The sequence below is a fragment of the Ambystoma mexicanum genome, chromosome 4q (genome assembly GCF_040938575.1).
Source record: "Ambystoma mexicanum isolate Mex_15411 chromosome 4q, UKY_AmexF1_1, whole genome shotgun sequence".
Lineage (NCBI taxonomy): Eukaryota > Metazoa > Chordata > Amphibia > Caudata > Ambystomatidae > Ambystoma > Ambystoma mexicanum.
The window spans coordinates 54,916,571-55,204,928 of NC_090928.1; the positions used below are offsets into that span (position 1 = coordinate 54,916,571).

General features: G+C 45.5%; 2 long non-coding RNA genes across 2 annotated transcripts; both read right to left on the bottom strand.

The window, feature by feature from the left end:
- Positions 1 to 5,865: 5,865 nt before the first annotated feature.
- Positions 5,866 to 129,275, bottom strand: LOC138468474 (uncharacterized). Its single transcript, XR_011268269.1, has 3 exons — positions 129,247 to 129,275; positions 129,058 to 129,084; positions 5,866 to 5,917 (listed from the first exon to the last, which is right to left on the bottom strand). It is a non-coding gene; the product is annotated as an uncharacterized lncRNA (long non-coding RNA).
- A 15,178-nt stretch (positions 129,276 to 144,453) lies between these two features.
- Positions 144,454 to 191,474, bottom strand: LOC138468475 (uncharacterized). Its single transcript, XR_011268270.1, has 5 exons — positions 191,446 to 191,474; positions 168,332 to 168,358; positions 168,144 to 168,170; positions 144,643 to 144,669; positions 144,454 to 144,480 (listed from the first exon to the last, which is right to left on the bottom strand). It is a non-coding gene; the product is annotated as an uncharacterized lncRNA (long non-coding RNA).
- Between the last annotated feature and the right edge of the window lie 96,884 nt (positions 191,475 to 288,358).

A 288,358-nucleotide genomic window follows, 5' to 3' on the forward strand; every position in this document is an offset into this window, starting at 1 on the left:
AGATGTCAACAACTGTCCAAGAGCAGGGGTACTTTCATGTAGTAAGCAGTGGGTGGGTTATGAGGATTAAGTAGTATTGTCGATTATCATACAATATGAAAAATGCACTAATACAAAGTTGCAGATTTCTAAAGCCTCATCAAATTTTTAAAAAGGATTTGTGCTGTTTTGTGCACATACTTGGCATGTTGCCAAACTATTGTTGCTTCCACTTACTAACAACATTTTGAACCAGGCCCTAAATTACAATTGTAAGTACATTTCACTGCAAGCTATTATAATTGGAAAATTCACAGCTATCATTTCTTTTCCCCGTAAAGAATGACTTCCTTTCGTAATTTTGCAATGTCGGCTGGTGTTCAGTGCATGCGTTTTAAAAGTGAATGTAGCCATTTAATGATAGTTGGATAAATGCACCTACCATAATTTTTCAACCCAAATGTAGGTTTTTGGCGAATGTACTGTTTCTAGGCTTTCACTTGATTATAACCAATCAATTTTTCCTCTCACACTCTGTGCTTTGGAATTAGCTAAATGCGCAGCCACCCCCGCGTGAATCTTCTTTCACATACAACTCGAATGACACTTCAACGCTTGTACAATAAGAATGTAGCTTCCTTTCACAGCAAAAAAACGGAACTGCAGCTACACACATACTGACGATCCTATTACACACCCCATACAGCTTATTTCCCTAGTGTACCTCTCTCCACCCATACACATGTCAGTTAGACATGTGCCAAGCCCTTGTAAGCTTTAAAGGCCATAATGCACACACGCATGCTAGCACCTCCTAACTTTCCCATATTTCGGACAAGGGCGTTCAACCTTCAGCACATTGGAACCATACCCATAGTGAAAGGTGTTATACAAATGATCAAATGAAATGAAAATTAAAAAGCACAGAAAGTAAAACACTCATTAGATGCTCCTTTTTTTTTTTTAACTTGGTGTACTTTAGAAAATGCCCAGGTCACCATAATCTCAAACGTGAGCTGAAGCTTTTAGGGGGGCTTTATATGAGAGGTGATTAAAGGGCCCGTTATTCTGAAATCCACATACAAACATCATTGTATCCCTTTTTGTGTGATAGAGATGCAAGCAGAACAGCAGCGTTCATATGCCAGGTTAGAAGGAGTCGATGGTCGACAGTTGGGAATGCCATAGAAAGATCAAAAAGGGTCAGAGCCTCAGCATCCCCACCAGCCACCCCTGCTGGTCCATTACAGTCTTTATGGCCAGCTCTGTGCTCCGACCAGGACTGAAACCAAACCGGGCTGCTTCCAGCAAGTTATGATCCTCTATAAGTGTTTGAGATGCTCGGTTCACTGTCTGTCCCAGTTGTTTGGCTAGATGTGGTAAGGAGGAAATAGGCCTAAAGTTTCCAAAAGTTGCTATGTTCCAGGGAGACCTTTTTAGGAGAGGCCACACCAAAGAAGATCTACATACTGTACTGGTGGAGGAAAGATGGTCTTGGTTACTTTATGTGATACGCGATCCTATGGGGAACCCCAACATTTAGAGAATTTAATAGGTAGTCTTGTGTGTTCTGTAGTATAGTTTGTAAAATGTGCGATGGTTGTCAAGTGATGCATGCCTTCTGAAAGCATAACAGATATAGAAGGCATGAACTCTATGCCTCAAAAACACAAAAGAAATAAAAACAACCCCAATGTCTAAAAATATGCAAACTAGAGGCAGTACTCCCATGGAAAAAGATACACATAAACCACATTTGGAAAACAATTTACTGGCACTGATAGTAAGTACTACCCACCATTTAAAATCCCACAAAAATTCAATAGGACTCATAGAATTTTCGAACATCACATATTATTTACTTTCTCCTCCCATTAGATACAGAAAAACCCTAGCAATAGGATAACCTTGAGGAACACCCTGCTGAACAAGGTAAAGCATGCAAGATAGATGAGACAACAGCAATGAGGACAGGCAGGTAGACACACATCTAGTGTAGATATGCACATACGTATACACCGACATTTCTAATCCTTATCCTACTGCTCCTGTGTGGGTGACAGGACACACGATCAGTATAGTATAACACACAGTACTTCATAGCTCCATGCCTATGGATCACAATGTTGAAGCAGCCACCGAAGCCCCAGATTGTTCCCATGTCTACATTACTATGACCAAGCAGCCATACTCATTGCCATAGAGCCTCACGAAACTGTAAAAATCATCTTGTCCTACAGTTTAATGTAACATCATTGATGGTGGCAGCTTTGATGAGCCATTTTATTTATTTATTTGAGCATGTGTTAGGCACCTATACAACATAATGGTGTTTCCTGGTACCACAAAACAAGTTGGGAGGGAGCAAGGGGAGTAAATAACAATGGCAAAATGGTGTACATACAGTCATGGTCCTACTAGGCCTTGTGACATTCGGACGTGCAAGTGCAGTGAAGAGAAGTGCGGGAGATAGGGAGGGAGGGATGGGGAGTTAGTAATGGAGAAATGCTAGTGGGAGCCCGGGAGGGAAGTGCAAGGGGGTCCAGGAGGGGCCCACTGGCTAAGTGCTGGGGCGGAGGAATCGCAAGGATGGGATACTCAGCCGCCATGCAGGGCGCCCGTAAGGGTAGTCCTGAGGGGGCAGTGGGGTGCTGGTGGTGACTGGGTAGAGGTCCTGGTAACCAGTCTCCATGGCAGTGGGGTGATAAGCAGGGAAGGGAAAGAAGTAGAGAAAAGCAAGTTTTGAGAAGTTTCCAGAACTTAAGGAGATCCCGCTCAAGTCTGAGAGGGGCAGGGAGGCTGTTCCAAAGAGAGGCACCAGCCGAAGAGAGGAACCTGCCCCCCACTCGCGCCTAGAAACAATTGTGTACAAACGTGTGATAAATGATTCATCATATCATTATCACTCTCTGCTTGAGAAGCGTTTGACAAGCAGAGAGTTGGAGTTGGCGGAGCAGAGGGCTCAAGCACGGAAGCATTTAGGAAAGTTGGAGATAGTGTGGTCCCAGGCCACAGAAAGCCTTGTGGATGATGCACAGGGTCTTACATTTGACCCTCACAACCACCAGGAGCCAGTGGAGAGATTTTAGGGCTGAGGAGATAAGCTCCCTGGGCTTGAGACCAAGGATAAGTCTTGCAGCCCTATTCAAGATTAGCTGAAGGGGGTGAGGGAGGAAAGGGGGAGATTGAGGAAGAGGCTGTTCCAGTCGTCCAGCCTAGAGAGGACCAGAGCTCTGGAGACGTTAAGATTCCGGGGAAAGGTGAGGAGGGGAGAATGTCTCTAAGGAGGTTAGGCTGGAATTAGGTCCAAGATGCGAGGGGTGAAGGAGAGAGCTACGTCGAAGATGGCCCCAAGGTTTTTGGCCTCACAGGATGGTGAGGGTAGAGGGCCCAAAGAGGGCGGCCACAGGGTACGTGCAAAATAGGGCGCAGGTGTCCCAATGAGAAGGATCTCTGTCTTGCTGGCATTAAGACAGAGATCATTAGCTGCACACCATGCCTGGATGGCGGTCAGACAATCTGGGGTGAGAGAAGAGGAAGAGGAGGTAGTACTGGGAAGTTTGAAGGAAAGCTTTGTGCCATCAGCATAACACTGGAAATGGGGAGAGAAGGAGCAGATCAAGTGAGCAAGAGGGGCTAGATAGATATTGAAGAGCCACGGCAATAGGATAGAGCCCCGGGGGACATTGCAGCTAGAGAGTGAGATGGTGTAGGAGAAAGGGCACAGTTGAACGGCGAGGGCAGTTAGTGAGGAAAGAGGTCAGCCAGTCCAGAGCTCGATCCGTGATGTTGAAGGTATCACAGAGCTGTTTTATGAGGGTAGAATGGCTGACTGTGTCAAAGGCAGAGGAGAGATCGAGGAAAATGAGAACAGCAGGAGAGTTAGAGTAAAATCTGCGAGCATGTCTTCACGGGTGTTCGGTAGAGCAGTTTCCATGCCTCTGGATGCCCGGAATCCAGATTATTGGCCATGGATGCAACCAACAAGTTCAGTATAAAGGACCAGTTGGGGGAGGACCAACTTCTCTAAGAGTTTGCCCAGCAAGGGGGGGTGGAGGTAGCCAGGCAAGAGGGGTCAGCAGGCAGCTTTTTTAGGAGAGGGTGCACAAGGGAGTGCTTGAGGAATAGAGGGAAATAGTCAGTGGCAAGGGAGTGGTTACAGAAGCCGGCAAGAGCCGGGGTGCGAGAGGAGACGTTTTCCTTAATGGTTCTAGAAGAGCAGGGGATCACCTGTTTGGATAAAATCATAGAGCAGACAACTTTAGAGACCTCATTGGGTGCTATGGGAAGAAGGGAGGTGAGTGTGGGTGCGGTGGGAGGGGAGCCAAGGGAGGCAGGGGAGCAGGAGCGGGAGTGAAGATAGGGGTGGTGGAGAGTGAGGCCAGGATATCTTAAGTTTTGGAGGTGAATTGGGAGCCAAAGCAGTGCAGAGCACCTTTGAAGGAAGGAGCGAGGTAGAGACTACAGTTGGATTGGCGAGTTAATTGCAGATTGTGAAAAGTTAATCCGTTTTGTTAGTGGCTCCAGAGATGCAGGCTTGGATGTGGGCCCTCTTCTTGGAGCGCATAGAAAAGCGATATTGCCTTATTCAGCCAATACTGCCCAAGAAAGATTGGCATGGTGCATGCAATGAGAAATGACATATCAAAAACCTGCAAGCCCCCTTTGTAGTGTGCTGTCCAGGCAGCCCTGCTAAATCCCAGCCAAAGATCAAAACCCGAGAACATTTAGTGACAGTTCTTCACATGGGAAATAAAAAGCACTCACTCACCCAAAGCAGTCAATATTATTAAGGCGCCTATAAACATGACAGAAGTCCTTTCATGAAAAAGAAAGGTCCACATTTTGATAGGGATCCAATAGGCTTAAGTCGGCAGCAATGTTCAGTGTATTGGACCGCACACAGAAATCAGCCTCCTACGACCATGCACTCAGGTGCCACCCAAGAGTTGCAATGTGTAATTTCATGCCACAGTGATACTCAGAAACACATTATGACAGGATGTCAAACCGAGGATCAACTTCAAGCAAATCATTAGCCCAATTCATAAAATGATGGCCAGTCACACCCCCAACAACCCGCAGAAAGCGAAGATCAGCATCCCAGCAAAAGGTGGATAAATCTCACTTCAAAAGCATGCAATGGGGGCCTAAGGGAGACATTGACCAGAAGCATTCTACATTCGATTTCTGGACTGAAACGCATCTCACTCGATTTGAGGAAGGACTAAAACAGTACTATTCACATGATGGACAAGCTAACCTAACAGCCCATCACACTCTTGACCAACAACATGTGCCAAAAGTGAGTCAACCTTAGCAATTCACACAATAAATTGGTAAACCACTGAAAAACACTCGGTGTGAATCAGGCCCTGAGGTTTTCTTTGAATACCTTATGGTGACACTCTATGCAAAGGACAAATACAAAAAGGAAACGCAAACAAAAACATGTCCTATGAATAATGGGCAATCCAGGGAGGTTTTTATACGACAAGCATTCAATATTGCCTTGTAGCAGCCAGGCATTATACTACGCAATAGGACATTCGGATACTGAGAGGAGTACGAAGCAGATATGACACATGCCCCCACATCATGGGAGGTAATGAAGAGCACACTGGGTACCGTGCCCAGCGTCCTCGCAGACACAGCCGGTTACTGTACGGTGTTTGCAGGATGCTTGCACTGAGTCCCGCTGCTCATCTTTCAGCCTTTGCCCTGCTTGTTGTGCAGGCAGCCTACGCTTAAAGGTGCTCCCCCTCTTCTGACTGCTGACCTCGTCCCTCTATCCTGTGATGAACTGTACAGTTACAGGTACAAACTCGTGTTAATATCTAACGTAATACTACATATATTCATTGATTTAAAACAAAAAAGACTTACTGAGAATAAGGAGCCACGATTGCGTTTCAGCTTTTTCAGCTCCCGAATTTCGCTAGGGGAAAAAAAACGTAGTTATTTAAAATGATTTAAACGGATAGAAACAAAGGAACACAGAGGAGGGGCTTGTTTTTTGTAATGTCATGTTGGAATCAGTGCATATATATATATATATATATATATATATATATATATATATATATATATATGTATATACATATACATATATGTATTTTTTGTATTATTGTGTTTTATTGGTTAAATATAAAGTTTAACACATTTCCACGTAAAAAAACATTACATTTCCATTTCACAATGTTAAAAGAAACAATAAATATTCAATTTCATTAAAAGCATATTACACATTTAAAAAATAATTCTATGTTAATATCAAATTACAATTTGTTTAAAATCTTCATAATTTCCTGCCACATATAAAAAAAGTAAAATTCACGACCAAATTATTAACTGCAAACACCATAGCCCAGAATTAATCAGTATTGATACAATTCATATACTGCACTCGTCTAAAAAAAAAAACTTTTTCATAAATCAGGAACAGTTTACAGCAGTCAGTTAGTAAGTGGCTGGTAGTCTCAGGCTCCAAGACAAATAGCCTACACAATCGCTTTTTAAAAGGAATTTTAAGCTGCTCTCCTCTATTATACAAGGAGGCAGTTGATTGAGTCTTAGAGAATGAATCTTCTCACTGTACAGTTCTGTACATTTTTCATATAAGTACATTAGGTGTTAATCTGAAAGGATTGTCTTGAGAATATTTTATAACTGGATTTCCCTGCTAAATACGTCAAAAGTTTATTGCGGTCCCAGATTGGCAGGTAAACCCAATCTCTTCTAAGAATTTAGCAACGTCATTATGCCATTGCCTCAAGGCTGGAGAGGTGATTAAACAACCATTCTCATCCAGGAAGGGTGTTAAGGGTTATTCCTGATTGCTCCTATTCATCATAAATTTTACATAAAAATGACTAGCGGCGATCCCTCTACTAAGCCCCAATTCAAAGCAAAGGGCCTCCATCGGGACAGATTGGGCTAACCCTATAGCATTCTTCCATAATCTCCCTTCAAGAATGTCAAGCCATGCTGTTTCACTATCGGTAAAAACCTCTAATCCATAAAAATATACACATATATGCTCTGAGTGAGAGACACCATTTTACTTTAAGATAAATATATGCCAGTATAGAGTAAAAAGCATGACTGACTAGGTGAGTATCAGAGAGCATGCGCAAATAATCGAGACAGTAAGTGAGCAATGGAGGCGTGAACTGAGTGAAAGAGTAAAGGATTGTGGGAGTGGGCGAGAGAGGTAAAGCGCCTAAGAGATAAAGAGATTATTATTTTAGAGACTTTGGGACATCATAAAGGAAAGTGAAATGAAAAGTTGGTGAATTCACCAGAGTGTAGAATTCCGGAAAATCGCTACTGTGTTAGAGAATAACTGCAGGGAGATTAGGTGGTTCCCGTTGGGTGGATCAGCCACCATAGCATGCTTATTTGATATAGGTGCTGTTGGGCAGAATAGGCACTCCTAAATACGTGCATACTTAGCTAGCACTAGAGGACTGTGCCAAAGCCCAGTGTACTAGACAGAGGATGCAGCTCATATCTTAGGTCCACACTGATTTATTTCAGTGCCATATACAGCATTGGGCAACTCAATAAAGTGGCCAGAATGGAAAAGGGAAAAACTCTTTGCTTCAGAAAGTTCCTCAAATGTCTCTCTGGGTCTTTCCCCGTTGTCCATCACGGTTATAGGTAAACGTTGTTCGGATGAGTTATCTCAAGGTCATTGGTTGACGTGGTATGGGAGCACTACAGAGGCTGTAGGCATGCACATTGACGATCCAGGTTCTGCTGCAAAAAGAATGTCAATGTCTCCCGGAGGTGAGGTGAGACTGGAAGGTCCCCAGGTGCCTGGGTGGTTGTCAGTTCACCTCCATGCCTCACTGCCACCCAAACCAATCTCATGTTCCCAATCACTGATCAGCTCCAAAGTCTCCTGCTTTCTCTCCTCTCCACTACTCCTTAAATTCCCTTTGCACCTCCCCCTCCTTCAGTTCTTTCAACTCTCTTAGATCCTTCACTACCTCCGGCACATTCACCTCCACCTACAACCCCTCTCTTCACCTCCTTTGAATTATGACTCTTCAACTCTCTCTGCCGCCCCGTGGTATCCTGAAACTCCTTCCGCACTCCCACCTCTTCACTGCTCGTCTCTCTAATACTGCTAATGCCCACACTTAGTTTCCTCCTCCCTTCTTTATGTCGACATGCACTCCCTATCCATGCGCCAGTTTAAAGTTAATGTGTAGCCTCTGGGAAATATAGTGGGATTGGCCTGTGGCCGAGTGGCTAGGGGTTTCAGCTGTGTAAGACTGCATTTTCTGGCCTCACTGGGAGCTGCACACCGAGCCTACTTTGGGCCTTTCCGTCAGCTTGGATTCTGCATATTCATGCATGCGTGCATCTGCATATACACGCATGCGTGCATCTGCATGTGCCTCCAGAGTAGGGAGCAGAGCTGGTAGGGCTACTTGCTCAGTCAACTCCAGTGCTCACAGTGAGCATTTCTGAAACAACCATAAACTATTGAGTTTGTCTGATGTTGGCAATATCACAGGGGTGCCTTGCACAGGTCAGTGGAATCAGTCTTTCTGTCTTGAAAGGTCTCTCTTAAATGGGCAGCTAGCACAATGTGATGATCTCCTGAAGGGAGTCACCTGAAACCGTATGTAGCGGGTGTTGGGGCAGAGCCCCCTGATTCATCCCAAAGTCGGCAGTCGTGGTAAGGCAGGGGGCATTATTGCGGGATGCACACCCTAATGTGTACCCAGCACTGAATGGAGTCGAGTGAACTGAGTGCACATCATTCAGTCTGGAGAGATCAGGTGCAAAAAATACCTATATTTGGAGGTGGAACAGAGGGGTGGCTTACAAGGCCATGCTATAACATTACTCTGTCATGTTCTAGCCAGAACATTACTATCTCATGTACTAGCCATGTTCCAGCAGCCTTTGAATGCAGAATACTGGTATGTCAGCTGGTCTCCTGTGGAATGGCCCGATTACTTACTGGTAGTCCTCATTACTCAAAGCCCACGTTCTCCCCTATCTTTACACATTGAGGGGAATGGTCTTGCAATATAGACATTAATATGCCATACCAAGGTACACCACTCATCTGGATTTTATCTGTTAATCTTTCCTTTCTTTTGATTAAATCATATTGCTAATTAGTATAAAAGGAGGGCCCTCCTTCCCCTTTGGCCTAACAACTTTGAGTTTTGTGTGGAAGACTTGGCCTAATGAAGATTACGTTAAGTAATCGGTCCGTTACTCTGTCCATCTTACTCGTCACTATCCTTACACTCCCAGGATATACCTAATCAATCCAAGTAAGGTACCAGTACTAGACTGTCATTGTACATGCACACCAAGCTTATTCCTATGAAAATATTTTAATAAAAAATTGGAGACAGTCAGCAACAAGCCTGTCCCAAAGGGAAAGGAGTGAGGACCCCACCCCCCAATTCCCAATTCCCAATTCATCATACTGAATGTAAGCAGGTGGGGAACTCTATGTTGCTACTTAAATGTGTAGAAGAGTGACCGCCCCACAGCCTTGAATTCCACCAGTGGGGCAGAGATGTTCCTTGTTGAATGGCCTTGCAGTAAGACTGGCAAGGAAGCATTTGCTAATTCATAGTCCTTGAGAAAAGGGAACCAAATCCATTGGTTAATAGTGACAAAGGAAGGCGTTTTAAATGCATCTAGGAGAGAGGAAGATCCAACACGTGAGCGCCCTCTTCTTAAAAAATGCACACATGACACGAACTACCATTGAAGGGGGGCAAAATAATGTTTTTTTTAAAAAATGTATTACTTGCATATGGCTATTGTGAAGCCTTTGCACTATAACATAACATATTACAATACAAAACAACATAGTAATACAAAAAGGATATATTTTACATTTTCTTTATAAACATATAATTAAAGGAATTAAAATGTGATATCAGCATACCCTTTTCATATCAGCATACCCTTTTTATCAAACAATATAGAATTAAAAGTAATAACAATTAATAATCAAACATAACAGTTTAACTCACTCACATCTGAAATTTGCAGTGCCAGAAGTATCAATAGTACTTCTTCCAAAACCAAGTATGCTGCTCCACTAGAGTAAATAACTAACTAATGAGTCAACAGAGTAAATTGTGGACCAAAACTTGACACAATTAACATTTCCCAGCCTATGACAAAGTTGGTCATATCCACGTTGGTATGCTTTCATAAGACTTGGAACAATCGGTCAGTATATGTCTAGCTGTTTCTACCTCAGATTTACAAAAGACAGCACTTTCTGCTGGTACTTTCTGCCCAGCACCCATAGATTGATATACAGGGAAAATATTAAAGCATAAATACAAAGGGAAGCGAGTTAAGCAGGGGTTACTTCATTTTAACAAATAACTTCGAGGTTCATTTATGAGGGGGTCCTGTTTCGAATATACTAGATATCATTTCTTGACTATACGTTTCTATATAGATTTTATTCGATCCCAAAATAATGCCCTGCTCCAAGTGGAACCCAGTTAGAAGTTTGTGACTACAATTGGTGAACATGGTGAAAAACAACTGCATACATAGCTCAGTGGCAACGTGCTCGTCTTGGACGCAGAGCAACACAGGTTCAAATCCCAGGTCCACGCTTAGAATTCCAATCCTATGTCAAGACGGAGGCGAGTACTAAGCTTTCATCTTCTTTATTTTCCACTCTCCAGCAGTTTCAACAAATATAAACTTTGTAAAACTTTCCTTTAAAATGTAACTTTTTTTTTTTTTTTTTTTTACAAAGAAACTTCAAGTCCCATCATTCCTGTAGTCCCACAGTCTCTGGCCATGTGACCTAGTCCTTTCTGTTCCTCTGACCTTCCTCTTCTTTTCCTGCTCTCCAGAGATAAGTAACGTTTTTCATATGCTCCGTGACATGATGTATCTGTTGAGTGTTTAGCATATTTAATGACACGTGTACAACTTTGATATATCCATAGAGCGCGTGTGGCGCAGCGTTCGGATTTTGATGTGATATTGGACTTTAGATGTGAGGACTCTGCGGCCCCGTGCCGCACTACTCGGCACCTCGGGGGCCTGCAGATTCCCTCACACGAGTAAGCCACAGCGCCGTGTTAGCGCTGGGAGCAGGTGAGCCCCCACCCTTGGGGAGGCGGGGCCACGCGCGAGTGAGGAAACCCTGAGTTTTCCTTTCCGCTTGCGTATAGCAGCAAGCGAGAATCTCCCTCGCTCGCTGCGTAGTCGCATGAGCTCCAGCCCCCACCCTTGTGGGGGCGGAGACAACAGCAAGCGCGGCTCGCGAGCAAGGGGAAACCCTCTAATGAGAGCCAGAGCGTGACGCTTGGCAAGAGGGGCCCCCACCTTTGGGTAGGCGGAGCCTACATCAGAAAGCTCCGTGTGGAGTAGAATTTCGAAGAGGACAGAGCGATCGCTTTGTTGCGGAGCGCTGATAAGCTCCAGTATTGATATAATTGTTTTAATTGAACTGAAAAAATCACAACTAAGTGTATATCTACACTAAGGACAGTATAAGAGTCCCAAGAAATACTGCACAATCAGACTGGGTGCAGATAAGGTGCAGCCTCACAGAGTGGATTCAGTGGACGTGCCACTACACCTTTATAAGGTATTTCAGGCCCCTGATAGCACCAGAAAATGTCTAATTTCGAGTGGAGTGAGGAGGAGGAGGCAGTCTCCAAAGACCTAGCCTATAGTTTTAAGGAGGTGCTAGGGGATTCACTGACAGAGGCAGTGGCTCAGGGAGTTAAACCTCTTCAGGAGAGACTCCAGACCATCGAACAATTCTTTGAGCCAGAAAAACTTAAGCACCGAAGACACCACGTCCACCAGGGCCACTGCAAAGGGCCCAAAGGGGTGTAGCAAGGCCCGGAAGAGCAAAGACTCTTCTGCCCCTCCGGGCCAATTTGAAGGGGCAGGATCAGAGGCCCCGGAGGCTTCTGACACTTTCAGCAAACTAAGGGAAGCGTTCATGAGAAAATCGCAGGTGCCGAGCCTCGAGACCCCCTGCCCAGGGGATGATAATATGGGCAATATGGAAGGAAGTCTCCTCAAAGAGGAAACTCAGGAGTCTCCGAACTCCTCTCAGGAGGAAGCTGATAATGAAGAAGACGAGGAGAGCCAGCCCCCTCTGAAGAAAAGACTTAGAAAAATGAACAATCTAGAAGAGGATGAAACCTCTGATATATTCCAGCCTGAAGAAATAAGAAATCCCAGATCATCAGAATGGGTGCCCCCCCCCCCCGAGGGTAGCGAAATATATGACACAGAGACTGCGTAAAGCATTGGAGAAGGAAGTAAGACAGAGGATGAGAGTGGAGTGTCCGAGACCGGACTTGCCGGGTAAGGTGGCAGAAGCCCCGGAACTCGATCCGAAGATGCGCTCCTTCATCGCAAAATCGAATAGAGACCCCAGGAAAGGGATAGACTGCTCCTGGAAAAGCTGCCAGGAAAAGATCCTGGACATAGCTGGTCCATTAGCGAAAATTATGGATCTGGCAGAATGAGCTAAGGACACCAGAGAAGAGGTGGACCCAGGAGTCATAGCAAACTGGGCGCAAAGAGCCGTATGCCTTCTAGGCAACGCGAACTGCACAATTTCTTCGGAGCGCAGAAGAGGCCTCCTGCTGAAAATAGACAAGAAACTAGGAGATCTGTCGTCTTATGAAGCAGGCGAGGCAGCGCAAGGCCTCTTATTCGGTGACACATTCGGCAAAGAAATGGGGAGGTTCGTGGGAACTTCCGCCTCCCTAGAAAAGGCGCAAGCCTCGATAAAGAAAATCTTTACGGAAAGAGTTTTTAGTGGGACCGGTCGGTTCAGCGGCCGAGCGGCCGTTCGCTTCCAATCGTACAGAAGGCCTCAAGGAAATAGAAACAACTTCTGGGAGAGCCGATAAACAGACTCATTCTTCCCACCACAAGGCCGCTTCCCGAGAGGGAGGAGAGGCAGAGGACAGGGAAGAGGACACAACTTCCCCACAGGTGAGAGTTTCCCCATACCCACCAGTGGGAGGGAGAACAGAGTTGTTCTGGGAAAGCTGGCGCTCGCTTTCCAGCGACGCCTGGGTCCTTCAGACAGTATAAGGCATGCACATAGAGTTCATAGGGACCCCCTTCCAAAGCCAAACACCCCATCCTCTCGTCGCAACGCAGATAGAGAAAAAGCTATTATAAGCAGAATTGCAGAAGCTAGCAAAGAAGCGAGCGATAGAGCGATGCGTCACACGCCCAAAATTCATGAGCAATATGTTCTTAGTCCATCGAAAGGAGAAAGTAAGACCTATAATAAATCTAAAGAGCATGAACAGATGGGTAGTTTACAACCATTTCAAGATGGAAGGGACCCATCAGTTCAGGGATACACTCAGGCAAGACGACTGGCTAGTAAGGATAGACTTAAAAGATGCATACCTGACAGTACCAGTCCACAAGGAGTTTCGTCCCTTCCTGGCATTCGACTGGGATGGGCAATTATGGCAATTCGCCACGATGCCTTTTGGGCTAGCATCAGCGCCATGGGCGTTTACGAAGATCATGAAACCAGTAGCAGCAGCGATCAGGGAGAAGGGGATTCGTATGATCATATATCTGGACGATATCCTACTCACTCCTCTACCAAGCCGACTGGGTGGCGAAACTCCTGAAGTCTCTAGGTTTCCTAGTGAAGAAGGAGAAGTCGGAGATGATACCAACCAAGAGGCTAGAATTCCTAGGGTTCATGTTAGATACCAGAACAGCAACTCTAGAGCTTCCAGGCAGGAAGATAAGAGACATAAAGAGAGAATTGAGAGCATGCCTCAACAAAACAGTTATATCCCTCCGCACAGTGGCACGAGTGGTAGGCTTGTTAGCAGCCTCGATACAAGCAATCTTTCTGGGTCCGCTGCACTATCGAGCTATGCAAAGGTTAAAAATAAGACATTTGCAACAGGGCCTCCAGTATCACCACTTAGTACACATCGACCAAGAGTCCAGGACGGAGTTACAGTGGTGGCTGGCGAACATGGAAGCATGGAACGGAAGAGCCATTTTCGGCGACCGCCCCGATCTGATAGTCGGATGCCAGCCCAGCAGGCTGGAGAGCCCGATGCGGGGATCTCCAGACAGGGGGGAGGTGGAGCGCGGAAGAACTCCAGCTGCACATCAACTGTCTGGAACTATTAGCCGGATCTTTTGCGATCAAGGCTTTTACCAAAGGGAGAGTGACAATATTTCAGCAGTCAAATACATAAATCATTTAGTCGGAACGAGATCCAGATTACTGGCGGAAATAGCCAAAAGTTTTTGGCACACCTGCCTGGAATCAGGGATTTCAGTGGTAGCCGAGTACCTCCGGGGATCGCTGAATGTTATAGCGGACTGGAACTCCAGATACCTATCAGACTCCAGCGATTGGATGCTGCAGAAGAGCATATTCCGACAGCTGGAAGAACTGTGGGGACCGATTCACACAGATCTGTTAGCGTCCAGACTGAACGCACAGAAGGAGAGATTCTTCAGCTGGAGATTAGACCCAGCAGCAGCGGGAGCGGATGCTTTCCTGAAGGACTGGAGAGAACAAGTACTCTACGCTTTCCCACCATTTATAATGATGAGCAGGGTACTGGTGAAAGTACGCAGAGAGGCAGCGAGTTTCATAGTAGTAGCTCCAATCTGGAAATCGCAAGTGTGGTTTCCGACGCTCATAGAGCTGTTAATAGACTGCTCGAGATTACTACCTCAAGAAGCGAGTCTGCTCACGGACCCAGCTGGGTCATATCACCCTCTGAGGGTGAAGGGGACACTGCCGCTGATGGCATGCAGGATAGCAGGAGACGCTGGAATCTCCCAGGAATTTCAGCGCAGGCTGCGACCCTCATCGCCGAGTCTTGGGCACCCTCTACCAGAAGGAGCTACGAACCAGCTTGGAATAGGTGGGCGTCGTGGTGCAGAAGGAGAAATATTCATCCCGTTTCTGCCCCTCTAGTCGAAATAATACATTTCCTAGCAGACCTGCTCCAAGACGGTAAAGCTTACTGGACTATAGGAGTGTATAGGTCTGCAATCTCAGCAGGACATCTGCCTGTAGAAGGGGTTCCAGTGGGAGAAAACATAGCTGTGATAAGGCTCTTGAAAGGGATAAGATTTAGGAAACCCCCGCAACCAAAGTACGACACACTATGGGATGTGTCGATAGTGTTAAGATTTCTGGCAGGCTGGCCGAACAATAGGTATCTGTCCGTGGCGCAGTTGTCCGGTAAGCTTGCTATGCTCCTGTGCATGATATCATGCAGGAGAGTAGCAGACGTTAAAGCATTAAGAGATCAATCGGAAGACTTATGGTCCCGAGGGAGTGACATTCAACATAGCCAGGAGGACAAAGACAGATTCTGCTACTATCACTTACCCGTATATGCAAGAACATCCTAAGTGGTGCATGGCATCATGTATTAAGGAATCAGATGATAGGACGCGGGAATAACCCAACTATTAATAGCGCATAGGAAACCACATAGAGGAGTAGCAACAGCCACTATAGCGAGATGGGTCATAGACATCATGAATCTGGCAGGCATTGACATGTCCAAATTCGGTGCGCATTCAGTCAGAGGAGCTATGGCCTCGAAAGCAGTAGGGCAAGGCGCAGCATTGCAAGACATCATGAAAGCAGCAGACTGGGCTAGCGATTCAACGTTCAGGACGTTTTATTTTAGACCAATAAATGCAATAGCAGAGACAGTGGCACGAAGCTTTGAACAAGCTTAATGCTCACCTCCGTCTTGACATAGAATGAAGATTCCCCCTGCTAATAGCGCAGGGAGCTCTTGATTCTATTAAAGACAAGGAGGCGAGCATTAAATCCCCGTCCCGAATACACACATTAATGAAGTAAATGATGTAATGCATTGTTGATAATTAACATGACTATTTCTTCCAGAATAGGGTGAGTATTCCCCGCCCTAACATACACAATTTTTGTTTCTTCCTGGCATTAGGGGATGAGCAAAAGAACAGCTGAAGATCCTGATTAGAAGCTCGCAAGTTCGAATGTGGGAGTCCAATCCAGCACAAAGCAGGAAGTTCAGAGCAAGTTGGACAGTTAGTTACGCAGTTAAGAAGGATTGCAGTTCAAGCAGTCAAAGAAGAGGAAGGACAGAGGAACAGGAAGGACTAGGTCACATGACCAGAGACTGTGGGACTACAGGAATGATAGGACTTGAAGTTTCTTTGTAAAAAAAAAAAAAAAGTTACATTTTAAAGGAAAGTTTTACAAAGTTTATATTTGTTGAAACTGCTGGAGAGTGGAAAATAAAGAAGATGAAAGCTTAATGCTCGCCTCCTTGTCTTTAATAGAATCAAGAGCTCCCTGCGCTGTTAGCAGGGGGAATCTTCATTATAGGAAGAAACTGGTATGGCTGAAGGCTCTTGCCAAGCCCCTTTCACCCACCCTCTGACTAAGATGAGGGCTATTAGAGAGCAATGATACCGATACTGATTGCTTTGCTAAGTGCAAAACTTAAGGCAGGTCCCATGATAGAAAGAAATCAACACCGACATATGATTCATAATAAAGCACAGTGGCTAAACCTAGGCCACACCTACTCCCCCTCACCCCCCCTATTCCATGACATTTTATTAAGCAGCCCAATTGGCCTGTAACATGGACACCCTTGTCTTGGCGCCATTTAGCACAGTGCATCCAGTGACCCCTAAGTTGCAGGTCTGCAAGGTCCCTGAATACAGAAGCTTAACTCATCAGAACTACCCCTGCACTGTAGCGCTGAACTTACAAGGTACAGGTCATATGATTTAGCTCCTAGAGTGGAATAGAGCTGGACTGAGGTGTAGAGCTGGACTGAGGAATGCACAGGTTGGCAGATTAGCAGCCACCAAGGATCCCCAATTACATCTGATTGCAGAAGGGGAAACCATAGATGGGCAGCAGGTCCAAAAAGAGATAGTCAGAAGGACCTTTACTTTGTCCTGCCTGATGTGGAGGCAATGAGAAGAACATTGGGAGTCAGTGAAATCGGAGGAAAAAGATATAGAAAAACTGGGCTCAGGGGGAAAGAATTGGTATCTACCCGCCATACCTTTAGGGACCAGATTTCTAAGCACAGCACAGGAAGAGGAGCTTTTCAGCCATTTTGGAGAGCCAAATCAGAGACACAATTGTTTAAACAAGCAGAGGTCTAAACAATAATACACAAATGATGGTAATATCCACCTCAAATGGTTAGCAAGCGTATGTGACTTCCCTGAAAGATAAACGGCTGCTAGAGGCTAGAGAAACCACCTATCCAATTGGCCACTCATGCTAGTGAAGGTATTTTGATGGCTCCTTACCACTTTAAGAATGTCTAGGCTACATGGTTGTTGGTCCAAAGTAAGACCGCTGGCACTTTCACTTGATCTACCAGGGCTTAAAGAGCTTGTTGAATTGGTGAGTTCACGCTCATATTTACAAATTGAATTTCTTCAGAGTGGACCATTTTCCTTGGACTGAGAAGCCCCACCAATGCGCCTTCATCCTGTCTGAGTGGCATCTGTTGTCAAGAGTGGAAGTGGTCAGGGAAGGGCAAGAGCAATCCCTGTTTGAAGATAAGGCTCTGCCCATTACCAGACTAGGGTCAGTGTCAGCCTGAGAAAGATCTGGGTAGTTCTCATCAAGGATTACATTTTGTTAAAATTGTAATAATAGTTGCGGTTTTTATCTCACTTTGAGGAGGCTTCTGCCCCTTCTACAGTTCAAAGATGTGTGGGAGGTCAGGCATAGAAGGTGGACAAGAAGACATGATTCAAGAGTTTTCATTAAAGAAATGAAAACCTCAACTATCCCCTTGTCTACGAGGAAGAGTCCCTAATCTTCAAAGACAAAAGCAAACGGGTGCTACTCAGGATGTCTCAAATAAATTCTGTAAAACAATGTAACTGGCCTAAATAAGTTGTTTTCCTTACACTTTGGCTTCAGATTGCTGGTTTCTGAACCCCACCTATTTCTTTCTCTCGGGCCTGTCTCTGTCTCTCAGGCCCTGGCCTGGTGATAATGTTCAAGTTCAAACTTTGGTCCTTTAAGTCTTTTCTTCCTCCTGGAGAATGTTACTGGAAACCTCCAGGCAAACTGTCCCAATAGTTGAAAAGATTGGCTTCTGCGTAACAGTGGCTGCACTCTCTAGTTTGCTTGGTTTGACACTCCCTCTGGTAGGCAATAATGTTAAAGTTCAAAGTTTGGTCCTTTGAGTCTGTTCTTCCTGGAGAATTGTACACGGGACCCTCAGGGAAATTTCAAAAAGTTTGATTCTGCGTAACAATGGCTTCGCTCTCCAGTTTGCGTCACTTGACACTCACAATATCTCTCTGTTTCCTGCTAGTAAAGAAAGATATTGTACTTATCTCTCTAAGCTCAGCTTGAGCTTCCTTCAGGCCACTGGTTTCTCTCTTCTTTCATTCCCTTCTCAATCCTTGCCCCTCATGGGCTTGCTGGCCTCTCTGGCCTCTCAGGCCTTAGGATTTTGGTATTGCCTGCAGCTCCTTCTGGTAGGCTAACATTATCAGCCCTTCATCGACTTTTACAGGCTATTCTCACTGTCAGCCCCTCGCAGGCTTTTTTGGTATGATCCCAGCCTCCTCCTTCATCCGCTCTCCAGCTGCATGTCTGTATTCCGGCATGTCCGGGGAGGTGGCTGTTCAAGCTGCTGTGGAACCGGGACTCAGACGTCCTCGCCGTCCAGTCTTCACGTTCAGATCCTATATCATTGACAGGACTTCAGCATCAGGTTTGGCAGACGCCGGAAAACCGCTCTGCAGGTGCTTGATTCCTCCTTCATTCAGCGACCATATGCTCTCCACCTCCTCCCTGGGCTCAGCAGCGTTCTGTGGACACACCACCAACCACGTCTCCAACATGGCCCTGCCTTCAGGTTGCTGCAAGGGAAAGTGTCTTTCCTCTGCTTTCTGGTGCAGACTGATTGACTTCAGCAACAGATTGGTTCTCTTCTCTTGTGCTTGGGCCCCAAGTCTTTTCAGTTCCTTCCTGGAACGAGAGAGAAGACACCATTGGTCCTGGGCTTCAGGTATGGCGTTACCAGAAGAGGGTCAGAAACCAAGCCAATCCCCTTTAAAGGACCCTGTATGTTATTGATATTGATATTGATATTTTATTTCTATTGCGCTCGTACACAAGTGTTTCAGAGCTCAACAAGGCAAGGAAGTGGAACAGGGGAGAACAAAACAGCGATCTGACTAGGCCCAGTGACATTGAGAACGCGCAAGTGCATGGGAGAGGGAGAGGGGGAGGGGAAAAGTGCATGGAAGGGGGAGAAGTGGAAAGTGAGAAGTAGAGGAGAAACAGATAAATAATAAATAAATAAATAGATAATAAAGGCAACAAATAGTGGTAGTGCAGCCAGCAATTTGCAAGTGCTAGGTTTAAGGCAGCAGACAGGGTAGGTCTGATAAGTGCCGGAAGAAAAAGGGGGGGTGGCTGTATGGTTACAGATATAGACCACAGTGCAAGGGGTGGCCCGGAGGCAGTGCGGGAGGGTGACAGGGTGAGCAGGTACCTGGGCCCGGAGGATAAAGGGTGGCCAGTTGCACGGTGCCAAGAGAGAACAGATCAGCAGGGGAGAGGGGGAGCGAAGGCAGAAGAAAAGAGGAAGGTCTTGAGGTGCTTCCGGAACCGGAGATGGTTCTCCTCAAGTTTTAGAGTGGCAGGGAGGCTGTTCCAGAGGGAGGCCACAGCCAAAGACAGATCTACCCCCAGCTCATTTCTTTGAAAAACGACTGATCCTGAGGGAGTTAGAGGTAGAGGAGCGAAGAGCTCGAGGGTGGAGGCATTTGCAGAGGGATAGCTGAAGGTATTTTGGACCCAGGCCCCAGAAAGCCTTGTGGACAATGCAGAGGGTTTTGAATTTAATACTTGCATCCACTGGGAGACAATGGAGAGATTTCAGAGCTGGAGAGATGCGATCCCAGGGCTTGAGGCCAAGGACAAGTCTTGCAGTCCTGTTCTAGATTAGTCGCAGAGGGCGGAGAGTAGAGGCAGGTAGATTTAGAAAGAAGCTGTTACAATAGTCCATCCTAGAGAGAACCAAAACTTGGGATACCATGAGCTTCTGGGGGAAGGAGAGGAAAGGCAGAGTACCTCTGAGGAGGTGCAGTAGGAAGTTTTACTTTTTAGAGACCTCAGAGATGTGGGCGGCGAAGGAAAGGGTGGAGTCAAAGATGACCCCGAGGTTTTAAGCCTCGCAGGTGGGGGGTAGGAGGCGGGCCAAGGGAAGCTGGCCAGAGAGTGAGAAGAAAGGATGGTGAAGGTGTGCCTATGGGGAGGATCTCCGTCTTGCTGGCATTCAGACAAAGATTGTTGGCGGCACACCAATCTTGAATGGCAGTTAGGCAATCAGAGATGAGAGAGGGAGAGGAGGTGGCCGAGGGCAGCCTGAAAATGAGTTGAGTGTTGTCAGCGTTGCACTGGAAATTTGAGCAGAAAATGGCAATGCAGTGGGCGAGAGTTGCCAGGACACGGTTCAGTTGTCATATATCCTACACACATTTGGGAGTCAGTACAAGAGGGAGGTATGGAAGCATCTCTGCTTGGGGGTGCCTTGTCCCCTAAGGGGGGTCACCCACAGTGAGATCCTACTTGCTCTGTCCCCTAGGGAGTATATTGCGTAGCAGGTTCACATCTCTAGTCCCAAAGGGCCTGGCTCCGCCTTGGGAAGAAGGGACAAATTCCCTGGATTCGCCACAGAAGTATCTGGGCCAGAAACCTAACCAATAATACATCTGACCTGAGCCTACTTGGGGGTGTGGTGATTAGCGGGACACGTGCCAAGGATCACATGCATCTCTATGGTTAGTATCAAGCGATTTTCAGAAAAAGTAAGCCGGGTCCCTTGTTCTGATCGGCAGGGTCAACGAGACAACCTTGAAATCAAGGGGAGTGGTTACAAGGAGCAAAAAGAGAGAAACCACAGCAGATGCTAGAACTCAATAGGAGTGGCGACAGACGTCCAACAGAGAGAAATCAGGGCAGGCCTGACATGGGCTCTGAGTTTGTTTCAAAAGGAGACAGACATCTGCATTCTTTAGGCATTGTAGGCACAGATGAAATGCCGCCAACTTGTAGAAGGAGTATTTATGTAGCCTATCATTTACAGTACAAGTGTTTCTGTAGCTGAAAATGTTTAGGTATGATCAAGGTAAGAAAATATACATTTAAGTGTCCGTAAGTGAAAAAGAGTTCCTAAGCAAAGTTGAAAATCTGCATGACCTTGTAGTTTTTGGGTCTGAATTAATGCTCACATTTTCTACTTTCATGACATGATTAGCGAATGAGCTGTCCAAAAGGAATGAGTCTAGTTTCCATGGAGAAGTCCACCACCAACATTGATTTGTGAGGATTTAAACTTGCTGTTGTGCATCCAATCATTAATGTCTACTAGACAAGCACTCTTTGTAGTCTGTACCGCAGTGAAATGGATGTCATCAGCACAATTGTGAAAATCATATCATATTAATAAGTGGAAGTATACCCAGAAGTGGGAGGATGAATGCCATTGAGCACAGTGCAACACTCCCCCCACCCTTAGCTAGGCATGACGTGGAAACTGGACACTGCCAGTGTTCATGTCATGAATGATGGGAGGTGTCAGAGGACATCAAGGTTGATCCAGGATCTGAGGAGTGGCAGCGATTAGGTGTACTGGCAATGATACCTGAAATGAGGCAAATTCAAGAGGGGCTGATTTTGGGCTCTGTGGGGAACATGTCAGTTTTGCCTTGGAAGTACATGTAAGGAAGCAAGGGCCTGTAGATACCGGGGATGGCCACAAGCTTTGTGAAGAGCTACCAAGGGGTGATGAATAGTGGATTTCCAAGAGTTCATCTTTGCATTCTAGGGTCAGGGGCTAGTGATGGCCAACCTGTTCATCAGTAACACAAGATAGACAGTAGTTATTTAATTAAAACAAGTTATTCCTGGGTCTAAGTCCCTATTGATAGCTCTCTGGCCCTGTGTTCAAATCCCTCATGCACCCGTAGTGTGGTACAGCCACCCCTAGGTGGCGATGGTGTACCGCCTGCAATGGGGGTGTAGAGGTCTTTGCCCTCAACTCTCTCACTACTTTCCTAAATCTAAGTGATTAGGTGCACATTTCTTGGTGGTCGGTTTTCTTCTTAATATTACCGCCCCCAGTCTGTGTGTCTTATAGTTATAACTGCTTCGACCTGGTGGTCGAATACAACTTAAAAATTGTTTTTTATCTATCAGTAAGTCAACTTTTACTGTTGGATATGATTAAAATGATGTTCAATCACTCGAACCCTCTCCTCAAGCGTATGTAGGGTCTCGGAGTTGGGACAATCAGCCCCACAACTCTTCTGTTTGTCAACTGGTTTCAGCGGTACTAATAACTAGCCGCTTTCTTCAGGACGGAGAATCTTGCATTCTGAAATAAAATATGATTTCTTCTAAAGTCTCCACATCTTGGAAGGTTGGAGAGTGTCTACGGGTTTCCCACGGGCAATCTGGCTTGTGTGCCGATCCCTGTTTTTTAATTTGGTTCTCTCTAGTGGTTGTGGTTGCCTTGCTGGTTTCACCTATGTGCTTGGTGACTGCGTGGACAACCTGTAGGGTGTGGGTCCCCTCCTGTCAAGCTGTGTAGGTACTTTATCTAGGTACTGGCTTCTCAGTTGAGTCCAACTTTGTAATCCTCGGTTATTTCTCGTTACGGACGTCCCTTTTATGTGACGGCGATCGTTTATCAGGTAAGGACCAGGAATACCATTGGAGTCTCCCTTGTCCATCTTCCTCGTCTCAAAGCAATAGTCAGAGAAACACTCCCTATCTCCATCTGGGCATATACTATTATTTCTGCGTTCCGATCAAAGTTCAACTGAGCATTCAGAGACCAACATGACAGCAGTCACCCCCAGACAGGAAGTTGTTACTCCTTTCTCACTCCCCATTCATCTTCAGAGGCTAACTCACAGCCACTGGTAGCAAAGCCTCACTCAATTAAACACATGATGAGTGACAAACCAGATCTGGAACAGGGAGTAGTGCTAGTCGCAGTCTGTGCAGCAAACTCAGCACATCCCCCTGATCCTAATATGGCAGCATGCATTCTTAAAGCCTCAACCATGCTTAAAAAATACAACTTAGATTAATCAGGAGAGGAGCACAATTGCATACCAACACCTGGTGAGATTAAAGAAGGAACAAAGAAGACAATTACAGGTAAGGAGGAGGAGTGAGATTCACTACCATATTAGATAATCAGTCTAATCAAGTGTTCTACAAAAGTCGTGAGTCAACTGAGGGGAGAGTGTCAGAGAAGAAAACAGGAGCCAGCAAGATAGGTCCTATTTAGGGAACAACCAGAGGACAAAAATTTGCTGAGGACTTAGATCTCTGCCTTAGATCACAGCTGGGGGAATGAAGAGTGCTTTAGGTCTGCAGAGGGGCTCTATTTCAGACCCTGGCAGGTGGCAGAAACCAAGAAGGAAAATCAAGAGGCTGTTAAAGTCTGAATGCATTGCCCTAAGACAGAAACCCATGGCTGGTGATTGAGAATATCACAGCCTGACAAAATGCCTATGCAAGAGGTAAGAAATACTTGCTGGTAGGGGCATGTCCAAGACAATACCATAAACAATTAGGGCAGAAATACTGACCGCTGAACTCCAGGAAATAAAAAGTCAAGATGCAAGTAAGAAGCTGTACCACTAGGATTGTCAAGAAGTGTGCTGGGCGCTACAACCTTGTGCAGAGAAGTCAAGAAGCGTGCTGTGTGCTACCTTCCTGAGACAGTGAGTTAGGGTAGCAAGCTTAGGCTATATTCCTGAGACTGTGTGTTAGAAAGCTGAGGCTATATTCCTGAAAATGTGTGTTATAATTGTGGAAATCTGCCAAAGAGTATTGTTACTGTGGATAGTTCCATTTCACCCTTGTTTTTATTAGTTGTTGTGGTTTAGATAAACCTTACATATCTATAGAGAAAAAGGAAATGAAAGATAAACAGTATTTTCATAACAAATAATACAATAAAAAACATACAAAATACAACTACAAAAAATTAGACTACAGATAACAACAGCTTAATTGCTCTAACTGTGGCTAGAGTCAGATCTGTGTGAAAAGACTGAATAAAAAAGCCGGAGTACCAAAAGCCCGATTCTTTTGTTCTTTTTTCCCATTTTTCCGCATATATACATGCAGGGGGCAACCCCCTGCAAACCACCCCCCACTTTACCCCTAGAAATGTGTTATTAACTTTACCCTCCACACAAATATACATGCAGACAAATGGGGCCAGGCTTTTGGGCTTCAGTCTTTTTGCCCTCAGTCTTTTTGGGTGTTTCCTCTAGAGTCAATGAAGTGTAGTATCCAGATTGCAAAAGTCATAATCCGAGGTTACAAATTCATGGAACCTAACAAATACCCTTAGGTACAAACTTCATTCTATTAATGAACCTCCACAGTCCGTAAAAAATATGTTTGCAAGATTCAATTTGACCAGGAATTTATCAAAACTGTTCATTTTCAAACCATAGATTCAAAGCACAGCGAATATTTGAGAATTCGCCTGTCAATAAAATCTTGAGACGAAATCTAAGAAAAGTGTCTCTGAAAGGAGGATTAGCAAATTTGATAATGTAACGGTTTATTGAGAAGCCACCCTCAACACAGGTAGTTCCTTCACTCACCACTTGTGTGGTTATGCAACAAAATGTTTAACAGATAATTTTTCTTTAGCCCTGTCTCAGACAAACATCATGCCCCTTGGATCCCTCTCCCTTGAGCTAACAATGAGCCAAGAACCAGGCCGGTGTACAGGAAATATATTGGTATTTATTTAAATTAAAAGTAATAGAAATTATAATGAAAATGTGCAAACACCACTTTATCCATGGCACAATCAACTTCTCTCAGTATACATAAACAACAAAAGTGAGTTAAAAAGAACACAATCACAATTCTTCACTTTCTGTAAATTTCACTTCACAAAATAATTACACTGATCAGTAACGGAGGCACTTTTGTAATGTTGTGCGATTTTGATTTTCCTGCCGGCTTAAAAGGCTAGCAGTAGGATTTCAAGATTGGTAATTATGATTTTGCCCACACTTTTGGTTTAAAATAAATACAGGGTGATTTATCGGTTTATTTTTCAGATGCCCCCTCCCCTTGCTTTGGTCTATGTTGGGAAGTCAGACAGAAAAATTGGAATGCTTTGGGGAATTTTGAACCCCCTCACTGAACGGCCTGTGTTGGGGAAGCTGCCTTGACTCTAAATGTAATAAGGGTTCTGAAATATTCAGGGTTCATTGAAAATGCCCATTGTATATATTAGGATTTGGTGAAGTTATGTTTTATTCTTTAATCAAGTATATACTGTTTAATTGGGGGAAAGCATGTTTTTTTAATGAGATAACTATTTTGTTTATGGATGTATGCATGCAAAGGTTTTTACTGATTTTGCATTTGTGAAAAAACGATTTTCAGCTGTAACACAAGAAAAAATAAATAAAAATAAAATAAAAAGGTTTGGATTGATTTAAGAACAAAGACACCCCTCTTCCTTAAAGAAATGTCGAGGTCAGCAGGACATTTAGGATTACCCAATGAATGTATAGGCTATAGTTTTCAGCACACACTGGAAAGTGAGCTTTGTTAATTTCATTTTTTTTAAAAAAACTTTATAGCACTTGACATTACAACAGAAGAGCAAGCATGAAGTCACACATGGCAATCAGAGCATCGATACAACGTCTGGTGTACAGTAGCAAAACATGTGAATAACAACCATTACATCTGATCACATAGTTGATTTCAAATTTTAACAAAATTCACCCCGTAGTCTTCTGCCAAATGGGGAATTAATTAAATTTATATTTTTGGTTAAATAGGCTAAGGATCTACACAGTTTTGCCCCCCCCCCCCATCACCCACTACAAAGGGAAAGGATTCAAGGCAAGCAGACTCCCCCACCTTTTGGTTTCCCAGAGCCCAGTTCAACTTACATAGCAAGCATCTGTTTAAGGTTCAGGAAAGCCAGCTGCATCTCAGGACCCTCTGGAAAGATAGGTGTCAGGCTGAGAGGATTCCTGTGTCCGCGGAAGCTGCTGAACCCCTGACAATCCCCCTGAAGTGTAATTTTCAGAACTAAAATACAACTCAGCTCTGTTAACTACACCCCTAAGGGAAAGGGGGAAGTGGTTAACATAAAAACACCAGGTTGGTAACTTCAAGACTAGCCGATGCTGAACCTGCAGTGAATACATAAACAGACACAAATCCTCTCATTACTTACTTAACATCGGGGTTTATAAAGACTTTAAATCCATAACTAAAAGTGTAAAGAATCATACCTGGTTCTTCTCCTAAAATTTCTCAGAGAAGATTGCAGAAGTTGTGGAAAGTCTCTTGAAGTCAGCAGCAACTTCTTCATTTTTTAGCAAACCGGGGAAGCCTTGACCTTTGCCTTTTTAAAAATTGAAAATAGTTCCAGAAAAGGTTGGCTTTAATGAATTATGTTCCTCATTCTTTTCTTTTAGTTCCAAACAGGTTCACAATGCATAGGGTACGTGGATTATTGAGGAAACGCGCGCAAAAGGAACTCACGCACTGAAGATCCCACGCACTGAAGAACACCCGCGATGAAGAACACACCCGCTGAAGATTCCATGTGCTGACGATCCCACTTGCTGAAGAACACCCGCGCTGAAGAACACACGTGCTGAAGATTCCACGCACTGAAGAGCACACGCGCTGTAGAACACACGTGCTGGAAAACACACATGCTGAAGATTATACGCGCCGAAGAGTTCACACGCTTGAAGACACGCTCGAAAACACACGTGCTGGAAAACTCACGCATTTAAGCACACACGCGCTTACAAAATACACGCGCTAAATAAAACCCTTGCGCTGAAGATTCCGTAGCAATTCCTGACATGCGCACGCGCTGAAGAAAACTCGTAGCAGTTGAGGAGTTCAACCATACTCCAAAGGCAAACACGTCACACGTGTAACGAACGAGGCGCTCACACGTCAAACCTCATGCTTACTTTCAAAACGAACCCCAAAGTTCACACACCCAAACAGTTCAAAGTTACAAGTTAAAATCTCCAATTTTACGATTTCTCACTTAAAATGACTTCAAGATAAAAGCTGAGCAGTGGTTTAAAATCCAAATGAAAGTCTCTTATCTTCAGAATGGTTTTCAAAGAACTTCAGGATTTCCAGTCTTTAGAACTTTTTCCTGACAATCAAGGATCTTCTCCTGAAACCCCTGAAGAGTAACCGCTCGACTGATAGAGTCTGAAGGATTAAATCCACCAGGCCCAAGACTTCAGCAGGAGCAGCTACTACACACGTCCTCTCAGCTTGGGCTTAGATGATGAAAGGCAAAGAGTGACAGTTTAGAATGTTCATTGTTGTTCGGCTGTGCTCTCTAGCCAATCAGAGCTGTCACTGAGAAACTCCATCTTGCCTTGGGCCAGAACCAGGATTCTGCATTAACAAGTTAAGGCCAAACCAACCACAATAGAAAACTTCCCACCCACACAAGACTAAACTATAAATCTCCAATAAAGGGGTAATAATAAAGGAAACCTGACAGTAGGGCAGGGGCCTGGTCACTCCACTCTCTAAGATGGCCTCCCGCTCTCCACCATAGGAACCAGTCAGCTTTGAGGCCTTCCTAGAAATAGACATCCCAACCCAGGTGCACTCTCAGCAATCTCCTCTGTTGTCTTACAGCTGTCAGATGGTATTTTTCAGCAGCCTTCCTGATGGTCTGTCTCTTCTCTCTGCCCTGTCTTTGTGTTTCCTTTTTCTGTGTGTTTCCATGTCCTAGTGTAGTCCCCCTTATATAGCAGCGATGTCACCACCCATTTTACAATCTTGGTGAAGAACCCTGCAATAATTCCTGCCACTAGGATTGGGCAGTTACCCTTCCCTCTCCTCCCAAACCCAGTCTCCATGTCAGGATTGGTTTAGGGGTCTGGAGCAAAATATGGCACTTCCCATTTGTAATCGCCCTTTTGTTCTCCTTTCAACTTTTTGGCAAAAACTAGTTATATATCACAACTTCATAATTTTACTAGCAACTGCCATAATAAACATATTTTCTGTTTCAGCTACTCTTGGTGAATTAGATAAGCGGACCACCAAATCCGTATCATGTAGCACGGCCATGTGGCACCTTTCTGCCGTTTCCATAAAAAGCACAACATTTATTAATGTGTAAGTTATTAAGCATATCCCTAACTTAATTTTCCACCCGCTCACCAACTCTCACAATTGGAACATGTTCAGAACAGCCAGAAACACATCTTAGATAGCCATTACAATGCCATGAGTTGCACGTGGATGAATTTTATATCCCCAAAATCACCTGGAAATTACATTAAAAAATGGTACATATTCAGTTTAACAAGTAATTTTACCCGATATCAAAACCATTTGGCCTGTAATGGGATGTTTAAAAGAACCACAGGTCTTTGCATATTTGCAGATGCTGCAACGGGTACATTTAAAAACAAAAATTCTTTTGGTGGATAACCAGGTTGTCTTATTGCTGTCTTCCTCTAGGGCCATATAACTTTGGACCAAAGTGCCCTTTATAGATTGATTCCTTCTAAAGGCTATCTGAGAGCTAGTCTGGAGATTTATACGAAGATCTTGGTCCACCATGAGGATTTTCCAATGGTTATTCAAAATACATTTGATTGAAGGTGCCTGTGTGTCAAAAGTTAAAATTATATATATTCTAATGCTTCGGTAAGAACCAGCATTGAAGCAAGTTTGAAAATATATGAGGAAGATATCAAACTGCGTAAACAAAGGAAATTCCTCTGTGATAAAGAAGATTATGAGAAAGGAAGAGTCTAAACTTTTTCTCCTCGGTTGGACCATTTAAGGAAAAAAATGATGGGTCAAAATAACATCAGCAAGGAAATCACCCCAACCTCCAGTGAGGTAGCAACAACATCGGACTCCGATACAACTAATAGTGGAAATGAGAATTCCCCAAAGAAAACCAATTTTTGCAAAATTGACAATGGGTTGGCGGGAAAAGTTTGCAGTGTGGACAGAAGGCAATACCCAGCACACCAACACAGTGGTCCTATGGGTGCAGTTTATCGCTGATCTTTTTATCCTCTGGAATGCCGAAGAAAAAAAGTGGCTCGACTTTGTGAACATTTTGAATGTTAATGACCTTAACTTGAAGTTTACTGAAACACATACGCGTGAGTCAATAGTTTTCTTAGATGTATTAGTTAAAACAGACCAAAAAGAAATTAGTACTGAATTGTATCGAAAACCAACAAGCTCTGACATACCACTCTTTGCTAGCAGTAACCACCCTGCCCTATTAAAGTGGAGCATACCATATGGAGAATTTGTGAGAATTCAACACAATTGTAGCAAAATAGAATGTTTTGATAAAGAATGTAAATTTACAGCTGCAAACTTTGTCAGACAAAGATACCCTAAAGCTATTTTGGAGAGAGCTTATTTAAAAGCTCGCAATTTAAATCGAACCACCTTACTCTGGACTAATAAGACACCAGAAGAAACAGAAAATTCACAGGAAATTAGGTTAATTCTCACAATTGGTACTCATGCGAACACTATTAGAAAAACATGTGTTTAAATGTTTGTCTATCGTAGTATTCTATGGCGGTTCGCTCACTCAGCCTACAATAACTACGGCCCATAGATAGCAGTCAGGGATCTACCACAGCCCATCGCTGATCTGCACAAGTAGTAAAATGACTTGGAAGTTCTCGATTTTGATGGTAAAAAGGAGAAGGACTGACATAGCACTATCCATCAGAAATTCTCCTCAGTAAAGTACTTTGTACAAAAAAGTCAAACCGCCCGCCAGTGTCACGGGATGGCACCCTGTTAAGAGTGGCACAGGACACCCATGAAGGGTTTGGGTGGTTGTGCCGAAGTAAGGTGGACAGATAAGTACACACACAGCGAAAGGAATGAGAACGAAGAGTAGGCAAGTGTAGCAAGGAATAAGGTACAACAGAATGGATTCCCTCTATGGGTGTATGCAGATATAGGAAAAGAGTATTCCACTGACCTTAGGAAAAACTCTAGCCTTCTGCATAGTTTGCTATAACAGAGGCCCTCGCTGTTTGCTCATGGCGTGGAACAACAGCTATGGGTGTCTGTAACGTAGAAACAAGACAAGGAAAGGGGCAGAGGTTGCCTGACGGAAACCAACAGACAAGCTCTGTACAGAAGAGTCTACAAACAGTACAAGAGAAGATACTAACAGACAAATCCAGGAAAAAGGAAGTCGATAGCAAACTAGCAGAAGGAAATGAAGGGAAAGTCGTGTAACAGGATTGGATAGCAGAGGACAGTAAGGAACACGGTTGAGAGCTCAGAGGAGCAGGAAAGCAATGAGCAAGCCCACAGGAGAAGGGCTGTAAGGTAGGGAGCCCAGAGGGAAAGGGCTTAAGGCAGTGGAGTAAAGCAGGATGCACGGCAAGGAGCCCAGAAGGGCCGGGCAGCAAGGAGTGAGACCTGGGGGGCAGCGCTGCTGACCGTAGAAGGCTGCAGAGGACTGTAGAGGGCTGCTAGGCTGAGAACCCAGCAGACAAAGGCTGTAGGTAGCAAGCAGCGGAGCGTGATCGGCTGCAAGGTAGGAAGCTCCGAGTACAAGGGCTGTTGGCTATTGTCCTCCAGTAATCGCCGATGTGAGGGTATTCCCACCATATGTGTCTCCAAGTGCCCATCTGACCACATTGTCTACAGCATAGATTCGATACCCTAGGATAAAAAACATGCAGCCTCTCCGGGGTAAGGTGCCAATGGAACATGAACTTAATTCATATTTCTTGGATGTGTAGGGACCTAGACAGACGTGGGATGTTAGCCCATAGATTCTCCCAGTCACCAATCACAATTTCTTGCCCCTGGCTCCTCCCCCAGTAAGACATATATCTCCTCCCTCCCGGGGCCTCCCCCTGTTTGATAAAGGCATATATTGCTCCTACTATGTGTTTGTCTCCTGCGTCAGTTAAATATTTCTCGAATGGGGTCAGCTCTCTCGTGGTCGCCTCTCTGATCGTGGGATGTATAACCCAGTGTCTTATCTGGAAATAACGGAACCTCTCTGTCTCATCCAACCCGAAGTCCTCCTTAAACTGGGTGAACATTCTGATTTCTTCTCCCTTGTACATGTCCCATATCTTGAGGCATCCCCCTTCCCGCCATGCTCTGAAGGCCTGTACCCCGTATCCTGGGGAAAACCCCGGGTTGTCAAAAATTGGGATAAATGGGGATGGAAATGTGGTAATTTGAGCCCTTTTTACCGCTGCGTCCCAAGCGTCAACTCCCACCGAAAGTATTGCACTGTGATACATATTTCTGGGCCTATCTGCCTTTGGTTTCCACAGTACCTCCCTATGTTCTGCCCAGTCAAGGCCTTGTCCATTGTTCTCAACATTTTCCCCGATCATCCCTCAGCCAGTCCCTCAGTATCCTAACCTGGGCAGCCCAAAAGTAGAAACAGCACATTTTCCATAGGACCTGACTGTATAAAGAAAGAGATCCCAATTCAAAACGTATCATGGGCATAGGCGCACATTTAGGTAGCCTGAACAACGACTTCCAAAAGCGCACCTCAAGGAGTTCCCAACACTTGCGTTCTCTAGGCATCATTGTTTCTGATCCGTAGGTAATAACTGGGACCACCTTCTGCTGGTAAAATGTCATTATATGCGTACAGGTGTATTTATCATATTTATATGTCCACATTTTCGCATGTGATGCCAAATTCCTCAGTTTGACATCCAAACCTAACAGATAGGCATTATTAGTTGGAGAACCACTAAAAGAAATTCCCAGCTATTTATATTGTTCCACTACCATAAGTTTGGAATTCTGTAAGGACCACGGAAATAGACATCTTGTCTCCTACACGTTTCCCACAGATCAGAATTTGTGTTTTTTCCGTATTTATAATTAGCTTGTTTTCATTGGCATATTCATTGAGCTTCCTCAATAGATTTTGTAAGCCTCGTGGGGTCTGAGAGAGGAGGACAAGATCATCTGCATATAGCAACCACATTATTTTCTGATAGCCTAATTTGGGGGCTACGGCGTCCACAAGTTTCTCAACAACATCCAAGATAAATAGATTGAAAAGTGTGGAGCCCAATATGCATCCCTGACTCAAACCCTGTCCTGTACTGAAAGATGCAGATAAAAGACCCTCCAGCGTGAGCCTAACCTGCATAGATGTGCCTGTGTGGAATTTCTTTATAAGAGTCAAAAGTGAGGAGTGGCAGTCATATCTTCTCAGCTCATCATACATTAATTTACGATCGATTGAATTGAAGGCTACACGGAAATCAACGAAAGCCATATACAGTGGTTGATTCCGCCCAAGATATTTAGATTTGAACATTTTCAATGTGATGATATTTAGGGAAGAACCAAGGCCTCTAACAAATCCCGACTGAAAAGGATCCCTTTTGTCTGCACTCTATGACCAAGTAATTCATTCTTTCAGCATTGTTAGGCAGAATCCAATGCAGTTCCCTTAGGAAGCACTACAACAGATTAAGACTACATGTATATGCAATAAATCACAGATTTAGTTGGTAGCTGTGGATGAGCAGTCAGAATTATCTCAAGGGCGATGAGCAGTATTCAGGATTTACACAATAGGACTACAGTACTATGGGACAAGGAAACACTGACCAAAGCTTTGTATCAAAAAGAATATAAAAAGAATATATATATTTATTTTACACACTCTTAAGTCAACACACATATCACCATTATTAAAGCAAGTTAAAACAGTTTAGAAAAGTATACACAACTCCATATTTAAATTGTAGACGAGTTTGAGCAAGAGTGAAAACTGAGCAAAACAGCACAGTGTAAAACCTAGAAGAAATGGCACTCTAACAATTTCTTCAGGGGGAGGGAAAGGACAAGTTATACAGGTTTAGACTCTAAAACACACCAGCACCACTTCCCAAGTAGATTGTGAACATGTTAGGCAAGGCAGTACTTTAAGCAATACTTATGGACATGGGGCGCGCAATGTCCTAATCTCTGCAATGTTACCCCTTCCGCATCTGTTCGAAGGAAGAGCCTAAGACGCGTCTGAAACAATAAGTGAAGCGGCATAAGCACTGCAACATCGATCACCCATTGACTTGCAAGGTAAGCCGAAGGGTATACGCACTAATATCATCCCGCCAACTTCCTTCTCGCCCATTTTCATTTACTACCTACAAATAATGCAGATCACCTACCCTTGCTGAGTCGTGAGCTCTGCGCTATACTGCTCGCCCACAAGACACATTGTTCCCAAATGGTCAGCCTCACGCAGGTGTGCGCCGCCCCAAGGAAGTAGGCACTGAAGTATAGCAGCTAGCTGTGCTGCATATATGCCAACCAGCCAACTCTGCACCCTAGGGATAACCAGTTGACTCATACCAACTCTGCCCTGAGATGCATATGTGCATTAGCCCATTTGGCCTGATGTGCCCACTGTGTACTATGTATATATGTGCATGCCATTTGATAGCTGCATTCTGCCCTATGTGCCCTGCCATTTGATAACTGCATTTTGCCCTATGTGCCCTGCCGTTTGATAGCTGCATTTTGCCCATATGTGCCTGCCATTTGATAGCTGCTTTTTGCCTATATGTGACTGCCATCTGATAGCTGCATTCTGCCCTATGTGCCCTGCCATTTGATAACCGCATTTTGCCCTATGTGCCCTGCGTTTGATAGCTGCATTATGCCCATATGTGCCTGCCATTTGATAGCTTCTTTTTGCCTATATGCGACTGCCATCTGATAGCTGCATTCTGCCCTATGTGCCCTGCCATTTGATAACTGCATTTTGCCCTATGTGCCCTGCCGTTTGATAGCTGAATTTTGCCCATATGTGCCTGCCATTTGATAGCTGCTTTTTGCGTATATGTGACTGCCATCTGATAGCTGCATTCTGCCCTATGTGCCCTGCCATTTGATAACCGCATTTTGCCCTATGTGCCCTGCCGTTTGATAGCTGCATTATGCCCATATGTGCCTGCCATTTGATAGCTGCTTTTTGCCTATATACGACTGCCATCTGATAGCTGCATTCTGCCCTATGTGCCCTGCCATTTGATAACCGCATTTTGCCCTATGTGCCCTGCGTTTGATAGCTGCATTATGCCCATATGTGCCTGCCATTTGATAGCTTCTTTTTGCCTATATGCGACTGCCATCTGTTAGCTGCATTCTGCCCTATGTGCCCTGCCATTTGATAACTGCATTTTGCCCTATGTGCCCTGCCGTTTGATAGCTGAATTTTGCCCATATGTGCCTGCCATTTGATAGCTGCTTTTTGCCTATATGTGACTGCCATCTGATAGCTGCATTCTGCCCTATGTGCCCTGCCATTTGATAACCGCATTTTGCCCTATGTGCCCTGCCGTTTGATAGCTGCATTATGCCCATATGTGCCTGCCATTTGATAGCTGCTTTTTGCCTATATACGACTGCCATCTGATAGCTGCATTCTGCCCTATGTGCCCTGCCATTTGATAACTGCATTTTGCCCTATGTGCCCTGCCGTTTGATAGCTGCTTCTTGCCCATGTGACTGCTATTTGATAACTGCTTCTTGCCCATATGTGCCCTGCCGTTTGATAGCTGCATTTAGCCCTATGTGCCTGCCACTTGATAACTGCTTCCTGCCCATATGTGCCCTGCCATTTGATAACTGCATTTTGCCCATATGTGCCTGCCATCTGATAGATGCACTCCGCCCTATGTGCCCTGCCATTTGATAACTGCATTTTGCCCATATGTGCCTGCCATCTGATAGATGCACTCCGCCCTTTGTGTCCTGCCATTTGATAGTTGCATTTTGGCCATATGTGCCCTCCTGTTTGATAGCTGCATTCAGCTCTTAGGCTGCAGCTGGTTAATCTGTTGCCTTTGTTAAATGACATGTTGTAAGGCGGCCCCTTATTCTACCAACTATGTGTAGCGATTCTGGCTGCTGATCTTTCTATGAGGTGATTAGTTCCAGATCACTGATCTTGCCGACTGTTGTGATCTATAATTAGCATATTGTGCTGCTGAATCAGCCCTCCACACTTTGCGTATGTACTCCTGACCAGCCCGATTCCATCATCGCTCCGGCCTAACTCAGCTGCCACAAACCCAGTAATACCCATGGTATACTCTAGGCTTAGCATGTATACCACACTCCTCTACCATAGTATCTTATGTACACTGATCATTTCCAACACAGTACTGCTCCCTAATCTGCTTGAGCCCCTCAACCAGGACAACCCCCTCAGCGGCAACAACACCACCATGGCCGAGCCCGACAGTCCCACGCACTACACCACTTCCTTCCTCACGCACTCGCCTAATTTCCACTCCAGACTCCTCAGACTCAGATCTCGTACCCCTACCGTGCACATCAACTCCTGCCCAATGCATATATTTTGGAGGAACCTCAGACTAGCATCTCGCACCAATTTCAAACGACACCTTGTCCAGTCAAATGCTCACAACAACACTCGCAGTGCCAGGCCACACCTTAACCCTAACACCAAACATCATCCCAGCAAACATCAAAAATCCACGCCTAAAACCAAAAAACACTCCCAATTTAACAAAAATAACGATACCACACATTATAAATGTGCCCTGCTTAACGTCCGCTCTCTCACTGCTCACGCCACTGAAGTTAACAACCACATGCTAAGCCAGGATCTGGATATCTTAGCCATTAATAAAACTTGGCTTCATGAGGTCTCTGGCCCAACTATAGCATTAACCTTACCTCCTGGGTACAATATCCTCAGACAGGATATACTCACCAGTAGGAGGCGGGGTCGCCTTGATCTTCAAAGAGGCACTTGCCTTCAGGATCACACCCTGCAATTGGGAGGATAATGCTGGCATGCCATCAGTTAAACTATCCCTGTCACCCAAAAGTACCATAAATATGCACGTTATCTACAGACCACCAGGTCCTAAGGCCGATTTCCAAGGACACATCATGCACCTACTCAGTGAAAATATTAAGAAATCCACAAAAACCTTACTCATAGGAGACCTAAACCTAGGATATAGTGACCCTCTTGATAAATCTGCCACCTGCTTGGCCAAAGATTTGATAGACACAGGCTTCTCCCAGAAAATCACCACCCCCACCCACATCAAAGGACGTACCCTTGACTGGGTGGTTGACCACAACTGTGGCTCTAATATTACGTCCAACACAGCCCTTCCCTGGACAGACCACACCTGTATAGAATTCACCATACCCACAGCTCCAAACACCAAAATCAACACTTCTGCACCTGCAACTTTAGTTAGAAGTACTAAAAAGCTCACTGCAGACAACCTCTGCCCCCATCTCGACATCCCTTGCCTTGCTCCTCCCTTCTCGCAAGACCCTAATGTCTTAGCTGATATATTCAAGGACACTATCACCCAAGCAGTCAACTTGGTCGCCCCTCTTGAAGAGAAGAAGGAAAAAAAATCTCTACACTCTAACTTGTGGTTCACGGAAGAGCTTAAACACCTACGTAACGTCAAACGCCAGGCCTTAAAAAACTGGCAGACTAAACCCTGTGTCACAGCCAAAGAAAGTTTCAAAAATAGTGCTAAGAAATACAAAGAAGCCATCTTTATAGCCAAATCAGAAGTCTACAATAGCCGAATTGCCCAAGCCAACTCCCAATCTAAAGAACTCTTCACTATCTTTAAGGAACTCATTGACCCTTCGATCTCTACGGACGAAATTATTAAGGATGAAGTATGGTGCAGCAGTATACAAACTGCTATGCTAAAAAAAAAATCGAAGAACTACAAAACAAAATTCTATCACATTACCAAACCCTTCTCAATCAGAATAAAGGCCAGCCAGTTCGGTCCCCACACAGCAGCAAAAATACCAATCTTCCCAAATTCACTTTTAAAGACATTTGCGGAAACAGAAGTCATTGACATCCTTAAACACCTCAAACCATCGCAATGTAAGGGCGATGTATGCCCTCCCCCAATATTATTAAGGATTGTGCCGAGCCACTGGCCCCTCTCCTTACCGCTTTCATTAATGCCTTATTTAAATCCGACATCGTCCAAAACAGCCTTAAAGAGGCATGGGTGTGCCCCCTCTTAAAAAAACACACTAGACCCATCCCAACCTAACAATTACCGGCCTATAACAACCGTCCCATTCCTACTCAAACTACTAGACAAAGCCACTCACATCCTGATCCAACTCTATCTAGAAACCAACTCCAACCTAGGCAAAAGACAGTCAGGTTTCCGTAAGGGGCACGGCATGGAAACCACACTGTTAGATCTAAAAAATCAAATAACTCAAATCCTAGACAATGGCAAGCCTGCCCTCCTCCTCCTTCTTGACCTTTCAGCAACGTTCGATCTTGTGAACCACAAAACTCTCACATCACATCTCACCCATGAAGCTCACTTCTCCGAACATGCTGCTACCTGGATCACTTCCTTCCTAGAGGGGAGAGCAATGAAAGTCTTTTCCAACACGGCTCATGCTACGCCCACCATCATCCACTGTGGCGTACCGCAGGGATCATGTACTGCCCCCACGCTGTACAATCTCTTCACTAAGCCTCTCTTTGACAGACTGGAAGCACTTGGGATTGCATACACTAACTATGCTGATGACACCCAAGGGCTCCTTCCCCTAACCGGCTCATACACCCAAGATGCCAACACCCTTTAACAAATCTACGCCACCATATAAGCGTGGATGGCCACCAATGGCCTCTGTCTCAATGGGGATAAGACCGAGATCCTCATCCTCAGCCAAAAATCCACCCTAGCCAAGCTAGACTGTCTCTACACTAATTTCAATATTGACAACTGTACTATTCCAGTGCTAACATCTGTTAGGATATTATGGGTGCATCTAGATGCCACGCTGTCCATGAACAAGCAAGTCAGCGCTATAGTTTCTGCCTCAGCCCACAGCACCAAAGTCATCAACGCCATCAAACACTTCCTAACCACTGTCAACTGTCTCTCTATAGCTAGAGCTACGATAGTTGCCAATCTTTACTACTGGAATGCTCTACTCGCTGGCACTTCCACAAAAAACATAGGCTCCAAACCACTCAAAATAACGCACTAGGAGCAGCCCTAAGCATACCAAAAAGAGATCACATCTCACAAGCCAGAAAAGATGCACACTGGCTCCCAGTCAAAGACCGCATCACATTTAAAATACTCACCACTGCACACAAATGCATCAACCTCACCGCACCATCCTATCTCTCAGACACAATATCTAGACCCACCTCAACTAGGCCCACTAGAACCCATTACACAAACAAACTTACCATGCCACGCATCCACAGAGCTAAAGCCTGAGGAATGGGCTTCCCATACCTAGCCCACAAGCTATGGAATGCTCTCCCTTCTGAACTTAGAGCAGAAACATCCCTCCTTGCTTTTCGCAAAAAGCTCAAAACTGCTCTCTTTAATTAAAAATATGAACTGTCTGTTTCCTCCATAAGTACTCATCCCTGCTTTCGACATTGTAACTCAGTTTTGTTTTCTGTTCCTTGTAACTAAGTTGTGACCTCTTTTTACTGCTACCTATGTAACTAGGTTGTTCACCCCCTATGTAACCAGCGCTACGATGCTCTAGAGCTGTTGCGCGCTTTACAAATCAGAATAAATAAATAAATAAATACTTATGTGAAAACCGAGCACAATGGCACTTCAACAATACTTAAGAGGGAAGGAAAGGTGGTTATAAGAGTTTTAGGTGCACCAACAAATTTCTTGTGGAAAAGCAATCTAGACAAGGCAGTTGTAATATATATAGCCAGAGTCAATAGGCCTGTGCCAGTGTCAATGGTGCAGGCAATGTGCCCAGGATCAAACTGTTCTAGTAGCTGCAGTCAAGTCTTTGTTTAATGAATTGAAAAGGTGGTTGCAGAATGTAAAAAGACAATGTTAGATGACAGGGGCGGCCAACCCAGAAGGTAAGTAAAGGATTTAAAACACCTTTTAGCAGTACCCAACGAAACGGGAGGCCTGGCCGAACAATGTACCTTAAAAGTGGAAGAGGAATTGCAGAAGCACAATGGGACCCCTCACACCAATCTGGGACAACCCAGACTTCTCCCCAGGAATCGCACCAAATCATTTCACGAAATGGAGAGACGGGGGCCTGGAGACCATGACAGACTTCTTTGAGAATGAACGCCCACTAAATTTTGAGGAGTGCAAAACCAAGTTTCAAGTCACGGAGACCAAAAGGTTCCGCTACACGCAACTGAGGCACTGGCTCTCGAGTGAGCTAGCCAAGAAGCATGGCAGCAGAGAATTGACAGCACTAGAACACACACTCACTGCCAACCCTCCGAGGGGGAAAATCTCCACATTATACTAACTATTGGACAGGACGGATCCAACCAAAAAAGAACCATACATGTTAAAATGGGAAGAAGACATAGGAAGAAAGATCGAACTGGAGGAATGGATCCGGATCTGGACCCAGGGGCCAAAAAGCTCAAAATGTGTGACAAACAAAGAAAGGGCGTTCGAAGTGTGCTATAGGTGGTACCGCACCCCGGAGATGCTAAACAAATGCAACCCGGCCACTCCTGCACATTGTTGGAGGGGCTGCCCGGACCGAGGAACCCTGTTCCACCTATTCTGGACTTGCCCAAAGGCCACCCAAGTTTGGAGGGACACCCTTGAACAAATCAAAACAATAACTGGGCTTACTATCCCCTGGGATCCAAGTGTTGTGTTGCTGGGGGCAACAGGGGCTGGTCATTTCCCCCTAACCGGTTGCATGGCGGATCTCTGCTCTCACCTCTTAACAGCTGCCAAAATGTCCATCGCCAGGCTTTGGAAAAACCCGGAAGGCCCATCCACACAAATGTGGTGGTCCAAATGCTGGGAAATCCTGGCAGCCAAAAAAGTTACGCCCATCAGACTTGACAACAGAACCAAATTTGAGCGCATCTGGTCCCCCTTCCTGTACTACGCACAACAATTCCCCGGTATGGCAAGACGACCCCCAACGCTGCGCTGGATTGAAACTCAGGACTGAAAGGATTGGGGTATAAAAACACCCAGTGAACCGAAGTCCCCTGTCCACAAGCAAATCGAAAAATACCCCCCCAGTCTAGGCTGCACAAATCCGCAGAAGCTTCCCCGGAAAGAACCCATCCCAAGCCCAAGGATTGAGGCATACCGATAGCTTCATAATACACCACTTGTGAAAAAGGCAATCTTCTCGTTCCTACCTCAGACTTTGCTCCCCCCCCCCTCATTATTATTTGTTTAGCTTTTGGAGACAGTTTATTAGTTGTTATGATTCAGTTATATTAATGGTAGTTTTCTCTTTATTTTTTTCTGGGTATAATGACAAGCCCTAAATGCATGGAACACTTGAATTGCTGCAAAGCTTGTTGTACCAAAAACAATAAAAACAACTTTGGAAAAGAAAAAAGTGGAAGAGGATCCTGCAGTGGCGGTACTGGCAGTTCCTGCAGTTCGGGAGATCCAGCAGAGGAAGATAGGCTCTCGTCGTGGAGGAAGGTTTGAGTTACTGCACTGCCCAGGGCTGAAGCCATCCGCGGTGCTGCCAAAACTAAATAAAAGGTACGCTCCTTTAAATCGCGGTCGTGGTGGACGGATGCCTGGCTATCCGGTCTCCGAGTGCTGGGCAATGGCGATTCGACCAAGGCAGGCCATGGAAGGCGCCACCAGCTCAAGGGAAGAAGACTCTTGCAGGTGAAGATCTTCGAGTCGTTGGAGAAAAGTGGTGAGGATCTGCAGCAGGGCTTCACCGGTGGTTCAGTCATTGCAGATGTCTTCAGCTTCTCTCCTCTTCGGTTTCTTAGTTCCAGTAGCGATGTCTTTTCCTCCAGTCCTCAGAGCCCTGCTTTTATGCAGAAAACCCCCCATTCATACAGCCTAGCTGTCACTCACACAGCGGGGTAGTTATCCTGGCGGGATAACCCCCAGCCTATCAGGGCAGAGTGCGACTTGGGTTGCCTAGGTAACCCTGTCCAGGGTGCCTATTCCCCTCCCACACACCCTGTCTACCCCAGAATCAGTGGTGCCGAGAGGAGGGCTTCTGTGCAGAAGCCCGCCAAAAGGACGAACAAAGGATCCCCGACCTGGGTTAGGATTTCAGAGAAAGACATGAGAAAGAAATATTATTAAAGTTCTGGCAAAAAAAAACACTGGAGTAAAGTTAATAACAAAATAAACCGGCGGTGTGTTAGAGGCTGTCAGTAAAAGTGGTAGCCTCGAACAATGGGAAAATCCCATAGGAAAATATTTGCGGTTGAATATTTACGGCAGTAACCACTGCCACCAGCCAGAAGCTTTGGAGAGAGGGACTGGACGGTACCCTCTTGAAAATGAACACCAGGGAAAAACTATTAACCCTTTCCATTACTTCCACAGTAAGATGGGTTGTACTGGTTTTGTTCATATCTATTGACTAGTAAAGTCAATGGGGGCGTTACATGCCCTGGGAGACAGTAGTCAGTCCCAGGGTATGGAGTCTATGTTTCGGGGTCCCTAGGGCACCCCTGTGTTAATGCACTGAGGGTGCTGTGTAACACACATGTAAAAAGATGATACCTATGACGGTGAAAAAAACCCCATAGACCATAAGCACAAAAATAGCCTAAAACACACATCAGCAATCTGTCTAAGAGTGGGAAAAAGAGTCTCACTCTTAGCAGGAGAAAAAAACAAACCCCTCAAATCCAGCAAAGCTGCTGTGGGACTCTACAGTTAAGGGAAATTAGCCCTAGAAGAGAATTCTCCCCAACTTTCACCCCCCTCCCCGCCAGACTAAGGGACAGGAGGATCTAATCTACTCCTGGATGAGTCTCTTACCTCTAGTCGGTTAAAAACATCCTAGAGAGACCATCAGCATTTTGGTGGTGACATCCTGACCTGTGCTCAATGGTAAAATCAAACCCTTGGAGGCAGATTGACCATCTTAACAGTTTTGGGTTCTCCCCTTTCATTTGCACCAACCATCTCAAGGGTTGGTGGTCAGTCTGAATAATGAAAGTAGATCCATACAAGTATGGTCTAAACTTCTTCAGAGACCACACAATGGCAGAACATTCTCTCTCAATAGTTGCCGACCTTGTCTCAGGTTCCTTCAGTTTCCTACTGATGAAGACAATGGGGTGCTCCCTACCTTTCTCATCCAGTTGAATAAGGACTGCACCTATACCTGTATTGGAAGCATCTCTTTGCACAATGAAGGGTTGGTGGTAGTCAGGAGCTCTTAGCACTGGAGCTTGACAAAGGGCTCTTTTCAGGCTTTCAAAGGCCTGATTGTACTCCTGATTCCATTTGACCTTTTTAGGGAATTTTGGAGAGGAAATTACATTCAGTGGAGAAGCTATCGACCCATAGTTCTCAATTAAATTCCTGTAATACACAGTGAGGCCTAAGAAGGCTCTCACCTGGGTTTCAGTAGAAGGGGTTGTCCAATTTTGCACAGCTTCTATCTTGCTGGGCAAAGGCCTTATTTCACCACCTCCAACCTCATGACCAAGGTAGACCACTTTACTCTGACCAATTTGACATTTGCTTGACTTTATGGTCAGTTGGGCTTGCTAAAGAGCCTGCAAAACATATCCTAGGTGGTCAACATGTTCTTTCCAAGTAGGGCTGAACACTGCAATGTCATCCAAGTATGCCATGCAGAATTCCTCCATCATTCAGAACCTGATTAACCATCCTTTGGAATGTAGCAGGTGCATTCTTTAATCCAAAAGGCATAACCTTGAATTGGTATAAGCCAACTGGGGTGGAGAATGCAGTTTTCTCCTTGGCATGGTCTGTCAGGGTTATTTGTCAATAGCCTGACATGAGATCAAATGTGCTGAGGAACTTGGCTGAACCTAGTCTATCCTCCAGCTCATCTGTCCTTGGCAAAGGATGGACATCAGTCTTTGTGACTGCATTTAGAGCTCTATAGCCACACAGAATCTCAACTCCTTGGATACTACCTTTGGTACTGACACAACTGGGCTAGACCATGGGATAGTAGAGGGTTCTATTACCCCAAGATCAAGCATCTTGTTGACCTCTCCTTTGATGTGGGTTCTTATATCTTCTGACATTCTGTAACCCCTGCTTTTGACAGGTAAACAGTCACCAGTGTTGATGTCATGCTGGCCCTAAGGGGTCAAGCTTGGTGAAAATGAAAACAAGGGGGCACATTGATTCAACAAAACGTTGCACTCCTCCTGTTGTTCAGAAGTCAGATTACAAGAGAGATTAACTCCTTCTATTTTCTCATCTAAAGGTTCGCTTCTGAGAAGGTCAGGCAGAGGTTCACTCTCCTCCTCTTGAGCTGAAGCTAGAAGCAAAGCTCCCAGTTCTGGTCTCAAGACATAAGCTTTTAGACGGTTGGTGTGAAAGACTCTAGGAGCCTCCTTAGGATTGCCTAAATCCACCAGATAGTTCACCTCTCCAAGTTTTCCCACAATCTTGAAGGGTCCTATCCTCTTGTCCTGCAAGGTCCTCTGCCTTATGTGCCCTGCCATACCAAGAACTAGCTGGTCTTGAGCGAACTCAACCATGTTGGCCTTCTGGTCATGCCAATTAACCCGACCCTGACCTGCTTTCAAGTTATCACTTGCCTCAGCCATCATGTGTGACATTTTCCTCCGGAGTCCTATCACATAGTCAGTCACTCTGACTGGCTTGCGGGAAGGAGCACTCTCCAACCCCTCCTTAATCAGGGCCAATGGACCTCTGACTGGATGGCCATAGAGAAGTTCAAAGGGACTGTAGCCCACTCCCTCCTGAGGGACTTCTCTATGTGCAAAGAGAAGGCATTGCAGTAGAAGATCCCACTTTCTTTTAAGGGGGTCTTCTAAAGCTCTTATCATGCTCTTCGTGGTTCTGTTGAACCTTTCTACCAACCCATTTGTCTGAGGTTGGTATGCTGTTGTGAACTTGTAGGTAACTCCACAGTTTTTCCACATGGCCTTCATGTAGTGGGACATAACATTTGACCCCCTGCTGGATATTACCACCTTAGGAAACCCAACCCTGGTAAAAATACCAAGGAGGGCCTTAGCTACAGCCTGAGCTGTAACAGTCCTCATAGGAATTGATTCAGGGTACCTAGTAGCATGGTCTACTACAACAAGTATAAACCTGTTGCCTGAAGAGGTTGGAGGGTCAAGATGACCGGCAATGTCGATTCCCACCCTCTCAAATGGTACTCCCACCATAGGGAGAGGCACTAGAGGTGCCACATTCTTGGAGCAACTCTTCCCAGAAGTTTGGCAGGTGTGGCAAATCTTGTAATACTTATCTACATCAGCCCCCATTTTAGGCTAATAAAAGTAGAGAGAGAGCCTTTCCTTGGTCTTCTTGAAACTCAAGTGACCAGCCAAAGGTATCTCATGGGCTAGTTGCAAGAATTGGAGTCTATTCTCTTTGGGCACTACAAGTCTTTTGTAGTCTCCAGGGATTGACTCAGTCGGTTCACTGTAGAAGAGGCCATCTTCCGAGTGCAACCTATACTTCCCAGGCTCTTGCCCTTCAAGCTGAGAAGCTGCCTGGTGGCGAAGACCTTCCAGAGTTGGACGTTCTCTTTGCCCCTTACTGAAGTCTGCCATGTTGGGGCCACCTTCTGCCAGTAAAGACTGCAGCTCAGGATGGTCCAAAGTGTCCAGATCGCCAATGAGTTCCTGGCCTCCTACTAGATCTGAATCTTCAGGCTCTAGTTCAACCACACAGGGTTGTACCTCACTCTCAGCCTCAGTTGGAGGAGGAATCACAGGTGTGATTATTGACAACCTAGGAGATTTCCTGGTTGGAAGCACTGGAGTGCTTGCTGTTGGTTTCTTCTTAGAAGTCTTTGGTTTCCCCTTTGCTTCTGGTTGTTTAGAAATGGCAGTTAGTAACTCCAGTGGAGTAGGAGTGATTTCTTGTTCTATCATCTCCTCGGGAGAGCCTCTCAAGGTCCTCTCTCTTGCAGGTCTGGTGAGCTCCTGTAATCTTTTACTAGGAGGTCTGGGAGTACTTGACACTACTCCAAGATCTTTAAGATCATTGCCCAACAGCACCCTTCCAGGTATTTCAGATTGCACGCTAACAGGTATCCTGACAGTCATGTCATTGCACTGGATGAGAACTGGTAACTGGGGAAGCATCTGCACAGGCCCTCCAGCTAACTTGGTGAGGCATTTGGGTGCCTCAGCAACATCCTCCACCTTGAAAAAAGATTCATCCACCACAGTTATGCTGGCTCCAGTGTCTCTAATGGCAGGGGTCTCCTGACCATTCACTAGGACAGTGTCTTTATAATACTCTTTAGGATTTAGGATAGAATTATACACATCTAAATTCTGTTGTTCCCACAACCGCAAGGATACTAAAGATACACTAGCTGAGACTCTAATGGGGTCTTCAGCCAGTAGTTGAAAGTTTCCACTGGCCATGTGTACTTCCTCCTTTGGAGCGTAGGCTAAGGAGACAGTGTGAACCCCTGAAGGTTTACCCTTACATCTGGGATCCCCTTTCACATGGTCAGTTGAACCACAAACATAACATTTTCCAAATGTCTTTATGAATGGTGGTTTGCTCTGAACTCCTTCTGGTCTGGGTGCACTAGCCTGATTCAGTTTCCCTTGTGGCTTACCCTTAGAGTTTGGTTTGTGGCCCTCTTTGGAATGGAATTATTTGAATTCTCTTTGTTGTCTTTCTTAGGCTGCTTTCCCTCATCCTTTTTCTGAGTGACTTCAGAATCCTTGTGAGTAGCCCTGTTGGCAACCCACAAGTCAGTAGCCTTAGCTAGTTTCTTGGAATCTATTTCCTTTGAATCAGCCAAGTGCTGTCTGAGCTCAGGAGAGCAGGCATCATAGATAGACTACAACATTACGAGATTTTTCATTCCTTCATAAGTGTTGACTCTGTAACCCTTAATCCATCCCTCTTAGTTTTTCAAAAACTCATTCACCCAGGTAGCCCAAGGGGTACCATCATGCTCTTTGAGGGTCCTAAACCTCTTAAGGTACTGGGAAGGGGTCTTCCCAAATCTAACTATCAAAGCTAGCTTCACACATTCATAATCCATCCTATCCACCTCCCCCAACTCCATTACCACATCCGATGCAACAGTGGGGAGCCTAGAGAATAACCAGGGAAGCATCTGATTCCCTGTGATTTCCTGGAGCCCATGATTGTATTCAAACATAGCTAACTAATCTAACAAATCCAACTTAGGTTTATACATACCCACAATATCTTTAGGCATCCTTGGTCTCTTTGGACTGGAAGATCTGGAAGATCCGGGGAGAGAAGAACTTTCCAAAGACAATTTCTTCGTCTCTAACTCATGATTGAGCTCCATTTCTCTGAGCCTTAGTTCTTGGTGTTTCTGTTCAGATTGGGCCTTAATTCTTTTGAATTCAAGTTCAAGCCTCATTTTTTCTAGTGAGATAAATTCAGGACTTAATGTGGGACCTGACATAGGTCCAGTAGACAAGGCTTGAGGCCTTTGAGCAGGCAGAGGGCCAGAGGGGGTTAGATGGAACAAGTTACTTACCTGTAACTGTTTTTCTCCAGCATGGTTCTGACATGGATTCACATGCTCATGAATATTCCCCGTCGTCAGGCTGGGAATCCTCTGTAAAGAAAAGCCAGAATCAGTTTTGTTTCTGATCTGTCTTTCTTAGTAGCAACCTATCACTGGTCTCTGGGTCATACTGCCCCCAGCCAATGACTGCCCTCTCCCTAAGCCCCGCCCCTGGCAGCCATCCTCAGATTTGGTAGCACATAAAGTGGCAGTATTACCAAGTGAAGAAGAGGGGTAGGAGGGAGGGTTTGCATGTGTATCCATGCCAGATCCATGCTGGAGAACAACAGCTACAGGTAAGTAACTTGTTCTTTCTTCAGCATGGGGTCTGGCATGGATTCACATGCTCATGAATATAAGAATAGATAGCAGTACACACATGCACAACCACGGGAGGTGGCAAAAGGCTCAATATTAAGCATCACATAAACTCAACATTAAGCAACTCTTACATCCTCACCAGGCCCACCTTCAGGCGAACACGTTGCGCAGCACTGCTTGGCCGACTCTGGACTCCTCCCTGGAATCCCAGTTGACGCAGTAGAATCTCGTGAAGGTGTGCGTCGACCTCCACGTAGCAGCCCCGCAGATGTCCAGCAGGGCCACACCAGACAAGAACGCCGTGGTAGCAGCGATCGCTCTGGTTGAATGGGCTCTCGGACGACCGGGCAACGGTCGGTTTGCCAACCGGTGACAGTGCATGATGCAGCCGGAAGCGGGCCCTCCCTTGGTTCACAGGTCCAAAATTCACAAACAGCTGTGACGTCTTCCGAAAACTCTTTGTGCGGTCCACGTACAACTTCAGCGCTCTAGCTACATCCAGCGAGTTCAAAGTCCTCTCGGCCGGCGACGAAGGCAACGGGAAGAAAACTGGTAACATCAAGGGATCATTGAGATGGAAGTCCGACGGCACCTTGGGCATAAAGGAGGGGTGCATCCTCAGCACCACCCTCGTCTCGTGAAAAGTCAAGTATGGAAGCTTGCGGGATAGGGCCTGGATCTCTCCCACTCGTCGTGCAGAGGTGATGGCCACAAGAAATGCTGTCTTCCACGACAGGAACTTCAACGGTGCCGAATGCAGAGGCTCGAATGGTGGCCCCATGAGCCTGGTCAGCACCACGTTGAGCTCCCACGCCGGCCCGGAGCCTTCACCGGTGGGAACGAACGGAACAGTCCTTTCATAAATTCCTTCACCAGGCGATGAGACCACAGCGATGGCCGTCCTGTAGTTCTGGTGTATCGGGAAATTGCTGCCAGGTGTATCTTGATGGAAGCATGCGCTAGTCCCGCCTTGGCCAGCGACAGTAGGTACGGTAGCACCTGAGGGTCCGTAATCCGTAGAGGGTTAATCTTCTGTGCACGGCACCAGACAGAGAACCTCTTCCACTTGTGTCCGTAGCACTTGAGAGTTGAGGACGCCCTGGCCTTTGCAAGAATCTCCTTGCAGTCCGCCGGGATATCGTACCCTCCAAACTCTAATGCTGCAGGAGCCAGGCCTGCAAGTTCAGCGACTCCGGGTCGTGATGAAGGATGGCACCTCCCTCTCTGGAGAGAAGATCTGCGTCCGTCGACAGTTTGACTGGTGGGGACGCTGACAAGTCCAGAAGGTCCGGGAGCCAGATCTGTCTCGGCCACGCCGGTGCGACGAGGATCATCCTGCACCGGGACCTCTTGAGTTGGTTGACGAGTCGGAGCAGCAACGGCAATGGAGGGAATGCATGGCCGTCCAAGGGGAACGAGAAAGCGACGCCCATACTCCTCGGCTGGGGAAACCTGCTAGCGAACCTCTGGCACTTGGGTTTGCCCCATCGCTGGAAGAGTAGATCCACTTGATCCTGGCGTAGTTCCCACTCGTGGCACAGCGCAGCTCCCTGCTGAGTGAGTCGGCAATGGTGTTTTTTCCCCTGCTAGATGAAAGGGCACCAGAAACATCCCCTGGGCAATGGCCCAATGCCACAGACCCTGGGCTTCCTTGGATAGGGCTGGGGATCTGGTTCCTCCCTGCTTCCGTATGTAGAACATCGTGGTGGTGTTGTCGGTGAAGATCCTCACCACCTTGTCCTTGAGGGACGGGAGGAACGACCTGAGGGCCCAGAACACTGCTCGGAGCTTCAGTATGTTGATGTGGAGCGGCCTCTTCTCCGGGAGCCAAAGGCCTCTTGCGTGAAGATCTCCGGTGTGCGCTCTCCACCCCTCCAGGGAGGCATCCGTCATCACCGTCACCTGGTGTGCTGGGGTCTGAAAGTCTGTGCCCGCCGCGATATGTGTCAGGTGCCCCACCACCGGATTGCTTGGCGGAAAACCTCGTTGAGCGAGATCCTGTCCTCGAAGCTGCCCGCCGCTTGCATCCAACGGGCGTCGAGGAACTCCTGTAGGGGTCGCATCTGAAGCCTGCACAGGCGCACCAGATAGATGCACAAGGAAATCTTTCCGAGAACCCTGGCCACGTCCGTGGCCAGCAGACGCTGTACCTTGCCCAGGATGGCCTTCGTCCTTTCCTCCGATGGCGAGGCCAATCGCGCTACTGTGTCGAGCTTGGCTCCCAGAAACAGTGCGACCTGCGACGAGACCAGGTGGGATTTGGGGAAGTTGATGGAGAATCCAAGTTCCGTAAACAGCCAGACGGCCTTCGCTGTGTGTTCGACGGCGAGTTCCCTTGTCCTTGTTCGGATGAGCCAATCGTCCAGGTAGGGGTAGACATGGATCCCCTGCAGGCGCAGCTGCGCCGCTACCGGTGCTAGGCACTTGGTGAATACCCTGGGCGCTGGTAGTGCCGTCCTTGGACTACGAACCTGATAAACTTTTGGTGTCCTTTTAGAATGGGGATGTGAAAGTACGCATCCTCCAAATCCAACTACGATAGGAAGTCGCCTTCCTCCAGCTGGCCCAGCATGTGCTGGAGGGTGACCATCCGGAACTTCTGTGCCTTGATGTGTTTGTTTAGTCGGCACAGGTCCAGGATGGGACGCCATCCTCCTGTCTTCTTTCTGACAAGGAAGTATCTTGAGTATACTCCAGAGCCCCGGAGCCTCCTTGGGACGAGCTTGATGGCTCCTTTCTTGAGCATCGCCCATACCTCTAACAGCAGTTGCGGGAAGTGGTTTTTCTTCGGGAGGAATGCGGGGGCACTTCTTTAGAAATTCGAGAGTGCACTCATGGTCCAGGGCATCCAGCACCCAACGGTCGGTATAGATGGACACTCACGCGCTGACGAACTTCGTCAGCCGGCCTCCCACCGGGGTGCTCTGGTGGCAGCCCAACGCAACAGCCGGTTCAATCTTGCTTGGCAGTGGCCTTGCCGCCTTGGCCTCCCTGGCGACGACGGCGAGATCCAACTGACTTGCCTCGTCCCCTGTAGGCTTCCTGCGATGAGGAGCAGGCCTCCTGACGGTATGTTGAGGAGCCGCCGCCGAATCCTTTGGAGGCACCTTGCTTGCCTCCGGAGTTCCGAAAGGGCGGCCGTCGTTGCTGCAGAACTCCCAAGGCCCGAGCCGTCTCCGTGTCGGTCTTGATGGCCTGCAGTGACTCATCCACTGTCTTCCCAAGCCGATTGTTCCAGTCGAAGGGCATGTCCAAAACCTTGGCTTGCACGTCTTCGTGGAAATCCGTCGCCTTGAGCCACCCCCGCCATCGAAGGCAAATGCCTTTGCCCAACTGGCGGAAACCGGTGTCGGCAATGTCCGTGGCTACCGTTATGGCGTGTTCCGAGGCCACCTCACCCTCCTGTTGGATCACCAGGGCCTCTGCCCTCTTGTCGTCCGGTAGGAAGTCCAACAGGGGGGCGATCTTGTACCACAACTCCCTGTCGTAGCGAGCCACAATAGCTAGGGCGTTGGCCACCTTAATCGTTGCCGCCGCGGACGAGATGACTTGTCGTCCCATGCCGTCCAGTTTCTTTCCCTCGCCGTCCGGTGGGGAAGTAGAAGTTGAGGCCGAAGCCCCCCCTGCTTTCTTCTTGGCTGCCGCCGAGACTACAGAATCCGGGGTCGGTTGTGCCCTAAGGCACAAGGGGGCGGCCTCAGCGACCCGGTACTTCCTCTCGTACTGGTCCCTCTTGGCAGGTGTCGTGGACGGGTTCTTCAGAAGAACAAGTCCCTCATCCCAGATGTCATCCAGCAACGGCACCGTGAGGACCGTCTTCCTTATGGCCTTGCGCCGTTGGCAGAGGAATCCTTCCTTCTTTTGTTCTTCGGGGCAGAGCTGGAAAAGCTTGAATGCCCTGGCAATCATAGCATGGAAGGAGCCAATTTCGTCAGGCGGGGAGGCCCAAGGAGGTGGTGGTGGGAGGTCCGTCCCGTCGTCACCACCGTCGTCATCCATCCCCGCCATGGCCGTATCTGTTCCTGTGTCATCCCCAGGGATAGAGGAACAGCTGAGAAGGCTGTGAGGGCTGGAAGGGTGGGGGTGGATGAACTCTCCTCCTCTTGTTTGGAGGGCTTCCCGACGGGCCGGGTTCCGCTGGGTCGTCCGTTGGGGGTAGGGGCAATCTCGTCCTTATCACCGTGCATAAGGTTTGGATTGCCATCAAATGGCCACCGAGTTGCGCCCCCCCTTGTGGCTTGGGTTTGCGACAGGCACGATGGTTGCTCCTCCTCCACGGGAGCCTCGTCGGGGCCATCGTCACTTTCTTCGTCCCCCTCGTTGGGATTCCTCCTGTGGGAAGAGGCCTCCCCAAACTTCCTGTTGAGACCCTCCACGACTTCCACCAACTCCTCCTCGGAGGCAGTGTCCGTGTCCGTAACGGCCACCGCCCCCCCTCTTTTTCCACCAGGGTCTTCATGGGGGTCTTCTCGATGGGCTGAAAAGAGGATTCCCTCTGCGGTGGCAGGGAGACTCTGGGCCCCGAGGTCGCCTCCACTGGGGTAGCCTCCACAGGCTTCGCCAGGGCCGTCACGACTACCTCGGTAGAGATATTAGCCGGTTGAATCAAGGCCTTCACCACCTTGGGTGCGCTTGAGGCCTCCACCTTGGGGGGAGGGTCACCGCCTCGCTCCCCCTCGGCTGGTTCCTTCGAGATCGACCGGGGCTTCTCCAGAAGCTTAGCCGGGTTCTTGGACTTTCTCTTCCCCGAGCCAGAGTGTTGGCTCGTGGTTGATGGTGCCGGTGAAGGTGCGCCCTGCCTGGCAGCCGAGGAGCCCGACCGTTTGGCGCTCCCGGTGCACGCGCACTTGCGGTGCTTTGCCTGCTGTTGGGCCCCCGTCGCCGGAACGCCCTCACAGGACTTAGAAGACCGCTCGGACTTCTTCTTCTTCTCACCTTCTGGGCTCTTTCCTTCCAGCCAGCTGGCGAGACGGGTCGGACAATCCCTCATAGTCCAATCCGTCATGTTCATGCAAAACGCACAGTCCTTCTCCATGTGCGTTTTGTCTCCGTGAAGGCAGTAGAGGCATCTCGAATGCTCGTCCTCCTTGAACACATTCTGTAATCCGCATCCAGGGCAGTTCCTAAACAGCTTGGATCAGGGTGTCGAGCTTCCTTTCTCCTGGCCCATGTCCACGAGGTAGGACTCAGAAAATTCTGGATTCCTCCGAGAAGCGTAACTCGACGAAAACCTCGCCCCTGAGGGGCGCAGAAAATTCCGAAACGGGTCCCATTGATCAGAAGTAGAAACGGTGGAGCTTGAGGCTCGATTTACTGAAAAAAATGAGATAAATCTCTTGAAAAAAAACGCAAAACGCAGTAAAAGCTTGAGAGCTATAGCACTGGGACTCCCAACACTTGAACGTGCGGTAAAAATCTGAGGATGGCTGCCAGGGGCGGGGCTTAGGGTGAGGGCAGTCATTGGCTGGGGGCAGTATGACCCAGAGACCAGTGATTGGTTTCTACTAAGAAAGACAGATCAGAAACGGAACTGATACTGATTTCTTCTTTACCGAGGATTCCCAGCCTGATGACGGGGAATATTCATGAGCATGTGAATCCATGCCAGACCCCATGCTGGAGAATGTCAGCCTACTCTTCCTCATCTGCGTCAACAATAACATCTTTAACATTATCATCCTCAATGTTTGCTACATTTGCTGGAGAAGTAGGCACTGCAGCCCCATTCTCCAGACTTTGTTTTTCTAACAATCTTTCAATCATTTCTGATTTCTTGCCTTTGACAGGAAGACCTTTCTGTCTACACAGATCCCTTAAATAATCAGAAGTATTTGTAAGGAGGGTCTCCTGGTTAGAGTTTTCCATCTTTGACTTTTTAAAATTAACTTTTAGTGATCGTTAAGCCTTGTGGTTAATTGAACCAAGGTACTAGCAGCACTCTAAAATGTAAATCCAATACATTTATCCTCACCGCTGTACACCAGTGTTAGGCAGAATCCTATGCAGTTCCCTTAGGGAGCACTACAACAGATTAAGACTACAGGTATATGCAATAAATCCCCTTTGGTATCAGTCTGTACCACACAGATTTACTTGGTAGCTGTGGCTGAGCAGTCAGACTTATCTGAAGAGGGAGATGAGCAGTATTTAGGGTTTACACAATAGGACTAAAGTACTATGGGAGAAGGAAACACTGACCAAAGCTTTGTATCAAAAAGAATATATATATTTATTTTACACACTCTTAAGTCAACACACATATCACCATTATTAAAGCAAGTTAAAAGAGTCAAGAAAAGTATACACAACTCCCTATTTAAATTGTAGACAAGTTTGAGCAAGAGTGAAAACTGAGCAAAACGGCACAGTGTAAAACCTAGCAGAAATGGCACTCTAACAATTTCTTCAGGGAGAGGGAAAGGACAGGTTATACAGGTTTAGACTCTAAAACACACCAGCAATACTTCCCAAGTGGATTGTGAACACGTTAGGCAAGGCAGTACTTTAGCATAAGCAATACTTAGGTGAAAACCAAGCAAAATGGCACTTCAACAATACTTAAGAGGGAAAGAAATGTGGTTATAAGAGTTTTAGGTGCACCAACACATTTCTTGTGGAAAAACAATCTAGAGAAGGCCGTTGTAACAGATTTAGCCAGAGTCAATAGGCCTGTGCCAGTGTCAATGGTGCAGGCAATGTGCCCAGGATCAAACTGTTCTAGTAGCTGCAGTCAAGTCTTTGTTTAACGAATTGAAAAGGCGGTTGCAGAATGTAAAAAGACAATGTTAGACGATAGGGGCGGCCAACCCAGAAGGTAAGTAAAGGATTTAAAACACCTTTAAGCAGTACCCAACGAAACGGGAGGCCTGGCGGAACAATGTACCTTGAAAGTGGAAGAGGCTCCTGCGGTGGCAGTAGTTCCTGGCAGTTCCTGCAGTTCGGAAGTTCCAGCAGAGGAAGAGAGACTCTCGTTGTGGAGGAAGGTTTGAGTTACTGCACTGCCCAGGGATGAAGCCAGCCACGGTGCTGCCAAAACGAAATAAAAGATACGCTCCTTTAAATCGCGGTCGTGGTGGACGGGTGCCTGGCTATCCGGTCTCCGAGTTCTGGGCACTGGCGATTCGACCAAGGCAGGTCCTGGAAGGCGATTGGTGAACTGATTGGCCCCACCAGCTCAAGGGAAGAAGACTCTTGCAGGTGAAGATCTTTCTCGAGTCGTTGGAGAAAAGTGGTGAGGATCTGCAGCAGGGCTTCACCAGTGGTTCAGTCGTTGCAGATGCCTTCAGCTTCTCTCCTCTTCGGGTTGCTTTTATGCAGAAAAACCCCCATTCATACAGCCTAGCTGTCACTCACACAGTGGGGTGGTTATCCTGGCGGGATAACCCCCCAGCCTATCAGGGCAGAGTGCGACTTGGGTTGACTGGGTAACCCTGTCCAGGGTGCCTATTCCTCCTCCCACACATCCTGTCTACCTCAGACTCAGTGGCGCAGAGAGGAGGGCTTCTGTGCCTGCCAAAAGGACGAACAAAGGATCCCCCACCTGGGTTAGGATTTCAGAGAAAGACACGAGAAAGAAATATTATTAAAGTTCTGTAAAAAAAAAAAAAACACCGGAGTAAAGTTAATAACAAAATAAACCGGCAGTATGTTAGAGGCTGTCAGTAAAAATGGTAGCCTTGAACAATAGGAAAATCCCATAGGAAAATATTTGCAGTCGAATATTTACAGTAGTAACCACTGCCACCAGCAAGAAACTTTGGAGAGAGGGACTGCACAGTACCCTCTTGAAAATGAACACCAGGGAAAAATTATTAACCCTTTCAAGTACTTCCATAGTAAGATGGGTTGTACTGGTTTTGCTCATAACTAATGACTAGTAAAGTCAATGGGGACGTTACATGCCCTGGGAGACAGTAGTACGTCGTCGCAGGGTATGGAGTCTATGTTTGGGGGTCCCTAGGGCACCCCTGTGTTACTGCACTGAGGGTGCTGTGTAACACACATGTAAAAAGATGATACCTATGAGGGTGAGAAAAACCCCATAGACCATAAGCACAAAAATAGCCTAAAACACATATCAGCAATCTGTCTAAGAGTGGGAAAAAGAGTCTCACTATTAGCAGGAGAAAAAAACAACCCCTTCAAATCCAGCAAAGCTGCTGGGAGACTCTATAGGTAAGGGAAATTAGCCCTAGAAGAGAATTCTCCCTAACAAGCATGATGTGACTAAAGATTTTACTTGGTGCATCCAGTAAGGCTATTGGCCTATAACTCTCGGGATTTTGATGGTCACCCTTTTTATAAATTGGCAGAACAATTGAGTGTTTCCAAGACTGTGGTATTCGTTGAGAGAGGTTTATGTGTGTGAAGATATTAAACAAAATAGTAGCCCACATTTCTGGATGCTGTTTTAAAATCCTATTCAATAGACCATCAGCTCTAGATTGACTCACGTGATTAATAAAGTACAAATATCCTCTCTATCAAATACAAGATGGAAAGGTGTCATCTTATGTGGTACTACTAACTCACATGATGGGACTGGTTTTGCATACAATTGGGTAAAATGTTTTATCCATACATTCTCTGCCACACCATCTGATTGAATCATCGCTTGTGGAGAAAACAAAGCTTGATTAAGGTTTAGCCATATCTGAGCCGTGTTTTTATAATATATTAGATTTAGCATCTTTTCCCCATCTCTCTGGAATAGTCAGGCCTTTTGTGCTTGCATCCAGTTTTTATGGGCTGTATTGATCTTGCTTAATACAGAGAATCTCAAGGATAAGGGAAGTTTCAGTGTCTCACGTTTGTGGGACCGAAACAGCGCTTTCTTTGCTTTCATTTCTGGATCAAAGAAATGTAAGATTTTCGCTCTAATAGAATTGCAGGGCTTATGAGAACAATGCAATTACAATAGATCATAATATGTCACATTACAGTTTGGGAAGCCCAATGCCGATTTATGAAAAGCTGAAACCGGGGAATCAGTAAACCGCATCAGCGATTTCTCAGACCAGGTAACACAATTTAGGCTGCTATTGATGCTCACAGTCCCTGATAAAGAGGGATAACGGGGCAATGTGTGATAATCATCAGCAGTCCATTTCGGTGTTAGCATTTGATGGCCACTGTATTCAGTTGACTGAATTTGAAACTGTACAATTTGCGAGAAAAGGGCTGCATCAACGTAAATATAATCAATGATGGCTTTCGAATGACCTCTTTGCCACATATGGTGAGGCGGTATGTCTTCCAGAAATGGTGTGCTCAGCATAAACAGATTGCGAGATTTCATGAGATGAACCCATTGCAAACGTCTTGCCCTATCGTGCACATAATCATGATCTAACAGTGTAGATTCAAATCGCCTGCAACAATGGTGTGCAAGAGCCCAAGAGTTACAATGATTTTATCCAGTATCTCAGTTAAATCATGGAAAAATTGTTCATCATTAATCCCCACTGGATTCCTATACAGATTTACCAATGCATAGAGAGTATCACCATCTTGTATATCTTGTAATGGACATGGCAATCCCGGGAAGCGGATTGAACCAGCACCCCTGGGGGAAGACAACCGAAACTGCTGGGGGAAACCTCTTTCGTCCTCCCATCCTAAGAAGAGAGAGCACTGAGTCAGTGAACGGCCAACAACGTTTTCATCTAGCGGACTTGCCATAGAAGAAATTAGATCCCAGGACACAGGCACGGCAATTCTGCGAAGCGGATTGAACCAGGAACCCCGTTGGAAGACGCAGCAGCGGCAATCCCTCAGAAGTGGCCAGGAGGGAAGGGAATCATCTGCGCCCCTGTCTGCGAGCCCCCCCCCCCAGTAGGCTGCAAATACTAAATAAAAGGAGCTGACAGGGCTGCGGGAGGGGAGGCTCCATCATCAGAAGGCCCACAGACCTCAGAGAGACAACCGTCCAACGAGCTGCCATCCGCCAACTGCAACGAGGGAAATCTGTAGTCAAGTGGTGAGCGTGGACTGGAGAAAGGGACCCGATGAAATCAGAGCGGTCCCGGCGGGAATACAACATCAATCAAAGCCCCGCCACAGAGGAAATGTGAATTGGCTTTCCCACTGCGACTCTTGGGTAACGCAGGGGCGTCCCCTTAAGTGCTGATCGGGCTATCACAAATAATAACTGGGGAGAAGGAGAAAACACCTGACACAGGGGATGCCCTCCCACAGGTGAGGAAACCCAGGGAAAGAGAGGTCGCACACAAGCTCCTTACACAGTACTACCCATGAGGGGCCCCCACTCCTTAACATCCCACATGAGAGTGGTTTACTGCAGGGGCAGGGCCCACGCGGGATAAGCCAACCAGCAAAGGGAATAGAAATACCCCCATTTGCAGGAAATTGATGGACTCGGTCTGAAGGAAGTCCTCAGCCCCTCTGTGGTTCATTCAGATCAAGCAAGGTCCACACCTCTATACAGCTAAATTAGCTAACCTCTTCGCACTGGGAGACTAGAAGTGCTGCAGTGGGAACAGCCCCTCATCACAGAGGAAAGGAGCAGGGTAAGCAACCCGGAGGGAAAGGGGTACCACCCGGAAAGACTCCATGAAACCAGCAGGCAGGGCAATGAGCAACAAGGTCCAAAAGTAGGCCGGGGTTAATGGGGAAACACCCCCCAGACAGACGGCCCCAAGCCCCTAATTGACAAGCAGAGACAAAAGATTTGCCTTACTCAGGAGTAGGAGGATAGGGGAGCAGGGACACCTGAGAGAGATCATCCCCCTGGGAAAGACTGTCACCAGAGACACATTTACAAGAACAGAGGGAAGGAGCAGCCATTACTCCCGAAGGGCCAGAGGAAGGCCACGGAAAGCAACCTTCAGGGAATGTGGGGAAAGGAGGCATCCTCTCCCCCGGTAACTACGCTGGATCAGGAGCAAAGGGATCAGGGGGTAACTCAGGGGAAAGAAGAAATGGACCATCAAGTAACGCACTTCCTCCTAAAACAATACTTCACAGTGTTCGGGGACAAAATCACGGACACGGTTTAGGAGCAGATGACAATAATGAGAGAAGACCTTGCCTCTGCACTTCAAGAAATCAAACAGGATGTGCGAAAGATGGAGGAAAGGGTCGACACAAATGAAAGGGCCATTCAAGAGCTGTTGGAGGACTCTAGGAAGATCGAGATCTGGGTGGAAAAAATGGCAATTGCAAGCCACAATCTAGAACTCAAGACAGAGGATCTGGAGAACAGATCCAGAAGATCGAATATACAGATTAAAAACATTCCGGAAGAAGTACTAGACAAAGATCTTGAGGTAATGATGAAGGGCATATTCGAAGATTTATTGGACTCAGAGGAGGCACTGGAAGTAAGGATAAACAAGATCCACAGAGTCGACCCACGCAGGTCAGAACCAGGGCCTCGCCCCAGGGATGTTTCGGCAGCCCTTCAGGATTACAAGACCAAGGAACGGATCCTACAACACTCAAGGAAAGCAAAACAAATATCCTATAACGGGTCGGACCTGTTACTCTTCCAAGACTTGTCTCAGACAACCCTGCAGAAGAAATATGGCCCCGATCACCCAGGTTTTCAGACAGAAGGACATACGTTACAGATCGACATTTGTTTTTGGCATGGTATTTGAATGGCAGGACAGCCAACAAAGGATCACCACGATGGAGGAAGGAGCGAAGATTCTGGGAATAGAGGACAAAGACCTGGATCCAAGGACACCGAAAGCAAAGGACCAAGGGGCGCGCAAAAGCTGGGTGTGGTCGACGGTGGTAAAACCAAAAAGGAGTAAGAAGATGGGATATCAACTGCTCTTGAAAGTCCCTGCTAGCGGAGGAAGAGGATATGGAGAGGCCCGCTAACAACGATCAAGGCTCCAAGTGCAAAGGGTAAAAGATCACAGGATATAAATATATTAAGCCTGGGAGGGTGACTAAAGAGAAAGGAGGAGGCCCGGGGGAGGGGGATATTGGTGGGTGGAAAGGTGGAAAGGAATCCAAGATGGGTTGGGGAGACCCGGCTGGGGCTCTGGCTAGGGGACTAAGGGGACTAAGGGGACTCAACTTCTGAAGAGAAAGTTTGGGGAGGGGCTAAAGGTCGGTTGAATTTTGGTAGCCAAAGGGAAGCGATGAGGGGAGCAGGGGGGGTAGAATCGAACTGACCAAGTGGAACATCCCACCAGGGAAAGACAATATTCCATGGAAATTGGGGGCTGCAATAAGTTGACCCTGGTATCTCTGAATATAAGTGGACTGAACTCACCGGTGAGGAGAAACTGCAGAGGTTCCTGCGGAGGGAGGGACCACACATAATCGCTCTACAGGACACACATATACAGACGAGAGATACTGACTGCCTGAGGGTGCAGGGATTCCCCAATATTGTGCAATCAACAGACAAGACGAAGAGGACGGGAGTCCTGATAGGCTTGAGATCCAACTTGGATCTGATAGTAACGGACATAGATAAAGATTCCCTAGGGAGGTACATAGCTATGAATTTGAAGGGGAGAGGGGAGTGGTTTACCTTAGCAACTATCTACTAACTACCCCAAACAAAGAGCAGGATGCCTTCATCCAAAACCTTCTGGTTAGATTGGAGAAGCATGCGAAATGCCCCACAATATGATCAGGGGACTTTAACATGGTGTGGGACCCAGGGAAGGATAGATCGACTTACACTAAAAGAAACCAGGAGAAGCCCTCAAAGGAACTGAAGGACAAGGTCGAGAGACTAGCCTTAGTGGATGAATGGAGGGAGAAAGAGGGGGACAACTAAGGGTTCACATTCTATTTGCATGTTTTTCGCTGGTCATTAAGAATAGACTATGTCTGGACCTCTAGGAAACTCCTGGGCCGGGTACGACACATTGAAGTGGGGGCGATTTCTCGATTTGCACCACGCCCCCATAAGGGTGCAAATACCAGAAGGCCACGAGCCATGCGCCTATGGAAATTGAGCTACCCGGGATACCTCTTCAAAGACGAGAGTCTGAGGAGGGAATTGGAGGAGGAGATAAAGAATTACTTCGCCGACAACAGGGTTAATGAGAAATCAGGACAAACGAGACTGGACGCTTTCAAGGCCACCATCAGGGGAAGAATCATAGCTATCAAATCACAGAGGTAGGATGAGTTAAGACTAGAGGAAAGGAGCCATGTCACAGTCAACATGTACTTGTTTCTTCTAGAGGAGCGAATCACTGGCCCGATGAAATCGACTTGCAAATCTGACCAAGGCAGTGTCATTTCCCTTTTTTGTATGGGAGCTCTGTATGTGAGTGAACTGGGTAAGAATTGAGCACACACAAGACACCCCTTTAGGTAAGTGTCGAGGTCCTGGCCCATGTGTGGCCAGAAGGCAACCTTGCGCGAGATTTCCAGTGTTGTATGAAACCCCCCACAGTGGCTGTATCATGGCGTGATTCAACATCAGGCTCCGGAATGAGATAGGTACCACCCACTGGTCACAGCCAGATCGGGCACTCCTCAGCAATAAACCGCCTTGGATCTGGAACATCTCGAAAAACGTATTCAACACTCGGAGATCCTCTTTACCGGCATAATCCAACTCTGTTAGAGGAAAGCTTAAGGGGTCTTCAATGTGTCGATAACATTTCCCAATGATCAGGTCCTCTTTCTGGGCAGTGATCAAATCTGCATCTGGGGTACCTTTACTCCACTGGGCTGTTGAGAGTTAGATGTTAGCCCAAGTGTGTGACCTGGTGACAGCTGCCATTTGGGTCTTACCCAGCAGGGATTCCATGCACCTGAAATCCCTCTGCAGAGCTCTGATTTTAGCCAGCTGGTCAGCCAGGTAATTCCCAGGCTTATCTTCCCCTCTATCTTGGAATAACCTCTTGTCTTCTTCCAATAGATGGTCATCTCATTGGAGCGAACCAGGTCGTCGAATGACTAGATCAGTTTGGCATGCTTTAGGGGTTTGTTACTGGCACAAAGCATGCCCCGATTCTTCCAGTTAATCAGGTGCTCCACAAACCCATTACTGACATAATCAGAGTCAATGATTATGACCAGTTCATTGAGTTGGTGGTGCACTTCAGTGGGGATGGCTTAGTAAACAGCCATCAACTCTGCAACCTGACTCCTTCGGAGTCCTGTTTTATAAACAGCAGAGGGTTCTGGAGTATCATTCACCCATCTACCAGTTTTTCCCCCAGTTGCTATCAACATGGTAGGAGCACCCACCACATAAACTGTGGGTATGCCCTGAGACGTGTTATCTTTATAGACCTTGTGTGGGGAAGAGAAGTACACCTGCATGATGATGTTGGTTATTAGACTTTTGTCCTCGAGACAGTTTTCTTGAGCACAATCATGCAAGTCCGCCAACCCTTGCGCTAGAGGACTCTTCTTGTTTTGGCCATATCTGACCTCCACAGGAAAGCCTTGCGTGGACAGAATTCATGAAGTAATTCTGGCATTACTGACGTTCCCTGCCCGGATTCTGTCACTTTGTAGATACTGCAAGGGTTGGTGAGGAGTCTCGACAATGATGTCCTCCCCCTGAATGAATGGGCAGTCATTTTTTAGCGCCTTCACTGTTGCCAGGAGGGCCTTCTCGCAGTCATTGAATTTTTCTTCCTCAGAGGACAAAGTCTTGCTCGCGTATGAGATAACTTTGTTGACCTTTTCATGCTTTTGGTACAATACCGCCGTTAGGCAAGTATCTGAGAACCCCGTCTCCAAGAAGAACTCCTTGTTCTTTATAGGGTAAGCCAAACAAGGAGCCTGAGAAAGGCTTCTTTTCAGTTGTTTAACTGCCTCACTTGACTCCAGCCTTTAAGAATTGGACCAAGGGTCGAGTGACCTCTGCGTAGTCTTCAATGAACTTTCGACTAAAATTAGTAAGTACAAGAAGGCTTCTTAATTCAAATTGTAGGGTCTTTACATTTCAATAAGGCTTCCACCTTCTTTGCCTGGGGATTAAGACCCTCAGGTGTGATCTCATGCTGTAAGAAGTTCACTCGGGTCTTACACCACTGTGCCTTCTGAAAGGACAGGTTTGCTCTGGCCTTCTGCAACTGGATAAGAACATAGCGAATTTCTGCTATAAGTTCCTCTAAAGTTGAGCTCTTCATCAAAACATCATCCGCATAGGCCAGGTTTCCCCTTTCGTCCAAATCGGACATGGCCTTATGTATGAAGATGTTGAACTCATTGTTGAACTCATTGCCAGACTTTATGTATCAAAAGGGGGTTTGGGTCCATGTGTACTGCTGCCCCCGGAAGGTAAATGCAACCTTGTACTGATCTTCCCTACTCACGGGTACTGTCCAGTAACCATTGGTCAGGTCAATGGCGGTGTACACCTTTGACCCTTGGATCTGGGCCAGTCCCTGATCGATGTAGGGAAGGGGCCATCTTGACATGTGGACCCGTTTGTTCAACTCCCTCAGGTCTGCATATAGTCTCCATTGGCCATTTGGTTTGAGGATTCCCAGTACCGGGTTGTTGAAGGTACTGTGGATCGGACGAATAATCCCACAGGATTCTAAATTCTTAATAATCTCCATGCGAGTGACCCGTGGGAATGGTGGTTGAATGAATGGATGAGCGTCTACAGTCATATGAGTCCACTGAAAAGATATCTTGGAATTCCAGGAAGACCTGTTTTAGCTTTTGTCTTTGCTCCTCGGTCTCACATGCATTAGCCAGATTGATCCTTTCTTCGACCATCTGCTTGAAACCTGGAAAGACCTCGGGCTTGGCAATTTCTTTTTTTTTTTTAAACTTTTATTTATAGGTGAAAGTTTACAACATACACAGTTGCACAAAGCATGCCCCGATTCTTCCAGTTAATCAGGTGCTCCACAAACCCATTACTGACATAATCAGAGTCAATGATTATGACCAGTTCATTGAGTTGGTGGTGCACTTCAGTGGGGATGGCTTAGTAAACAGCCATCAACTCTGCAACCTGACTCCTTCGGAGTCCTGTTTTATAAACAGCAGAGGGTTCTGGAGTATCATTCACCCATCTACCAGTTTTTCCCCCAGTTGCTATCAACATGGTAGGAGCACCCACCACATAAACTGTGGGTATGCCCTGAGACGTGTTATCTTTATAGACCTTGTGTGGGGAAGAGAAGTACACCTGCATGATGATGTTGGTTATTAGACTTTTGTCCTCGAGACAGTTTTCTTGAGCACAATCATGCAAGTCCGCCAACCCTTGCGCTAGAGGACTCTTCTTGTTTTGGCCATATCTGACCTCCACAGGAAAGCCTTGCGTGGACAGAATTCATGAAGTAATTCTGGCATTACTGACGTTCCCTGCCCGGATTCTGTCACTTTGTGGATACTGCAAGGGTTGGTGAGGAGTCTCGACAATGATGTCCTCCCCCTGAATGAATGGGCAGTCATTTTTTAGCGCCTTCACTGTTGCCAGGAGGGCCTTCTCGCAGTCATTGAATTTTTCTTCCTCAGAGGACAAAGTCTTGCTCGCGTATGAGATAACTTTGTTGACCTTTTCATGCTTTTGGTACAATACCGCCGTTAGGCAAGTATCTGAGAACCCCGTCTCCAAGAAGAACTCCTTGTTCTTTATAGGGTAAGCCAAACAAGGAGCCTGAGAAAGGCTTCTTTTCAGTTGTTTAACTGCCTCACTTGACTCCAGCCTTTAAGAATTGGACCAAGGGTCGAGTGACCTCTGCGTAGTCTTCAATGAACTTTCGACTAAAATTAGTAAGTACAAGAAGGCTTCTTAATTCAAATTGTAGGGTCTTTACATTTCAATAAGGCTTCCACCTTCTTTGCCTGGGGATTAAGACCCTCAGGTGTGATCTCATGCTGTAAGAAGTTCACTCGGGTCTTACACCACTGTGCCTTCTGAAAGGACAGGTTTGCTCTGGCCTTCTGCAACTGGATAAGAACATAGCGAATTTCTGCTATAAGTTCCTCTAAAGTTGAGCTCTTGATCAAAACATCATCCGCATAGGCCAGGTTTCCCCTTTCGTCCAAATCGGACATGGCCTTATGTATGAAGATGTTGAACTCATTGTTGAACTCATTGCCAGACTTTATGTATCAAAAGGGGGTTTGGGTCCATGTGTACTGCTGCCCCCGGAAGGTAAATGCAACCTTGTACTGATCTTCCCTACTCACGGGTACTGTCCAGTAACCATTGGTCAGGTCAATGGCGGTGTACACCTTTGACCCTTGGATCTGGGCCAGTCCCTGATCGATGTAGGGAAGGGGCCATCTTGACATGTGGACCCGTTTGTTCAACTCCCTCAGGTCTGCATATAGTCTCCATTGGCCATTTGGTTTGAGGATTCCCAGTACCGGGTTGTTGAAGGTACTGTGGATCGGACGAATAATCCCACAGGATTCTAAATTCTTAATAATCTCCATGCGAGTGACCCGTGGGAATGGTGGTTGAATGAATGGATGAGCGTCTACAGTCATATGAGTCCACTGAAAAGATATCTTGGAATTCCAGGAAGACCTGTTTTAGCTTTTGTCTTTGCTCCTCGGTCTCACATGCATTAGCCAGATTGATCCTTTCTTCGACCATCTGCTTGAAACCTGGAAAGACCTCGGGCTTGGCAATTTCTTTTTTTTTTTTAAACTTTTATTTATAGGTGAAAGTTTACAACATACACAGTCAATGATACTTTCCCATACGATTAGGTGGACACAGCCCACAGTACACAGTGGCAATTATCACATACAATCATTCCTGAATACCATGGTAGTAGCCCAGTGTTACTCCAGGTGAGGATGGTACTGAATTACCATCGGACAGCCCGATGAGGTAGGCACAGAATGCAGACCAAACACTATTGGGGCGAGAGCGTGTAGGGAGAGAGTTGATGTATTCCTCTTCACAAGTCTGAGTCCAGGTGAGTGCCTTCAGCCACATATCAAAGGTGGGAGGGGGAAGGGCACTTCCAACATTGTAACACACATTTTTTAGCTACTATACAACTGATATTTAGAAATTTCGACATTTTCTTTGCACTATCGCTCCTCCACACCCCAAACAACACACCAAACGTGTCTGGTTCAACCGTGACACCCGCAATATCAGAGAGAGCCCGTGGGACCTCTTCCCAGAATCCGCTAAGTTCGGCACAGGACCAAAACATGTGCATATGGTCAGTAACTTCACTGTGGCACCTTGCACAGGCTTACGCATGGTTTCAATTGAACTTGGCAGTTTTATGTGGGGTGTAGTACAACCTGTTCAATAACTTGTATTGCATACAGCGGAACCTAAAATTGAGGGAGACTCAACGTGTGTGGGAGCACAGTTTTTTCCATTTCTCATCTGATATCTCGGTCCCCAGTTTATCAGCCCATTCATTAGGTGCAGTAGGGGGTTGGTCAGGAAATTTTGCTACCAGCATTTTGTACAGGGCAGAGACCACTCTGGGGGTGCCATCCGAGTTGGCTATGTAGCCTATTTCGGGTGTGTCGGGGGGGTTTATTCGGGTAGGATGATCACATGGCCCGAACCACGGCATGGAGTCTGTAGTATTGCAGCATCTCTAATGCCGATCCAAAATGGCCGGGCCGCCACGTTTGTGGAGTGATAAACTGCCCTTCAGGGAACAGGACGGTCAAAGCTTGGTAACCCAGTGTTAGCCAGAGCTGGCCCAGGAGTTTATTGTGTGTGGGCTCAAGCCCAGGGAATCCCCAGATGGGGAGCCACTTGTAATGGGGACACAGGTCCGAGGTTATGCGCAGTAGCCAATTCCATGCCAGCAAGGTAGCTGCAACGGGGTCAGAAGGAGTGTCCACCTCATAGTTTCATTGAAGGATCAGTGACATGACATTTACTTCGCCCGCTGCAAGTTTTTCTAATTTAACACGTGGTGGAACAAATTATCTAGGTTACTAGTATGTGGCGTATTGAGCTTGTGCCGCTATCCAATACAATACAAGATTGGGGGCTGTAAAGCCGCCCCTCTCATAGGGCAAAGTCATGTGTATCCACTTTTTACAGACCACACCGGCATGCCACAGGAATTGTGCGCACAATTAGTCAAGTGTCTCAACTAGAATGTGCGCAGTACGAAAAATCTAAGAAGCACGTGCGTACGTTAAAAGGGGATTAGTACCTACACTGTATTTGTTCATAGTGATAAAACACAATCTAGCTATTAAAATTCTCCCAGATTACAAATGTTGACCTGCGCATGTTAAAACTAAAGATTGTAGTGTCTCAGGTGCGAAAATACAAAGCAGTACAATATTATCAGGAGTAAGCAATGCTTATCTCTATACTTTTGGTGGCAGTGTTTAAGGTAGGAATCAGCAACAGGAGCAACTCATTATTGAAGCAAAAAACATTCCTTTGAAGGAGAAAACTTTAAATGTTTTTGAGTCTGAAGCATTTTAACCAAGGGAGAAACCATTAGGCATCTTCAAATCCACTTATCCAAGGGAGCCTTTTTAGCTTGCAAGTGACTGTATTAATGAACATTACTTTCCTAAGGATAAGGTGCAAACTTACAAAGTTCTGATAAGGTTTCCTCTATTAGTAAGAGTTAAATAAAGGAATTAAACTTCGAGGAGTACATTTCTACATGCCTTCCAGCTATCCAGGGAGGCAAAACAGGTACTTATGATTCTGTGGGGTCTAGGCGGGGTAGGTTTCCAATAGGGAGGTAATAACGTCTCATGCTGTCATCCTCTGCAGGTGCCCATCTAGATGGAGAGTGTGACCTGTGTTCTTTTTTGTTTTATCTACTTTCCCTTTTCTCAGTGGGGTGTTAAGACTCCTGCATTCTACCTTCAGTAGTTAACTGGACACTATGGGGGGATCTATGGAGCTCAGCAGCTCCTGCGGAGAAAGATTCACGAACAGAGAAAAACAAACTTATATCCAAGTGGCACGGACCTTGTGAGATAGTAGAACGAACGGGAACCCCACCTGTACTTATAAAGTAGCCCAACCGGACAGAAAACAGAAGGTCCATTTGTATCACGTAAATCTCTTGAAAGAATGGAAAGAGAACCCGTCTGCCACCCATGCCATAGTACTAGCCTCTCTGGTTCCCGAAGAGATTGATAACTTTGACTTAATTCCTCCCGAGCTATCTATCCAACAACAAGAAGATCTAAAAGATGTAGTGGTCTCATTTCCTGATGTATTCTCAGAAAAACCAGGAAGATTAAAAGGCACATAGCACTATATTAGAACACCTAAATGTAAAGTGGTTCATTTAAAACCATATAGACTCACAGAGGCTCGTAAACAGATAGTGATCGAGGAAGTCAAAAAAATGCTGAAAGACAATATTATTGAGCCCTCTTCAAGCCCATGGTCCTCTCCTATCGTGTTGGTCACTAAACCTGACCATTCCTAGAGATTCTGCCTAGACTTGCGTCAAATTAATGCCTTTTCAGACTTCGATGCCTATCCCATGCTACGCATCATGACCTAATTGATCAACTTGGAGCAGCCACCTTTCTATCTACCCTAGATTTGACCAAAGGGTACTGGCAAGTTCCCGTATATGGGCCAGATAAGGAAAAGACAGCATTTGCAACACCTTTAGGGCTATTCCAATTTAAAGCCCTTCCCTTTGACTTACAAAGCATGCCAGCCACTTTCCAACGCCTCATGGATCAAATCCTACAACCCTATTCTGTCGAGCTAATATTGACAATATCATCATTTATAGTAAAACTTGGGAGGACCATCTCTTCCATCTTTATACCATCATGAAAATACTCAGAAATGCTGGCCTAACTGCTAATCCAATTAAGTGCAGATTGGCTCAGTCAGCTGTAAAATACCTTGGCTTCTTTGTTGGGAATGGAAATGTACAGCCCCCACATGAGAAGGTAAAAGCCGTCTTAGGTACCTCAACCGCCAAGACCAAAAGAGATCTTAGAGCTTTTCTCGAGTTAATAGGATATTACCGTAGGTTTATACCCAACGTTTCTGACAAAACAGCCCGGCTGATAAACTTAAGAATGCCAAACCCTAGAAGCTTCATTGGAATGATGAGGAGGAGATTTGTTATAACACCTTGAAACAGACTCAATGCCAGAGCCCAATCCTGAAGGTAGTCGATTTCTCTAAAGAGGTTGTATTACAGACGGATGCCTACCTTACAGGGTTAGAAGGCGTCCTGTCCCAGGTTTGCAATGGATTGGAACACCCCATATTATTCACAAGCCGCAAGCTGTTCCCACATGAACAAAAAATTACTGCGTGTTGGAACTAGAGACCCTGGCCATCAAGTGGGCCATTAGCCATCTTAGATACTACCTTTTAGGATGTAAATTCACACTTGTTACAGATCATTCACCCGTAGTTTGGATAACCCAACGCAAAGATTCCAGCCCTCTGGTCAAGCAATGGTTTCTAGACCTACAACCCTATTGTTTCACTGTGGATTACTGAAAAGGAAAAAACCAGGGAAATGTAGAGTTTCTTTCCCGGTTCCCCTGTGAAACAAGTTTGGCTACATTGCATGGAGGAAGGGTATGTGAGAAACATGAAGGTGTCTCCCTGACTAGTCACTGGGGATCTGTCATCCAGGTGGCAAGGACACAGCTATCGCTATTGGGTCGGAATGGACCAGTGAGGGAGGATCACCTGGATGGGGGGTCCTCGGGGAGTGAAAGTGGCATACCAACGGGTGAGACACGGTTACCCCTTCTTCCAGCACCTTTTCCCCATCCTACCACATAGGATACTCAGAAACTCTACCCACCCCTTTTCCCACACAAACACTTTTTCACAACACGAAAGACAATGGACTAACACCAAAGCCGTTTACCTGACATGTCCCAACACAGGGGTCATGCAAAGTCAGGCAATTGACCAGAATCACACACACCTAACAGCCCTTTCCCTTCCCCAGAGGGATAAAAGGTGGAGCACGAAAGCACACTACAAGTAAGGCAGACTGCATCCCAGTGCGGCAATTCAAGAGGAGGAGAAAGACGTTGAGACAGAAGGGGGCGACAAGGCGAGACGCGACCTTGACCTTTCCGACCCAGACCCGCGAAGCCTCTGCAAAAGGAATTGTAAGACCGCAACCAATAGTCAGCGTGTGTTGCAGCAGATGTCAACGGTACATAAAGCCTCCTACACTGATAATCAGGACAGGGAGAGACACCTGCTACCATGGTACCATCCTTGACTCCAGAGACAATAAAAGCCAAGCGGTTCATCACAGCCGGTGAGGCGAGGCGAGAATCAATAAGAAACTGAACTGTGTTGAACAAAAGTTGCAAATGGCAAATTGAGGGAAAATCAAAGAACTGCTAACTCCTAAGGGGAAACCCAGCTGCAGAGGGGTCCAGCACCACATGGGTGCCCATTCAAGAGACTCAGGTTAATTTCCCCATTGTTGAAACTACCGATAACAAAAGGCCTCGGAAAGCCGCAAGAAAAGGTCAAAGTGGTCATACAGGGGTCTAGCAAAATCCCCTGTAGAGTCAAAAGTCTTTGACCGACAAACTAGTCAAAAACCAAGGGAAGTGAATCCTGCAGCATAGTAAGAAAGTAGAAGGAACTCAGAGGCTGGCAACCGTGAACTCGACGGAGGGATGTCTACAGAACGGGGCAAAGCATGATGCCCCGATGATCATTGTGTTGCCAAGAGTGAACCCGGCAGAGGGAGGTCCACAGTGGATTGTCTAAACGGACACTAAGACTTGTGAATGCAAAAGGTGAAAGTGTTTTGAGGAAAGCCGCAGTGAATCCGACTGAGGGAGGCTAACATTTGAGAAGGGTCTAAACCCGGAAGAGGGGGATCCAGGGGTGAATAGTCATCACCCAATGTACAAGAGGAAAGGAATTTTTGTTTGTTATTTTAGAACACATCAGGTCCTCGAAGACCAGAGAATTTTTGTAGAAAATAGACTTAACCACCGAAGGTCCTGATAGCTGAGAACGGAACAGTTGTCTCATGCTGGGAAAGCCCGAGATTGTGCTGTGCTTAGGAGTCCCGTCTTGTCCCGTGCTCAAAACCTGGGGAAGGGAGACCGCCGGCTACCACATCCTGACTTATAATTTGTGAACACTTCTTTCTTTCTTGTGAATCCTATCCCACACTCTTTCTGTATGTAGTTGTAAGGATTGGCAATAGTTATTTTTAGTATAAGCCCTTTTATTTGACAAGACGCCACTAGGACTGCCTTCTTATTATTTGATGGTCGTAGCTTGCTCCCATCTTAAATTTAGGTGAATATTAGGCATTTTCCAACCTGCTTATACAGTTTAATAAACACTGTTGAACTGTGATCACTTGTGTCTGTCTTTACTGTTATCACCATGAGTTCCTTACATAATCAATGGGACATTTTTCCTGACCAATATTGCGAACCCTGCTGTTTTTTCTCCCCTGCTCTAAAAGCATAGAACTGCCTCGGGAAAGCCTGAGCCTGCAACCTCTTTTCGTGTTTCGGAAGCAAATGTGTCTTCTGCAAGAAGACATTTCCCCCAGTTTTCTGAGAACCGACTTCCTCTTCATTGGTAGACCCTGAACATTCCACATCCCCAATTGAATACGTTCTTCGCCCATTATGTCCAGGTCACCCAAAGGCATGAATCCAAAATAGCGCTGCTTGGTAATCTAGGAAGACTACGCAACCCCCAAATGTACACATAGTCTGTCCAACAGTAACATTTTGAATATGAACCCAGTCAACCCACCCATGGCCCACAATAGAAAACAAACAATGAATATACACCAACCAACCAAATAAGCCTAGATATAAGACTTAGGTTATGGGAAATCCAACTTGGAGGGAACCTTGTGACTCCTTGTCTAGATCCCCCACAATCCCTAAAGAGATCCCAAAAATTCTCATTACTCTCCTGTTCAGCAGGTCCTTTAGGCCTTCAGATTCTCTGCTTGGTCTAAGTTAGAATACAGCAAAAAAGTGCTAATGCTACTCAGCTCCTTCAATATTTTCTAGTCAGGACCATAACCTTTCTACCTCCCCCCATCTTCAACCAGATTTTCAGCCCTGCAGTGTTCGATGCCTGAATTTGATTATGTTTCATCCCTCCCTCTTTACTCTCCCCCCCTAGGTAGACTCTCCCCTTCCTTCAAGGATTTAATAGCCCACCTCTTTCCCTGATATGAGAAGTGGAGCGCAGTGGGAAACCCCCATCTCTAGTTCACTTCTTTGTTTCTCAGCTATTCTGTCAATGGGTGTAGTTCTCTCCATTTCACCAGAGTAGAAATGGCCAAATCCTGGCACCGTGAGAGCGACATATTTTTTAATGCGATCATCTGAGAAGTTCTAGTTGCAGCCATAATGCGTTCTTTTATATTAAAGAAGTGTACACAAGATAAAACATCTAGAGGTTTATCCTCAGGAACGGAGTTCCGAGGACTTGTCTGAAGTGTCCTGTTCAATGCTATGGTCGACTCAGTTGGCTGTTTCAAGATAGAGCGAAAAAAAGGCTTGCAACAAAATCAGAGAGCTCATCGTCCCACACAGACAAAGGAATCTCCCAGATGCAAATATTGTTGCTGCAGGAATGATTTTCTGCATCTTCCTGTTTGTCGTCTAGGCCACACATAGAGTTTCCAGGGCTTCTATTTTACTGGAGGATTTGCCCATCTCGTATGACTGTTCACAGAGTGTGTCTTCAACCTCCGAGACTCTGTTTTCCGTTTCTGTCACTCTCTTATCAAGCACCAACATTTTATTATACAGCTCCTCTGTGTTTTTCTGGGTTTCCTTTCTAATTTTGGAAAGCAGTTCCTGCAAATCTGTCTTAGTGGTCACCTGAGAGCGTAAGACCATACATGGGTTATGAATATGGGCAACAACCACCTCGCTGCGTTTTTCAGCCGCCTGCAACTTTGCAGAGATCTCAACTTCCTTGCCAGATTAGGGAGTTGTCTGATGCTGCCGCGAGATGGCTGTGGGCGGAAGAATGTTGCTAAGAAGAAGGAATTCTATCTACGGCGAATTACTTTTGAAGATCGCTGAATGAAGCCACTACATCACCAGAACAATTTGCCTGCATCCAGCTTGCGCTCCCAGGCTCCATGGCCGCCAATTCTCCGGTCCCTAGGCAATGTCTGCCAACGGGAACAACTCACTCTGGCATATATGCAAATCTGTCAAAATAGGCTGGCTTATAAACTCATGGGGGCAGCACCGCGCACTATGATGTAAAATGCGGAACGTCCCCAGTTAGATCTGCTAAACTTCCTTGCTGTACATTATGCAGCTCCCCAGCAGTTCTGTACTGCGATTGGTTTAACTACGGCTTCCGCCGGCAGAGCATCTGGATTCTGGACAAGTGGTGCATTACTGATTCAAAAATATACATTGGTTTCCAAGAAGGCCACAGTGCACTAAAGACGTGTGCCAGCGCTGCTCGTCCCGAAGCTTTCTACATTGGCACATCAAGTGCTGTGTTAACTGCAGTTCCCTCTCTCAATCAATGTGGAGAATGCATTGCGGAGGACGGTGTTCCCCCCAGTTGCAGCTCAGCGGAATTTGGACAAAGACTTCCTGAAAGAGGGGGCGATACACGTCCAGGCCATGCCTGTGATTCAGCTGGTGAATCAGGAATACGGCTTGCTAACGATAAGTGCATTAAGACAATACTGCCGGTGTGAAGAGAAGGATTAGAGGAGGTTATGCATTGTACTGCCCCCCGACACGCTACAGTGAGTGATCCTTTCCCCCCACCGGGGCACACTGAAGGGACAGGCAGGCATATTAAGGAAACACTTGGCTTCGCATAATGGACAAATCTGGTCTTAACGCACCCACGGTTCACATAGAGCATTGCTGGATTCATGCTATACCCGAGGCAGTTACCCTAACAAGGGATACATTTTAACACAGTGGGTAGTCTGGATAAACAGACTTTATTGAAAAGCAGCTATACAAGTCACCGCCACATGGTTGCTTGTCCACGGGATCAACGTGTTCATATAGTGATCTGGCCGACAGAGTCTGGGTGGAGTCAGGGCATAAAATGATCGTGGACCAGTGAGGAAATGCAACAGGACTCCCCCAGAGGCAGTGCTGGTGATGCAGCTTGACTAGTGAAACTTGCATGCAAAAACTGTATAAGCCCCGACTGGCACTGAACTCTGAATCAGCCTGTGTGTAATAAGAAACTCAAACTCTTATTCAGACTATATGAAACGCATCACGCGAGGCTTTAGCATTGGAGCACCAGACAAATATAGACACGGAAAATTACTAATAGCGTGGTTCGCATTTGTTGAACTGGTCATTGCAATACACAATTTATGACTCTATGAGGTCTGATCAGCCATTGAGCCTATTCATGAGTTTCAGGATCTTCCGTCATTATCTCTATAGAAGTTTGGCATTCCTGTTATTACGGAAGTAAATATCTGTCACGCCTGTGCCACTGGCACACATTGGCAACCATCATGGACGATATGGTACTCGTTTATCTTCATAATACTCTTCAAACAACCCCTATTCACATTTTGGTCCTTAATTTTCATTTGTACGACATTGGTACTTTCCTATTTAATTCAGCTAACTACATGTACCATAATGCACCTTGCTACAGCTATCAATTCCTGGCCATTCCCATTCGTCATTATTGGAACCACAATCCCCAGAAGCCCTAGTGATCAGTACTACTTCCACCATCTCAGGACCAGAGAGGGAGGAGGCAGATTACTTTCAGGTGGGCTGTTCCAGGTGCTGCCAATTAGTCTGCCTCAGTACAGGGCAGGGCTGTATTTAAGCAGCTGCCTGCAGGAGCTCAGTCTCTTGCATCAAGAGTCCTCCCAGCCCCTTTTTGCCTTGTGACTCGAATTTATATGCTGTTCCTATTGCTGCATTTTCCTGTTTTGATCCAGTGCTCTTTCGGGGCTGCCTGCCTTGCAGCCTGCTACCCTCCGCTGCCTACAGCCTTGGTCCTCTGGGCTCCCTGCCTTGCAGCCTGCAACCCTCCGCTGCCTACGGCTCTGGTCTCCCTGCCTTGCAGCCTGCAACCCTCCGCTGCCTACAGCCCTGGTCCTCTAGGCTCCCTGCCTTGCAGCCTGTTACCCTCCGCTGCCTACAGCCCTGGTCCTCTGGGTTCCCTGCCTTGCAGCCTGTTACACTCCGCTGCCTACAACCCTGGACCTCTGGTCTCCCTGCCTTGCAGCCTGTTACACTCCGCTGCCTACAGCCCTGGTCCTCTGGGCTCCCTGCCTTGCAGCCTGTAATTCTCCACTGCCTACAGCCCGGGTCCTCTGGGCTCCCTGCCTTGCAGCCTGCTACTCTCTTCTGCTTTCAGCCCTGACCCTCTGGCTCCCTGCCTTGCAGCCTACTGCAGTCCTCTGCAATCCACTACAGTTTTTCTGCACTTTGTGCCATCCGTTACTGCAGCCCTGCTTCCTTGTTTGCAGACCCCCTATTTCCTGGCTGCTGCTCCCTTGCTCTCTTCCTTGTTTGCAACCCCTTGTTCTTGATCTCTGTCCTTCTCTTCCTTGAGTCCTCTGTCTTCCCCTTTAGTTTACCCATTTCTATTGTACTGTTTTGTCCTTCATTCCCTTCTGCTAGGTTTCTCTTAGACTTCCTTTTCCCTGTTTCTTGTCTCTCTTGTGTCTTATGTTGATCCTTTGTACAGAGCTTGACTGTTGGTTTCCGGCAGGCAACCTCTGCCCCTTCCCTTGTCGCGTTTTCAGTGTTACGGACACCGACAGCTGTTGTTCCCAGCAATGAGCATACAGAGTGGGCCCCTGTAATAGTAATCTGTGCAGAAGGCTGGAGTTTCTAAAGGTCAGTGGAACACTCTTTCCCATTTCTGCATACACCCCAAGAGGGAATCCAGTTTGTTTGTATCTTTGTATTTCCTGCCCCTTTCTGTTCACAACTACAGTTGCCTACTTTTCTTTCTTGTTGAGTTCCCTGCTGTGTGTGTACTTATCTGTCACCTTATATCAGCACAGCCACCCAAACCATACCTGGGGGCCCTGTGCCACTCTTGACAGAGTGCCATCCTTGACAATATCCATGGCCAGATATGAAGCTTCAGTCTACTTTGGTAACACGATAGATACTCAGTCTGCCCAGTGTCAACGATACTTTAGAAATGTAGGACTTCCTTCTTCAGCTGTTTCTACAAAGCGTAATTATTCTTACAGAGCATGTGCTAGCCACATTTGCATGGGCAGAAGCTTATCAGTGGAACCTGACTCAGAGTTAATTTTACAGCAGAGATTGTAAAGTACTGTTGTCCACCTGTAACATCAATTAGTGCTGGGGGTTAGTAAACACCTATACTTTCATGGCCATAAGCCTGTTATATCACTAGCGGTAAGCACCTTATGCCGGGAACAAAAAAGAAAGTCACTGTGGACAGTCATTCTACGCCTCAAGCAACTAAGGAAAGTCCACTACAAGACATCTGGACTAGAACCTCCAGGTTTCAACAATCAAGTACTCATATTCCTCCGACGGACATCCCTTCAACAATGGCAGCAGCTAAAGAAGATTTCGCAAAGGGTTTTCAAGACTTTCAAAGCTCATTTACTGCATCATTCCAAACGCAGTTTACAGCATTTACATCGAAGATCAAGCAAATGGGTGAACGCACGGATGCAAATGAAACAGCGATACAAGAACTGACCAAAGACTGAAGACAATCGGAGGAACTGGTGGATCACTTGGCGAGAGTAACACATAACTTAGAGATACAATGTAAAGACTTAGAGAACAGGTCCCGCAGGGCAAATATCAGAGTTAAAAACCTCTCTGAAACGGTCGTGGACCAAGATTTGAAAGAAGCAATAACCTCTATCTTCAAAGAACTTCTGGGAATAGACGAAGACGGGATTATACCATTCAATTGCTGGAATGCGCCCGAGAGATGCGCTTGCGGTATGTGGGGATTACCCACAAAAGGGACAGATTTTGAGGGCAGCCAGACAATTAGACCCTACTACATACAATGGTGCAACTATACAATTATTTCAAGATCTTTCTCCAGTCACACTTCAGAAGCGCAGAGAAATGCAAATAGTTGTAAAAATGTTGCAAACTAGGAAGATTAAGTGCAGATGGACATTCCCATTTGGTTTAACGTTTGCAATAGACGTAAGACAACACATGGTCACCTCCCGTGAAGAAGGCATTGAATTGTCAAAAATTGAAGAGGAAGGAAGCAACACCACTCAGGTCCATCAGCCACAAATGGGCTATCCCACACCTATTATTTCATGTGAGAGGCTAAGCCAGGATACAGGTAGCACTCGAAGTAGAGGGCCAAACTGGACCCGCTGGAACCCTCTCCTTAAAGGTACGCAGCACACGACCACACGACTACAAAGTAATATTACCGATAGTCGGAAGGGAACATGAGGAGTGTTGTGCCAGGTATTTCACGAATCTACAGGTTCAGGACGGGACACTCCAACTTGGAATCTGTGGAGTGGAGGGTAAGAGGGTTTTATGATACCCTACGGGGAACCCTGGAGGAAGCGATGATCCATGGCAGAGGAGGGAAGTTAGACGGTACTTTATGTACAATGGGTCACACCAGGGTAGGGGGTGGGGAAGAAAAGGGGTTATGGGGATAAGTGTTATAATAGTTGGGAGGTTCAGAATATGGGGATTAGGGTGGGGATACACCACATTTATTTATTTATATATGATCAAGGTCTACGAAAAACGCAACGTGTACAAAGTGGATACTAAAATCCCAAAATATTCAATTGTATATCTCTTAACATTCAAGGGCTAAATACCTCAGTAAAACAAAATAAATTAGAAGGTTTTCTAACACGCATCAGCCAGATATGGAAACCCATATAAGGCAAAAGGACAAGTCCCGACTTTGTCAAGGAGTTCCCTCCTTCTCACCTGAGTCTGTTCTTTACCGGCGTCCTTGGTTGATGCCTTCTTACGGATGGAGCGGGTTTTGAAGAAGGCGGCCCGTGTCTCTGCTAAATCCAGAATGTGTTCAGTTTTCCAGGAGGTCGAACTCAGGAATCCAGGAGGCAATGCAAGTTCGCTAGAACTCGAATCCAGGAGGTAGATGAAGGGGGAGGACAAGGAAAGGAAAGCGGGAGTGGAAAAGGAGAAGAACCGCGAGCTACGGAGCACACGTCTGGTCGCTACTTCACAATAGCATTGAGACGCGCGGAGCCGTGGAAGGTGTGGTCTAGAAATAGAGAAGGGCTACGTCCAGCATGGAGCGAGAAGGGAATACGCTGGACGGCCATATTGGAAGTATTAATGTAAACAAGCCCGTTGTGACAGGGACCATGAAGCCCAAAAGGGGCGCACCCTGCGATTCATGACAGCATGCCTCCTCCGAAGACCCTTCCCTCCTGGTTTGCCCGGGTGGATGAGGTGGAACCTCCTGAGCAGCCGTGGGCCTTGATATTTGAGACAGGCTCCCAGGTTCTTTCGCTAGGATATCCTTTCCATTCAACCAGGTATTGAAGCTGGCCCCTTCTGTACCTGGAATCACAAATCCGAGATACCTCATATTCCAATTGGTCATCGACCAGTATAGGAGGAGGTCTGGAGTATTTTCGGGAGGATGGATAGTAGGGTTTCAGTAAAGATGTGTGAAAAACTGGGTGTATCTTCTTCCAGGATTCTGGCAATTTGATCCGATAAGAAACAGGATTTATAATTTCTTTAATGGAAAATGGACCATAGTACCGAGGGGCCAGTTTACTAGGCCGTAGATGTCGGGGTAGTAATTTTGAGGATAACCAGATCTGATCACCGACTGCATAAGAAGGGCCAGGTCTTCTTCTGGAATCTACATATTTCTTGGTCTGTTTCCTGGCCTTCTCCAAGAATTCCTTGGCTTACTTATGTATTTTGACAAGGGTTTCGATCCAGGAGTCAACTGTAAGTACAGGTGTAGATTGAGGGAGAACAGAAGGCAGGACCGATGGATGAAATCCTTGACTGCAATAAAAGGGGCTGATCATAAGTGCTGAATGGTCAGAATTGTTGTAGGCAAATTCAGCCACGGGTATCAGGAGTGACCAGTCATCCTGGACCTTGGTGTCGAAGCATCGAAGATACTGTTCCAGGGTTTGATTGACACGTTCTGTGATTCCGTTGGTTTGAGGGTGGTAACCTGACGAAAGGGCACGTTGGATCCCTAAGCATTGACAGAGATGTTTCCAGAATTGTGAGATGTATTGAGGTCCACGAGCCGATATAATCTTGGAAGGGAGTCCATGCAAACAGAATATGTGTTCCAGGAAGATTCCTGCTAGTTCAGAAGAGGATGGTAATTTACGCAGGGGCGTAAAATGAGCCATATGAGTGAATAAGTCTATGGTAACAATGATGGTGGTGTACCCACGGGAAGGTGGCTGTTCCACAATGAAGTCCGTAGCGATAATCTCCCAAGGCCTTGTTGGCAGTGTAGGTTGTAGTAGAAGGCCCGCTGGTTTCTTGTTATCGTGTTTATTTTGGCTACAGACAACACAGGATTGAATGTACTGCCGTACATCGGGTCTCATCCTAGGCCACCAGAATCGCCTTTGTATCAGACAGAGGGTATTGGTGACACCACAATGTCCGGAGTGTAGGGTATCATGACAGAGATTCATTATTCTCTGTTGTAGTTTTTTTGTAGGGATGACCAATACATTGTCCTTGAACAAATAACCTTCCCGGACCTTTATGTTCCATTGATTTCTTTTGGATGTGTCCTTCCACAGATCAGAGGATTGGGTTTGGGCTTGGATTTCTTCAAGGAGGTTGACTGCCTGGCCCACAAAGATTGTGGGGGAAAACATCTGAGGATATGCCTTGTCTTCAGTTGGCTCGTAGTCAGGTCCTCGAGATAAGGCGTCAGCAATTAGGTTTTGTGATCCTGGAACATGAGTGATATGAAACTGGTACTGGGCGAAGAAATATGCCCAACGCGTCTGGCGACTGTTCCTACACTCCAAAGATTGCAGAATCTGGAGGTTCTGGTGGTCTGTACGGACCTGAACCGGATGTTTAGCTCCCAGAAGTAAATGTTGCCACTCAGTGAAGGCTTGGCGAATGGCTAACAATTCTTTTTCCAGGACTGAATAATGTGTTTCACTGGAAATCAGGGTTTGTGAGAGGTAAGCAATTGGGTGTTCCAGTTTATCTCCTAATTCTTGTTTCAGGACTGCGCCAATGGCGTAATTTGAAGCAATGGTTTCTACCAGGAAGGGACGGCTAGTATCGGATTGAGCCAAGATAGGAGCTTGTGTAAACTCTGCCTTAAACGCTGGAACGCCATATCCTGTGGTGTTGACCAGAGGAAGGGAGTGTCTTTCTTCAGGAGAGCAACAATCAGTTGTACTATCTCAGAGAAGTTAGATATGAATTTCCGGTAGAAATTGGCAAGTCCCAGCAAAGATTGAACTTGTTTCACGGAAGAAGGAGCAGGCCAGGTCAATATGGCTTTTACCTTTGAAGGATCCATACCAATTCCTTCTGGGCTAAGAATAAACCCTAGGTAATGAACGGAGGTTACATGAAACAAACATTTTTCAGGTTTGGCCAGGAGTTTATGATCTCTGAGTCTCTGCAACACTGCCTTCACGTGCTCTTCATGTTGTATAGGGTCCTTGGAGAAGATCAGTATGTCATCCAGATATACAATAACAAAGAGAAACAGCATGTCAGAAAACACCCTGTCCATAAAGCGTTGGAAAATTGCCGGGGCATTAGCCAGTCCGAAGGGCATGACTAGATACTCATAATGGCCAAAGGGTGTTCTGAAGGCAGTTTTCCATTCGTCCCCTTCCCTGGCATGGATCAAATGATAGGCGCCCCTGAGATCCAACTTGGTGAATATTACTGCGCCTCTCACGGCTTCCAGGATATCCGAAATCAGGGGTAACGGGTACCGGTCCTTGAGGGTGCATTGATTTAGGCCGCGATAATCAAGGCAGGGACTGAGTTCCTTGGTATCCTTCTTGGGAACAAAGAATAGAGAAGCACCAGCAGGAGATTTCGAAGGTCTTATGGTGCCATTTTCAAGGTTGATATCCAGGTATTCTCTTAGGGCCTTCTTCTCGGGTTCGGAAAGAATGAACATCCTGCCAAAGGGAATCACTGCAGAGGGTTCTGTATCTATTGCGCAGTCTTCTGGTCTGTGTGGGGGTAAGGCCTGGACAATGGCAGTCGAAAACACATCAGCATATGCTTTGTAGGCCTCAGGAATTTGCATGACATTGGATACCATTAGTGGTGTCTGTTGTTCCTTTGTTGGTTCCTTTGGGTGTGTTAATGGAGGTTCTAGGGATAGACAGTGAGACATGCAAAACTTCGAGCCTAGGAATAGAGAACCTGCAGACCAGTTGATATATGGGTTGTGTTTCTGTAGCCATGGCATGCCCAATACCAAGGGGTAATGAGCTGACTTAATAATGTCAAACCTGATCAGCTCCTGATGGTGATTTATTGAAAGCCGGATCTCCTTGGTTTACAGGCTTATGGGCCCTGATGTGAGGGGGTCTTCCGTCGATGGCTTCCACAGGTTGCATGGTGCTTTGTGTTTCGTAGGGAATCCGATGTTTAGCAACCCACTCATGATCGATGAATATTCCCATAGCTCTGCAGTCTACCAGGGCCATAATGGAATAGTTTGTATTCTTGGATGGTGATAAAAAGGCCTGCAGTACCACCAAATTGTTTTGTCCAGGAGAGTTCAAGGATGGAATGGATGTGGAGCAAACATCTCTCTCCCGAAGCTCTGCTCCATCTAGGATCGGGAGCTGGCGTTTCCCGAACGCCAAGGGGGTTCTAAGGACATTCCCTAACCAAATGCTTATCTGAGGCACAGTACATGCACAAGCCCATATGAATTCTCCTCATTCTCTCTTGTGGAGATATGGGTCCACGAAAGGCCCCAATCTGCATGGGCTCGGATTGATGTCCGGTCTGGGGGTACCCTCAAATGATACCTTGGAAGGAGTTCCCCTGGATTTTTTCTTTTCTGACTTCCTTTCCTGGATACGGAAGTCAATCTGCATGGCAAGATCCATTAGTGCCTGGAACGAACTTGGTTGTGCCACTCTGGCCAGCTCATCCTTAATTTCTTCGTTCAATCCTCTCCTGAACAGGGTAAAACTCGCCTCAGTGGACCAGTCAGCTTCCTTTGCCAGTTGTTTAAATCGGGTCACATACGTGAGCATATCCTGGGTCCCTTGCTGAAAATCTAACAAGCGTTCTTGTGCGCTGAAGACCTGCTTAGGGTGGTCAAACATGCCTTTAAGGGCCCGTATAAACCCATCATAATCGTCCAAGAGGGCAATACTAGAGTTAACGAGGGGAGTGGCCCAAGTTAAGGCAACCCCGGAAAGGTGAGAGATTATAAAACCCACCTGGGGGTCGCAAAGTAGTAAGGCTTGAAGGTAAAGTGAACCAAGCAAGAATCCAGGAATGCACGAAGGGTTTTTTCTGAGCCGTCGTATTTATCCACAACGCTGCCCAGTATAACACTTTCTTTTGTAGCAGAATCCCGGGATAGGACATATTGGAAGTATTAATGTGAACAAGCCCGTTGTGACAGGGACCATGAAGCCCAAAAGGGGCGCACCCTGCGATTCATGACAGACTTCATAAGACACTATCCTATTATTATTCAAGCTAACGCCCAGAAGAAAACAGCCAGTGTTTTAATCGCAATTAGGAAGGAGGTACACATTAAAATAATCAATACCAAGGCAGATAGGGAAGGCCGCTATTTATTTATTATTTTGCCGAAATAGAATAATTAACTGTAACCCTGGTAACACTCTACGCCCCAAACACTGGCCAAAATAGGTTTCTGAGGAAGACACTAGCAGAGGTGGAAACATATACGGCAGGGGAAAGGCTAATATTTGGGGATTTTAACATAGCCTGAGACCAACGTAGGGACAGAAGCACGAGAACCCAATATGGACATTGCCCTCCCTCACAAGGGTTGCGTACGAAAGTAGAGCAGTTAGCGATTTACGATGTGTGGGTGACAAAAGGGACTGAGATGGGATACACAAATTATTCCCATATCCATAAATCATTTTCACGCATAGATTATATTTGGTCATCATCTACGCTGCAGGGCTGTATTACAAAAATAGAGATTCACCCGATTGCTTTGGCAGATTATTCGCCCATGGAAGTGGAGCTCCTCCTTACGGCAACAACAATAAGGTTATGGTCCTGGGTGTGCCCTTTGGAACTTTTTCGAGATTCTGTTGTAAGGGAGAAATGAGGGCGTAAGATTGAGGAATTTATTTGAGCTAAATGATAACAGGTGATCTGGCAATGAATACACTATGGGAAGCCTCTAAGATGACACAGCTTGGGGAACATATTTCAGAAGGGGCCCGCAGACATAAACAACGGATGGCCATTGAGTCGGATCTAGAGACTGAATTGAAACATTATGAAAAAAAGGAAACAGACAGAGGTCTATCTATTAAGAAGGCTTATAGAAATGTAAGGGGGAGACTACAGCTTATGCAAAAATCGAAAGCGGGAAAAGGTCTTCAGTATGCGAAACAAAAATGTTATATAAAGGCAAATAAAGCTGACAGATTGCAAGCCAGACAGTTAAGACAAACTCAGGCATCCCGCACAATTTAAGGTGTGAAGGATACTTTTGGGGAGTTGGCTACAACAACCCCACAGATACTTACACAATTTGTGGAATTTTACTCCAAACTATATATAATCAGATTATCCAGACACTACAGCTCAAGATACATATTTACATTCAGTTAAGCTTCCAAGGATTGCATCCCAGGTATGTGAACCTTTGAACAAGAGGTAACTATTGAGGAAATTTCACAGGTAATTAGAAATTTCCCATTGAACACGGCACCAGGCCTGGATGGGTGTTCGGCCCTATTTAATAAAACATATCAATCGATACTGGGTGAAAAACTGAACAAAATTATATAATTCTTTCAAATAAACTGGTCATATGACATCATCCATGGAAGAAGCTAAAGTGATCTTTTTTCTAAAAGCTAATAAAGACTCCACAGAATGCAGACCATATCGACCCATTGCTCTGATTAATCTTGACGCAAAAATGTATACAAAGATTCTTGCCAACAGATTAGCGGATATCTTACTGTCCCTGATCCATCCCGATCAGTCAGGATTTATTAAACGTAGACAAACCCATGACAATATCAGAAGGGCATGTCATCTGATCGACAAAATGAGCCAAGAAGCACCAACCAGTTCTCTTCCTGTGATTAGATGCAGAGAAAGCGTTTGACAGGATGGAGTGGTCATTCCTGTTTAAAACCTTAGAGATCATGGGATTTGGTCCTAATTTTATGAACATGATACGTGGTAATTACATTAACCCTAAAATAAGACTATCACTAAATGGTCAGTTATCTACTCTGATTACATTACAGAGCAGTACGAAGCAGGGATGTCCGCAAAGACAGCACAGAAAACAACACTGATGACATTGTTGATGATATCACTAATTACATCATCTATGACATCACAGATGGCATCTCTGATGACATCACTGGTGACATCTGACTTAACATCACTGTAGGAATTTCCAAATATTTACACAACCCATACCTAGTTACATACATGATTTTAAAATAGTTCATAACAGTGAGAATATTGTATAAAACATTAAACAGGTACACATGCACAATAGCACTACCGTGAAGCTTTTATTTATAGTACTTTGGTAAAAAGATGATATTGGAATTATAAATTGTTTACTACTTCTTAAAGAAACATATATAAATACTTAACTATTATATGATCAAAAGAATCTGTTCCCTTATCACTTTCTAAATGAAATGAGAAGTGCTATAAAACAAGCAACATGCATGTATTGTGATATATTTTAGGATTTGTAAATATGGGTATTGATGACTGTTAATACACATTTACATATGTATACAAAAGAAATAAAGTTTTTAAATTCAACATTTAGTGGAACATGCACATATATGTATATTACTTTCTATGTTTCTTCTCTAAGTGATTTACACGTTAATATTAAAGTTAAACACATACTACAAAATAAGAATAATCTTTAAATAGCATAACAAAATTGAATAATGACTTTTGTATCACTTCTAACCGTACAATACATTTAAAAAAAGACACCTTAATGTATTGTTGTTACATTTACAGCAAAATACAGTCACTTCATAATTTACATATGTATTTTATGTACAACAAAACAGTAGTATAATTTCTTATTGTTATTTGTATAATCAAAGCTTTTATAACTAAATCCTGAATGATTGTATGTCTGATGTAATCAGTGATGTCATGTGTGATGTAATTAGTGATGTCAAGAGTGATGACATCAGTAAGGTCATGAGTCATGCCATAGATGATGTAGTTAGTGATGTAATCAGTGATGTCATCTGCAATGTCATCATTGTGGTCATAGGCTGAGCAACAGGGGGTATGGAGTTAAGGTGGCTTTGGCTGAATTTCTGGGGTTTTGTTGCGTTACATTTTCACCTTAGCGTCCCTGCAACTAATGTTTTTCCCCTGAAAAAAAAAAAAAAAAAAATATATATATATATATATATATATATATATATATATATATATAGGAAACATTACTCACCGTAATCTTATTTCTGATGCTTGTATCTGCTTAGATTCACATGCTGTGCTTCTGTGCATAGGCCGACATCTAGTGGAAGCTGTGGAGTATTACAGTTTGTTTATCGAAACTCGAAAAGGGGCATCGAACTACGGCGTGCCAGTAATACTATCCCTAGTGTGACGTCCACTGTACCCATGATCCCTCATGCGTGTAGGACCCTCAGATTGTATTTTGCTGACATGAGGTAGCATGAGGAGTAGTGTGAGTACAGAGTATCCAAGCAGATAAGGATAAGATAGATAAGACTACAAGCATCCATGCGCCTTCTCTCGGAGGGGAGGAAGGGCGGGCGCGTGTGAATCCAAGCAGATACAAGCATCAGAAATACGATTACGGTGAGTAATGTATTCCTTCTGAGGCTTGTGGAATCTGCTTAGATCACATGCTGTGCATAGATTAGTGAGCAGTGTTAGAAGAAGGAGGTGGGATGTGAGAAGGGTCATGAGCAAACAAATGTCTTAGAACCGCTTGTCCCACTTGAGTATCTGTCTTGGAATGAGTGTCAATGCAGTAGTGCTGAGTAAAGGTGTGAATAGAGCTCCATGTAGCTGCTTTGCAAATGGTGTCAAGGGGTACATTTGCAATGAAAGCCACAGTGGCTCCAGTCCAGTGCCTCTTGTAGAGTGGGCCCTTGGCGTAAAAGACAGCGTTTTATCTGAAAAGGAATAGCACAGTAGGATACATCCGATTATCCACTTAGAGATGGCATTTTTAGATACGCAATCTCCCTCTCTGCCTGGAGCTATGGAGACGAACAGTTGATCTGTCTTTCTTAGCGGTCTGGTTTTGTCTACATAGTAGAGGACCACCCTCCTCACATCTAGTGTGTGGAGTTTCACCTCAGCAGAGCTTTTGGGTTTCTGGAAGAAGGCCGGTAGCTCAATAGACTGGTTAACATGGAATTTGGAAATTAACTTATGTGAGAACCTAGGGTGAGTGCGTAAAACCAGTGTATCCTTATGAACAGTAAAGAAAGGATCCTGCACTGACAGAGCTTGAATTTCACTGACCCTTCTTATGGAGGTTATGGCTACTAAAAAGGCAGTTTTATAAGTCAAATGTTTGAGACTAGATTTGTGCATGGGCTCAAAGGGGGCCCCATCAGCTTAGCAAGTACCACATTAAGGTCCCAACCTGGTGGTGGGTTAGAAATTGGAGGGTGGAGTCTTTTTACCCCTTTCATAAATGCTTTAACGACTGGTACTTTCCACCATGACACTTTATTATGAGAAGTGGTGTAGGCTGCTAAAGCTGCCAGGTGCACTTTAAGTGAGTTGAACATTAACCCTGCATCCAATAGGTGGAGCATATAGGTGGCAACATTAGAAGGAGTACACTCAACTGGGTTGATTTGCTTATTCTGGCACCAAATAATGAATCGTTTCCATTTGTCAAAGTAACAGTGCCTAGTGTTAGGTTTTCTTGATTCTTTCAAGATATCCATACATCTCTGGGCTATATTGAGATGTCCAAACTCTATGACTTCAGCAGCCATGCTGCTAAATTCATTGAGTTGGGCTGAGGATGCACTGTTAGCCCCTTGTGCTGGGAGTGTAGGTTGTACCGGCCCATGGAATTTGATGGGGTCGCACACCACCAGTTTGCGTAGGTGTGGATACCACAGTTGTCTCGCCCACATAGGAGCAACTAGGATGAGCGTCATCGGTTCCCTGTGGATCTTTTTCACCACCTTCCTCATCAGAGGGTTTGGTGGAAAAGCATAGGCAAACATCCCTGACCAATTCATCCATGGGGCGTTCCCCTTGGAGCCTGGCTGGGGGAACCTGGATGCGAAGTCTGGGCATTGCCTGTTTTCGCTTGTGGCGAATAGGTCTATACTGGGGAAACCCCACTGAGAGAAGAGGTCTCCTACGTCTTCTTCGTGTAGTGTCCACTCGTGTTCTTCTGGGAGGGGATCCCTGCTCAGAGCATCGGCTAGCCAGTTGAGATCCCCTGGAACATGTTGGGATGACAGGTAAATCTTCCGTTTGAGTGCCCATCTCCAAATTTTCTGGGCAAGCTTGGACAGATTTGGCGAACGAGTGCCCCCTTGTTTGCTTAAGTAAAACATTGCTGTTGTGCTGTCTGTTAGGATATGCACTGACAGGTTGGATAGGAGGGGTTCGAATGCCCGAAGCACTCTGAAGACTGCCAGAAGTTCTAGCAGATTGATGTTGTTCTGAGCCACTGTGTGAGACCAGAGACCCTGAGCTGTATGGTGCAGGTAGTGGGTTCCCCACCCTGCTAGGGAGGCGTCTTTTGTGACAACGGCCTGTACCTCTGGATCGTAGAACGGTTTTCCCTTCGTAAGATTCTCTCTTGTCCACCAGCGAAGGCTTTGAACTAGTGTTGGCGAAACGACCACTAGATCGTCCCACTGACCACTTGCTTGAGGCCACTGTTTCGCCAACCATTCCTGCATGGGTTGCATGCGCAGGCACGCGTGGGGAACCAAGTAAATGCAAGATACCATCATGCCCAGCAAACGCATCGCTTTGCGCACCCTTATTTGGCCACCGGCCTGATATTGACGAATTTGCAGCAACAGATTCCGAATTCTTTCCTCTGATGTAAAGGCCAACCCCTCTTGGGGGTTTAGGACAGCTCCTAGGAACTGTTTTGAGGTGCTTGGCACCAGGCTTGATTCTTTGTCGTTGATTGAGAAACCCAACTGGAAGAGGAGGGCGATTGTTCTTTGAATGTTTTATCCCCTGTGATGATTTTGTAACACAAAAATTGGGCAACCACCAACTGTCTCATAGATCTGTGAATCCAACTACTGAAACCTACGTGGTCAAGGACTGATGTTTAATCACACGAAGGAAGGTGTATAATACAAGGATGTAGGAGAGGGCAGAGAGGATAGAGCGAGTTTCTAACTGGCCCTGCCTAAATCTACTGTCTCCGCTAGATTGCGATGGTGTGCCGCTTATCTAATAGAGATAGGATAAGAGGTAAACTTGCCACTTCTAGGTAGGTAATACTTTCAGCCTTGTTGGTCCTTTACCACTCTCTTCCACTATGTATGAGTGTGTATTGGAAGAGAAACCTATATCTATGGTTTAAAATAGCGCACCAGTGGTCAAAAGGTTAGACATCTAGTAGGGTATTGCATATTTATTGAACTATAGATTGTGTATTTGGCCCTGGGGAGCTCAAGTCTAAAAACGACACAATAACACAAGGACAAGCAGGGCGCAAATCTAATACTGGGAGCATTGTTAGATCTTTTTTTGGCACAAGGAAGTAGGTTGAATAAATACCCCTGTTTTCCTGGTTGCCTGGGACGAGTTTTATGGCGTCCTTTGCAAGTAGAGTAGCAATCTACTCGAGAAGGATTTTCTGGTGCTCCAACGAGTGTCCCTTCTGTCTTGGAGGATGGTTGTGGGGGCACGCTAATAGTTCTATACAGTATCCTGCGGACACTGTGGACAGCACCCATCTGTCCGAAGTGATCCCCTCCCATGCGTGGGTGAAGGTGGAAATGCGCCCCCCTACTAGGGATGCATGGAAGGGGAAACACGAAGCGGAACGTCACTGTTTAATAGGTGGCGTAACACCTCTGCCGGGGCTGCCTCTACCCCTAGTGCGGCCCCTGCGCTGGCCTCTGGCGAATCCCTGTGATGTCTGGAACTGATTGCTGCCCCATGAGGTTCCTTGATTTTGGTAGTACTTGGAACCCTTCTGGGAGCCTTGGCCGCGAAAGCAACGAAAATGATTATTTCCCCTCTGACCTGAGGGTTTATTTGTGAGTTGGCTGAGAGATTTTAGGGTCTTGTACTCATCTTTAGCTGTCTTTAGTGCCTCTTCCACTGCCTTGCCGAATAAAACGTTCGGCTCTACAGGCATGTCTATAAGCGTGGCTTGGGTCTCGGGTTTGAACCCCGACTGCCTTAGCCAAGTGTGGTGTTTTATTACTGTGCCTTCGGCTATCAATCTTCCAGCATTATCTGCTGCATCAAAATTTGTCTTAAGGATGCATCCAGATACAGACCTTCCATCTGCTGCAAGTTGGGCCAACTGGACTTTTAGTGCAGAGGATACTGGAACAGCTACTTGTTCCCACTGGTGGCAGTTATAGCTTGCTAAAAGACTGATGCTATTAGCAATACGTGCCTGATAGGCTGATGTGGAGGCAACTTTCCTACCCAGTGCATATATCTTTTTACTCTCCTTATCGGGAGGTGCTTCTGAAGAAGCAAGTGGTGTACCTGCCTTCTTTCTGGTGGTTGTTACTACCAGGGAATCAGGTTTTAATTGACTCCTAATGTACATGGGATCAGAGGGTGCGGCCCGGAATAATTTTTCCACTTGTGGGTTCACTGCACGAGTAAGATTTGGGGTTACCAGCGAGGGATCAATTCTATGCTGGATTGATTTTAATATCGGGATAGGCTGGGTAATGGCTCTCCTGTCACCTAGGATCTCTTCTGCGAAATCCCTATCTTCTTGGACACCCTGCATGTCTATCTGAAAATGAGCTGCTGCTTTAGCCAGTACCTCATTGAGGAGTGGCTGATTATCAATCGGTGAGTCATGCACCGGAGGGTCCTTAGGAATTGGGGAGTCAAGATTGTAGGTTTCCGCCTCATCCTCCTCCTCTTCCTGGTCTTCGTCATCCCCGTAGTAAGAAACCCCTGTCTGGTCTTTGAGCATATGTGTTTCTGTTTCTTCTCCATATGACTCTGGATGGTAAGGTTCAATTAGCAAAGGGTCTGAAACTAAGCCCTGCGCCAGAGCCTCAGAAAGGAGCCTTTTAGTAGGGGACTGAGAAGCCTTGGACCCCAAAGGGGCAGAGGTAGCTGTTGTATTGGTATAGCTATGGAAATAACTAGGGTCTTTCTCATAGAAGTCTGCCATAAATGACATTCTTCTCATTACCCTATCAATGTCATCAGAATTCCATTATTTTGAGCTAGGAATGAATACTTCCTCTTCTTCCTCCATGCCCATATCCTGAGCAGTGGGAGGAACAATTCTCTTCTTGGTGACAGGGTCAGGGACCTTGGACTCTACTACAGACTTAGGAGCCTTTTCTTTTTGTACTGAGGTTTTTTTTAATGTTGTTTATCTGCCTTCCCATGCTTAGAGGAATGTTTTCCAGACCTTTTAGGGGCTTCTGAGGGATGTGATGCCTCGCGTCGAGATTCGGAGGCGGTATGAGATTCAGAGGTTTTGGAAGAGGGACGCCGAATCTTGTCAGTAGACGTTACACGTGCTACTTGTGGAAAGAGGTCGGAATTGTCTTCTGACGACCGGCCCTCTAGGACTATTGGCAGTGTGGCACCCTTTTCAACCGTGGACCGTTGTACTTTGTTGTGAGGCGACCATGACCAGGAACGCCCAGAGGACACAGATTCGGTGGACCGCTCTCTCTGTGCCTTCTGTTGCTGATTGCTCGGCACGTGTGTTGAGTCACGGTCGGGGCTAATGTGCTTGGTCGAAATGCTGTGTGTTGCGCTCTTGCCGCCGGGTGTTGTCCCCATAACTGGACCGCCGGCCAGTCCTCCGAGGTCGGGGGCTTGCGCGTTGGTGTCTGAAGTCACCCCTCTGCCCTCACCATCCGATACAGCGGCGTTGTTGCCATCGCAGAACGATCCGTCGGCGGCCATGGCCTCTAGCTGCCTAGCGTAGTGGGCCCAGCGATTCGTTGAGCAGTCCTTGAGTGTTTTGGGCTTGAAGAGCTTACAAGCTCGACAGGTAGCCTCGGGATGGTCTCGTGGGAGACACACGTTACACGTATTGTGTTTGTCTTCCCAGGGAAACTTCCTGTTATACTTTGGGCAAAATTTCGAAAGGAGTACTCTCCATATGTTACTATTTGGCAGCGGGCTGGTATATGTAGGAACTAAAGTGGCAAAAGTTGTATGACCACCCCCCACTCTCACTACTTGCAGAGGACCGAGGCCCAAAGTCCGTCATGTAGTCTCGATGGCTGGTTTCCTCGATCTTTACCGACGTCGAACTTCGGCGTAGTGTGGAAAAGAACAGGGAAGTTTTGTAATAATGATTTTGTAATAATAGCTATAGCCAAGGGAACTCCGCAATATGCGTCCGACAGTATGGCGGAAAAAAAACAATCTGAGGGTCCCACACGCGTGAGGGATCATGGGTACAGTGGACGTCACACTAGGGATAGTATTACTGGCACGCCCTAGTTCAACATCCCTTTTCGAGCTTCAAAAGACAAACTGTAATACTCTGCAGCTTCCACTAGATGTCGGCCTATGCACAGCATGTGATCTAAGCAGATTCCACAAGCCTCAGAAATGTATGGGATACATTACTCACCGTAATCGTATTTCTGATGCTTGTATCTGCTTAGATTCACATGCTGTGCATAGGCCGACATCTAGTGGAAGCTGCGGAGTATTACAGTTTGTTTTTCGAAACTCGAAAATGGGCGTCGACACAGGCGTGCCAGTAATACTATCCCTAGTGTGACGTCCACTGTACCCAAGATCCCTCACGCGTCTAGGATCCTCAGATTGTATTTTTTCTGACATGAGGAAGCATGAGGAGTAGCGTGAGTACCGATAATCCAAGCAGATAGACAGAAAGGTAAGACTACAAGCAATCATGCGCCTTCTCTCGGAGGGGAGGAAGGGTGGGTCGCATGTGAATCTAAGCAGATACAAGCATCAGAAATACGATTACGGTGAGTAATGTATCCCTTCTGAGGCTTGTGGAATCTGCTTAGATCACATGCTGTGCATAGATTAGCGAGCAGTACCAGAAGAAGGAGGTGGGATGTGAGAAGGGTCATGAGCAAACAGGTGTCTTAGAACCGCTTGTCCCACTTGTGTATCTGTCTTGGAATGAGTGTCAATGCAGTAATGCTGAGTAAAAGTGTGAATGGAGCTCCAAGTAGCTGCTTTGCAAATGGTGTCGAGGGGAACATTTGCAATGAAAGCCAGAGTGGCCCCAATGCCTCTAGTAGAGTGGGCTCTTGGCGTAAAAGGCAGAGTTTTCTCAGAAAGAGAGTAACACAGCTGTATGCAGTTGATAATCCACTTCGAGATAGCGCCTTTAGAGACGCGATCTCCCTCTCTGCCTGTAGCTACGGAGACAAACAGTTGATCTGTTTTCCTTAGCGGTCTGGTTTTATTTACATAGTAGAGGACCGCCCTACGCACATCTAGGGTGTGTAGTTTCACCTCAGCCGAGCTTTGCGGGTTCTGGAAGAAAGCCGGAAGCTCGATGGACTGGTTTACATGGAACTTTGATATAAATTTAGGTGAGAACCTAGGGTGTGTGCGTAAAACCAGTTTGTCTTTATGGATAGTAAAGAAAGGATCCTGCACTGACAGAGCCTGAATTTCACTGACCCTTCTTATAGAGGTAATGGCTACTAAGAAGGCCGTTTTATACGTCAGGTGTTTGAGACTACTTTTATGCATGGGTTCGAAAGGGGGGCCCATGAGCTTAGCTAGCACCACATTAAGGTCCCATCCTGGCGGTGGGTTCGAAATAGGAGGGTGAAGTCTCTTTACTCCTTCCATGAAGGCTTTAACTACTGGTACTTTCCACCACGACACCCTGTTATGGGATGTGGTGTAAGCCGAGAGGGCTGCCAGGTGTACTTTCAGAGAGTTAAAAACCAATCCTGCATCCAGCAGGTGGAGCATGTATGTCACAATGTTGGAAGGAGTGCAATTAACAGGGTTGATTTGTTTATTCTGGCACCAAATAACGAATCTCTTCCACTTGTCAAAGTAACAGTGCCTTGTGTTTGGTTTCCTGGATTCTTTTAGGATGTCCATACACCTCTGTGGTAAATTGAGATGTCCAAACTCTATGACCTCAGGAGCCATGCTGCCAGGTTCATTGAGTTGGGTTGCTGGTGCACTGTCTGACCTTGTTGCTGGGACAGTAGGTTGTACCAGGCTGGAAGTTTGATGGGCTCGCACACCGCCATCCTGCATAGGTGTGGAAACCATGGTTGTCTCGCCCACATGGGAGCAACTAGGATGAGCGTCATCGATTCCTTGTTCATCTTGTACACCACTTTCCTGATGAGAGGAGTTGGTCGAAAAGCGTACGCAAACATCCCTGACCAGTTCATCCACAGGGCGTTCCCTTGGGAGTCTAGCTGGGGGAACCTGGATGCAAATCTTGGGCATTGTTTGTTTTCGCTTGTGGCGAATAAGTCTATAGTGGGGAAACCCCACTGAGAGAAGAGATCTTCTACGATCTTTCTGTGAAGGACCCATTCGTGTTCTTCTGGGAGGGAGTCTCTGCTTAGAGCATCCGCTAGGGAATTGAGCTCCCCTGGAACATGTTGCGATGACAGGAAGATGTTCCGTTTGAGTGCCCATATCCAGATTTTCTGGGCAAGCTTGGACAGATTTGGCGAACGAGCCCCTCCTTGCTTGTTCAGATAGAACATGGCTGTCGTGCTGTCTGTCAGGATCTGCACCGACAAGTTTAGTAGATAGGGCTCGAACGCCCGAAGCGCTCTGAATACTGCCAGAAGCTCTAGCAGGTTTATGTGGTTCTTGGCTACTGAGTGAGACCAGAGACCCTGAGCTGTGTGGTGGAGATGGTGAGCTCCCCACCCAGTCAGGCATGCATCTGTAGTCACCACTGCTTGTACTTCGGGATCGTAAAAGGTTTTTCCCCTTGCGAGGTTCTCTCTTGTCCACCAGTGTAGGCTCTGTACAAGTGTTGGCGAAACTACCACTAGATCGTCCCACTGACCACTTGCCTGAGACCACTGTTTCGCCAACCATTCCTGCATGGGACGGATGCGCAGTCGCGCGTGGGGGACCAGGTAAATGCATGACGCCATCATGCCCAGTAACCGCATTGCTCTGCGTACCGTTATTTGTTGACCGGACTGATAATGTGGAATTTGCAGTAGTATATTCCGAATTCTTTCTTCCGAAGGGAAGGTCAACCCTTTCTGAGTATCTAGGATTGCTCCTAGGAACTGTTTTGAGGTGCTTGGCACCAGGCTTGACTTCTTCTCGTTGATTGAGAAGCCTAATTCGTGGAGGAGGTCGATAGTCCTTTGAATGTTTGTCCTGCAAATCCCTGGGGTTTCCCCCGTTATGAGCCAGTCGTCGAGATAAGGGTACACTGGGATTGCCTCCCTGCGTAGGTGTGCAGCTGCCACCGCCAGTACCTTGGTGAATACCCTTGGTGCTGAAGTTATCCCGAAGGGCAGTACCTTGAATTGGTAGTGGCGACTGTCCACCTTGAAGCGCAAGTACTTTCTGTGCGCCGGGAGCATGGAAATATGAAAATAAGCATCTTTCATATACAAGGTTGCCATGTAATCCCCCTTTTTTAGGAGGGGGATTACCTCTTGTAGCGTGGTCATACGGAATTTTTGGGGCTTGACATACTTGTTGGCAGGCCGTAAGTCCAATACTGGGCGCATTGTCAAATCTTTCTTTGGCACAAGGAAGTAAGTTGAATAGATACCCTTGTTTACCTGGTGTCCTGGGACGAGTTCTATCGCGTCCTTTTCTAGCAGAATGGCAATCTCCTCGAGAAGGATCTTCTGATGTTCTAAGGAGTGTACTCTTTGTCGTGGAGGATGGTTCCGGGGACGCTGCAGTAATTCTATACAATATCCTGTGGACACTGTTGACAGCACCCATCTGTCTGAGGTGATCCCTTCCCAAACCTGGGTGAAGTTGGAAATGCGTCCCCCTACTGGGGTTGCGTGAGAAGGGACCCTGAACTGAGCGTCACTGCTTTGGTGGAGGCGTGCCACCTCCCTTATTGGGGCTGCCTCTGCCTCTCCCACGACCTCTTTTGTTACCCCTGCCGTAACTTTGGGTAGGCTGCTGCTGGCTGTTGTTCCACTGTGTACCCTGTCCCTGGGCATAGTTGCCTCTTTGTGAATTTTGGCCGCGTGGGCGACGAAAATTACTGTTCCCCCTCTGGTTAGGGGGTTTGTTGGTTAGTTGGCCAAGGGATTTCAGTGTTTCGTATTCTTCCTTGGCGTTCTTTAGTGCGTCTTTGACCGCTTTCCCAAACAATAGATCTGGTTCCACCGGCTTATCTATTAATGAAGCCTGAGTTTCTGTTTTGAATCCCGACTGCCGTAACCACGCATGTCTTTTGATAACAGTACCTTCTGCTATCAATCTCCCTGCGTTGTCCGCGGTGTCGAAAGTTGCTTTTAAAATGCAACCAGACACGGCTCTCCCTTCTGCCGAGATCCGAGCCAATTGGCCTTTTAACGGTTCAGGAGCAGAGGCTATGAGTGCCGCAACCTCTTCCCATTGATGGCAGTTGTAGCTGGCCAACAGGGTGGTGGAGTTAGCAATCCTTGCTTGGTAGGCGGACGTTGAGTCTACCTTCCTGCCAAACCCATAAAGTTTTTTGCTCTCCTTGTCGGGAGGAGCTTCTGACGAAGATAAGGGTGTTCCAGCCCTTTTCCGAGTGTTGGTAACAACTAGGGAGTCTGGTTTAAGATGTCCTCTTATATAGAGAGGGTCAGACTGGCTTGCCCGGAAAAGTTTTTCGACCCTGGGGTTGACAGCTCTGGTGAGGTTTGGGTTCACCAGGGATGGATCTATTCTTCGTTGGATGGATTTAAGGATAGGGATGGTCTGAGCGACCGGCCTCCTCTCTCCCACCAACTCTTCTGCGAAGTCCCTTTCCTCCTGTACACCGTGGGTGTCGATGTGAAAATGTTCTGCCGCGCGAGCGAGAACCTCATTAAGGAGGGGTTGGTTATCGACTGGCGAGTCGGTAATAGGGGCTTCGTTCTCTACCGGGGAATCTACTCTGTAAATTTCCTGCTCATCTTCTCCCTCCTCCTGGTCCTCATCATCCGCATAGTATTCCGCCCCGGTTTGTTCCTCCATAATTTCAAACTCCTGGTCCCCCTCAGGGAAAGGTTCTCCTTGGTACCTGGGGTGTGGAGTAGAGTATGGAGTAGAGTAAGGCAGCACCTCAAAGGGTTCAGGTCTTTCAAACCGGGCCTTTTTACTTACGGGGATAGGATCAGTGGAACCTGAGGGTGTGGCCCCCTGAGGGTCATACGAGAGGAAATGCTCTGGATTCTTGTCGTAAAAATCTGCCAAGGAAGACATCCTTGACATGACCCTGTCTATGTCTTCACTGGACCATTCTTTGGAACAGGGGATGACTTTAGTAGGCAATTTTGGGGACTTATCAAGGGTACCCTTGCTGGATGTTGCATTAGACTTGTATTTGTCTGTGTGCTTTGGGGGAAAGGATGGCCTTACAGGAGTGGAAGAATGTGCTTTCCGCTGTTTCCCCCCTTCCCCGTGCTTGGAAAAGTGTTTTCCCTGCCCCTTGGAGGCCCCGGGGACTTTCGACGTCTGTCGTCGAGGATCGGAAGAGGTATCTGTGTCTTTCGAGCGTGGGGCCTCTCTGGTGTTAACTGCGGGCTCCGTCTCTTGGAGCGCGGCCTAGGGGTGGAAGTCGTCTTCGTCCTCCGACGATCGAACTTCCGTTAGTCTAGGGAGCGAGGCACTCTTGGCAAGAGTGGATGATTGCCTTGCGTCATGAGGCGATCTCGATTGAGAGCGCCCAGAGGACACCGAGTCGGACCGTTCTATCTGTGCCTCTTTCCGAGAAGTCGACGTCGTCGAGGTTCGGTTGGACTTAGTGTGTTTAGTGTGTGTAGGGTGTGTAGCGCTTGCGTCGCCGGGGGTCTTCCCCATAGCCGCCCTGCCGGACGACCTTCCGAGGTCGTGGACCTGCGCTCGGCTGTCTTTCGACGCCGTAATGCCCTCGCCGTCCGAAAGTGCGGCGTCGCTGCCATCGCTGAAGGCGCCCTCCGCTGCCATGGCCGCCTGCCTGGCGTGGTGGGCCCAACGCTTTGTCGAACGGTCCTTAAGTGTCTTAGGTTTAAACCTACTACACGCTCTGCAGTTCGCTTCGGGGTGGTCCCTTGGCAAGCAGAGATTGCACGTGGCGTGCCTGTCGACCCAAGGGTATTTGCGGTTGCACTTGGGGCAGAATTGGAAAGGGGTACCCTCCATACGCACCTTGAGGCAGCGGGCTGGTAAGTGTAGGAAATATATAAGGTGTACCTATATATCAAGAGTGAAGAGTATGTACCACCCCCCACTCTCCCTACTTGCAGGGCCGAGGCCAGCGGCCTACTAGGCCCGGGCCGAGGCCAACGGCCTTCCAAGGCCCCGATCCGTCGTGCAGCAGCCGACGGTCGATGTCTTCTCCAGCCGTCTTCGAGTGTCGAGGGTCGACGTTGGGGTGGGGAAGGATGTCAATAAGAATTATAAATTTGATTATTAGCAAAAGTATGGCTAAGGCCAGGGGACTCCGCAAATGCTTCCGACCAGTATGGCGGAAAAAAACAATCTGAGGATCCTAGACGCGTGAGGGATCTTGGGTACAGTGGACGTCACACTAGGGATAGTATTACTGGCACGCCTGTGTCGACGCCCATTTTCGAGTTTCGAAAAACAAACTGTAATACTCCGCAGCTTCCACTAGATGTCGGCCTATGCACAGCATGTGATCTAAGCAGATTCCACAAGCCTCCGAAATATATATATATATATATATTTGCTGAGGATTCGTCCAGGGGGAGCGAAGTTATAAACCGCCCAAAAAGTGCTCTTCCTATGGGATTACCAACTTAACCATAACTACACAGCCACTACCGTGGGCTGTGTAATATATATAAATAACACTGTGGCAGTCACTGCACTGTAGTTGAGTATCAAGTTCCATAGAAAACCTGAAAATTGGATTGGTAATTTGAATCGCATGACGGATTTGGCTGATATTCTGCAAACAAAGTTTGTCACGCCGGCCCCCCAGACTAAACATTTTATGAAAGATTCTGTAAAAAATTTAAAATGTTATTAGGAAAGCAAGAAAACAGTGTTATCAGCCTACTCCCGTTAATTTCTTCATAGAGAAAAAGTCCAAACTTCTGCACAGCGCACAGCATTTACCGCTGGCCGGAATTGGACCAGGTACCAAACAATTTGGGCATGAACAGGCTCGGACTGGCCTATAGTGCAACAGGGCAATGCCCAAAATGAATACGCAAAATTCTGGTGTGTGCCAGTTTTTTGGTTGAAAGTAGGCCACTTTTTGGTCCAATGCGGGCCAGTTTCATGAGATACTTCGCTATGCTGTAGTATTTTTCACCAGTGTTGCTGAATAAATATTCTTTAAAATGCACACTTTGCATCACATTCTATCAAAAATCTCCCCCTTGGGTACTATTCAAACAGTCTGTCACAAAAGGAATGAATTGTTATTTGCATCGGTGGGCCACTTTTTCAATGGTGCCCGAGACAATTGTATGCCCCATTCCTACTCTGGGCACGAAGCGTTGACTCCACTTCCGAGAGGGATCTGGTTTTATTCCGTCCAGTAGTTCTTAAAATTATTAACGGGGAGGGTGGTGCCCCATTCACCCAAAATTATAGATATATATCTCCCATTGTGCCTTGCAGTAGAGAGGCTTTTTCAGAAATGAAAAAGCTGCAATTTTTTTTATTCGATGCAAGAGATAATCACATTATTTCCAAAATAACCGGGGTTAGCCGAAAACAATAAGTGAAAAAAATGCCACTTGTGGGAGGAAAAAGGATGAAATGGCATCAGGGGGTTTGCGAGGGGCTCAGGACCAAGTACAGAACTCAAATGTTTTCCCATATCTGGGGTTATTTTCACATAACTAGGGTTGTAGCAGAAAACGTGATCGGGAATGAAAGTGTTTCACAAGAATAATCAGGGTTACTTTATGAATAATTTGTCGTACATTACTATTATCGAGGTTATACTAACCGCTGTTATGTTGTTTTTTTTTGAGTTACAAAAATTTGATTAATGCAAAAGAAGGTGGAATATTACAGCTATATTGAGGTGCAGGGTAATGGCTGTGGCCGAAAGACTGGCTACTGGATTCCTTTAAGGAACCAAATGGTGCAATATGGAAAGTGTGCATGGCCGAAGGCTCGTATCTTCCCATCGCCTTGCTGAATACAGAAGCAAAAATATTCTGGAAGATTCTAGCAAAGAGGCTTACAGCGGTATTGCCTATTCTGATACACCCAGACCAATCCATCTTCATCACAAGCAGAGCTACCCATGATAACATCTGTACAACACAGTATTTATTAGACATAGGCAGACAGAACAACTTGGTATTCTCGCTGGTGGCACTGGACGCCACCAAAGTATGACCGGCTAAGCTAGGGTTTTCTGGGGGAGACCTTAATTTCTTTCGGATTCGCCCATCATTTCAAAATGTGTGTCAAAGCCACACAGACGGCTCCCTTCACAGTAATCAAGGTAAATTATCACACCACACAACCAATCTATCTTAAAAGGGGCACACGTCAGTGCTGCCCCCATCTACCCTCCTATTCGCCATCACAATGGAACCCTGACAAGCAATATTAGATCACACAAACACATTCACCGGATCACAGTGGGACCAACCACCGATAAAATAGCCCTTTACGCTGACAATATATTACTATTCCTCAGTAACATGGAGCAATCTCTTCCCCCAAACGATTAGAGAACTCAAGGTTTTCAGGGGCTGCACTGGCTGTACAGTCAATTATGATAAATCCCACAGGCTGAATGTCTCAGAAGCAACAGAAGGGATCCACCACATGGAAGGCGAATACCCCAGAAATGGTCGAGCAGATCTCTGGAGTATTTAGGAATGCATGTCACTCTGTGCAGAGCCCAGCTCATTAAGCATATTTGGTTCCAGTCTATCAACAGATATGGAGAGATGGCTCCCCCTAGAGATCTCATGGTGAGGACACATACATTCAATTAAGACGAATGTCCTGCCGAGAATGTTTTATCTCTTTATTAACCTTCCTATTAGATATCCTGCAGCACCGCTTATGGGCATTTAGAAGCATTTAGAAGAAGATTTTCAGGTTTATAAGGAGCGGGAAGTTAAACACCCCAGGGTTTCTTGCAAAACTATTTTCTGGTCCATGGCCACAAGAGTTCTAGGAGTCCCAAATGTACACAGGTATCTTAAGGCAGCTCAACTGACACACAAAGGAAATAGAAGGGGGGTCAAGTATTAGAGCAAGCACCTTCTCACTTTCCCCTGATGTCGCTCTTGCCTTTGGGGAGACTTCTGGACTCGACAAAGGCGACCCTATTCTACTGGGATGCAGCCCACAGGCTCTGGGACATCCAGCTAGCCTGGGCCTTCTTTCCCCGGTTTTGGGGGAACCCAGCCCTTGAGTCCTATACCTCTTTTAGTCCCTCCATCCTCCTTCAAATCTTTGAAGAGAATTTGAACCCCATATATATGGCAAAAGAAACCTCCCAGGGTAGCTTTAGAGACCTTGATGGCACCTAAAGCGAAGAGGGCTTTGATCTCCCGAACTCCGAGAGATATTACACTGCAGCTCAACTAAGAGTTCTACGGGAATGGCTCACCAACGACAAGTCTAAACCATGGGCCAGAATGGATCAGGGATCTCCGTGCAGGAGGCGCTGTGGCTGAACAGGTGAGATAGACCTAGAAACATAGGGATGAGCCACATTCTCTCAGCGGCTTGTGACATATGGGACAGACTTCTTAAGCAAGGTCGCTTATCTACAAGCCTATCCCCCTTCACCCCGATGTTCGGAAACCCGCAGTTTTCCCTGGGATTGAGCCAAGGAGCTTTTACGGGGTGGAGGGCAGTGGGCTGCACAAAGTTATGAGACATGTTCGAGAAGGGGGAGCTCAGATCCTTTGAAGAATGCAAGTGAGCTATGGGTCTGCGGGAAAACAACAGACTAGAATACTACCAACTGAGACACTGGTTGAAACAACCAGATGTGTACCAAGCAGGGGTGAGAGACTTGACCCGGTTGGAAAAATTCATAACCACACACATGGAGGACAAATACCTGGTATCTTCCTTATATGGGTTAATGCAAGGAGAGGACACCACACGTACGCGGTCCCTATGTGGAAAATAGCAGAAAATGATTGGGGAAGAAATACCCACACACCACTGGGAAACACTGGGCACAAATCCTGAAATTAACAAAATCCATTCAGACCAGGGAAGCCTGGTACAAGATGATGGTGCAATGGCACTACATCCCTGAGAGGCTGCACCCTATGTACCTTTGGGTGTCACAGGAATGGGGGAGGGGCTGTGCAGGGAGTGGGGACTGGCGAAGTGGAGATAAGTGGAGTTTACTGGAGTTATACCCTGCAAGAAAAAAGCTCTGCCATGCATTTAATTCCTGCTAGCTGTTGAGGCCCTCCCTGTCCAGCTGACTCTCTTGCTCCGGGACATATAATCTCCTTCCTCTGCGAAGCGTGGCGAAGTAGAGTTTACTGGAGTTCACTGTGGCTCGTTGCCCGGGGCACGGAGAAAGCCGCCAACAACAACAAAGAAAACAAATATCAGTTGTTGTGAATTCTCACTGTAATGAGTCCACCTGGAATCCGAACGCGTCTTCAGGTAAGACGTGGAGTGAACGCAATGAATGCTACGACCCGCTGGGGCCGTTATCACTGGGTGGGAAACAGCAATCAGGCATGCTAAACGCTTGCTCCTCAACGGACTGCGTAATCGTTAGTGAGTGGTTTACCAATAAGGGTGAGGAGGGGGGGCGAAAGAGCATGCTGAACTTCAGCCGCTGATTGCTTTGGAACAAGTGAATGTGGGAGTGCAGGGAATGGAGAAATGCGCCCCTTGTGAGCAAGAGGAAAATAACTTGCCAACTATCCTGTCATCTGAAACACTTTTGGATATGGAGCTCATTATGAATAATGCGCAAGGAGCCCTCATTAGCCCAGGCTGCAGCCCGTGCTGTTTAGAGATGGCGAAACAGGCATGGCTGTACAAAAGCTTTGTAAGAGTCAGTCTGAGGTTGAACTAATCACACAAGAGTGGAATAGCTCAAATGAGAGAGGGGGCGAACCAGTTTGTTCTCCAGTGAGAGGTTGGAATTCCGATCTGCCGTTCATCTAGCCAGAGAACTAATGGACTTAACTTCGAAAATTGCACAACAAAAAAGGTTGAGACTATCTTGTGTGAAAGATCGACTAATCACGCTTGATAAATCTTTGAAACAGGTAGATAAAAGCATTGAGCTACAGGAATAAGAAAAGGGGAGTCAAGTCCCCCCATTCGGCGAATATGAGAGGCCTGTGGAGCGGAAATCTGTGCACAGCAAACAGATCACCGCGATCAGGAGCCTCAGATGCAAACTAATATGGAAATGGAGATGGCCGTACCTGAAGGGCTATGTCCAAGTAGGGAGGAATTGATGCAAAAGAAAAAGGGAGTAAATTGGGGCTTTCCTTTTATTAGGGTGGCCTCAAAGGAAGTAGAGGAGGACACGGTAAGCAAATCTTTCACTCCATCATCAGCGTCCTCCCAGCAAGCCTCGGAAACCTCGCGATGGAATCAAGGGAAAGGTGAGGGGTGCCTGCAAACTGATGAATGGGCCTTCTTCAAGCAGATAGTGATGGCATCTCTAGCAGCGCCCTTAACGTCATTTACAAAACTGTATGAGACCTTGTGTAATACACTACAGGACCAATTTACCCTCATCACAGACATGTCCAACAAGATGGTGGGTTTGGAAAGTCTGGCTAATAAGGTGGACTCACTTGTGCGACCTTGCAATGAGGAGATCTATGGACAAATCCTTATTGATGGATGCACTATTAGCTGATTAGCTAATTGTAAATGGATGAGAGCCCAATGCAAAAAATTGAAGGGAGGGAAAGAGATGATTTCTTCCAGCCATTGTCAGAAAAGAGATACATTCTGCCAAAGAGGTGATTGTGATCGCACCAAATGAAAAAGAACCCCCAAAATCTATCAGGGAGGAAAACATCTTCTCAATGTTTAAACCAACTAAGCCTTCGGAAACCACGAAAGATCCAACAAGTGGCAATAAGAAGATCATAGAACAGAAATATATATATATATATATATATATATATATATATATATATATATATATATATATATATATATATATATATATATATATATATGTTGTCTATGACTAAGAGGAAATCAAATGGCTCGAGAGAGAAATCTGGGCTCTCCACCACCAACGGATAATAGACCTATTCCAAAACGTGCAAGGAATGAATTGATGCTTCCGTTGGTGGAAGTGGCCAGGGATCCATTGACGATATCTGCAACAAAGAGTCCTGAGGAAGTAGTCGATCTTTCAGATACTTGCTTTAGCAACTTCATTGAAGAAATTGAGAAGGTGGAAGATGATGACATTTGGAACAACCTAAGCAAATCGGAATGGGCTGAAATTGAGAGCCAAATGGCTCTAGCTACCCAATCTGCAGATATGCCAAATTAAAAATCAAACACTAAACAAACGCAATGGTTAAAACAGAAGGATGCAGTACGGTTCAGAACAATGGAAGAAAAGTGTATGAAAAGTGTGCTAGAAAAAAGGCCACTAAAAACTACAGAAAAAGTGGGGCTGGGCAAAACAAAAGTTGGAATCTTTGAGCCATTCTCAAAGATTAGGCAATATAAATCCAAGATCCCGTGAATTAATGCCCTCAACGATGAGTCCAAAGATCTATCTGGAACGAATTGTCGCTGGGCCTAATGTACCGATCCTAAATAGGAGGAATGTTTTGAGATTGCTACATTGTATCCTACCACTACAACAGATATTCACAGTCGATATTAAGATTGTGGAATCCGAATTGGAAAAAAGGACTGATTGGGTTATTTTGCACCTAAACTCACAGGCCAAGGATCTGCTGCTGAAATAAAATCAAAAATTCCAACCAATAGGGTATGACATAAGTGACTAACAGGAGAGGATTACAGCCAGCTTGTAGGAGGTGACAGACCATGAGAATGGAAATAAGAGGGGCACAAGGGCATGTAACCCCACAAAAGCACCTAAAATCTCTAGGAATTCTATACATGGGGATAAGCCAAAGTCCCCCTTATTCGGAAAAAAAGGATCTGATCCCACTAAAATTCACAGTAGAAAATCAGAAGAAAAAGCCTAATGCTAATGGTGAGGGGCAGGCGGACACAAGAAATGGGGAAAGAGCCTGGGATTGGTTAGCTGGGGCCTTGAGAAACTCTGGTCAGGAATAGACTAAAAGCCAGTGAAAGCTACAGACCCTTAAGATCGCCTCATTGAATACGAGAGGATTTCAAGCTCTTTTTATGGATAGCTCTCCCATTCTGGAGCAGTTCGATATACTGTGCCTCCAAGAGACATGGCTCAGATCAGTACCGTTATGTGAAGGATTTGTGGCTTATCCGAGCACAGCTCCTAAAGGAATTGCTGGTCGTCCATTTTCAGGCCTGCTGTTTCTGATAAAGATGGGGTCTGGTCTAAATGTAACCAGTATTGAAAACCCCAGCCCCTACGTGCAGATTTTCTCTCTGACAAGGTCATCTGATGATCAGTGTATTCAGTATCTCCTAATTAACATTTATTGGAGAGTGAACATGGCCAAGGAAACTGAATTTGTAGAATCTATATTAAGGGTAGTTGATGAGGACATGAGGGAAGGGGACGATGCAAGAATAATTGGGGATCTAAACATTAAACTCCTTAGCAAAGAGGGAATTCCGTTGAAAGATTGTGAATGGGATGCGAGAGCGCGTAAGTGTCATGAACTTCAGAACACGCCCCTTTTGGACCTCCTGGTCCAGGTCTCAACGGGGCTTGCATTCCCTAATACTCCCAACATGGTCGCCCAACGCTAAGACCCTTTCTCGCTCCATGCGCTGGACGTAACGTACTGTATTTATAGAGCACGCCTTCCGCGGCTCTGCGCATCTCAATGCTATTGCAAGTAGCCATCAGACGTGTGATCCATAGCTTGCGGTATTCTTTCTCTGTCCTTGTGCACCTACCCACTCCTTACCCCTTCCTTTCTTCCTGTTTCCTGGACTCGTGTGCTAGTTGCACTCATCCTAGATCCTTGGATTCCTGGATTCCGCGTTCCTGGAACTGAACGCGCTCTGGAGTCGGAAGAGACTCGAGCATCCTTAGTTAAAACCAGGACCGTCCGTAAGAAGGCAGCGACCAAGGACTCCATCAAAGAACGGACCCAGATGAGAAGGGGGGAACTCCTTGACAGTAAGTGGATGACAGGTTTGAAATCGAGAGATGAGAGGGCGCTAGAGAGCCGTCCTAGATGGCGGCCTCCCTGTGAGCTCTCTGAAGCTCCCCCGAGATCCTGATAAATCGCAGCTATCGTGATGGTGATATGAAGCCCTAACGCCAGCAATATATAGACGAGATGTTTGCGAACCGAAATCTGCGTTTAATCTGCTTGTGATCTGACGCTTTGCCTCTGAACACACGGTAGAAAGGACCCCCCCCACTCCTCTTGCAGGCCTGAAGACGCGGCCTCTGCTCGGGCGCGGAGGGCCGGGGGCGCGGGAAGGCAGCCGGCTGGGAGGAGCCTGCCTCCCATTTACAACATCCGAGCAGCGCCCACTTCAGGATAAGCTCCGAGACCGCTGGATGGGCCCCGCGGTCACCGCTGCATGCGGCCTGAGAAGAGCGAGCGGCCCAATATCGGCACCAGGAAGAACGTGGAGGCAACTGGCCGCGACCCGCAGGAGCCCAGGTACGAGCGTCCTGCGCACCCCTAGCGGCATACACACACACGGCAAGCAGGCTGATTATCCCGATCTCCCCCGTGCGACAAGCAAGGAAGCGACACAAGTCTCGAGGCTGCATCGGCCCGGAGGCCCGTTCCCTAAGAACAGGAGAGCTGCGGAAAGGGTCCCGAGGCGCGACACCGGTGCACACGTCGGAGGGTACAGCGAGGAATATTTGCCAGAGAGCGGCACCCCCGGACTCAAGCAACGAAATATAGCGGGGAGCCCTGGTGGCCCTGGGGTTCTGAATATCCTACTGAGGTACTATATACAGACTTGAGTCCCGAAAGTCTGCCACAACGCCTCCGGGGACACAGCCGGCCCTATCCACAACAAGAATGGGGAAAACCGATAGATCACAGAGAAAGCTGACCTTTGAAAGCTACTCCTCCGCCAAAACCAGGCCCCCCAACAGTAGATCGCAATCCCCCACCCAGGACCCACCGCAAGACGGAGAAGCGACGCAGGACTTCGACATCAGGGAAATACTACTTGATCTTAAAGCCAGCATAGGTGGCTTGGGAAGCAAACTGGATACACTCTCCTCCAAAGTAGACCAGCTCCAACACCGGTTGGACAAGCACGCTGACCGGCTGGATGCAGTCGAGCAGAGGGTCTCCGACCTTGACAACAGGGCATCAGCCCTGACGACCAGAGTGTCCTCACTCGAGACGCAAATGAGAGTGGTAATGGCCAAAAATGAGGACTTGGAAGGTCGCTCCCGGCGCAATAACCTAAGGATTGTCGGAGTCAGAGAGCACCAACCGTCTTCCAAAATGGAGGACCACATGGAGAAGATCTGCACTGACTTGTTTGGCCCTGAGATCCTGTCCAAGCTTTTTGTAGTTGAAAGAGCCCACAGAATTCCTAACTCAAGACCTATCCCGGGAGCGAACCTGCGTCCCATCATAGCTAAGCTACTAAACTATAAGGATCGAGACGCAATCCTCAGGGCCGCAAGGGACAAAGGGGACCTACTGTATGAGGGAGCTAAGATACAGTTCTTCCCTGACTTTTCGCAAGCAGTCCAGACGCAGAGACGGTCATTCACAACTGTGAAACGCAGGCTGCAAGAAAACCAAATTCAATATTCGATGCTATTCCCGGCGAAACTTTGCATCCAATTCGAGGGAAAAACTCAGTTTTTTAGCACGCCTGAAGAAACAAGCGACTACCTGGATCGCGCTGGCTGCAGACCAGCCCAAAATAATGGTCTCCCATAAAGAGGACACCGACCAAGAAGAGACTCGCCATAAAGTTACCTCCGGAAGCAAAAACAAATCAAAGGCTTCCTTTTTCCCTCGATGCAATAAATTCATCATCACAAAATAAAAGCGTAACAGTGGGAGGGAGCAAACCTCCTCTTGGAGGGCTACCAGCGCCCCTTGCACAGCAATGTTGACAGTTTGTTTTATCAGGGACTGTTCGTCGTGGGCCAGTTGGGGGTTGCCCACTCAAGGGAGGGATATAAGTTCAGTACGGCCACCTTATACCCCGCACTCCCATTCCACAACAATCACGCTACATAAAGCAGTCCGGTCAGAAGCCAAGTCCTCCAGTCACTCATACGGATCGAGTCATCGGTCGCAATATCCGGACGTGTCAAACATGAATTCACCAGATCTCTCTGATGACAGTGCCAACACTTAAAGTCGCCACCTGGAACATCCGGGGGGGGCAACCAGCCAGCGAAAGCAAGGAGAATCTTCCAGTACCTCTGCAGACACAGAATCAACATTGCCATACTGCAGGAAACCCATCTCTTGCCACAGTCGGAACTGCACTGGGCCAAACCCTGGGGCTGTCACAGGTATTTCTCATCGTACTCTTCCTATGCCAGGGGAGTCGCAATCTTAATAGACAGGAGAACGAACTTTAGTGTAATTGACTCGCAGAAAGACTCTGAGGGGAGAGCTCTGCTGGTGAGGGGGATAATCGCAGGAAAGGAAGTAATAATTGTGAACTCCTACGCACCAAATACCGACGTCCCAAACAACTTTAACTGGGTGATGTCCCAACTAGGAAAGACCAACGCAGCAACCATTATATGGGGAGCAGACCTTAACACACCAATTGATCCCAGACTTGATAAATCCCACAGCACAGTGGGGAATCCGTCCAAAGCCAGTGCTCAAGTTCACGAGATCTGCCAGACTTTTGGCCTATCCGACACCTGGAGGCACCACAACCGAGACGCGAAGGACTACACATTCTACTCCGCCGTCCATAACACCAGCTCCCGGATTGATTACATCTTGGCGTCCACCCACAGCCCATTCGTCTGGGGGATGAGTCAAATTTTGCCACGCACCTTGTCCGACCACTCAATGGTCACTCTCGACGTCTCCCTAGCGAACACAGCAGTCCCCGGCCTAAACTAGAGATTCAAACCAGGCACACCTGCCGATGCAGTTTTCACAGATGAATTGCGCAAAGAAATAATGGCCTTCATCGAGACAAACGAGGGCTCTGGTGACTCGCCCGGTACCATCTAGGAAGCTCTAAAGTGCTTCGTCCGTGGCATATGCCTAGCTAAAGAAAATGGCAAAGAGTTATCGGACAGCGAACAACGTCTGAAGACACTAGAGCTCCAGGTCCTCACTACCCCAAACCGCGCACCCAAGCCAAACTAAAGGAAGAACTTCTGAAGTTCAAGGAAACGGCCGAACGAGAGATAACATTCTTGGGTCGCGGTCGCCAGGTCCGACAATATGGGGAAGGACAGAAACCAGGCGCTTTGTTAGCCCGGCTGCTGTCGATGGACAGAACCCCGACTCGAGTTGAATGCATGAAAAACGATCAAGGGCAGCGAGTGTACACGGAGGAGGACATTGCTCTCACATTTTGGAACTTCTATCAGAAACTGTACAGCTCCACAGGTATCTCAGATCCAAAAGCTATACAAGAGTATCTCGACGACACCCAGTTGTACTGGGTGGAGGTAGACCTGTGAGAACCACTGAACGCACCGCTGACTGAAGAGGAAATTCTGGAAGCAATAAAATCCCTCCCAAACTCGAAAGCACCAGGCCCATATGGGCACATTGGAGAGTTCTACAAAGCCCACGCATCCATCCTCGCCCCACTCCTGCTTCGCGTTTATGAAGAAGCAATCGAACGTGGAAGCCTTCCCCCCACACTGCGCGAAGCCAACATGATGGTGCTACACAAAGCCGGCAAACCCGCAGATGACTGCGCATCTTATAGGCCGATCTCCTTAATCAACCTGGACAATAAAATCCTAGCCAAAATACTCGCATCACGGCTCCTCCCTCTCATGCCGGCTCTGGTGATTGGAGACCAAGCCAGATTCATCCCAGGTCGCAGCACCACATACGGCATCAGGAGACTGTTCGGGATCATTGAGGCCGTAGATCCAACGCTACAAGCAATTGCGGTAATGCGTGACGCCGAGAAGGCGTTTGACTCTGTAGAGTGCCATTCATGATGGCGGCGCTAAGGCAAATGGGCTTCGGCAGTTTCTTTATCAAGTTAGTATCCCTGCTATATAACGACCCACAGTCATATGTCTCTCTAGGAAACACTAGATCCACGAGCATATCAATAGAGCGGGGAACACGACAAGGTTGCCCGCTTTCGCCCCTGATATTCGCCCTTATCATGGAACCCCTGGCATCGAGATTACGAGAAAACCACCTGCACCGAGGTATTAAACTGGGCCCCCACAGGTTGATTGTCTCTCTTTATGCTGATGACGTTGTGTTGTTCGTCAGTGACCCCCAAGAGAATCTTAACCCTGTAATGCGCGAAGTGATAAGATTTGGCCAAATGTCAGGTCTCAAAATTAATCATTCCAAATCGGTAGTATTCCCCTTGACTCCCAATACAACTGAATTTATTGATGATCAAGGTTTTAAATGGGAACACTCAAAGGTGCGTTATTTGGGTATTTACATGTCACGTAACCATCATGAGATCTACAAAGATAATTATGTTGCCATGTTAAACTCCCTGCAGGAACGCATACACAGGTGGAAATCGCTACCTCTAACGCTATGAGGTAGAACATCCTTGACTAAAATGGTCATTCTTCCTAAGCTTCTGTATCTATTCATAAACACCCCACTACTCCTCCCCAAATCCTTTCTCCAGAAAGTCAAGTCGGCAGTCCTAAAGCTAATATGGGCGGGTAAACCGGCTCGTGTCGCGTACAACACACTAGTTCTACCGACGTCGAAAGGAGGTCTAGCGCTCCCAGACATAGAAAAATACCATTGGGCGGCCCAGGCTCACTTCCTGAGCTTCTGGTATATGACTCACTTTGTTCGCCCACACGTGCAGGTGGAACGAGCCCTGGCCTCACCCGACTTGCTAAGTGCCGTCATCATAAGTCAGATCCCAGTTCCATACAGCACGCTCAACACAGTCTTGTCTACATACGCAATCTGGAAAAAAGATGGCGGCCAAATACGGTGTGGATGTAAGATTCTCCCCGCTAATTCCTATCAGATTTATTCCCGGCATCCCCCTCACGAATGAAAAAGTATTCCTGATATGGGCTGACAAGGTTGATGTTCACTCCTTCGGAGACCTGTTCCCAGAGGGCACCTTTCTAACCCCACAAATGGCCAAAGATAGGGGCGGAGACAGCAACCGGGATGTATTCCTTTACTTTAGACTGTGCCACACCTTACACAAAATATTTCCCTCATTTCCCAAACAACCCCCTACATGGGAGTTACTGCATAACACGATTCAGGCGCAGGGGGAGGGGAGGTTAGTCTCGTTGCTATATAAATCCCTGGTGGTCGATATTGGGAAACCCAACCCTATAACACAACTCAAATGGGAAACTCAAAAGGTCGCACTAAACACTCGCTATAAACTAATACACTTCAATTTTGTACACCAAACATATTATACCCCAGTTAAGAAACACAAGCTTCACCCGGAAACGTCGCCCCAATGCGATAGATGCGGGCGGCCCAGGCGGACTTCCTCCACCTAGCGTGGGACTGTCCTGGAATAAGGCGTTTCTGGAACTCGGTCCTGCAAACAATTGCCGACATCATAGGTGAACAGGTGACCCCACTACCACTGGGGACCCTACTGGGTCTCACTAAATACCTTCAACCCGCAGCACGTAAATTAGCATCCCTTCTTCTGGTGCTGGCCTGAAGGAGGATCACAATGTCATGGAGCCGAGGCCCACTACCCAAAATCGAAGACTGGAAAAAAAGACATAACATACTGCCAGGACGTGGAAAACGAATTTATAAGAACCCTACCATTGCATGCACGCCCTCCGACATCTGGGGACCATATATTGCATACCTGCTAAATAGTAATGAATCTTCTGACTCCGATTCAACTAGTACCTGAAAGGAGATTATGGAACTAAAATCCTCAACACTCCACTGAATTTTTAAATTATCAGACTCTGATGAAGGACTGTTTCAGACTTTTTTCGTCTTGTGGGGAGGGGCCGGGGAGGCGGCCTCGGAGGGGAACTCGGATTGGGTAATGTTGTGTTATTTCTCTTCCTTCTATCTTCCCTTTATTTCCTCTCATGGCCCCCTCTTTTCCCTTCTTCCCTTTTTCCCTTTCCAATGGTTTCGACAGAGCACCAGGTTGGTGCGTTTGTATTCAAAATTCAAAAATAAAGTTTTTTAAAAAAGGTATGCGATCGAGAGATATGTATGTGCTTACTGAGGGAAATATCCCTGGTGGATGCACATGGAGAGGTGGGCAATCAAAATCAAAATCATGTATTGACTATTGCTTTGTGTCCGAAATCCTTAGAATGAAGGTAGATTGATTAGACAGAAGTCTAGCGATCATGACTTGTTGGCAATCTCAATGTCTTTGATGGAATCAGTGAATGGTTTGGAGAGGATGGGGAAGGTGGATTTAGAATGGGGTAAGAATTGGTTAAGGCTGAGAGATAAGAACGTTATTCAAATAGCTAGTCAATAGAAAGCACTTACCCAAGCAAATCCGAATAGAGTGGATTATTTTGGGATTCTGAAGGAATTTTCACAGAAGGGGGTTGTGAGGGAAAAGGTGAATGGACCCGAAAACATGTGTACGATCAGGAGTTGGTGAAGGATAGACGCCATATGCGAGCCTCTATCCGGATGATCCGGAAGGATGGTGCAATGTTAAAGAAGGAAAAAATCCCGAAATCCAGACAAGAATATCGGAACTGGCTGATTGCGCCTAGAATAGGGAGATCCCAGAGGGACGCGGAGCACATGTTAAAAATGGTATGTGCAAAGAATATTTGAAATCTCTGGGAATTGATAAATAATGGAGGAACCTTCAGAGCGATAAATTCCATAAGTATGATTGCGGAAGAAACCTGGGTCTCCCATTATGCATCCCTTTTTGCAGATCTGGGAAGAGTGGAGAGTGAGGGAGGGGACCATGAATCCTCGAGTTGGATATTTGCATTTGACGAGAGGAAAGCCCAGTTAATGATTGGAAACTTGAGCTCATGTAGAGCAGCAGGGCCGGATGGGTTATCTAATTAAGAACTAAAAAAGAATAAAGCGCAATGGGGAAAACTCATGGTGGTGATGTTTTCACAGATAATGAAGAATAAAGAGATACCAGTCTCTTGGCGAGAGGCGAACATTGTCCCGATTTTTTAAAGGGGGATAGGGAGGGTCCTAAAAACTACCACCCTATCGCACTGCTAGATTCATTTGGGAAGTTGTTCGCGTCCGTGCTATTGAGAGACCTTAAGACATGGGCTGTTAGTAGTGGAATCCACGATCCAAGACAACAGGATTTGTCAAGGGCGTTGGAACAACTCTTAATTTCTTTATTATTAAAATTCTTAAAGAGAGGGCATTGGACACAAAAATCTGTTTATATCTTGCATTCATGGACCTTGAATAGGCTTTCGACGGGATGATTAGAAGTACGCTGTGGGCCAAGCTGAGGGTTTGGCATTGCCCCGTCGACCTAGTTGAGGCCATGGAGGCCCTGTATTCTAACACCTCAGTATGGATTAGACTGTCAGACAGTGGCCATATGACTAGGAAGATCCCTACACATTGGGGACTAAAGCAGGGGCGTGCACTTGCCCCCCTGCTGTTTTGTCTCTACACTGCTGACTTGGTGTTGTCCCAAAATGACGTGGTAGCCTTCCCCCCAGGAATTCATTTGATTGAAATCCCTTGGATATTATTTGCGGATGATTTGGTTTTCTTGGACATGATGGCTATTGGCCTTCAGAGGAGAATTGAGTCATTCGGAAAGTTTCTCACTGAAAATGGTTGTAAAGGTCAATGTGTCGAAGTCCTGACTATGATGTCTGCTTGCAAGAAGAAGGGTGGCGCGTTTGCATGGAGAGTGGGCAATAAACCCCTCGAAATAGTGGAATCCATAATATACCTGGGGGTAGTGATACATAGAAACCTGGATGAAAAGGGTCATTATATCCAGCAAAGGTCCAAGTTATCTTAATTAACAAATCAGGGCAAGGCTCTCCATCGAAGATATGGGAGGTTCTCGATGGTGCCGATCATCGCGTTCTATAAACAGAAGGTCGCCCAGATTGTCCCCTATGGGGCTGATGCCGTTTTACATTTATCATGGTAAAGTTGGGAGAGGTTTAAGGCTTCTTTTGGTGACGAATACTAAGGCTCCCCAACTTGCTGTCTATGAATTCAATCACGCATGAATTGAGGCTGCAATCTCTTGAGTCCCTGACATAATGGAAAACAGTAGCCCTCTACAGAAAATGAACATATTACCCTACAGTCATCCCCTTTGCTATATTTGATCGGGGTAAAGTAGGACCGTATAGATACTTAGTCCAATGAAAAAGGAAGGTAGAAAAGATGCTGGAAGCAAAAGGTATTGAGATGGGTGTATTGGCTGCAAATCCGATCAAAGTGAAAAAGAAACTCCAAGCTCTTGATTGGATAACAACAGTGGAAAAATTGAGTCAGGAAAAACTGAGACAGCCAGGTGTGGAAACATTGCTCCATATAGTAACCGTTTGTAAACCAAAGGGAAATGAGAAGCTAATTCCTTGAAGGGCACTTGAGTGCTTGTCGCTCACTGGTGCTTGCGCAATGGTGGGAGTGGGTGCTTTTAGGCGAAAGAACCAGCCTTACTATTGCGTTTATGAAGATGGTGGAATGTTGTCAGGTTTCATGGGGTTTAGTTGAATGTGGTGGAATGAGTGTATGATTAACATAAAGTATGGTTTGGGCCTTAACTTTTAGTGCAGAGTGTGGAGAGCTTCCCAAGCCAAAATGGAGACTTCCAAAAGGATCAGTGATTGGTCAGAAGTAAAAGAAAGACATTGGTGTAACATTCTAAACCGCCTTTCATTGTCAGAAGCTGAGCTGGAAGGTCTTATGTTTGAAGCTCTTAAGATTTAGAAACTTTAGCTAGGCCCTTGTGCCTAGGATTTGTTATTTGGATCAGGAAAGTGTTGGAGAATTTAAGAAGAAACTCAGAAACGTTCCGGTAACAGAAAGAAGCAAGTTAAGTGACTTTATTATTTTCTTTATGGAACTTTGTGAAATTCAAGAAGGAGTTAAATTTCTATACAATTTATTAACTAGATCCTGTTTTCTTATTCTTTGTTTAAAGAGTAGTTCTTTTGTTCTTGTAAGACTTTATTTTTGGATTTCTTGAACAGTACTCTTATTTAATGAAGTGCGTCACATATTTTGCGTGTGGCAAGTTGGTGTGTGGAGGTCTGTTCATCGTTTCAGCGTCGTGTGTTTTTTCGGCCGTATACAAATTATTGAGCATTGTTCGTTCTAACGGTAACAGTGCTTTCTTTTAACGTCGGGCTAGCATTAGAAATCTTACACTGTCTGCGCAAGTGACAGTGTTATAGATACGCGATCCTGAAACGTTATGTTTTATTTACTAACATTCTAACCTGGCGCGCGTACCTCATTAGGCTGCCTCTTCAAGGATTAGTGTCCGGAACTAAGTAATTTCCTCTTTCCTATTTGAACAAATAAAATTAAGGAGAGAGAAATACTAATCAACTACGCATGCGCATATGCCATTTTTTAACTCTATTCTCTGTTCATATGCGCACACCATTTTAGAAGGAAAAGGAATATCTTCACGCATGCGCATAACTCTAGTCAAGTGAACGCTTCTTTGAAGAGCGATATTTTTACGCAAGCAAAAGATCCAATTAGTGAACACTCCTATCTTTCCACATGAACAAACAATTTTAAATGGAATAAGCCAGAGTGTCATATTTGGAATTTGTGTTAAAGCTAGAGATTCATACAAAAAGACAGATCTAGCATTTCCAGATGGGCGTGTGTGTGTTTTGGAATTTGAACTGCTAGAAGATTAATTCATGGAACTGAGAGAGTGAGCTAAAGATAACAGTTTTCCAATACTGAATTGAAGAAGTTAGCAAGAGCATCAGAGACTCTATTTTTTCTTCAGTAGAAAAACAAACACTTCCTCTAGGTTATTCATAGAGGATATTCAGGTATGGTGGCGTGTTTATTTACTCAATTTGATAAAGAGAAGTCAGAGCCTAGGAAAAGAAAGGTTAGTGACTAAAGTGTATTTGTTGTTATTTTATCTACAGGTTAAAAGATAAAGAAGCTGAGCAAAACCTGAAGTTTATTATTTTGTCCCATTTTCCCCCTTTCCCTTGGGGATTCTCTCAACTGAACTGTTTGTTACCAGTTAAGAGGTTAGCATCCAAAGGGGACTGCGGGGGTTCAGCAGCTTCCGGAGACAACATCCTGATTGAAGATAAGCCGGACAGTATGAAAGGCCAGAAAAAAATAGTCCTCCCAAGCTGTCATGAACCCCGAGTCCTCAATGGAGGCGTTAAGTGTTTTAGTGAGGGAATTACAGGAGGAATTAAAGGTGGCATATCAAGAGAATAAGAATTTAGGAAAACGGGTAGATGAGTTATGTGAAAAGATGGCACAGACTCAGGGAATTGGGGGAGAAGAATTCTCCCCGGAATTGGTAAGGGCTGGTGAGGAGAGAGGTGTAGGTAGAGGTGACGGGGCAGAAGGAGGTTTTAGGGCATTAGTTATGCCAGTACCTTTAGCCGCTCCAGAGCATTACAATGATGATTCAAGTAAAGTTCAGACATTTTTAACTCAATGTGAGTTGCACTTTCTTAGTCGGCCAGAATTATTTCCTTCTGATGCTTCCAGAGTTACTTTTATGATGTCTTATTTATCTGGAGAGGCTTCTACTTGGGCAGGGTTACTGGTCAGACAGAAGAGTTTATCTTTAAAAAATGTTCCTCTTTTTATGGAAGAATTTAAGAAAATGTTTGATAAAAGACAAATATCCTTAGAAGTAGATGGAGAATTATTAGATTTGCGTCAAGGAAACAGAGACTTGGTCATGTATATCACACAGTTCAGGTCTTTGGTTTTAGAATCTCAGTGGCCAGAAGAAAAGAGGTCTTCTCTTTTTTATCGAGGTCTCAAGGAAGAGTTGAAGGATGCCTTGTCCAGTGTAGTTCAGCGCCCTTCCTCTTGTGAGGAATTGATTGATTTAGTGGTTCAGTTGGATTATCGCATAAGTGAAAGGAGAGCAGAAAGACGTCGCTGTACTCAGGGGGAGGTAAGGTCAGTCCTTAGAGGAGATCGTTCAAAGTTTGAGGTGGGTAGTAAAGAAGTGAAACCAAGGGTAAATGATCAACAGATTAGAATAAAAGGTCCTTTATCTAAAGAGGAAAAGGCTAGGAGGCGTGAGAATAATTTGTGTTTATATTGTGGTAGGGGAGGTCACTTTTTAGGAAATTGTCCCTTTACACCCAAAAGATTTTCATCAGCCCGAGGAAAAGGACAGCAGATTGCAAATACTGTTCAGTCAGCGGTTCCACATATAACTGTAAATGTATCCTTGTATCTGAAGGAGGAAAAGAAAGGGTATGGACCGGTAGTGATTGATTCCGGGGCCACCGGGAACTTTATGGATTGGGGAGTAGCTAAGGCTTTGGAAATACCACTTGTGAGGAAGGAAGTGGTAGAACAGGTTCGGGCTGTAGATGGAACTTCTCTTTCTTCAGGTCCTATAACTCATGAAACTGGTGTCCTGGTTATGGAGTTATTTGGAGGTCATAGAGAAGAAATCTCATTTGATTTGAATGATACACCACTTTTGAAAATAATTTTAGGCATGCCATGGCTTACCCTACATAATCCTAAAATTGATTGGAGTAGGCGAGTGGTAGAATTACAGTCTAGTTTCTGCTTAGAAAACTGTTTTTTGAAAGGTAATCCTGGGAGGGAAGAAACACAAGGTTTGGTTTCTTCTTTTCTGACGGACGCAGGAATTACAGGCCATAATATAGGAGCGGTGCTAGGACATCTTCCGGAGTGTTATCAAGGTTACAAGGATGTGTTTCATGAAAAGGAAGCAGGAGAATTACCTCCACATAGGAGTTTTGACTGTAAAATTGATTTGGAGCCCGGGCCAGTTTTACCAAGTAGTCGAGTGTATGCATTAACGGAAAAGGAGAATGATTATCTTAAAGAGTACTTAGCAGAAAATTTGGCTAAGGGTTTTATTCGCCATTCTCAATCTCCAGCCGCATCTCCATTATTTTTTGTACCAAAGCCGGATGGGTCTCTTAGAACATGCATCGATTATCGAGCTGTGAATAGGATTACAATCAAAAACAAGTATCCTCTCCCTCTAATTTCGGAAATCTTGAATCAGTCCAGGGAGCCACGATTTTTTCCAAACTTGATTTACGTGGTGCCTATCATCTGGTGAGAGTACAGGAAGGTGATGAGTGGAAAACGGCATTCAAAACCCGATTTGGTCTTTATGAGTACTTGGTAATGCCTTTCGGTTTATGCAATGCACCAGCTGCCTTTCAATTTTTTATGGATGAAATTTTAAGAGAATTTTTAGATATATTTGTGGTAGTATATATCAATGATATTTTGATTTATTCTCAGGATTTAGAGTCTCACAAAATTCATGTTAGTAAGGTTCTACAAAGACTCCGAGAGAATCATTTGTTTGCTAAATTAGAGAAATCTCAGTTTCATACTAATTCTGTGGAATTTTCGGGATACATTGTTTCACCCAAGGAGTTGGAGATGAATCCAAACAAAGTTCAAGCCATCACGGATTGGCCAACACCAACGAAAGTAAAGGAAATTCAAAGCTTTTTAGGTTTTGCAAATTTCTACAGAAGATTTATTGAAGGATTTTCTTGGTTGGTTACTCCCATAACAAAACTTTTAAAGAAAGGTGCCAAATGTGTGTGGTCTACAGAGGCAGAGGAGGCATTTCAAGAATTAACGAAAAGGTTCAGTTCGGCCCCTATTTTAATTCATCCAGATCCATCTCAGTCTTTTTATGTAGAAGCTGATGCATCAAATCTTGCTAGGGGCGCTGTTCTCTCTCAGAGACATCGAGAGACGGGACAACTTCCTCCCGTTGCTCACTATTCTAAAAAAAATTCTATGGCAGAACAAAATTATACGATCTCAGAACGTGAATTATTGGCAATTAAGTTTGCTTTTGAAGAGTGGAGGCATTTTTTAAAAGGAGCAAGACATACAGTGACTATGTTAACAGAACATAGAAATTTGCTTTTTTTAAATCAGCCAAGACTCTCACACCAAGGCAGTTAAGATGGTCATTGTTCTTTGCTGATTACGATTTTGTAATGACATTTAAGCCAGGTAGGCTTAATGGAAAGGCTGATGCTTTAGCACGTCAATTTACTGGAAGTGAGATGGAATCAGAGAAGGAGATGATATCAATTATCGATCCATGTCGTTTTATTTCAGCCGGAATACAGAAAATTGAGGATGTTGAGGAAGAAGTTCGAAAGTCCATGTCAATTGCACAGATGGAGGAGTGGGTCAGAAAGGATCCGGTTAAAAAAATTGAGAAAGGATTGCCGCATTTTGAAAATAAACTTTACTTACCTATTTTGGAATTGAGAGAGAGAGTAATAAGAGACTGTCATGAATCTATGCTGTCTGGACATCCAGGTTTCAGAAAGACACTAGAGTTGGTTAGGAGGAGTTTCTGGTGGGAGAAGATGCGTCAGGACATCTTAAATTTTGTAAAGACCTGTGCTGTTTGCGCTCAAATGAAGAATCAAACCGGAAAACCAGTTGGGTTGTTGGGGCCGTTGCCTATTCCACCTCGTCCTTGGCATACAATTTCCCAGAACTTTATTACAGATCTTCCTTGTGACAAGGGTTGTACATCTATTTTAGTTGTTGTGGATCTCTTGTCAAAAGAAGCTCATTTTGTTCCAATGGAGGGAGAAGTTACTGCAGACAGTTGGCCAAAGTCTTTTTGCGGGAAATAGTTAGACTGCATGGTCTTCCTAATCAAATTATCTCAGATAGAGGCCCTCAATTTATTTCAAGATTCTGGAGGGTTTTTTGGAAGAGTTTGGGAGTGGAAGTAAGTTTATCATCAGGTTATCATCCCGAGACCAATGGGCAAGTAGAAAGGGTAAATCAAGAACTGGAGAAGTATTTGTGGTGCTGTCTACAGGCAGGGGAAGAAGGGGTGGATTTGATTTGGCTTGCCGAATTTGCTTATAATAACTGTGTTAAAGATTCAACTAACATGTCTATGTTTTATCTTGGAAGAGGTTTTCACCCACGGTTTTTAAGTTTTGAAATTACTGAAGAGTCAGAGAATCCTGGAGTTGAGGTTCGATTACAAACTATGAGAAAGAATTTGGAAAGAGCTAAAAGGGTACTTTTTGATAGTAGGCAGAAGTACAAAAGGTTTGCAGATCAAAAAAGGAGGTTGGGTCCTAAATATAAGGTTGGTGACCTGGTTTGGCTTTCGACTAGGCATTTGAGAATTAAGGGTAAAAACAAGTTTACTCCACGTTTTGTAGGCCCATTTAAAGTAGAAAAGGTGATCGATCCAGTGGCAGTACGGTTAAAACTACCCACTTCCTTGAAAATACATCCAACCTTCCACATTAGTCTATTAGTCTATTAAAACCTGTGATTCATGGGACTAGAGTTGTACCACCACCTTCACCAGTTCAGTTAGAAAATTCATCTGAGGAGTGTGTGGTTAAGAGAATTGTAGATTCCAGGAGGTTAAGAGGGAAACTACAATATTTGATAGACTGGGAAGGGTTTGGACCTGAGGAACATGATTGGGAGGATGATTTGAATGTGCATGCACCACAATTAGTAGCAAAATTTCATAGAATGTATCCTTCTAAAGTTGGCCCTGGGACAGGGCGTTAAGGGGGGTACTGTCAGGTTTCATGGGGTTTAGCTGAATGTGGTGGAATGAGTGTATGATTAACATAAAGTATGGTTTGGGCCTTAACTTTTAGTGCAGACTGTGGAGAGCTTCCCAAGCCAAAATGGAGACTTTCAAAAGGATCAGTGATTGGTCAGAAGTAAAAGAAAGGCATTGTTGGAACATTCTAAACCGCCTTTCATTGTCAGAAGCCCAGCTGGAAGGTCTTATGTTTGAAGCTCTTAAGATTTATAAACTTTAGCTAGGCCCTTGTGCCTAGGATTTGTTATTTGGATCAGGAAAGTGTTGGAGAATTTAAGAAGAAACTCAGAAACATGGCTGCCTCTTCAAGGATTAGTGTCCGGAACTAAGTAATTTCCTCTTTCCTATTTGAACAAATAAAATTAAGGAGAGAGAAATACTAATCAACTATTCATGCGCATATGCCATTTTTGAACTCTATTCTCTGTTCATATGTGCACACCATTTTAGAAGGAAAAGGAATATCTTCACGCATGCGCATAACTCTAGTCAAGTGAACGCTTCTTTGAAGAGCGATATTTTTATGCAAGCAAAAGATCCAATTAGTGAACACTCCTATCTTTCCACATGAACAAACAATTTTAAATGGAATAAGACAGAGTGTCATATTTGGAATTTGTGTTAAAGCTAGAGATTCATACAAAAAGATGGATCTAGCATTTCCAGATGGGCGTGTGTGTGTTTTGGAATTTGAACTGCTAGAAGATTAATTCATGGAACTGAGAGAGTGAGCTAAAGATAACAGTTTTCCAATACTGAATTGAAGAAGTTAGTAAGAGCATCAGAGACTCTATTTTTTCTTCAGTAGAAAAACAAACACTTTCTCTAGGTTATTCATAGAGGATATTCAGGTATGGTGGCGTGTTTATTTACTCAATTTGATAAAGAGAAGTCAGAGCCTAGGAAAAGAAAGGTTAGTGACTAATGTGTATTTGTTGTTATTTTATCTACAGGTTAAAAGATAAAGAAGCTGAGTAAAACCTGAAGTTTATTATTTTGTCCCATTTTCCCCCTTTCCCTTGGGGATGCTCTCAACTGAACTGTTTGTTACCAGTGAAGAGGTTAGCATCCAAAGGGGACTGAGGGGGTTCAGCAGCTTCCGGGGACAACATCCTGATTGAAGATAAGCCTGACAAATGTGTGCTTAAAAAATCTGTGGAAATGGATGGTGAGTGATCTGAGAATAGGCTGAATGGGAAGTCCTTCCATACCTGAATTCTTTTTTCCCTTCTACCCCCCACCACCCCCCACTAAGCTCCTTTCTGTCATCCTTGGTTTGATTGAAACTTATTTTAAAGTTGTAGTGATTGGAAGCCGGTAGTGGGTTATTTTAATTTAATTTATTGAATGTAATAGGGAAAATTTAATTAATGAGGATATGCATGTTAAAGGTTTAAATTTTGTATCTTTATTTGAAACCAATAAAACATTATTAAAAATGAATACAAAAATTAAAGGAATGGATAAGCAGCATATTTGATCCAGAATTCCAGATTCCGACAAAACCTCAGTGCAAGGCATATATGATCCTACTGAAAGTGGCATGGAGAGTCTTAGCATGCAAATGGAAACAGTTGGAGCCCCCCACAAATATCGACTGGCTTCACAAAATATGGGGTATAATCGCGATGGAATAGATCATATATCGAATACAAGGGGACAGAGACAGGTTCTGCCAGGAGTGGGGACAAGGAAGCCGAACTACAAGTGTGCCCGCAAAAATGGAGAAAACTGGCCATACTGTAAACAAGTTGAACTTCTTGGTGTCCACGGAAGAATGGAATGCTAAGACTTTAGATTGTAGGTCTGGGAAGGGAGGGGAAAAAAGAGGGGAGTGGGAGGGTATAGGGGAAAGAGGGTGGAATGTTTATTTGTATATTTTGAAAATGCCAATAAAAACAACTATAAAAAAGAAATAAGAATAAAGTTGAGTAAAAAAAAAAACAAGAAGTGAAAGTTATAGAGACCTTTATGTGAACTGCAACTTGTTTACCTTTAAAATAATGTACTGCTTCTGGCCGAGATATTTACCCATTTTTACTTTAGAGGACCCAGTGCTCCTCACGATCCCCTTTACGCGCCTGAAGAACTCTCCACTGCTATTGATGGCTTACTTGCCAACAGGGAGGGCTCCAGCTTTTGAATTCAAACCACTATTACGGTAGCACTCACTTAAAGTTAGGCCTTGCCCAATGTACATGTTCCGCCAATATGTTTCTTTTGTACCCTCTAGGTGGCCACGGTCTTTGGCTGTGGTAACTATACAAGTCTTTTGGGCCTTGGATATTGAGCACATCCTTTGGCCGTGCCCACAGTATATTTTAAAACACTACCAGGCCATTAGCCATGGCCACTCTACATATTGCTCCAATAGGTTTCCTGAATGGGCCCATTAGACATGGCCTTCTGCAGTGGCCAGAGCACTAGGTTTCTTGTGGGCACATTAGCCATTGCCTTTGGCGGTGTCCACTTTCCATACTGCACCCCTTGACATGTTGCCCCTATAGGTTACCCTCACCACTCTGCAGCTATGAAATAACCGTTTTTGTATTAACCTCATTTTATCAACTCTCTCTTTTTCCCCTGGTTATTAGTAAGTGCCCACAAATAACTGCGGTTATCCATAAAATGCGTGCAAAATACAAAAACGTCCCTGCCCTCCGAATCACTCATCAAGTGCCATCCTCCTTGTCCCATGCTCCCCACAATCCCCTCAAGTTATTTTCCCCTCCCTAGCCCTCTCCTATTCCCCCCAACACTTGTCCTTTTGTCCGATGCACTCTTATTCCCAATCAAATTTTCCATCATATCCTCGGTTATCCCACCGATAACCCAGGTTATGCGAAAACGTTAGAGATTTGAACTCGATCCCCAGTCCCCCCCACCCCAGTTCCCAATTTCACATGGTTTCCCCTTCGCCCCCTCCCCATCTCTAGTCTGATGTCATTGCACCCTATACCTCCTCCAACTGGCATTTTTTACTCTTTTCGTTTTTGGTTAACCCCAGCTATACCTGTTATACCCGTGGTTATCTCTTGCATTGAACAAATCAAAATTGAGGATTTTTCATTTCTGAAAAGCCTCTCTGCTGCAAAGCATTATGGGAGATATAGCTATAATTTTGGAATAAGGGGGCACACCCTTCTCCTTCAAATATTTTAAGAACTACTGCCTGGTATAATCCCAGACCCTCCTGGAAATCGAGTCAATGCTTCGAGCCCAAGGTGTTTTGTACCTGGTCCAATTCCACCCAGCATTGTATTGCTTCCTTAATAGCTTTTTCATTTTGTAACAAATCTTTCCCATAATGTCCGGTCTGGGCAGGGCGGGGTTGAAGTTTGGGGAGGGGGAGGGACCTCTGTGACAAAAATTTTGTTTGGCTGAAAATATCAGCCAAATTCATCATGTAAGTCAAAAGATATTCATAATTACATTTTTGGGTTTCCTATTGAACTTGATACTCAGCTTAACTATAGTGTGACGATCACTGAGCTAATATATATATAACTACCGCTGAGGGAGTCCCAGAGTGCCTAAACTTTCGCTGTGGCCATCACGGCACATGGCTTGAGAGGACTGTTGCCAGCCAAGCCCACACCCCACAAAGTTAATTAGGCAATAAGCCTCAAGACTGCTGGTCCTTACCGCATAAGGTAATGCCCCGGGGTCTCATAGTTACAGGCCAGAGCATAGCGGAGGCCTTAATGAAGGCCCCGGGTGCATTACTGTAGGCGGTAATGGCCCGAAGTGGAGGGGCGTATTGCCATTAGTACCCCGGCCCATTAGACCGGGGTACCAATGGTGGTTTTTTTCCGGCTGCGAGAGGCTCTGCATTTCGCAGCCGGAAAAAACAAATGTAAAAAAATGGCCGTCACAGACAGAAAAAACGTAGTCTGTTTTCTCTTTCCGTGGTGGCTATAGTAAACTAAGAAAATGACCACCATGGAAGGGGAGAAGGGACTACGTAGTACCTTCTAAATTTCCATGGGGGCCTGAAGAAACACGGAAGAAAGGCTCGGACCAGCGTGAGGGATGCAGTGCGGCGTGAGCAGAATTCCCAGCAGGTAAGGCCAATAGGCAAGTTGGTTTTTAATTTTCCGTGCAACGCAGAGTACTAATTAATAATACACTGATACATTGGATGACTTAGTTAAACACCACGTCAAAAATTAGTTTAGAGATGAGCATGGAAAGAAAAAATACATATATGAATATAAGAAAAAGGGAGACTACGGTGTGTTGTAAGGAACCTTTGGTGTGGGAAGATATGAAGCTGAAACCTCATTTACTCCAATTGTGAACAATGCTTGCCAATGCTGAAAGACACCAATATCAGACAAGAACCCATTAACACAATTCAGAAACTACCCAGGGACTGTTTCACAGAAGAACCCATCTACACTAATGAAGCACTAAGTAAACATTCATGAAGATGTGGGAACAACTGAAAAAATCTGTTTTGATTTATAAAGACAAGAAGGTGCCAAAACTGACTGCACCATAATTTATATTTCACTCAATTTGCTGGTTTAATATAACTCGTATCAGTACCTGTCAATTCTATCTGCTATAACTTGCCAATATTTTACAAAAATGTAATCTATGTATATGAATTGACTCTGCCTGCTTCCTACTGATACTGTAAATTAAAACTCATAAAAAATGAAACATAGCATTCTTGATGACATATCGACGTGATTCAAAATAATCAACCTATTCTCCTTACAGCGTTTTTATATGATTATGTCATCAGGTCTTTTCAACAATGTTCACTTAGTATGCTTTAGGTTGCTCATTGCTCTCACACCACCTTCGTTAAGGAGTTCCCAAGACTTCAATCTTCTCCACTTCTTTTTAAAATATGTATTTCTCCACTTTCCTCCATTACATTAATAAGAGTATTGGCTTATTTTAGAATGTGTCATCCTAGATCCCTACTTCTTCTAATTGGTGATCTTGTTACCTAGGTCATGGTCCTCGTCATTATTCTTTGCTATCACTTTCAGATGGTTCTATGCTAATGATTCTCAAACATTAATTTCTTATGATTATTTCGGCAATCAATTTAACAATACCATTTTCATGCCCCACTAATTTCATCTCAGTTTGAAACAAACTACTTTTCTTTTGTGCTTTTCAGTCTGTTGCTTTTCCATTCTTTATCACTGTCCAATTGTGTCTATTTCTGCATGCTCTTCGATCATTTGATTGTACTTTGTGCGTTATATTCGACACATTCCTCACTTCCTCTACTTATATCTCACCAATGTCAGGGATGGCAGATTTCAGCCATCATTTATTTATTTATTTATTACGAGTTCTTGTATGCCCGCGCCACATGCCCATAGGCCTCACGGCGCGCACATATACGACCACAAGACAGACAACCAGAGACAAACAGTATTAGGAGATAGTGAGGCAAGGGGATACCAGAAGGAAACTCAAAGTCAACAGTACCGGATCTAGGGAGGAAAGCAACTCAGACAGACAGGAACTAGTCCAGAGGCAGATTAAAAAGGAACGTCTTTAACTCTTTTTTTAACTTGACCGTTAACTCAACAGCTCTCTAATTTGGGGGCAGCAGGTTCCACAGATGTGGGCCTTGTACACTAAAGCTACGTCCACCAGCCCCTACCAACCTGAATCTAGGTTTAACCAGTCTCATGCAGTGTTGGGACCTAAGAGGGCGAGAAGAGACGTGAAGTTGAAGGCGAGCTGTGAGATACTGGGGTGCCATGTTCGTCACACATTTATGTATGAGGGTCAAGGTTTTATGCCTGATCCTAAGTTTTACAGGCAGCCAATGTAGACCCCGGCGGGCTGCCGTCAAATGGGCTCATCTGGAGAGACGTGAGACATGAGACAACCCGCACTGCACCATTCTGGGAGACCTGTAGGGCTGCTAGCAGGGAGTATGTGCAGCCACTGAGAAGACTGTTGCAGTAGTCCAAACGTGTGTTTATAAGGACTGATGCCAACGTGGCTAGGTTCTCTGCGGTTAGAAAAGCATGAATGTTGCATAAGAGCTTTGTGATCAGCCCACAAGAGGAACAAATGGATGCTACATGATGTGACATGGACAATTCGGAGTACAGGACTACTCGTAAGGTCTTGACCTTCTCTACCACCAGGATCAACAAACCCAGGAGAAGGACCTGTTTCTACTCTCCTGGCAGAGACCTCAGTCTCATAGTGGGAGCTACGATTAAGAGCTCTGTCTTGCTTGCATTTAATTCCAAGGAATTAACCGCCATCCAGAGATGAATGGCTTTATAGATAATATATCCTGGGTGTATGAAACTGGCAATTTAACGACTATCTGTGTGTTGTCGGCGTAATTGGCCACCTCGACACCCAGGCTAATCAGCAAGATCAGAAATGGAATCAAGTAGAGATTAAACAGGATAGGGCCGATACAAGATCCCTGAGGCACCCGACAGGTGATAGGGGAGGAATCGGAACAGACTTCACCAATATTCACCTTAGAATTCGTGGCTCCCAAGAAGGAAGAAATACAGCTGGCTGCTTTTCGAGAGTACCTGGCCAGATACTGTAATCTGTCCTTGAGTAGATCATGACTAACAAGGTCAAATGCTGAGCATAAGATCAACAGCATTAGGACTGATAATTGTCCTTGATCCATGTTAGATAGTAGATAGATTTGCAGGTCAAGCATGGCATTTTCCATGCCATACCTTTCCGGAAACCAGATTGGCAGGACGTAAAATCTCATTGCACTTAAGAAAGTTTTGAAATTGTATATGTGCCACCTTGTCCAAAACTTTCAGCAAAAATACGATAGTTGTCCAATATAAAGGGATCCAAAGACTCCTTTTTCAAAAGGGGGGTGACCCATGCCTCCTTCAAAAACAGAGGGGCGCTACCCTCACCAAAGGAGCAGTTAGTTGACAAACTTAGTTACCACGGACCAAGGATATCCCTGCACTTTATAAATAAACTGGAGGGACAAGCATCACTGTGACATGAGGTGGGTTTCATCTCAGAGATTGAACAATAAATGCTTTGGTACAGAGAGCGAAGTTGAATACAAGGGGTGCTACCTCAAGGGGCTCTGCCTCTTTAACATCCAACACCATTACTTCCAGAGCATCTTTTATCAGTTGAATATTGGCCTAGTGTGTAGAGACCTTATTTAAAAATGCATTGTGTATGGACTGACACCAGTCCTTATCTTTTACTGGCATTGACAGATGTGTTTTTTTTTCTTAAAATCCCGAAGAATGGAAAACAATTCCTTTGAACCGGATTTTGCTTTCAGGACCATGTGATTATAAACCTGACTTTAGCACCTGCTTGTATTTTTTAAGCAGGAGTTTACAATTAGCTAACGTTGCGGCAGAGGGATCTTTACGCCAATGGCATTCAGCTGTACGCTTTTCTCTCCTAATAACGAGGATGTCTTACTTGAACCAATATTTCTGCGTGGTTTCTGTTTTTATAAGATGAGTCTTCAGTGGCACCAATTGATTGGTAGCATCTCTAAGAGACTTGGTGATGTGTAAGGCAAGATCCTCAGCACAGTCAAAATCCTCAAAAAAGCCCAGTTTGAGATAATATTGGAGTAAAGTTCTTCGCATGCGAATATGAATCTCCAATCTGGAGTTGGAGTCTGCTCTGGCAGGAGAATCCGGCAGTATAATGCAATGCATGGTCGGACCAAATACAGGGTGTAATTAATAGGTTAGACAGGGAGAGATGATGGACAAGTAGCCAGTCCAGTGTGTGGCCAGCACAATGCATGGGGGAGTTGACCAAGTGTACAAAACCTATTGAATCATTGGCATCAATAAGCGATCTTGTAGCAGCAACCGGTGGGGCATCAAACCAACAGCTGAAGTCCCCCATAACAAGTACAGGCGAGTTCAACCTGGTGATTGTGTTAAGCAAATTAATGAACTGCTCTTCAAATAACGGTAGAACTCTCGGGGGTCTATAGAGGATGACTACGGTGATGGAGGTATTGTTGGTCAACTTGACACTCTGCAGGGGATTCGTGTGTCAGAGTATGGTACTGCAAAGATGTTTTCAGTAAGAGAGGCCCCACCCCCGGGCTCTGTCTGCTCTAAGAAGATTATAACCCTAGGGGAACAGACACAAGGGCTTTAGATTAGGTGGCTGAATCTAGCCAGGACTCAGTGAGTGCCAGAATATCTAGCCTGGATGATTCCAGCAGGTCCATGATCTCTGAATCAAGTCGGGGCATAGAACGTGTATTTAGTAGACCTGTACGCAGTGATATAGAGGAGGTACCGGTATTCCCAGATGGCAACTGAGTGCTAGTTGGCAGTAAAGACGATCTGATTATAACCAGTGAAGTACGGTCCTGTCTAGAAGTGGGTACATGACTAAAGCTTATAGGAAGGGTGGACGTTGAGGCAGCGTGGGAGAAAGGTACTAATGCAAGGCACATATCTGAGTTTGCTACAGAGACACCACGCTCAGCCTTGGGAGAAAGTTATTCCCCAAGAGCCGAGAGGTCGGTGTCAATTGTTGGGTCTTCATTACGCTCAGCCGCCAGCATTCTTTGTCTATTTCGCTGAATAGAGATTATAAAATCAGTACGTGTGGATGAATTAGTAAAGGTAGGCATGTACGTAATAAAACAAATGTTACCAACAGGGATGGAAACTTACCACAAGGCCTAGATAAACCAACACAGCTGTGTGCCCCTCCACGCACCAGCTACAAATCGGAACTAACTGCACGTTAGCGCCAGGCGCGTTCGTGCCTGCAATTTAAATAAATGCGCAAGAAAACTACTGAGCTGCTCGGAGTTGTAGTGCCAACTAAATGGAGTACATGCAGAGAGGATCTCTGCTTTAGTTCGTACTCAGATGAAGGTAAGTATGGGTTTATAATCACCACGGCACACTAGAGGTATTGAGATGACAATATATAAAAGCATGGGCTAAATACAAGTTAAACACAGGTTAGAAGCACAATTCTAAAAGGTTTGCCGTAAAAAGGGAGAATGTTCCCACTAGCCCCAACAACAGTAATAAATGCAAAAGAAGCAGCACAAAGGCAGAAACTGCCTTAAATACTGGAACTAACTGGCAGTTTGTGCCAGGCACGTTCACGTCTGCAATCTAAATAAATGCGCAAGAAAACTACAGAGCTGCCGGGAGTTGTTCTTCCAACTAAATGGAGTACGTGCAGAGAGGAACTCTGCTTTAAATCGTACTCATATGAAAGTAAGTATGTGTTTGAGCTGACAATATATAAAAGCACAGGCTAAATACAAGTTAAACACAGGTTAGAAGCACAATTCTAAAAGGTTTGCTGTAAAAAGGGAGAATGTTCCCAATAGCCCCAACAACAGTGGTACATGATATATCTGAAAGGCTTACTCCTTTACTACTTTTCACTCTCAATTCCTCATCTTCCATAAGAGTCATGCGCCATCCGAAACACTCAATATATTCTACACATTTCACATATTGTTAAAACATTACATGTTAGTAACTTTAAGAATATGGCTTCATCTGTTAGGGTAGTTTCTGCAGCTTAAATATCGGTTGAGAGAAAAGATCAGTAAAGATCATATGTTATAGCAGGTCCCTGAGCATATCAGAGAACAGATTCAGGTAAACTTAATTGCTGCTCTGATCATCTGGTATGAAAATTCTAGTCTAGAATATTTGCAGACCTTTTTTCTTTTTGCAAAATTCTTATTAAGCAGGAATTCAAACTCTAATAAAAGCAGTATTTTCACCGAAAGATTTAAAGGAAATAAACACATTTTACAATACCTCCTTTCGGTTTGCACAGCTGTTTCTCTGTGTAGCAAAATAAGAATAAGTGCTCATGAATTAAATTACATACCATTAGGATCTAATAAAATCACTTTAGCTATTTACTATCAACACATTTGTAAAAAGCTTCATGTTGAGACATGAAAAGTTTATTTTTGAAATTTGCAAATGGATGATTTTCTGTACCTTATTGAAGGGGCAGCCTCACCCTCTCTGTGTAACAAAAAGCATATCCCAAATTACTTATTTAGAAGCATTGTCTAGAAAGAGAGTTGATACTTTTTTGGTGTTACAATAATTTTGAACATAACATGCTGAATAGTGTGATAAATAGGCATTAAATACGAACATCATTTTCATTTTATAAACACATGGTGACATATTATTACCCCTTGCTGTGTTTTCTAAAGGCAAAAACACTAACATGGCATTGCAATCAAAGGCATCAGAGAAACCTGGAACACCTAACATATATGTTTACAGAAGAGGGAGATCCTGAGCCAAGCAATCAGAGAGGATATGGTGACCTGGGAGGAGCTGTAACCTGGGCGTTGGCACAAACCACTTGTCTCTATAGGGACGTGGACTTCTACCCCAACACCTCCATCTAGGTCCTGTAAAAAGAACTGAAAGTGCCAATGATACTTATACAGGACTCACAGAGGCCGTTCTTCTGTGTACAGCTTTTCTGTTATTTGACTGATGCCTCAGAGAAATACAAACAACTGAAAGTCCTTTACTTTTAGGTCCAGAATTAGTTAGTCCTCCTAGGAAGAGGAGGACTTAGAGGAACGGATGGAGGTGTGTAAAAGGGTCTGTAGCCTGACCCTGTCAGGAAGGGATGGGGACCTATGTCAGCTGTGAGTGGGAGGTTTACCAGGGTGGACGCCAGAGCCAATTCTACCCCACAGGGGAAAGGGGCAATTGGGAGGGCTCATGTCCCTTCTCTAAGTGTCAGTGGAATTGAATTTGGTACTCACCACATATATCTGTTTCCAAAAGTCTTTCTCTCTTTTTCATAGAGAACTATCAATGCCAGCAGCCCCATCGGTGAACTGAATGGCAAACAGCCCACAAGAACGTCTTGAGAAATGTTAATAGAAATGCTGATGGACTTTGGTATTGGAATTCTTTCCCAGCAGAAATGCACCAGAGGGTGGTGGACCAATGCCCCTCACATGAAAAGGCATAGACTAGAAGCTATTGGGCAGAGTCAAATGATCCAGAAGGAAAACAACACATGATCAATTGAAAGAGAATGGAAACAGAAAACGGACACAGATTGTGTACACATGTGCCCTTTGTTTTTCGCAGAGGATGGGAAAGGTAACCGGATGTGTTGTAGTAAGTGTGGGTTCAGATCATGGGGATGGTATGAGGGCAGATGAGGTTGAAGGCGGGTCAGGTTGGGTCAGGGTTTTGGGCGTGGTGGGATACTTTCTGTTTGTTAGCTTGCAAGTCTAATAAATTTGACTCCTACTTGTCCATCCCTTTTCAAGCTCCTTAGTTGTCTTGTTTTCTTTACTTCGATACTAGTGACATGAACCAAAGAGGTGATTGTGATCCCACCAAAAGAAACAGAACCCCCAAAATCTATCAGAGAGGAAAACACATTTTCTCAACGTTAAAACCAACTAAGCCTTCGGAAACAACTAAAGATCCAACAAGTGGCAATAATAAGGTCATACAGCAGAAAAATATATATATATATATGTTGTCTATAACTAAGAGCAAATCGAATGGCTCGAGAGACTTTAAGAAATCTGGGCTCTCCACCACCAACGGATAATAGACCTATTCCAAAACATGCAAGGAATGAATTGATGCTTCCTTTGGTGGAAGTGGCCAGGGATCCATTGACGATATCTGCAACAGAGAGTCCTGAGGAAGAAGTCCATCTTTCGGATACTTGCCTTAGCAACTTTATTGAAGAAATTGAGTAGGTGGATGATGACGACATTTGGAACAACCTAAGTCAATCGGAATGGGCCAAAATTGAGAGCCAAATGGCTCTAGCTACCCATTCTGAAGATATGCCGAAGCAAAAATCAAACACTAAGCAAATGCAATAGTTAAAACAGAAGGATGCAGTATGGTTCAGAACAATGGAAGAAAAGCATATGAAAAGGTTGCTAGAAAAAAGGCCACTAAAAACTACAGGAAAAGTGGGGCATGGGCTAAACGAAAGTTGGAATCTTTCAGCCACTCTCAAAGATTAGGCAATATAAACCCAATATCCCGTAAATGAATGCCCTCAACGACGAGTCCAAAGATCTATCTGAAACGAATTGTAGCTGGGTCTAATGTCCTGATCCTAAATAGGAGGAATGTTTTGAGATTGCTACATTGTATCCTACCATTAGGACAGATATCCACAGTTGATATTAATACTGTGGAATTCGTATTGGAAAAAAGGACTGATTGGGTTATTTTGCACCTAGACTCGCAGGCCTAGGATCTGCTGCTGAAATAAAATGAAAAATTCCTACCATTAGGGTATGACCTAAGTGACTATCAGGAGATGATTAGAGCCAGCTGGAAGGAGGCGACAGACCATGAGAATGGAAATAAGAGGGGCACTAATGTGGCTTATCTGAAAACAGCTCCTAAAGGAATTGCTGGAAATCAATTTTCAGGCCTGCTGTCTCTGATAAAGATGGGGTCCGGTCTAAATGTAACCAGTATTGAAAACCCCAGCCCCTACGTGCAGATTTTGACTCTGACAAGGTCATCTGATGATCAGTGTATTCAGTTTCTCCTAATTAACATTTACTGCAGAGTGAACATGGCCAAGGAAACTACATTTGTAGAATCTATATTAAGGGTAGTTGATGAGGCCATGAGGGAAGGTGACGATGCAAGAATAATTGTGTGGGGATCTAAACATTAAACTCCTTAGCAAAGAGAAAATTCTGTTGAAAGATTGTGAATGGGATGCAAGAGCGCGTAAGTGGATGACAGGTATGAGATCAAGAGAAATGCATATGCTTAATGCGCAAACTGAGGGAAATATCCCTGGTGGATACACATGGAGTGATGGGCAATCAAAATCATGTATTTACTATTGCTTTGTGTCCGAAATCTTGAGAATGAAGGTAGATCGATTTGAGAAGTCTAGCGATCATGACTTGTTGGCAATCTCAATATCTTTGCTGGAATCAGTGAAGTGTTTGGAGAGGATGGCGAGGTGGATTTAGAATGGGGTAGGAATCGGTTAAGGCTGAGAGATAAGGACCTTATTGAAATAGCTAGTCAATAGAAAGCACTTACCCAAGCAAATCCGAATGGAGTGGATTATTTAGGGATTCTGAAGGAATTTTCACAGAAGGAGGGGTTGTAAGGGAAAAGGTGAATGGACCCGAAAACATGTGTATGATCAGGAGTTGGTGAAGGCTAGACGCCATATGCGAGCCTCTATCCGGATGATCCGGAAGGTGCAATGTTAAAGAAGGAAAAAATCCAGAAAACCAGACAAGAATATCGGAACTGGCTGATTGCGCCTAGAATAGGGAGATCAAAGAGGGACGCGGAGCACATGTTAAAAATGGTATGTGCAAAGAATATTCGAAATCTCTGGGAATTGATAAATAATGGAGGAACCTTCAGAGCGATAAATTCCATAAGTATGATAGCGGAAGAAGCCTGGGTCTCCCATTATGCATCCCTTTTTGCAGATCTGGGAAGAGTGGAGAGTGAGGGAGGGGACCATGAATCCTTGAGTTGGATATTTGCATTTGACGAGAGGAAAGCCCAGTTAATGATTGGAAACTTGAGCTCATGTAGAGCAGCAGTGCCGGATGGGTTATCTAATTAAGAACTAAAGAAGAATAAAGCGCAATGGGGAAAACTCATGGTGGTGATGTTTTCACAGATAATGAAGAATAAAGAGATACCAGTCTCTTGACGAGAGGCGAACATTGTCCCGATTTTTTAAAGGGGGATAGGGAGGGTCCTAAAATCTACCACCCTATCGCACTGCTAGATTCACTGGGGAAATTGTTTGCGTCTGTGCTATTGAGAGACCTCAAGACATGGGCTGTTAGTAGTGGAATCCTCGAACCAAGACAAACAGGATTTGTCAAGGGCATTGGAACAACTCTTAATTTCTTTATTATTAGCATACTTAAAGAGAGGGCATTGGACACAAAAATCTGTTTATATCTTGTATTCATGGACCTCGAATAGGCTTTCGACGGGATGACTAGAAGTACGCTGTGGGCAAAGCTGAGAGTTTGGCATTGCACCACCGACCTAGTTGAGGCCATGGAGGCCCTGTATTCTAATACCTCAGTACGGATTAGACTGTCAGACCAAGGCCATATGACTATGAAGATCCCTACACATCGGGGACTAAAGCAGGGGTGTGCACTTGCCTCCCTGCTGTTTTGTCTCTACACTGCTGACTTGGTGTTGTCCCAAAATGACGTGGTAGCCTTCCCCCAAATAATTCATTTGATTGAAATCTCTTGGATATTATTTGGGGATGATTTGGTTTTCTTGGACATGACATCTATTGGCCTTCAGAGGAGAATTGAGTCATTCGGAAAGTTTCTCACTGAAAATGATAATAAAGGTCAATGTGTCGAAGTCCTGACTATGATGCCTGCTTGCAAGAAGAAGGGTGGTGGGTTTACGTGGAGAGTGGGAGATAAACCCCTCGAAATAGTGGAATCAATAATATACCTGGGGGTGGTGATAAATAGAAACCTGGATGAAAAGGGTCATTATATCCAGCTAAGGTCCAAGTTATCTTCATTTACCAATCAATTCATTTACCAATCAGGGCAAGGCGTTCCATCGAAGATATGGTAGGTTCTCGATGGTGCCGATCATCGCGTTCTATAAACAGAAGGTCGCCCAGATTTTCCCCTATGGGGCTGAGTCCGTTTTACATCTATCGTGGCAAAGTTGGGAGAGGTTTGAAGGCTTCTTTTGGCGACGAATACTAAGGCTCCCCAACTCGCTGTCTATGAATTTAATCAGGCATGAATTGAGGCTGCAATCTCTTGAGTCCCTGATGTTATGGGAAACAGTAGCCCTCTACAGAAAATGAACATATTACCCTAAAGTCATCCCCTTTGCTATTTTTGATCCGGGTAAAGTAGGACCGGATAGATACTTAGTCCAATGGAAAAGGAAGGTAGAAAAGATGCTGGAAGCAAAAGGTATTGAGATATTGAGATGGGTGTATTGGCGGCAAATCCGATCAAAGTGAAAAAGAAACTCCAAGCTCTTGATTGGATAACAACAGGGGAAAAATTGAGTCAGGAAAAACTGAGACAGCCAGGTGTGGAAACATTGCTCCATGTAGTAACCGTTTGTAAACCAAAGGGAAATGAGAAGCAAATTCCTTGAAGGGCACTTGAGTTCTTGTAGCTCACTGGGGCCTGCGCAATGGTGGGAGTGGGTGCTTTTTTTGCCTCCCTCCACCCCCACTTCGGTTCTTTCTGTCCTCCTTGGTTTGATTGAAACTTATTTTAAAGTTGTAGTGATTGGAAGCCGGTAGTGGGTTATTTTAATTTAATTTATTGAATCTAATAGGGAAAATTTAATTAATGAGGATATGCATGTTAAAGATAAAAATTTTGTATCTTTCTTTTAAACCAATAAAACATTATAAAAAATTAATACAAAAATTAAAGGAATGGATAAGCATCCTATTTGACCCAGAATTCCAGATTCCGACAAAACCTCAGCGCAAGGCATACATGATCCTACTGAAAGTGGCATGGAGAGTCTTAGCGCGCAAATGGAAACAGTTGGAGCCCCCCACAAATATCGACTGGCTTCACAATATATGGGGTATAATCGCAATGGAATGGATTCCATATGGAATACAAGTGGACAGAGAGAGGTTCTTCCAGGAGTGGGGATAAGGAAGCCAAACTACAAGTGTGCCCCCAAAAACTGAGAAAACTGGCCATACTGTAAAGAAGTTGAACTTCTTGGTGACCACGGAAGAATGGACTTTAGATTGTAGGTCTGGGAAAGGGGGGGGAAAAGGAGAGGAGTGGGAGGGTACAGTAGAAAGAGGGTGGAATGTTTGTATATTTTGAAAATGCCAATAAAAACAACTTTATAAAATAAATAAAAATAAAGTTTAGTTAAAAAAAAACAAGAAGTGAAAGTTATAGAGACCTTTATGTGAACTGCAACTTGTTTACCTTTAAGTTAGTGTACTGCTTCTGGCCAAGATTTTTACCCATTTTGACTTTAGAGGACCCAGTGGTCCTCAAGATCCACTTTACGCGCCTGAAGAACTTTCCACTTCTATTGATGACTTACTTGCCAATGGGCAGGGCTCCAGCTTTTGATGGATTGGTGGCTGAGTTTGAATTCAAACCACTATTACTGTAGTACTCACTTAAAGTTAGGCCTTGTGAACTGTACATGTTCCACCAATATGTTTCTTTTGGACCCTCTAAGTGGCCATGGTCTTTGGCTGTGGTCACTATACAAGCCTTTTGGGCCTTGGATATTGAGCACATCCTTTGGCCGTGCCCACAGTATATTTTAAAACCCTATCGGCCATTAGCCATGGCCACTCTACATATTGCTCCAATAGGTTTCCTGAATGGGCCCATTAGTCATGGCCTTCTGAGGTGGCCAGAGCACTGGGTTTCTTGTGGGCACATTGCCTTTGGCGGTGTCTACTTTCCATACTGCACCCCTTGACATGTTGCCCCTATAGGTTACCCTTAACACTCTGCAGCTATAAAATTGCCCTTTTTGTATTAACCTCATTTTATCAACTCTCTCTTTTTCCCCTGGTTATTAGTAAGTGCCCACAAATAACTGCGGTTATCCGTAAAATGCGTGCAAAATACAAAAACGTCCCTGCCCTCCGAGGCACTCATCAAGTGCCCTCTTCCTTGTCCCATGATCCCCCCACTCCCCTCAAGTTATTTTTCCCTACCTAGCCCTCTCCTATTCCCCAACACTTGTCCTTTTGTCCGACGCACTTTTATTCCCAATCTAATTTTCCATCATATCCTCGGTTATACCGCCGATAACCAAGGTCATGCGAAAACGTTCGAGATCTAAACTCGATCCCCAGTCCCCCCATCCCAATACCCAATTTCACATGGTTCCCCCCCCCCCTCCCCATCTCTAGTCTAATGTTATTGCACCCTTTTTCCTCCTCCAAGTGGCATTTTTTCCGCTTTTAGTTTTCGGTTAACCCCAGCTATACCTGTTATGACCGTGGTTATCTCTTGCGTTGAACAAATAAAATTGAGGATTTTTCATTTCTGAAAAGCCTCTCTGCTGCAAAGCATTATGGGAGATATAGCTATAATTTTGGAATAGGGGGGCACACCCTTCTCCTTCAAATATTTTAAGAACTACTGCACGGTATAACCCCAGACCCTCTTGGAAATTGAGTCAATGCTTCGAGCCCAAGTTGTTTTGCAATGGGTCCAATTCTACCCAGCATTGTATTGCTTCCTTAATAGTTTTCATTTTGTAACAAATCTTTCCCATAATGTCCGGTCTGGGCAGGGGGGGTTGAAGTTTGGGGAGGGGGAGGACCGCTGTGACAAACATTTTGTTTGCAAAATATCAGCCAAATTCATCATGCAAGTCAAAAGATATTCGCAATTACATTTTTGGGTTTCCTATTGAACTTGATACTCAGTTTAACTATAGTGTGACGATCACCAAACTAATATATATATATATAAGTACCGCTGAGGGAGTCCCAGAGTGCCTATACCTTCGCTGTGGCCATCGCGGCACATGGCTTGAGCGGACTGTTGCCAGCCAAGCCCACACCCCATAGCGTTAATTAGGCAATAAGCCCCGAAACTGCTGGTCATTACCGCATAAGGTAATGCACCGGGGTCTCATAGTTACAGGCCTGAGCATAGAGAGGGCCTTAACGTAGGCAGTAATGGCCCACAGTTGAGGGACGTATTGCCATTAGTACCCCGGCCCATTAGACCGGGGTACCAATGGTGGGTTTTTTCCAGCTGCGAGAGGCTCTGCATTTCGCAGCCAGAAAAAAAAAAAATGGCCGTCATGGACAGAAAAAACATAGTCCGTTTTCTCTTTCCGTGGTGGCTATAGTAAACTAAGAAAATGGCCACCATGGAAGGGGAGAAGGGACTACGTAGTACCTTCTCCCTTTCCATGGTGGCCTGAAGAAACACAGAAGAAAGGCTCGGACCGCCGTGCGGGATGCAGTGCGACGTGAGAAAAATTACCAGCAGGTAAGGCTCGGAAAAGGAACAATAGGCAAGTGGCTTTTTTATTTTTCGTGCAGCGCCGGGTACTAATTAATAATACACTGATACATTGGATGACTTTGTTAAACACCATGTCAAAAATTAGTTTAGATATGAGAAGGAAAAATTACATATATGAATATAAGAAAAAGGGAGACTACGGCGTGTTGTAAGGAACCTTTGGTGTGGGAAGATATGAAGCTGAAACCTCTTTTACTCCAATGGAAACAATGCTTGCCAATGCTGAAAGACACCAATATCAGGCAAGAACCTATTAACACAATTCAGAAACTGCCCAGGGACTCTTTCACAGAAGAACCCATCTACACTAATGAAGCACTAAGTAAACATTCATGAAGATGTGGGAACAACTGAAAAAAATCTGTTTTCATTTATAAAGACAAGAAGGTGCCAAAACTGACTGCACCATAACTTATGTTTCACAAGCGGATCCATTTGTTGGTTTAATATAACTCATATCATTACCTGTCAATTCTATCTGCTATAACTTGCCAATATTTTATAAACATGTAATCTACGTATATGAATTGACTCTGCCTCCTTCCTACTTATACTGTAAATTAAAAATCATAAAAAATTAAACATAGCATTCTTGATGACATATCAACGTGATTCAAAATAATCAACCTATTCTCCTTACAGCGTTTTTATATGATTATGTCATCAGGTCTTTTCAGCAATGTTCACTTAGTATGCTTTAGGTTGCTCATTGCTGTCTTTTCAAAATATGTATGTCTCCACTTTCCTCCATTACATTAATAAGAGTATTGGCTTATTTTAGAATGTTTCATCCTAGATTCCTACTTCTTCTAATTGGTGATCTTGTTATCCAGGTCATGGTCCTCGTCATTATTCTTTGCTATCACTTTCAGATTGTTCTATGCTAATGATTCTCAAACATTAATTTCTTATGATTGTTTCGGCAATAAATTTAACAAGGCCATTTTCATGCCCCACTAATTTCATCTCAGTTGCAATCAAACTACTTTTCTTTTGTGCTTTTCAGTCTGTTGCTTTTCCATTCTTTATCACTGTGCAATTGTGTCTATTTCTGCATGTTATTCGATCATTTGATTGTACTTTGTGCGTTATATTCGACACATTCCTCACTTTCTCTGCTTATATCTCTCCAATCTCAGGGATGGCAGATTTCAGCCATCATTTATTTATTTATTTATTTATTTATTTATTTATTTATTTATTACGAGTTCTTGTATGCACGCGCCACATGCCCATAGGCCTCAGGGCGCGCACATATACGACCACAAGACAGACAACCAGAGACAAACAGTATTAGGAGATAGTGAGGCAAGGGGATACCAAAAGGAAACTCAAAGTCAACAGTACCAGATCCAGGGAGGGGAGCAACTCAGACAGACAGGAACTAGTCCGGAGGCACATTAAAAAGGAACGTCTTTAACACTTTTTTTAACTTGACTCAACAGCTCTCTAATTTGGGGGCAGCAGGTTCCACAGATGAGGGCCTTGTACACTAAAGCTACAGCCACCAGCCCTGACCAACCTGAATCTGGGTTTAACCAGTCTCATGCAGTGTTGGGGCGTAAGAGGGCGAGAAGAGACGAGAAGTTGAAGGCGTGCTGTGAGATACTGGGGTGCCATATTTGTCACACATTTATGTGCGAGGGTCAAGGTTTTATGCCTGATTCTAAGGTTTACAGGCAGCCAATGTAGACCCAGCCGGGCCGCCGTGACATGGGCTCATCTGGAGAGACGTGAGACAACCCGCACTGCACCATTCTGGGAGACCTGAGGGCTGCTATGAGAGAGTTTGTGTAGCCACTGAGAAGACTGTTGCAGTAGTCAAAACGTGTGTTGATAAGGACTGATAACAACGTGGCTAGGTTCTCTGCGGTTAGAAAAGCACAAATATTGCATAAGAGCTTTGAGATCAGCCCACAAGAGGAATGAATGGATGCTAAATGATGTGACATGGACTATTCGGAGTCCAGGACTACTTCTAGGGCCTTTACCTTTTCTACCACCAGGATCAACAAACCCAGGAGAAGGACCTGTTTCTACTCTCCTGGCAGGGACCTCAGTCGCATAGTGGGAGCTACGATTAAGAGCTCTGTCTTGCTGATATTTAAAGCCAAGGAATTAACGGCCATCCAGAGATGAATGGCTTTATAGATAATATTCAACTTGGCTGTATCCTGGGTATATGAACCTGGCAATTTAACGACTACCTGTGTGACGACTACCCAGGCTGAACAGCAAGATCAGAAATGGAATCAAGTAGAGATTAAACAGGATAGGGGCGATACAAGATCCCTGAGGCACCCGACAGGTGATAGGGGTGGGATCCGAACAGACTTCACCAACATTCACCTTGGAATTCCTGGCTCCCAAGAAGGAAGAGATACAGCTGGCTGCTTTTTGAGAGCACCCGGCCAGAGACTATAATCTGTCCTTGAGTAGATCATGACTAACAAGGTCAAATGCTGAGCATAAGTCCAACAGCATTAGGACTGATAATGGTCCTTGATCCATGTTTGTAGATTGGTTTGCAGGTCGAGCGTGGCAGTTTCCGTGCCATACCCTTTCCGGAAACCGGATTGGCAGAGCATAAAAACTCATTGCTCTTAAGAAAGTTTTGAAATTGTATATGTGCCACCTTGTCCAAAACTTTCAGCAAAAATGGTACATTCGTAATTGGATGATAGTTGTCCAATATAAAGGGATCCAATCACTCCTTTTTCAAAAGGGGGGTGACCCATGCCTCCTTCAAAAACAGAAGGACGTTACCCTCACCAAAGGAGCAGTTGACAAACTTAGTTACCTCGGATCAAGGATATCCCTGCACTTTATAAATAAACTGGAGGGACAAGCATCACTGTGACATGAGGTGGGTTTCATCTCAAAGATTGAACAATAAATGTTTCGGTACAGAGAGCGAAGTTGAATACGAGGGGTGCTACCTCAAGGGGCTCTGCCTCTTTAACATCCAACACCATTACTTCCAGAGCATCTTTTATCAGTTGAATATTGGCCTGGTGAGTAGAGACCTTATTTAAAAATGCATTGTGTATGGACTAACACACAGTCCTTATCTTTTACTGGCATTGACAGATGTATTTTTTTTTCTTAAAATCCCGAAGAATGGAAAACAATTCCCTTGAACCGGATTTTGCTTTCAGGATCCTGTGATTATAAACCTCTGACTTCAGCACCTCCTTGTATTTTTTAACCATGAGTTTATAATTAGCTAACGTTGCAGCAGAGGGATCTTTACGCCAATGGCGTTCAGCCGTACGCTTTTCTCTCCTAATAACAAGGATGTCTTAGTGGAACCAAGATTTCTGTTTTTATAAGACGATTCTTCAGTGGTGCCAAATGATTGGTAGCATTTCTAAGAGACTTGGTGATGTGTAAGGAAAGATCCTCAGCACAGTCAAAATCCTCAAGAACGCCCAGTTTCTGAGATAACATTGGAGTAAAGTTCTTCACATTGTGCATATGAACCTCCAATCTGGGGTTGGAGTCTGCTCTGGCAGGAGAAGCCGGCAACATAATATCAAAAGTGAGTGAATGCATGGTCCGACCAAATACAGGGTGTAATTAATAGGTTAGACAGGGAGAGATGATGGACAAGTAGCCAGTCCAGTGTGTGGCCAGCACTATGCATGGGGGAGTTGACCAACTGTACAAAACCTGTCGAATCATTGGCATCAATAAGCGATCTTGAAGCAGCATCCGGTGGGGCATCAAACCAACAGCTGAAGTCCCCCATAACAAGTACTGTGAGTTCAACCTGGTGATTGTGTTCAGCAAATTAATGAACTGCTCTTCAAATAAGGTTTGAACTCTCGGGGGTCTATAGAGGACGACTACGGTGATGGAGGTATTGTTGGTCAACTTCACACTCTGCAGGGGATTTGTGTGTTCAAGTATGGTACTGCAAAAATGTTTTCAGTAATACAGCGACACCGCCCCCCACCCCCCAGCGCCCCTCCACCCAGCTCTGTCTGCTCTAAGAAGATTATAGCCCTAGGCGAACAGACACAAGGGCTTCAGATCAGGTGATCAAATCTAACCAGAACTCAGTGAGTGCCAGCATATCTAGCCTGGATGATTCCAGCAGGTCCATGATCTCTGCATCATGTAGGGGCATAGAATGCGTATTTAGTAGACGTGTACGCAGTGATAGAGAGAAGGTACCGGTATCCCCAGATGGCAACTGAGTGCGAGTTGGCAGTAAAGACGATCTGATTATAGCCAGTGAAGTATGGTCCTGTCTAGAAGTGGGTACATGGCTAAAGCTTATAGGAAGGGTGCACGTTGAGGCAGCGTGGGGGAAAGGTACTAATGCCAGGCACATGTCTGAGTTTGCTACAGAGACTCCACTCTCAGCCCTGGGAGCAAGTTATTCCCCAAGAGCTGAGTGGTCGGTGTCAATTGTTGGGTATTCATTACGCTCAGCCGCCAGCATTCTTTGTCTATTTCGCTGAATAGACATTAAAAGATCAGTACGTGTGGATGGATTAGTAAAGGTAGGCATGTATGTACTAAGACAAATGTTACCAACAGGGATAGAAACTTACCACAAGGCGTACATAAACCAACACAGCTGTGTGCCCCTCCACACACCAGCTACAAACCGGAACTAACCGCACATTAGCACCAGGTGCGTTTGTGCCTGCAATTTAAATAAATGCATGAGAAAACGACAGAGCTGCTGGGAGTTGTAGTGCCAACTAAATGGAGTACGTGCAGAGAGGATCTCTGCTTTAAATCATACTCAGATGAAGGTAAGTATGGGTTTATAAACACTGCAGCACACTATAGGTATTGAGATGACAATATATAAAATCACGGGCTAAATACAAGTTAAACACAGGTTTGCGTTACAATTCTGAAATTCAGCACTATGTTGGTCAACATGAAGGCTCGCTGTTTGCCTCTCACCGCACTCTCCCCAAACTTTACTTCAGTTTAAAAGCACCCACCACCATTTGCACATAAACATGGCTGTGGTTTTCTGTGCTTGCTCCCCCTTTTTAGGAGTTTACTGCAACGACTGAAACTAATACCTGCCATAGTCAACACTTGCTGCACACGGCTTTCTGTTACAGCTTCCAGAATTCCTCAGGTACTAGTTCCCTTTTAAGAAAATGCAAATGGGCATTTTCTAAGCACTGCATTTAAACTATTGGGCTGTCTGCACAACTCCACATTTAACTCTGGCACTTATCTCTTGTGGCTCTATTCTTTTCCAAAAACTTCTGTAGAAACACCATTCTGTGAACTTCTACATTGACTGTGAAGCCCGACAGATTTTCTGCCACCTAAAAAACTGGTCCTGGCATCTTGGCACCTCCTTTCTATGCGGGGCGCACCAGTGCGCTTGGGATCACAAGCACCGGCAGTTAAGTGTCCTGACCGGTCGCTATGAGAATACATTCGTATTAACAATGCCCCATTAGCACGGGCATCCGCAGAACTAACCCCACTCACCATATACCTATGTAACCCCTAAAGGGTCCCCGATTAGGAGCCCTGATAAAGGCAGACTTACCTCTGTATACCACCGCCGAAACATGAAGACCACAGGGAACACCAGCTAACCTGTACCCCAGTTCTTTTGATCTTCTGTCTCTAAATAGTACTTAACCACGTCAGCAGAGATCAGATATCTTGTATCTAAAGACCCTGCATCATTTATTGATTTCCCTACTGAATAACTCTGCTATACCAAGGATAAACTAAAGCATCCAAGTGAGGATCTATGATGCAATGGATTCATTTGAACTTTTCACATGTATTCAAATCCTCTCCTAAGAACACTATTTTGTTAGTGATTTAACTATGAAGCATTGCCTTTTGTGTTGTTCTATTTTGTTATATGCATTTTCTTTATTTGTTTGCAACTCTGTTGATCACCTGTAATGTATATAATTATATGCACTATGTGAATTCCTTTCCCTTTTTCCTTCATTGTCATATTAAGTATTGAAGACACATAATTGAAACCTTTTTTACAAATCCCTCCTTTTTTTGTTGTCTTTTCCGTTTTGTGTTCAGAAATAATCTCTAGAAACACCCTGAATAACGAAATAGTGGGTGGTTACATGCATTTAGCGGCTGACTCATCCTGAGGATTTCTAGAATCAAGAAACCCATCCCTTTTTCAACAATACCTTAAGAGGCTAGGTTGAGTAATTAATTCTACCTGTCCACCACAAATTTCTGTGGTTTATAACAGAATTAGTACGGGTACACTCATTGTTTAGTAAACACAGGATAGAAGCACAATTTTTTTATTTTTATTTATTTTTATTGGTTTAAACAAACCTCTAAAGAAAAATAACATCACATTTAATTAGCACAATTCTAAAAGGTTTGCTGTAAAGAGGGACAATGTTCCTTATAGCCCGAACAACAGTGATAAATGCGAAAGAATCAGCACAAAGTCAGAAACTGCGTTAAATACTGGAACTAACTGGTTGTTCGTGCCAGGCGCGTACACGCCTGCAATCCAAATAAATGCGCGAGAAAACTATATAGCTGCCAAGAGTTGATGTGCCAACTAAATGGAGTATGTGCAGAGAGGAACTATGCTTTAAATCGTACTCAGATGAAGGTAAGGATGTGTTTGAGATGACAATATATAAAAGCATGGGCTAAATACAAGTTAAACACAGGTTAGAAGCACACTTCTAAAAGGTTTGCTGTAAAAAGGGAGAATGTTCCCAATAGCCCCAACAACAGTGGTACATGCAAAAGCCTTTCATATATCTGAAAGGCTTACTCTTTTACTATTTTTCACTCTCAATTCCTCATCTTACAAAAGAGTCATGCGCCATCCGAAACACTATTCTACACATTTCACATATCGTTAAGCTTTAAGAATATGGCTGCATCTGTCCGGGTAGTTCCTGCAGCTTAAATACCGGTTGAGAGAAAAGATCAGTAAAGATCATATGTTATAGCAGGTCCCTGAGCATATCAGAGAACAGATTCAGGTAAACTTAATTACTTCTGTGAGCATCTGGTATGAAAATTCTAGTCTAGAATATTTGCAGACCTTTTTCGTTTTAGCAAAATTCTTATTAAGCAGGAATTCAAACTCTAATAAAAGCAGTGTTTTCACTGAAAGATTTAAAGGAAAAAACACATTTTACAATACCTCGTTTCGGTTTGCACAGCTGTTTCTCTGTGTAGCAAAATAAGAATAAGTGCTCATGAATTAAATTACAAACAATGAGGATCTAATCAAATCACTTTAGCTATTTATCATTAACACATTTGTAAAAAACTTCATGTTGAGACATGAAAAGTTTATTTTTGAAATTTGCAAATGGATGATTTTCTGTACCTTAATGAAGGGTCAGCCTCACGCTCTCTGTGTAACAAAAAGCATATCCCAAATTACTTATTTAGAAGCATTGTCTAGAAAGAGAGTTGTTACTTTTTTGGTGTCGCAATAATTTTGAACATAACATAACGAATAGTGTGATAAACAGGTATTAAATACGAATATCATTTTCATTTTATAAACACATGGTGACATATTGTTATTACCCCTTGCTGTGTTTTCTAAAGGCAAAAACACTAACATGGCATTGCAATCAAAGGCATCAGAGAAACCTGGAACACCTAACAGACATGTTTACAGAAAAGGGAGATCCTGAGCCAAGCCATCAGAGTGGATATGGTGACCTGGGAGGAGCTGTAACCTGGGGCGTTGGCACAAACCACTTGTCTCTATAGGGGCGTGGACTTCTACCCCAACACATCCATCTAGGTCCTGTAAAAAGAACTGAAAGTGCCCATGATGCTTATACAGGACTCACAGAGGCCGTTCTTCTGGGTACAGATTTTCTGTTATTTGACTGATGCCTCAGAGAAATACAAACAACTAAAAGTCCTTTACTTTTAGGTCCAGAAATAGTTCGTCCTCCTGGGACGAGGAGGAATTAGAGGAAAGGATGGGGGTGTGTAAAAGGATCTGTAGCCCGACCCTATCAGGAAGGGATGGGGACCTATGTCAGCTGGGAGTGGGAGGTTTACCAGGGTGGACGCCAGAGCCAATTGTACCCCACAGGGGCAAAGGGGCAATTTGGAGGGCTCCTGTCCCTTCCCTAAGTGTCAGTGGAATGGAATTTGGTACTCACCATATGCATCTGTTTCCAAAAGTCTTTCTCTCATTTTCATAGAGAACTATCAATGCCAGCAGCCCCATCTGTGAACTGAATGGCAAACAGCCCACAAGAACATCTTGAGAAATGTTAATAGAAACGCTGACTGACTTTGGTATTGGAATTCTTTCCCAGCAGAAATGCATCAGAGGGTGGTGGACCAATGCCCCTCACATGAAAAGGCATAGACTAGAAGTTATTGGGCAGAGTCAACTGATCCAGGAGAACAACACATGATCAATTGTAAGAGAATGGAAACAGAGAACAGACACAGATTGTGTACACATGTGCCCTTTGTTTTTCGCAGAGGGTGGGAAAGGTAACCGGATGTGTTGTAGAACGTGTAGGTTCAGATCATGGGGATGGTATAAGGGCAGATGAGGTTGAAGGCGGGTCAGGGTTTTGGGCGTGGTGGGATACTGTCTGTCTGTTACCTTGCAAGTCTAATAAATTTGACTCCTACTTGTCCATTCCTTTTCAAGCTACTTAGTTGTCTTGTTTTCTTTACTTCGATACTAGTGACATGAACCAAAGAGGTGATTGTGATCCCACCAAATGAAACAGAACCCCCAAAATCTATCAAGGAGGAAAACATCTTCTCACTGTTTAAACCAACTAAGCCTTCGGAAACCACTAAAGGTCCAAAAAGTGGCAATAAGAAGATCAGACAACAGAAAAAAATATGTATATGTTGTCTATGACTAAGAGGAAATCGAATGGCGAGAGAGACTTTTTAAGAAATCTGGGCTATCCACCACCAACGGATCATAGACCTATTCCAAAACGTGCAAGGAATTAATTGATGCGTCTGTTGGTGGAAGTGGCCAGGGATCCATCTATTGCGCCTGCCATCCCTATCAGAAACAAAAGGTATATAACAAAAGACAAGTTACTCCCTCTCAGTCTTCCCACCTCAATAAAATCACAGATTCCTGCTCTGATCCCTCGATCTTAGCGGATACCTATGACCATGCCGTGCTCACAGCCTTAAACTCTATCGCCCCCACTAAACTCAGGAAACCAAAATCACATGTTAAGGGTACTCCGTAATTGTCTCATCCTAGCCTCCCTCAACTATGAAGAAGCCATCTTCCAGGCCAAAAAAGAGTCCTATAATAATCACATTACGCAAGGACACTCAAATGCCAAAGAATTATTCAAGATTCTAAAGGAACTTGAGACACCTGCCTTGCCCCCAGATACTTGCACTAAACCTAGCAAATGGTGTGCTAATATTCAGATAGCGCTACTGGACAAAATTGCATTCCTCCAATTTAAAATTAAAGGCAAATACATTCTCTACACACTGATAAACTTCAGACCACTCTTCTGAGTGCCACCTTCCAGGCCACCACTAATGTGAAACCTTTCTCCTTTTCTCCACTCACCATTGCTGAAGTGGAAGGAATTAATAACAAACTCAAACCATTGAATTGTTAAGGTGATTCATGCCCTGCTACTATTATCAAGGAAGCCTCTCATGATCAAGCCCCTTTCATCACAGCCTTCATAAACTCGTTGTTCAAAACTGGTGTTGTCCCGGACAATCTCAAGGACGCCTGGGTCATCCCTTTGCTTAAAAAAACGTTGCTTGACCCTAATATACCAACTAACTACAGACCTATCACTACTGTCCCTTTCATGCTAAAAATATTAGATTGCGCAGCTTATCTCGAAGCTAACAATCTCCTCGGTCGGAGACAATCGGGCTTCCGCCTAAGGCATGGTGTCAAGACTTGAGTGTCGTGCAGAATATAGGACCTCTGCCCCTAAGTACCGAACAGAGAGGTAAAGCAACTCGCTGTTCAGTCTTTAGGGTCACAGGTGCAGGTACAGGAGCGCAGGAAACCCCGAGAGGTGCAAAGGAAATATGCAGGTATGTAATAGACAAATGGCACACAGTGCAGGTCAATTAGGTACAAAGAGGCAAAATTTGGGAATCTTACCTACGTGTTGGGGTGTAATATCCTGGAAGGGAGCAGTGTGTGGCAAGGAAAGAAAAACTCCCCCTGAAAGCGTAAGCTGTACCCTCAGTGAGAAAGCAGCAGCAGGTGGTGGTACAGTGCTCTCACTGGAAGCCCCTGAGAGATGGCAAACTGAGCGCTCGACTTGGTGGGTTATTGAGTAAGTTCCAAACCAATCCCGGAAGCTGATGTAAAGTCTGGAGCTGACACAGGGGTGCCAAGTTTTCGTAGCCAAAACGTGATCCAAATAGAAATTCATAATGCAGATCTGAGGGCAAAGAATCCTGGAGATGCAAAGACCAAAACCAAGGGTAATCCAAAAGACAGTCCAAAGTACGTAATCCGAGGTCAAGGGAAAAAGTTCAAAAAGCAAACGTGAATCAGAACACAAGTAGCGCCAGAAAAACAGCTGTGAAGCACAGAAAAAGGCATAATCCTCACTGTTTTAAGGGTGTTGCCATTGAAATCCAGACACGTGATCGGAATCCCTGTGTCACGTGACGAGGATTGATGCGTGGTATCATGGCAACGCTGCCCCATTTCGTGTGCGGTGAAATGCGGCATGGAAGCTGCCAATGGAGGAATGGGTGCAGCCGGCTGCCGCAACCCTGAGCCTGCTGGAAGGCCCTGGAGCATCGGCGAACCTCCCCCTGCCGCTGTGAGGGTACAGGACGTGAAATACAGGTGGGCGTGGTTGAAGGTACTGGTGGGGCATTCTGGGAAATGTAGTGCTGTGGGATTGAGTGCTGGGGAATGTAATGCTGTGGACTTGAGTGCATGACAGAGCCCCCCCCCCAATGGCCCACGACCCCGTGTGCTGGACGGGTTATCCCTATGAAAACCGTAGACGAGGATTGGGGCATGGACATTAGCAGCGGGAACCCAAGTCCGGTCCTCGGGATCATAATCCGACCAATCAACCATGTATTGCAGACGACCCCTGCAAACACAGGAACCCAGGATCCCAGAGACCTCATGCTCGTCAGAGGCGTGCAATGACAAGGGAGCAGGGGGGGGCAGGACCCCACGGGTGGAAGCAGGGCACGATTTCAGCAAAGAAGTGTGGAAGATCGGGTGGATACGCCAAACAGAAGGCACAGAAAGATGGTACGCTACTGGGGTTACCACTTTGGTCACTCTATACGGCCCCACAAAGCGAGGGAGAAGTTTCCGGCAAACAGGGATACAGAGATGTCGAGTGGACAGCCAGACCCTATCACCGGGCAAGTATACGGGGGCAAGGGCACGCTTCTTGTCAGCGGAAGCCTTCATAGCAGCTTGGGCCTCGCAGAGATGCGTAAGGGTTTGGGCATGGACCTGGGATAAGTCTCGGATGCAATCTGAAGCTGCAGGAGTACCGGACGGGAAGACATCTGGAAAAGGAAGGGTACGGGGGTGTTGACCATATAGAGAATAAAACAGAGAAAACCCAGTGGAAGAATTTGGTGCGTTATTGTAAGCAAATTCAGCCAGATGTAGGATCTGATACCAGGTCTGTTGGTGCTGTAATGACAGGCATCTTAAATATTGCTCCATTGCCTGGTTAACCTGTTCGGTTTGTCCGTCCGTTTCAGGGTGGTAGACGGAAGAGAATCGGACGTCCATACCGAGCAGTTAGGTGAGGGCCCGCCAGAACCTGGATGTGAATTGTGAGCCCCGATCAGAAATCAGGATGGACGGGAGCCCAAATAAACAGAAGATGGTCTTCAAGAACAGCCCCGGCAACGTGGGAACATTAGGGATACCTGAACAGGGAACAAAACTAGGCATTTTGGTATAGGAATCCACGACCACCCACACTGTATCATAACCCTGCACCCTTGGCAAGTCAGTAACAGAATCCATTGTAACTGTGTGCCAGGGTCTGGGTGGGTTAGGCATGGATTGGAGCAACCCTAAGGCGCGACCCTTCCTATTTTTGCATTGAGCTCAAACTGAACAAGTATTGACATCTTTTCTCGTGGTGGGCCACCAACACCAACGTTTCAACAACAATGATGTGCGTTTTTTTCCCGGGTGTCCGCTAACAGGGGTGCCGTGAGGCCACCACAGGCTTGACTGCTTGAGTCAGGTGTGGGTAACACAAGTCTATTTTGTACAAACGGGAGGCCTTCGTGATAGACGGGGTCCCAGTCAGCTAACTGGTCTGGATGTTGAGACACCCATTGGTGGACGGAAGACAGAAGGGACGATGGAGGTGTGCAGACGCATATAACATCACCTTTTTCTAGCAGAGAATCAGGAAAGACAGGAAGGGAAACACCCCTTGGTGAACGTGACAATGCATCAGCCTTCCCATGCGTAAACCCAGGTCTATGTTTTATCACAAAATCATAAGCCGCAAATAACAAGTGCATGCGCACCTGCCGGCTGTTGACACATTTAAGAGAGGGCAGGTCCTGCAGATTGCGGTGGTCAGTGTATACCGTGGTTTGGTGTCCAGAAGGTGATGCCTCCAGGCTTGAAATGCCTCTTTGATTGCCAACAATTCTTTCTCTGTGACAGCGTAGTGTGCTTCAGTAGTAAAGTGCCTGCGCACCTGCCGGTTGTTGACACATTTAAGAGAGGGCAGGTCCTGCAGATTGCGGTGGTCAGTATATACCATGGTTTGGTGTCCAGAAGGTGTTGCCTCCAGGCTTGAAATGCCTCTTTGATTGCCAACAATTCTTTCTCCGTGACAGCGTAGTGTGCTTCAGTAGTAGTAAACTTATGGGAATGGTAAGCGACAGCATGTAAACAACCAGAGGACACACAAAGCAGCGAGAGCACAGCACCCAAGGCAAACGACGAGGCATCAGCTTCCACCACAAACGGGAGTTCTGGGTTAGGATGCTGGAGGACAGGGGCAGTGGTGAAAGCAGACTTCAGGGCCACAAAGGCAGTCTGTTGCTCAGATGCCCAGAGGAACAGGTTCCAAGGACTAGTCAGGGCAGAGAGAGACGCTACTATGGATGAGAAACCAGAAATGAAACGTCAATAATAATTAGCGAACCCAAGAAAGGACTGAAGAGACTTTATGTCTCTTGGAACAGGCCAATACAGGACTGCACGTACCTTTGAGAGATTCATGGAAATCCCGCCCGGTGAAATATGGGACCCCAGGAATTCAACCTCCTTAAGATGGAAAAGCCACTTTTCTGGTTTAGCAAAGCGAGAATGCTTCCTAAGCCGGGTCAAGACCTCTCGCACGTGCACCAGGTGCTCCTGTAGTGTATGTGAAAATATGATGTCACCCAAATAGACTATGACAAATACATCTGTTATGTCACTAAATACCTCATTTACGAAGCGCTGGAAAGTGTCGGGCGAGTTGCACAGCCGGAAGGGCATGACTTTGTACTCATAAAGACCGTATCTGGTACAGAATGTGTTTTTTCACTCATCAACTTTACGCACCCGAACCAGGTTGTAAGCCCCTCTCAGATCTAATTTGGTGAATATGGAGGCATGCGTCAACCGTTCGAGTAGTGGAGTGATGAGAGGAATAGGGTACTGATTATTTTTTTTTCTTAAAATCCCAAAGAATGGAAAACAATTCCTTTGAACCGGATTTTGCTTTTAGGATCCTGTGATTATAAACCTCTGACTTTAGCGCCTCCTTGTATTTATAATTAGCTAACGTTGCGGCAGAGGGATCATTACGCTAATGGCATTCAGCTGAACGCTTTTCTCTCCTAATAACGAGGATGTCTTAGTTGAACCAAGATTTCTGTGTGGTTTCTGTTTTTATAAGACAATTCTTCAGTGGCGCCAAATGATTGGTAGCATCTCTAAGAAACTTGGTGATGTGTAAGGCAAGATCCTCAGCACAGTCAAAATTCTCAAGAACGCCCAGTTTCTGAGATTATATTTGAGTAAAGTTCTTCGCATTGCACATATGAACCTCCAATCTGGGGTTGGAGTCTGCTCTGGCAGGAGAAGCCGGCAGCATAATATCAATGTATGGTCCGACCAAATACAGGGTGTAATTAATAGGTTAGACAGAGAGAGATGATGGACAAGTAGCCAGTCCAGTGTGTGGCCAGCACTATGCATGGGGGAGTTCACCAACTGTACAAAACCTATCGAATCATTGGCATCAATAAGCGATCTTGAAGCAGCATCCGGTGGGGCATCAAACCAACAGCTGAAGTCCCCCATAACAAGTACTGCATGTTCAACCTGGTGATTGTGTTCAGCAAATTAATGAACTGCTCTTCAAATAAGGTTAGAACTCTCGGGGGTCTATAGAGGACGACTACGTGATGGAGGTATTGTTGGTCAACTTCACACTCTGCAGGGGATTCGTGTGTCAGAGTATGGTACTGCAAAGATGTTTTCAGTATTAGAGAGACACCGCCCCCCCGCCAGCGCCCCTCCACCCAGCTCTGTCTGCTATAAGATTATAACTCTAGGGGAACAGACACAAGGGCTTCAGATGAGGTGGCCGAATCTAACCAGCACTCAGTGAGTGCCAGCATATTTAGCCTGGATGATTCCAGCAGGTCCATGATCTCTGAATCATGTTGGGGCATAGAACGCGTATTTAGTAGATCTGGACGCAGTGATAGAGTGGAGGTAGCGGTATTCCCAGATGGCAACTGAGTGCTAGTTGGCAGTAAACGATCTGATTATAGCCAGTTGTTAGGCAGAATCCTGTGCAGTTCCCTTAGGGAGCACTACACAAGATTAGGACTACAGGTGAGAGCAATACATCCCCTTTGGTATCAGTCTGTACTACAAAGATTTAGTTGGTAGCTGTGGCTGAGCAGTCAGACCTATCTCAAGAGGGAGATGAGCAGTATTCAGGGTTTACACAATAGGCCCACTAGACTATGGAACAAGGAAACACTGACCAAAGCTTTGTATTTAAAAAGTAGATATATATTTATTTTATACACTTCTAATAAAACACATGTATCACAGTCATCAAGCAAGTTAAATTAAGTCAAAGGAAAAATATACACACTCCCAAGTTAAATTGTAGACCAAGTGAACCAGAGTGAAAACTGAGCAAAACGGCACAGTGACAACTACACACAAGGGATCCTCTAACAATTCCTCACAAAGGAGGAAAAGCACAAGTTATATAGAAATAGGTTGTTACACACCCTAGCAACACTTCCCATAGGTTTGTGGACCAGTTTAAGCAAGACAGTGCATCAGTATAGGCAATACTTAAATGAAAACTGAGCAAAATGGCATTACACAAGGTTTAAAATTGGGAAGGAAATGGTAGTTAAAAGAAATAGGTGCACCACACAGTTCTAGCTGAGAATCAATCTAAAGAAGGCAGATCTAACAAATGTGACCAGAGTCAGTAGGCCTGTGCCAAAGTCAGTTGGTACAGGGCAAGGGCCCAGGAGCAAAATGTTCTTGTAGCTGCAGTCAAGTCTTTGGTTAATGAAGTGGGAAAGGTGGATGCAGAAGTTGAAAAGACAGTGTTAAGAGAGAGGGGCGGCCAACCCAACAGGTAGGTAAAGGATTTAAACACCTTTAGTGCTACCGCGAAGAAAGGGCGGCCTGGCGGAACAATGTACCTTTAAATGAAGAAGTGGCTCCTGCGGTTGCGGTTGTTCCTGGTAGTTCCTGCAGTTCAGGTGATCCAGCAGAGGAAGAGAGGCTCTCGTCGTGGAGGAAGGTTCGAGTTACTTTACTACCCAGGGATGAAACCAGCCGCAGTGCTGCCCAACAAATAAAAGGTACGCTCCTTTAAATCGCGGTCCGGGTGGACTGTTGCCTGGCTATCCGGCCTCCGAGTACTGGGTACGGGAGATTCGACCAAGGTAGGTCTGGGAAGGTGATTGGCAAACTGGTTGGCCCCACCAGCTCAAGGGAAGAAGGCTCGTGCAGGCAAAGATCTTCTGTCATCGTGTGGAGAAAAGTGGTGAGATGCTGCAGCAGGGCTTCACCGGTGGTTCAGTTGTTGCAGATGTCTTTGGCTTCTCTCCTCTTTGGCTTCTTAGTTCCAGTGGCAACGTCTTGCTCTTCCAGTCCTCAGGAGCCTGCTTTTATGCAAAAAGATCCCCATTCACACAGCCTAGCTGTCACTCACACAGTGGAGTGGTCATCTTGGCGGGAGACCCTCCAGCCTATCAGGATAGAGTGCAACATGGGTTGCTGAGGCAACCCTGTCCTGGGGTCCTACTCCCCCTCCCACACAATGGACCCACCCCAGACTCAGTGGTGCCGAGAGGAGGGCTTCTCGACAGAAGCCCGCCAAAAGGACAAACAAAGGGTCCCCGACCTGGGTTAGGAGTTTAGAGGAAGACACGAGAAAGAAGTTATATTAAAGTTCTGGCAATAAAAACCTACCAGAGTAAAGTTAATATTAAAATACACCGGCGGTATATTAGAAAAAGTGGTAGCCTCGAACAATGGGAAAATCGCATAGGAAAATATTGGCGGTCGAATATTTATGGTAGTAACCACTGCCACCAGCCAGAAACTTTTGAGAGAGGGTCTGTACGGTCCCCTCTCGAAAATGAACATAGGGGAAAAACTATTAAACCCTTCCAGTACCTCAATAGTAAGATGGGTAGTACTGGTTTAGTTCATAGGAGTTGGCTAGTACAATCAATGGGGACTTTACATGCCCTGGGAGACAGTAGTCAGTCCCAGGGTATGGAGTCTATGTTTGGGGCTTGCTACGACACCCTTGTGTCACTCCACTGAGGGTGCTGTGTAACACATGTGAATAAAGATGGTTCCTATGGGGTTGAGACTTACCTGATGCAGACCATGCTGCTTCATCCAGGCCCTCTTGAGGCCTGAATGGGACTACTTTACCTGTGGGACTACTTCACCACCTGGGTGTGGTCGGGGAAGGATACATACCTGATTGGTGGAAGGATACATACCAGGAACTTCTTCCAAGGCTATTTAAACCACACCCGATCAGCCACACGTGCTTCGCGTTGTTCTGCACCTAGCAGCTGGACGCTCACTGTGTCTGCTCCTGCATCCTGACTTCAGCCACGCCTGCCAGCACCCTGGAACACCTGCAAGGGGAGAAAGGGGAGAAAGGAGAGATTAGGTGAAGAAAAGTCCTTACCTGCTAAATCTGCATTCCGGAGTCACTTCACCGACGATCCTGAAAAGGAAGACATCTTTTTTAAAGCATTTCGTTTCGATCACTGCAGCGCTGCATTTCACTCACCTTGGCAAGGCGCTTCCATCTTCAGCAGCGATCTTCTGGATTCAGCTACGTTCCGGTGCCTAGAGGAAAAAAGACAAGAACAAAGGTGAGAGGGAGAAAAGGAATAGGGAAAGCTCAGTTTCCTTTTAAGACTTACCTGTTGGATATTTCCCTCTGCATTTCGGGTCCTGCCGCTTCCTGGCATCTCCGGACCCCGGCCCCTATGGGGAAAAAAGACAAAGTCATTGTTGAGCGTTTGTGAAGACATTACCTGAGCGCTCATCCGGAACTTACCTGCCATTTACTGAAGCGGCACGCTTCACTTCGGGTCGGCGCCATTTCTCCGGCATCCGAACCCCGGCCCCTAAGGGGAAAAGGACATGAGCATTAGCGCTTGCTGCAATAAGACAACGGACATAATTAAAGAGCTTGAACTTTTGAACAGAACTATTACAGCGCCTTACCTGAACAGTCAAGCTTACCTGAACTCCATCAACCCTCAATCCAGTGAAGTAACTGGGTTTCAACGCGCCCCTGCATCTGAAGCAGGACGGAGAGCTCACCATTCCAAACCCTAAGGTGAGGCTTCACGGGGAACCGTGGAAGAGGTTTCGTGGAGGGTTGGATGGGAGTGGGAGGCTTGAACAATATTTCCGCCAGTTGGTAATACTCCCTTTCCACGTACAGGAGGTTATTCTTGCGAGCCAGAGAAGCCAGAATAGAGGGGCCCTTCCAGTCCATCTTCAGAGCCGCGCCTCCGTGGGAATCAGGTGAGCGTTACAGAACGCGAAGCCTTACCACAATTTCCCACCCGGGCGCTATGGAGACTTCCGAGACAGATCAGCTGGCCCAGCTTTTAGGGGAAGTACGGGCAGAAGTGCACTCTGCCCGCCAGGAGACTAACGCTCTTAGAAGAGAATTAATCCTATCCAAGGAAAGAACTGATGATCTGGCCAAAAGGTTGTTGCAGGGCCAGGCAGGGCACACTCCTTTACCCGATTCCGGGGGTACTTCTACATCAATGGGTTCGACTAACCCGGCACAAATCAATCTACCTGGACACATGCCTTTGGCCCCGCCTGAACGTTTTGCGGGGGATCCCAAGAAATATGCCGTTTTTATGAACCAATGCCGTTTACACTTTTTATGCAGGCCCAGGGCCTTCCCCAACGACCAGACCAAAGTAGCCTTTGTACTATCTTACCTCAGTGGCTGTGCTGCCGATTGGTCTATTCCATTGGTAAATCAGGATGATCCCATTCTCCGGGATTTCCAGGGCTTCCAGGACAGCATGGAAAGATTGTTCGCTCGACACTCGCAGGGACAGGCCCTTGACAACTAACTGTTATCCTTACGGCAAGGTAATCAGGATCTTTTGTCCTATATCGCCACCTTTAATAGACTGATTGTGGAAACCGGATGGCCTGAAAATAAAAGAATCACCTTGTTTCATCGAGGCCTGCGCGGAGAGCTTAAAGATGTTATAGCTCAGATAGTAGATCCACCCCAGGCCTGCACAGACTACATAGACTTAGTGGTTCAACTTGATCACAGACTTCAAAATAGAAAAGCAGATCGGCTCAAGTACGAAACCAGAGTACCCATCAAGACCCACGTTAACTCCAAGAGTACTGACATTTCCGAACCGATGCAAATAGGCAGTGTTAAAGGACCATTAACGCAGAAAGAACGAGAGAGAAGGCGACAAATGCAACTTTGTCTGTATTGTGGGACTTCCGGTCACTTTCTCCAAAGTTGTCCAGTAAAACCACCCAAGAAGGTGGTTGGAGCCACTGATAACGAGTTATTGACACCTGGTTCGGGAAACGACCTAGCCCGACAAGCGTAGGGGTCCGCTTGCCGAGCTTGAAAACAAACTCTTTGACCTTGCATTTTGTCATGCCAATGGTGCTAGTGAATCCAAAACAGCCTCAGCAGTTGCATGCCATAAAAGCATACATAGACAGTGGAGCTATTGGAAATTACATAGACCATGAATTGGCTTCCAGGATTAAGCTTCCTCTCCGTCCAAAAGTAACCCAAGATGTAATTACCACAGTTGATGGAACCGAAATAGCCTCAGGGCCTGTAACGCATTCCACTGTTGAAATCACACTGGTGGGTCAAGATGGACACCGGGAAGCAATCGTGTTTGATGTGATCAAGGCCCCACAATTTCAAGTACTTCTTGGAATCCCTTGGTTAGAAACACATAATCCAAGAATAGACTGGCGAGCAAAGAAGATAACTTTTCCTGATTGTGAACCAACCTGTTATCCAAGGAATCCAGTTATGGGTCTAGCCTCTGCAACTGCCACCCCTGTACAGCTACCATCCGAAAACCAAGAATTCCAAGACGTTTTTCAGAAAGAGCAGGCTAACACTTTGCCTCCCCATCGATCTTACGATTGCCAAATCGACTTGGTACCCGATGCGCCACTACCTTGTAGCAGGATTTATGCTCTTACTGAACCTGAGAACCTGCATTTGCGTCAGTACTTGGATCAATACCTGGCCAATGGCTTCATTCGCCCGTCAAAGTCTCCAGTCTCTTCCGCTTTGTTCTTCGTACCTAAGAAGGAAGGAGACCTCAGGACCTGTATTGACTACCGCGCCCTGAATCAGATAACGATTAAGAATCGGTACCCTTTGCCCCTGATACCTGAACTCATCGACCAAGTAAAAGATGCTCGTGTGTACACCAAGCTAGATCTCCGAGGAGCTTACCACCTGGTGCGTGTAAAAGAGGGCGACGAGTGGAAGACTGCATTCCGCACCAAATTTGGGCTCTTCGAGTATCAAGTAATGCCCTTCGGTTTGTGCAACGCACCTGCCGCCTTTCAGTACTTCATGAATTATGTTCTTCGGGAACTTATTGATGTTTGTGTCATCGTTTATATTGACGACATCCTGGTGTACTTTTCCTCAGAATCTGATCACAGAAAACATGTTAGGGCAGTTCTTGAGAAATTGCGCCAGCACAAGTTATTTGCCAAGCTTGAAAAATGCGTTTTTCATACCACAGAAGTGGAGTTTCTCGGATTCATCCTGACGCCTCAAGGAATCCGAATGGACTCGCGGAAGGTGGACGCCATTCTCAAATGGCCATCTCCTAGCTCAGTGAAGGGAGTGCAAAGCATGCTTGGCTTTGCCAATTTCTATTGAAGGTTCATCCCGGAATTTTCTCGAACAGTTCAACCCATCACAGCTCTCTTAAAGAAAAATAAACGCTTCGAATGGACTCATTAGGCCGAACAAGCCTTTCAGGACCTGAAAACTAAATTCACCTCTGCACCTGTATTGAAGCACCCGCACCCAGATCTCCCTTACATTGTGGAAACCGATGCATCCAGTTCGGCCATGGGAGCTGTCCTGTCGCAAAGAGACCCAGAAACTAACCAATTACACCCTGTAGCCTTTTGGTCGAGAAAATTCTCTCCACCTGAAATCAATTACGCAATTACCGACAAAGAACTACTGGCTATTAAATCGGCTTTCAAGGCTTGGCGTCACTATCTTCTTGGGGCTAGACATACCATCACCGTAATTACGGACCACAGAAATTTGCAGTATCTAAAGACGGCCAAAGCTCAATCTTCACGACAACTCCGATGGGCTTTATTCTTTGCGGAATTTGATTTTGTAATTACCTATCGCCCTGGCTGCAAGAATGGTAAAGCAGACGCCTTATCCCGGATTGGCATGGAGGAACCCAATTCGAGTATAGAACCTGTGCCAATCATACCTGAACAAAGAATTTTGGGCTTAACTTCATTGCAAACTATTGAGGACATCCAAACTCAAGTAAAACAACTTTTAGACTCTTCAGCCTTACAGGAATGGAGTCAAAAGGGTCCTCACTACACCGTTAAGGATGATTTACCCTATTTCCAGGAGCGGTTGTTTCTGCCAAGTAAAGAATTACAGGAACTTGTCATCACCCGTCATCACGAATCATTAATGGAAGGACACCCTGGTATCGCGAAAACAGAAGAAAAGATCAAACGCCACTTCTGGTGGCCTTCTTGGAGAAAAGACATAAAGTCTTTTGTGTTGTCTTGCGGAATTTGCGCCCAAAATAAGAGTCAAAAGAAAAGGCCTGCCGGTTTACTTCAACCTTTGGACATTCCACCAGCACCTTGGCACACCTTGTCAATGGACTTTATAACTGACCTGCCTCCTTGTGGAGGTTACAACACTATTCTCGTCATAGTGGATCTGTTCTCCAAGATGGCCCATTTCATCCCTCTAAAAGGATTGCCGTCAGCTTCCACCTTGGCCAAGGAATTTTTGGAGAGTATAGTGCGCATACATGGTTTCCCCTCTATACTAGTCTCAGATCGTGGAAGTCAATTCATCTCCCATTTTTGGAAGAAATGTTGCCAACTGGCACAAATAGATGTGCGGTTATCCACCAGCCACCACCCCCAGACCGACGGACAAACCGAGAGAACCAATCAGACTCTCGAACAATATCTTCGGTGTATGTTACACCAATCCGAGTTAAATTGGAAAGACATCCTTTGGATTGCAGAATATGCATACAATAATTCAGTTCATTCTGGAACCGGACAGACTCCTTTTTATACTTTGTATGGTCACCATCCTCGGACTTCTGACCTTGATCCACCTCTGACCCTGGAAATGCCCGCGGTAAATCACCTACATTCCACTATCACCCGAGCCTTCAAAGATGCTACTACGCACTTACAACAAGCCAAGAAAAGGTATAAAGAAAACGCTGATGTGCACCGAAGTAAGACTCCTCCTTACCAAGTAGGAGATCAGGTATGGCTAGCAACTAAACATTTACCCCTCAGGGGCCCGCGAACTTTTAATCCCAGATTCATTGGACCTTACCCCATCAAGGCTATAGTCAACCCAGTGGCCTTTAAACTCGATTTACCATCTAACATGTGGATTCATCCTGTTTTTCACGCATCTCTTCTGAAACCAGTGCAACCTGGAACCAGACTATCTAAGCCTCCGGATCCTGTCCAAATTGATGGAGAATTCGAATTCGAAGTGAAAGACATTTTAGATTCCAAGATAGTTAAGTCGAAACTTTTCTATCTTGTTGACTGGAAAGGATATGGACCTCAGGAAAGATCTTGGGAACCCAGTGACTTTATTCATGCACCACGACTGGTACAAAGATTCCATCGGAGATTCCCGCACAAACCAAAACCCCCGGAGGAAAAGACCTTGGGAGGGGCCTTGAGGGGGGGTACTGTCATGATGCCTGCCTCTAAGGAGCCAGGCCAGGCCCAGCAACCCCAGAGGCAGACATCATTTTCCCCTGGGAAGTCCCAGCGGGCCCAAGTCGGGGCCCTTTGGACTCAGTCCTGGCACCTTAGGCGCCAGGCTCATAAGAGAGGATATGTGTTTAAGTGCTTGGGTGCACACTTACCTGATGCAGACCATGCTGCTTCATCCAGGCCCTCTTGAGGCCTGAATGGGACTACTTTACCTGTGGGACTACTTCACCACCTGGGTGTGGCCGGGGAAGGATACATACCTGATTGGTGGAAGGATACATACCAGGAACTTCTTCCAAGGCTATTTAAACCACACCCGATCAGCCACACGTGCTTCGCGTTGTTCTGCACCTAGCAGCTGGACGCTCACCGTGTCTGCTCCTGCATCCTGACTTCTCCACGCCTGCCAGCACCCTGGAACACCTGCAAGGGGAGAAAGGGGAGAAAGGAGAGATTAGGTGAAGAAAAGCCCTTACCTGCTAAATCTGCATTCCGGAGTCACTTCACCGACGATCCTGAAAAGGAAGACATCTTTTTTAAAGCATTTCGTTTCGATCGCTGCAGCGCTGCATTTCACTCACCTTGGCAAGGCGCTTCCATCTTCAGCAGCGATCTTCCGGATTCAGCTACGTTCCGGTGCCTAGAGGAAAAAAGACAAGAACAAAGGTGAGAGGGAGAAAAGGAATAAGGAAAGCTCAGTTTCCTTTTAAGACTTACCTGTTGGATATTTCCCTCTGCATTTCGGGTCCTGCCGCTTCCTGGCATCTCCGGACCCCGGCCCCTATGGGGAAAAAAGACAAAGTCATTGTTGAGCGTTTGTAAAGACATTACCTGAGCGCTCATCCGGAACTTACCTGCCATTTACTGAAGCGGCACGCTTCACTTCGGGTCGGCGCCATTTCTCCGGCATCCGAACCCCGGCCCCTAAGGGGAAAAGGACATGAGCATTAGCGCTTGCTGCAATAAGACAACGGACATAATTAAAGAGCTTGAACTTTTGAACAGAACTATTACAGCGCCTTACCTGAACAGTCAAGCTTACCTGAACTCCATCAACCCTCAATCCAGTGAAGTAACTGGGTTTCAACGCGCCCCTGCATCTGAAGCAGAACGGAGAGCTCACCATTCCAAACCCTAAGGTGAGGCTTCACGGGGAACCGTGGAAGAGGTTTCGTGGAGGGTTGGATGGGAGTGGGAGGCTTGAACATTATTTCCGCCAGTTGGTAATACTCCCTTTCCACGTACAGGAGGGTATTCTTGCGAGCCAGAGAAGCCAGAATAGAGGGGCCCTTCCAGTCCATCTTCAGAGCCGCGCCTCCGTGGGAATCAGGTGAGCGTTACAGCCCTCTTTGGAATTGGAATTATTTGAATTCTCCTTGTTGTCTTTCTTTGGCTGCTTTCCCTCATCCTTTTTCTGAGTTACCCCTGAATGTTTGTGAGTAGCCCTGTTGGCAACCCACAAGTCAGCAGCCTTAGCTAGCTTCTTAGAATCCAATTCTTTTGAATCAGCCAAGTGCTGTCTGAGCTCAGGAGAGCAAGCATCATAGATAGACTCCATCATAACAAGATTTCTCATTCCTTCATAAGTATTAACTCTATAACCCTTAATCCATCCCTCTGAGTTCTTCAAACACTTATTCACCCAAGTAGCCCAAGGGGTACTATCATGCTTTTTGAGCGTCCTAAACCTCTTAAGGTACTGGGAAAGAGTCTTCCCAAATCTAGATATCAAAGCTAGCTTTACACATTCATAATCCATCCTATCCACCGCCCCCAACTCCATTACAACATCAGATGCAACAGGGGGGAGCCTACAGAATAACCAGGGGATCAACTGATTCCCTGTGATATCCTGGAGCCCATGATTGTATTCAAAAATATCAAGTCAATCTAATACATCCAATTTAGGTTCATACATACTCACAATCTCTTTAGGCATCCGGGTCTTTTTAGACTGGAAGATCTAGAGGATTAGGGGAGAGAAGCATTTTCCAAAGACAATTTCTTCATCTCAAGCTCATGGTTGAGCTCCATTTCTTTGAGCCTTAGTTCTTGATCTCTCTGTTCAGTTTGGGCACTAATTCTTTTGAATTCAAGTTCAAGTCTCATTTCTTCTAGAGAGATAAATTCAGGACGTAATGTGGGACCTGGTAAGGGTCCAGTAGCCATAGGTTGAGGCCTTTGAGCAGGTAGAGGACAGAGGGGGCGACATTGTTATCCTCCTCTTCCTCATCTGTTTCAACAATAACATCTTCAACATTATTTTCCTCAATATTTGATACATTTGCTTAAGTAAGGGGCACTACAGCACCACTATCCAGACTTTGTTTCTCTAACAGTCTATCAATCATTTCTAATTTCTTGCCTTTGACGGGAATACCTTTCTGTCTACATAGATCCCTTAAATAATCAGCAGTATTAGTAAGGTGGGTCTCCTGGCTGTAACTTTCCAGAATTTTGACTTTTGTTTAAAATAAACTTGTTGTGATAGTTAGCCTTGTGGTGATTTGAACCAAAGCACTAGCAGAACTCTAAAATGTAAATCCAATACTTTTATCCTCACCGCTGTACACCAGTGTTAGGCAGAATCCTGTGCAGTTCCCTTAGGGTGCACTACACAAGATTAGGACTACAGGTGAGAGCAATACATCCCCTTTGGTATCAGTCTGTACCACAAAGATTTAGTTGGTAGCTGTGGCTGAGCAGTCAGACTTATCTCAAGAGGGAGATGAGCAGTATTCAGGGTTTACACAATAGGCCCACTAGAATATGGAACAAAGAAACACTGACCAAAGCTTTGTATTTAAAAAGCATATATATATTTATTTTATACACTTCTAATAAAACACATGTATCACAGTTATCAAGCAAGTTAAATTAAGTCAAAGGAAAAATATACACACTCCCAAGTTAAATTGTAGACCAAGTGAACCAGAGTGAAAACTGAGCAAAACGGCACAGTGACCACTACACACAAGGGATCCTCTAACAATTCCCCACAAGGGAGGGAAAGCACAAGTTATATAGAAATAGGTTCTTACACACCCCAGCAACACTTCCCATAGGTTTGTGGACCAGTTTAAGCAAGACAGTGCATCAGTATAGGCAATACTTAAATGAAAACTGGGCAAAATGGCATTTTACAAGGTTTAAAATTGGGAAGGAAAGGGTAGTTAAAAGAAATAGGTGCACCACACAGTTCTAGCTGAGAATCAATCTAAAGAAGGCAGATCTAACAAATGTGACCAGTCAGTAGGCCTGTGCCAAAGTCAGTTGGTACAGGGCAAGGCCCCAGGAGCAAAATGTTCTTGTAGCTGCAGTCAAGTCTTTGGGTAACAAAGTGGGAAAGGTGGATGCAGAAGTTGAAAAGACAGTGTTGAGAGGGAGGGGCGGCCAACCCAACAGGTAGGTAAAGGATTTAAAACACCTTTAGTGCTACCGCGAAGAAAGGGCGGCCTGGCGGAACAATGTACCTTTAAATGAAGAAGTGGCTCTTGCGGTGGCGGTTGTTCCTGGTAGTTTCTGCAGTTCGGGTGATCCAGCAGAGGAAGAGGGGCTCTCGTCGTGGAGGAAGGTTCGAGTTACTGCACTACTCAGGGATGAAACCAGCCACAGTGCTGCCCGACGAATAAAAGGTACGCTCCTTTAAATCGCGGTCCGGGTGGACTGGTGCCTGCCTATCCGGCATCCGAGTACTGGGTACAGGAGATTCGACCAAGGTAGGTACGGGAAGGCGATTGGCAAACTGGTTGGCCCTACCAGCTCACGGGAAGAAGGCTCTTGCAGGTGAAGATCTTCTCTCGTCATGTGGAGAAAAGTGGTGAGACGCTGCAGCAGGGCTTCACCGGTGGTTCAGTCGTTGCAGATGTCTTTGGCTTCTCTCCTCTTCGGCTTCTTAGTTCCAGTGGCGACGTCTTGCTCTTCCAGTCCTCAGGACCCAGCTTTAATGCAAAAAGATCCCCATTCATACAGCCTAGCTGTCACTCACGCAGTGGAGTGGTCATCTTGGCGGGAGACCCTCCAGCCTATCAGGATAGAGTGGGACATGGGTTGCTGAGGCAACCCTGTCCAGGGGTCCTACTCCCCCTCCCACACAATGGACCCACACCAGACTCAGTGGCGCCGAGAGGAGGGCCTTCTCGACAGAAGCCCGCCAAAAGGACGAACAAAGGGTCCCCGACCTGGATTAGGAGTTTAGAGGAAGACACGAGAAAGAAATATTATTAAAGTTCTGGCAAAAAAAAAACACCGGAGTTAAGTTAATAACAAAATAAACCGCCGGTATGTTAGAGGCTGTCAGTAAAAGTGGTAGCCTCGAACAATGGGAAAATCCCATAGGAAAATATTTGTGGTCGAATGTTTATGGTAGTAACCACTGCCACCAGCCAGAAACTTTTGAGAGAGGGTCTGTACGGTACCCTCTCGAAAATGAACATAGGGGAAAAACTATTAACCCCTTACAGTACCTCCATAGTAAGATGGGTTGTACTGGTTTAGTTCATAGGAGTTGACTAGTAGAGTCAATGGGGACTTTACATGCCCTCGGAGACAGTAGTCAGTCCCAGGGTATGGAGTCTATGTTTGGGGGTCACTACGACACCCCTGTGTCACTGCACTGAGGGTGCTGTCTAACACAAGTGAATAAAGATGGTTCCTATGGGGTTGAGAAAGATCCCATAGGCATTAAACACTAAAATAGCCTAGGACACAAACAGCAAAAATGCCTAAGAGTGGGAAAAAGAGTCTCACTCTTAGCAGGTAAAAAGAAACAAACCCTTCAAATCCAGCAAAGCTGCTGGGGGACTCTCTAGGTAAGGGAAATTAGTCATAGAATGAGAATTCTCCCTAACACCAGTGAAGTACGGTCCTGTCTAGAAGTGGGTACATGGCTAAAGCTTATAGGAAGGGTGCACGTTGAGGCAGCGTGGGGGAAAGTTAACTAATGCCAGGCACATGTCTGAGTTCACTACAGAGACTCCACTCTCAGCCATGGGAGCAACTTATTCCCCAAGAGCCAAGTGGTCGCTGTCAATAGTTGGGTCTTCATTACGCTCAGCCGCCAGCATTCTTTGTCTATTTCGCTGAATAGACATTATAAGATCAGTACGTGTGGATGAATTAGTAAAGGTAGGCATGTATGTACTAAGACAAATGTTACCAACAAGGATAGAAACTTACCACAAGGCGTAGATAAACCAACACAGCTGTGCGCCCCTCCACACACCAGCTACAAACCAGAACTAACCGCATGTTAGCGCCAGGCGCGTTCGTGCCTGCAATCTAAATAAATGCGTGAGAAAACTACAGAGCTGCGGGGAGTTGTAGTGCCAACCGAATGGAGTACGTGCAGAGAGGATCTCTGCTTTAAATCATAATCAGATGAAGGTAAGTATGGGTTTATAAACACCACGGCACACTAGAGGTATTGAGATGACAATATATAAAAGTACGGGCTCAATACAAGTTAAACACAGGTTAGAAGCACAATTCTAAAAGGTTTGCCTTAAAAAGGGAGAATGTTCCCTATAGCCCGAACAACAGTGATAAATGCAAAAGAAGCAGCACAAATGCAGAAACTGCCTTAAATACCAGAACTAACTGGCCGTTCGTGACAGGCGCGTTCGCGTCTGCAATCTAAATAAATGCGCAAGAAAACTACAGAGCTGCCGGGCGTTGTTGTGCCAACTAAATGGAGTACGTGCAGAGAGGAACTCTGCTTTAAATCGTACTCAGATGAAGGTAAATATTTGTTTGAGATGACTGTTAGACAGAATCCTGTGCAGTTCCCTTGGGGAACACTGCAAAAAGATTAAGACTACAGGAGTAAGCAGTAAACCCAATTGGTAGCAGTCTGCACCACCCAGATTTACCTGGTAGCTGTGGCTGGGCAGTCCGACTTCTCTCAAGAGTAGGGCAGTATGCAGGGTATACACAATAGGGCCAAAACACAGTAGAGCAAACAAACACCGACCAGAGCTTTGTATAAAAAGTATATAATTATTTATTTAAAACACACTTTATGGCATATACTATCACTCTCAATAAAAAGCAAGTTAAAACACAGTCATGTAAAGTATACACACCTCCCTTAATAGCTATCAGACAAGTCAGGGTTAAAACACTACTATTTGTTAGAACAGATGTGAGCGCTTAACCAAGATGGCACTCTGATAATGTAGTTAAAGGGAGAGAAAAAGGCAGAGCATAAGAATAAAACAGTTCCGAACACTTTTAGGAATTCAGAGAAAGGGGAGAAAGGCAGGTTATACTGTAGAGCCAAAGTGCATAGGCGAGGCCCACTTTAAATGGAGCAAAGCAAAATGTGTCCAGGATCACACGGTTTAAAGTGCACTGAAAGTCTTTGCAGAGTGTTCAAAAGAGGTTGGGGTGATTCACAAGATATAGTTAGAAGGCCTGGAACCAACCCAGTTTAGAAGCCAAGGATTTAAGGGTCACCCTTAGCAATCTGTAGAAAGGGAGGCCAGGCAGGACACAGTACCTTAAAGAGAAAGGAAGCTCCAGCGGGGCAGTTGTTCCTGGCAGTGGTTGAAGTCTGTGGTTCCGACCAGGGGAAGAAAGGATTTTATTCGCGGTCAAAAGAGGTGAGCTTGGCTATCCGGCCACCGGGGTGCTTGGTACGGGCGATTCGACAAAGAGACGTCTTTGGAAGGCGAAAAGGGCGAACTGGTTGATCCCACCAGCTCAGCGGAAGAAGACTCGTCCAGTAGAAGATCTTCTCTTGTCGTCGGGAAAGTGGTGAGGTAGTTGCAGCAGGGCTTCACCGGTGGTGTCGTCGTTGCAGATGGCTCCGCTTCTTCCCTCTTCGGATTCTTAGGTTTTGTGGCGACTTCTGAAGTTCCAGTCCCAAAGCACCTGCTTTTATGCAGAAAAACCCCCATTCATCAGCCTAGCTGTCAATCACACATGCTAAGTGGTGAGCCGGGCGGCCAATGGGCCAATCAGAGTAGAGTGCGACTTGGGTTGCTAAGGCAACGCAGTCCAGGGTGCCAATTCCCCCCGCCACCCTCCTGTGGAACCCAGACAGAGTGGCACCATTTGGAGGGCTTCTTTGGAGAAGCCCACCAAAATAGTGGAACAAAGGGCTCGACCTTGGTCAGAGTTACAGAGATGGACACAAACGCCATTTTAGAATCGAGTTCTGGCAAAAAGGCCCAACCGGTGAGTTAATATTAAATAAATAAACTGGCAGTATCTTTAACATTACACCAAAAAGTGGTGCGTTTAAAATCAATGGGAAAATCCCATAGAGAATATTCTAGTGGAATATTTCGCGTGGTAACCACTGCCACCAGCCAGAAACTCAACGAGGGGGGGGGGCGGGATAGTGCCCCCTCGAAAACAGACCCAAGGCCAATCAAATTACCCCTTACCAGTACTTCCACAATATGATGGTTTGTACTGGTTCTTTTCACAATTCTGGACTAGTAAAGCCAACGGTGACTTTACATGCCCTGGGAGACAGTAGTCAGTCCCAGGGTATGGAGTCTATGTTTGGCGGTCACTGTAACACCCCTGTGGTACTGCACCGAGGGTGCTGTGTACCACACATACAGAAAAACAGATGATACCCTATGGCGTAAAAAGAAACCCCATAGCCGATAAGGACATAACAAGTCAAAGACATTCCTTAAATCATGTCTAAGAGTGGGAGTAAAAGAGTCTCACTCTTAGCAGGAGAAAAAAACAAACCCCAGAAATCCAGCAAAGCTGCTGGGGGACTCACTAGGTTTAAGAAATTAGCCTTATAAGAGAATTCTCCCTAACAATTACAGTATATAAAAGCATGGGCTAAATAAAAGTTAAACACAGGTTAGAAGCACAATTCTAAAAGGTTTGCTGTAAAAAGGGAGAATGCTCCCAATAGCCAAAACAAAAGTGGTACATGCAAAAGCCTTTCATATATCTGAAAGGCCTACTCCTTTACTACTTTTCACTCTCAATTCCTCATCTTCCAAAAGAGTCATGCGCCATCCGAAACACTCAATATATTCTATACATTTCACATACCTTTAAAAAATTACATGTTAGTAACTTTAAGAATATGGCTGCATCTGTCAGGGTAGTTCCTGCAGCTCAAATACCGGTTGAGAGAAAAGATCAGTAAAGATCATATGTTATAGCAGGTCCCTGAGTATATCAGAGAACAGATTTAGGTCAACTTAATTACTGCTCTGATCATCTGGTATGAAAATTCCAGTCTAGAATATTTGCAGACCTTTTTTCTTTTTGTAAAATTCTTATTAAGCAGGAATTCAAACTCTAATAAAAGCAGTGTTTTCACCGAAAGATTTAAAGGAAAAAAACACATTTTACAATACCTTCTTTCGGTTTGCACAGCTGTTTCTCTGTGTAGCAAAATAAGAATAAGTGCTCATGAATTAAATTACAAACTAATAATTCGAATAAAATCACTTTAGTTATTTACTATTAACCCATTTGTAAAAGGCTTCATGTTGAGACATGAAAAGTTTATTTTTGAAATGTGCAAATGGATGATTTTCTGTACCTTAATGAAGGGGCATCGTCACGCTCTCTGTGTAACAAAAAGCATATCCCAAATTACTTATTTAGAAGCATTGTCTAGAAAGAGAGTTGTTACTTTTTTAGTGTCACAATCATTTTGAACATAACATGCCGAATAGTGTGATGAATAGGCATTAAATACGAATATCATTTTCATTTTTATAAACACATGGTGACATATTGTTATTACCCCTTACTGTGTTTTCTAAAGGCAAAAACACTAACATGGTATTGCAATCAAAGGCATCAGAGAAACCTGGAACAGCTAACAGACATGTTTACAGAAAAGGGAGATCCTGAGCCAAGCCATCAGAGTGGATATGGTGACCTGGGAGGAGCTGTAACCTGGGGCGTTGGCACAAACCATTTGTCTCTATAGGGACGTGGACTTCTACCCCAAAACATCCATCTAGGTCGTGTAAAAAGAACTGAAAGTGCCCATGATACTTATACAGGACTCACAGAGGCCGTTCTTCTGGGTACAGAGTTTCTGTTATTTGACTGATGCCTCAGAGAGATACAAACAACTGAAAGTCCTTTACTTTTAGGTCCAGAAATAGTTAGTCCTCCTGGGACGAAGAGGACTTAGAGGACTTAGAGAAAAGGATGGAGGTGTGTAAACGGGTCTGTAGCCCGACCCTATCAGGAAGTGATGGGGACCTATGTCAGCTGGGAGTGGGAGGTTTACCAGGGTGGACGCCAGAGCCAATTCTACCCCACAGGGGCAAAGGGGCAATTGGGAGGGTTCCTGTCCCTTCCCTTAGTGTCAGTGGAATTGAATTTGGTACTCACCACATATATCTGTTTCCAAAAGTGTTTCTCTCTTTTTCATAGAGAACTATTAATGCCAGCACAGCCCCATCTGTGAACTGAATGGCAAACAGCCCACAAGAACGTCTTGAGAATTGTTAATAGAAACGCTGATTGACTTTGGTACTGGAATTCTTTCCCAGCAGAAATGCATGAGAGGGTGGTGGACCAATGCCCCTGACATGAAAAGGCATAGACTAGAAGCTATTGGGCAGAGTCAACTGATCCAGAAGGAAAACAACACATGATAAATTGTAAGAGAATGGAAACAGGAAACAGACACAGATTGTGTACACATGTGCCCTTTGTTTTTCGCAAAGGGTGGGAAAGGTAACCGGATGTGTTGTAGAAAGCATAGGTTCAGATCATGGGGATGGTATAGGCCAGATGAGGTTGAAGGCGGGTCAGGTTGCATCAGGGTTTTGGGCGTGGTGGGATACTGTTTGTTAACTTGCAAGTCTAATAAACTTGAATCCTACTTGCCCATTCTCAGTCTTCCCACCCTTAATAATATCACAGATTCCTGCTCTGATCCCTCGATCTTAGCGGATACCTATAACCATGCCATGCTCACAGCCTTAAACTCTATCGCCCCCACTAAACTCAGGAAACCAAAACCACATGTTAAGAGTCCTCCCTAATAGTCTCATCCTAGACTCCCTCAACTATGAAGAAGCCATCTTCCGGGCCAAAAAAGAGTCCTATAATAATCGCATTACGCAAGCACATTCAAATACCAAAGAATTATTCAAGATTCTAAAGGAACTTGAGACACCTGCCTTGCACCCAGATACTTGCACTAAAGACAGCAATGGTGTGCTAATATTCAGACAGCGCTACTGGACAAAATTGCATTCCTCCAATTTAAAATTAAAGGCAAAAAAATTCTCTACAGACTGATAAACTTCTGACCACTCCTCTGAGTGCCACCTTCCAGGCCACCACTAACATTAAACCTCTGTCCTTTTCTCCACTCACCATTGCTGAAGTGGAAGGAATTATTAACAAACTAAAACCATCGAATTGTCAAGGTGATTCATGCCCTGCTACTATTATCAAGGAAGCCTCTCATGATCTAGCCCCTTTCATCACAGCCTTCATAAACTCATTGTTCAAAACTGGTGCAGTCCCGAACAATCTCAAGGACGCCTGGGTCATCCCTTTGCTTAAAAAAACGTTGCTTGACCCTAATATACCAACTAACTACAGACCAATCACTACTGTCCCTTTCATGCTCAAAATATTAGATCTCGCAGCTTATCTTCAGATCCAGGACTCTAAGCTAACAATCTCCTCTGTCGGAGAATATCGGGCTTCCGCCCAAGGCATGGTGTCAAGACTTGAGTGTCGTGCAGAATATAGGACCTCTGCTCCTAAGTACCGAACAGAGAGGTAAAAGCAACTCGCTGTTCAGTCTTTAGGGTCACAGGTGGCAGGTACAGGAGCGCAGGAAACCCCGAGAGCTGCAAAGGAAATAAGCAGGTATGGAATAGACAAATGGCACACAGTACAGGTCAATTAGGTACAAAGAGGCAACATTCGGGAATCTTACCTAAGTGTTGGGGTGTAATATCCTGGAAGGGAGCAGCATGTGGCAAGGAAAGAAAATTTCCCCCTGAAAGCGTAAGATGTACCCTCAGTGAGAAAGCAGCAGCAGGTGGTTGTACAGTGCCCTCACTGGAAGCGCCTGAGAGATGGCAAACTGAGTGGTTCACTTGGTGGGTTATTGAGTAAGTTCCAAACCGATCCTGGAAGCTGATGTGAAGTCTGGAGCTGAACCAAGTGAGCCAAGTTGTCGTAGCCAAAACGTGATCCAAAAAGAAGTTCGTAATGCAGAGCCGAGGTCAAAGATTCCTGGAGATGCAAAGACCAAAACCAAGGGTAATCCAAAAGACAGTCCAAAGTACGTATTCCGAGGTCAAGGGAAAAAGTTCAAAAAGCAAACGTGAATGAGAACACCAGTAGCGCCAGAAAAACAGCTGTGAAGCACGGAAAAAGGCATAATCCTCACTGTTTTAAGGGGGTTGCCATGAAAATCCGGACACGTGATCGGAATCCCTGTGTCACGTGACGAGGATTGATGCGTGGTATCATGGCAACGCTGCCCCATTTCGTGCGCGGTGAAATGCGCCATGGAAGCTGCCAATGGAAGAATGGGTGCAGCCGGCTGCCGCATCCCTGAGCCTTCTGGAACGCCCTGGAGCATCGGCGAACCTCCCCCTGCCGCTGTGAGGGTACAGGACGTGAAAAACAGGTGGGCGTGGTTGAAGGTACTGGTAGAGCATTCTGGGAAATGTAGTGCTGTGGGCTTGAGTGCTGGGGAATGTAATGCTGTGGACTTGAGTGCATGACAGAGCCCCCCCCCCCCAATGGCCCACGACCCCGTGTGCTGGACGGATTGTCCCTATGAAAACCGTAGACAAGGATTGGGCCATGGATACTCGTCAGAGGCGTGCAATGACAAGGGAGCAGGGGGCAAGACCACACGGGTGGAAGCAGGGCAGGATTTCAGCAAAGAAGTGTGGAAGACCGGGTGGATACGCCAAACAGAAGGCACAGAAAGACGGTACGCTACTGGGTTTACCACTTTGGTCACTCTATATGGCCCCACAAAGCGAGGGAGAAGTTTCCGGCAAACAGGGATACGGAGATGTCGAGTGGACAGCCAGACCCTATCACCGGGCAAGTATACGGGGGCAAGGACATGCTTCTTGTCAGCGGAACACTTCATAGCAACTTGGGCCTCGCAGCGATGCGTAAGGGTTTGGGCATGGACCTGGGATAAGTCCCGGATGCAATCTGAAGCTGTAGGAGTACCGGACGGGAAGACACCTGGAAAAGGAAGGGTACGGGGGTGTTGACCATATAGAGAATAAAACGGAGAAAACCCAGTGGAAGAATGTGGTGCATTATTGTAAGCAAATTCAGCCAGATGTAGATTCTAATACCAGGTCTGTTGGTGTTATAATGACAGACATCTTAAATATTGCTCCATTGCCTGGTTAACCCGTACGGTTTGTCCGTCCCTTTCTGGGTGGTAGGTGGAAGAGAATCGGACATCCATACCTAGCAGTTTGGTGAGGGCCCGCCAGAACCTGGATGTGAATTGTGAGCCTCGATCAGAAATCAGGATGGACGGGAGCCCAAATAAACAGAAGATGGTCTTGAAGAACAGCCCCGGCAACGTGGGAACATTAGGGATACCTGAACAGGGAACAAAACTAGGCATTTTGGTATAGGAATCCACGACCACCCACACTGTATCATAACCCTGCACCCTTGGCAAGTCAGTAACATAATCCATTGTAACTGTGTGCCAGGGTCTGGGTGGGTTAGGCATGGATTGGAGCAACCCTAAGGCGCGACCCTTCCTATTTTTGCATTGAGCTCAAACTGAACAAGTATTGACATCTTTTCTCGTGGTGGGCCACCAACACCAACGTTTCAACAACAATGATGTGCGTTTTTTTCCCGGGTGTCCGCTAACAGGGGTGCCGTGAGGCCACCACAGGCTTGACTGCTTGAGTCAGGTGTGGGTAACACAAGTCTATTTTGTACAAACGGGAGGCCTTCGTGATAGACGGGGTCCCAGTCAGCTAACTGGTCTGGATGTTGAGACACCCATTGGTGGACGGAAGACAGAAGGGACGATGGAGGTGTGCAGACGCATATAACATCACCTTTTTCTAGCAGAGAATCAGGAAAGACAGGAAGGGAAACACCCCTTGGTGAACGTGACAATGCATCAGCCTTCCCATGCGTAAACCCAGGTCTATGTTTTATCACAAAATCATAAGCCGCAAATAACAAGTGCCTGCGCACCTGCCGGCTGTTGACACATTTAAGAGAGGGCAGGTCCTGCAGATTGCGGTGGTCAGTATATACCGTGGTTTGGTGTCCAGAAGGTGATGCCTCCAGGCTTGAAATGCCTCTTTGATTGCCAACAATTCTTTCTCCGTGACAGCGTAGTGTGCTTCAGTAGTAAAGTGCCTGCGCACCTGCCGGTTGTTGACACATTTAAGAGAGGGCAGGTCCTGCAGATTGCGGTGGTCAGTATATACCATGGTTTGGTGTCCAGAAGGTGTTGCCTCCAGGCTTGAAATGCCTCTTTGATTGCCAACAATTCTTTCTCCGTGACAGCGTAGTGTGCTTCAGTAGTAGTAAACTTATGGGAATGGTAAGCGACAGCATGTAAACAACCAGAGGACACACAAAGCAGCGAGAGCACAGCACCCAAGGCAAACGACGAGGCATCAGCTTCCACCACAAACGGGAGTTCTGGGTAAGGATGCTGGAGGACAGGGGCAGTGGTGAAAGCAGACTTCAGGGCCACAAAGGCAGTCTGTTGCTCAGATGCCCAGAGGAACAGGTTCCAAGGACTAGTCAGGGCAGAGAGAGACGCTACTATGGATGAGAAACCAGAAATGAAACTTCAATAATAATTAGCGAACCCAAGAAAGGACTGAAGAGACTTTATGTCTCTTGGAACAGGCCAATACAGGACTGCACGTACCTTTGAGAGATTCATGGAAATCCCGCCCGGTGAAATATGGGACCCCAGGAATTCAACCTCCTTAAGATGGAAAAGCCACTTTTCTGGTTTAGCAAAGCGAGAATGCTTCCTAAGCCGGGTCAAGACCTCTCGCACGTGCACCAGGTGCTCCTGTAGTGTATGTGAAAATATGATGTCACCCAAATAGACTATGACAAATACATCTGTTATGTCACTAAATACCTCATTTACGAAGCGCTGGAAAGTGTCGGGCGAGTTGCACAGCCGGAAGGGCATGACTTTGTACTCATAAAGACCGTATCTGGTACAGAATGTGTTTTTTCACTCATCAACTTTACGCACCCGAACCAGGTTGTAAGCCCCTCTCAGATCTAATTTGGTGAATATGGAGGCATGCGTCAACCGTTCGAGTAGTGGAGTGATGAGAGGAATAGGGTACTGATTATTTTTTTTTCTTAAAATCCCAAAGAATGGAAAACAATTCCTTTGAACCGGATTTTGCTTTTAGGATCCTGTGATTATAAACCTCTGACTTTAGCGCCTCCTTGTATTTATAATTAGCTAACGTTGCGGCAGAGGGATCATTACGCTAATGGCATTCAGCTGAATGCTTTTCTCTCCTAATAACGAGGATGTCTTAGTTGAACCAAGATTTCTGTGTGGTTTCTGTTTTTATAAGACGATTCTTCAGTGGCGCCAATTGATTGGTAGCATCTCTAAGAGACTTGGTGATGTGTAAGGCAAGATCCTCAGCACAGTCAAAATTCTCAAGAACGCCCAGTTTCTGAGATTATATTTGAGTAAAGTTCTTCGCATTGCACATATGAACCTCCAATCTGGGGTTGGAGTCTGCTCTGGCAGGAGAAGCCGGCAGCATAATATCAATGTATGGTCCGACCAAATACAGGGTGTAATTAATAGGTTAGACAGAGAGAGATGATGGACAAGTAGCCAGTCCAGTGTGTGGCCAGCACTATGCATGGGGGAGTTCACCAACTGTACAAAACCTATCGAATCATTGGCATCAATAAGCGATCTTGAAGCAGCATCCGGTGGGGCATCAAACCAACAGCTGAAGTCCCCCATAACAAGTACTGCATGTTCAACCTGGTGATTGTGTTCAGCAAATTAATGAACTGCTCTTCAAATAAGGTTAGAACTCTCGGGGGTCTATAGAGGACGACTACGTGATGGAGGTATTGTTGGTCAACTTCACACTCTGCAGGGGATTCGTGTGTCAGAGTATGGTACTGCAAAGATGTTTTCAGTATTAGAGAGACACCGCCCCCCCGCCAGCGCCCCTCCACCCAGCTCTGTCTGCTATAAGATTATAACTCTAGGGGAACAGACACAAGGGCTTCAGATGAGGTGGCCGAATCTAACCAGCACTCAGTGAGTGCCAGCATATTTAGCCTGGATGATTCCAGCAGGTCCATGATCTCTGAATCATGTTGGGGCATAGAACGCGTATTTAGTAGATCTGGACGCAGTGATAGAGTGGAGGTAGCGGTATTCCCAGATGGCAACTGAGTGCTAGTTGGCAGTAAACGATCTGATTATAGCCAGTTGTTAGGCAGAATCCTGTGCAGTTCCCTTAGGGAGCACTACACAAGATTAGGACTACAGGTGAGAGCAATACATCCCCTTTGGTATCAGTCTGTACTACAAAGATTTAGTTGGTAGCTGTGGCTGAGCAGTCAGACCTATCTCAAGAGGGAGATGAGCAGTATTCAGGGTTTACACAATAGGCCCACTAGACTATGGAACAAGGAAACACTGACCAAAGCTTTGTATTTAAAAAGTAGATATATATTTATTTTATACACTTCTAATAAAACACATGTATCACAGTCATCAAGCAAGTTAAATTAAGTCAAAGGAAAAATATACACACTCCCAAGTTAAATTGTAGACCAAGTGAACCAGAGTGAAAACTGAGCAAAACGGCACAGTGACAACTACACACAAGGGATCCTCTAACAATTCCTCACAAAGGAGGAAAAGCACAAGTTATATAGAAATAGGTTGTTACACACCCTAGCAACACTTCCCATAGGTTTGTGGACCAGTTTAAGCAAGACAGTGCATCAGTATAGGCAATACTTAAATGAAAACTGAGCAAAATGGCATTACACAAGGTTTAAAATTGGGAAGGAAATGGTAGTTAAAAGAAATAGGTGCACCACACAGTTCTAGCTGAGAATCAATCTAAAGAAGGCAGATCTAACAAATGTGACCAGAGTCAGTAGGCCTGTGCCAAAGTCAGTTGGTACAGGGCAAGGGCCCAGGAGCAAAATGTTCTTGTAGCTGCAGTCAAGTCTTTGGTTAATGAAGTGGGAAAGGTGGATGCAGAAGTTGAAAAGACAGTGTTAAGAGAGAGGGGCGGCCAACCCAACAGGTAGGTAAAGGATTTAAACACCTTTAGTGCTACCGCGAAGAAAGGGCGGCCTGGTGGAACAATGTACCTTTAAATGAAGAAGTGGCTCCTGCGGTTGCGGTTGTTCCTGGTAGTTCCTGCAGTTCAGGTGATCCAGCAGAGGAAGAGAGGCTCTCGTCGTGGAGGAAGGTTCGAGTTACTTTACTACCCAGGGATGAAACCAGCCGCAGTGCTGCCCAACAAATAAAAGGTACGCTTCTTTAAATCGCGGTCCGGGTGGACTGTTGCCTGGCTATCCGGCCTCCGAGTACTGGGTACGGGAGATTCGACCAAGGTAGGTCTGGGAAGGTGATTGGCAAACTGGTTGGCCCCACCAGCTCAAGGGAAGAAGGCTCGTGCAGGCAAAGATCTTCTGTCATCGTGTGGAGAAAAGTGGTGAGATGCTGCAGCAGGGCTTAACCGGTGGTTCAGTTGTTGCAGATGTCTTTGGCTTCTCTCCTCTTTGGCTTCTTAGTTCCAGTGGCAACGTCTTGCTCTTCCAGTCCTCAGGAGCCTGCTTTTATGCAAAAAGATCCCCATTCACACAGCCTAGCTGTCACTCACACAGTGGAGTGGTCATCTTGGCGGGAGACCCTCCAGCCTATCAGGATAGAGTGCAACATGGGTTGCTGAGGCAACCCTGTCCTGGGGTCCTACTCCCCCTCCCACACAATGGACCCACCCCAGACTCAGTGGTGCCGAGAGGAGGGCTTCTCGACAGAAGCCCGCCAAAAGGACAAACAAAGGGTCCCCGACCTGGGTTAGGAGTTTAGAGGAAGACACGAGAAAGAAGTTATATTAAAGTTCTGGCAATAAAAACCTACCAGAGTAAAGTTAATATTAAAATACACCGGCGGTATATTAGAAAAAGTGGTAGCCTCGAACAATGGGAAAATCGCATAGGAAAATATTCGCGGTCGAATATTTATGGTAGTAACCACTGCCACCAGCCAGAAACTTTTGAGAGAGGGTCTGTACGGTCCCCTCCCGAAAATGAACATAGGGGAAAAACTATTAAACCCTTCCAGTACCTCAATAGTAAGATGGGTAGTACTGGTTTAGTTCATAGGAGTTGGCTAGTACAATCAATGGGGACTTTACATGCCCTGGGAGACAGTAGTCAGTCCCAGGGTATGGAGTCTATGTTTGGGGCTTGCTACGACACCCTTGTGTCACTCCACTGAGGGTGCTGTGTAACACATGTGAATAAAGATGGTTCCTATGGGGTTGAGACTTACCTGATGCAGACCATGCTGCTTCATCCAGGCCCTCTTGAGGCCTGAATGGGACTACTTTACCTGTGGGACTACTTCACCACCTGGGTGTGGTCGGGGAAGGATACATACCTGATTGGTGGAAGGATACATACCAGGAACTTCTTCCAAGGCTATTTAAACCACACCCGATCAGCCACACGTGTTTCGCGTTGTTCTGCACCTAGCAGCTGGACGCTCACTGTGTCTGCTCCTGCATCCTGACTTCAGCCACGCCTGCCAGCACCCTGGAACACCTGCAAGGGGAGAAAGGGGAGAAAGGAGAGATTAGGTGAAGAAAAGTCCTTACCTGCTAAATCTGCATTCCGGAGTCACTTCACCGACGATCCTGAAAAGGAAGACATCTTTTTTAAAGCATTTCGTTTCGATCGCTGCAGCGCTACATTTCACTCACCTTGGCAAGGCGCTTCCATCTTCAGCAGCGATCTTCTGGATTCAGCTACGTTCCGGTGCCTAGAGGAAAAAAGACAAGAACAAAGGTGAGAGGGAGAAAAGGAATAGGGAAAGCTCAGTTTCCTTTTAAGACTTACCTGTTGGATATTTCCCTCTGCATTTCGGGTCCTGCCGCTTCCTGGCATCTCCGGACCCCGGCCCCTATGGGGAAAAAAGACAAAGTCATTGTTGAGCGTTTGTAAAGACATTACCTGAGCGCTCATCCGGAACTTACCTGCCATTTACTGAAGCGGCACGCTTCACTTCGGGTCGGCGCCATTTCTCCGGCATCCGAACCGCGGCCCCTAAGGGGAAAAGGGCATGAGCATTAGCGCTTGCTGCAATAAGACAACGGACATAATTAAAGAGCTTGAACTTTTGAACAGAACTATTACAGCGCCTTACCTGAACAGTCAAGCTTACCTGAACTCCATCAACCCTCAATCCAGTGAAGTAACTGGGTTTCAACGCGCCCCTGCATCTGAAGCAGGACGGAGAGCTCACCATTCCAAACCCTAAGGTGAGGCTTCACGGGGAACCGTGGAAGAGGTTTCGTGGAGGGTTGGATGGGAGTGGGAGGCTTGAACATTATTTCCGCCAGTTGGTAATACTCCCTTTCCACGTACAGGAGGGTATTCTTGCGAGCCAGAGAAGCCAGAATAGAGGGGCCCTTCCAGTCCATCTTCAGAGCCGCGCCTCCGTGGGAATCAGGTGAGCGTTACAGAACGCGAAGCCTTACCACAATTTCCCACCCGGGCGCTATGGAGACTTCCGAGACAGATCAGCTGGCCCAGCTTTTAGGGGAAGTACGGGCAGAAGTGCACTCAGCCCGCCAGGAGACTAACGCTCTTAGAAGAGAATTAATCCTATCCAAGGAAAGAACTGATGATCTGGCCAAAAGGTTGTTGCAGGGCCAGGCAGGGCACACTCCTTTACCCGATTCCGGGGGTACTTCTACATCAATGGGTTCGACTAACCCGGCACAAATCAATCTACCTGGACACATGCCTTTGGCCCCGCCTGAATGTTTTGCGGGGGATCCCAAGAAATATGCCGTTTTTATGAACCAATGCCGTTTACACTTTTTATGCAGGCCCGGGGCCTTCCCCAACGACCAGACCAAAGTAGCCTTTGTACTATCTTACCTCAGTGGCTGTGCTGCCGATTGGTCTATTCCATTGGTAAATCAGGATGATCCCATTCTCCGGGATTTCCAGGGCTTCCAGGCCAGCATGGAAAGATTGTTCGCTCGACACTCGCAGGGACAGGCCCTTGACAACTAACTGTTATCCTTACGGCAAGGTAATCAGGATCTTTTGTCCTATATCGCCACCTTTAATAGACTGATTGTGGAAACCGGATGGCCTGAAAATAAAAGGATCACCTTGTTTCATCGAGGCCTGCGCGGAGAGCTTAAAGATGTTATAGCTCAGATAGTAGATCCACCCCAGGCCTGCACAGACTACATAGACTTAGTGGTTCAACTTGATCACAGACTTCAAAATAGAAAAGCAGATCGGCTCAAGTACGAAACCAGAGTACCCATCAAGACCCACGTTAACTCCAAGAGTACTGACATTTCCGAACCGATGCAAATAGGCAGTGTTAAAGGACCATTAACGCAGAAAGAACGAGAGAGAAGGCGACAAATGCAACTTTGTCTGTATTGTGGGACTTCCGGTCACTTTCTCCAAAGTTGTCCAGTAAAACCACCCAAGAAGGTGGTTGGAGCCACTGATAACGAGTTATTGACACCTGGTTCGGGAAACGACCTAGCCCGACAAGCGTAGGGGTCCGCTTGCCGAGCTGGAAAACAAACTCTTTGACCTCGCATTTTGTCATGCCAATGGTGCTAGTGAATCCAAAACAGCCTCAGCAGTTGCATGCCATAAAAGCATACATAGACAGTGGAGCTATTGGAAATTACATAGACCATGAATTGGCTTCCAGGATTAAGCTTCCTCTCGGTCCAAAAGTAACCCAAGATGTAATTACCACAGTTGATGGAACCGAAATAGCCTCAGGGCCTGTAACGCATTCCACTGTTGAAATCACACTGGTGGGTCAAGATGGACACCGGGAAGCAATCGTGTTTGATGTGATCAAGGCCCCACAATTTCAAGTACTTCTTGGAATCCCTTGGTTAGAAACACATAATCCAAGAATAGACTGGCGAGCAAAGAAGATAACTTTTCCTGATTGTGAACCAACCTGTTATCCAAGGAATCCAGTTATGGGTCTAGCCTCTGCAACTGCCACCCCTGTACAGCTACCATCCGAAAACCAAGAATTCCAAGACGTTTTTCAGAAAGAGCAGGCTAACACTTTGCCTCCCCATCGATCTTACGATTGCCAAATCGACTTGGTACCCGATGCGCCACTACCTTGTAGCAGGATTTATGCTCTTACTGAACCTGAGAACCTGCATTTGCGTCAGTACTTGGATCAATACCTGGCCAATGGCTTCATTCGCCCGTCAAAGTCTCCAGTCTCTTCCGCTTTGTTCTTCGTACCTAAGAAGGAAGGAGACCTCAGGACCTGTATTGACTACCGCGCCCTGAATCAGATAACGATTAAGAATCGGTACCCTTTGCCCCTGATACCTGAACTCATCGACCAAGTAAAAGATGCTCGTGTGTACACCAAGCTAGATCTCCGAGGAGCTTACCACCTGGTGCGTGTAAAAGAGGGCCACGAGTGGAAGACTGCATTCCGCACCAAATTCGGGCTCTTCGAGTATCAAGTAATGCCCTTCGGTTTGTGCAACGCACCTGCCGCCTTTCAGTACTTCATGAATTATGTTCTTCGGGAACTTATTGATGTTTGTGTCATCGTTTATATTGACGACATCCTGGTGTACTCTTCCTCAGAATCTGATCACAGAAAACATGTTAGGGCAGTTCTTGAGAAATTGCGCCAGCACAAGTTATTTGCCAAGCTTGAAAAATGCGTTTTTCATACCACAGAAGTGGAGTTTCTCGGATTCATCCTGACGCCTCAAGGAATCCGAATGGACTCGCGGAAGGTGGACGCCATTCTCAAATGGCCATCTCCTAGCTCAGTGAAGGGAGTGCAAAGCATGCTTGGCTTTGCCAATTTCTATTGAAGGTTCATCCCGGAATTTTCTCGAACAGTTCAACCCATCACAGCTCTCTTAAAGAAAAATAAACGCTTCGAATGGACTCATGAGGCCGAACAAGCCTTTCAGGACCTGAAAACCAAATTCACCTCTGCACCTGTATTGAAGCACCCACACCCAGATCTCCCTTACATTGTGGAAACCGATGCATCCAGTTCGGCCATGGGAGCTGTCCTGTCGCAAAGAGACCCAGAAACTAACCAATTACACCCTGTAGCCTTTTGGTCGAGAAAATTCTCTCCACCTGAAATCAATTACGCAATTACCGACAAAGAACTACTGACTATTAAATCGGCTTTCAAGGCTTGGCGTCACTATCTTCTTGGGGCTAGACATACCATCACCGTAATTACGGACCACAGAAATTTGCAGTATCTAAAGACGGCCAAAGCTCAATCTTCACGACAACTCCGATGGGCTTTATTCTTTGCGGAATTTGATTTTGTAATTACCTATCGCCCTGGCTGCAAGAATGGTAAAGCAGACGCCTTATCCCGGATTGGCATGGAGGAACCCAATTAGAGTATAGAACCTGTGCCAATCATACCTGAACAAAGAATTTTGGGCTTAACTTCATTGCAAACTATTGAGGACATCCAAACTCAAGTAAAACAACTTTTAGACTCTTCAGCCTTACAGGAATGGAGTCAAAAGGGTCCTCACTACACCGTTAAGGATGATTTACCCTATTTCCAGGAGCGGTTGTTTCTGCCAAGTAAAGAATTACAGGAACTTGTCATCACCCGTCATCACGAATCATTAATGGAAGGACACCCTGGTATCGCGAAAACAGAAGAAAAGATCAAACGCCACTTCTGGTGGCCTTCTTGGAGAAAAGACATAAAGTCTTTTGTGTTGTCTTGCGGAATTTGCGCCCAAAATAAGAGTCAAAAGAAAAGGCCTGCCGGTTTACTTCAACCTTTGGACATTCCACCAGCACCTTGGCACACCTTGTCAATGGACTTTATAACTGACCTGCCTCCTTGTGGAGGTTACAACACTATTCTCGTCATAGTGGATCTGTTCTCCAAGATGGCCCATTTCATCCCTCTAAAAGGATTGCCGTCAGCTTCCACCTTGGCCAAGGAATTTTTGGAGAGTATAGTGCGCATACATGGTTTCCCCTCTATACTAGTCTCAGATCGTGGAAGTCAATTCATCTCCCATTTTTGGAAGAAATGTTGCCAACTGGCACAAATAGATGTGCGGTTATCCACCAGCCACCACCCCCAGACCGACGGACAAACCGAGAGAACCAATCAGACTCTCGAACAATATCTTCGGTGTATGTTACACCAATCCGAGTTAAATTGGAAAGACATCCTTTGGATTGCAGAATATGCATACAATAATTCAGTGCATTCTGGAACCGGACAGACTCCTTTTTATACTTTGTATGGTCACCATCCTCGGACTTCTGACCTTGATCCACCTCTGACCCTGGAAATGCCCGCGGTAAATCACCTACATTCCACTATCACCAGAGCCTTCAAAGATGCTACTACGCACTTACAACAAGCCAAGAAAAGGTATAAAGAAAACGCTGATGTGCACCGAAGTAAGACTCCTCTTTACCAAGTAGGAGATCAGGTATGGCTAGCAACTAAACATTTACCCCTCAGGGGCCCGCGAACTTTTAATCCCAGATTCATTGGACCTTACCCCATCAAGGCTATAGTCAACCCAGTGGCCTTTAAACTCGATTTACCATCTAACATGCGGATTCATCCTGTTTTTCACGCATCTCTTCTGAAACCAGTGCAACCTGGAACCAGACTATCTAAGCCTCCGGATCCTGTCCAAATTGATGGAGAATTCGAATTCGAAGTGAAAGACATTTTAGATTCCAAGATAGTTAAGTCGAAACTTTTCTATCTTGTTGACTGGAAAGGATATGGACCTCAGGAAAGATCTTGGGAACCCAGTGACTTTATTCATGCACCACGACTGGTACAAAGATTCCATCGGAGATTCCCGCACAAACCAAAACCCCCGGAGGAAAAGACCTTGGGAGGGGCCTTGAGGGGGGGTACTGTCATGATGCCTGCCTCTAAGGAGCCAGGCCAGGCCCAGCAACCCCAGAGGCAGACATCATTTTCCCCTGGGAAGTCCCAGCGGGCCCAAGTCGGGGCCCTTTGGACTCAGTCCTGGCGCCTTAGGCGCCAGGCTCATAGGGGCCCCCAGTCCTGGCGCCTTAGGCGCCAGGCTCATAAGAGAGGATATGTGTTTAAGTGCTTGGGTGCACACTTACCTGATGCAGACCATGCTGCTTCATCCAGGCCCTCTTGAGGCCTGAATGGGACTACTTTACCTGTGGGACTACTTCACCACCTGGGTGTGGTCGGGGAAGGATACATACCTGATTGGTGGAAGGATACATACCAGGAACTTCTTCCAAGGCTATTTAAACCACACCCGATCAGCCACACATGCTTCGCGTTGTTCTGCACCTAGCAGCTGGACGCTCACCGTGTCTGCTCCTGCATCCTGACTTCTCCACGCCTGCCAGCACCCTGGAACACCTGCAAGGGGAGAAAGGGGAGAAAGGAGAGATTAGGTGAAGAAAAGCCCTTACCTGCTAAATCTGCATTCCGGAGTCACTTCACCGACGATCCTGAAAAGGAAGACATCTTTTTTAAAGCATTTCGTTTCGATCGCTGCAGCGCTGCATTTCACTCACCTTGGCAAGGCGCTTCCATCTTCAGCAGCGATCTTCCGGATTCAGCTACGTTCCGGTGCCTAGAGGAAAAAAGACAAGAACAAAGGTGAGAGGGAGAAAAGGAATAAGGAAAGCTCAGTTTCCTTTTAAGACTTACCTGTTGGATATTTCCCTCTGCATTTCGGGTCCTGCCGCTTCCTGGCATCTCCGGACCCCGGCCCCTATGGGGAAAAAAGACAAAGTCATTGTTGAGCGTTTGTAAAGACATTACCTGAGCGCTCATCCGGAACTTACCTGCCATTTACTGAAGCGGCACGCTTCACTTCGGGTCGGCGCCATTTCTCCGGCATCTGAACCCCGGCCCCTAAGGGGAAAAGGACATGAGCATTAGCGCTTGCTGCAATAAGACAACGGACATAATTAAAGAGCTTGAACTTTTGAACAGAACTATTACAGCGCCTTACCTGAACAGTCAAGCTTACCTGAACTCCATCAACCCTCAATCCAGTGAAGTAACTGGGTTTCAACGCGCCCCTGCATCTGAAGTAGGACGGAGAGCTCACCATTCCAAACCCTAAGGTGAGGCTTCACGGGGAACCGTGGAAGAGGTTTCGTGGAGGGTTGGATGGGAGTGGGAGGCTTGAACATTATTTCCGCCAGTTGGTAATCCTCCCTTTCCACGTACAGGAGGGTATTCTTGCGAGCCAGAGAAGCCAGAATAGAGGGGCCCTTCCAGTCCATCTTCAGAGCCGCGCCTCCGTGGGAATCAGGTGAGCGTTACAGCCCTCTTTGGAATTGGAATTATTTGAATTCTCCTTGTTGTCTTTCTTTGGCTGCTTTCCCTCATCCTTTTTCTGGGTTACCCCTGAATGTTTGTGAGTAGCCCTGTTGGCAACCCACAAGTCAGCAGCCTTAGCTAGCTTCTTAGAATCCAATTCTTTTGAATCAGCCAAGTGCTGTCTGAGCTCAGGCATCATAGATAGACTCCATCATAACAAGATTTCTCATTCCTTCATAAGTATTAACTCTATAACCCTTAATCCATCCCTCTGAGTTCTTCAAACACTTATTCACCCAAGTAGCCCAAGGGGTACTATCATGCTTTTTGAGCGTCCTAAACCTCTTAAGGTACTGGGAAAGAGTCTTCCCAAATCTAGATATCAAAGCTAGCTTTACACATTCATAATCCATCCTATCCACCTCCCCCAACTCCATTATAACATCAGATGCAACAGGGGGGAGCCTACAGAATAACCAGGGGATCAACTGATTCCCTGTGATATCCTGGAGCCCATGATTGTATTCAAAAATAGCAAGTCAATCTAATACATCCAATTTAGGTTCATACATACTCACAATCTCTTTAGGCATCCGGGGTCTTTTTGGACTGGAAGATCTAGAGGATTAGGGGAGAGAAGCATTTTCCAAAGACAATTTCTTCATCTCAAACTCATGGTTGAGCTCCATTTCTTGGAGCCTTAGTTCTTGATCTCTCTGTTCAGTTTGGGCACTAATTCTTTTGAATTCAAGTTCAAGTCTCATTTTTTCTAGAGAGATAAATTCAGGACGTAATGTGGGACCTGGTAAGGGTCCAGTAGCCATAGGTTGAGGCCTTTGAGCAGGTAGAGGACAGAGGGGGCGACATTGTTATCCTCCTCTTCCTCATCTGTTTCAACAATAACATCTTCAACATTATTTTCCTCAATATTTGATACATTTGCTTAAGTAAGGGGCACTACAGCACCACTATCCAGACTTTGTTTCTCTAACAGTCTATCAATAATTTCTAATTTCTTGCCTTTGACGGGAATACCTTTCTGTCTACACAGATCCCTTAAATAATCAGCAGTATTAGTAAGGTGGGTCTCCTGGCTGTAACTTTCCAGAATTTTGACTTTTGTTTAAAATAAACTTGTTGTGATAGTTAGCCTTGTGGTGATTTGAACCAAAGCACTAGCAGAACTCTAAAATGTAAATCCAATACTTTTATCCTCACCGCTGTACACCAGTGTTAGGCAGAATCCTGTGCAGTTCCCTTAGGGTGCACTACACAAGATTAGGACTACAGGTGAGAGCAATACATCCCCTTTGGTATCAGTCTGTACCACAAAGATTTAGTTGGTAGCTGTGGCTGAGCAGTCAGACTTATCTCAAGAGGGAGATGAGCAGTATTCAGGGTTTACACAATAGGCCCACTAGACTATGGAACAAAGAAACACTGACCAAAGCTTTGTATTTAAAAAGCATATATATATTTATTTTATACACTTCTAATAAAACACATGTATCACAGTCATCAAGCAAGTTAAATTAAGTCAAAGGAAAAATATACACACTCCCAAGTTAAATTGTAGACCAAGTGAACCAGAGTGAAAACTGAGCAAAACGGCACAGTGACCACTACACACAAGGGATCCTCTAACAATTCCCCACAAGGGAGGGAAAGCACAAGTTATATAGAAATAGGTTCTTACACACCCCAGCAACACTTCCCATAGGTTTGTGGACCAGTTTAAGCAAGACAGTGCATCAGTATAGGCAATACTTAAATGAAAACTGGGCAAAATGGCATTTTACAAGGTTTAAAATTGGGAAGGAAAGGGTAGTTAAAAGAAATAGGTGCACCACACAGTTCTAGCTGAGAATCAATCTAAAGAAGGCAGATCTAACAAATGTGACCAGTCAGTAGGCCTGTGCCAAAGTCAGTTGGTACAGGGCAAGTTCCCAGGAGCAAAATGTTCTTGTAGCTGCAGTCAAGTCTTTGGGTAACAAAGTGGGAAAGGTGGATGCAGAAGTTGAAAAGACAGTGTTGAGAGGGAGGGGCGGCCAACCCAACAGGTAGGTAAAGGATTTAAAACACCTTTAGTGCTACCGCGAAGAAAGGGCGGCCTGGCGGAACAATGTACCTTTAAATGAAGAAGTGGCTCTTGCGGTGGCGGTTGTTCCTGGTAGTTTCTGCAGTTCGGGTGATCCAGCAGAGGAAGAGGGGCTCTCGTCGTGGAGGAAGGTTCGAGTTACTGCACTACTCAGGGATGAAACCAGCCACAGTGCTGCCCGACGAATAAAAGGTACGCTCTTTTAAATCGCGGTCCGGGTGGACTGGTGCCGGCCTATCCGGCATCCGAGTACTGGGTACAGGAGATTCGACCAAGGTAGGTACGGGAAGGCGATTGGCAAACTGGTTGGCCCTACCAGCTCACGGGAAGAAGGCTCTTGCAGGTGAAGATCTTCTCTCGTCATGTGGAGAAAAGTGGTGAGACGCTGCAGCAGGGCTTCACCGGTGGTTCAGTCGTTGCAGATGTCTTTGGCTTCTCTCCTCTTCGGCTTCTTAGTTCCAGTGGCGACGTCTTGCTCTTCCAGTCCTCAGGACCCAGCTTTAATGCAAAAAGATCCCCATTCATACAGCCTAGCTGTCACTCACACAGTGGAGTGGTCATCTTGGCGGGAGACCCTCCAGCCTATCAGGATAGAGTGGGACATGGGTTGCTGAGGCAACCCTGTCCAGGGGTCCTACTCCCCCTCTCACACAATGGACCCACACCAGACTCAGTGGCGCCGAGAGGAGGGCCTTCTCGACAGAAGCCCGCCAAAAGGACGAACAAAGGGTCCCCGACCTGGATTAGGAGTTTAGAGGAAGACACGAGAAAGAAATATTATTAAAGTTCTGGCAAAAAAAAACACCGGAGTTAAGTTAATAACAAAATAAACCGCCGGTATGTTAGAGGCTGTCAGTAAAAGTGGTAGCCTCGAACAATGGGAAAATCCCATAGGAAAATATTTGTGGTCGAATGTTTATGGTAGTAACCACTGCCACCAGCCAGAAACTTTTGAGAGAGGGTCTGTACGGTACCCTCTCGAAAATGAACATAGAGGAAAAACTATTAACCCCTTACAGTACCTCCATAGTAAGATGGGTTGTACTGGTTTAGTTCATAGGAGTTGACTAGTAGAGTCAATGGGGACTTTACATGCCCTCGGAGACAGTAGTCAGTCCCAGGGTATGGAGTCTATGTTTGGGGGTCACTACGACACCCCTGTGTCACTGCACTGAGGGTGCTGTGTAACACAAGTGAATAAAGATGGTTCCTATGGGGTTGAGAAAGATCCCATAGGCATTAAACACTAAAATAGCCTAGGACACAAACAGCAAAAATGCCTAAGAGTGGGAAAAAGAGTCTCACTCTTAGCAGGTAAAAAGAAACAAACCCTTCAAATCCAGCAAAGCTGCTGGGGAACTCTCTAGGTAAGGGAAATTAGTCATAGAATGAGAATTCTCCCTAACACCAGTGAAGTACGGTCCTGTCTAGAAGTGGGTACATGGCTAAAGCTTATAGGAAGGGTGCACGTTGAGGCAGCGTGGGGGAAAGTTAACTAATGCCAGGCACATGTCTGAGTTCACTACAGAGACTCCACTCTCAGCCATGGGAGCAACTTATTCCCCAAGAGCCAAGTGGTCGCTGTCAATAGTTGGGTCTTCATTACGCTCAGCCGCCAGCATTCTTTGTCTATTTCGCTGAATAGACATTATAAGATCAGTACGTGTGGATGAATTAGTAAAGGTAGGCATGTATGTACTAAGACAAATGTTACCAACAGGGATAGAAACTTACCACAAGGCGTAGATAAACTAACACAGCTGTGCGCCCCTCCACACACCAGCTACAAACCGGAACTAACCGCACGTTAGCGCCAGGCGCGTTCGTGCCTGCAATCTAAATAAATGCGTGAGAAAACTACAGAGCTGCGGGGAGTTGTAGTGCCAACCGAATGGAGTACGTGCAGAGAGGATCTCTGCTTTAAATCATAATCAGATGAAGGTAAGTATGGGTTTATAAACACCACGGCACACTAGAGGTATTGAGATGACAATATATAAAAGTACGGGCTAAATACAAGTTAAACACAGGTTAGAAGCACAATTCTAAAAGGTTTGCCTTAAAAAGGGAGAATGTTCCCTATAGCCCGAACAACAGTGATAAATGCAAAAGAAGCAGCACAAAGGCAGAAACTGCCTTAAATACCAGAACTAACTGGCCGTTCGTGACAGGCGCGTTCGCGTCTGCAATCTAAATAAATGCGCAAGAAAACTACAGAGCTGCCGGGCGTTGTTGTGCCAACTAAATGGAGTACGTGCAGAGAGGAACTCTGCTTTAAATCGTACTCAGATGAAGGTAAATATTTGTTTGAGATGACTGTTAGACAGAATCCTGTGCAGTTCCCTTGGGGAACACTGCAAAAAGATTAAGACTACAGGAGTAAGCAGTAAACCCAATTGGTAGCAGTCTGCACCACCCAGATTTACCTGGTAGCTGTGGCTGGGCAGTCCGACTTCTCTCAAGAGTAGGGCAGTATGCAGGGTATACACAATAGGGCCAAAACACAGTACAGCAAACAAACACCGACCAGAGCTTTGTATAAAAAGTATATAATTATTTATTTAAAACACACTTTATGGCATATACTATCACTCTCAATAAAAAGCAAGTTAAAACACAGTCATGTAAAGTATACACACCTCCCTTAATAGCTATCAGACAAGTCAGGGCTAAAACACTACTATTTGTTAGAACAGATGTGAGCGCTTAACCAAGATGGCACTCTGATAATGTAGTTAAAGGGAGAGAAAAAGGCAGAGCATAAGAATAAAACAGTTCCGAACACTTTTAGGAATTCAGAGAAAGGGGAGAAAGGCAGGTTATACTGTAGAGCCAAAGTGCATAGGCGAGGCCCACTTTAAATGGAGCAAAGCGAAATGTGCCCAGGATCACACGGTTTAAAGTGCACTGAAAGTCTTTGCAGAGTGTTCAAAAGAGGTTGGGGTGATTCACAAGATATAGTTAGAAGGCCTGGAACCAACCCAGTTTAGAAGCCAAGGATTTAAGGGTCACCCTTAGCAATCTGTAGAAAGGGAGGCCAGGCAGGACACAGTACCTTAAAGAGAAAGGAAGCTCCAGCGGGGCAGTTGTTCCTGGCAGTGGTTGAAGTCCGTGGTTCCGACCAGGGGAAGAAAGGATCTCGTCGAGGAGGAAACTTGGAGTTGTTGCACTGCACAGGGATGAAACCAGCCGCGGAGTTCCAGATTAAAAGGTGCAGTCCTTTTATTCGCGGTCAAAAGAGGTGAGCTTGGCTATCCGGCCACCGGGGTGCTTGGTACGGGCGATTCGACAAAGAGACGTCTTTGGAAGGCGAAAAGGGCGAACTGGTTGATCCCACCAGCTCAGCGGAAGAAGACTCGTCCAGTAGAAGATCTTCTCTTGTCGTCGGGAAAGTGGTGAGGTAGTTGCAGCAGGGCTTCACCGGTGGTGCCGTCGTTGCAGATGGCTCCGCTTCTTCCCTCTTCGGATTCTTAGGTTTTGTGGCGACTTCTGAAGTTCCAGTCACAAAGCACCTGCTTTTATGCAGAAAAACCCCCATTCATCAGCCTAGCTGTCAATCACACATGCTAAGTGGTGAGCCGGGCGGCCAATGGGCCAATCAGAGTAGAGTGCGACTTGGGTTGCTAAGGCAACGCAGTCCAGGGTGCCAATTCCCCCCGCCACCCTCCAGTGGAACCCAGACAGAGTGGCACCATTTGGAGGGTTTCTTTGGAGAAGCCCACCAAAATAGTGGAACAAAGGGCTCGACCTTGGTCAGAGTTACAGAGATGGACACAAACGCCATTTTAGAATCGAGTTCTGGCAAAAAGGCCCAACCAGTGAGTTAATATTAAATAAATAAACTGGCAGTATCTTTAACATTGCACCAAAAAGTGGTGCGTTTAAAATCAATGGGAAAATCCCATAGAGAATATTCTGGTGGAATATTTCGCGTGGTAACCACTGCCACCAGCCAGAAACTCAACGAGGGGGGGGGGCGGGATAGTGCCCCCTCGAAAACAGACCCAAGGCCAATCAAATTACCCCTTACCAGTACTTCCACAATATGATGGTTTGTACTGGTTCTTTTCACAATTCTGGACTAGTAAAGCCAACGGTGACTTTACATGCCCTGGGAGACAGTAGTCAGTCCCAGGGTATGGAGTCTATGTTTGGCGGTCACTGTAACACCCCTGTGGTACTGCACCGAGGGTGCTGTGTACCACACATACAGAAAAACAGATGATACCCTATGGCGTAAAAAGAAACCCCATAGCCGATAAGGACATAACAAGTCAAAGACATTCCTTAAATCATGTCTAAGAGTGGGAGTAAAAGAGTCTCACTCTTAGCAGGAGAAAAAAACAAACCCCAGAAATCCAGCAAAGCTGCTGGGGGACTCACTAGGTTTAAGAAATTAGCCTTATAAGAGAATTCTCCCTAACAATTACAGTATATAAAAGCATGGGCTAAATAAAAGTTAAACACAGGTTAGAAGCACAATTCTAAAAGGTTTGCTGTAAAAAGGGAGAATGCTCCCAATAGCCAAAACAAAAGTGGTACATGCAAAAGCCTTTCATATATCTGAAAGGCCTACTCCTTTACTACTTTTCACTCTCAATTCCTCATCTTCCGAAAGAGTCATGCGCCATCCGAAACACTCAATATATTCTATACATTTCACATACCTTTAAAAAATTACATGTTAGTAACTTTAAGAATATGGCTGCATCTGTCAGGGTAGTTCCTGCAGCTCAAATACCGGTTGAGAGAAAAGATCAGTAAAGATCATATGTTATAGCAGGTCCCTGAGTATATCAGAGAACAGATTTAGGTCAACTTAATTACTGCTCTGATCATCTGGTATGAAAATTCCAGTCTAGAATATTTGCAGACCTTTTTTCTTTTTGTAAAATTCTTATTAAGCAGGAATTCAAACTCTAATAAAAGCAGTGTTTTCACCGAAAGATTTAAAGGAAAAAAACACATTTTACAATACCTTCTTTCGGTTTGCACAGCTGTTTCTCTGTGTAGCAAAATAAGAATAAGTGCTCATGAATTAAATTACAAACTAATAATTCGAATAAAATCACTTTAGTTATTTACTATTAACCCATTTGTAAAAGGCTTCATGTTGAGACATGAAAAGTTTATTTTTGAAATGTGCAAATGGATGATTTTCTGTACCTTAATGAAGGGGCATCGTCACGCTCTCTGTGTAACAAAAAGCATATCCCAAATTACTTATTTAGAAGCATTGTCTAGAAAGAGAGTTGTTACTTTTTTAGTGTCACAATCATTTTGAACATAACATGCCGAATAGTGTGATGAATAGGCATTAAATACGAATATCATTTTCATTTTTATAAACACATGGTGACATATTGTTATTACCCCTTACTGTGTTTTCTAAAGGCAAAAACACTAACATGGTATTGCAATCAAAGGCATCAGAGAAACCTGGAACAGCTAACAGACATGTTTACAGAAAAGGGAGATCCTGAGCCAAGCCATCAGAGTGGATATGGTGACCTGGGAGGAGCTGTAACCTGGGGCGTTGGCACAAACCATTTGTCTCTATAGGGACGTGGACTTCTACCCCAAAACATCCATCTAGGTCGTGTAAAAAGAACTGAAAGTGCCCATGATACTTATACAGGACTCACAGAGGCCGTTCTTCTGGGTACAGAGTTTCTGTTATTTGACTGATGCCTCAGAGAGATACAAACAACTGAAAGTCCTTTACTTTTAGGTCCAGAAATAGTTAGTCCTCCTGGGACGAAGAGGACTTAGAGGACTTAGAGAAAAGGATGGAGGTGTGTAAACGGGTCTGTAGCCCGACCCTATCAGGAAGTGATGGGGACCTATGTCAGCTGGGAGTGGGAGGTTTACCAGGGTGGACGCCAGAGCCAATTCTACCCCACAGGGGCAAAGGGGCAATTGGGAGGGTTCCTGTCCCTTCCCTTAGTGTCAGTGGAATTGAATTTGGTACTCACCACATATATCTGTTTCCAAAAGTGTTTCTCTCTTTTTCATAGAGAACTATTAATGCCAGCACAGCCCCATCTGTGAACTGAATGGCAAACAGCCCACAAGAACGTCTTGAGAATTGTTAATAGAAACGCTGATTGACTTTGGTACTGGAATTCTTTCCCAGCAGAAATGCATGAGAGGGTGGTGGACCAATGCCCCTGACATGAAAAGGCATAGACTAGAAGCTATTGGGCAGAGTCAACTGATCCAGAAGGAAAACAACACATGATAAATTGTAAGAGAATAGAAACAGGAAACAGACACAGATTGTGTACACATGTGCCCTTTGTTTTTCGCAAAGGGTGGGAAAGGTAACCGGATGTGTTGTAGAAAGCATAGGTTCAGATCATGGGGATGGTATAGGCCAGATGAGGTTGAAGGCGGGTCAGGTTGCATCAGGGTTTTGGGCGTGGTGGGATACTGTTTGTTAACTTGCAAGTCTAATAAACTTGAATCCTACTTGCCCATTCTCAGTCTTCCCACCCTTAATAATATCACAGATTCCTGCTCTGATCCCTCGATCTTAGCGGATACCTATAACCATGCCATGCTCACAGCCTTAAACTCTATCGCCCCCACTAAACTCAGGAAACCAAAACCACATGTTAAGAGTCCTCCCTAATAGTCTCATCCTAGACTCCCTCAACTATGAAGAAGCCATCTTCCGGGCCAAAAAAGAGTCCTATAATAATCGCATTACGCAAGCACATTCAAATACCAAAGAATTATTCAAGATTCTAAAGGAACTTGAGACACCTGCCTTGCACCCAGATACTTGCACTAAAGACAGCAATGGTGTGCTAATATTCAGACAGCGCTACTGGACAAAATTGCATTCCTCCAATTTAAAATTAAAGGCAAAAAAATTCTCTACAGACTGATAAACTTCTGACCACTCCTCTGAGTGCCACCTTCCAGGCCACCACTAACATTAAACCTCTGTCCTTTTCTCCACTCACCATTGCTGAAGTGGAAGGAATTATTAACAAACTAAAACCATCGAATTGTCAAGGTGATTCATGCCCTGCTACTATTATCAAGGAAGCCTCTCATGATCTAGCCCCTTTCATCACAGCCTTCATAAACTCATTGTTCAAAACTGGTGCAGTCCCGAACAATCTCAAGGACGCCTGGGTCATCCCTTTGCTTAAAAAAACGTTGCTTGACCCTAATATACCAACTAACTACAGACCAATCACTACTGTCCCTTGCATGCTCAAAATATTAGATCTCGCAGCTTATCTTCAGATCCAGGGCTCTAAGCTAACAATCTCCTCTGTCGGAGAATATCGGGCTTCCGCCCAAGGCATGGTGTCAAGACTTGAGTGTCGTGCAGAATATAGGACCTCTGCTCCTAAGTACCGAACAGAGAGGTAAAGCAACTCGCTGTTCAGTCTTTAGGGTCACAGGTGGCAGGTACAGGAGTGCAGGAAACCCCGAGAGCTGCAAAGGAAATAAGCAGGTATGGAAAAGACAAATGGCACACAGTACAGGTCAATTAGGTACAAAGAGGCAACATTCGGGAATCTTACCTAAGTGTTGGGGTGTAATATCCTGGAAGGGAGCAGCATGTGGCAAGGAAAGAAAATTTCCCCCTGAAAGCGTAAGATGTACCCTCAGTGAGAAAGCAGCAGCAGGTGGTTGTACAGTGCCCTCACTGGAAGCGCCTGAGAGATGGCAAACTGAGTGGTTCACTTGGTGGGTTATTGAGTAAGTTCCAAACCGATCCTGGAAGCTGATGTGAAGTCTGGAGCTGAACCAAGTGAGCCAAGTTGTCGTAGCCAAAACGTGATCCAAAAAGAAGTTCGTAATGCAGAGCCGAGGTCAAAGATTCCTGGAGATGCAAAGACCAAAACCAAGGGTAATCCAAAAGACAGTCCAAAGTACGTATTCCGAGGTCAAGGGAAAAAGTTCAAAAAGCAAACGTGAATGAGAACACCAGTAGCGCCAGAAAAACAGCTGTGAAGCACGGAAAAAGGCATAATCCTCACTGTTTTAAGGGGGTTGCCATGAAAATCCGGACACGTGATCGGAATCCCTGTGTCACGTGACGAGGATTGATGCGTGGTATCATGGCAACGCTGCCCCATTTCGTGCGCGGTGAAATGCGCCATGGAAGCTGCCAATGGAAGAATGGGTGCAGCCGGCTGCCGCATCCCTGAGCCTTCTGGAACGCCCTGGAGCATCGGCGAACCTCCCCCTGCCGCTGTGAGGGTACAGGACATGAAAAACAGGTGGGCGTGGTTGAAGGTACTGGTAGAGCATTCTGGGAAATGTAGTGCTGTGGGCTTGAGTGCTGGGGAATGTAATGCTGTGGACTTGAGTGCATGACAGAGCCCCCCCCCCCAATGGCCCACGACCCCGTGTGCTGGACGGATTGTCCCTATGAAAACCGTAGACGAGGATTGGGGCATGGATACTCGTCAGAGGCGTGCAATGACAAGGGAGCAGGGGGCAAGACCACACGGGTGGAAGCAGGGCAGGATTTCAGCAAAGAAGTATGGAAGACCGGGTGGATACGCCAAACAGAAGGCACAGAAAGACGGTACGCTACTGGGTTTACCACTTTGGTCACTCTATATGGCCCCACAAAGCGAGGGAGAAGTTTCCGGCAAACAGGGATACGGAGATGTCGAGTGGACAGCCAGACCCTATCACCGGGCAAGTATACGGGGGCAAGGGCATGCTTCTTGTCAGCGGAACACTTCATAGCAACTTGGGCCTCGCAGAGATGCGTAAGGGTTTGGGCATGGACCTGGGATAAGTCCCGGATGCAATCTGAAGCTGTAGGAGTACCGGACGGGAAGACACCTGGAAAAGGAAGGGTACGGGGGTGTTGACCATATAGAGAATAAAACGGAGAAAACCCAGTGGAAGAATGTGGTGCATTATTGTAAGCAAATTCAGCCAGATGTAGATTCTGATACCAGGTCTGTTGGTGTTATAATGACAGACATCTTAAATATTGCTCCATTGCCTGGTTAACCCGTACGGTTTGTCCGTCCCTTTCTGGGTGGTAGGTGGAAGAGAATCGGACATCCATACCTAGCAGTTTGGTGAGGGCCCGCCAGAACCTGGATGTGAATTGTGAGCCCCGATCAGAAATCAGGATGGACGGGAGCCCAAATAAACAGAAGATGGTCTTGAAGAACAGCCCCAGCAACGTGGGAACATTAGGGATACCTGAACAGGGAACAAAACTAGGCATTTTGGTATAGGAATCCACGACCACCCACACTGTATCATAACCCTGCACCCTTGGCAAGTCAGTAACAGAATCCATTGTAACTGTGTGCCAGGGTCTGGGTGGGTTAGGCATGGATTGGAGCAACCCTAAGGCGCGACCCTTCCTATTTTTGCATTGAGCTCAAACTGAACAAGTATTGACATCTTTTCTCGTGGTGGGCCACCAACACCAACGTTTCAACAACAATGATGTGCGTTTTTTTCCCGGGTGTCCGCTAACAGGGGTGCCGTGAGGCCACCACAGGCTTGACTGCTTGAGTCAGGTGTGGGTAACACAAGTCTATTTTGTACAAACGGGAGGACCTTCGTGATAGACGGGGTCCCAGTCAGCTAACTGGTCTGGATGTTGAGACACCCATTGGTGGACGGAAGACAGAAGGGACGATGGAGGTGTGCAGACGCATATAACATCACCTTTTTCTAGCAGAGAATCAGGAAAGACAGGAAGGGAAACACCCCTTGGTGAACGTGACAATACATCAGCCTTCCCATGCGTAAACCCAGGTCTATGTTTTATCACAAAATCATAAGCCGCAAATAACAAGTGCCTGCGCACCTGCCGGCTGTTGACACATTTAAGAGAGGGCAGGTCCTGCAGATTGCGGTGGTCAGTATATACCGTGGTTTGGTGTCCAGAAGGTGATGCCTCCAGGCTTGAAATGCCTCTTTGATTGCCAACAATTCTTTCTCCGTGACAGCGTAGTGTGCTTCAGTAGTAAAGTGCCTGCGCACCTGCCGGTTGTTGACACATTTAAGAGAGGGCAGGTCCTGCAGATTGCGGTGGTCAGTATATACCATGGTTTGGTGTCCAGAAGGTGTTGCCTCCAGGCTTGAAATGCCTCTTTGATTGCCAACAATTCTTTCTCCATGACAGCGTAGTGTGCTTCAGTAGTAGTAAACTTATGGGAATGGTAAGCGACAGCATGTAAACAACCAGAGGACACACAAAGCAGCGAGAGCACAGCACCCAAGGCAAACGACGAGGCATCAGCTTCCACCACAAACGGGAGTTCTGGGTTAGGATGCTGGAGGACAGGGGCAGTGGTGAAAGCAGACTTCAGGGCCACAAAGGCAGTCTGTTGCTCAGATGCCCAGAGGAACAGGTTCCAAGGACTAGTCAGGGCAGAGAGAGACGCTACTATGGATGAGAAACCAGAAATGAAACTTCAATAATAATTAGCGAACCCAAGAAAGGACTGAAGAGACTTTATGTCTCTTGGAACAGGCCAATACAGGACTGCACGTACCTTTGAGAGATTCATGGAAATCCCGCCCGGTGAAATATGGGACCCCAGGAATTCAACCTCCTTAAGATGGAAAAGCCACTTTTCTGGTTTAGCAAAGCGAGAATGCTTCCTAAGCCGGGTCAAGACCTCTCGCACGTGCACCAGGTGCTCCTGTAGTGTATGTGAAATTATGATGTCACCCAAATAGACTATGACAAATACATCTGTTATGTCACTAAATACCTCATTTACGAAGCGCTGGAAAGTGTCGGGCGAGTTGCACAGCCGGAAGGGCATGACTTTGTACTCATAAAGACCGTATCTGGTACAGAATGTGTTTTTTCACTCATCAACTTTACGCACCCGAACCAGGTTGTAAGCCCCTCTCAGATCTAATTTGGTGAATATGGAGGCATGCGTCAACCGTTCGAGTAGTGGAGTGATGAGAGGAATAGGGTACTGATTATTTTTTTTTCTTAAAATCCCAAAGAATGGAAAACAATTCCTTTGAACCGGATTTTGCTTTTAGGATCCTGTGATTATAAACCTCTGACTTTAGCGCCTCCTTGTATTTATAATTAGCTAACGTTGCGGCAGAGGGATCATTACGCTAATGGCATTCAGCTGAACGCTTTTCTCTCCTAATAACGAGGATGTCTTAGTTGAACCAAGATTTCTGTGTGGTTTCTGTTTTTATAAGACGATTCTTCAGTGGCGCCAATTGATTGGTAGCATCTCTAAGAGACTTGGTGATGTGTAAGGCAAGATCCTCAGCACAGTCAAAATTCTCAAGAACGCCCAGTTTCTGAGATTATATTTGAGTAAAGTTCTTCGCATTGCACATCTGAACCTCCAATCTGGGGTTGGAGTCTGCTCTGGCAGGAGAAGCCGGCAGCATAATATCAATGTATGGTCCGACCAAATACAGGGTGTAATTAATAGGTTAGACAGAGAGAGATGATGGACAAGTAGCCAGTCCAGTGTGTGGCCAGCACTATGCATGGGGGAGTTCACCAACTGTACAAAACCTATCGAATCATTGGCATCAATAAGCGATCTTGAAGCAGCATCCGGTGGGGCATCAAACCAACAGCTGAAGTCCCCCATAACAAGTACTGCATGTTCAACCTGGTGATTGTGTTCAGCAAATTAATGAACTGCTCTTCAAATAAGGTTAGAACTCTCGGGGGTCTATAGAGGACGACTACGTGATGGAGGTATTGTTGGTCAACTTCACACTCTGCAGGGGATTCGTGTGTCAGAGTATGGTACTGCAAAGATGTTTTCAGTATTAGAGAGACACCGCCCCCCCGCCAGCGCCCCTCCACCCAGCTCTGTCTGCTATAAGATTATAACTCTAGAGGAACAGACACAAGGGCTTCAGATGAGGTGGCCGAATCTAACCAGCACTCAGTGAGTGCCAGCATATTTAGCCTGGATGATTCCAGCAGGTCCATGATCTCTGAATCATGTTGGGGCATAGAACGCGTATTTAGTAGATCTGGACGCAGTGATAGAGTGGAGGTAGCGGTATTCCCAGATGGCAACTGAGTGCTAGTTGGCAGTAAACGATCTGATTATAGCCAGTTGTTAGGCAGAATCCTGTGCAGTTCCCTTAGGGAGCACTACACAAGATTAGGACTACAGGTGAGAGCAATACATCCCCTTTGGTATCAGTCTGTACTACAAAGATTTAGTTGGTAGCTGTGGCTGAGCAGTCAGACCTATCTCAAGAGGGAGATGAGCAGTATTCAGGGTTTACACAATAGGCCCACTAGACTATGGAACAAGGAAACACTGGCCAAAGCTTTGTATTTAAAAAGTAGATATATATTTATTTTATACACTTCTAATAAAACACATGTATCACAGTCATCAAGCAAGTTAAATTAAGTCAAAGGAAAAATATACACACTCCCAAGTTAAATTGTAGACCAAGTGAACCAGAGTGAAAACTGAGCAAAACGGCACAGTGACAACTACACACAAGGGATCCTCTAACAATTCCTCACAAAGGAGGAAAAGCACAAGTTATATAGAAATAGGTTGTTACACACCCTAGCAACACTTCCCATAGGTTTGTGGACCAGTTTAAGCAAGACAGTGCATCAGTATAGGCAATACTTAAATGAAAACTGAGCAAAATGGCATTACACAAGGTTTAAAATTGGGAAGGAAATGGTAGTTAAAAGAAATAGGTGCACCACACAGTTCTAGCTGAGAATCAATATAAAGAAGGCAGATCTAACAAATGTGACCAGAGTCAGTAGGCCTGTGCCAAAGTCAGTTGGTACAGGGCAAGTGCCCAGGAGCAAAATGTTCTTGTAGCTGCAGTCAAGTCTTTGGTTAATGAAGTGGGAAAGGTGGATGCAGAAGTTGAAAAGACAGTGTTAAGAGAGAGGGGCGGCCAACCCAACAGGTAGGTAAAGGATTTAAACACCTTTAGTGCTACCGCGAAGAAAGGGCGGCCTGGTGGAACAATGTACCTTTAAATGAAGAAGTGGCTCCTGCGGTTGTGGTTGTTCCTGGTAGTTCCTGCAGTTCAGGTGATCCAGCAGAGGAAGAGAGGCTCTTTTCGTGGAGGAAGGTTCGAGTTACTTTACTACCCAGGGATGAAACCAGCCGCAGTGCTGCCCAACAAATAAAAGGTACGCTTCTTTAAATCGCGGTCCGGGTGGACTGTTGCCTGGCTATCCGGCCTCCGAGTACTGGGTACGGGAGATTCGACCAAGGTAGGTCTGGGAAGGTGATTGGCAAACTGGTTGGCCCCACCAGCTCAAGGGAAGAAGGCTCGTGCAGGCAAAGATCTTCTGTCATCGTGTGGAGAAAAGTGGTGAGATGCTGCAGCAGGGCTTAACCGGTGGTTCAGTTGTTGCAGATGTCTTTGGCTTCTCTCCTCTTTGGCTTCTTAGTTCCAGTGGCAACGTCTTGCTCTTCCAGTCCTCAGGAGCCTGCTTTTATGCAAAAAGATCCCCATTCACACAGCCTAGCTGTCACTCACACAGTGGAGTGGTCATCTTGGCGGGAGACCCTCCAGCCTATCAGGATAGAGTGCAACATGGGTTGCTGAGGCAACCCTGTCCTGGGGTCCTACTCCCCCTCCCACACAATGGACCCACCCCAGACTCAGTGGTGCCGAGAGGAGGGCTTCTCGACAGAAGCCCGCCAAAAGGACAAACAAAGGGTCCCCGACCTGGGTTAGGAGTTTAGAGGAAGACACGAGAAAGAAGTTATATTAAAGTTCTGGCAATAAAAACCTACCAGAGTAAAGTTAATATTAAAATACACCAGCGGTATATTAGAAAAAGTGGTAGCCTCGAACAATGGGAAAATCGCATAGGAAAATATTCGCGGTCGAATATTTATGGTAGTAACCACTGCCACCAGCCAGAAACTTTTGAGAGAGGGTCTGTACGGTCCCCTCTCGAAAATGAACATAGGGGAAAAACTATTAAACCCTTCCAGTACCTCAATAGTAAGATGGGTAGTACTGGTTTAGTTCATAGGAGTTGGCTAGTACAATCAATGGGGACTTTACATGCCCTGGGAGACAGTAGTCAGTCCCAGGGTATGGAGTCTATGTTTGGGGCTTGCTACGACACCCTTGTGTCACTCCACTGAGGGTGCTGTGTAACACATGTGAATAAAGATGGTTCCTATGGGGTTGAGACTTACCTGATGATTGAGGCCTGAATGGGACTACTTTACCTGTGGGACTACTTCACCACCTGGGTGTGGTCGGGGAAGGATACATACCTGATTGGTGGAAGGATACATACCAGGAACTTCTTCCAAGGCTATTTAAACCACACCTGATCAGCCACACGTGTTTCGCGTTGTTCTGCACCTAGCAGCTGGACGCTCACTGTGTCTGCTCCTGCATCCTGACTTCAGCCACGCCTGCCAGCACCCTGGAACACCTGCAAGGGGAGAAAGGGGAGAAAGGAGAGATTAGGTGAAGAAAAGTCCTTACCTGCTAAATCTGCATTCCGGAGTCACTTCACCGACGATCCTGAAAAGGAAGACATCTTTTTTGAAGCATTTCGTTTCGATCGCTGCAGCGCTGCATTTCACTCACCTTGGCAAGGCGCTTCCATCTTCAGCAGCGATCTTCTGGATTCAGCTACGTTCCGGTGCCTAGAGGAAAAAAGACAAGAACAAAGGTGAGAGGGAGAAAAGGAATAGGGAAAGCTCAGTTTCCTTTTAAGACTTACCTGTTGGATATTTCCCTCTGCATTTCGGGTCCTGCCGCTTCCTGGCATCTCCGGACCCCGGCCCCTATGGGGAAAAAAGACAAAGTCATTGTTGAGCGTTTGTAAAGACATTGGGCCTCATTCCGAGTATGGCGGTAAGGGATAGCGGCCACCGCTAACGAGAGCGGTGGCGGTAATCCCTTACCGCCATACTCCGAGTTCCCTTAGCGCCATGGTGCTTTTAACACCTGCTTTTAGCAGGCGTTAAATACCATGGCGCTAAGGGACCTTGATGTTAATTACGCCACCGTAATTTACGGTGGCGTAATTGACGCCTTCCCCACTCCCATTATGCCCTATGGGGCAAGAATGGGAATGGGGAAGGGCAATGGGGGAAGGGGGAATTACCGCCCCGCCAACCTTGGAATGGGGCGGTAATTCCGCCAACCACCAAGGCGCTGCCGGTCCGGGTACGGCGTCAACCAAGGCGTTAATAGCGCCATTGGTTAGCGCCGTACTCGGAATGAGGCCCATTACCTGAGCGCTCATCCGGAACTTACCTGCCATTTACTGAAGCGGCACGCTTCACTTCGGGTCGGCGCCATTTCTCAGGCATCCGAACCCCGGCCCCTAAGGGGAAAAGGACATGAGCATTAGCGCTTGCTGCAATAAGACAACGGACATAATTAAAGAGCTTGAACTTTTGAACAGAACTATTACAGCGCCTTACCTGAACAGTCAAGCCTACCTGAACTCCATCAACCCTCAATCCAGTGAAGTAACTGGGTTTCAACGCGCCCCTGCATCTGAAGCAGGACGGAGAGCTCACCATTCCAAACCCTAAGGTGAGGCTTCACGGGGAACCGTGGAAGAGGTTTCGTGGAGGGTTGGATGGGAGTGGGAGGCTTGAACATTATTTCCGCCAGTTGGTAATACTCCCTTTCCACGTACAGGAGGGTATTCTTGCGAGCCAGAGAAGCCAGAATAGAGGGGCCCTTCCAGTCCATCTTCAGAGCCGCGCCTCCGTGGGAATCAGGTGAGCGTTACAGAACGCGAAGCCTTACCACAATTTCCCACCCGGGCGCTATGGAGACTTCTGAGACAGATCAGCTGGCCCAGCTTTTAGGGGAAGTACGGGCAGAAGTGCACTCAGCCCGCCAGGAGACTAACGCTCTTAGAAGAGAATTAATCCTATCCAAGGAAAGAACTGATGATCTGGCCAAAAGGTTGTTGCAGGGCCAGGCAGGGCACACTCCTTTACCCGATTCCGGGGGTACTTCTACATCAATGGGTTCGACTAACCCGGCACAAATCAATCTACCTGGACACATGCCTTTGGCCCCGCCTGAACGTTTTGCGGGGGATCCCAAGAAATATGCCGTTTTTATGAACCAATGCCGTTTACACTTTTTATGCAGGCCCGGGGCCTTCCCCAACTACCAGACCAAAGTAGCCTTTGTACTATCTTACCTCAGTGGCTGTGCTGCCGATTGGTCTATTCCATTGGTAAATCAGGATGATCCCATTCTCCGGGATTTCCAGGGCTTCCAGGCCAGCATGGAAAGATTGTTCGCTCGACACTCGCAGGGACAGGCCCTTGACAACTAACTGTTATCCTTACGGCAAGGTAATCAGGATCTTTTGTCCTATATCGCCACCTTTAATAGACTGATTGTGGAAACCGGATGGCCTGAAAATAAAAGGATCACCTTGTTTCATCGAGGCCTGCGCGGAGAGCTTAAAGATGTTATAGCTCAGATAGTAGATCCACCCCAGGCCTGCACAGACTACATAGACTTAGTGGTTCAACTTGATCACAGACTTCAAAATAGAAAAGCAGATCGGCTCAAGTACGAAACCAGAGTACCCATCAAGACCCACGTTAACTCCAAGAGTACTGACATTTCCGAACCGATGCAAATAGGCAGTGTTAAAGGACCATTAACGCAGAAAGAACGAGAGAGAAGGCGACAAATGCAACTTTGTCTGTATTGTGGGACTTCCGGTCACTTTCTCCAAAGTTGTCCAGTAAAACCACCCAAGAAGGTGGTTGGAGCCACTGATAACGAGTTATTGACACCTGGTTCGGGAAACGACCTAGCCCGACAAGCGTAGGGGTCCACTTGCCGAGCTTGAAAACAAACTCTTTGACCTCGCATTTTGTCATGCCAATGGTGCTAGTGAATCCAAAACAGCCTCAGCAGTTGCATGCCATAAAAGCATACATAGACAGTGGAGCTATTGGAAATTACATAGACCATGAATTGGCTTCCAGGATTAAGCTTCCTCTCCGTCCAAAAGTAACCCAAGATGTAATTACCACAGTTGATGGAACCGAAATAGCCTCAGGGCCTGTAACGCATTCCACTGTTGAAATCACACTGGTGGGTCAAGATGGACACCGGGAAGCAATCGTGTTTGATGTGATCAAGGCCCCACAATTTCAAGTACTTCTTGGAATCCCTTGGTTAGAAACACATAATCCAAGAATAGACTGGCGAGCAAAGAAGATAACTTTTCCTGATTGTGAACCAACCTGTTATCCAAGGAATCCAGTTATGGGTCTAGCCTCTGCAACTGCCACCCCTGTACAGCTACCATCCGAAAACCAAGAATTCCAAGACGTTTTTCAGAAAGAGCAGGCTAACACTTTGCCTCCCCATCGATCTTACGATTGCCAAATCGACTTGGTACCCGATGCGCCACTACCTTGTAGCAGGATTTATGCTCTTACTGAACCTGAGAACCTGCATTTGCGTCAGTACTTGGATCAATACCTGGCCAATGGCTTCATTCGCCCGTCAAAGTCTCCAGTCTCTTCCGCTTTGTTCTTCGTACCTAAGAAGGAAGGAGACCTCAGGACCTGTATTGACTACCGCGCCCTGAATCAGATAACGATTAAGAATCGGTACCCTTTGCCCCTGATACCTGAACTCATCGACCAAGTAAAAGATGCTTGTGTGTACACCAAGCTAGATCTCCGAGGAGCTTACCACCTGGTGCGTGTAAAAGAGGGCGACGAGTGGAAGACTGCATTCCACACCAAATTTGGGCTCTTCGAGTATCAAGTAATGCCCTTCGGTTTGTGCAACGCACCTGCCGCCTTTCAGTACTTCATGAATTATGTTCTTCGGGAACTTATTGATGTTTGTGTCATCGTTTATATTGACGACATCCTGGTGTACTCTTCCTCAGAATCTGATCACAGAAAACATGTTAGGGCAGTTCTTGAGAAATTGCGCCAGCACAAGTTATTTGCCAAGCTTGAAAAATGCGTTTTTCATACCACAGAAGTGGAGTTTCTCGGATTCATCCTGACGCCTCAAGGAATCCGAATGGACTCGCGGAAGGTGGACGCCATTCTCAAATGGCCATCTCCTAGCTCAGTGAAGGGAGTGCAAAGCATGCTTGGCTTTGCCAATTTCTATTGAAGGTTGATCCCGGAATTTTCTCGAACAGTTCAACCCATCACAGCTCTCTTAAAGAAAAATAAACGCTTCGAATGGACTCATGAGGCCGAACAAGCCTTTCAGGACCTGAAAACCAAATTCACCTCTGCACCTGTATTGAAGCACCCGCACCCAGATCTCCCTTACATTGTGGAAACCGATGCATCCAGTTCGGCCATGGGAGCTGTCCTGTCGCAAAGAGACCCAGAAACTAACCAATTACACCCTGTAGCCTTTTGGTCGAGAAAATTCTCTCCACCTGAAATCAATTACGCAATTACCGACAAAGAACTACTGGCTATTAAATCGGCTTTCAAGGCTTGGCGTCACTATCTTCTTGGGGCTAGACATACCATCACCGTAATTACGGACCACAGAAATTTGCAGTATCTAAAGACGGCCAAAGCTCAATCTTCACGACAACTCCGATGGGCTTTATTCTTTGCGGAATTTGATTTTGTAATTAACCTATCGCTCTGGCTGCAAGAATGGTAAAGCAGACGCCTTATCCCGGATTGGCATGGAGGAACCCAATTCGAGTATAGAACCTGTGCCAATCATACCTGAACAAAGAATTTTGGGCTTAACTTCATTGCAAACTATTGAGGACATCCAAACTCAAGTAAAACAACTTTTAGACTCTTCAGCCTTACAGGAATGGAGTCAAAAGGGTCCTCACTACACCGTTAAGGATGATTTACCCTATTTCCAGGAGCGGTTGTTTCTGCCAAGTAAAGAATTACAGGAACTTGTCATCACCCGTCATCACGAATCATTAATGGAAGGACACCCTGGTATCGCGAAAACAGAAGAAAAGATCAAACGCCACTTCTGGTGGCCTTCTTGGAGAAAAGACATAAAGTCTTTTGTGTTGTCTTGCGGAATTTGCGCCCAAAATAAGAGTCAAAAGAAAAGGCCTGCCGGTTTACTTCAACCTTTGGACATTCCACCAGCACCTTGGCACACCTTGGCACACCTTGTCAATGGACTTTATAACTGACCTGCCTCCTTGTGGAGGTTACAACACTATTCTCGTCATAGTGGATCTGTTCTCCAAGATGACCCATTTCATCCCTCTAAAAGGATTGCCGTCAGCTTCCACCTTGGCCAAGGAATTTTTGGAGAGTATAGTGCGCATACATGGTTTCCCCTCTATACTAGTCTCAGATCGTGGAAGTCAATTCATCTCCCATTTTTGGAAGAAATGTTGCCAACTGGCACAAATAGATGTGCGGTTATCCACCAGCCACCACCCCCAGACCGACGGACAAACCGAGAGAACCAATCAGACTCTCGAACAATATCTTCGGTGTATGTTACACCAATCCGAGTTAAATTGGAAAGACATCCTTTGGATTGCAGAATATGCATACAATAATTCAGTGCATTCTGGAACCGGACAGACTCCTTTTTATACTTTGTATGGTCACCATCCTCGGACTTCTGACCTTGATCCACCTCTGACCCTGGAAATGCCCGCGGTAAATCACCTACATTCCACTATCACCCGAGCCTTCAAAGATGCTACTACGCACTTACAACAAGCCAAGAAAAGGTATAAAGAAAACGCTGATGTGCACCGAAGTAAGACTCCTCCTTACCAAGTAGGAGATCAGGTATGGCTAGCAACTAAACATTTACCCCTCAGGGGCCCGCGAACTTTTAATCCCAGATTCATTGGACCTTACCCCATCAAGGCTATAGTCAACCCAGTGGCCTTTAAACTCGATTTACCATCTAACATGCAGATTCATTCCGTTTTTCACGCATCTCTTCTGAAACCAGTGCAACCTGGAACCAGACAATCTAAGCCTCCGGATCCTGTCCAAATTGTGGGAGAATTCGAATTCGAAGTGAAAGACATTTTAGATTCCAAGATAGTTAAGTCGAAACTTTTCTATCTTGTTGACTGGAAAGGATATGGACCTCAGGAAAGATCTTGGGAACCCAGTGACTTTATTCATGCACCACGACTGGTACAAAGATTCCATCGGAGATTCCCGCACAAACCAAAACCCCCGGAGGAAAAGACCTTGGGAGGGGCCTTGAGGGGGGGTACTGTCATGATGCCTGCCTCTAAGGAGCCAGGCCAGGCCCAGCAACCCCAGAGGCAGACATCATTTTCCCCTGGGAAGTCCCAGCGGGCCCAAGTCGGGGCCCTTTGGACTCAGTCCTGGCGCCTTAGGCGCCAGGCTCATAGGGGCCCCCAGTCCTGGCGCCTTAGGCGCCAGGCTCATAAGAGAGGATATGTGTTTAAGTGCTTGGGTGCACACTTACCTGATGCAGACCATGCTGCTTCATCCAGGCCCTCTTGAGGCATGAATGGGACTACTTTACCTGTGGGACTACTTCACCACCTGGGTGTGGTCGGGGAAGGATACATACCTGATTGGTGGAAGGATACATACCAGGAACTTCTTCCAAGGCTATTTAAACCACACCCGATCAGCCACACGTGCTTCGCGTTGTTCTGCACCTAGCAGCTGGACGCTCACCGTGTCTGCTCCTGCATCCTGACTTCTCCACGCCTGCCAGCACCCTGGAACACCTGCAAGGGGAGAAAGGGGAGAAAGGAGAGATTAGGTGAAGAAAAGCCCTTACCTGCTAAATCTGCATTCCGGAGTCACTTCACCGACGATCCTGAAAAGGAAGACATCTTTTTTAAAGCATTTCGTTTCGATCGCTGCAGCGCTGCATTTCACTCACCTTGGCAAGGCGCTTCCATCTTCAGCAGCGATCTTCCGGATTCAGCTACGTTCCGGTGCCTAGAGGAAAAAAGACAAGAACAAAGGTGAGAGGGAGAAAAGGAATAAGGAAAGCTCAGTTTCCTTTTAAGACTTACCTGTTGGATATTTCCCTCTGCATTTCGGGTCCTGCCGCTTCCTGGCATCTCCGGACCCCGGCCCCTATGGGGAAAAAAGACAAAGTCATTGTTGAGCGTTTGTAAAGACATTACCTGAGCGCTCATCCGGAACTTACCTGCCATTTACTGAGGCGGCACGCTTCACTTCAGGTCGGCGCCATTTCTCCGGCATCCGAACCCCGGCCCCTAAGGGGAAAAGGACATGAGCATTAGCGCTTGCTGCAATAAGACAACGGACATAATTAAAGAGCTTGAACTTTTGAACAGAACTATTACAGCGCCTTACCTGAACAGTCAAGCTTACCTGAACTCCATCAACCCTCAATCCAGTGAAGTAACTGGGTTTCAACGCGCCCCTGCATCTGAAGCAGGACGGAGAGCTCACCATTCCAAACCCTAAGGTGAGGCTTCACGGGGAACCGTGGAAGAGGTTTCGTGGAGGGTTGGATGGGAGTGGGAGGCTTGAACATTATTTCCGCCAGTTGCTAATACTCCCTTTCCACGTACAGGAGGGTATTCTTGCGAGCCAGAGACAGAGAAGCCAGAATAGAGGGGCCCTTCCAGTCCATCTTCAGAGCCGCGCCTCCGTGGGAATCAGGTGAGCGTTACAGCCCTCTTTGGAATTGGAATTATTTGAATTCTCCTTGTTGTCTTTCTTTGGCTGCTTTCCCTCATCCTTTTTCTGAGTTACCCCTGAATGTTTGTGAGTAGCCCTGTTGGCAACCCACAAGTCAGCAGCCTTAGCTAGCTTCTTAGAATCCAATTCTTTTGAATCAGCCAAGTGCTGTCTGAGCTCAGGCATCATAGATAGACTCCATCATAACAAGATTTCTCATTCCTTCATAAGTATTAACTCTATAACCCTTAATCCATCCCTCTGAGTTCTTCAAACACTTATTCACCCAAGTAGCCCAAGGGGTACTATCATGCTTTTTGAGCGTCCTAAACCTCTTAAGGTACTGGGAAAGAGTCTTCCCAAATCTAGATATCAAAGCTAGCTTTACACATTCATAATCCATCCTATCCACCTCCCCCAACTCCATTACAACATCAGATGCAACAGGGGGGAGCCTACAGAATAACCAGGGGATCAACTGATTCCCTGTGATATCCTGGAGCCCATGATTGTATTCAAAAATAGCAAGTCAATCTAATACATCCAATTTAGGTTCATACATACTCACAATCTCTTTAGGCATCCGGGGTCTTTTTGGACTGGAAGATCTAGAGGATTAGGGGAGAGAAGCATTTTCCAAAGACAATTTCTTCATCTCAAGCTCATGGTTGAGCTCCATTTCTTTGAGCCTTAGTTCTTGATCTCTCTGTTCAGTTTGGGCACTAATTCTTTTGAATTCAAGTTCAAGTCTCATTTTTTCTAGAGAGATAAATTCAGGACGTAATGTGGGACCTGGTAAGGGTCCAGTAGCCATAGGTTGAGGCCTTTGAGCAGGTAGAGGACAGAGGGGGCGACATTGTTATCCTCCTCTTCCTCATCTGTTTCAACAATAACATCTTCAACATTATTTTCCTCAATATTTGATACATTTGCTTAAGTAAGGGGCACTACAGCACCACTATCCAGACTTTGTTTCTCTAACAGTCTATCAATCATTTCTAATTTCTTGCCTTTGACGGGAATACCTTTCTGTCTACACAGATCCCTTAAATAATCAGCAGTATTAGTAAGTCGGGTCTCCTGGCTGTAACTTTCCAGAATTTTGACTCTTGTTTAAAATAAACTTGTTGTGATAGTTAGCCTTGTGGTGATTTGAACCAAAGCACTAGCAGAACTCTAAAATGTAAATCCAATACTTTTATCCTCACCGCTGTACACCAGTGTTAGGCAGAATCCTGTGCAGTTCCCTTAGGGTGCACTACACAAGATTAGGACTACAGGTGAGAGCAATACATCCCCTTTGGTATCAGTCTGTACCACAAAGATTTAGTTGGTAGCTGTGGCTGAGCAGTCAGACTTATCTCAAGAGGGAGATGAGCAGTATTCAGGGTTTACACAATAGGCCCACTAGACTATGGAACAAAGAAACACTGACCAAAGCTTTGTATTTAAAAAGCATATATATATTTATTTTATACACTTCTAATAAAACACATGTATCACAGTCATCAAGCAAGTTAAATTAAGTCAAAGGAAAAATATACACACTCCCAAGTTAAATTGTAGACCAAGTGAACCAGAGTGAAAACTGAGCAAAACGGCACAGTGACCACTACACACAAGGGATCCTCTAACAATTCCCCACAAGGGAGGGAAAGCACAAGTTATATAGAAATAGGTTCTTACACACCCCAGCAACACTGCCCATAGGTTTGTGGACCAGTTTAAGCAAGACAGTGCATCAGTATAGGCAATACTTAAATGAAAACTGGGCAAAATGGCATTTTACAAGGTTTAAAATTGGGAAGGAAAGGGTAGTTAAAAGAAATAGGTGCACCACACAGTTCTAGCTGAGAATCAATCTAAAGAAGGCAGATCTAACAAATGTGACCAGTCAGTAGGCCTGTGCCAAAGTCAGTTGGTACAGGGCAAGGCCCCAGGAGCAAAATGTTCTTGTAGCTGCAGTCAAGTCTTTGGGTAACAAAGTGGGAAAGGTGGATGCAGAAGTTGAAAAGACAGTGTTGAGAGGGAGGGGCGGCCAACCCAACAGGTAGGTAAAGGATTTAAAACACCTTTAGTGCTACCGCGAAGAAAGGGCGGCCTGGCGGAACAATGTACCTTTAAATGAAGAAGTGGCTCTTGCGGTGGCGGTTGTTCCTGGTAGTTTCTGCAGTTCGGGTGATCCAGCAGAGGAAGAGGGGCTCTCGTCGTGGAGGAAGGTTCGAGTTACTGCACTACTCAGGGATGAAACCAGCCACAGTGCTGCCCGATGAATAAAAGGTACGCTCCTTTAAATCGCGGTCCGGGTGGACTGGTGCCTGCCTATCCGGCATCCGAGTACTGGGTACAGGAGATTCGACCAAGGTAGGTACGGGAAGGCGATTGGCAAACTGGTTGGCCCTACCAGCTCACGGGAAGAAGGCTCTTGCAGGTGAAGATCTTCTCTCGTCATGTGGAGAAAAGTGGTGAGACGCTGCAGCAGGGCTTCACCGGTGGTTCAGTCGTTGCAGATGTCTTTGGCTTCTCTCCTCTTCGGCTTCTTAGTTCCAGTGGCGACGTCTTGCTCTTCCAGTCCTCAGGACCCAGCTTTAATGCAAAAAGAGCCCCATTCATACAGCCTAGCTGTCACTCACACAGTGGAGTGGTCATCTTGGCGGGAGACCCTCCAGCCTATCAGGATAGAGTGGGACATGGGTTGCTGAGGCAACCCTGTCCAGGGGTCCTACTCCCCCTCCCACACAATGGACCCACACCAGACTCAGTGGCGCCGAGAGGAGGGCCTTCTCGACAGAAGCCCGCCAAAAGGACGAACAAAGGGTCCCCGACCTGGATTAGGAGTTTAGAGGAAGACACGAGAAAGAAATATTATTAAAGTTCTGGCAAAAAAAAACACCGGAGTTAAGTTAATAACAAAATAAACCGCCGGTATGTTAGAGGCTGTCAGTAAAAGTGGTAGCCTCGAACAATGGGAAAATCCCATAGGAAAATATTTGTGGTCGAATGTTTATGGTAGTAACCACTGCCACCAGCCAGAAACTTTTGAGAGAGGGTCTGTACGGTACCCTCTCGAAAATGAACATAGGGGAAAAACTATTAACCCCTTACAGTACCTCCATAGTAAGATGGGTTGTACTGGTTTAGTTCATAGGAGTTGACTAGTAGAGTCAATGGGGACTTTACATGCCCTCGGAGACAGTAGTCAGTCCCAGGGTATGGAGTCTATGTTTGGGGGTCACTACGACACCCCTGTGTCACTGCACTGAGGGTGCTGTGTAACACAAGTGAATAAAGATGGTTCCTATGGGGTTGAGAAAGATCCCATAGGCATTAAACACTAAAATAGCCTAGGACACAAACAGCAAAAATGCCTAAGAGTGGGAAAAAGAGTCTCACTCTTAGCAGGTAAAAAGAAACAAACCCTTCAAATCCAGCAAAGCTGCTGGGGAACTCTCTAGGTAAGGGAAATTAGTCATAGAATGAGAATTCTCCCTAACACCAGTGAAGTACGGTCCTGTCTAGAAGTGGGTACATGGCTAAAGCTTATAGGAAGGGTGCACGTTGAGGCAGCGTGGGGGAAAGTTAACTAATGCCAGGCACATGTCTGAGTTCACTACAGAGACTCCACTCTCAGCCATGGGAGCAACTTATTCCCCAAGAGCCAAGTGGTCGCTGTCAATAGTTGGGTCTTCATTACGCTCAGCCGCCAGCATTCTTTGTCTATTTCGCTGAATAGACATTATAAGATCAGTACGTGTGGATGAATTAGTAAAGGTAGGCATGTATGTACTAAGACAAATGTTACCAACAGGGATAGAAACTTACCACAAGGCGTAGATAAACCAACACAGCTGTGCGCCCCTCCACACACCAGCTACAAACCGGAACTAACCGCACGTTAGCGCCAGGCGCGTTCGTGCCTGCAATCTAAATAAATGCGTGAGAAAACTACAGAGCTGCGGGGAGTTGTAGTGCCAACCGAATGGAGTACGTGCAGAGAGGATCTCTGCTTTAAATCATAATCAGATGAAGGTAAGTATGGGTTTATAAACACCACGGCACACTAGAGGTATTGAGATGACAATATATAAAAGTACGGGCTAAATACAAGTTAAACACAGGTTAGAAGCACAATTCTAAAAGGTTTGCCTTAAAAAGGGAGAATGTTCCCTATAGCCCGAACAACAGTGATAAATGCAAAAGAAGCAGCACAAAGGCAGAAACTGCCTTAAATACCAGAACTAACTGGCCGTTCGTGACAGGCGCGTTCGCGTCTGCAATCTAAATAAATGCGCAAGAAAACCACAGAGCTGCCGGGCGTTGTTGTGCCAACTAAATGGAGTACGTGCAGAGAGGAACTCTGCTTTAAATCGTACTCAGATGAAGGTAAATATTTGTTTGAGATGACTGTTAGACAGAATCCTGTGCAGTTCCCTTGGGGAACACTGCAAAAAGATTAAGACTACAGGAGTAAGCAGTAAACCCAATTGGTAGCAGTCTGCACCACCCAGATTTACCTGGTAGCTGTGGCTGGGCAGTCCGACTTCTCTCAAGAGTAGGGCAGTATGCAGGGTATACACAATAGGGCCAAAACACAGTACTGCAAACAAACACCGACCAGAGCTTTGTATAAAAAGTATATCATTATTTATTTAAAACACACTTTATGGCATATACTATCACTCTCAATAAAAAGCAAGTTAAAACACAGTCATGTAAAGTATACACACCTCCCTTAATAGCTATCAGACAAGTCAGGGTTAAAACACTACTATTTGTTAGAACAGATGTGAGCGCTTAACCAAGATGGCACTCTGATAATGTAGTTAAAGGGAGAGAAAAAGGCAGAGGATAAGAATAAAACAGTTCCGAACACTTTTAGGAATTCAGAGAAAGGGGAGAAAGGCAGGTTATACTGTAGAGCCAAAGTGCATAGGCGAGGCCCACTTTAAATGGAGCAAAGCGAAATGTGCCCAGGATCACACGGTTTAAAGTGCACTGAAAGTCTTTGCAGAGTGTTCAAAAGAGGTATGGGTGATTCACAAGATATAGTTAGAAGGCCTGGAACCAACCCAGTTTAGAAGCCAAGGATTTAAGGTAGAAAGGGAGGCCAGGCAGGACACAGTACCTTAAAGAGAAAGGAAGCTCCAGCGGGGCAGTTGTTCCTGGCAGTGGTTGAAGTCCGTGGTTCCGACCAGGGGAAGAACGGATCTCGTCGAGGAGGAAACTTGGAGTTGTTGCACTGCACAGGGGTGAAACCAGCCGCGGAGTTCCAGATTAAAAGGTGCAGTCCTTTTATTCGCGGTCAAAAGAGGTGAGCTTGGCTATCCGGCCACCGGGGTGCTTGGTACGGGCGATTCGACAAAGAGACGTCTTTGGAAGGCGAAAAGGGCGAACTGGTTGATCCCACCAGCTCAGCGGAAGAAGACTCGTCCAGTAGAAGATCTTCTCTTGTCGTCGGGAAAGTGGTGAGGTAGTTGCAGCAGGGCTTCACCGGTGGTGTCGTCGTTGCAGATGGCTCCGCTTCTTCCCTCTTCGGATTCTTAGGTTTTGTGGCGACTTCTGAAGTTCCAGTCACAAAGCACCTGCTTTTATGCAGAAAAACCCCCATTCATCAGCCTAGCTGTCAATCACACATGCTAAGTGGTGAGCCGGGCGGCCAATGGGCCAATCAGAGTAGAGTGCGACTTGGGTTGCTAAGGCAACGCAGTCCAGGGTGCCAATTCCCCCCGCCACCCTCCTGTGGAACCCAGACAGAGTGGCACCATTTGGAGGGCTTCTTTGGAGAAGCCCACCAAAATAGTGGAACAAAGGGCTCGACCTTGGTCAGAGTTACAGAGATGGACACAAACGCCATTTTAGAATCGAGTTCTGGCAAAAAGGCCCAACCGGTGAGTTAATATTAAATAAATAAACTGGCAGTATCTTTAACATTGCACCAAAAAGTGGTGCGTTTAAAATCAATGGGAAAATCCCATAGAGAATATTCTGGTGGAATATTTCGCGTGGTAACCACTGCCACCAGCCAGAAACTCAACGAGGGGGGGGGCGGGATAGTGCCCCCTCGAAAACAGACCCAAGGCCAATCAAATTACCCCTTACCAGTACTTCCACAATATGATAGTTTGTACTGGTTCTTTTCACAATTCTGGACTAGTAAAGCCAACGGTGACTTTACATGCCCTGGGAGACAGTAGTCAGTCCCAGGGTATGGAGTCTATGTTTGGCGGTCACTGTAACACCCCTGTGGTACTGCACCGAGGGTGCTGTGTACCACACATACAGAAAAACAGATGATACCCTATGGCGTAAAAAGAAACCCCATAGCCGATAAGGACATAACAAGTCAAAGACATTCCTTAAATCATGTCTAAGAGTGGGAGTAAAAGAGTCTCACTCTTAGCAGGAGGAAAAAACAAACCCCAGAAATCCAGCAAAGCTGCTGGGGGACTCACTAGGTTTAAGAAATTAGCCTTATAAGAGAATTCTCCCTAACAATTACAGTATATAAAAGCATGGGCTAAATAAAAGTTAAACACAGGTTAGAAGCACAATTCTAAAAGGTTTGCTGTAAAAAGGGAGAATGCTCCCAATAGCCAAAACAAAAGTGGTACATGCAAAAGCCTTTCATATATCTGAAAGGCCTACTCCTTTACTACTTTTCACTCTCAATTCCTCATCTTCCAAAAGAGTCATGCGCCATCCGAAACACTCAATATATTCTATACATTTCACATACCTTTAAAAAATTACATGTTAGTAACTTTAAGAATATGGCTGCATCTGTCAGGGTAGTTCCTGCAGCTCAAATACCGGTTGAGAGAAAAGATCAGTAAAGATCATATGTTATAGCAGGTCCCTGAGCATATCAGAGAACAGATTTAGGTCAACTTAATTACTGCTCTGATCATCTGGTATGAAAATTCCAGTCTAGAATATTTGCAGACCTTTTTTCTTTTTGTAAAATTCTTATTAAGCAGGAATTCAAACTCTAATAAAAGCAGTGTTTTCACCGAAAGATTTAAAGGAAAAAAACACATTTTGCAATACCTTCTTTCGGTTTGCACAGCTGTTTCTCTGTGTAGCAAAATAAGAATAAGTGCTCATGAATTAAATTACAAACTAATAATTCGAATAAAATCACTTTAGTTATTTACTATTAACCCATTTGTAAAAGGCTTCATGTTGAGACATGAAAAGTTTATTTTTGAAATGTGCAAATGGATGATTTTCTGTACCTTAATGAAGGGGCATCATCACGCTCTCTGTGTAACAAAAAGCATATCCCAAATTACTTATTTAGAAGCATTGTCTAGAAAGAGAGTTGTTACTTTTTTAGTGTCACAATCATTTTGAACATAACATGCCGAATAGTGTGATGAATAGGCATTAAATACGAATATCATTTTCATTTTTATAAACACATGGTGACATATTGTTATTACCCCTTACTGTGTTTTCTAAAGGCAAAAACACTAACATGGTATTGCAATCAAAGGCATCAGAGAAACCTGGAACAGCTAACAGACATGTTTACAGAAAAGGGAGATCCTGAGCCAAGCCATCAGAGTGGATATGGTGACCTGGGAGGAGCTGTAACCTGGGGCGTTGGCACAAACCACTTGTCTCTATAGGGACGTGGACTTCTACCCCAAAACATCCATCTAGGTCGTGTAAAAAGAACTGAAAGTGCCCATGATACTTATACAGGACTCACAGAGGCCGTTCTTCTGGGTACAGAGTTTCTGTTATTTGACTGATGCCTCAGAGAGATACAAACAACTGAAAGTCCTTTACTTTTAGGTCCAGAAATAGTTAGTCCTCCTGGGACGAAGAGGACTTAGAGGACTTAGAGAAAAGGATGGAGGTGTGTAAAAGGGTCTGTAGCCCGACCCTATCAGGAAGTGATGGGGACCTATGTCAGCTGGGAGTGGGAGGTTTACCAGGGTGGACGCCAGAGCCAATTCTACCCCACAGGGGCAAAGGGGCAATTGGGAGGGTTCCTGTCCCTTCCCTTAGTGTCAGTGGAATTGAATTTGGTACTCACCACATATATCTGTTTCCAAAAGTGTTTCTCTCTTTTTCATAGAGAACTATTAATGCCAGCACAGCCCCATCTGTGAACTGAATGGCAAACAGCCCACAAGAACGTCTTGAGAATTGTTAATAGAAACGCTGATTGACTTTGGTACTGGAATTCTTTCCCAGCAGAAATGCATGAGAGGGTGGTGGACCAATGCCCCTGACATGAAAAGGCATAGACTAGAAGCTATTGGGCAGAGTCAACTGATCCAGAAGGAAAACAACACATGATAAATTGTAAGAGAATGGAAACAGGAAACAGACACAGATTGTGTACACATGTGCCCTTTGTTTTTCGCAAAGGGTGGGAAAGGTAACCGGATGTGTTGTAGAAAGCATAGGTTCAGATCATGGGGATGGTATAGGCCAGATGAGGTTGAAGGCGGGTCAGGTTGCATCAGGGTTTTGGGCGTGGTGGGATACTGTTTGTTAACTTGCAAGTCTAATAAACTTGAATCCTACTTGCCCATTCTCAGTCTTCCCACCCTTAATAATATCACAGATTCCTGCTCTGATCCCTCGATCTTAGCGGATACCTATAACCATGCCATGCTCACAGCCTTAAACTCTATCGCCCCCACTAAACTCAGGAAACCAAAACCACATGTTAAGAGTCCTCCCTAATAGTCTCATCCTAGACTCCCTCAACTATGAAGAAGCCATCTTCCGGGCCAAAAAAGAGTCCTATAATAATCGCATTACGCAAGCACATTCAAATACCAAAGAATTATTCAAGATTCTAAAGGAACTTGAGACACCTGCCTTGCACCCAGATACTTGCACTAAAGACAGCAATGGTGTGCTAATATTCAGACAGCGCTACTGGACAAAATTGCATTCCTCCAATTTAAAATTAAAGGCAAAAAAATTCTCTACAGACTGATAAACTTCTGACCACTCCTCTGAGTGCCACCTTCCAGGCCACCACTAACATTAAACCTCTGTCCTTTTCTCCACTCACCATTGCTGAAGTGGAAGGAATTATTAACAAACTAAAACCATCGAATTGTCAAGGTGATTCATGCCCTGCTACTATTATCAAGGAAGCCTCTCATGATCTAGCCCCTTTCATCACAGCCTTCATAAACTCATTGTTCAAAACTGGTGCAGTCCCGAACAATCTCAAGGACGCCTGGGTCATCCCTTTGCTTAAAAAAACGTTGCTTGACCCTAATATACCAACTAACTACAGACCAATCACTACTGTCCCTTTCATGCTCAAAATATTAGATCTCGCAGCTTATCTTCAGATCCAGGACTCTAAGCTAACAATCTCCTCTGTCGGAGAATATCGGGCTTCCGCCCAAGGCATGGTGTCAAGACTTGAGTGTCGTGCAGAATATAGGACCTCTGCTCCTAAGTACCGAACAGAGAGGTAAAGCAACTCGCTGTTCAGTCTTTAGGGTCACAGGTGGCAGGTACAGGAGCGCAGGAAACCCTGAGAGCTGCAAAGGAAATAAGCAGGTATGGAATAGACAAATGGCACACAGTACAGGTCAATTAGGTACAAAGAGGCAACATTCGGGAATCTTACCTAAGTGTTGGGGTGTAATATCCTGGAAGGGAGCAGCATGTGGCAAGGAAAGAAAATATCCCCCTGAAAGCGTAAGATGTACCCTCAGTGAGAAAGCAGCAGCAGGTGGTTGTACAGTGCCCTCACTGGAAGCGCCTGAGAGATGGCAAACTGAGTGGTTCACTTGGTGGGTTATTGAGTAAGTTCCAAACCGATCCTGGAAGCTGATGTGAAGTCTGGAGCTGAACCAAGTGAGCCAAGTTGTCGTAGCCAAAACGTGATCCAAAAAGAAGTTCGTAATGCAGAGCCGAGGTCAAAGATTCCTGGAGATGCAAAGACCAAAACCAAGGGTAATCCAAAAGACAGTCCAAAGTACGTATTCCGAGGTCAAGGGAAAAAGTTCAAAAAGCAAACGTGAATGAGAACACCAGTAGCGCCAGAAAAACAGCTGTGAAGCACGGAAAAAGGCATAATCCTCACTGTTTTAAGGGGGTTGCCATGAAAATCCGGACACGTGATCGGAATCCCTGTGTCACGTGACGAGGATTGATGCGTGGTATCATGGCAACGCTGCCCCATTTCGTGCGCGGTGAAATGCGCCATGGAAGCTGCCAATGGAAGAATGGGTGCAGCCGGCTGCCGTATCCCTGAGCCTTCTGGAACGCCCTGGAGCATCGGCGAACCTCCCCCTGCCGCTGTGAGGGTACAGGACGTGAAAAACAGGTGGGCGTGGTTGAAGGTACTGGTAGAGCATTCTGGGAAATGTAGTGCTGTGGGCTTGAGTGCTGGGGAATGTAATGCTGTGGACTTGAGTGCATGACAGAGCCCCCCCCCCCAATGGCCCACGACCCCGTGTGCTGGACGGATTGTCCCTATGAAAACCGTAGACGAGGATTGGGGCATGGATACTCGTCAGAGGCGTGCAATGACAAGGGAGCAGGGGGCAAGACCACACGGGTGGAAGCAGGGCAGGATTTCAGCAAAGAAGTGTGGAAGACCGGGTGGATACGCCAAACAGAAGGCACAGAAAGACGGTACGCTACTGGGTTTACCACTTTGGTCACTCTATATGGCCCCACAAAGCGAGGGAGAAGTTTCCGGCAAACAGGGATACGGAGATGTCGAGTGGACAGCCAGACCCTATCACCGGGCAAGTATACGGGGGCAAGGGCATGCTTCTTGTCAGCGGAAAACTTCATAGCAACTTGGGCCTCGCAGAGATGCGTAAGGGTTTGGGCATGGACCTGGGATAAGTCCCGGATGCAATCTGAAGCTGTAGGAGTACCGGACGGGAAGACACCTGGAAAAGGAAGGGTACGGGGGTGTTGACCATATAGAGAATAAAACGGAGAAAACCCAGTGGAAGAATGTGGTGCATTATTGTAAGCAAATTCAGCCAGATGTAGATTCTGATACCAGGTCTGTTGGTGTTATAATGACAGACATCTTAAATATTGCTCCATTGCCTGGTTAACCCGTACGGTTTGTCCGTCCCTTTCTGGGTGGTAGGTGGAAGAGAATCGGACATCCATACCTAGCAGTTTGGTGAGGGCCCGCCAGAACCTGGATGTGAATTGCGAGCCCCAATCAGAAATCAGGAAGGACGGGAGCCCAAATAAACAGAAGATGGACTTGAAGAACAGCCCCGCCAATGTGGGAGCATTAGGGATACCTGAACAGGCAACAAAACGAGCCATTTTTGTATAGGACCCCACAGCCACCCACACTGTATCATAACCCTGCACCCTGGGCAAGTCGGTAACAAAATCCATCGTAACTGTGTGCCAGGGTCTGGGTGGGATAGGCATGGATTGGAGCAACCCTAATAGGCGACCCTTCCTATTTTTGGATTGAGCGCAAACTGAACAAGTATTGACGTAAGTGTTTTCTCATGGTGGGCCACCAACACCAACGTTTCAACAACATAATGTGCATTTTTGTCCCGGGTGTCAGTTAACAGGCGCGTCGTCAGACCACTCCAAGACTTGACTGCGTGAGTCAGGTGTGGGTAACACAAGTCTATTTTGCACAAACAGGAGGCCTTCGTAATAGACAGGGTCCCAGTCTGGTAACTGGTCTGGATGTTGAGACATCCATTGGCAGACAGAAGAAAGACAATGGAGGTGTGCAGAGGCATATAACATCACCTCTTTCTAGCAGAGAATCAGGAAAAACAGGAAGGGAAACACCCCCTGGTGAACGTGACACTGCATCAGCCTTCCCATGCGTAAGCCCAGGTCTGTGTTTTATCACAAAATCTTAGGCCGCAGAGAATAAGTGCCAGCGCACCTGCCGGCTATTGACGCATTTAAGAGAGGCCAGGCCCTGCAGATTGCGGTGGTCAGTATGTACCGTGGTTTGGTGTTTGGCCCCCAGAAGGTGATGCCTCCAGGCTTGAAAAGCGTCTTTGATTGCCAACAATTCTTTCTCTGTGACAGTGTAGTGTGCTTCAGTAGTAGTAAACTTACCGGAATGGTAAGCAACAGGATGTAAACGACCAGAGGACACACAAAGCTGCGAGAGCACAGCACCCAACGCAAATGACGTGGCATCGGCTTCCACCACAAATGAGAGTTCTGGGCTAGGGTGCTGGAGGACAGGGGCAGTGGTGAAAGCAGACTTCAGAGCCTCGAAGGCAGTCTATTGCTCAGATGCCCAGAGGAACGGGTTCCGAGGACTAGTCAGGGCAGTGAGAGGCACTACTATGGATGAGAAACCCAGGACTGCACGTACCTTTGAGAGATTCATGGACAACCTGCCCGGTGAAATATGGAACACCAGGAATACAAACTCCTTAACATGGAAAAGCCACTTTTCTGGTTTAGCAAAGAAATAATGCTTCCTAAGCCGGGTCAAGACCTCTCGCACGTGTACCATGTACTCCAGTAGCGTATGTGAAAATATTTAGATGTCAATCAAATAGACTATGACAAACACATCCGTGAAGTCACTAAATACCTCATTCATGAAGTGCTGGAAAGTGGAGGGCGTGTTGCACAGTCCGAGGGGCATGACTTTGTACTCATAAAGACTGTATCTGGTACAGAATGCGGTTTTCCACTCATCACCCTTACGCACCCGAACCAGGTTGTAAGCCCCTCTCAGATCTAATTTGGTAAATACGGAGGCATGCGTCAACCAGTCGAGTAGTGGATTGATGAGAGGAATAGGGTACCGATTTTTTTTTCTTAAAATCCTGAAGAATGGAAAACAATTCCTTTGAACTGGATTTTGCTTTCAGGATCCTGTGATTATAAACCTCTGACTTTAGCGCCTCCTTGTATTTTTTGAACAGGAGTTTATAATTAGTGAACGTTGCGGCAGAGGGATCTTTACGCCAATGGTGTTCAGCTGTACGCTTTTCTCTCCTAATAACGAGGATATCTTCGTTGAACCAAGATTTCTGTGTGGTTTCTGTTTTTATAAGACGATTCTTCATTGGCACCAATTGATTGGTAGCATCTCTAAGAGAATTAGTGATGTGTAAGGTAAGATTCACAGCACAGTCAAAATTCTCAAGAACGCCCAGTTTCTGAGATAATATTGGAGTAAAGTTCTTCGCATTGCGCATATGAAGCTCCAATCTGGGGTTGGAGTCTGCTCTGGCAGGAAAAGCCGGCAGCATAATATCAAAAGTGAGCAATGCATGGTCCGACCAAATACAGGGTGTAATTAATAGGTTAGACAGGAAGAGATGATGGACAAGTAGCCAGTCCAGTGTGTGGCCAGCACTATGCATGGGGGAGTTGACCAACTGTACAAAACCTATCGAATCATTGGCATCAATAAGCGATCTTGAAGCAGCATCGGTGGGGCATCAAACCAACAGCTGAAGTCCCCCATAACAAGTACTGCAAGTTCAACTTGGTGATTATGTTCAGCAAATTAACTGCTCTTCAAATAAGGTTTGAACTCTCGGGGGTCTATAGAGGACGACTACGGTGATGGAGGTATTGTTGGTCAACTTCACACTCTCAGGGGATTCGTGTTTCAGAGTATGGTACTGCAAAGATGTTTTCAGTAATAGACCGACACTACCCCTCCGACCCCCCACCAGCGCCCCTCCACCCGGCTCTGTCTGCTCTAAGAAGATTATAACCTTAGGAGAACAGACAGCAGGGCTTCAGATGAGGTGGTCAAATCTAACCAAGACTCAGTGAATGCCAGCATATCTAGCCTGGTTGATTCCAGCAGGTCATTGATCTCTGAATCATGTCGGGGCGTAGAACACGTATATAGTAGACCTGGACGCAGTGATAGAGAGGAGGTAGCAGTATTTCCAGATGGAAACTGAGTGCTAGTTGGCAGTAAAGATGATCTGATTATAACCAGTGAAGTACGGTCCTGTCTAGAAGTGGGTACATGGCTAAAGCTTATAGGAAGGGTGCACGGTGAGGCAGCATGGGGAAAATTACTAATGCCAGGCACATGTCTGAGTTCACTACAGAGACTCCACTCTCAGCCATGGGAGCAAGTTATTCCCCAAGAGCCGAGTGGTCGGTGTCAATTGTTGGGTCTTCATTACGCTCAGCCGCCAGCATTCTTTGTCTATTTCGCTGAATAAACATTATAAGATCAGTACGTGTGGATGAATTAGTAAAGGTAGGCATGTACGTACTAAGACAAATGTTACCAACAGGGATAGAAACTTACCACAAGGCGTAGATAAACCAACACAGCTGTGCGCCCCTCCACACACCAGCTACAAACCGGAACTAACCCCATGTTAGCGCCAGGCGCGTTCGTGCCTGCAATCTAAATAAATGCGTGAGAAAACTACAGAGCTGCGGGGAGTTGTAGTGCCAACCGAATGGAGTATGTGCAGAGAGGATCTCTGCTTTAAATCATAATCAGATGAAGGTAAGTATGGGTTTATAAACACCACGGCACACTAGAGGTATTGAGATGACAATATATAAAAGTACAGGCTAAATACAAGTTAAACACAGGTTAGAAGCACAATTCTAAAAAGTTTGCCGTAAAACGGGAGAATGTTCCCTATAGCCCGAACAACAGTGATAAATACAAAAGAAGCAGCACAAAGGCAGAAACTGCCTTAAATACCAGAACTAACTGGCCGTTCGTACCAGGCGCGTTCGCGCCTGCAATCTAAATAAATGCGCGAAAAAACTACAGAGCTGCCGGGAGTTGTTGTGCCAACTAAATGGAGTACATGCAGAGAGGAACTCTGCTTTAAATCGTACTCAGATAAAGGTAAGTATGTGTTTGAGATGACAATATATAAAAGCACGGGCTAAATACAAGTTAAACACAGGTTAGAAACACAATTCTGAAAGGTTTGCTGTAAAAAAAGAGAATGTTCCCAATAGCCCCAACAACAGTGGTACATGCAAAAGCCTTTCATATATCTGAAACTATCCTTTACTACTTTTCACTCTCAATTCCTCATTTTCCAAAAGAGTCATGCGCCATCCGAAACACTCAATATATTCTACACATTTCACATACCGTTAAAAAATTACATGTTAGTAACTTTAAGAATATGGCTGCATCTGTCAAGGTAGTTCCTGCAGCTTAAATACCGGTTGAGAGAAAAGATCAGTAAAGATCATATGTTATAGCAGGTCCCTGAGCATATCAGAGAACAGATTCAGGTACACTTAATTACTGCTCTGATCATCTGGTATGAAAATTCTAGTCTAGAATATTTCCAGACCTTTTTTCTTTTTGCAAAATTCTTATTAAGCAGGAATTCAAACTCTAATAAAATCAGTGTTTTCACTGAAAGATTTAAAGGAAAAAAACACATTTTACAATACCTCCTTTCAGTTTGCACAGCTTTTTCTCTGTGTAGCAAAATAAGAATAAGTGCTCATGAATTAAATTCCAAACTATTAGGATCTAATAAAATCACTTTAGCTATTTACCATTAACACATTTGTAACAAGCTTCATGTTGAGACATGAAAAGTTTATTTTTGAAATTTGCAAATGGATGATATTCTGTACCTTAATGAAGGGTCAGCCTCGCGCTCTCTGTGTAACAAAAAGCAAATCCCAAATTACTTATTTAGAAGCATTGTCTAGAAAGAGAGTTGTTACTTTTTTGGTGTCACAATAATTGTGAACATAACATGCCGAATAGTGTAATAAATAGGTATTAAATACGAATATCATTTTCATTTTATAAACACATGGTGACATATTGTTATTACCCCTTGCTGTGTTTTCTAAAGGCAAAAACACTAACATGGCATTGCAATCAAAGGCATCAGAGAAACCTGGAACACCTAACAGACATATTTACAGAAAAGGGAGATCCTGAGCCAAGCCATCAGAGTGGATATGGTGACCTGGGAGGAGCTGTAACCTGGGGCGTTGGCACAAACTACTTGTCTCTATAGGGACGTGGACTTCTACCCCAACACATCCATCTAAGTCCTGTAAAAAGAACTGAAAGTGCCCATGATACTCATACAGGACTCACAGAGGCTGTTGTTCTGGGTAAAGATTTTCTGTTATGTGGCTGATGCCTCAGAGAAATACAAACAACTGAAAGTCCTTTACTTTTAGGTCCAGAAATAGTTAGTCCTCCTGGAATGAGGAGGACTTAGAGGAAAGGATGGAGGTGTGTAAAAGGGTCTGTAGCCCGACCCTATCAGGAAGGGATGGGGACCTATGTCAGCTGGGAGTGGGAGATTTACCAGGGTGGACGCCAGAGCCAATTGTACCCCACAGGGGCAAAGGGGCAATTTGGAGGGCTCCTGTCCCTTCCCTAAGTGTCAGTGGAATTGAATTTGGTACTCACCACATATATCTGTTTCCAAAAGTCTTTCTCTCTTTTTCATAGAGAACTATCAATGGCAGCAGCCCCATCTGTGAACTGAATGGCAAACAGCCCACAAGAACGTCTTGTGAAATGTTAATAGAAACACTGATTGACTTTGGTATTGGAATTCTTTCCCAGCAGAAATGCATGAGAGGGTGGTGGACCAATGCCCCTCACATGAAAAGGCATAGACTAGAAGCTATTGGGCAGAGTCAACTGATCCAGAAGGAAAACAACACATGATCAATTGTAAGAGAATGGAAACAGAAAACAGACACAGATTGTGTCCACATGTGCCCTTTGTTTTTTGTAGAGGGTGGGAAAGGTAACCGGATGTGTTGTACAAAGTGTAGGTTCAGATCATGGGGATGGTATAAGGGCAGATGAGGTTGAAGGCGGGTCAGGTTGGGTCAGGGTTTTGGGCGTGGTGGGATACTGACTGTTTGTTAGCTTGCAAGTCTAATAAATTTGACTACTACTTGCCCATTCCTTTTCAAGCTACTTAGTTGTCTTGTTTTCTTTACTTCGACACTAGTGACATGAACCAAAGAGGTGATTGTGATCCCACCAAATGAAACAGAACCCCCAAAATCTATCAGGGAGGAAAACATCTTCTCAATGTTTAAACCAACTAAGCCTTTGGAAACCACTAAAGATCCAACAAGTGGAAATAAGACCATACAACAGAAAAAAATATATATATGTTGTCTATGACTAAGAGGAAATCAAATGGGTCGAGAGAATTTTCAAGAAATGTGGGCTCTCCACCACCAACGGATAATAGACCTATTCCAAAACATGCAAGGAATGAATTGATGCTTCTGTTGGTGGAAATGGCCAGGGATCCATCTATTGCACCTGCCATCCCTACCAGAAACAAAAGGGATATAACAAAAGACAAGTTACTCCCTCTCAGTCTTCCTACCCTTAATATAATCACAGATTCCTGCTCTGATCCCTCGATCTTAGCGGATACCTATAACCATGCCGTGCTCACAGCCTTAAACTCTATCGCCCCCACTAAATTCAGGAAACCAAAACCACATGTTAAGAGTCCTCCGTAATGGTCTCATCCTAGCCTCCCTCAACTATGAAGAAGCCATCTTCCAGGCCAAAAAAGAGTCCTATAATAATCGCATTACGCAAGCACATTCAAATACCAAAGAATAATTCAAGATTCTAAAGGAACTTGAGACACCTGCCTTGCCCCCAGATACTTGCACTAAAGATAGCAAATGGTGTGCTAATATTCAGACAGCGCTACTGGACAAAATTGCATTCCTCCAATTTAAAATTAAAGGCAAAACAATTCTCTACAGACTGATAAACTTCAGACCACTCTTCTGAGTGCCACCTTCCAGGCCACCACTAACATGAAACTTTTCTCCTTTTCTCCACTCACCATTGCTGAAGTGGAAGGAATTATTAACAAACTTAAACCATCAAATTGTCAAGGTGATTTATGCCCTGCTACTATTATCAAGGAAGCCTCTCATGATCTAGCCCCTTTCATCACAGCCTTCATAAACTCGTCGTTCAAAAGTGGTGTAGTCCCGGACAATCTCAAGGATGCCTGGGTCATCCCTTTGCTTAAAAAACGTCGCTTTACTCTAATATACCAACTAACTACAGACCTACCACTACCTGTCCTTTTCATGCTCACAATATTAGATCGCGCAGCTTACCTTCAGATCCAGGACTATCTCAAAGCTAACAATCTCCTCGGTCGGAGACAATCGGGCTTCCGCTCAAGGCATGGTGTCAAGACTTGAGTGTCGTGCAGAATATAGGACCTCCGCCCCTAAGCACCGAACAGAGAGGTAAAGCAACTCGCTGTTCAGTCTTTAGGGTCACAGGTGGCAGGTACAGGAGCGCAGGAAACCCAGAGAGCTGCAAAGGAAATACGCAGGTATGGAATAGACAAATGGCACACAGTACAGGTCAATTAGGTACAAAGAGGCAAAATTCAGGAATCTTACCTAAGTGTTGGGGTGTAATATCCTGGAGGGGAGCAGTGTGTGGCAAGGAAAGTAAAACTCTCCCTGAAAGCGTAAGCTGTACCCTCAGTGAGAAAGCAGCAGCAGATGGTGGTACAGTGCTCTCACTGGAAGCCCCTGAGAGATGGCAAACTGAGCGGTTCACTTGGTGGGTTATTGAGTAAGTTCCAAACCGATCCTGGAAGCTGATGTGAAGTCTGGAGCTGAACCAACTGAGCCAAGTTGTCATAGCCAAAACGTGATCCAAATAGAAGTTCGTAATGCAGAGCGAGGTCAAAGATTCCTGGTAATGCAAAGTCCAAAAACCAAGGGTAATCCAAAATACAGTCCAAAGTACGTAATCCGAGGTCAAGGGAAAAAGTTAAAAAAGCAAACGTTAATCAGAACACCAGTAGCGCCAGAAAAGCAGCAGTGAAGCACGGAAAAAGGCTGTTTTAAGGGGGTTGCCATGGAAATCCGGACACGTGATCGGAATCCCTGTGTTACGTGACGAGGATTGATGCGTGGTATCATGGCAACGCTACCCCTTTTCGTGTGCTGTGAAATGCACCATGGAAGCTGCCAATGGAGGAATGGGCGCAGCCGGCTGCCGCAACCCTGAGCCTGCTGGAATGCCTGGAGCATCGGCGAACCTCCCCCTGCCACTGTGAGGGTACGGAAAATGAAATACAGGTGGCGTGGTTGAAGGTATCAGTGGGGCATTCTGGGAAATGTAGTGCTATGGGCTTGAGTGCTGGGGAACGTAATGCTGTGGACTTGAGTGCATGACAGAGCCTCCCCCCCAATGGCCCACGACCCCATGGGCTGGACGGATTTTCCCTATGAAAACGGTAGACGAGGATTGGGGCATGGACATCAGCAGCGGGAACCCAAGTCCTGTCCTCGGGACCATAATCCGACCAATCAACCAGGTATTGCAGACGAACCCTGCAAACACGGTAACCCAGGATCTCATACTCGTCAGAGGCGTGCAATGACAAGGAGCGGGGGGCAGGACCACACGGGTGGAAGCGGGGCATGATTTCAGCAAAGATGTGTGGAAAACTGGGTGGATACGCCAAACAGAAGGCACAGAAAGATGGTACGCTACTGGGTTTACCACTTTGGTCACTCTATACGGCCCCACAAAGCGAGGGAGACGTTTCTGGCAACCAGGGATGCAGAGATGTCGAGTGGACAGCCAGACCCTATCACTGCACAAGTATATGGGGGCAAGGGCACACTTCTTGTCAGCGGAAGCCTTCATAGCAGCTTGGGCCTCGCAGAGATGCGTAAGGGTTTGGGCATGGACCTGGGATAAGTCTCGGATGCAATCTGAACTGCAGGAGTACCGGACGGGAAGACATCTGGAAAAGGAAGGGTACGAGGGTGTTGACCATATAGAGAATAAAACGGAGAAAACCCAGTGGAAGAATGTGGTGCATTGTTGTAAGCAATGTCATGACCTACAGAACGCGCCCCTATTGGACTTCCTGGTCCTTGTCTCAGCGAGGCTTACACTTCCTGGTACTCCCAACATGGCCATCCAGCGTGAAACCCCTTCCTCGCTCCACACGTGGGACGTACGTGTTCTATTTATAGACCACGACCCCCGCGGCTCTGTGCGTCTCAATCTATTGCGAAGTAGCGACCAGACGTGTGCTCCATAGCTCGCAGTATTGTTTTCCCTGATTCTGTCCCTTCTAAAGTCCCTTCCTAGTCCCTATCCTTTCCTCATTCTTCCTGGACTCGTGTGCTGTGTAGTGCACCCTCTTACTTCCCCGGATTCCTGGATCGTTGCATCCCGGAACTTTGAACGCACGCTGGAGTCGGAAGAGACTCGTGCAGCCTTATTCAAGACCCGATCCGTCCGCAAGAAGGCATCGACAAAGAAATCCTGCAAAGATCGGACTCAGGTGAGAAGGGGGGAACTCCTTGACAGTTTGAGACGTCACTCGACCTAACTCGATATGGACATGGAAGCGGCCGTTCAGGACATGATGCGTGGCATGCATGAACTATAATCCGAGGTACAGAATCTCAAAGCGGAAAACGCTGCTCTTAAGCAATTGGTCCTATCCCGTGATTCTGCCACAAAAGAAAGTGTATGGCTGGGCGGCGTAGTTGACAAATACGATGGGTCGGCAAAAACCCTTCGTGGATTCCTGGATTCATGTTTGGTCCACTTTACCTTTAAACCCTGATACTTTTCGACTCCTAGAGCTAAAGTGGGTTTCATAATTTCTCATCTTTCAGGAAATGCATTAACCTGGGCTACGCCCCTCGTTAATTCCGGCGATGCCCTCCTAGATGACTATGATGGGTTCATACAGGCCCTTAAAACCATGTTTGATCGCCCAGAGCAGGTCTATAGTGCCCAGAAACGCCTGTTAGACTTCCAGCAGGGAGCCCAGGTTATGCTCACCTTTGTAACCCGATTCAAGCAATTAGCCAAGGAAGCTGATTGGTCCCCTGAGGCGAGTTGTACCCTTTTCAGGAGAGGACTGAATGAGGAGATTAAGGATGAGTTGGCCCGAGTGGCTCGCCCAAACTCATTCCAGGCACTAATGGACCTTGCCATGCAAATAGACTTTTGAATCCAGGAAAGGAAGGCAGAGAAGTAGAAATCCAGAGGAAATCCTCCAAAGGTGTCCTTTGAGAGTACCACCAAGACGGACATAAACCCAGACTCAGTCATTGAACCAGAACCCATGCAAATATCTGCAAGAAAGGATGAGAAGGATCCATACGGGATTGTGCATGTATTGTGCCTCAGATAAACACTTGGTTAGGAAATGTCCTCTAGCCCCTCCTCTGCGTTCAGGAAACGCCAGCTCCCGATCCTAGATAGAGCAGAGCTTCGGGAGAGAGATGTTTGCTCCACATCAATTCCATCCTTGAACTCTCCTGGACAAAACAATTTGGTGATACTGCAGGCCTTCCTATCGCCCTCCAAGAATAAGACCTATTCCATCTTGGCCTTGGTAGACTGCAGAGCTATGGGAATTTTCATTGATCAAGATTGGGTTGTTAGTCATCATATTCCATACGAGACACGAAGCAGCATGCAGCCGGTGGAAGCAATCGACGGAAGACCCCTCACTTCAGGGCCCATAACCCTGCAGAGTAAAGAGATCCAGCTTTCTATAAACCATCATCAAGAGCGGATCAGATTCGACATCATTAAGTTAGCTCATTACCCCATGGTATTGGGTATGCCCTGGTTACAGAAGCACAATCCGTATATCAACTGGACAGCAGGATCACTATTCCTAGGCTCAGAGTTTTGTATGTCTCACTGTCTATTCCTGGATCCCTCCTTGACACCCCCTAAAGAACCACCAAGAGACCAGCAAACACCACTCATGGTTTCCAATATCATACAAGTCCCTGATGCCTATCAAGGATATGCTGATGTATTTTCAACTGCCGTAGTCCAGGCCTTACCCCCTCACAGACCTGAAGACTGTGCCATAGATACAGATCCCTCAGCTGTGGTTCCCTTCGGCAGGATGTTCATCCTTTCTGAAGGCCCTCCGAGAATACCTGGATACCAACCTCGAAAATGGCACCATAAAACCTTCTAAATCTCCAGCGGGTGCTTTGTTGTTCTTTGTTCCCAAGAAGGACACCAAGGAACTCAGACCTTGCCTTGACTATCGTGGCTTAAATCAATGCACCCTCAAAGACCGGTACCCATTGCCCTTGATCTCGGATATCCTGGAAGCTGTGAGAGGCGCCGTAATATTCACGAAGTTGGATCTCTGGGGTGCCTACCATTTGATCCGTGTCCGGTAAGGAGACGAAGGGAAAACAGCTTTTAGAACACCCTTTGGTCACTATGAATATCTAGTCATGCCCTTTGGACTAGCTAATGCTCCCGCAGTTTTTCAACGTTTCATGGATATGGTGTTCTCAGACATGTTATTCCTCTTCATCATTGTCTATCTGGACGACATGTTGATCTTTTCCAAGGACCTTCTAAAGCATGAAGAACATGTAAAGGCAGTACTGCAATGACTCAGTGAATACAAACTTTTAGCCAAACCCAAAAAATACTTGTTTCACGTTACTTCTGTTCACTACCTAGGATTCATCCTTAGCCCAGAAGGAATTGGTATTGACCCTTCAAAGGTAAAGGCCATACTGACATGGCCCGCTCCCACATCTGTGAAAGAAGTTCAATCCTTCCTGGGGCTTGCCAATTTCTACCGGAATTTCATATCCACCTTTTCCGAGATCGATCAGCCGATCGTTGCTCTCTTGAAGAAAGACACCCCCTTTATCTGGTCTACACCGCAAGATAAGGCATTCCAACGTTTAAAGGCAGAGTTTACGCAAACCCCCATTTTAGCCCAACCCGTCATAAATCGACCATTCCTAGTGGAAACGGATGCCTCTAACTACGCCATAGGAGCGGTGTTGAAGCAGGAATTTGAGGATCAACTGGAACACCCCATTGCTTACCTTTCACAAACCCTGACTCCCAGTGAGACACACTACTCCGTCCTGGAAAAGGAACTGTTAGCCATCCGCCAAGCCTTCACTGAATGGCGACATCTACTTCTGGGTGCTAGACATCCAGTTCAGGTCTGCACGGACCATCGCAATCTTCAATTTCTACAGTCATTGGACTGTAGGAACAGTCGTCAGGCGCGTTGGGCATACTTCTTTGCCCAGTACCAGTTCTGCATCACTCATGTTCCCGGATCACAAAACCTGATTGCTGACGCCTTATCTCGAAGTCCTGACTATGTAACTACTGAAGATAGGGCCTACCGTAAGATGTTTCCCCACACGATCTTTGTAGCTCAAGCAGTCAATCTCCTGGAAGAAATTCGAGTTCAAACCCAATCCTCTGATATGTGGAAGGATATTTCAAGGAAGAACCAATGGAATATAAGAGTCAAGGAAGGATATTTATTCAAGGACAAAGCACTGGTCATTCCCACACAGAAATTACAACAAAGAATAATAAACCTCTGTCATGATACCCTTCACTCCGGACATTGTGGCATAACCAACACCCTTTGCCTCATACAGAGACAGTTTTGGTGGCCTGGAATGAAGACCGACGTACAGCAGTACGTCCAAGTTTGTGCTATATGTAGTAAAAATAAACATGATAACAAGAGACCGGAGGGTCTTCTACTGCAACCTACACTGCCAACAAGGCCATGGGAATTCATTGCTACAGGCTTCATTGTGGAATTACCACCTTCCCGAGGATACATGACCATCATGGTTACCAATGACTTGTTCACTCATATGGCTCATTTTACACCCCTGTGTAACTTACAATCCTCATCCGAACTTGCTGGAATCTTTCTGGAACACATATTCCGTCTGCATGGACTTCCTTCAAAGATCATTTCTGATCGAGGACCTTAATACGTCTCACAATTCTGGAAACATCTTTGTCACATTTTGGGAATCCAACGTGCCCTCTCATCAGGTTATCATCCCCAAATCAACGGCGCCACAGAACGTGCTAATCAGACCCTGGAACAGTATCTTCGTTGTTTCGCCACCAAGGTTCAGGATGACTGGTCGCTCCCGATACCCATGGCTGAATTAGCCTAGAACAATTCCGATCATTCAGCACTTAAGACCAGTCCCTTTTATTGTAGCCAAGGTTTCCATCCATCAGTTCCACCCTTGGTTTTCCCTAATACCACACCGGTACCTACTGTCGACTCCTGGATCAAAACCCTCATCAACGTATACCAGGAGGCCAAAGAAAACTTAGAGAAGGCCAGAACACAGACTAAAAGGTATGCAGATTCCAAAGGAAGACCAGGGCCTTCTTATGCAATTGGTGATCAAGTCTGGTTGTCCTCGAAATTACTACCCCGACATCTACGGCCAAACAAATTGGCTCCTCGGTACTATGGTCCATTTCCCATCAAAGAAATTATAAATCCAGTCTCATACCGGATCAAACTACCAGACTCCTGGAAGAAAATTCACCCAGTTTTTCACACGTCCTTATTAAAACCCTACATCCAATCCTCCCGGAAATCCTGCAGACCCCCTCCTCTACTGGTCAACAACCAACTGGAATACGAAGTGTCCAGAATATGCAACTCCAGGTATAAACAGGGTCAGCTTCAATACCTGGTTGAATGGAAGGGATATCCTCCTAGTGAAAGAACCTGGGAACCACTTTCTAATCTCAAGACCCCTGGACTGCTCAGAAAATGTCACCTCATACACCCGGGCAAACCTGGAGAAACGGGTCTTCGGAGGAGGCATGCTGTCATGACCTATAGAACGCGCCCCTTTTGGACTTCCTGGTCCTTGTCTCAGCGGGGATTACACTCCCTGGTACTCCCAACATGGCCGTCCAGCGTGAAACACCTTCCTCGCTCCACACGTTGGACGTAGCGTATTCTATTTATAGACCACGCCCCCCGCAGCTCTGCGCGTCTCAATGCTATTGCAAAGTAGCGACCAAACGTGTGCTCCGTAGCTCGCGGTATTGTTTTCCCTGATACTGTCCCTTCTAAACTCCATTCCTAGTCCCTATCCAGTCCTTCTTCTTCCTGGACTCGTTTGCTGTGTAGTGCACCCTCTTACTTCCCCGGATTCCTGGATCGTTGCATCCCGGAACTTTGAACGCACGCTGGAGTCGGAAGAGACTTGTGCAGCCTTATTTAAGACCCGACCCGTCCGCAAGAAGGCATTGAGCAAGAAATCCAGCAAAGATCGGACTCAGGTGAGAAGGGGGAACTCCTTGACAAGCACATTCAGCCAATTGTAGGATCTGATACCAGGTCTGTTGGTGCTGTAATGACAGGCATCTTAAATATTGCTCCATTGCCTGGTTAACCCGTTCGGTTTGTCCGTCCGTTTCCGGGTGGTATGCAGAAGAGAATCGGACATCCATACCGAGCAGTTTGGTGAGGACCCGCCAGAACCTGGATGTGAATTGCGAGCCCCGATCAGAAATCAGGATGGACGGGAGGCCAAATAAACAGAAGATGGACTTGAAGAACAGCCCCACCAATGCGGGAGCATTAGGGATACCTGAACAGGGAACAAAACTAGCCATTTTGGTATAGGAATCCACGACCACCCACACTGTATCATAACCCTGCACCCTTGGCAAGTCGGTAACAAAATCGATTGTAACTGTGTGCCAGGGTCTGCGTTGGATAGGCATGGATTGGAGCAACCCTAAGGGGCGACCCTTCCTATTTTTGCATTGAGCGCAAACTGAACAAGTATTGATATCTTTTCTTGTGGTGGGCCACCAACACCAACGTTTCAACAACAATAATGTGCGTTTTTGTCCCGGGTGGTGTCCGTTAACAGGGGCGCCATGAGACCACCACAAGGCTTGACTGCATGAGTCAGGTGTGGGTAACACAAGTCTATTTTGTACAAACGGGAGGCCTTTCGTGATAGACGGGGTCCCAGTCAGCTAACTGGTCTGGATGTTGAGACACCCATTGGCGGACGGAAGACTGAAGGGACGATGGAGGTGTGCAGAGGCATATAACATCACCTTTTTCTAGCAGAGAATCAGGAACGACAGAAAGGGAAACACACCCTGGTGAACGTGACAATGCATCAGCCTTCCCATGCATAAGTCCAGGTCTGTGTTTTATCACAAAATCATAAGCCGCAAAGAACAAGTGCCAGCGCACCTGCCGGCTGTTGACGCATTTAAGAGAGGCCAGGTCCTGCAGATTGCAGTGGTCAGTATATACCATGGTTTGGTGTCCATAATGTGATGCCCCCAGGCTTGAAAAGCGTCTTTGATTGCCAACAATTCTTTCTCCGTGACAGTGTAGTGTGCTTCAGTAGTAGTAAACTTACGGGAATGGTAAGCGACAGCATGTAAACAACCAGAGGACACACAAAGCTGCGAGAGCACAGCACCCAACGCAAATGATGAGGCATCGGCTTCCACCACAAACGGAAGTTCTGGGCTAGGGTGCTGGAGGACAGGGGCAGTGGTGAAAGCAGACTTCAGGGCCACAAAGGCAGTCTGTTGCTCAGATGCCCAGAGGAACGGGTTCCAAGGACTAGTCAGGGCAGTGAGGGGCTCTACTATGGATGAGAAACCAGAAATGAAACATCGGTAATAATTAGCAAACTCAAGACAGGACTGAAGGGACTTTATGTCTCTTGGAACAGGCCAATCCAGGACTGCACGTACCTTTGAGAGATTCATGGATAACCCGCCCATTGAAATATGGAACCCCATGAATTCAACCTCCTTAACATGGAAAAGCCACTTTTCTGGTTTAGCAAAGAGGGAATGCTTCCTAAGCCGGGTCAAGACCTCTCGCACGTGTACCACGTGCTCCTGTAGTGTATGTGAAAATATGATGTCATCCAAATAGACTATGACAAATACATCTGTGATGTCACTAAATACCTCATTCATAAAGCGCTGGAAAGTGGTGGGCGCGTTGCACAGCCCGAAGGGCATGACTTTGTACTCATAAAGACCGTATCTGGTACAGAATGCGGTTTTTCACTCATCACCTTTACGCACCCGAACCAGGTTGTAAGCCCCTCTCAGATCTAATTTGGTGAATACGGAGGCATGCATCAACCGGTCGAGTAGTGGAGTGATGAGAGGAATAGGGTACCGATTTTTTTTTTCTTAAAATCCCGAAGAATGGAAAACAATTCCTTTGAACCAGATTTTGCTTTCAGGATCCTGAGATTATAAACCTCTGACTTTAGCGCCTCTTGTATTTTCTAACCAGGAGTTTATAATTAGTGTCATGATCTCTGCTTCCAAAAGGCCAGGACTTACCCAACTCCCTTGGAAGCAGACCCATAACCCAGGTTCCGAGTGCCAGCCAGTCCCAATTGGGACCTTTTGGACCCTGTCGTGGCGCCAGTGGCGCCAGGCTCATAAATATGCCCAGTCCCAGCGCTGCAAGCGCCGGGCTCATAATGCTTGGGTGGACTTACCTGCAGCAGACCATGCTGCTTACTTACCTGCCAGTTGAACCCCTGATCCTCTTCTGTTTGGGACTACTTTTCCTGTTGGGTGGGGCAGGAGCCACTCCCTAGGTTCAGAACACTGGAACTCCTCTGGAAAGCAGGAACTCTTTTCTTACCTAGGCGTGGCTGTGGAAGGAGACACCTAAGCACTACAGGAGGCTATTTAAACCACACCCGATGGATGAATCTTGCTTTGCGTTATTCTGCATCCTCTGCAGCAGAACGCTCATCGTGTCTTCTGCATCTGATCCTGGGCCTAAAGGAAAAAGGCTTACCATCCTGAATCCAGTCTTCAGCAACATCTATAAAGACAAGAAAGAACAGGTTAGCACTACGGTCTTCAGTGACAGCGCATCTCTTACCTGGTCCATCGGCTGTCATCAACGCCTCGCGCAGCATTCCTGCATCTGAAAGACAAAGGCTTACCTACTCTTCACGCGCTCCGGAGGTCATCGCACTGCATTCCGGCATCTGAAAGACAAAAGCTTACCAACTCTCCGCACGCTCCGGAGGCCTTCGGCGCTGCATCCCGCATCTGTAAGACAAAAGAAGGTGCGTTTAAAGACATTGGGTAACGTTCAATACTCACGTGCCATTACTCCATCCACGCCGAACTCAGTGGGCATTCCGGCATCCTTCAGCAGCTCCGAACTGGTACCTGCAAAATAAAAGGACGGTTAGTGCGCATCGTGAAGCAAGCAACAAGCGCTTACTTACGCGCTTCCAGGCGCTTCTATTCCGCATACGGTTCCATCCTCAACTCACTTCAGCCAGTCAACCGCCATCGCCGGAACCCTGCAAAATAAGAGACAACATTACAAAAGACTTTTAAAGACATTTGAAATATTCAGAACTCACCGTTCGTGAAGTAAACGACGGACAGCAGTCCTCTGAAGTCAAGAGGCCTGCGCTACCTATCCAGTGAAGAAACTGGTTACAGCACCCTGCCCCGAGGCAGATGGAGAGCTCGGCGTTCACTTACCTAAGTTGAGAGCGTTAACCTTTGGGGTTCTACAGGAGAGGAGAAAAGGAAAGAGATAGGGACACCCCAATAACCCCAGTTCATTAATCCCATATTTTCTATCTGCAGACATCTTACTCTTCGAGTCAGGCATACAGTGCACAGAGGTCCAGCCCAAAGAGCCAACCGGGTGGTGCACATCACTTTTGAAGATACGGTAGTCGCCCAGTCAAGACCGGCGCCTCTGCGAGAATCAGGTGAGCGTTACAGAACGCAAAGCCTACCGCAAAACTCTCGCCCAGGCGCTATGGAAACCTCGGATACCGACCACCTAGCCCGGTTACTTGGGGAACTAAGAGCAGAAGTGCATGCAGCTCGTCAGGAAACGAATGCTCTAAGAAGGGAACTAATTATTTCCAAGGAGCGAACAGACGATCTTGCTAGACAATTGCTACAGTCACAAGCCGGACAGACCCCGTTACCCGCATCAGGGGCAAATCTTCCTTCAACATCCCCTATGAATCCAGTGCAGATCAACCTACCTGGGAATGTACCTCTGGCTCCGCCCGAACGATTTTCTGGTGACCCAAAGAGGTTTGCAGTATTTATCAATCAGTGCCGGTTGCATTTTTTATGCCGGCCAGCAGCCTTTCCAACTGATCAAGCTAAAGTAGCTTTTGTGCTTTCGTACCTTAGTGGCAATGCGGCAGACTGGTCGATCCCTCTAGTTAATCAAGATGATCCGGTTCTCCATGATTTTCAAGCCTTTCAGCTTAGTATGGAAAAACTGTTCGCAAGACATTCACAGGGGCAGGCCTTGGACAATAAGCTTCTTTCGTTGCGACAGGGTAATCAAGACCTTTTGGCTTATATTGCATCTTTCAACAGACTAATAGTGGAAACTCAATGGCCTGAGGACAAAAGGATTACGCTGTTTTATAGAGGTCTACGTGGAGAGCTCAAAGACGTTTTAGCCCAAGTAGTGAATCCCCCACAAGACTGTTCGGATTATATAGACTTAGTCGTTCAAATAGATCACAGACTGCAGAACAGGAAGGCCGATCGTTCCAAGTTTGATGCTCGAGTATTTTCCAAACCACCAACTCCTTCCAAAGGAGTAGACTCCGGGGAACCCATGCAAATAGGGGGCCTGAAAGGACCACTAACACAAAAGGAGCGGGAAAGGAGAAAACAGTTGCAATTATGCCTCTATTGCGGAAACTCAGGGCACTTTCTTCGAGACTGTCCGGTGAAACCAGCCAAGAAGGCGGTAGGAGCTGCAGTTACCAAGGTCACAAACTCTGAGCAGGGAAACGACCTCGCCCGACAAGAATAGAGGTCCTCTTGCCGAGCGTTAAAACCAGTTCCGTGACCTCGCATTTCGTGATACCTATGGTCCTCATTAGCCCTGATCATCCAGATCGATTACATGCGATTGAAGCTTACGTCGACAGCGGTGCCATCAGCAATTATGTGGATCAGGAAATGGTTTTGAGGATGAATCTAACTCTTTGTCCCAAGGCAGTAAAGGACCTCATTACTACGGTGGATGGTACGGAGATAGCCTCCGGACCAGTAACGCATACCACTCAAGAAGTGACGCTAGTTAGTCAAGATGGACACCATGAGAAGATCGTGTTCGATGTGATCAAGGCCCCTCAGTTCCAGATTATTCTAGGGATACCTCGGTTAGAGAAACACAATCCTCGTATCGATTGGCGAGCAAGAACGGTTCAGTTCCCAGAATGTGTCTCTACTTGTCACCTTCCACCTGGTGTTGCTGCAGCAGCAATTTCTTCGGAGACTCCCCAGTTACCTCCCGAATACCTAGAATTCCCAGATGTTTTCCGGAAGGATCAGGCTAACTCTCTACCTCCTCATAGGTCCTATGACTGCCAGATAGACCTGATACCTGGATCTACTCCTCCGTGTAGCAGAATTTATGCCCTCACCGAGCCTGAGAACCTTCACCTCCGACAATACCTGGATCAATACCTAGCGAATGGGTTTATTCGTCCTTCTAAGTCCCCTGCTTCTTCAGCTTTGTTCTTCGTTCCAAAAAAAGAAGGGGACCTTAGAACTTGTATAGATTACCGCGCCCTGAACCAAATCACCGTTAAGAATAGATATCCGTTACCTTTAATCCCTGAACTCCTGGACCAAGTCAGAAGAGCATGCATATATACAAAGCTGGATCTTAGAGGAGCCTACCACTTGGTACGGGTAAAAGAGGGCGATGAATGGAAGACGGCCTTCCGCACCAAGTATGGGCTATTTGAATATCAGGTCATGCCCTTCGGGCTTTGCAATGCCCCGGCCGCCTTTCAATTTTTTATGAACGATGTCCTCAGAGAACTCATAGATGTATGTGTTGTCGTTTACATTGACGACATCCTCGTTTATTCTTCATCGGAATCTGAACATCGGAAACACGTGAAAATGGTCCTCGAGAGGTTGCGTCAACACAGACTTTTCGCTAAGTTGGAAAAATGTGTTTTCAACGTGACTGAAGTTGAATTCTTGGGATTCATATTATCACCTAGCGGAGTGCGTATGGATTCAAGGAAGGTCGATGCAATTCTCAAATGGCCATCACCATCCTCCGTAAAAGGGGTTCAAAGCATGTTAGGCTTCGCCAACTTTTACCGCAGGTTTATCCCCGAATTCTCTCGAATAGTCCAGCCCATCACCGCCTTGTTAAAGAAAAACAAACGTTTTGAATGGTCTACCGAGGCGGAACAAGCTTTCCAGAATTTGAAGACAAAATTTATCTCTGCACCAATTCTAAAACATCCTCGCCCCGAACTCCCCTACAACGTTGAAACTGATGCTTCGAGCCTTGCCATGGGGGCAGTTCTATCACAGAAGGACCCAGTAACCAATCAGTTACATCCCGTGGCATTCTGGTCTCGCAAATTCTCGCCTCCTGAGATCAATTACACTATTACTGATAAGGAACTTCTGGCTATCAAGTCTGCCTTTAAGGCTTGGCGGCATTATCTTCTGGGGGCCCGACACACCGTTACTGGGATTACGGATCACCGAAACCTGCAATATTTGAAAACCGCAAAAGCCCAATCCTCTAGACAACTCCGTTGGGCACTATTCTTTGCCGAGTTTGACTTCATAATTACCTATCGACCTGGTACAAAAAACGGTAAAGCTGATGCCCTTTCTCGGATGGGAGTGGAGGAACACTTGACCAACCCTAAACCTGTACCTATCATTCCCGAACAAAGAATTCTGGGTGTAATAACCACACAATCCATAGAGGAAATTAAGGATAAAACCAGGCAACTTATAACTCCAGCAGAAATACAGAATTGGCATCTGCAGGGAAAGGACTTTGCAGTAAAGGACAACTTATTGTATTTCCAAGAACGATTATACCTGCCCAGCACAGATTTACAGAAAAAGGTGATCTCTTGTTATCACGAGTCTCTAATGGAAGGACATCCCGGTATGGCCAAAACCTCAGAAAAGATCAAGCGCTACTTCTGGTGGCCGTCTTGGAAAAAAGATATCAGAGACTTTATAATGTCCTGTGGAGTATGCGCCCAAAACAAGAGTCAAAAGGAAAGACCAGCCGACCTCTTACGCCCTATTGACATCCCACCTCGCCCTTGGCATACGCTTTCTATGGACTTCATCACCGACCTACCTCCATGCTCCGGATACAATACGATCCTGGTAATCGTGGACTTATTCTCCAAGATGGCGCATTTCATTCCACTCAAAGGCTTGCCAACAGCAACAACTCTGGCCCGAGAATTTCTCGAAAACATTGTCCGACTGCACGGTTTTCCTTCAGTGCTAATTTCGGATCGAGGTAGTCAATTTATTTCTCATTTTTGGCGAAGTTGTTGTCGGTCGGCTCAAATTGATGTGAGATTATTGACCAGTCACCACCCTCAAACCGACGGACAAACCGAGAGGACCAATCAAACTCTGGAACAGTATTTACGCTGCATGCTGCAACAAACTGAAAAAACTTGGAAAGATATCCTTTGGATAGCCGAATATGCATACAACAACTCTGTCCACTCAGGAACGGGGAAAACCCTGTTTTTTCTTTTATACGGCTGTCACCCTCGAACCTCAGAGTTGGATCCACTCCAAGATCTTGGAACACCAGCAGTAGACTACCTGCACTCTACAATCACCCAAGCTTTTAAGGAAGCCGTTTCTCACCTTCAAAGGGCTAAGGAACAATACAAGAAAGGAGCAGATCAACATCGGAAGGAAGCCCCCCAATATCAAGTAGGAGATCAAGTCTGGTTATCCACCAAATATCTACCTCTAAAAGGACCACGCACATTCAACCCAAGATACCTTGGTCCCTATTCCATCACTACCATAGTAAACCCAGTAGCGGTCAAGTTGGACTTGCCCCCTCACATGAAGATACATCCGGTCTTCCACGTCTCTCTTTTAAAACCCGTGCAACCTCAAACCAGACTAACTAAATCCCCAAAACCTATCCTAGTTGATGGGGAACTCGAGTTTGAAGTCAAAAGCATCCTGATCTCCAAATCTAAGCTATTTTACCTAATTGACTGGAAAGGCTACGGCCCTCAAGAAAGATCCTGGGAACCTGCAGAATATGTCCACGCTCCTCGTCTAATCAAAAGATTTTATCAAACATTTCCTGACAAGCCAAAACCCCCGGGGAAGCCCGGTTTGGGAGGGGCCTTGAGGGGGGGGGAGTACTGTCATGATCTCTGCTTCCAAAAGGCCAGGACTTACCCAACTCCCTTGGAAGCAGACCCATAACCCAGGTTCCGAGTGCCAGCCAATCCCAATTGGGACCTTTTGGACCCTGTCCTGGCGCCAGTGGCGCCAGGCTCATAAATATGCCCAGTCCCAGCGCTGCAAGCGCCGGGCTCATAATGCTTGGGTGGACTTAACCTGCAGCAGACCATGCTGCTTACTTACCTGCCAGTTGAACCCCTGATCCTCTTCTGTTTGGGACTACTTTTCCTGTTGGGTGGGGCAGGAGCCACTCCCTAGGTTCAGAACACTGGAACTCTTCTGGAAAGCAGGAACTCTTTTCTTACCTAGGTGTGGCTGTGGAAGGAGACACCTAAGCACTACAGGAGGCTATTTAAACCACACCCGATGGATGAATCTTGCTTTGCGTTATTCTGCATCCTCTGCAGCAGAACGCTCATCGTGTCTTCTGCATCTGATCCTGGGCCTAAAGGAAAAAGGCTTACCATCCTGAATCCAGTCTTCAGCAACATCTATAAAGACAAGAAAGAACAGGTTAGCACTACGGTCTTCAGTGACAGCGCATCTCTTACCTGGTCCATCGGCTGTCATCAACGCCTCGCGCAGCATTCCTGCATCTGAAAGACAAAGGCTTACCTACTCTTCACGCGCTCCGGAGGTCATCGCACTGCATTCCGGCATCTGAAAGACAAAAGCTTACCAACTCTTCGCACGCTCCGGAGGCCTTCGGCGCTGCATCCCGCATCTGTAAGACAAAAGAAGGTGCGTTTAAAGACATTGGGTAACGTTCAATACTCACGTGCCATTACTCCATCCACGCCAAACTCAGTGGGCATTCCGGCATCCTTCAGCAGCTCCGAACTGGTACCTGCAAAATAAAAGGACAGTTAGTGCGCATTGTGAAGCAAGCAACAAGCGCTTACTTACGCGCTTCCAGGCGCTTCTATTCCGCATACGGGTCCATCCTCAACTCACTTCAGCCAGTCAACCGCCATCGCCGGAACCCTGCAAAATAAGAGACAGCATTACAAAAGACTTTTAAAGACATTTGAAATATTCGGAACTCACCGTTCGTGAAGTAAACGACGGACAGCAGTCCTCTGAAGTCAAGAGGCCTGCGCTACCTATCCAGTGAAGAAACTGGTTACAGCACCCTGCCCCGAGGCAGATGGAGAGCTCGGCGTTCACTTACCTAAGGTGAGAGCGTTAACCTTTGGGGTTCTACAGGAGAGGAGAAAAGGAAAGAGATAGGGACACCCCAATAACCCCAGTTCATTAATCCCATATTTTCTATCTGCAGACATCTTACTCTTCGAGTCAGGCATACAGTGCACAGAGGTCCAGCCCAAAGAGCCAACCGGGTGGTGCACATCACTTTTGAAGATACGGTAGTCGCCCAGTCAAGACCGGCGCCTCTGCGAGAATCAGGTGAGCGTTACAATTAGTTAACGTTGCGGCAGAGGGATATTTACGCCAATGGTGTTCAGCTGTATGCTTTTCTCTCCTAATAACGAGGATATCTTAGTTGAACCAAGATTTCTGTGTGGTTTCTGTTTTTATAAGACGATTCTTCAGTGGCGCCAATTGATTGGTAGCATCTCTAAGAGACTTGGTGATGTGTAAGGCAAGATCCACAGTACAGTCAAAATTCTCAAGAACGCCCAGTTTCTGAGATAATATTGGAGTAAAGTTCTTCGCATTGCGCATATGATCCTCCAATCTGGGGTTGGAGTCTGCTCTGGCAGGAAAAGCTGGCAGCATAATGTCAAAAGTGAGCAATGCATGGTCTGACCAAATACAGGGTGTAATTAATAGGTTAGACAGGGAGAGATGATGGACAAGTAGCCAGTCCAGTGTGTGGCCAGCACTAGGCATGGGGGAGTTGACCAACTGTACAAAACCTATCAAATCATTGGCATCAATAAGCGATCTTGAAGCAGCATCCGGTGGGGCATCAAACCAACAGCTGAAGTCCCCCATAACAAGTACTGCGAGTTCAACCTGGTGATTGTGTTCAGCAAATTAATGAACTGCTCTTCAAATAAGGTTTGCACTCTCGGGGGTCTACAGAGGACGACTACGGTGGTGGAGGTATTGTTGGTCAACTTCACACTCTGCAGGGGATTCGTGTGTCAGAGTATGGTACTGCGAAAATGTTTTCAGTAATAGAGCAACACAGCCCGCCCCATCCCCCAGCGCCCCTCCACCCGCCTCTGTCTGCTCTAAGAAGATTATAACCCTAGGGGAACAGACACAAGGGGCTTCAGATGTGGAGGATTCCAGCAGGTCCATGATCTCTGAATCATGTCGGGGCAAAGAACGCGTATTTAGTAGACCTGGACGCAGTGATAGAGAGGAGGTAGCGGTATTCCCAGATGGAAACTGAGCGCTAGTTGGCAGTAAAGATAATCTGATTATAGCCAGTGAAGTACAGTCCTGTCTAGAAGTGGGTACATGGCTAAAGCTTATAGGAAGGGTGCACGTTGAGGCAGCGTGGGGGAAAGGTACTAATGCCAGGCACATGTCTGAGTTCGGTTCAGAGACTCCACTCTCAGCCCTGGGAGCAAGTTATTCCCCAAGAGCCAAGTGGTCGGTGTTAATTGATGGGTCTTCATTACGCTCAGCCACCAGCATTCTTTGTCTATTTCGCTGAATAGATATTATAAGATCAGTACGTGTGGATGAATTAGTAAAGGTAGGCATGTACATACTAAGACAAATGTTACCAACAGGGATAGAACCTTACCACAAGGCGTAAATACACCAACACAGCTGTGCGCCCCTCCACACACCAGCTACAAACCGGAACTAACCACACGTTAGCGCCATGCGCGTTCGTGTCTGCAATCTAAATAAATGCGCAAAAAAACTACAGAGCTCCGGGGAGTTGTAGTGCCAACTAAATGGAGTACGTGCAGAGAGGATCTCTGTTTTAAATCATGCTCAGATGAAGGTAAGTATGGGTTTATAAACATCACGGCACACTAGAGGTATTGAGATGACAATATATAAAAGTACATGGTAAATACAAGTTAAACACAGGTTAGACGCACAATTCTAAAAGGTTTGCCGTAAAACGGGAGAATGTTCCCTATAGCCCGAACAACAGTGATAAATGCAAAAGAAGCAGCACAAAGGCAGAAACTGCCTTAAATACCAGAACTAAACGGCCGTTCGTGCCAGGAGCGTTCGCGCCTGCAATCTAAATAAATGTGCGAGAAAACTACAGAGCTGCCGGGAGTTGTTGTGCCAACTAAATGGAGTACGTGCAGAGAGGAACTCTGCTTTAAATCGTACTCAGATGAAGGTAAGTATGTGTTTGAGATGACAATATATAAAAAAACATGGGCTAAATACAAGTTAAACACAGGTTAGAAGCACAATTCTAAAAGGTTTGCTGTAAAAAGGGAGAATGTTCCCAATAGCCCCAACAACAGTGGTACATGCAAAAGCCTTTCATATATCTGAAAGGCTTACTCCCTTACTACTTTTCACTCTCAATTCCTCATCTTCCAAAAGAGTCATGCGCCATCCGAAACACTCAATATATTCTACACATTTCACATACCGTTAAAAAATTACATGTTAGTAACTTTAAGAATATGGCTGCATCTGTCAGGGTAGTCCCGGCACCTTAAATACCAGTTGAGAGAAAAGATCAGTAAAGATCATATGTTATAGCAGGTCCCTGAGCATATCAGAGAACAGATTCAGGTAAACTTAATTACTGCACTGATCATCTAGTATGAAAATTCTAGTCTAGAATATTTGCAGACCTTTCTTCTTTTTGCAAAATTCTTATTAAGCAGGAATTCAAACTCTAATAAAAGCAGTGTTTTCACCGAAAGATTTAAAGGAAAAAACTCATTTTACAATACCTCCTTTCGGTTTGCACAGCTGTTTCTCTGTGTAGCAAAATAAGAATAAGATGAATTAAATTACCAACTATTAGGATCCAATAAAATTACTTTAGCTATTTACTATTAACCCATTTGTAAAAGGCTTCATGTTGAGACATGAAAAGTTTATTTTTGAAATTTGCAAATGGATGATTTTCTGTACCTTAATGAAGGGTCAGCCTCACGCTCTCTGTGTAACAAAAAGCATATCCCAAATTAATTATTTAGAAGCATTGTCTAGAAAGAGAGTTGTAACTTTTTTGGTGTCACAATAATTTTGAACATAACATGCCGAATAGTGTCATAAATAGGGATTAAATACGAATATAATTTTCATTTTTATAAACACATGGTGACATATTGTTATTACCCCTTACTGTGTTTTCTAAAGGCAAACACACTAACATGGCATTGCAATCAAAGGCATCAGAGAAACCTGGAACAGCTAACAGACATGTTTATAGAAAAGGGAGATCCTGAGCCAAGCCATCAGAGTGGATATGGTGACCTGGGAGGAGCTGTAACCTGGGGCGTTGGCACAAACAACTTGTCTCTATAGGGACGTGGACTTCTACCCCAACACATCCATCTAGGTCCTGTAAAAAGAACTGAAAGTGCCCATGATACTTATACAGGACTCACAGAGGATGTTCTTCTGGGTACAGATTTTCTGTTATTTGACTGATGCCTCAGAGAAATATAAACAACTGAAAGTCCTTTATTTTTAGGTCCAGAAATAGTTAGTCCTCCTGGAACGAGGAGGACTTAGAGGAAAGGATGGAGGTGTGTAAAAGGGTCTGTAGCCCAACCATATCAGGAAGGGTTGGGGACTTTTGTTATCTGGGAGTGGGAGGTTTACCAGGCTGGACGCCAGAGCCAATTCTACCGCACAGGGGCAAAGGGGCAATTGGGAGGGCTCCTGTCCCTTCCTTAAGTGTCAGTGGAATTGAATTTGGTACTCACCACATATATCTGTTTCCAAAAGTCTTTCTCTCTTTTTCATAGAGAACTAGCAATGCCAGCAGCCCCATCTGTGAACTGAATGGCAAACAGCCCACAAGGACATCTTGAGAAATTTTAATAGAAACGCTGATTGACTTTGGTATTGGAATTCTTTCCCAGCAGAAATGCATCAGAGGGTGGTGGACCAACTCCCCTCACATGAAAAGGCATAGACTAGAAGCTATTGGGCAGAGTCAACTGATCCAGAAGGAAAACGACACATGATCAATTGTAAGAGAATGGAAACAGAAAACAGACACAGATTGTGTACACATGTGCCCTTTGTTTTTCGCAGAGGGTGGGAAAGGTAACCGGATGTGTTGTAGAAAGCGTATGTTCAGATCATGGGGATGTTATGAAGTCAGATGAGGTTGAAGGCGGGTCAGGTTGGGTCAGGGTTTTGGGCGTGGTGGGATACTGTCTGTTAGCTTGCAAGTCTAATAAATTTGACTCCTACTTGCTAATTCCTTTTCAAGCTACTTAGTTGTCTTGTTTTCTTTACTTCGATACCAGTGACATGAACCAAAGAGGTGATTGTGATCCCACCAAATGAAACAGAACCCCCAAAATCTATCAGAGAGGAAAACATCTTCTCAATGTTTAAACCAACTAAGCCTTCGGAAACCACTAAAGATCCAACAAGTGGCAATAAGAAGATCAGACAACAGAAACAAATATATATATATATATATATGTTGTCTATGACTAAGAGGAAATCGAATGGCTCGAGAGACTTTTTAAGAAATCTGGGCTCTCCACCACCAACGGATAATAGACATATTCAAAAACGTGCAAGGAATGAATTGATGCTTCCGTTGGTGGAAGTGGCCAAGGATCCATCTATTGCACCTGCCATCCCTACCAGAAACAAAAGGGATATACAAAAGACAAGTTACTCCCTCTCAGTCTTCCCACACTTAATAAAATCACAGATTCCTGCTCTGATCCCTCGATCTTAGCGAATATCTATAACCATGCCATGCTCACAGCCTTAAACTCTATCGCCCCCACTAAACTCAGGAAACCAAAACCACATGTTAAGAGTCCTCCTAATGGTCTCATCCTAGCCTCCCTCAACTATGAAGCCATCTTCCAGGCCAAAAAAGAGTCCTATAATAATCGCATTACGCAAGCACATTCAAATACCAAAGAATAATTCAAGATTCTAAAGCAATTTAAGACACCTGCCTTGCCCCCAGATACTTGCACTAAAGATAGCAAATGGTGTGCTAATATTCAGACAGCGCTACTGGACAAAAGTGCATTCCACCAATTTAAAATTAAATGCAAAAACATTCTCTACAGACTGATAAACTTCAGACCACTCTTCTGAGTGCCACCTTCCAGGCCACCACTAACATTAAACCTTTCTCCTTTTCTCCACTCACCATTGCTGAAGTGGAAGGAATTATTAACAAACTTAAACCATTTCATTGTCAAGGTGATTCATGCCCTGCTACTATTATCAAGGAAGCCTCTCATGATCTAGCCCCTTTCATCACAGCCTTCATAAACTCGTCGTTAAAAACTGGTGTAGTCCCGGACAATCTCAAGGACGCCTGGGTCATCCCTTTGCTTAAAAAGACGTCGCTTGACCCTAATATACCAACTACCTACAGACCTATCACTACCTGTCCCTTTCATGCTCAAAATATTAGATTGCGCAGCTTACCTTCAGATCCAGGACTATCTCGTAGCTAACAATCTCCTCGGTCGGAGAGAATCGGGCTTCCGCCCAAGGCATGGTGTCAAGACTTGAGTGTTGTGCAGAATATAGGACCTCCGCCCTTAAGCACTAAATAGAGAGGTAAAACAACTCGCTGTTCACTCTTTAGGGTCACAGGTGGCAGGTACAGGAGTGCAGGAAACCCCGAGAGCTGCAAAGGAAATAAGCAGGTATGGAATAGACAAATGGCACACAGTACAGGTCAATTAGGTACAAAGAGGCAAAATTCGGGAATCTTACCTAAGTGTTGGGGTGTAATATCCTGGAAGGGAGCAGTGTATGGCAAGGAAAGAAAAACTCCCCCTGAAAGCGTAGCTGTACCCTCAGTGAGAAAGCAGCAGCAGGTGGTGGTGGTACAGTGCTCTCACTGGAAGCCCCTGAGAGATGGCAAACTGAGCGGTTCACTTGGTGGGTTATTGAGTAAGTTCCAAACCGATCTTGGAAGCTGATGTGAAGTCTGGAGCTGAACCAAGTGAGCCAAGTTGTCATAGCCAAAACGTGATCCAAATAGAAATTCGTAATGCATAGCCGAGGTCAAAGATTCCTGGAGATGCAAAGACCAAAACCAAGGGTAATCCAAAAGACAGTCCAAAGTACGTAATCCGAGGTCAAGGGAAAAATTTCAAAAAGCAAACTTGAATCAGAACACCAGTAGCGCCAGAAAAACAGCAGTGAAGCACGGAAAAGGGCGTAATCCTCACTGTTTTAAGGGGGTTGCCATGGAAATCCGGACACGTGATCGGAATCCCTGTGTCACGTGACGGGGATTGATGCGTGGTATCATGGCAACGCTACCCCTTTTCGTGTGCTGTGAAATGCGCCATGGAAGCTGCCAATGGAGGAATGGGCGCAGCCGGCTGCCGCAACCCTGAGCCTCTTGGAATGCCTTGGAGCATCGGCGAACCTCCCCCTGCCGCTGTGAGGGTACAGGACGTGAAATACAGGTGGCGTGGTTGATTGCATCTGTGGGGCATTCTGGGAAATGTAGTGCTATGGGCTTGAGTGCTGGGGAATGTAATGCTGTGGACTTGAGTGCAGGACAGAGCCTCCCCCCCAATGGCCCACAACCCCATGGGCTGGACGGATTGTCCCTATGAAAATGGCAGACGAGGACTGGGGCATGGACATCAGCAGCGGGAACCCAAGTCCTGTCCTCGGGACCATAATCCGACCAATCAACCAGGTATTGCAGACGACGGCTGCAAACACGGGAACCTAGGATCCCAGAGATCTCATACTCGTCAGAGGCGTGCAATGACAAGGGAGCGGGGGGCAGGACCACACGGGTGGAAGCGGGGCATGATTTCAGCAAAGATGTGTGGAAAACTGGGTGGATACGCCAAACAGAAGGCACAGAAAGACGGTACGCTACTGGGTTTACCACTTTGGTCACTCTATATGGCCCCACAAAGCGAGGGAGAAGTTTCTGGCAACCAGGGATACAGAGGTGTCGAGTGGACAGCCCGTCAGCGGAAGCCTTCATAGCAGCTTGGGATTTGGGCATGGACCTGGGATAAGTCTCGGATGCAATCTGAACTGCAGGAGTACCGGACGGGAAGACATCTGGAAAAGGAAGGGTACGGGGGTGTTGACCATATAGAGAATAAAACGGAGAAAACCCAGTGGAAGAATGTGGTGCATTGTTGTAAGCAAATTCAGCCAGATGTAGCATCTGATACCAGTATCAAAACTAGTGGGGGAATGAGCAATGTCGACACTCTCCCCCGAACCACAGAAGCCGAATGAAGTCGACCCTCCACCCGTGGTTGGCACAGGTATCTGATTATAACTTACAGAATACTCGGTGGCAGCCAGTAGGGGCAAGAGGGTTAGGGAGAGGTTGTGGATGGGGAAGGGGAAGGGAGTATAGGAACACCGGAAAGAGGGTAAGGAAAGTCCTAGTGTGGCTAGGTTAGGGGAAGCAACAGGAGAAAAAACCCTACTCTATCTAGTATCTTTACTAGCATATCATAACACTCTATATCACGTCCAGTATCACCCTAATACCTCTTAATACAGGTCTTAATGTACTGCTTCCTGAACACACAGTTATATTGTACCCCTTGATACAGGCACACACATGTCGTGGACTACATTTAAGCGAGAAGTATGAAACATGTACATGGGATTAGTTCCCACCACGAAGAAACCATCACACAAGGCCCTTAGGGCAAGCAGTTTGCACAGTTACACAACATAGAAACAAAACAGTAGTCAACACATAGAACAACACAACCATGGTAGTGTCATAGTTTGTCTTTCCCAGTAATTCAGTTGAATGCACTGAAAAACACTGTGCTACGAGAGCGTTTTACTATACTCTAAACGCATGCACTGTATGCAAAGCAGAATAAGATTCCAGAGTTCCTAGATTTGCGTATTGGGACTCGTTCAGCGCCCCCTGAGCCATATGAACCAAAGAATGCGTGAAAATGCCCATCAACGTGCATAGTACACCATGAAACAATCGCAAACAGCAGCGTTTTAAATAAAGAAACCAATGCAGCACTTATCTGTCGTCCGGGAAGCTCATAAGCCTTTCCCGGACGTAATCTGTTATGGCTCATAGAAGCAGCTTGAGTCCGTGTTCCTCGCTGCAAACGGAACGTGTTGAATTTCCAGCAGACCGCGTACCGACGAGAAAGTTTCCAGCATGAATGACATGGAGCAGCGGTCGCTTAGTCCTCCGGCATGGCTTCTCCTCAAGATGCAAAATAAGCCACACCTGCTGTGCGCCGTTGGCCGTTGATAAGCTGCATTAATGATTGTCAGCTATCCACACGCGTGCACGGCATGAACTACAAATTGCCTCAAAGAATGCTGGGCAATGTAGTTCATGCACAGCAATACCGTCTCCTGATGCCCTTTCTCCTCCATCCCAAAGTCCTAACATTACCTCCTCTCTCAGGGCCCTTTCCAGGACCTGGTTTACCAGGGTGTTGCTGATGAAATTGTTTGACCATTCTAGGAGTATGCACTCCCTCATCCGGCTCCCACGAACAATCCTCCGGTCCATAACCCTTCCAGTGAATCAATTACCACAACTGATTCTTTCTCTTCTTCACATCCAGAATATGTTGCATTTCATGTTCTTCTTGGCCTTTTGTCATGATCGCTGGAGGCCGTCTGGTAATCGTTTCCAGAGCTGCGGGTTTAAGTAAAGATACATGGAACACTGGATGTATCGGTAGAGATTTAGGTAAATGCAATTTCATAGCAGTTGTAGCTATACATTACTTAATCACATAGGGCCCAATGAACCGAGGTGTACATTTCGTGCCCCAACCAAAGACAAATTCTGAGTAGATAACCAAACTCTGTCCCCCACTTTATATGTAGGACCTTCCTGTCGATGCTTATCTGCTTGATTCTTGTAATGTCTTTTGGCTCTCTCCAGATTTTCTTGTGCCTTCTGCCTAATCTCTAGAATCAACTGTTTGCGCTCCTGCAATACTGGTATACTTTCCATCTCTGGCAGGTGCTCTGGTATCATATTTTGTTCTTGTCCATACAAACATTCATTAGGGGCCATCCCTAAGGACGTATAAGTATTGTTATAGGTAAATTCGGCCAACCAGAAAGCTTGCACCCATGACTCCCTGCCATCACCTAAGTAACCTCTTAAATATTGCTCAAGTGTTTGATTCACTCTTTCAGTCTGTCCATCAGTTTGGGGGTGATAGCTAGCGGACAAGGCACAATTGATTCCTAGCATTTGACAAAAGGCACGCCAAAATCTGGAGGTAAATTGTGAGCCCCTGTCCGAAACAATGCTGTTTGGCAACCCATGTAACCTCACCACATGTTGCAAGAATAACTCAGCCAACTTGCCTGCCCCAGGTATCCCCTCACAGGGAATAAAATGTGCCTGTTTGGACAGAAAATCCACCACAACCAAAATGGTGTCACATTGCCTATCTGGTGGCAAATCCGTAATAAAATCCATAGAAATATGCGTCCATGCTTTTTCAGGAGTTGGTAATGGTTGCAATAACCCTCGTTTCCTAACATGCTCTGCCTTGTTGCGTGCACAATTCTCACATGAGTCTACATATTTCTCCATATCTTGTCTTAAAGTGGGCCACCAGAAATATTTCTCCAACATCATATACATGTTCCCCCTACCTGCGTGACCTGCTAAAGGAGATTTGTGACACCAAAACAAAGCCTTCTTTTGTAACTCTTTAGTTGGGAGATATAACTGCTTTTTATGATAGGGCAACCCATGCCGTATGGACTGGGCCGGATGACTACTTTGCCATTCTGACAATTGCCGGGGTGTGAAAGCTCTTTTGACTTGTTCAATTACCTGGGTAGTAATAGCTCCAACAATTTTATCTGGCGAGATAATGGGCTTAACTTCGCTTGTTACATTATCTATATTTTGTTGCCTGGAAAGAGCATCGGCCTTCTCATTCTTGCTGCCCGGCCGAAAAGTTACAACAAAGTCAAATTCCTTAAAGTATTGTGGCCATCTTAACTGTCTAGGACTCAGAGTATGAGCCGTTTTAAAGTATTGCAAGTTCTTATGATCCGTTACCACTATTACCTGGTGCCTGGCTCCCAGTATGTCTCCATTCCAAGAATGCGGATCTTATGGCCAACAACTCTTTATCAGTTATGGAGTAATTCTGTTCACACCCTGACAACTTCCTGGAATAAAACGCTACAGGATGCCATACTCCCTGCTTATCTTTATGGGACAAAATTACCCCTATCGCCACATTACTGACATCAGTCTCAACCTGAAAAGCCCTCTCTGTATTGGAATGTTGCAACACAGAGGCAGTAGTAAAGGCTATCTTCAATTCTTGAAAGGCTTTCTCTGCCTCCTCACTCCAACGAAACTTCACTGCTTTCTTTAATAAGTGCGTGATTGGCGTGACAATCCTAGAGAAATTACTAATAAATTGCCTATAAAAATTGGCAAACCCCAAAAATGACTGAACATCCTTTACACATTGGAGAAAAGGCCAATCTCTAACAGCTTGCACTTTTTCAGGGTTCATCACAATTCCTGTATCTGTCAATATAAAGCCCAAAAACTCCACCTGAGTTACATGAAAGGAACATTTCTCCAATTTTAAACATAAGTGATAATCCTGTAGTCTTTTCAACACCTTTTGTACATGTCTTACATGGTGTTCAGGAGATTCAGAATAAATTAAAATGTCATCAATGTACACAATAACAAAAGTATCAATAAATTCATGCAATACTTCTGGCATAAAAAAATGAAAAGCTGCCGGTGCATTACATAAACCAAACGGCATCACAAGATATTCAAATAAACCAAACTTAGTTCTGAACGCTGTTTTCCATTCATCCCCCTCCTTGACCCGTATCAAATGGTAAGCTCCCCTTAAATCCAACTTGGTATAAATTTTGGCCGCCCTTACTTGGTCTAACAGCACTGAAATCAAGGGTAATGGAAAACGATTCTTTATTGTCACTTTGTTTAATGCCAGATAGTCAATGCAAGTGCGTAGGTGCCTTCTTTCTCAGGAACAAAAAATAAAGGGGACGATACTGGTGATGTAGAATGTCTGATAAAGCCTTTTGCCAACATCTCGTCCAGATATTCTCTTAAATGCTGATTTTCCTTTTCTGTAAACGCATAGATTCTACTACATGGCAGTTTGGCTCCCTCTTCCAGCTCAATTACACAATCATATGGTCTATGCAGAGGTAATTGCTCTGCAATCCTCTTGTCAAACACTCCACTAAACTCCACATACTGTGAGGGAATTTCTTCTGTTACTGCTCCTACCAAATACTCTTCCGACCTCGTTTCTGTTAACAATTGTACGGGTCCTCCTTGCTGAAAAATGTGTGCCTGACACCTCTCTTCATTAAACCACACCGTCTGTTTTTCCCAGTCAATGCTGGAGTTTTGTAGAACTAGCCAAAGCATGCCCAAAATGAATCCAAATTGAGGTGCTGCTATTAAATCAAATACTATTTCCTCTTTATGACCCTGTCCACAGATCATGTTCAATTTTTCTGTTTGCTTTCGAATGGGCCCTGACACCAACGGAGAACCATCCACGGATTGAACTCCTTCCACTTTCATCTTGATCAACAGCGGTAATCCTAACTGTTTTGCCAATGTAATGCCCACAAAATTATCAGTGGCTCCTGTATCTACCATGGCCAAAACCTCTTGTTTAGTTAATATAAAACATAATGTAACCAATATGTATAAGTGAGACGTTTTACTTCCCACTGTGTTTGCCGCCCATTTGGGGAACCTTATATCTATCGGGCCTGGCGCCTGTGTTCCCCTTACGGCCGGCCCAGCTCTTTTCCCGCCTCCTTCGTACTTTTTTCCCCACCCACACTTTTCTGAGGTATATTAGGGCATGTTTGTATAAAATGTCCTGCCTGTCCGCAATAAAGACACAACTTATTAACCTTCCTCATTTCCTTCTCTGCGGCAGACAATGGTCCTCGAACACTCCCAATTTGCATTGGCTCTCCTTCACTTGCTCTTCCTCCTCTACTCCTATCAAAACGCACGAACGGCCCTGCTTCTGGTCTTTTCTTATCTCCTCTCCTCTCATTCATACAATGATCTAAACGTAACGCTAAATCAATCATGGCCGTGCATGTTCCTGGTTGCGGCTCTACTTGAGCAATTGCATCCTTCAGTTCCTCCCGTAATCCCTGGTAGAACAACACTGTTTGTTTAGCCTCTGCCCACTCCGTCTCAATTACCAATCTGTTGAACTGGGTGACATATGTTACCAGATCTCACCATCCTTGTCTTAAACCCAATAACTCCTTGTCTTGAGCTAATGATACTTCGCGGCGATCAAATAACCTGCCAAATTCCCCAAAAAAACCATCCCAGTTGTATAACAAAGCATCATCTTTTTGAAGAACTAGCGGCATAGCCCATGCTGCGGCATCCCCAGTTAAATATGAAATCACAAAAGCTGTTCTAGCCTGAATGGTTTCAAAAGAGGAAGGTTTGCACAAAAATGAAGCCTCCACTGGGTAAGGAAGGTCATATATTTCCTGGGATCCCTCGAAAATCTTTCTGGAGCTGCCAACGGAACACTACTAGGTGCTTGAACAACAACTGTAGGATTTTGACCCGTGGTTCCTGTACTAGTTCCCTCCAGCGGTGTCCGCTGAGCTACCAAACTCTATACTTGCGTTTTCAAGTTGTCAGATTCCTGTCTTGATTGCACCAATTCTACTTGAATATCCTGAAGTGCCTTTAGCACATCGGCCAATACAGGAGTACTCGCTTCCATTTGGCTTGGGTGGTTGTAAGTATCCCAATATGGGGGTGGCTTATTATGTCAAAATTAGTGGGGGAAGAGCGATGTCGACACTCTCCCCCGAACCACAGAAGCCGAATGAAGTCGACCCTCCACCCGTGGTTGGCACAGGTATCTGATTATAACTTACAAAATACCACGTGCCAGCCAGTAGGGGGGAGAGGTTGTGGACGGGGAAGGGAGTATAGGAACACTGGAAAGAGGGTAAGGAAAGTCCTAGTGTGGATAGGTTAGGGGAAGCAACAGGAGAAAAAACCCTACTCTATCTAGTATCTTTACTAGCATATCATAACACTCTATATCACGTCAAGTATCACCCTAATACCTCTTAATACAGGTCTTAATGTACTGCTTCCTGAACCCACAGTTATTGTACCCCTTGATACAGGCACACACATGTCATGGACTACATTTAAGCAAGCAGTATGAAACATGTACATGGGACTAGTTCCCACCATGAAGAAACCATCACACATGGCCCTTAGGGCAAGCAGTTTGCACAGTTACACAACATAGAAACAAAACAGTAGTCAACACATAGAACAACACAACCATGGTACTGTCATAGCTTGTCTTTCCCAGTAATTCAGTTGAATGCACTGAAAAACACTGTGCTACGAGAGCGTTTTACTATACTCTAAACGCATGCACTGTATGCAAAGCAGAATTAGATTCCCGAGTTCCTAAATCTGCGTATTGGGACTCGTTCAGCGCCCCCTGAGCCATATGAACCATAGAATGCGTGAAAATGCCCATCAACGTGCATAGTACACCATGAAACAATCGCAAACAGCAGTGTTTTAAATAAAGAAAACCAATGCAGCACTTATCTGTCGTCCGGGAAGCTCGTAAGCCGTGTTCCTCGCTGCAAACGGAACATGTTGAATTTCCAGCAGTCGGCGTACCAACGAGAAAGTTTCCAACATGAACGGCATGGAGCAGCGGTCTCTTAGTCCTCCGGCATGGCTTCGCCTCAAGATGCAAAATAAGCCACACCTGCTGTGCGCCGTTGACCGTTGATAAGCTGCCTTAATGAGTGTCAGCTGGCCACACGCGCGCACGGCATGAACTACAAATTGCCTCAAGGAATGCTGGGCAATGTAGTTCATGCCCTTTCTCCTCCATCCCAAAGTCCTAACAACCAGGTCTGTTGGTGCTGTAATGACAGGCATCTTAAATATTGCTCCATTGCCTGGTTAACCCGTTTGGTTTGTTCGTCCGTTTCTGGGTGGTAGGCAGAAGAGAATCGGACGTCCATACCGAGCAGTTTGATGAGGGCACGCCAGAACCTGGATGTGAATTGCGAGCCCCGATCAGAAATCAGGATGGACGGGAGCCCAAATGAACAGAAGATGGACTTGAAGAACAACCCCGCCAACGCGGGAGCATTAGGGATACCTGAACAGGGAACATAACTAGCCATTTTGGTATAGGAATCCACGACCACCCACACTGTATCATAACCCTGCACCCTTGGCAAGTCGGTAACAAAATCCATCGTAACTGTGTGGCAGGGTCTGCGTTGGATAGGCATGGATTGGAGCAACCCTAAGGGGCAACCATTCCTATTTTTGCATTAAGCGCAAACTGAACAAGTATTGACATCTTTTCTCGTGGTGGGCCACCAACACCAACGTTTCAACAACAATAATGTGCGTTTTTGTCCCGGGTGGTGTCCGTTAACAGGGACACCGTGAGACCACCACAAGGCTTGACTGCGTGAGTCAGGTGTCGGTAACACAACTCTATTTTGCACAAACGGCAGGCCTTCGTGATAGACGGGGTCCCAGTCAGCTAACTGGTCTGGATGTTGAGACACCCATTGGCGGACGGAAGACAGAAGGGACGATGGAGGTGTGCAGAGGCATATAACACCACCTTTTTCTAGCAGAGAATCAGGAAAGACAGAAAGGGAAACACCCCCTGGTGAACGTGACAATGCATCAGCCTTCCCATGCATAAGCCCAGGTCTGTGTTTTATCCCAAAATCATAAGCCACAAAGAACAAGTGCCAGCGCACCTGCCGGCTGTTGACGCATTTAAGAGATGCCAGGTCCTGCAGATTGCGGTGGTCAGTATATACCATGGTTTGGTGTCCAGAATGTGATGCCTCCAGGCTTGAAATGCGTCTTTGATTACCAACAATTCTTTCTCCGTGACAGTTTAGTGTGCTTCAGCAGTGGTAAACTTATGGGAATGGTAAGCGACAGCATGTAAACGACCAGAGGACACACAAAGCTGCTAGAGCACATCACCCAACGCAAATGATGAGGCATCGGCTTCCACCACAAACGGGAGTTCTGGGCTAGGGTGCTGGAGGACAGGGGCAGTGGTGAAAGCAGACTTCAGGGCCACAAAGGCAGTCTGTTTCTCAGATGCCCAGAGGAACGGGTTCCAAGGACTAGTCAGGGCAGTGAGAGGCTCTACTATGGAGGAGAAACCAGAAATGAAACATCGGTAATAATTAGCGAACCCAAGAAAGGACTGAAGGGAATTTATGTCTCTTGGAACAGGCCAATCCAGGACTTCACGTACCTTTGAGGGATTCATGGACAACCCGCTAAGTGAAATATGGAACCCCATGAATTCAACCTCCTTAACATGGAAAAGCCACTTTTCTGGTTTAGCAAAGAGAGAATGCTTCCTAAGCCGGGTCAAGACCTCTCGCACGTGTACCACGTTCTCCTGTAGTGTATGTGAAAATATGATATCATCCAAATAGACTATGACAAATACATCTGTGATGTTACTAAATACCTCATTCATGAAGCGCTGGAAAGTGGCGGGCGCGTTGCACAGCTCGAAGGGCATGACTTTGTACTCATAAAGACATTATCTGGTACAGAATGCGGTTTTTAACTCATCACCTTTACGCACCCGAACCATGTTGTAAGCCCCTCTCAGATTTGGTGAATACGGAGGCATGCATCAATCGGTCGAGTAGTGGAGTGATGAGAGGAATAGGGTAACAACTTTTTTTATCTTAAAATCCTGAAGAATGGAAAACAATTCCTTTGAACCGGATTTTGCTTTCAGGATCCTGTGATTATAAACCTCTGACTTTAGCGCCTCCTTGTATTTTTTAACCAGGAGTTTATAATTAGCTAACGTTGCGGCAGAGGGATCTTTACGCAAATGGTGTTCAGCTGTACGCTTTTCTCTCCTAATAACGAGGATATCTTAGTTGAACCAAGATTTCTGTGTGGTTTCTGTTTTTATAAGATGATTCTTCAGTGGCGCCAATTGATTGGTAGCATCTCTAATAGACTTGGTGATGTGTAAGGCAAGATCCACAACACAGCCGAAATTCTCAAGAACTGCCAGTTTCTGAGATAATATTGGAGTAAAGTTCTTCGCATTGCGCATATGACCCTCCAATCTGGGGTTGGAGTCTGCTCTGGCAAGAGAAGCCGGCAGCACAATATCAAAAGTGAGCAATGCATGGTCTGACCAAATACAGGGTGTAATTAATAGGTTAGACAGGGAGAGATGATGGACAAGTAGCCAGTCCAGTGTGTGGCCAGCACTATGCATGGGGGGGTTGACCAACTGTACAAAACCTATCGAATCATTGGCATCAATAAGCGATCTTGAAGCAGCATCCGGTGGGGCATCAAACCAACAGCTGAAGTCCCTGATAACAAATACTGCGAGTTCAACCTGGTGATTGTGTTCAGCAAATTAATGAACTGCTCTTAATTTCTGTGTGGTTTCTGTTTTTATAAGACTATTCTTCAGTGGCGCCAATTGATTGGTAGCATCGCTAAGAGACTTGGTGATGTGTAAGGCAAGATCCTCAGCATAGTCAAAATCCTCAAGAACGCCCAGTTTCTGAGATAATATTGGAGTAAAGTTCTTTGCAATGCGCATATGAACCTCCAATCAGGGGTTGCAGTCTGCTCTGGCAGGAGAAGCCGGCAGCATAATATCAAAAGTGAGCAATGCATGGTCTGACCAATACAGGGTGTAATTAATAGGTTCGACAGGGAGAGATGATGGACAAGTAGCCAGTTCAGTGTGTGGCCAGCATTATACATGGGGGAGTTGACCAACTATACAAAACCTATCAAATCATTGGCATCAATAAGCGATCTTGAAGCAGCATCCGGTGGGGCATCAAACCAACAGGTGAAGTCCCCCATAACAAGTACTGCGAGTTCAACATGGTGATTGTGTTCAGAAAATTAATGAACTGCTCTTCAAATAAGGTTTGAACTCTCGGGGGTCTATAGAGGACAACTATGGTGATGGAGATAATGTTGGTCAACTTCACACTCTGCAGGGGATTCATGTGTCAGAGTATGGTACTGCAAAGATGCTTTCAGTAATAGAGCGACACCGCCCTCCTCTCCCACCCCCAGCGCCCCTCCATCCGGCTCTGTCTGCTCTAAGAAGATTATAACCCGAGGGGAAAAGACACAAGGGCTTCAGATGAGGTGGCCAAATCTAACCAGGACTCAGTGAGTGCCAGCATATCTAGCCTGGATGATTCCAGCAGGTCCATGATCTCTGAATCATGTCGGGGCATAGAATGCGTATTTGGTAGACCTGGACGCAGTGATAGAGAGGAGGTAGCGGTATTCCCAGATGGCAACTGAGTGCTAGATGGCAGTAAAGACAATCTGATTATAGCCAGTGAAGTACGGTCCTGTCTAGAAGTGGGTACATGGCTAAAGCTTATATGAAGTGTGCACGTTGAGGCAGAGTGGGGGAAAGGTACTAATGCCAGGCACATGTCTGAGTTTGCTACAGAGACTCCCCTCTCAGCCCTGGGAGGAAGTTATTCCCCAAGAGCCGAGTGGTCGGTGTCAATTATTGGGTCTTCATTATGCTCAGCCGCCAGCATTCTTTGTCTATTTCGCTGAATAGACATTATAAGATCAGTACGTGTGGATGAATTAGTAAAGGTAGGCATGTACGTACTAAGACACATGTTACCAACAGGGATAGAAACTTACCACACGGCGTAAATAAACCAACACAGCTGTGCGCCCCTCCACACACCAGCTGCAAACCGGAACTAACCGCACGTTAGCGCCAGGTGCGTTCGTGCCTGAACACTAAATAAATGCGCGAGAAAACTACAGAGCTGCTGGGAATTGTAGTGCCAAGTAAATGGAGTACGTGCAGAGAGGATCTCTGCTTTAAATCATACTCAGATTAAGGTAAGAATAGGTTTATAAACACCACAGCACACTAGAGGTATTGAGATGACAATATATAAAGGTACGGGCTAAATACAAGTTAAACACAGGTTAGAAGCACAATTCTAAAAGGTTTGCCGTAAAACGGGAGAATGTTCCCTATAGCCCAAACAACAGTGATAAATGCAAAAGAAGCAGCACAAAGGCAGAAACTGTCTTAAATACCGGAACTAACTGGCCATTCGTGCCAGGCGCGTTCGCGCCTGCAATCTAAATAAATGCGCGAGAAAACTACAGAGCTGCCGGGAGTTGTTGTGCCAACTAAATGGAGTACGTGCAGAGAGGAACTCTGCTTCAAATCGTACTCATATGAAGGTAAGTATGTGTTTGAGATGACAATATATAAAAGCACGGGCTAAATACAAGTTAAACACAGGTTAGAAGCATACCCCCAACAACAGTGGTACATGCAAAAGCCTTTCACATATCTGAAAGGCTTACTCCTTTACTATTTTTCACTCTCAATTCCTCCTCTTCCAAAAGAGCCATGCGCTATCCGAAACACTCAATATATTCTACACATTTCACATACCGTTAAAAAATTACATGTTAGTAACTTTAAGAATATGGCTGCATCTGTCAGGGTAGTTCCTGCAGCTTAAATACTGGTTGAGAGAAAAGATCAGTAAAGATCATAAGTTATAGCAGGTCCCTGAGCATATCAGAGAACAGATTCAGATAAACTTAATTACTGCTCTAATCATCTGGTATGAAAATTCTAGTCTAGAATATTTGCAGACCTTTTTTCTTTTTGCAAAATTCTTATTAAGCAGGAATTCAAACTCTAATAAAAGCAGTGTTTTCATTGAAAGATTTGAAGGAAAAAAAACACATTTTACAATACCTCCTTTCGGTTTGCACAGCTGTTTCTCTGTGTAGCAAAATAAGAATAAGTGCTCATGAATTAAATTACAAATTATTAGGATCTAATAAAATCACTTCAGCTATTTACCATTAACACATTTGTAAAAAAGCTTCATGTTGAGACATGAAAAGTTAATTTTTGAAATTTGCAAATGCATGATTTTCTGTACCTTAATGAAGGGGCATCCTCACGCTCTCTATGTAACAAAAAAGCATATCCCACATTACTTATTTAGAAGCATTGTCTAGAAAGAGAGTTGTTACTTTTTTGGTGTCACAATAATTTTGAACATAACATGCCGAATAGTGTCATAAATAGGAATTAAATACGAATATCATTTTCCTTTTATAAACACATGGTGACATATGGTAATTACCCCTTGCTGTGTTTTCTAAAGGCAAAAACACTAACATGGCATTGCAATCAAAGGCATCAGAGAAACCTGGAACACCTAACAGACATGTTTACAGAAAAGGGAGATCCTGAGCCAAGCCATCAGAGTGGATATGGTGACCTGGGAGGAGTTGTAACCTGGGGGGGTTGGCACAAACCACTTGGTTCTATAGGGACGTGGACTTCTACCCCAACACATCCATCTAGGTCCTGTAAAAAGAACTGAAAGTGCCCATGATACTTATCCAGGATTCACAGAGGCCGTTCTTCTGGGTACAGCTTTTCTGTTATTTGACTGATGCCTCAGAGAAATACAAACAACTGAAAGTCCTTTACTTTTAGGTCCAGAAATAGTTAGTCCTCCTGGGACGAGGAGGACTTAGAGGAAAGGATGGAGGTGTGTAAAAGGGTCTGTAGCCCGACCCTATCAGGAAGGGATGGAGACCTATGTCAGCTGGGAGTGGGAGGTTTACCAGGGTGGACGCCAATGCCAATTCTACCCCACAGGGGCAAAGGGGCAATTGGGAGGGCTCCTGCCCCTTCCCTAATTGTCAGTGGAATTGAATTTGGTACTCACCACATATATCTGTTTCCAAAAGTCTTTCTCTCTTTTTCATAGAGAACTATCAATGCCAGCAGCCCCATCTGTGAACTGAATGGCAAACAGCCTACAAGAAGGTCTTGAGAAATGTTAATAGAAATGGTGATTGACTTTGGTATTGGAATTCTTTCCCAGCAGAAATGCATCAGAGGGTGGTGGACCAATGCCCCTCACATGAAAAGGCATAGACTAGAAGCTATTGGGCAGAGTCAAATGATCCAGAAGGAAAACAACACATGATCAATTGTAGGAGAATGGAAACAGAAAACAGACACAGATTGTGTACACATGTGCCCTTTGTTTTTTGCAGAGGGTGGGAAAGGTAACCGGATGTGTTGTAGAAAGTGTAGGTTCAGATCATGGGGATGGTATAAGGGCAGATTAGGTTGAAGGCAGGTCAGGTTGGGTCAGGGCTTTGGGCGTGGTGGGATACTGTCTGTTTGTTAGCTTGCAAGTCTAATAAATTTGACTCGTACTTGTCCATTCCTTTTTGAAGATACTTAGTTGTCTGGTTTTCTTTACTTTGATACTAGTGACATGAACCAAAGAGGTGATTGTGATCCCACCAAATGAAACAGAATCCCCAAAATCTATCAGGTAGGAAAACATCTTCTCAATGTTTAAACCAACTAAGCCTTCGGAAACCACTAAAGATCCAACAAGTGACAATAAGAAGATCATAAAACAGAAACAAATATATATATATATGTTGTCTATGACTAAGAGGAAATCGAATGGCTCGAGAGACTTTTTAAGAAATCTGGGCTCTCCACCACCAACGGATAATAGACCTATTCAAAAACGTGCAAGGAATGAATTGATGCTTCCGTTGGTGGAAGTGGCCAGGGATCCATCTATTGCACCTGCTATCCCTACCAGAAACAAAAGCGATATACAAAAGACAAGTTACTCCCTCTCAGTCTTCCCACACTTAATAAAATCACAGATTCCTGCTCTGATCCCTCCATCTTAGCTGATACCTATAACCATTCTGTGCTCACACAGCCTTAAACTCTATCGCCCCCACTAAACTCAGGAAACCAAAACCACATGTTAAGAGTCCTCCTGTTACATCCTGCTATAAATGTTGGTCCTTGTGGCATCGCGGCAGAACTTGCCGTTCCGCATTTGTGAATCCCCCCAGCATGGTGGCGTATCTTTCATGCTATTCATTCAGTGCCGGCATAGTTGTTTCACGTTCTTCTCTGACGCTGCCTGCGGGTCATATGACTGGATATAAGGAACCGATTGCTTTGCCTCCGCGCGTCGCAACTCCCTTAGTCCAGACGCTTCGTAAGTGATCGCCTCCTAGGGATCTTTACACTCTGACTTGTACTCGATTGCTAACCTTTTTCCTCTTGTGTACTTCAGAATTGAATCTTCCAGATATCAGGGAATCTTTGACTCCACCCGCTAAGTCCCTTCACAGTTTCCCTCCGGACCTCTGTCCGAATCTTGTATTTGTGCCCGGCTGTTGCTTTCTTTCTACGGTACTTACTTTCCTGACATTTCCCTCCTCTCATTTCTTAGATCTGCCATTCAGCAACTAACCCTCCTCCTCTCCCATACATTTTAGGAGTGTTCCTTCCATCCTTTCAGCCTTCTGAGTTCCTTAACACACGGAGCGTAATTTATCTGCATTAGAATATTCAAGGCAGATATAGGTAGGCACAGGGTTTCTGTGGGACTCTCCTATTCCGTCTTCAACCTCTCTCACCTGTCCTTTCTCATTTTATAGAACACTTCCCGACAGAATTCGTACTTCAGAATCACAGAGTTCCCGCAAGATTCCGGGACGTTGAATCCAGACAAGACCCAGTGTCATCAGTGCCGCGCAGGTTTTTTTTCCCATAGAGGGTTTCCCTGAGGGCGCAGTCCTCTCTTCTCCTGGTTGTTCTATCCGGGTAGGGAGTGATTGGGCTTATAGGGAAGCTTTCGCAATCGTCAGTACTATTGCCTTCCCGGTTACTGCTGGATGTTCAGGTTAGTGCGTTCAAGCTATATATTATAATTTAATGCTTATGAAAAGCTTTTAACATTAACTGAGCTTACAGATAACAGATAACAGATAGTGACGCCCAAAAAACCTTCTCTTTTCGGTACATCCGGCAAGTAACCATGGAACAGCAAATGCAACAACTCATGGCTGCCATGCAGTCTATGTCTTTGGAACTGCAAAATGTCAAGCAAGACAATGCGCAAGCTCCGTCAACATATAGCTCGAGTAGCCCCTGAGAACCCTCCGTCTTCTCTGCCTTCTGGCAAATTTGATGGGGATCCTCATAAAATGAAAGAGTTTTTGGATAGTTGCACGGTACAATTTACATTTAAACCAAGATATTTCCCTACTGATAAGGACAAGGTAGGGTTTTTGATTTCCAACCTTTCCGCCCTGCGCTAGCATGGGCAACCCCATTAGTTACCTCGGGAAATGCGATCCTGGATTCGTATCCAGCCTTTACAAACAGCCTTAAGTCCATGTTTAACAGACAAGAGATATCAGTGGCCTCCCAGGAGAAACTCCTCGATCTTAGGCAAGGGAATAAGGATCTCCTGTCTTACATTACCCTTTTTAAACAGTTGTCCTCTGAAACTAATTGGACGGACGACACTCTTCTTACTTTATTCCGAAGAGGACTCACAGAAGAGTTAAAAGATGAAATGTCCAGAGTTCCCCGTTTAGCCAACTTAGCTGACATGATCACCATCACCATGCAGATGGATTATTGTCTCCAAGAGAGATTAGCTGAAAGAAAGAAAGGAAAGGGTTTTCGTTCGCGATCCGAGTACTACCCAACCCCCAGCAAGACCCCACAAACAGAAGAGCCCATGCAGATTGGGACAGCCCGAGGTCCACTATTTTTGAATGAAAAGGAACGACGTAAGACTCTAGGTCTATGCATGTATTGTGGTTCCTCCCCCCATGTGTTACGAGATTGCCCAACTGTACCGCCCCGCAGACTAGGATCACAAGCTTCGGGAAACTCCAAATCCCAGTCGTAGGAGGAACCACAGCTGGGAAAAATGAAGGAGGTTCCTCGACCCAGATAGACGTATCACACGCGTCTCAATCACAGGATCTTACCATGGTGGTTGTGTCTCTGACTCTGATGTTCCAAGACCAAGTAATTCAGAGGGTTCCGGCTTTAGTGGATTGCGGAGCCGCTGGGAATTTCATTGACGATAAATGGGCAGAAAGCAAAGGAATTGCCTGGATTGCTAAGACATGCATAACACCTATTCAAGGGGTTGATGGGAGCCCTTTAAGCTCAGGTCCTATTCGGGAGCAAACTAAACCCTTAACAAGTTTGATAGCTTCACATAAGGAAACCCTTACATTTGATTTGATTAAGGCCACACATTTTCCCATCATACTAGGATTGCCTTGGTTACGGTTACACAATCCATTTATAAACTGGTTTGCTGGTACCCTATTCCTGGGATCTGAATACTGTGTGACTCACTGTCTCTCTCATGAATCTGTAAGACTTCATATTTCTCCACAAGAGCCCAGTCACACTCCGATCCAAACGATTTCCCAATTAGGAAACGTCCCTGTCTGTTACCAGAAATATCTATCTGTATTTTCCACACTGCAGTTTCCTACGTTACCTCCGCATCGGAGAGATGACTGTCATATAGAGTTGATTCCCGATCTGCCTGTTCCATTTGGACGAATGTATGTGTTATCCCAGCGAGAAAAAGAGGCTCTCAAGGAGTACCTTTATACCAACTTGCAAAATGGCCTTATTACCGAATCCACCTCCTCAGCCGGGGCCTCTCTATTCTTTATTCCGAAAAAAGACACAGAGGAGCTCCGACCTTGTATCGACTATAGGGGCCTCAACAAGATCACGGTACCAGACAAATATCCAATGCCCCTAATTCCAGATATTCTCGAGGCAGTACAAGGGGCCTCCATTTACACAAAATTGAACCTCCGAGGTGCGTATCATCTCATCCGTATCGCTCCCGGAGATGAATGGAAGACAGCCTTCCGAACACCCTTTGGGCACTACGAGTATCAGGTAATGCCCTTTGCCCTCTCAAATGCCCCAGCCATATTTCAAAGATTTATGGACCATTTATTTGCAGATATCTTATTGCACTATGTGATCGTATATTTGGACGACATTTTGGTCTTTTCCACGAACGAAACGGATCACATCCATCATGTGACGGTAGTCCTAGATCGACTTCAAGCTAATCATTTCTATTGCAAGGCAAAGAAATGCGAATTCCGCAAGACTCAGGTCAATTATCTGGGGTTCGTGCTATCGGCTCAGGGGGTGTCGATGGACCCAAGAACGGTATTGGAATGGCCATCTCCATCAAATATTAAAGAAATACAACGTTTTTCCGACATCATTCTTCCCATCACGAGATTATTGAAAAAAGATATACCCTTTTCCTGGGATTCAAAGATGGAAGAGGCCTTTGATAAACTAAAAAGATTGTTTTCCTCTGCCCCAATATTGTCTACCCCTGACCAGTCCAAGCAGTTTATTCTAGAGACTGACGCATCTCACTATGCTTTATGAGCAGTCCTCCTGCAGAGATCAAGCCAAGGTGTGGAGTTACCAGTTGCCTATTTATCCAAGACCTTTAATCCCTCTGAAGTCAACTACTCGGTACTGGAGAAAGAACTACTGGATGTCAAGAGATCATTTGAGGAGTGGAGACATCTATTATTAGGGTCTCCATTCCCTGTGGAAGTCCGTACAGATCATCAAAACCTGAAAGTACTTCAACAGGCCCAAACTACCAATAGCCGTCAGGCACGTTGGGCACACTTCTTCCTTCCCTACCGTATTATATTTACCTTTCTACCGGGAAGCCAAAATCTTAGAGCAGATGCTCTATCCCGGAAGGGCCATCCTACGGCTAGGTTTAGCCCGGAGAGCCTGTTCCCCAGGGCTCGATTCATATCAGTACTAACTGATTTTCTCCAGACAATTAAGCAGGACACAGCTCTACATCTACAGTCCTGTGAAGATCTCAAACGGAGCTACCAGTTAACGAGGAACCATGGAATTTTCTTTCATAAGGAGCAAGTACTCGTCTCTTTCACCACTCTCCGGAAGGAGGTACTATATATGTGCCATGATTCTAAAGCGGCTGGTAATTGTAGATATCAGTCCACGTTAGAACTCATCAAACGTCATTTCTGGTGGCCTGATCTCTCCGATGTGCGTGACTATGTCTCTGCGTGTGTTACCTGTCTGCAATCCAAATCACCTAGACAGCCTCCGTTGGGATTACTTACCCGAATGCCTATCCCTGAAAGACCGTGGCAAATGATTTCTAAAGATTTCATAGTAGATCTCCCCCAATCCTCTCATCACACTGTGATAATGGTTACAATAGACTATTTCACAAAGATGGCTCACTTCACCCCTTTGTCTAAACTCCCTAATACAGACCAGATGGCCAGAATCTTCATTTCAGATATCTTCTCTGGTCATGGGGTACAGGACACAATCGTGTCAGACCGGGGTCCCCAGTACATCTCCCTTTTTTGGCAGAAGTTGTGCACCTTTTTGGGAATCAGAAGGGGACTGAGCTCAGGGTATCATCCACAGACTAATGGGCAAATAGAACGCTTGAATCAAACGTTGGAATGCTATTTACTTTGTTTCGTATCGGCTGCACAAGATGACTGGGTTGATCTCTTACTATTGGCGGAGTTTGCCTATAATAACGCCAAGCATTTGGCGTTGAAGACCAGCCCTTTCTTGTGCACTTATGGTTACCATCCCGCATACTTTCCAACCATTTCACCATCTCCTTCCCGTTGCCCCGGAGTGGACCGGCTTGTTGCGGACATTCAACTGGGTCATCAAGTAGCTCTAAGTGCTCTTTGTTCTGTTCAGGATCGGGCCAAGGAGTCTGTGGATCGCGGTCGAAGGCCAGCTCCAAAGGTGTCAGTTGGCGACAGTATATGGCTGTCTTCTCGATTTCTTCCCCGCCATTTGGTTCCTTCTAAGTTGTCTCCCCGGTTCTTTGGTCCCTTCAGTGTGGTGTCCCTGGTGGGCACTGCAGCAATCAGACTCTCACTGCCTCCTTCTTGGTCTCGGATACATCCTGTGTTTCATCTCTCCCAGATTAAGATGGGAGTACCTGATCGTTTTCAACGCTCCCCTGTTTCTCGTCCACCTTCTGTGTCTACTGCTACAGGACCTGAATTTGAAGTGGCTGCTGTTTGTGACTCCCGTTACCACAGGGGTCGTCTTCAGTTCTTGATCGATTGGAAGGGGTTTTCTCCAGCTGACAGGTCCTGGGAACCGGCTTCAGGGGTTCATGCCCCTCGTTTGAAAATAGTTCCAGTAAAGGTTGGCTTTAATGATCTCTGTTCCTCATTCTTTTCTTTTAGTTCCAAACAAGTTCACAATGCGATAGGGTACATGGATTCTTGAAGAAACGCACACAAAAGGAACTCACGTGCTGAAGAACACACATGCTGGTTGATCCCAAGCGCTGAAGAACACCCGTGCTGAAGAACACCCGTGCTGAAGAACACCCGCGAAGAACACACGCGCTGGAGAGCACACGCGCTGGAGAACACACGCACTGGAGAACACACGCGCTGAAGAGAGCACGTGCTTGAAAACACACGTGCTGGAAAACACACACGCTGAAGATTACACGTGCAGAAGAGTTCACACGCTTGAAAACACTCGCGCTGAAAAACATGTGCTGAAGAGTATACGCGCAGAAGAGTTCATGCGCTTGAAAATACACGCGCTGAAAAACTCACGCATTTAAGTACACACGCGCTTACAAAACACACGTGATGAAAAGCCCCTGCGCTGAAGTTTCCGTAGCAATTTCTGACGAAAACTGGTAGCAGTAGAAGAGTTTTTGCGCGCGCAGGAGTTCGACCATACGCCAAAGGCAAACATGTCTCATGTTTTACGAACAAGGCGCTCACACGTCAAACCTTGCGCTTACTTTCAAAACGAACGCCAAAGTTCACGCACTCAAACAGTTCAAAGTTACAAGTTCAAAGCTCAAATTTTACGATTTCTCACTTAAAATGACTTCAAGATAAAAGCTGAGCAGTGGTTTCAAAATCCAAATGAAAGTCACTTATCTTCAGAATGGTTTTCAAAGAACTTCACGATTTCCAGACTTTAGAACTTTTTCCTGACAATCAAGGATCTTCTCCTGAAACCCCTGAGAAGTAGCCGCTTCACTGCTAGAGCCTGAAAATGTAATTCCACCAGGCCCAAGACTTCAGCAGGAGCAGCTACTACACACGTCCTCTCAGCTGGGCTTAGATGATGAAAGGCAAAGAGTGACAGTTTAGAATGTGCATTGTTGTCCTGCTGTCCTCTCTAGCCAATCAGAGCTGTCACTAAGAAACTCCATCTTGCCTTAGGCCAGAACCAGGATTTTGAAATAAGAAGTTAAGGCCAAACCAACCACAATAGAAAACTTCCTACCCACACAAGGCTAATCTATAAATCTCCAATAAAGGGGTAATAATAAAGGAAACCTGACAGTACTCCCTTCCTAATGCCCAGTCCCTGGGCCTACCTTATGTGGATTTTAAGCATGAAACTTAGCAACTAACCTAGGAGCATGTACATCAGCTGAATCTTCCCAAGAACGTTCTTCTGATCCATATTCCTCCCAATCAACTAAATACTGCAACTTTCCCCTCACTTTCCTGGAATCCAAAATCTGTTTAACCACAAACTCCTTAGATGAATCCTACAAAATCACAGGAGGCGGAGGTTTTCTAAATCTGGTTCCAAGACTAGGAGGTTTCAAAAGGCTAACATGGAAAGTGGGATGTGCTTTCAACTGCTTGTGTAACTTCAACCGCACTGCCACAGGATTGAGGATTTTCTCTACCTCAAAAGGGCCTACAAATCGTGGACTGAATTTATTCTTCCCCTTAATTTTTAAATACCAGGTAGAAAGCCACACTAAGTCTCCTACCTTGTACTTAGGACCAGCTTTCCTTCTCAAATCAGCACACCTTTTATATTTCAACTTGCCTTCCCCCAGCACCTTTTTTGCTTTATCCAAATTATTATTCATTACCAGCAAACGTTCTTCCACTCCAGGATTCCCGGAATCCTCCAACACCTTAAAACTCAGAAAACGATGATGAAACCCACAACCCAAATAGAAAGGAGACATAGAAGTAGCATCCTTATCACAATTGTTGTAAGAGAATTCAGCCAACCATACCAAATCCACCCATTCCTCTCCGGCTTGTAAATAACACCTTAAAAATGTCTCCAATTCCTGATTGACTCTCTCTACTTGTCCATTAGTCTCTGGATGATGCCCAGATGTTAAACTAACCTCCACTCCAAGTTTTTTACAGAAGGCCCTCCAAAACTTTGAGATAAATTGAGACCCACTGTCAGAGATAACTTGACTAGGAAGCCCATGCAGTCTAACCACTCCTTGCAAGAAACTATGAGCCAGTTTTTCCGCAGTAACCTCTCCCTCCATCGGTAGAAAATATGATTCTTTAGTAAGAAGATCCACCACAACCAGAATAGTAGTACAACCCTTATCCAGAGGAAGATCACAGATGAAATCCATAGAAATAGTGTGCCAAGGAGGAGGAGGAACAGGTAACGGCACCAATAAACCATGCGGCTTCCCAATTTGACTTTTTGCCTGTGCACAAACTGCACACGTCTTGACAAAGTTCAATATGTCTTGACAAATGTTTTCCCACCAAAAGTTCCTTTGAACTAACTCCAGTGTTTTCCTAAAACCAGGATGTCCTGACAAGATAGATTCATGACAGTTCCTCAAAACCTTTTCTCTTAACTCTTCAGTAGGCAAATAAAGCTTGTTATCAAAAAATGGTAGACCGTCTTTTAAACTTCTTGCTTGATCCAGTCTCACCCACTCCTCCAACTTCTGCAAGGACATAGACTGGCAAACTTCGTTCAATACGTCCATGCCTTTAATAACTCCGGCTAACAGAAAACATTCTGGAGCAATAAGAAGTTCTGGCTCCTGAACCTCTCTCGCCTCACTTCCAGGAAATTGATGGGATAAGGCATCTGCTTTTTTGTTCAAACTTCCGGGTTTGAAGGTCACAACGAAATCATAGTCTGCAAAGAACAAGGACCAACAAAGTTGTTGTGGAGACAATGTTCTTGCAGATTTTAAAAACAATAAGTTTCGATGATCAGTAAGTACAGTTACCGTATGTCTTGCCCCTTTAAGAAAATGTCTCCATTCTTCAAAAGCGGACTTGATAGCTAGCAGCTCACGATCTGAAATTGTATAATTCACTTCCGCCGCAGAAAATGTTCTGAAAATAATGCTACTGGGTGTAACTGACCTGTAGTTTCATGTCTTTGTGAAAGAACCGCCCCCATTGCTAAAGTTGAAGCGTCCGCCTCCACAAAGAAAGGTTTAGAAAGATCTGGATGTATTAAAATCAGAAAAACTGAGGTGTGCCAGGTAAATAGCGCTTGAGTAATAGATTATTACAAAATCAAATCGATTAGAGAATTGGCTGCAGCACCCTGAGGGGAAGTGGGCACCTCAAACCCACTTAACAAGACAAATGGAACAAGGGGTGTTCCCCCATTTAGGATGCGCTGCCAACAAGCAATTATAAAAATGAGAAGTCCTCTAGCACACTTCCTGTGCAATAGTTGATCTAATTAACACAATGGTGAAAGTTTTTAAAAGTTTAATCTTCATCACATCCAATGTGTGTTGTGGCGTAATAGAGTAATGTGCCAACACGTGTTTCGACCTCTCTTGGTCTTTCTCAAGGCAAAACTCTGTACAACAAATGAGATATACAATTTTGTAATGCATAAAAAAACCCCATTAGTAATCCAGGACATGGAATACAGTTAGCACAACAAACAAGGGTAATGGCAAGTGCATATATACATTACCAGCAGGATGGATGTAGCAACATTATCACAGGCAGCATATAAAGAAAAATTTTTTTTTTAAGAAAAAAGAATACAGAATAAAAGAGCATGTCATTGTTAATATGTATATGAATGAAGTAACATGCGACAATATTCTAAACTAACATCAATACGCAGTTAATACAATTGATGTGCTACCCAGTGCTTGTCCACAAGAAATGTAAATGTTGTGCATGTGGATCTCCATGCGCCAGAATAACAATGTGTATATCTTCAGAATTTAAATTGGTGCACGTCATCGCCAGGTGCCAAAAAACCACCAAAACAGCACACATCACCGAACCCATTGGATCAAAGCTAGAATTGGGTCAAAGATACCCCATGCATTGTTAAAATCAGAAACCAGTTCAAATTGGTAAACACCAGAAAATCCCATTCCCACACCCTGTAAGGATAACACGATGCCAGACTCAAATTTAAACGAAATTACCATTGATTGATTTGGTAGTGTTGGATTAATTATCCCGCCTGAAAAATCTAAAGAAACAAATGATGCATAAGTCGAAGTTGTGAAACCGCTTGAAATCAGTAAAAATATTTCAAAGGGTGAACCATTACCTTCCTTACCAAAGTTGTAATTATGTCAATGGGAGCAATCTAATTGAGTGAAAACGTCCCGCCTGAAATGGCATGTCTGTTAAAGTAAACCACAACATCCGTTAATATAAAGCAGTTCGTGAGGGGCCGATTCTGATTTCATCATGAACACTGAACATTAAAAGTATACGAGCCCCTTACCATCATTGATCTCTCGTCTACATTGAATCCTGTTATGATGTGTATATCTAAACACGATGCGGTCGGCATTCCCATTTAATGAAAAAACGAAAGAATTTAGAGAAAAGCACCCCCCGGACACGTGATAGTTAATCACGTGTGCGGCGCCGTACGCGAATAACACATCCAAGGCAAAAGTCGTTAAATCGTTGTATTCAAAATGGTATAAATCGGGTGAGTGTTATATCACGAGATGAGATGCTGATGGATCAGGGCAGGCAAAAACCCGCTGGGTTTTCTGATGTACGCATCATTACCAAATATGTTCACAATTCAGAGATGTTATACAAATTATTAAACAAGCATTGGCATCTGTTACAACTGGACCCCAATATTACACCATATATAGCTGACCATCCGAGATTTATTTTCTTACGGAATCGCACACTCAAGGGGTATCTATGTCCTTCTTTTTTAGCTCCCACAACCCACTCGGTCAATTCCAGATCATGGTTACCACCCAAACCCAAGGGTTTCTTTAAATGTGCCTCATGTAATTTTTGTCAATTTGCCATACAGGCTGATAATTTTGTCTGTCATAATGGTCTAACAGTTCAAATACGTGACTTCTTGAATTGTAAGACGAAATATGTGGTTTACGCCATTCTGTGTATTTGTGGTAAAGTATATGTGGGTTCGACCATTAGGGAATTACGGACACGCATCAGGGAACACCTCGCAAGCTGGAGGAAGTTTGATTCCAAATTACCTTTAGCCATGCATTGGCAGGAACAGCCTCAAATGGAAAATGTGAGTGATATTAGGTTTATAGGACTCATGCAGGCAAGACCTCATCCTAGAGGTGGGGACCGTTCAGCATTATTGCGGCAATTAGAAGCACGCACTATCTGTAAGTTACGTTGTACTACCCTGGGACTTAACAGCGATACGGAACTGCATGTGTTCTTGTAGATGGTGAGGGTTTGTAACATAAGGGGGATTTTCTGTTCGTGCATGTCATTGCGGGTGTCATTTGGACCGGCCAGGCACTATTACTTGACCCATGGGCTAATTCAATCTATACAATATTACTATGATTTTGTATTTCCAATTGGTCACTATTTTTGGCGATCTGCATTTATATTCATTTTATTTTACAAAACGGCGTGGATTGGTATATATAATTCTCTCTTTTATTATTTCAATGCATTTCATCGAGATTCACTTGATGTTATCCTTCTAGTCTTTTTGTTAAATGCAGCAGCTGATCCGTGTTTGCACATGTGATCAATCCCCATGCGATTGCGACTTCTTTTGCCTTGGATGTGTTATTCGCGTACGGCGCCGCACACGTGATTAACTATCACGTGTCCGGGGGGTGCTTTTCTCTAAATTCTTTCGTTTTTTCATTAAATGGGGATGCCGACCGCATCGTGTTTAGATATACACATCATAACAGGATTCAAAGTAGACGAGAGATCAATGATGGTAAGGGGCTTGTATACTTTTAATGTTCAGTGTTCATGATGAAATCAGAATCGGCCCCTCACGAACTGCTTTATATTAACGGATGTTGTGGTTTACTTTAACAGACATGCCATTTCAGGCGGGACGTTTTCACTCAATTAGATTGCTCCCATTGACATAATTACAACTTTGGTAAGGAAGGTAATGGTTCACCCTTTGAAATATTTTTACTGATTTCAAGCGGTTTCACAACTTCGATTTATGCATCATTTGTTTCTTTAGATTTTTCAGGCGGGATAATTAATCCAACACTACCAAATCAATCAATGGTAATTTCGTTTAAATTTGAGTCTGGCATCGTGTTATCCTTACAGGGTGTGGGAATGGGATTTTCTGGTGTTTACCAATTTGAACTGGTTTCTGATTTTAACAATGCATGGGGTATCTTTGACCCAATTCTAGCTTTGATCCAATGGGTTCGGTGATGTGTACTGTTTTGGTGGTTTTTTGGCACCTGGCGATGACGTGCACAAATTTAAATTCTGAAGATATACACATTGTTATTCTGGCGCATGGAGATCCACATGCACAACATTTACATTTCTTGTGGACAAGCACTGGGTAGCACATCAATTGTATTAACTGCGTATTGATGTTAGTTTAGAATATTGTTGCATGTTACTTCATTCATATACATATTAACAATGACATGCTCTTTTATTCTGTATTCTTTTTTCTTAAAAAATGTTTTTCTTTATATGCTGCCTGTGATAATGTTGCTACATCCATCCTGCTGGTAATGTATATATGCACTTGCCATTACCCTTGTTTGTTGTGCTAACTGTATTTCATGTCCTGGATTACTAATGGGTTTTTTTTATGCATTACAAAATTGTATATCCCATTTGTTGTACAGAGTTTTGCCTTGAGAAAGACCAAGAGAGGTCGAAACACGTGTTGGCACATTACTCTGTTACGCCACAACACACATTGGATGTGATGAAGATTAAACTTTTAAAAACGTTCACCATTGTGTTAATTAGATCAACTATTGCACAGGAAGTGTGCTAGAGGACTTCTCATTTTTATAATTGCTTGTTGGCAGCGCATCCTAAATGGGGGAACACCCCTTGTTCCATATGTATTAAAATCAGGCTGGTAGTAAACCTTTCCTTTAACTCTCGAAAAGCTTTTTCTGCTTCAAGGTCCCAATCAAACTTCACTCCTTTTTTCAGCAGTCTAGTTATAGGAGCAACTAGCCGAAAAAATCCTTCGATAAATCTCCTATAAAAATTTCCAAATCCTAAAAAACTCTGTATTTCCTTAACCTTAGTTGGGGTAGGCCATTCTCGAACTGCTTGAACCTTTTTTCGATTCATTTCTAAACCCTTATATGAAACTATAAAACCTAAAAATTCCACAAAATCTGTATGGAATTGGCTTTTTTCCAATTTGGCGAACAAATGGTTTTCACGCAATTTTTGCAAAACTAGGCGAACATGTTTCTGATGTTGATCCAAGTCTGAAGAGAAAATCAAAATGTCATCTATATACACGACAACAAAAATATCCAGAAATTCCCTAAAAACTTTGACAAATAAAAAATTGGAAAGCCGCTGGAGCATTGCATAAACTGAATCGCATCACTTGATATTCATACAGCCCAAACCTGGTCTTAAATGCTGTCTTCCATTCATCTCCTTCTTGCACTCGCACTAGATGGTAAGCTCCTCTCGAATCTAATTCAGAAAAAAATAGTGGCTCCTTGTATTTCTCTGATGAGAGGAAAAGGATACCGGTTCTTAACTGTGACTCTGTTGACTGCTCGATAATCTATGCAAGTTCAGAGGGTTCCATCCGGTTTAGGTACAAAAAATAAAGGAGAGGCCGCCGGTGACTTAGAGTGGCGAATAAAAGCTTTGGCTAAGTTCTCCCCTGAGAGATGGCAAACTGAGCGGTTCACTTGGTGGGTTATTGAGTAAGTTCCAAACCGATCTTGGAAGCTGATGTGAAGTCTGGAGCTGAACCAAGTGAGCCAAGTTGTCATAGCCAAAACGTGATCCAAATAGAAATTCGTAATGCAGAGCCGAGGTCAAAGATTCCTGGAGATTCAAAGACCAAAACCAAGGCTAATCCAAAAGACAGTCCAAAGTACGTAATCCGAGGTCAAGGGAAAAAGTTCAAAAAGCAAACGTGAATCAGAACACCAGTAGCGCCAGAAAAACAGCAGTGAAGCACGGAAAAGGGCGTAATCCTCACTGTTTTAAGGGGGTTGCCATGGAAATCCGGACACGTGATCAGAATCCCTGTGTCACGTGACGAGGATTGATGCGTGGTATCATGGCAACGCTACCCCTTTTCGTGCGCATGTAATGCGCCATGGAAGCTGCCAATGGAGGAATGGGCACAGCTGGCTGCCGCAACCCTGAGCCTGCTGGAACACACTGGAGCATCGGCGATCCTCCCCCTGCCGCTGTGAGGGTACGGGACGTGAAATACAGGTGGGCATGGTTGAAGGTACAGGTGGGGCATTCTGGGAAATGTAGTGCTGTGGGCTTGAGTGCTGGGGAATGTTACGCTGTGTACTTCAGTGCATGACACATGGGACTGAAACAGCCCTGATCGATCTCAAAACACAAATTGAGGTTCTAAAAGATAATGGAAAATTAGCTCTGCTATTAGTACTTGATCTTTCTGCTGCGTTTGATTTGGTCAATCACCAAATCCTATGCCAGCACCTCATATCTGCCGCCCACTTCTCTGAATCTGCCACTGCGTGGATCAGTTCCTTTCTAAGCAATAGATCCTTGCGGGTCTTCTCCCCATCAGCCTCCGCTGAACCTGCTATTTATTGTGGCGTCCCTCAAGGTTCTTGTGTGTCGCCCACACTTTACAATGTATTCACTAAACCTCTCTTTGATGTTCTTGACTATCTGGGTGTCTCTTACACTAATTATGCTGATGACACCCAGATACACATCCCCATCACAGGTGACCACACAGCTGACACCAAATTCTTGAATGACGTCCACCTGGTCATTCAGGCCTGGATGGCCCAACATGAACTTTGCCTTAATGATGACAAGACGGAGCTCCTAATACTAGGCTCAACTCAACGTCTTAATAAACTAGATCACTCCTTTAAGTCTTTCATCATTGATGGCAATGTCATCATAGTCTCCAAGGATACAAAAACACTAGGTATCTATCTTGACTCTACGCTATCTCTGAACAGACAAACTAATGCATTGAGGTCAGCGTCGGCCTATATCTGCAAACTAATTACAGCCTGCAGGCCATTTCTAAATACTCCTAACTGTATGACCCTGGGTACAACTCTCATCATGTCTAAGATTGACTATTGCAATGCCCTCTATCTGGGGATCAACCAATTCAACCTCAATACATTGCAAATTACCCAGAACAATGCCATCAGAGCAGCTCTAAACATTCCCAGTAACCAACATATTTCTGACTTCAGAACTAATTTGCATTGGCTCCCAGTTAAACACATAATCTCACTGAAAACCCTTGCCCTGATGCACAAGTGATTGGCCAACAAGGCCTCAACCTACCTATCCAACCGCCTCACTCTCCACACTTCCACCCGTCCCATGAGAGCGGCCCAAATACACAGCCTTTCCCTGCCCAGATTCAAACTACAAAAAGCAGGGGGTGAGAGCTTCCCCGTAGTGGCCACGAAGCTCTGGAACTCTCTTCCTAACACCATCAGAACTGAGCCTTCCTTCCAATCCTTCAAGAATAAAACTAAATCTTGGCTATTCACACAGAACATTTGATTCACTTATTATGCCTTCTTTGATATGGCCTGATGTCAGAAGCCTCACTGCCGTATTGTCTCACTGCATATTATTGCCCTGTATTTAATTTATGTTGCCACAATGTGAATTTGGCTCACTTCTGTATCGCTCTGTAAACAGAGTGAGCTAGTTCATTGCTATGTCATGTAACTGTAACTGCAACTGTGTTATGCAAGATTATGCGCCCGGATGCCTGTGGGCCTGGTGCGCTTTACAAATAAACTAAATACAAATACAAAATGCATTGACGATATCTGCAACAGAAAGTCCTGAGGAAGAAGTCCATCTTTCGAATAATTGCCTTAGCGACTTAATTGAAGACATTGAGTAGGTGGATGATGATGACATTTGGAACAACCTAAGTAAATCGTAATGGGCTGAAATTGAGAGCCAAATGGCACTAGCTACCCAATCTGAAGATATGCCGAAGCAAAAATCAAACACTAAGCAAACACAATCGTTAAAACAGAAGGATGCAGTATGGTTGGGAACAATGGAAAAAAAGCGTATGAAAAGTGTGCTAGAAAAAAGGCCACTAAAAGCAAAAAGGAAAAGTGGGGCATGGGCTAAACGATAGTTGGAATCTTTGAGCCACTCTCAAAGATTAGGCAATATAAACCCAAGATCCCGTAAATTAATGCCCTCACCGATGGGTCCAAAGATCTATCTGGAACGAATTGTCGCTGGGCCTAATGCACCGATCCTAAATAGGAGGAATGTTTTGAGATTGCTACATTGTATCCTACCACTACGACAGATATCCACAGGCGATATTAAGATTGTGGAATTCATTTTGGAAAAAAGGACTGATTGGGTTATTTTGCACCTAAACTCACAGGCCAATGATCTGCTGCTGAAATAAAATGAAAAATTCCTACCATTAGGGCATGACATAAGTGACTATCAGGAGAGGATTAGAGCCAGCTGGAAGGAGGCGACAGACCATGAGAATCGAAATAAGAGGGGCACAAGGGCATGAAACCAAAAAAAAGCCTCTAAAGTCTCTAGGAATCCTATACATGGGGATAAGCCAAAGTCCCCTTATTCTGAAAAAAGGATCTGATCCCGCTAAAATTCACAGTAGAAAATCAGAAGAAAAAGCCCAATGCTAACGGAGAGGGGCATGCAGAAGCAAGAAAGGAGGAAAGAGCCTGGGATTGGCTAGCTGGGGCCTTGGGAAACTCTGGTCTGGAATAGACTAAAAGCCAGTGAAAGCTACAGACCCTTAAGATCGCCTTATGGAATACGAGAGGATTTCAAGCTCTATTTATGGATAGGTCTCCCCCTCTGGAGCAGTTCGATATACTGTGCCTCCAAGAAACATGGCTCAGATCAGTACCGTTATGTGAAAGATTTGAGGCTTATCTGAACACAGCTCCTAACGGAATTGCTGGACGTCCATTTTCAGGCCTGTTGTCTCTGATAAAGATGGGGTTTGGTCTAAATGTAACCAGTATTGAAAACCCCTGCCCCTACGTGCAGATTTTGACTCTGACAAGGTCATCTGATGATCAGCGTATTCAGTATCTCCTCATTAACATTTATTGGAGAGTGAACATGGCCAAGGAAACTAAATTTGTAGAATCTATATTAAGGGTAGTTGATGAGGCCATGATGCAAGGGGACAATGCAAGAATAATTGTGTGGGGATCTAAACATTAAACTCCTTAGCAAAGAAGGAATTCTGTTGAAAGATTGTGAATCGGATGTGAGAGCGCGTAAGTGGATGACAGGTATGAGATCGAGAGATATGCATATGCTTAATGCGCAAGCTAAGGGAAATATCCCTGGTGGATGCACATGGAGAGGTGGGCAATCAAAATCATGTATTGACTATTGCTTTGTGTCCAAAATCCTGAGAATGAAGGTAGATTGATTCGAACAACAGAAGTCTTGCGATTATGACTTGTTGGCAATCTCAATATCTTTGCTGGAATCAGTGAAGTGTTTGGAGAGGATGGGGAGGTCAATTTAGAATGGGGTATGAAACAGTTAAGGCTGAGAGATAAGGACGTTATTCAAATAGCTAGTCAATAGAAAACACTTACCCAAGCAAATCCGAATTGAGTGGTTTATTTTGGGATCCTGAAGGACTTTTCACAGAAGGGGGGTTGTAAGGGAAAAGGTGAATGGACCCGAAAACATGTGAACGATCAGGAGATGGTGAAGGCTAGATGCCACATGCGAGCCTCCATCCGGATGATCCAGAAGGATGGTGCAATGTTAAAGAAGGAAAGAATCCAGAAAGCCAGACAAGAATATCAGAACTGGCTGATTGCGTCTAGAATAGGGAGAGCCCAGAGGGACGCGGAGCACATGTTAAAAATGGTATGTGCAAAGAATATTCAAAATCTCTGTGAATTGATTAATAATGGAGGAACCTTCAGAGCGGTAAAATCCATAAGTATGATGGCGGAAGAAGCCTGGGTCTCGCATTTTGCATCCCTTTTTGCGGATCCAGCAAGGGTGGAGTGAGGGAGGGGACCATGAATCCTCAAGTTGGAAATTTGCGTTTGATGAGAGGGAAACCCAGTTATTGATTGGAAACTTGAGCTCATTTAAAGCAGCAGGGCCAGATGGGTTATCTATTTAAGAACTAAAGAAGAATAAAGTGCAATGGGGAAAAATCATGGTGGTGATGTTTTCACAGATAATGAAGAATAAAGAGATACCAGTCTCTTGGCGAGAGGGGAACATTATCCTGATTTTTAAAAAGGGGGCTAGGGCGGATCGTAAAAACTACTGCCCTATCGCACTTCTAGAATCATTGGGGAAATTGTTCGCATCCGTGCTATTGAGAGACCTTAATGCTTGGGCTGTTAGTAGTGGAATCCTCGAACCAAGACAAACAGGATTTGTCAAGGGTGTTGGAACAACTCTTAATTTCTTTATTATTAACATTCTTAAAGAGAGGGCATTGGACACAAAAATCTGTTTATATCTTGCATTCATGGACATCAAACAGGCTTTCGACAGGATGATTAAAAGTACGCTGTGGGTCAAGCTGAGAGTTTGGCATTGCCCCGTCGACCTAGTTGAGGCCACGGTGGACCTGTATTCTAACACCTCAGTATGCATTAGACTGTGAGAGGCCATATGACTAGGAAGATCCCTACACATCGTGCACTTGCCCCCCTGCTGTTTTGTCTCTACACTGCTGACTTGGTGTTGTCCCAAAATGACGTGGTAGCCTTCCCCCCAGGAATTCATTTGATTGAAATCCCTTGGATATTATTTGCGAATGTTTTGGTTTTCTTGGACATGATGGCTATTGGCCTTCAGAGGAGAATTGAGTCATTCGGAAAGTTTCTCACTGAAAATGGTTGTAAAGGTCAATGTGTCGAAGTCCTGACTATGATGTCTGCTTGCAAGAAGAAGGTAGTGATACATAGAAACCTGGATGAAAAGGGTCATTATATCCAGCTAAGTTCCAAGTTATCTTCATTAACCAATCAGGGCAAGGCTCTCCATCAAAGATATGGGAGGTTCTCGATGGTGCTGATCATCGCGTTCTATAAACAGAATGTCGTCCAGATTGTCCCCTATGAGCCTGAGGCCGTTTTACATCTATTGTGGCAAAGTTGGGAGAGATTTGAAGGCTTCTTTTGGCGATGAATACTAAGGCTCCCAAACTTGCTGTCTATGAATTCAATCAGGCATGACTTGAGGCTGAAATCTCTTGAGTCCCTGATATTATGGATAACAGTAGCCCTCTAAAGAAAATGCACATATTACCCTACAGTCATCCCCTTTGCTATTTTTGATCTGGATAAAGTGGGACCGGATAGATACTTAGTCCAAAGGAAAAGATGCTGGAAGCAAAAGGTATTGAGATATTGAGATGTGTGTATTGGCGGCAAATCCGATCAAAGTGAAAAAGAAACTCCAAGCTCTTGATTGGATAACAACAATGGAAAAATGGAGTCAGGAAAAACTGAGACAGCCAGGTGTGGAAACATTGCTTCATGTAGTAACCATTTGTAAACGAAAGGGAAATGAGAAGCAAATTCCTTGAAGGGCACTTGAGTGCTTGTGGCTCACTGGGGCCTGCACAATGGTGGGGGTGGGTGCTTTTAGGCGAAAGAACCAGCCCTACCATTGCGGTTATGAAGATGGTGGAATGTGTGCTTAAAAAAGCTATGGAAATGGATGATGAGTGATCTGACAATAGGCTGAATGGGAATTCCTTCCATAGCAGAGTTTTTTTTTTGCCTTCTCCCCCTGATCCCCCCACTTCGCTTCTTTCTGTCCTCCTTGGTTTGATTGAAACTTATTTTAAAGTTGTAGTGATTGGAAGCCGGTAGTGGGTTATTTGAATTTAATTTATTGAATGTTATAGGGAAAATTGAATTAATGTGATAATGGAGGATATGCATGTTAAAGGTTTAAATGTTGTATCTTTCTTTTAAACCAATAAAACATTATCAAAAATTAATACAAAAATTAAAGGAATGGATAAGCAGCATATTTGACCCAGAATTCCAGATTCCGACAAAACCTCAGCGCAAGGCATATATGATCCTACTGAAAGTGGCATGGAGAGTCTTAGCGCGCAAATGGAAACAGTTGGAGGCCCCCACAAATATCGACTGGCTTCACAAAACATAGGGTATAATCGCGATGGAATGGATCACATATGGAATGGTTTATAGTGATAATATCGAATTAAAAAATCTCGAAAACAAAAATCTCGAATACAAAAGGCCGAAAAAAAAAAATATCGAATTTTTTTTTCAATGTGTTTTTTTTCAAAATGGGGGGGTTCCCCCCAACCCCCCTTTTTTCATTTTATTTTTATTTTACCCCTTTTTTTTTACTTACCTGACCCCAAAAACATATATAAATAAATAAATAAAAAATTCGATATTTTTTTTTTCGAGATTTTTGTTTCGGGCTTTTTGTCATTCGAGATTTTGTTTTCGAGATTTTGACTGACCACCATATGGAATACAAGGGGACAGAGACAGGTTCTGCCAGGAGTGGGGATAAGGAAGCCGAACTACAAGTGTGCCCCCCAAAATTGAGAAAACTGGCCATATTATAAAGAAGTTGAACTTCTTGGTGACCACGAAAGAATGGAATGATAAGACTTTAGATTGTAGGTTTGGGAAGGGAGGGGAAAAGGGAGGGGAGAGGTAGGGTACAGGAGAAAGAGGGTGGAATGTTTGTTTGCATATTTTGAAAATGCCAATAAAAAACAACTTTAAAAAAGAAATAAAAATAAAGTTGAGTAAAAAAAAAACAAGAAGTGAAAGTTATAGCGACCTTTATCTGAACTGCAACTTGTTTACCTTTAAATAATGTACTACTCTCTGGCCGAGATTTTACCCATTTTGACTTTAGAGGACCCACTGGTCCTCACGATCCCCTTTACGCGCCTGAAGAACTTTCCATTGCTATTGATGACTTACTTGCCAACGGGCAGGGCTCCAGCTTTTGATGGATTGGTGGCTGAGTTTGAATTCAAACCACTATTACGGTAGCACTCACTTAAAGTTAGGACTTGTCCACTGTACATGTTCCACCAATATGTTTCTTTTGGACCTTCTAGGTGGCCACGGTCTTTGGCCGTGGTCACTAAACAAGTCATTTGGGCCTTGGATATTGAGCACATCCTTTGGCCGTGCCCACAGTATATTTTAAAACAATACCAGGCCATTAGCCATGGCCACTCTACATATTGCTCCAATAGGTTTCCTGAAAAGCCCATTAGTCATGGCCTTCTGCCGTGGCCAGAGCACTAGGTTTCTTGTGGGCACATTAGCCATTGCCTTTAGCGGTGTCCACTTTCCATACTGCACCCTCTGACATGTTGCCCCAATAGGTTAACCTCATTTTATCAACTCTCTCTTTTCCCCTGGTTATTAGTAAGTGCCCAAAAATAACCACGGTTATCCGTAAAATTCGTGCAAAATACAAAAACATCCCTGCCCTCCGAGGCACTCACCAAGTGCCCTCCTCCTTGTCCCATGCTCCTCGAACTCCCCTAAAGTTCTTTTTCCCTCCCTAGCCCTCTCCTATTCCCCCCAAAACGTGTCCCTTTGTCCGAAGCACTTTTATTTCCAATTTAATTTTCCATCATATCCTCGGTTATCCCGTTGATAACCCAGGTTATGCGAAAACGTTCGTGATCTGAACTCGATCCCCAGTCCCCCCACCCCAATACCCAATTTCACATGGTTTCCCTTTTCCCCTTCCCCATCTCTAGTCTGATGTCATTGCACCCTTTTTACTCCTCCAAATGGCATTTTTTACGCTTTTCTTTTTCGGTTAACCCCAGCTATACCTGTTATAATCCTGGTTATCTCTTGTGTTGAACAAATAAAATTGAGAATTTTTCATTTCTGAAAAGCCTCTCTGCTGCAAAGCATTATGGGAGATATAGATATAATTTTGGGATAAGGGGGCACACCCTTCTCCTTCAAATATTTTAAGAACTACTGCACGGTATAACGCCAGACCCTCCTGGAAATCGTGTCAATGCTTCGAGCCCAAGTTGTTATGCACCTTGTCTAATTCCACCCAGCTTTCTATTGCTTCCTTAAACGCTTTTTCATTTTGTAACAAATCTTTCCCTCAATGTCCGGTTTGGGCAGGGGGGGGTTGAAGTTTGGGGAGGGTGAGGGGCGTCTGTGACAAACATTTTGTCTGCAAAATATCAGCCAAATACGTCATGCAAGTCAAAAGATATTCGCAATTACATTTTTGGGTTTCCTATTGAACTTGATACTCAGCTTAACTATAGTGTGAAGATCACCGAAATAATAGAGACGGGCGTACCAATGGTGTTTTTTTTCCAGCTGCGAGACGCATTGCATTTCGCAGCCGGAAAAAAAGAAATGTAAAAAAATGGCTGCCACGGACAGAAAAAACGTAGTCCGCTTTCTCTTTCCGTGGGGGCTATAGTAAACTAAGAAAATGGCCACCATGGAAGGGGAGAAGGGACTGAGTAGTACCTTCTCCCTTTCCATGGCAGCCTGAAGAAACATGGAAGAAAGGCTCGGACCGGCGTGAGGGATGCAGTGCGACGTGAGCAGAATTATCAGCAGGTAAGGCTAGGAAAGGACCAATAGGCAAGTGGCTTTTTTATTTTTCGTGCAGCACCCGGTACTAATTAATAATACACTGATACATTGGATGACTTAGTTAAACACCACGTCAAAAATTAGTTTAGAGATGAACATGGAAAGAAAAATTACATATATATAAATATAAGAAAAAGGAAGACTACGGCGTGTTGTAAGGAACTTTTGGTGTGGGAAGAAAAAATTACATATATGAATATAAGAAAAAGGGAGACTGCGGCGTGTTGTAAGGAACCTTTGGTGTGGGAAGATATGAAGCTGAAACCTCATTTACTCCAATGGAAACGATGCTTGCCAATGCTGAAAGACACCAATATCGGGCAAGAACCGATTAACACAATTCAGAAACTACCCAGGGACTGTTTCACAGAAGAACCCATCTACACTAATGAAGCACTCAGTAAACATTCATGAAGATGTGGGAATAACTGAAAAAATCTGTTTTGATTTATACAGACCGGAAGGTGCCAAAACTGACTGCACCATAACTTATATTTCACAACCGGATCAATTTGTTGGTTTAATATAACTCAGATCAGTACCTGTCAATTCTACCTGCTATAACTTGCCAATATTTTACAAAAATGTAATCTATGTATATGACTTGACTCTGCCTGCTTCCTACTGATACTGTAAATTAAAAATCATAAAAAATGAAACATAGCATTCTTGATGACATCTCAACGTGATCCAAAATAATCCTTACAGCGTTTTTATACGATTATGTCATCAGGTCTTTTCAATAACGTTCACTTAGTATGCTTTAGAGGTTGCTCATTGCTCTCACACCACCTTCGTTAAGGAGTTCGCAAGACTTCAATCTTTTCCACTTCTTTTCAAAATATGTATGTTTTACTTTCCTCCATTACATTAATGAGAGTATTGGCTTTTTTTTTTAATCTGTCATCCTAGATTCCTACTTCTTCTAACTAGTGATCTTGTTACCCAGGTCATGGTCCTCGTCATTATTCTTTGCTATCACTTTCAGATTGTTCTATGCTAATGATCTCAAACATTAATTTCTTATGATTCTTTCTGCAATCAATTTAACAATACCATTTTCATGCCCCACTAATTTCATCTCAGTTTGAATAAAACTACTTTTCTTTTGTGCTTTTCAGTCTGTTGCTTTTCCATTCTTTATCACTGTCCAATTGTGTCTATTTCTGCATGCTCATCGATCATTTGATTGTACTTTGTGCGTTATATTCAACACATTCCTCACTTTCTCTGCTTATATCTCTCCAATGTCAGGGATGCCACATTTCAGCCATAATTTATTTATTTACTTACTTATTATGAGTTCTTGTATGCGTGTGCCACATGCCCATAGGCCTCAGGGCGCGCACATATACTACCACAACACAGACAACCAGAAACAAATAGTATTAGGAGATAGTGAGGCAAGGGGATACCAGAAGGAAACTCATAGTCAACAGTACTGGATCCAGGGAGGGGAGCAACTCAGACAGACAGGAACTAGTCCAGAGGCAGATTGAAAATCAACGTCTTTAACTCTTTTTTTAACTTGACTGTTAACTCAACAGCTCTCTAATTTGGGGGCAGCAGGTTCCACAGATATGGGCCTTGTACACTAAAGCTACGGCCACCAGCCTCTACCAACCTGAATCTGGGTTTAACCAGTCTCATGCGGTGTTGGGGCATGCGGAGACGTGAAGTTGAAGGCGAGCTTTGAGATACTGGGGTGCCATGTTCGTCACACATTTATGTGTGAGGGTCAAGATTGTATGCCTGATTCTAAGTTTTACAGGCAGCCAATGTAGACCCAGCCAGGCCGCCGTGACATGGGCTCATCTGGAGAGACGTGAGACAACCTCCACTGCACCATTCTGGGAGACCTGTGCAGCTGTTATGAGGGAGTTTGTGCAGCCACTGAGAAGACTGTTGCAGTAGTCCAAACGTGTGTTGATAAGGACTGATGCCAACTTGGCTAGGTTCTCTGCGGTTAGAAAAGCATGAATGTTGCATAAGAGCTTTGTAATCAGCCCACAAGAGGAACTAATGGATGCTAAATGATGTGAAATGGACAATTCAGAGTCCAGGGCTACTCCTAGGGTCTTGATCTTCTCTACCACCGGGATAAACAAACCCAGGAGAAAGACCTGTTTCTACTCTCCTGGCAGGGACCTCAGTCTCATAGGGGGAGCTACGATTAAGAGCTCTGTCTTGTTGGCATTTAAAGCCAAGGAATTAACGGCCATTCAGAGATGAATGGCTTTATAGATAATGTTAAACTTGGCTGTATCCTGCGTGTATGAACCTGGCAATTTAACGACTACCTGTGTGTCGTCGGCGTAATTGGCCACCTGGACACCCAGGCTGATCAGCAAGATCAGAAATGGAATCAAGTAGAGATTAAACAAGATAGGGGCGATCCAAGATCACTGAGGCACCCGACAGGTGTTAAGAAGGATTTTTGAACTCTGACCTGGAGGGGCAGAGGTTCAGAAGACCAACCTAGTTCTTGGCTCAGGGTAACCTCTGGACAAGCCAGACCAATCAGGGTAGCTATGGCAGGCAGTTAAGACTAAGTCTCAGGAGGGGTGAGGATGACTGAAAGACCTCAATGAGCACACAAAGCAAGGACACGTACAAATTACATAAGACAGGTGTTATATTAAAAATATAGACACATTTATAACAAGGCCTTTGTAACATAGACCATAGCAAAGAATAACAGTAACACTAGAATAAACCAATACATCATAATCAACACAATATATATACAAGACCAATAGGGTCTAAGGGGTTAAAAGCACGAAATATGTAGACCACCTAGAGGGGGAGGAAAACATGCAGTGCAAGTAATCTTTAGACCCAGTTTTACATTCAGAATACACTTAACTAAGAGGCAGTCCAAACCCTACGAAGAGAGGAGCCTAATGCTCAATAGTACATGCACGCGCTTGTGCCAATGGACAAAATAGGGTCTCTTCAAGGGTCTCTAGCAGCTCAGGAAGGTGGATAAGGCCATGCAGAACAAGTTCCCACGATTCAAGCAGGACCTCCACTTGAGGGCAGAGGCAGTTTGAGAGTGCGGGATGAAATTGCTATTGCGGTTGGTAGTAAGGGCTACTCACCGGTCTCCGACGCAGGCAGACCCAAACTGCGCCAGCACAGTCCACTTCGTCCACTTCGCTGGCAGGTTCGAATGCGACAATCAGGATGTCTCGACACTGTATAGTTTCCGAGATACAGCGAGGATTCCCAAACGGACAGTTACAATTTCTCCGCTCCGGGTGGAG